Source organism: Oryzias latipes, chromosome 1, assembly GCF_053564925.1.
Source record: "Oryzias latipes strain Hd-rR chromosome 1, Olatipes_Hd-rR_3.1".
NCBI lineage: Eukaryota > Metazoa > Chordata > Actinopteri > Beloniformes > Adrianichthyidae > Oryzias > Oryzias latipes.
In genome coordinates, this window is record NC_136237.1 from 12,415,431 (window position 1) to 12,703,788 (window position 288,358).

Here is a 288,358-nt window from a genome sequence, read left to right on the forward strand (position 1 = left end):
AACACTCAGGTGTTGTCTGTTTGGGGGGGGGCGAAACTACAGCCCAAAACACTCCCAATAGGACATTAAAGATGCCATGTTTTTAAAGTTTCATCTTCCAATCCAGTGCAGCCACTAGTCCTTCATCCACCAATCTATCGCACCTAAAACGAAACATAAAAAACCTACACACAATAACTTTCACACAATACACAAGAAACAAATAAAAAATAAACACATACGACACGGGTCGTACCAATCTGCTCCTGAGACACAAAACAAAAACAACACAAAATACCAAAAACCTTAAAACTATACTATTAGGCTACACTATAATGCCCCTCAGAGCCACGGCAGTGGCAATGCCCAAAAATGGTGCACAAGAACCCTGTGGCGCCAGAATAATGGCATAAAACACAACACCCACACAGTAGCTTCTAAACAGCGGCTGACAGAAGAATTGTACCTCTTAACACAGCTCAATGTTACATATATTTTTCTATACTTATAACAATGAATGGATCAAATAAAATAAAGCTATTTTAATCAAAGTATTGCCACTCTGAGCCATGAATAACCACTGACGTTGGCATGGTTTGGCTTTATACTTCACAACATTTGACAAATTGCACTATCTATAGCCCACAAGCGTCAGTGGCTCAGTGTATGTGTACGCTTATGGGTTTGTGTGTGTCCTGTCTCCAGCATGACCCCAGGCATGTTGTTGCTTACCTCGTTAGGCCATAAAAGACTCACCAGACCACCATCACACAGGCACACATAACGGCCTATTGTGCCTCATTGGAGCATTACCGCAATGATTAGTGTCCAAGTCTCCCATGCCGTTGACAAAGAAAGACCTAAAATGTCAGTGAGAAACCATTCATATTGACAAGCTACATGTCAAGTGTGTATGCCTTTGTGTGGCTCATGCAGAGTTCTTGAAGTTGAGAGGATCATTTCTCTTCATTAGTGTTCAGATTTAACATGTAGCCTGCAGACACGAGGGAGCATACAAGTGCCTGCTGTTTAAAACATTCTGTCTGAGAGATTATGACTCCATCATAGTTTATTCTAGCAGTCTTGTAGACCAACAGAGAGACAAATGTCCAAGATAATGGTTTAAAAGCTTTTGGCAAAAATTATACAGATTTTATTTTTTATATGTATGTATATAACTGCCATGTGCTACAGTCGGCTGGCCAAAAGCTCCCTGCTTCGCTCCATTCTGATGCATCCACTTTTAGACAAATAGATCCATGAATGTCTTCGCTTTCCTTGTCTGAGCTGGTATCTTAGTCAAAACTGTACAGCGCGATAGCTCCGGTAATGTTTTATTGAGGTTGTGAGGGGCAGTAAGCTGGTGGGAGAGTGTGTAAACAAAGGGATGATGTGAAAGAAAAGCAGACTCACTCTGCGCCAACAGTCCCACCCACAACCCAGAGGCAAATTTCTGATGAACTAATGCCGCGCTGCAGAGACTATGTCCAAGAAAACAACACACTATTTTTTTTAAATTTTGCCTAAAAAAAAGCCTAGTCATAATAAAAGGACGAATAGGAACACTTTTACAATAGATCAAAAGATGATTTGAGTGGGTCTTAAAGCATATGCTCAGTCTTTGTCACTTTTTAATGTTCATCTTTATCTACAAGCTTCTATATATATTAACTTATAACTATTACACAGTCATAAGGTCACACTTTCCATTTACAAATGGTAAATGGTATATGCTCATCAAGCCCTTTTCTACCTTCCTTGAAGGCCCAAAGTGGTTTACTGTCACAGTTCCAGTCTCCCATTCACGCAGCTCCATTGGCGAACACTGGTGCCAAACTATAACCACCAGAGACAATGTGGGCTTCAGTGGCTTGCCCTAGAAGATTACAATACATGGATGGGCAAGGTGGGAATTGAACCTGCAATCTTCCAATCAGAGATCGACCACCCCTCAGCCGCCCCATTTCCAAAGTAAAACAATGTGTTGATTATTTTTGTTCAAAGAAATGTTTTGTGTTGAAAAACGGTCCACATAACCCTTGTGCTATCCTAGGCGCTTTAACATTGGGAGTGGGTCATCTAGACCCATTAGACAGTGTGCTGAACCTTTTTTCTTCAATGATTTGTGATCTTCATTGGTGTCCGTGGATTACATGAAATCCTTTTCACTTTTATCCACCTTTGTCGTGGTAGGGAGAACAGGTCAATGTTCATCTTGACCCCATAGGATAGCACAAAGGTTAAACAATATCCAACATACGGTGCATATTTGTAGCTCTGCACTGTATGTAAAGAGTTCTATCAGCCACTTAGAAACAAAATATCCCATAGAGTCCCTGGTTTAAGTTGTGTTCTTGTATCAAAAACACTCTTGAAAATAAGTCACTAGCTGCACTTGATGCCAGAATGGCAGGCAAACTCTGTACAATGAATTAGGAAACATGCTTCCTCAGCCAACAGAGTACATGAAAAGGGTCCCATTTGGTTGTCTCAAAATCTATATATTGAGCCACATCATCCTCAGGCTGCACCATTCAATCACTTGAATTCACCCACTGTTTCATAACACAGCCTCCTTTCGGGTTGTAGACATGGTTTCAAGTCCTATACTGCAGCAGCATTGTTCCATAGTCCATCTATGACCTATGCATCACCCATCAGCCTGTTCATGATCTGGAGATGCAAATGGCACCAGTGACCTCACTCCTGCGTGAAAAGTGACTACAACATTTATTTATACAACACTAAAAAACAAACAAAATAACAGATCTTCTTTCTCTTCCGGCTTTTCCCATCAGGGTTCGCCACAGCAAAACAACCTCTCCGTCAAGGATGCCCTTCCTGACAAAACCCTCTCAATTTATCCGGGCTTTTGACCGGCACAGAAGCAGAGAAGGGAATAGGGAGCAGCCTGGATTCGAACCCTGGTTTCACAGAGGGAAGGGACCGCAAACCAGCACGAGCTAAACTGACTCATGAACAAAACAACAGATCTACTTACCGTATTTTCGGCACCAAAGGGCACATATGATCATGAGGTGCTCTATCGACTAACGGTCTATTTAAAAAAAACAAATGTCATACATAAGACACATTAAACTATAAGACACATTAATCAAGACAAAAAAGTCAAAGATAAGTATGTCAGTCAGTCAGACTGTATTAATTCACAGTAATTTCAGAACTTTTGTTTGTAACACGCTACACATTACCCATTAGCGTATTCACAATTCCTGTAACTCCCACCTTGTTTGCAACACGTAAAAAAACAGACAGATACTATTACACAAAGTACCTGACTACCCCAACTTTCAACCTTGTTGGTAACGGTTAAAGAAACAGTTTAGCCACATTCGTACATTTACAATAACACCCAATTGCAGACATTGCAGCAACAGACTGACATTTTTACAGAGTGTCGAGTATATGTCCAAACCACTTCAAAATCTCTTATAACAATCAGAGTTAATCCATATCTAAACCACTCTGGAATATAAGACGTACTGTCATTTTTTGGGGAAAAAAATTAAGGCTTTTAAAGGCAATTAACAGTGCAGAAAATAAAGAACAAAAAACAAACAAAAATGTACTGATCCTACAAAACATTAGACAGCATAAAAGCACACATTGCCCTCTGCTTGTCTTTTAGTTTCAAAGTTTTTTACAGCATAAAAATTATTACAAGTAGAATAGAAAATAACATCAAACAGACACAACCAGCACCAGTGTCAGTGTTGTTTTTGTGCAATCCACTCGTTTACTCTTCATAATGCTTCGAGTTTTTGCTGAGAAAATTTTAGAGCTGCTGTCCACATGTGAAGGCTGCTCTGGTTATCCTGGGTGTAGCTACTAAACTTGCTTTTATGAGAATCAGATGACCAAGGCCTCTGATCCTGAGAGGAGGAGACAGTGGGCCAATAGAAGGCCACTCTGCTTTTATGTCCTGTCTGGATAATAAATGAACACACACACTCACGCTCATGAACACACAAAATAAAAAAACACACACACAGGTATTAAAGCATCAAAGAAGCATATAGTGTCAATTTTCTACCAAACAGGATATTGTAAGCATTTTGTGCGACACACTACAAACAGCTTCTTCCCACATTACTCACACAGATATTTCTGATATTTATCGAAAAGTGTGTAGTTTCTGGACTTAACAACCTCTTTTACTATGGCGCATTAGGTTGTAATCACAGTAAAATGCAGGAAATTGCTGTTTTTTGAAGTTCTGTAAAATACCTTGATACCACGTGAGTGTTGGATTTTTGTAACTGTATAGTGTTTCAGTCGTCATATAAAGTTCAGCGACGCCTACATGTCGCCAATTACTGCGGTAAAGTTGTGGTTGTATTTTATCAAAGAGAATAACAAAATAAAACCCTGGGGGTCAGAATGAATGCCTTTGAATTCCTTCAAACTAATATTTGCTTAAAAATTAACTTTAAAACTATGTTTTATTGAATCTGTATGCCTTACGGTGCAAAATAAATTTTAAACAGTTCATTATTTTCTTACCGTCATGACTTTCCTGCCCTTCTTAAATTCAAAATTGAAAAAAAAAATTCTCCAAACTGGACTAAAAACAATAATAAGGACCCAGACCAACTGCAGTTAATTACATAATAACAAGGTACAGTGGTAAAGAATGCTAGTGTTAGATAGCAGAGACAAAAAGTAATGGGATTGCAGTTGTGATGGTGTTGCAGAAAAAGAAATGATTGGCAGAAATAAGAGAGAAAGAAAAGGACCTCAATGACCTACAGGGAAAAAGCAAAAAAGTGAAACTAATTAGATGAACCACATCATCATGAAACTCATTCCTGAGTAATTCCCATTGAAACACAGGTAAACTTTCCTATCCCAACAAAACGTTACAATGTTTCTATGCATGTGGAAAAAGTTGACCTGAAGCAGGTGTGGCGAACACGCGGCTCTCGAGCCGCATGCGGCTCTCGCCCAGTAAGCATGCGGCTCTTTAAGTTTCATTGTGGCGACCGGGGGGTTAGCCCCGCCTTCAGCCCCTAAGACTCATGGGAAGTGGGGAATTGTGGGTGTAAATTTCCTCACCATGAGTCAGGGGGCTGTGAGCAGAATTCCGATCCATGCTGTTTGGCTATTTATTTGCGTGTTTAAATAAATAATCATTGATGCTGGACAGGATATAATAATATCTGCCTATAAGATTGCTTCTCTCTCTCTGAGACTGTATGTAGTTGTGTGGTGTCAAACGACTGTGTCTCTTCTCATAGTGTTTTCCCTGTAAATCCTCACTCAAATCCAGACGACTGTATTAAAAATCATTTGCCTCTGCTCTCGACACATAAATGACCGCCAATCGTTTGCGCGAGTTACGCCCAATGCCGGAAAAAATATTATATATTTGATGTGAGTTCTGATTATTACCCTCATGGTCAAAATGGCGAAATTCAGAATATAAAGATGAACACAGGACATTCTGGAAGAATGGGAAGATTCATACTTTTTTTACTGAACGGAATGGCAAGTCACTATGTTTATTATAATGAGCTTTTGGAAGCAGTAAATTGTTCATGGCAGAAAAGAACAAAACGTATCCTAGGGAAAATGAAAAACCCTTTCTGATCTGACACACTTTGTTTCCTGACACACCTGACTCAGCATGCTTGTGTGACTAGTGTGGCGACCGGGGGGTTAGCCTCGCCTTCATCCCCTAAGACTCATGGGAAGTGGGGAAATCTTGGGTGTAAAACCATGAGTGAGGAGGCTATGAGCAGAAGTGATGACCAGGGTAGTAGCTGTGTTAACTCAGGCTAAGCTGCATTTGATGTATGTATTGAGGGTGGACACTTTCCTTGAAATAAACACAAGTACAACTGTTGCTGTTGTGTTGTAGGGAGAGGAGTGTGTTATGGAAAATAATACGGCTTTATTTGCATGTTTGTGTGTACGTCTTGGCTGGTCAGTGTGTGGTGTGGCTCTTTGACTCTCACGGTGAAAAAATTCGGCTCTTGGTGTCAAACTTGTTCGACACCCCTGACCTGGAGGTTATTGTATGTAAAGCCAATGCATAAAAAAAAAGTAAATGTCACTTTGATAAATTATATTGACACTAGAGGGCTGCATTGGGATTGGGTCCCGCCGGGTCCCATGAGACCCAACCCAAATCTCGCGGGCAGCTTAAAACAAACACCGCAGGATTAGGGAGGTTGCCTTGCGACATGATGGAGAAGATGTCAATAGATGATGTAGAAAAGAACCTCAAACGAGGTATTTACAGCAGCAGTCCAACCCCTGGGCTGCGGACCAGTAGCAATAACTTACATGACTTCCGTTTCATTTATTTCGGAATCTGAAAGATGTTTTATTTTGAACAATTGCCCGTTTCTCTGTTACATTCGTCTATGGCCAATTCGCTCTTCACGGTCACGTGATAGGATACCGCTAAAAATAAAACCCAGGAACTAGCAAAATGAATAAAAAACAAACATCTGGAAAGTTTCTTTCCCAAGTGGAAAAGGCCCAGCCAGGAGAAAAAAGAGGGGCCTTCCAATTCAAAAAAGAAGACTACATTTAATAGACAGTATCAGGAGTCCTACTTAAAATACGGATTTTTCCCAACGGGAGATTCCCACGCACCATTCAGCATTGTGATGAGTCGGATTTCCATGCACTTATTTTGAAGGCATGTTTAAATGTTATCATTATCATAGCGATTCGCGACCAGAGTGTTGCGGGAAGAGAGGACGTTGCTCATGTCATAATTCGTGTTTATTGTTAGGTTTAGAAAATACCACAGTTTTCATGCAGGTCATATCATATTATTTTGTTGTATTGTTGTGTCGGTCACATGCACGTTTGGTCTGCTGTCAGACTCGGAGTTCCACAGGCTGAGGAACTCAGCTCAAATATGGGTTGAGCATGGGTGTTTCTTTTTGCCTACGGGTTCTTTCATCTGGCCGTTATGTTGTTTCACCCTTAGTTATTTCTCCCTGTTGTGTTTACTTCTTTTTAGCACCATGAGTGTGGGAAGGGGAGAGGATGATGTTACCTGTGCGATGTACAATGTTTAGCATGTCAAAATTAAAGTACAGAGTACGTCTTATCACATGTCTCTGCCTCTATTGAGGTGTTGCTGCAGCATGTGTCCGCCACATATAATATACTTGTTTTTTTTCCCTGCGGGACGAGAGAAGACATAAAATCAATGCATCTCTATTATTGTGCGTGAATAAAGAGTTTTGCGGGTGCGGGCGGGAGTGGAGATACATGTTGCGGGAGTGGGCGGGAGTGTAACGCATACGTTGCGGGAGCGGGCAGTAATGGTCAGAAATTTGGTGGGCGCGGGCGGTAGTGGGATGAAGAAAACAGTCCTGTGTCTTTCTTTTAGCCACAGTAAGAAAACAATTGAAAGTTATTGTGTCAGAGAGTTTGGATGATTTGAATTAAAAAGACAATTTTTGTATAAATGTCTTGATGAATAAAAATGAAAATTGGAAAGAAATTTTTTGGTTTCTAATTTTAATATTACTGTCAGAGGTGTAGAAAAAATCAATGCAGTGAAATATTGCGATATTTCACTTTGCGATACTTGTATTAATTTAAAATGCTGCCAAAATAGTATTGAATTAATTCTTTATAAACAAACATGTAGTTTAGCGTCTTAGCTTAGTTTTCCACTTAAACTCCTGACCTCTAGGTGGCAGCGCAGCACACCAAGCCTCTTTTAGCAGTAGTTTAGCAGTAGCTCCACCCTGACCGGTCCGTTCCATTTTCCTATAGACCTAAAACCAACAGGGCTTAGTGGTCTGGCTTAGTGGGTCCATTTAATAATGGAAACGCTCAAAATAACAGACTTGGACCTGTCAGGATTCAGCCCCGCCTGCAGCGGCTAGCCGATGCTGATCACCTGTGTGCTCTCCTTTTTAAGACACTGCCACACCACTCTCAGTACCAGATAATGGTCTTTTTTCCCTGTCATCTGGAGTACCTGTTGCACCCTTTTCCTGCCTCGTCTCAAACGACTTGGACCCTAGGACCTGTTTTTTGCCCTTCGGTTCCTCTGCTTTGCACCTGTCTGCCCTCCATAACTACAACCCAACCTTTTGTCCTTGTTTACTGATTTCTGCCTGCCCCCTCTGGATCTCTTCACCTTGCTGGTGAGACTGTTCCTGCAACTGGATTTGAGAAGGAAACTACTCTGCCCACATGCAACCTACCAATGAATGACAACAACATTTAACTTGCACAATGAAAGAACCAGAAAAGTATCTGAACCAGGATTTCCTTGCTATAATCAGAGCTCAGTAATGTCTGCAGAGCTTCCTATGCAAACCCTTGTTTGGTTTTATAGATACATCCAGATCAGCCTAAAATCTTTTCAGCTTCACCTCCATTCATTTCTGTTTGCCACATTAAGACCATTTCACCCTCCAGTTCCCAACTAAGAGCTTGTTTCTGCGCCAGAAAACGTTGAGAATGATTATTGGTTACATGCCAACCCATAAATCTGCCATACAGCTCGTGCATGTGTCCACATGTGCACATGTGGACACATGTGCACATGTGCTGGTGTGTGTTTGTATGTGTGAGAGCTTGAGTGTCTGCTTGTAAGTCTCCTCCCTTCAACTGAGTCATGAAGATCAAAACACAACACTGTTCACTGCTTTCATCTGAGTGAACATTTTGATGTACACTCAGATGTTCGTGGAACACAGTTCCAGAGTATGTATTTTTAAAATATACACTGTGTATATAAGTACCATAAAAGTTGCGTGTATACATATTCACACATTAGTCTGTAATTTCAGTGCTTAAATGTGTGCAAGTGAGCACATGATGGGTAAAGTTTATGCTGAGGGGTGAGTAGGATACCATGTGGAAACTTAAATAGGCATTGAGGTACACATGTGTTGAAAAGGAACTTTAGTTGTAAGAAGTCTGACTGGGAGGAGGAAGTGTGACAAGTCTGCTTACTGATTAAAGTTGTCCTTTCTACACACTCTAAGTGAAGGGCATATTTTGTCCAAAAGAAAGCAGTTTTATCTGTTGCCGAAACATCAGAAAACCTTTCAAAACCCAAAAGAGGAATTCAAACAATTGAGTTCTGAGCTTCATAGTTCACTGTCTTTGGTAGGTTTTCAGTTTAACTGTTACTTATGTACCTTTCCTCTGTGTAGTCAACAACAGTTTCTTGAAGGATGCAATGACCTGGAAATGGAAGGATAGAAATAAATAAACTATATTAGAGCTCTAGAGTAAACGTGAGGAGGAACTACTTAGTTTTTAAAATAGTAAGAGGTCATCAAATTAAAAAGAAGAGTTCACATTGACAAAAACAACAAATGTCTGAATAGGACATTGTTGATGTCATATCTGTTATACTTTGATCCGTGGCTCTCCTATGACATGACTGTAGCATAAAATAGTATAGATGTTTAGTAAATGTTTCACCATGTCCACCATAAAAAACAAAAGCTGTTCATAACAACTGATGTAATGAAGGTTTTTTAGATTGTGTTCATGGATGATTTGTTTTTTAGCATGCACTTGAAGATATAATGGATTAATGCTATTTATAGCTATTCTCTCAACAAAGAGAAAACAAATAGATAACCAAAAGAAGTTGTTGTTTTTTATCAATGCTTCAGATTGACAGACACCAGTTATGCTTTCTTGCCACTTTTCTCAGAGCCTTTGAGCAACATTGCTACGAAGTCTGTACTCACACCTTGGTTGACCCATTGAAGTTAAGTTTTGGGTTTGTCCAGACCCGCGGAAAGAAGAGCAGCTAACTGTCTTGGTGTGAGGAAGACTAGTTTTTTTGTTTTATGGAATGCAATAGTAACACATCCCTACTTGTGAACTTGTATTTTAATGAACAATTAAGTGGCTGAGGTGGCTGTGTGTAGGACTGGCGCATGGGAAAGCAGGGTTTGTTTCCCAGGGGGCGCAATGAGCTTCATCCACTGTGGGTCCTGCTGCTGCCTAACTACGTGGCCATTAGGTCTGCCATTACGTCCCCCTTTGCCGGTCCCCAGCACGGATAAAATCCAGGGTTGGATCAGGAAGGGAATCAGGCGTAAAAATCTCTGCCAAACCACCTGCGCCAATCAGTGCAAGTTGATTCGCTGTGGCAAACCCCGGAAGAGAAATGCAGAAAGGTGAACAACTGTGATTGAAAATGTAAAAAAACTTTTTTAAAAATTCTTTTACATTTTTAGAATTCAAAAAACATGTTTGTAAACATTGTTTCTGTAGAGCCTTAAAATTTCTCAAGGGTACAATTAGCCTATTGCCGTTTGAGAACCGCTGTTCTACAGGGTTTCTGCATCTTTAATGGTTCCAGGATGGAACTAATGGTGGCACTGATTGAAAAATAAAATGATGACAAACAAGAGACAAATATCAGTAAACACCTGTAAAATAGAAGGGTTTGTTAAAATGAAGGCACCACCTTTAAAAGTTGTAGTGTAACAATGTTTTGTTGATGTTCAGGCTTGTCTGGAAAAGAATGAAGTATAATAGATTTATTACTGTTGTCGTATTTTTAGTATTTCAGATTGCAGAAAAAAACAAGTCATTTCTTCAGAATGCTTTGCAAGGAAGAAAACAAAACAAAACAAAGTAGCAAGCGAAGTGAAAGTGCTCCAGCCTGAAGCTACGACAGATGATTGTCAGTGAGTATTTAATGTGTAGAAGTGTGTAATGGCTCCTGCGTGTTGTGTGCATGTGCCCCAGGCTGCTGCAGGTGATGTCTGCATTGATGAGCCTACAGCTGATGTAATCTCAGCTTCAGCTGTCAGAAGGCAGACGGCTCCCTCTGGTCTGATCTTCATCTGCTCTGTTACTGTTCATCCCCATTTTCGTCTTGCTCTCAGCCTCATGTGGAAACTTCCTGTTGCTTAAAAAAGTTGATTTGCATTTTTCTATCACTACTTAGGTTTTGTAAATTAAAAACAAAACACTTCCACCACATTGTTTGGATGGAAAATGTCTCCGGTTGGACTGTTTTCAAACTTCCACTGGGAATAATAATTCATAAAATGTGATTTTTTTCTTATTGACTGGGTTTCTGCTTTTCTGCCACCAGCTGGTGAGATATTCAAGAAGAGTGTGGATTTTTTTATTATCAAGACATTCATTTTGTTTGAACTGAAGCAAATAAACCTTAAAAAAGCACAAATACCCCAAAATGCATCTTGTTGTTTATTTAAATATTTATCAATGTTATTTGATATTTTTTAACAAAAAAAAAAAAAAGAATCTAAGACACTAATCATGGTGAGCAGGGCATTAAAAAGACATTTGTCTTTAGCCAGATTAAAAAAAAAAGACTAGCCTAAAGAGAAGTTCCCCATCCTCTAACACTTTATCCAATCACAACACAGAAATCGAATGCAGCTACAAGAACATTCTCTCTCAAACTGCAACTATTAACATTTCTAATAAATAATGGTAAAAACATTCATTGGGTTCAATAGTATTCCATTGATGTTTTTAAAAAACAGTACTTCAAAATAAATGAAATCCCACTACTTTATTCTATAAACAGAAAAACTACTTTCTTTTAGTGATATATGATTTTCCCAATTCTACTGTCATCTTTGTTAATAAAAAATATTCTATTCGATTGGCTTAGTTTGTAATTAAAAAAGGATTATCATTTTGAAAGGTTGGCTTAAAAACATTTTTGTGCTACTTTCTTTCTGCTTATGACTGATATGATTCTTACATCTTTCTTTCTGGTCAAACTGTTTCATGCTCAACACAAAGTTAGAAAAAATAGAACATTTAAGTAGAATATATAAGGTGTAAGGAAGCTTTATCCAATGTTTATGTTTTTATTTGGATGAATTTGCTGTCATGATCCTGCATCTCTCATTGCCTGCAGAACCTTAAGGTAATCTATGATGCTTTATACGTCTGCTGCCATCTAGAGTAACCTGTCCAGGACTCTTTGTGTGTGTGGGTGTGTGTGTGTGGGTGTGTGTGTGTTTCCTTACAGTAGGTTTTTATTAAACCCTGCTGCACCATTCCTCAGCAGTGTATATTTTTATGGTTGACTTCGTTTTAAGCACTGACAGCATTCTACCTTGCTCAGGATTTGGAGGGTGAGGTCGAGGGCCACTTCCTCATCAGCTGAATCATTTGTAGCCCAGCCTTCTTCTGGTAGTTTTCACAAGTTAAAATGTAGTTTTTAGAAATCATAGCAAACTGCAGAGCTTTTTCACTCATTGTACAATCCAATTGGCTCTCCAATACGGAAAATGCCATGGTGACCTCTGTGAGTTCACTGCTTTTAGGACAGGCACACTTATGGAGCCCAGCTGAGTGGAAGGGAAGATCACCATCTTTTGGGAGATTTCATCATGCCTTGAGGAGGGTGTTTGATTCTGTTAGGCCATAAAGGGAGTCTTTGGGTCTGTTATCATCACTGAAACAAGGTATCAGATCAGTGAATGATTTTCTAGAGTTCTAAACCCTGACATTTAACTCTAAATGGATCGAACCAGTTCTATATGACATCCTTTATTCTGGGCTTTCTAGGAGCATTGGGGATGAGTGAACTCCCCAAGCAATCAGGCGCTCTGATTGACCTTGCTGTCCGTACTGACAGACGCCTTTGCAAGCATCGTTTGGAGAGGAGTTCAATACCTCAAGAATACAAATAACATGATCTTTCTTTTAGCTAGAGCAGAGGTCTCAGACACCAGGCCTCGAGGGCTGACATCCTGCTAGTTTTTAAGAAACCCTGCCTCATCTGCTCCTGATTACCTGGATCAGGTGTTTAGCCAATAAGGAACTTTAACGGAAAGTTAGTTGGAAAACATGAACCCCTTGAGGCCTTGAGTTTGATACCTGTGACCAAGAGTCACGGAGGAGAGATTGATGAACCATGAAGCTGGACAGAACTCAGTTATCAGCAGCTCAGAGAAAGGGGCTTAAGAAACACTTGTGATGTTATTGTTCTGATGCAGGTCACTTTGTCAAGCAATGTCATTTAAAAGAACAGGCTCAACTCATAAAGCGAAACCTCCACCAAACCTTTCCTTCATCACAATTACCTGTCTTCCTTTCATTAGTGTCAGCCATTTTTAATTTTTGTCTGTAACTTGCTACTATTTTTATTATTGTCTAATGGATATGCAAACTTCATAACTTCGCTAAAATGTGATGAAAAGATCCAGATTGATTCTTTAGAATTTTTGTCCAGAGTTGTGGATAACCATGTTCTGCACTCCAGCACATCGGAGACTGTGCCTTTGAGCTTAATTTTCTAAAACTGTCATGGCTTCATGATACAATCATGTCTCCAATCAGCCTCACTGTCTTCCCCTGAACTGAGCTGCATTTCATTCTAACCTCCACTCTGCTTTCCTGACAGTCTGTCCACCCTATGCTTCAAGTGTCCAGGGTCAACTCTACTGTGTCCTCTGAGCTGCCCCCCCCAGACCCCCCAGTCACCCACTGTATGGATCAGGGAAACCGTGTGGGCCCCCATGGTGCTGTGGGTGTGGTGTCCAACCACCTGGTTGGCTGGGAAGGTCAACTGCTTGATCCCAAAGACTACAGCAGTTTCTACAGCAAGTTAAAAATACCAAACCAGGAATCCCGGTTTTAAACCAAACCAAACTCCTGCATATTATGTTTTGGAACCTCTCTTTTGTCCGGGATCCTTTTCTTTTACATTGCAAATCGTAGCATTTCCATTTTTACAAGCAAAACTTCATTTTTTACCTTTTAAACTAAATGGCGTTCATGCTCACATAGGGGCTTTCTACCTTGCTTTAAGGCCCAGTCCCATTCACCCACACACACATTCAAATGTGTGTGTGTCTTTGCAACCAACCCCAACCAGCAGGAGCAATGTGGGTTTCAGCAACTTCACCAAAGATACTTCGATCCATGGGTGGGAAAGGCGGGAATTGAACCTGCAATCCACTAATATAAGGTTGGCCGCTCTACCTCTGCAAATTTGCAAAAGATTTTGGTTACAATCAGTTTTTTTCTCTCCAAAATAAAGACTTATGCTTAGACAAGCATCAATTGTTAACCTCTACATATGTGTTTATTTATCTTAATTGTTTCATTTTAAACCTTTTACTTTACAATGTAGCAGCTAATAACTTGAAATTGAACTGTTCAGGGTGTACCTCGCCTTCGCACAACAGTAGCTGGGTTGGCACCAGCAACCCTGTGACCCCAAAAGGGATTCAGTTGGTTCTGAGGATGGATGTATGGATGGATGGATGGATGGATGGATGGATGGATGGATGACATGACATTTAAACAGATTACACAAAATAAATGTTGTCATATTTAGTAAACCTTTACATTTGTTACTGACTTTACCTGAAAGATTATGATCTTTCTGACACAATTAACACATTAACAATTAAGAAATCATAACCTAATTATCATGAAAAACATGTTTGAGCTGCGAAACTGGGTGGCATTCAGGAGGGCAGATATATCTACTGAAAAGGTTGGTGAGTCATCAGTCATCAGGCGAGTGGGTCTGAATAGTTCCTTTGATTTTCCACATCATGGGTCAAATGTGAATCTATTTATACCACAGACATTATCCAGAAATAGCCCACACAACACAACCCCTGCAAGGTGTGTGTGTGTTTTTGTGTGGGGTTGTTGGACAGGAAGGACCACTTTTTGACCTAGGCACAAGCCAGGGTCAAAGGTCCCAAAGTCTCTGTCTGCCTTTCTTAATAGTCTGACCTTAAATGACCTAAGTGACCCTCTAAACACACACTCACATGTGTAAACACAAACCTCCACCACTTTGGGGTCCTCACAGTCCACCTCTTTTCTTGTACTTCTTAGGTGGATTTTGCATTGTATGTCTTGTGAAATAGCACCTTTGTGTGTTTTCTGATAGGTCTTCATCAAAAATTAATTATGGTGATAATGTTTCATGTCTTCAACATGAGCTTTTTCAAGTCATGATTAATAAGTTGAATTCTACTGTAAAAGCCAGAATTTTTCTGGTTTTCTTCCACTTACTATTTAACAGGCTCCCATTTTATCTGAATATAATATGCTTAAATTTAATATGACAAAGACAGGAAAATGATTATTGGTGTCTTCTGTCAGTACTAAGCCACACTTCTTTTTCTTTTCTTTTTTAACTATTAAATTAACAGAAAAGTCATCAATCCAACTTTTTTTTTGCTTGTTATTCTTGGGTTAGGAAACAAACTCAAACTGAACATGAACATACAAACCCCATAGAATCTGTGTAACCAGATGACCTCGAATTTATATCAAAATCACCATAAACCAACAAACTTGTTTATGAATTATATGCGATATTAGTGATCAATATTGTGATGACGATGTAACTTGCGATACATGAACAAATAGCAAAAAATTGCACAGCTTGACATCACAATAACGATAAATTTGCTATTTATGGTGCTGTTAAGAGTTGTAAAACCACGAGGGCACACCAAACATAAAAGAAATAGAACAAAATGAACTATAGCATCTGGTCTTACTGTATTTTCCACACTATGGGGTGGAAAAAAACTAATTGTGATAAAAACATGGAATATCATTAAACGTGTGTAAATGAGAGGGTGACAATTTCTAGATGGGTTGGCACTTTTTGCTGTGACCGCGAAACAGTACATTATTATTATTGGAAAAAACATATCTCTGTAATAAAATCCTAAAGAAATAATAAATGATGAATTTTCTTAAATTTTTATAGTTAAATATTGTACATATTTCTTGGAGCATTTATTGTTGCACAAACATTTGTGTCTCGCAAAATCTGCAAACTGCTATATGTATAAATTAAGCTTTTATTTATTATTTTAAAAACAAATAAAGAAATTTTAAAAGAAGGGTTGGATTTAATTTTTGACCAAATCATATGATTAATTTAGCCTTTTTGATATAGTGAACAAGTTAAGAAGTTATTGTGCTTTATATGTTTAAAGTTTATTCTTAATAAAACAACATTCCACTAGTCTTAAAATAAGAAAAGGCAGAGAAATGTGGAAATGCTGTTTCATTCAGAACCCTGGTTTTGATGTGAAGAGGATTTAGCCACAGACAGATTACTGCTGAGAGGCCACATGCTAAACACGACTGTGTGTGGGTGTGTGTATGTGTGCCACATATGGTTTCTCATGACAACCATTTAAAGGTGTCAGACTGGAGCCACAGCAAATTATCAAAGGCACTCAAGCACAGCGAGTGACTCACACAGCCCCCGTCTTTCTTTGACTCCGTCTCTGTAGTCTAAACAATTATCTTATCTGGACAATTATTAGATAATGGATGACAATGGGTCACATGCTCCATCCTGATGAGATATTTAACAAAACTTTAGTAAAATGAACACGGCAGACTCAAATAGTATTGTGTAAATAAAACATTTTAGCAGCCATGTCTTAAGATCTGAATTTCATATCACAGTCTAAATGTTTGAGAAAATAAAAGCAGCAAAATTGGCCAAAGTATTTTAGAAAAACAGCACACTATTGTTTATCCTGTGTTACTGTTCCAAATGTTTTAACTTCAGTCAACAGTTGTCCATATAAAGACCCTGCTCTGATTCCTTACTTTGACTTTGCTAACTGGAGGTGTTGTGCACGCACATACACACACACACACACACACACAGACACATGCCCTCAGTGCCACGTCTGGCGCCACTGATTACGCTGTTAAGCCAAATCAGTTTCCTGTGTTTGGCTTGATGGATGCCATCATCTTCATTGATCTAACTAGAAACCCAGGAACCCGTGCACGCTCCTAAAATAGCTGAATGCATCTGCACTTTTAGAACTTTTACCATTCTGAGTAAAACTGGAGTAAAGACATTTTATATGATGTTTTCTGAAAGACCTTCAACAAGTTTTTAATGTTTTTAGACTTTGCTCGTGTCACTGAGACCAAAATATGTAAAGCTACACCATGCATCACCACCACGCACCGCTTCAGCGCTAAACTGTTGTCGTGTTTCTCAAAAAAGACAATTCTTTCACATCAGTGCAAGGCAAAAAAAAATTAACTTTCAACTTTATTTTGAAAAGATTTGTTTCTTTTTCCAAGTAAGAATTATTTTACTTGAAGTGAGATGTGTTGAACAACCTATAAGGCTGGGTCACAGTGGTCCTGGAAGCCTAACATTATGGCCATTTTCCTGCACTTGCTGTGTCCATTTGGTTGCTAATTTCCTGGACAGTTGTCTGCCAGTCAGAACCTGGAATCACCTGGACAGGATTTAGTCAGTGATGGTGATTGTGGTCCAGATAGCTGGAAATCAGAGCTCAGGAACCAGGGTTTGGCAGTTCTACCACAGAGTCTGACAGATTTTCACACACTTCCAAGATGGACAATAATGAAAAGTGCATCAATGTCTACAGATGTGCTCGCACATCCATGCTGTGGTAGTTCAGTTCACTTTCAAACACAGAGGTCAGACGATAGTAGATTTAAAATATTATGTCTGTAAATAAAAAATGGGGTGATGATCTGTGTGGGGGGAAGAGGTGGCTTTGGATCTACCTTTGAGCAAGGTGGGCCCACGTCTCAGTATGGTGTCCTCCTCAGTCAAGCACACCTTTGCAATATACTGCAGTGGTCTTTAACCCTTTTAAAATGTGCTCATGGCTGACTTTGTCGATGTGCTGTGAAAGAGGCAGAGTGGGAAAAAGAAGCAGCTGGACTTTGTCAGGTCTGATGAGAGACATTCCTGTTAGTGTGGAATAAGCTTCCAACTGCTCTCCTGATAACACCGGCACCTCTCTCTGTGCACACACGCATGCACGCACGACTACACACAAATGCAAACGCATGCACGCACAAGTATACATGCACACACATACGTACAAATGCTGGAGCAGCTTTTCATGGAAATGTCTGTATTTAGGACAGCCTGACCAAAACGTTAACCTCCAACTAACAACTATAGCAAGTTTAACTCAACCAGGGTCCCAGACATTAATATATCTTCTGATCCCTACACGGTTGGCAGCAGTACCAGAGAATGCCTTGAAGAGGAAACAAAGACACACAAACAGTCATATCGCTGCTGTCCTTTAACAGTCATGAGAACCAGACTGTGGGTCTTATTGCATGTCAATGCTAGCACACACAAATGTACCAATCCTGTGTGTTTCTGTGACCTCATGGTGGAAAGAGTTTGCCCAGATAACGACTCTTATCCACTCGCTGTGCGAACACACAAACATGCTTGTACATTTACACAAACATCCAGACATACATGGCCCAGATAGTTTAAGTTTACATAGGCAGGAGAGTAAAAGGTTAAAGGGAAAATCTTAGACTTCCTCTAAAAGACACAGGAACACAGCTAGAGAACCTGTTAGACAGCACATTTTTTTCAGAAGCCAAACTAATTTAATAAAGTTTGAACTTGTACTTGGATCTCACAACTTCAAAGCAAAATGTTTTTTTTTGTATACAATTTTTCTTTATTGATTCACCAACTGTCATTTTTGTTTCCTTTGATCATGTCAGAAAAAACACAGAAAAGGGGCAATGAGCAACATTTTTGATAACAATTTTCAGATTCAATGCATTTGTTAAAATGTCCAGACAAAAAAGATCAAATTAAATTGCAGTTTTTTGCTACTTCTGCGACTTAAAGACCCTGTTTTCCTTGTGATGAAAGATGTCTATATAAAAATGAAGCTAAAAAAATGCATTTCTGAGTATTTCTTTATTCAAATCATTGTGAATCAGTAGAAAATAAAAGTATTTGATTTTGTATTTTGATGTATCCACTTGTGTCATGGTGTATTGAGTTGAATTTTGTTGGCAAAGACAGCAGTTAAATGTTTTCTGTTAGTCTTCACAAGGTTTTCACAAACTATTGCAGGTATTTTGGCCCATTCCTCCATGCAGATCTCCTCCAGAGCAGTGACGTTTTGGGGCTGTCGCTGGACTTTCAACTCACTCCAAAGATTTTCTATGTGGTTGAGATCTGGACACTGGCTAAATCACTCCAGGACCTTGAAATGCTTCTTATGAAGCCACTCCTTCATTACGCGGGCATGCTGAAAGACCCAGTCATGTTTCATCTTCAATGCCCTGATGGAAGGAGGTTTTCACTCAAAATCTGACCATACATGGCCCCATTCATTTTTGTACGTGTGAGTGAGAATAAAGGTCTTCGAGTGGTTCAGAATGAAGAAATATCGATTAATGTTATTATATATGCATAATATTCATGAACTCTGAAGAGTCCGAATAAAACTATAGGATAATTTCTCTGTTTTTTAAAAGTTCGTTTTTTAAAACTCATATAATTTGTAAATAAAGTTCACAGTAGAACTACAAGGTTGCAGCACAATAGCTTTTAGCTTGTAACAATTATTTGGTCTTCATTAAAACACATAATTTTCTATTTATCCAATAACACACAGATATTTTAAGGGATGAGAAGATTTCATGAGCCTAAACTTGTCAATGCCTTTAGTATTCTAGTTTCTTCAAGTGAGTAGCATTGCATAAAACAAGATAAAGCAGTTATCTTGAAAATGAAGTTCTGAATAAACAATGGACAAACGAAAGATGTAGAAAGATGTGAGCAGAGAGAAGCCCTGCTGACCAGATGCTACAGTGACAATGTCCAGACTAGGTTCTGGACCCTGGTTAATTCATTTACCGTGCACCACAGTCCTTTGTGAGTGTCGATTTTTTTCATTATGTATGTGTGTGTTTGTTGTGTCATGGTTAGCCCTTGGCACTGTGGCTGCATCTCTGGCCCAAGAGACAAAAGGTTAACTGAATTTGGTTAGGATGTAATTGATGCATCCTCTCTTTTTATGTGTTTATGTACAAGTGTATGTGCAGAGGCTCATAATGCAAACCCTCATGTCAGGCTGCGCAGATGTTAGGGCCGGACTTTTGTTCCTGTCGTTGATTCCCAGAATGAGGTAAGGCAGCGGCTGCAGGGAAAACAAATGAAAGCTTAAGCAATAAAGGACTAACATCTTAGATAAACAGCTCATTTTGAAGACACAAGGTAAAGAAATAAAATAACAAAATGTTTTAGTGCTATTACTAGTATTAACCAAAACTACAAAATCGGCTTGTAAATGGATCAAAACAGCCAAGTCACAGTTTAAACTGTGACTTTAGTGCTTTAGTGGTCATGAAAAAGTCCATCTAGTTTTAAGCAAACAAGACAGGAAACGCTCAACTCATCTTCGTACATATTTCTTTATTTAACTGCTCTATTTATCTGGAATACCTCCTTCATAGCTTTGCCCTGCCTTTTTTTTTTAGCAAGTCATATTTAGTTTTGAATCTTAAGACAAGACACTTAACTTTTTAACACCAGAGATGACGCCAATAACACGTAAATAACACGCTCTTTGGCTACGTTCACACTGCAGGCTGAAACGACCCAATTCCGATTTTTTTGCCCTTAAGTGGCCCAATTCCGATCTTTTCATGACAGTCTGAATGACACAGATCCGATCTTTTCAATTGCGACCCAGGCCCCGTGGATTTGCCGGCCTGATTCCGAATTGTAGCCGTTCTTTTCAATTGCGACCGCCGTCTGACCGGCCAGGCGACTTGATTCCGAACCGTACGTCATCGACACGCAACAAACGTCATCATTTTGCGTTAAAGTAGGCAGGAACGAGAACGTAAACATCAACCATGGTGGACGATGCTGCTGAGATCAGTCAGTGGAAGGGAAGCGAGATCCCCGATTGGATTAATATTTGGGCTGATCGCTCTTTTCAGGCCAAACTCCAGGGCTCTGATCGCAACTGGGCGGTTTTTGAAAACATTTCCAGATAAATGGCAGAGCGTGGCGTTGAACCTTTACCGCGATAACTTTTTTTTCTTTCTCCCCTTTGACCGTGCTCAAGCGCGGGGGACCCGGGCGATCCTCCTCCTCCTCCCTGTTCTGATCCTTAGATTCTCCAGAACGGGTTAATAAAGAGTCCATAGCATTTATTCTGGGGGAAACCTTCTTTTATTACCGTCCTCCGTAACACACAACAAGAATGCGCGCACACACTGCCCCCCCCCCCCCCCCCCCCTATTCTCTATCGCGGCACGCGCTTGCACACACGCGGGCGAGCGGCCCCAACACATACACATTTCCATTCCACAACAGTGGGTACAGACGATCCCGACTCCATTGCCTTCTTAAAATGAGAAGATTGTAATTGTGCTGCCCCTTCGTGAAAATAAATTTAATATTACAAAAAGAGCTCCGCTTTTGACAACACTGTTGTTGACATCTGCTCCGCAAACAAGTGACGTCGTTCACCGTTGAGTATTCTTCTGGCTTCTGCGCATGCGGGTCTCGTTTGGGTCGTGTCACGGTCACACTGGAGATCACAAAAGTTCGGATTTACTTGGAAATGTGAACGGTCTAGCAAATAATTCGGATTTTTTCAAAAAATCCGAATTGAGCATTAAGCCCTGCAGTGTGAACGTAGCCTTTGACATATCGTTACTCTTCGACCGTTTACGTGATGCACATGAATTCTGACATGGAGAAGAGTAGCTTTTCATAACAACTTTACACCAATATGAACCGACATATCAGCGCCAAACTGCTTTTTTTCACTTTAGGATCCGCTAAAATTGTGTTAATTGCAAATCTGGTTAAAGACAGTAGTGAAAAGAATGTAAACAACAGAGCCAACGTTCCGGTATTAAAGGGTCAAATAAGAGGTACTAACACAGGAATGTGGGTAAAAAATGGAAAAATGTCACGGTTCACAGGGTATTAATACAAAGTATTTAAGAAGGATGGAAAGCAGAGGAAGCTTGTAAATAATCGTATGTAAAGCCTGTGTTTACATCACTGCTTTAACATTTTGTAAGTGGTTTTTTTTGCGCAGATATGGTGACAGCTTTTAATCTCATTGTACATGTGAACGGTGACTATCTTTTGTGAGTGTGAGGGGTTACCTCGGGTGTATTGGTCATTTTAAAGGTCACATTTGTGCTCTTTGACCAGACACACATTGGTAAAAAAACTGACAGCCAGCTTTTCCATTTGAATGTTAGAGTTATGCTAAGTCCCTTTGTCATGGCTAGCTTGACGAGACAGACCCAGACGCTGGAACCCGGAAGGAAAACACAGGTGAGTTAAGGGGTGAGTAATAAAGTTTATTTGTTCTTGGTCCAGAGGTTGTTGGGGAAGCGGGGAGACCAGATGGTATTTCGTGGCGTGACTGGAAGTTCGGCAGAGGCTCGTGGTGAATCTGGTGGCAGGCTGAGGCTTGAGACGTGGCTGGTAGATAGCAGAGACTTGGATCCGGGAGAGCTGATGACTCAGGCGACCACTCGTGGTAATGAAGTCCTGGGAATAATACAGAGAGCGAGACTTAGGCATAGGCATGCATACAAGAGCGAGAAAACTAATGGTCAAACTATGCACCATCAGGGGCAACGAACTGGCGATGAATACTGGAGCTGGATCTCCTTTTGAAGGCAGGCAGCGAGGTGATGAGGTGAGTGGTCGCAGCTGTTTCGCATCAGGAGCCAAGCAGAGAGGGGAGGGGGAGGAGAGCTGACAGAGGCACCATGACATCCGTCCCATATTCAAGCTGCTAAGACTTTTTTTTATTGTAAATCCCATCAAGTGCTGTTGTTCCTTTAAGGTAATTTCAATGTTTTTGTTAGCTGTATGAATAGGTGCAGAGGGTATATTGAATTATCCTCCACGTCTTTGTTGTAATTGTAATAAACTGAGTGAAGAAGTACAACATCAAATTTTTACATCTGTCCATCCATCTTCCAAACTCACTCAAATCCCTTTTGGGATGCTGGAGCTGCGAGGAACTCTGGTGAAGGACCCAATATGCAGGAGACCAGACTTTGTGGCAGAGACTTATAAACATGACAAAACCCATGGAGAAACAAAATGTGACAAACCAGATGACCTGACCATGAAGAACTGAAAACCAGAGACCTAAATACAATGAAAACAACGAACTGAAATGAAGAAAGCTCTGGTTGATTGGCAACTTTAACCTGGTGTGGCTGACAGCAGACATCTCAAAACAAAACCGGACTAAAAGTACCAGTGAAAAGCAAAACTCAGCTACACAGGTCTCACAGGAGCCTATCCCAGCTGCTGTCGGATGAAGGTAGGGAACACTCTGGATGGTTTGCTAGTCTGTCACAGGACCACACAGGGACATGGAACCACACATTCACACCTATATGTTTTTGGATTGTGAACATGTATGCATGAGAACATGGACACTCCACACAGAGAGCTGGGATTTGAACCTGGGCCTTTTTGCTGTGAAGTCAGAGCAGAACAGAGTTTAGATTAGGAATTCATTGAAAACAAAAGTGTAGATCAAAATATGAACTTTGTATGCATTTTTATTATGAATTAACCTTCATGTTACACTCTGGCAGGGATGCCCTTCCTCATTGGCTCTGGACATAGCCATGGGGTGATGGGAGTCTGGTCTTTTATTTATTTATTTTCCCTAATTTTATTTTGTGGTCTTCCTCCCACAGGACCCTCAATAGAAGAAATTATTTAAAAAAAAATGTTAGCTGGCCTTACTATTTTAAGGTTACGCTATTCAAAATTGAGAATAAGCAACAACACGTGTTTAACATAAAAATCTAACCTTTACCTTTTTTCTCATTTGTTCTGCTTTAAAACCATCCCGGATACATGAGAGTGTTCACAGACAGGAGCTTCAATGAGCACTGTATCAGCTCACAGTGGAGTGTGAGGCGGCTGAAGTGAGAATCAGCTCCACCAATTCATAGTCGGTAACCAGCTACTAAAGTCTGGCAAGGAAACATCAGTGGTAGAACCCTTAAATATAGGGCTGAACAAGTATGTGGCATGACTACTGATACTAGATGGGAAATGGCTGGTGTAGGAAGTCCAGACGTGGACTTGACAACTAAAGTGGTGAAGGGGACTTGTAGGAAGGTAATTGGTGTGTCATCTGGAACGAGGAAAGAAGATACAAAGACTTGGTGGTGCAATGAAAAAGTTAAAGAGTGTGTTAAGAGGAAATGGTTGAATAAGAAGAAGTGGAGCACTGACGGGATGGCAGACAGGAGTACAGGTGGCAAAGACCAACACAAAGGCCGTATGAGGGACTGCATGACAGCTTGGACACAAAGGAGGTAGATTGGTAAAAAGGCAAAGAGACAGAACTAGAGAGATGTGCAGCAGGTCATTGTAGACAGCAGTGAAAAAGCGTCATGTAAAATGTAATTTGAAGAGCTGATGAATGACGACAGTGTTAGAAAGCACAGAGGAGAAGAGGTGGATGTGGTGAAGCAAGAAGTAGCAAAGATCAGTGAGGATGGAGTGGAAGACATTGAAGAGAATAAAGAGTAAAGAGGAAGTCAATCCTGACAAGTAGTGAAGCAGAAATGGGATAGCGATGAACTGACTCTTTTGCAGTGAGACAAAAAAAATATGCACCCAATATATTTACCAACTTGTGTTTCATATTATTAAACTAAACTATTATTCACATTCTGTGTGGTGTCTGTGGCTCAGGACTCCTGACAGTGTGGAGAAAAAACCTGAGGATTTTGCAGGAGTTCAGAAGTCTGGTGGCAGTGGGATTTACCCTTGTGCTATCCTAGGCACTTTACCATTGGGAGTTGGGTCATCTAGACCCACTAGACAGTGCGCTGAACCTTTTTTCTTCAATGATTTGTGATCTTCACTGGTGTCCATGGATTATATGAAATCTTTCCACCTTTATCCACCTTTGTCATGGTAGGGAGAACATGTCAATGTAAGGGTGAGGTCATCTAAGATAGCACAAGGTTTAAAGCTATCATGCAGCCTCACTCCTGCCTGAAGGTAGGAGGGAGGAGAGTGTTTGTTTTTCCAGGTCCACGATAGTTGGCAGTGTGACCCTAAAGAGTTTTTGAGATGTTGATTTATGTTTTAAACACGCCCTCATCGCAATTTTTGTTTTGTAAACTTCATTGTCTTTGGGGCTGCATAAAAACTGCTGATTAAATTGGATGTAAAGTCTCCATGACAAACTGGAATTATGATTTCAAAATAAGATACTCCTACAAAAAATGGATTGAAATACTCTAATACACATTAACAAAAGAAATTGGTACCTTAAGGTGTTGGTACCTTAATGCAAATAAAAGAAAAATCTACAGTGAAACAAACAAAAATTTAAAAATATATAAAATCAGTAGAATTAAAAAGTCAAACTGGTTCAAGTTGTGCTTTTTTCTTCACTGGAACAAAAGTGTTTTGTCACTAAATTTTCAGAGTCAGCGTGCCTTTCCTTCCACTGCTCCACAATACAGCTGCATGTGTTCTGGCTGGAGCTCCAAAGAGAGGCCATTTTATCCTAAACATGGCTTTTTTCACCACCCTTTTCTGCATTTCAGAGATTATTTAGCTTGATTTTAAGTCTTTAAATGATCTTGCCCCGCGTTAACTTTGTGTTTCACTTTCCAAACACACTTTCTGTACAAACACAGCTATGAGTCTCCGATCGGCTGATCTGTTTCTCCTGAAAGAATGGAGGAAAATGAAAAGGCTCTCTCTGTTAATGCTGCACTTTAAAGCACATAGGATAAGTATCTTCAATGTCCATTTAAAAAATTGTCTTAAAGGCATTTTTACGATCAAACCAGCATGAGACTGTGGTCTGCTTTGTATTAATCTTAGATATGCTCATTGGACAGTGTTTAGAATGAGAAACATGATTAGAGTGCCACGTAATATTGTAGGAAAAAAAGTCTGTTTGACTATTGACGGATATGTACTATTTATATTTTTTGTACAAATCGGTAATCAAGAAATACATCAAAAAAATTAAAAATTATTAACAAATTAAAATGTTTTGTAAAGTGACGATTTATATGCAGAAACATGAAAATGTATACATCTCATCATCATAAAGCAGTAGGCCTAAATGCACAATAAAATGTAAGTAAAGTTGAGTTTTACATAAAAAATAAATATGGTGATAAAAAATATCCAATAGATTTTCATAAATGTCTTCATTCAGCACATAGGTCTATATTAGAGGTCTGCAACCTGAGGCTCTGGAGCCACATGTGGTTCTTTTATCTCTCTATTGTGGCCTTTGACTGTATATATATAACTGGACTAATCGTGTGTGACGTCATTCATGGAAAATGCCTTGCTTCCGGCTCCAACTTGTGGTGGTTGTGCAGTCCAGTTCAGTTCAGTTCAGTTCAGTTCAGTTCAGTTCAGTTCTTACTTAACTGTCAGTGATTGTGGCTCTCTGGGGTTTTGAGAAAAATGCAAATCCTTTTAATGAATAATAGATTATTTGGGTTTTGTCATTTGTGTTTAAAATTTTAAGGAGGTAATCTTATATCAGTAAAATATCTTTGTTTTTGTACCACTGCTGACGTTAAAATCAAGGTCTTGTGTGCTTTCCCACACCTCATAAACTCAAACATGTCAGATAACTGAGCAAATATTTAATAGTAAAGGGAGAAAAAGGATAAAGATGCATCCAAGTCATAGTGATAGAAAACGTTTGCATGTCTAGTTCAAACCTGTTGCAGCAGGAGGATCTCATTTGACACAGTGTATTTTATTTTGAAAGAAAAATTCAATTATTGCAAATATTTAAAAGATACATTTTATAAAGGAATGGTTAAATTGATCACAAAAAATTAATAAAATGTGTTTTCCAAACAACAAAGAGAGCCTTTGCGCCTCTCTCTGAGCTTTTTTTTTTTGGGGGGGTCAGTAAGACACTTAACCAAATGGCTCTATAAGTGTTATGCACAAATAAAAAATTGCACAACATGTTACATTTTAAATGACAGAAAACAATAAAACTTGTTTACATATTGAATGACTTAGACATGATGAATGAACAGTACATCTGGACTGAATTCATCTTTTTGAAATTCTCTCTTCCAGATTCTCATCTCATTTTTGTTCAACTTCCATCACACATCCTCATCATTTCATTGTAGGTGTTTCAGCAGTGATAATAAGAGGCAGGTGAAGGCGGCGGCGGTGCTTGCCCCCTGCTGGTCAGAAGCAGCACTGCAGTCGGGCTTTGTCTCCGTGTGAAAAAATGTTCAACTTATGGGAATTCTTTTCGAGTCATGAAGAATTACATCTCACTGAAAGATCACTTGAAATAACTTTCATATGGGAGTTATGGTGATATAAAAAAAAGTAAGTATTTCGGATTTTCATGAGATATTCTGTGTAAAATCTGCAGGGGAAGAAACTCCTAGAATAAGGCTTTCAAGTCTTTGGTGTTTGCTTGTGTGCGTCCATGTGCGCGTCCACACGCATCCATGCGCATGATCAGGAATCCATTACTTAAGAGGAAGCTCTGTGCCTGCCTGTTTTCTGTCAGACTGTCTTACAGCATTTTTCTGCAGTTCTCTCAAGGCCATGAGGATATCCCTTACAGCGGCCAAGGGAGCCGCGCGTGGAAACGCAGAGAGCGTAAACGCTGCGCGCGCATCAAGCCCAGATAGTTTGACGCCATATGAGTTCACATTACCCCATGCCCTCGCATCTTAACATGACCTATTTAGGAACATACACATATAATTCTGCCATGCATCTTCTAAACCCGCTGATGCAGAATTACTCATTTTTTATGGAAGAACAAACTGGCACTGAAAACAGTCACTTTTTCTTACCAACGTCAGAAACGGATGCGTAAAAAATAAAAAATTCATCTGAGGATTTACTTGATTTCATTTCCACTGTGTGGGATTAATATAGTTTCTATTCTAGTCTATTCTATTCTAATATGTGAGTTCAAACGAGTTAAGTCTTAACAAAAGATCAGGAGTTGGTTTCGTTTCATTTAGTGTGCGCATGTTTCATTGTTTTTTTTTTAATGAGGGGTTTAGTTTAGTTGTCATGTCTGGAAGTGGAATAACCATTCATTTTATTTTGCTTCACAAATATTGCAAAAGAAATAGACAAAAAAATTAACCAATAAAAACGATCGTGAAAACAACAGAAAATATTTCTTCTTCCTATTTTTAATGTCCAGTATTTAAAACATTGCTTCCCTTAAAACCAAAATATGTATATTTAGCGGATTGACTCAAATTTGTCTGAATTATTTTGTGGTTTCTTATATAATGTATCGTCAAATATAGTTTACTGTCAGTGTGATGCTAAAAAATTTTTTTTTATAAAAATTTTAGTTAAAACCCGAGACGCTCTTCAAAACTATAGATTTTACACAGCAGATTGAGTCTTTGCTGTCGTTATGGTGTCAGAAAGAAAACAGAGGCTTAAGAGAAAATCTGAAGAAAGGAATGGACTTGTGCTTAATCATTTAATCCAAAACGAGTTTTCTGGACCCTGCAGGCCAACAATATCGTCTAAAATAATCTTTACTCGGAATATTTCCTTAATCTGGTGAGAAAATGTTTTTAAATTCTGAGTGTTTTTGCTCTGCCGCCACCCAAAGGCAGTAGATTTGAGCTTTTTAGTAAAGAGTAACTTTCTCCCAAAATGTACCAAGGTGCAGACAGAGTAATCAGATTGTCTCTGCGCATCTTAGTCTGTGAGTCATGGGAGGCACCAACTTTTTATTTTGTCGTTTAGCCTGATCAAGGTTATTACAGATGAAAAATGACAAATAAAAGAATTACCATTGTTTCCGAGGCGTGATCTTCAGATGCTCCTCTGTTGGAAAACAGCTTTAACATTTTTCAGCAGGATAATGATGTTTGAGAAAATTCGTACTTCGAGCATCATCAATGTCAGTCTCCAGACAGAGACATTGGCCCTGCTGACCATAAGTTTTTTGTTCCAACAAAAGAGCGCAACAAGCGGACAGGGCGCGCAGGAACGCGTCGGGACTTTGACTTTAGTGGCAAAAAATGGCTCCATCATGACGCACATAAAGTGGCTTTGGGAACGCGCCACACTGGCGCTCAGGAGCACCGGTGTGTCTGTCTGTGTGTGGGGTAAAGATTATGGCGCGTCAGTCAGTGTGTGCAGAAAATATTTATTTCCGCGAAATAAATGATTTCTCCTGGCCTATTCCTTGTTGTGAACTTGAGCGATAACCATCTTACTGACACTGACAAACTAACAAAAATTAAAACCTTCATTTACAGCTTAAAATATTTTTATTTTAAGGGAATAATATGTTCCTCCAGGAAAAACAGCGACTCAATTATTGTAACGCAAATAACTTGGCATTTTAAAGTTTTTTGTAAGAATTTATCTTTTCTTCTTTCATTTTTGTCAAAGATCTAAAAATGCCATTTGATATTATTTGAAGTTTGACCTTGCAGCGGCAGAGACGTCTCCGTTTGGACGTGATGGTTGAGCCAAACGCAGCGCGCTCCTCCGACCCTGGGAGGACAGGAACAGCTTCCCTTTCTCCAGCGCAGCCCTGTGCTTCTGCATTTATGCCACAGTTCAAAGCTCACAAGACTAAATCAAACGAGTGAAGAGTGTTGTTCATAAAACCTCCCCCTTAAAAACGGAGGTTCTATTCTTAAATGATCAGTTTACAGCAGCCTTTGACACCAAAGAACAAACCATTTTGTAAAACTTTGACTCTAAAACCTTAAATCAAACATAATGGTAAATGCAAAAAAAAATCTGTCTCAATATTTTTACATAATGTTCTTGTCAAATGCTTTAAATATAATTTTTAATGTTTTCACTTCAGATTTATGATTCTTTTATTTTAATGCTTTCCTTTATCTTTTCCCATTTCAAATCATCTCTCGCTTTATAAATATGTTATCATTAAAAACTGTATTTTTGGGGATCTTTTAATTAACAGAAAAAAGGAGCATAGTTGTAATCTTCGCCATTTGTAACTAAATAGTCTGAAAAACGTTCAAGAAAAGTGACCAGCTTAGTGTGCAGGTTCCAAAAATCAGATCTGCATCTGGAGATCTGATCTTCCGTCAGATGTGGGCATCAGACAGATGACCTGCAGCTCTGCAGCAGCTTCACCCCTTCAGAGACACTGCATGGTTGGCTAATTAGACTTTTTTTGTTGTTTAAAATCCACAAGTGACAGAGAGCTTATGTAACTGCGTTGATTTTCTCATAATGCTGTGATGATGTTAATGGAGCCTGTGATTAAAGTGGGTTAAGTGGTTGACCCGGTGGGTGAACAACCATCAGGAAAGGCTGATGGTTGTGCAGATGATGAATAGCAGTCCATAGCTGAAGCCTGATCCAAATGAAGGACCCCAGACACTACCATAAAATAAAGAGTGGCTAACATGCACACTGTTCCGCATGCATGCAGATCTCCATGAAGGAGGAAACTTACAATCCATTACAAATGAGCCGTGTTGATGCAGGTTTTATTCGCCTGGTTTTATTTTCGACATTTGCATTAGGAAATGAGCTGGGAGCCAGCTGCTGCTGGGTGAGTTTAGCTTCTAGTTTGAACCGTAAAGACCTGGATGCTCATCTAAAAGCTATTTGAAAATCCTCTTCAGTCCCTTTTTTGTTCTATTGTAAAAACGTTGGCACTACCCAGACATACAGTTTTGAGACAGATGGCAGCTGTCTGCCTGAGGAAAACACAGACATGCATGGATCTAGTCATCTTTCAGTGGATGCATCAGAATGGAGCAGAGCAGAGAAAAACTCAGAAATGCAATTTTGAATTTAATTTTATTTATATATGTCCTCCATCATCAGAAAAATGCTACAAGAATATATGTTGAAAACTTGAAAAACATAATTTTCATTGGAGTGGGTCTTTAACAGCCAGTTACTGGAGTCCTCTTTGCTGAGATCAGGGAATGAATCAGCCAAAGATCACATCCAGTTTAAACAGATACATATAGCAAACGTTTGGCTGACCGACCAACTTTTATAAAACCTTTATCTAAAGGACAGTCAATATCAGTTTAATTGAGTTAGTTTTTTCATGCTTAGATGAGCTCTAATCTATATGTCCTGTTAACCAACTATTTTTCTGCTTTTAGACTCATTCTGAAGGCTACAAATAAGAAGAGGAATAGCCAGAGCAGGTCATCAGCTCAACACACAAGCTACCACACACAAATAGACACTAATACTATCAAAGTGAAATCTTTTTTCTCTCTCCTTTTACCATGTTTGACCGTAGGAGGACGCATGCCCACAAAAAGCCATACACGCATTAAGAAGTCACGCAGTTTGCTTGTTTCAACACAGGTTCAGTTGGGGACAATTTCAAAGCATTGATCTGCATTTACAGAAACACCTGTAACCCTAGTGCTATCCTAGGTACTTTAACATTGGGAGTTGGGTCATCTAGACCCACTAGACAGGGCGCTGAACCTTTTTTCTTCAATGATTTGTGATCTTCACTGGTGTCCATGGATTACATGAAATCTTTCCACCTTTATCCACCTTTGTCATGGTAGGGAGAACACGTCAATGTAAGGGTGGGGTCATCTAAGATAGTACAAGGGTTAAATCCAAAACTCTGTTGATGCAGAATCTAAAGTTAAAATTCCACATGTAATCACACATCTGAGTGTGGTAAATCAGAGTATTTTACTCAGCCCCTCAGAGCGCAGTGAACTGCTGTCACAAGTAGGATACCTGTGGGATCTTAGACCCAACAAAGGTGTTGCTGAATGTCAAGCAGGGAAGCAATGGGACCTTATATTGGTGTGTTTGTTTGTGCCAGTCTTCTCTTTGGCATAGAATAAAAATGTTTTTTTTCAAAAATTAATGAACATTTTTAAATAAAACTTCAGTTTTAGTTACTTTTTCCAATTGTTAATATGTAAATCCTTTTGATAAAAAATTAAGTCTTAGTTTCATTGACAGACACATCTCTTAAGGTTCTCTCTCTGATTATTTAGCATTTTTGACTAATTGTGTCTTGTTTTCATAGCACAAATACAAATACACAAACATTTCCTGGAATTTAATCTAAGTGTATCATGGTTTAGATTATCTTCCTGAACTTTTTTTCTTGTTTTTTTTTGATAAGGGACCCTATAAACTGCATTGTCAAACTCACCAAAGAGACAAGAGATGCATGATTTCCCAATAAAAGGAAATATTGTGTTTTAGTCTAACAGAAAGTCATCAAAGTTTTTGGTGGACACCGTTGACTCCATGAGAACTGGACTGAGTGACCCCTCAGGGGTGTGGCCTTCCAACAAGCTCAATCCTCACTGCCGAGACTGGTTGCCATAGAAATGATGACTTTGACCACTCACTGTTTACTCATAACGTCTGGTTCTGTGACGGAGTTGACTTCATTTAGTTGGAGCCCAAAGTAAGCCATTGGGTGACGTGACACTAACTCAGTACAGTTCCCTTATACAGTCAAAGATGGATGGACAGAAATGAGTGGACGCTATTTAGTTTACTGCAGCACACTGGTATAGGACTGGCTTATTCTTAGACGTGTAAACTCTAAGATATAAGATAGATGAAAGAAAGTAAAATAAGTAAGCCGGAATACACCTGATAAAGAACAAAGAACATTTACAATAAAAACTGAAATGATTACTACTGTAGTGTAATAGTCTTCAATGTAATAGGTTTAAAGAGCTGAATGCAAAGAGTCCGTCTATAGAAAGACCTGCTTCCGTTGACTAGGGTGAGCTGTTGGTGGGAATGATGGCGTACGGAAGCAGACACACCAGAGAAACAGTGACCAGATGCTGGTAGTGTAGGAAGGGCCATTGGTGGGAATTTGGAGAAGCAGCTGGTGGTCGGACTGGGCAGTGGTTCGGATTTGAGAAAGGCAACTTGTTGTGGAAACAAGCAAAGCTTCCTCTAAAGTCCTCAGCCTCTTCTTCCTCAAGAAAAGGCATGTGAGCAGGATTGAACATTCCTTCCTGTGCCCAACAGCTCCCCACCTGCACGGAAATTGGTGCCTGCAAAAAACTGCTTTCCCCTCCAGCCAGGCTTGGTAAGACTCTTTGCTCAGGTTGACTGCATACCTTACCACCACTGGGTTTGGCGATTACCACTGTGACAGGCACAAGAGGCCTCGCAACCACAGCTCTGATCAGCAGAAGAGACAATGGAGGTGGAGGACATGGTCCACTTGGACTCAATGTCTCAACCTCCCTCGGTACCTGTTTGAAGCTCCACCGGATGTGGGAGTTAAAGACTTCCTTGATGGAGGGCTCAGCCAGACGTTCCCAGCAGCCCCTCACAATATGTTTAGGTCTGCCTAGTCTTTCCGGCCTACCTCCCCTCCAGCGAATCCAACTCAAGACCAGGCAGTGATCAGTGGACAGCTCTGCCCCTCTTTTTACCGGAGTGTCCAAGACACACGGCCAAAGGTTGCCTGAAATGACAACAAAGGCGATCATGGATCTCCAGCTGAGGGTGTTCTGATGCCACGTGTATCGACGGACACCCTTGTTTTCAAACAAAGTTTTCGTTACGGACAAACTTTGGCAAGCACAGAAGTCCAAGAACAAAAGACCACTCAGGTTCAGATCAGGGAGGCCATTCCTACCAATCCTGCCCCTCTAGGTGCCGCTGTCATTGCCCACATGGGCATTGACAGGTCCCCCAGGAACTGCAGAGCAACTTGAAATCATAAAGAACATTTAGTCTCTTTAACCATTCTAGGAAATAACACTCACCTGAACACAGCTTCCAGCGCAGGTGTTTGCATGCAGTTTTTGTCGGGATCAGCATAAAAATGTCTGTGCAAGTTGGTGCAGTCAGCATTTTGTACACAAAAATGAAACATTTTTAGTAACAGTTGTTTATGTCATTGATAGTATCAAGCTTCAAACTATTTTTTCTCTCTATTTTGAAGATTTCTCTCCTCACTGTTCCCTGTGCTCCATAACTCCTTCCTTCTTTATGCCCCTACCCACATTTCTCAATTTCTATTTCTGCCTGGTTTTGACCCCCCCCCCCCCAAAAAAAAAAAATCATTAAAAACACTAATAAGGAAATAACTTCCAAAGTTATGTTTCAAATGCAAAAGTGGTTGGAGTATATGACTGAACCCTACTTGTAAAAAATAAAATGTGTCCATACATGAAGTTCTTAGCCTAATGGCCCGTACACACTGGGACGAATATTCGCCAGGCGTTATTCGCCAGCGTTTTTCGCCACGTTTTTTGTGTTCACACCCAGGCGATTTTCGCTGACGATGAGTGGAGTGAACATGCAATTTCATTCCCTGACATTAGATGGCGCTTAATGTAAAACCGAAATACTCCTGTACACAAGGTGGCGCTGCGCAACTTTACGCTTCTTAAAGTCGCTTTTCACTCAGAAGAAGAGAGCAAGTATTTACACGCTTGTCAGAATCAAACAAAGAAAACATGAATATTTCAAGCACCAGTAGCTCCAACTGGTGCTTGGTTCGGGGATGTTTTAGAATGTCCGTCATTATTGCTTCGCGGCTGTGTAGACGCTACTTGGCGTCTATCTTCTTCGCTGGTATGTGTGCTCAGCAAGGCAGTTTTGTTTGAGCGCCCCCAAGTTGTGTTTTACTGTAACTTCAGAAGCTCCAGACACGTGAGCAAAAGCGCCGTTCTCATTGGTCGAGTAGATTTCGACGCGGCGCGTCGAAAAAAAAAAACGAACCCGAGGCGTTTTTTTTTTTGACGCTTTAACGCCTGGCGTTTTTTCGCGTCGGTGTGCACACTCTCATTGGGGCCCTTTGTTTAGTCACGAGGCGTTAAACGTCGGCGAAAATCGCCGGCGAAATTCGTCCCGGTGTGAACAGGCCTTTAATCTGTTTTTTCAGCTGCTGGATAGACCCCCCCAAAAAACAGTAGAAGAGAATGATGGTAAAAGTGTTTTGTAAAAATCAAAACAATGTATTTTTTAAATGCTACGTTTCTGGACTTTGCTCAAACATTCAAGGCCCCTTATGTGTGATTCTAGGTCTTAGTCTTTCTAATTCAGAGCATGTTGACGACTCACCTCATTCAATTTTCTCCTGGCTTCCTGTCTGCTCTGAAGATTTAAGCAAACAGCTCTCTGTTGTCTTGAAGCAGCTCTCACAGCAGTAAATCCACCAGCAGATAGAAACATGGAGACCGACAGAAAAGCTGATATAACAGTGGTTGTGTCCTCTTTTTCTTCTGAGCTACTAAATCCTCTTTGAAAGCATCTCTGCTTGCGCAGTGAGGCTCTGCCAGCTGCTGCAGGGTGTTGGACAACATCTGACAAGCACTGGAACAGAAACAGAACAGTCTTCAGTTAGCAGCAGGAAAGTGGGCTATGAAGAGAAGGAAGAAAAAAATGATGGTCTTTGCCTCGTACATGAATTCATCTTTTTAGCTCTGAACGAACTCCAAAATAGCTTTTTTTGTCAGGTGAGAAATGGAGTCCCTATACTTTCATTCATTTTCATTCATTCCGTCATTTTTTTAATGTAAAAACACATCTAAAATGTCATATACAGTATGGCTTTTCATGATTTGATAGAAGAAATTATATTGAAAGAGAAAAAAACATGCATACTACGTTCGTTAATTTAATGTTACTTACCTAATAGCTTTACAGTTATCTCTACACTACAAACTATTTGATCCTTGCAAAGATTTAAATCCTTGTTTTTAGAGATTCAAGCTATTTTGACCGGTTTTAAGTTGTTTTAATCTCGTTTGCTCTACACCTTTCCAAACTTTTCTCAAAATCAGCACAGTAGATCTGTTTTATCTCATTAAGGGTTAGGATCTAGAAATAGTACAATTTTTGCAAAAATAAGTCAAATTCCTTTTTCTCCATAATCTTGATGGTAGAAAAACTTGGCCGAAAGGGCCAAAAAACAACTTCAATTGCACTATAATTTTGGGTTCAATTTTAAGGATGTTTTTTAAAGTTCTATTGTCATTATTTTGGATGGAAATTTTTAGAACTGTGTTCTAAGAATAAGTGCTAGTTTTACATTTTATAAGTTTTTTTTAAATGAGTCAAATAAGATTCTCATGTTGTCACATTTTGTTCTAAAATGAATCATTTCCACTTATTACACTATTTTTTGTCATTATAATTGAAATAAACTAGTATTTAGGTAAATAAAACTGATTACAATTTGCTAACAGAGTGCATAAAAAATGTATTATTGAGCTATTTTAACATTTAATTTGAAATCATTTTATTTCCCCATTTTTAATGCCCGTGCGGAACTCCTTTTTAGATTTTGATATCTTACAAGATTTCTTGTTTTGTAAAAATGACTTGGTGCATGGGTAGAAATGTTACTTTCTTGTATGTGTGGGTTTTTTTTTTAGATTAGTGTTCTTTTCTTATTTTTAGGCTTCCTCTTTTTGCAACAACAAAAAAATACAACTAAAGGATTCCTGTTAGTTTATTCAAATTTTTTAATCATTCAAAAATAATAAAAACAAGCTTTTGTACCTAACATCTACATAAACTGCAACTGAACTATGAGGAATTCTGTATTTTGATTCTCTACTAACAATCCAAGCTGAAATTCTCAGAGATTTGCTGCCATGCCATCACATTATTTCCTGACCTGACATGAGATGTCAGTGTTTTTGCATTTCCCTGAGCATCATTACTTGGAAAATAGATCTTATTTAATTAATTTCAAACTCAAAATATTCTTAAATCAATGGATAAACTGTTTTCATTTTAAAAGCAGCAGCAAAATCAGAGTCCCTACATGTTCGGTAATTAGCATCATGATAGAACTGGCCAGAATGATGCAGAGCAGAAGCAATACTGCTTTAATTGAGTTTGCATACCTGCTGATTATCAGTTCACAAAGAGCTCATGGTCAAACCTGCTGGAGTTAACCTCACTGTTTAAAATCTGTGGAAGACGTAAAGAAATTTGCCGTTCATATCATTTTTTGATTTCATCTATGCTGCTTTCATTTACTTGCTATAATTTCCTTCTTTTTACCTCAATTTTCCATTAAAATTTTACCGAATTTAACACTACTTGGGGGAAGAAAAGAAAGTCAGAAACGTAAGAGATTGCAGAAACTTGATGATTTTATCAAAATGTATAAATGATCAGAAGATAGAAAAAAAATGTCTATGAAAATAAAATGTCAATGGTGGATTCCTTTGAATCACGACTAAATATTTTGAAATAAGGCCGCTGCTGATCACTATTGGGGGGTTGGGGGGGTGTTAACCTATAATGTCACTTAACTTTAGGGTTGTGCGGCGAAGAAAATGGCAACTAAGAAAAAGACTCCATGGAGAAGAGTTGTTCTTTATCTGTGGAAGTTGGCAGGTTCAAAAATGTTAAAATGCTATGGATGTACATGTTTAGAAGCTGTGAGGTAAGTCAGGGTTAAGGTCACATGAAGAGTGACAACAAAAAACAAAGTAAGCATGCAGAAAGTACAATAAACAATTGGACATTTAGAAATTATGCAGCTGTGTCTTGGCATGAATGAAGTAATTAATAGACTGTATTATAATTTCACAAGTTAAACACTGAGATTTAAATCAAATTTATAATGCATTTGGATCATTGATGACTTAAATTGTTTAATATGATTTTTTTTTGTCATTTTCCTCATAGATTTTATATATCAGGGAGTGACAGAGAAATACAAAAAAATATTTATATTTTTTGAAAAATAATAGAAGATCAGTTATTTTTGCTGCTATATTTTCAAACATAAAATAAATAAAATAAAACTAGAACTGAAAAGGATAAAAAAAATTTAATTGGTTGTTAGAAACGTTTAAACCATCAAACCAACCAGGACAAATACAGTTTTAAAGAGTAAAGGTTGATGTGCTGTGAAATTCAGTCTTTATTTGTCTTTTTTTTTCAATGATATGTGACACTTTTTACAGCAGTCTAAATATTTGATTGTGTGACGTTTAAAAATATTTTTTGGAACATGTAGAATTAGTTAATAATACACAAAAAATGTTGCTGTTCATGATGGATTCGCTGGTTTTTGCTCCTTAAAACAACAATCCTTAACTGAGCTCTTGTGCCAAATAGCCTTTTCCTCGTGCTGATCAACCACTGTGACACTGTGTAAGTCGAGCCATGCCCTTTGTAAACGCTCTTAGACCCTGCATGCAAATGCATGCAACATGTGTACTTTTGTTGTTGTAATTGCTCATGCAAACTAAATAGCATTCTCTCTATTTTATATCGATCTAACTTTTAGTGTCATTGTTGTTTTTAACATTAAGCATTTCTTAAAAAAAGGCAACTTTTGAAGATCAGGAATCTTAAGGAAATTTTAGGTTTCTTTGAATCTGATATAAATCTAACCCAGGAGTCTGAAACTCCAGACAGAACCATTTGGTCCAGTTTCTTAACGACCAAAACCCAGCAAGAACCAGAAAATACCCTTTATTTGTCTTTTTTGTGGCTATCAAGATATTCATTTATAAATGTAGCTAATAAATATTTACAATTATCAGTTAATGGCAGTGTTATATTTCAATGATATTACTTTTAACAGTAGCACATACAAGTACATTCTGTGTCAGTTAAGATCATTCTAGTGCTACAGTTAACTTGCATTGATACTTCACATTTTAAACTTTGACAACAACTAAACATGAAATAAGAAAACAAGCTTTAAACCTAATATAATAATAAAAAAATTGATACTAAAGTAAAGCTTTTACCATCATTTAGCTCGACTAAATGACGTGTGCGTGTTGGAGGAAAGGTAAAGCTCTCAGTTCCTCTTGATTGAATGTAATGTCAGCAGTGGTAGAGAAAAAAGAAAAAGACAGTTACGTCTAACTATCGTAAGTACCTCATTTAAAAAGCTTTAATAAAGGCAAATGTTAACCAACAAACCCGTTATTTATTCAGATTGTTTGCATTTTTCTCCAAAGCCAAAGAGCCCCAATGGAGAGATAAAAGAACCACATGTGGCTCAGACCCTCGCAGCACGGGAGGTTGCAGACCCCTGATCTGATCTGACCTAAAAAAAACTATACTTCAAAAGTACTGAGAGGATTTTAGGTTACTTTTAACTAGTTTGGTTTTACTTTATTATTTTTTTAACTACATTTATTATTAATTTTGCAAAGAAACAAAATGCAGTTTTTCAGAAGTAGCTTCTTTATGCCAGAATCTGTTTTAGAAGGCTGAAAACTCAAACAGTAAAACAGTATTGAAGTCCCTCTGACTGTAAGGCAAATGTTTACGAGGATAATTAGACAAATCTATCATAGCTTTATTTAGCTTTTGCCTAAATACCCTCAGGAAATCCATGTGAGTGAAGGATCTTCACAGAATTGGAGTGAATCTGTCAGTTTTTAATCTTTTGACATGACTGTCATAAGCAGCGTGTTGCTGCTGTAAGAATTCAGAGTTTATGCCAGGATTTTTTATTGGGCATGACTTGCATCAACAATATGCAAAGTATTATATCACTGCTGTACTTAATAGAGCATTTTAATAGAAGCATAAATGTTGCTGTTCAAAAGATGGACATGTTCCAGTCATTCCCAGATCTCAGCAGGATGTGGATTAATATTTCCTTTATCATCCTCTCTCCTAATCCTCTGTTTTTCATTAGGGCTTTTATTGATTCCCCATCAGCTGCGCACGCAGCCGCTGTGTGTGCAGCTGTGTTTCTCGTTTTGAAGCTGCATTGTTTAAAGCAGCAGCTGGATTCTTACGGACCCTTTGCACGAAATCCAACGCAAAGTTCATCACAAAAAAGGAGAGACTTTAGCAGAATTTGATGTATTTGTTCTGTAGCAATACAGGATTTAAGAATAAATAAAAATTATGTTGAAAAAGCTTGCAATGATTAAAATAAGGTTTCTTATTTTTTCCTGTGTTGTGATTGGTGCATATTGAACAGGTACATGTCTCAAGGCTCGGACAGTAGAAGCTAATAAATGCGTTTAAGATCCTGGTATCTCTTGGCAGTTTAAAAAAAAAGTTGTTTCTTTACTGTTTCAGTAAAACAAAGCATTGCAGACATATAAAAAAGAGAATGAAGAAGTGAAAATGTCCTTACTGATTGAATCCATCATATTTATAGTTTTTGAGAATGTATTTAGTGTAATTTAGGTTCAATTTAGTCCAATGTTTTCCAGAGATGAATTTGTTGAGAGATTAACTGAAATGAAAAGGAAGGAATTCAAAAAAGTCACTCAAATTACAAGAAAGGCTAGAGCAATACATCAAAGTAGTAGGACAATCCTTCAATAGTTTTTGTTGGCTTGTTTAGAAAACAGATTCTTCATCATCTAATATTTAGAGCTCAGAAACTCCAAAGAAAACATGAAACAGATGATGTGCAACTACTTAACCCTTTAACGCTGGAGCTTTAGCTCCAGTGTTGACATTCTTTCAACCACCGTAAGTCTTCCACCGTTTACGAAGTTAAGGTAATTTCTGCGGATTCTGCAGCAGCGAAAAGCAACTTTGTCCTGACATGCAACACTTTACAGCAGTGACATGCTCATGCAACTGTAAATGTAAATCAGCGGATACTGATGCAGAGATAAATGCTTTAGGCGCTTTTCAAAATGTGTTGGTGTGACCCTTGTGCTATCCTAGGCACTTTAACATTGGGAGTGGGGTCATCTAGACCCCACTAGACAGTGCTCTGAACCTTTTTTCTTCAATGATTTGTGATCTTCACTGGTGATTACATGAAATCCTCTTCACCTTGATCCAACTTTGTCATGTTAGGGAGAACACTTCAATGTAAGGATCGGGTCATCTGGACCCCATAGGATAGCACAAGGGTTAAGGTCAAATGTGTACGTGTACACCGGGCATGTGATGCGCGTCCAAGGACTTGCTAAATGCAGTTTCTTGAACGTCTTTTTAGTATGTGGTGTACACCCTGGAACCTGATGCTATCACATAACAGTTAGAAGAGGCTGTTGAAGTGGTGCCAATCTCAAGAATCTTGCTCCAGGCTTTTCATTTCACAAATCTGGTCTGATATAAAAAAGACTTGGTGTCATAGAACTCCAGCCAAGCAAAAACTGCGGTAAATAATTTCTCCTCCACGATCTTTACAAATGGTTGGCACTTCTGCGAGATAAAAATAATGGTACCCATGCGTCACTACCAAATCCAAGTCCTTTGGTCAAAGTTCAACTGCTTGAACTTTTTGGTGCATTCCACAGGTCTGAAGACCAAGTCCTCAAAGTGAAGTCTCTTTTTTATTAACCTTACAGATTTCTCGAAGGGCGGCAATCAAAGCAAATGGAGTATAAAATGTACAACACGTTTCTTCTTATCAGTTATGGCAGACGGTCTGGAGAAGCCTTTCTATAGACACAATGTTGTAACACCTGTGCTGTGCCGACGTGTCTTGCTTTATACTCTTTATATAACATTGGATTTTGTACAGCTAACTCCAAATGTTGTTTAATTTTCCCAGTTCAAAGTCAAGGCTCTCCACCAGTTTGTTGAGTATCTTTGAATAAGAAGCCATGATGGAACCGTCCAAACAGATGTAGATCTGCGTTGCGTACAAAACTGAACCCTGAACCACAGATATTGCCATCCATACCTGCAATACTGGTAGGAGCTGCACATGTAAAGCTAAGAGAGAGGAAGAGTAATGTTTGTATGTGCTGCGCTGTCAGCAGCAGAGACTGCTCCGGCTGATGGAGAGCAGAAGTTCCTGGGCTCCCGGGGCCATCCATCATCTCCATCAAGCTTAAGTGAGGCGCTCTGGAATGGAAGCCACCGGACTATGACAAGCCGGCTGACCCAGTCTGAGCTGGACCAAATGAAAACCAGCCCCACCATCATCGCCGTCATCCTTGTGAAACTAATTGTGGGTCAGGATGTCAAGCAGTAGTGGGGCAAAGTCTAGAACGTGAGATGGTAATATTGACTGTACTTAACAACATGTAGCTCAGTATTAAAACCTCTAAGAATAGAAATCAAATCCGAAACATTTACACTCTGAGTGAATCTGAAGTGTTAAAAACCAAACCTTCTCTTATCTGCTTTTCTTTTGCCCTATTTCCTTGACCCTCATGAATAGAAGGGGAGACAGGAGAGTTTTGAAACTAAGCAGAATCAGGTGAGCTGGGCTTTGGCAGAATTCAATTAAAGCTTTCCTATAGTTATGTAAAGAACAGTGAACAACCGACATGGTAAGATGAAATATAAAAAACATGAAAATTGACAGTATCTCATACAAAACATGAAAAGAAGTAATCCTGAACAACACGAAATACATGTCGCTGCATCAAAAATGGTTTAAAAAGTGAATTCTAAAGAACAATCAGTTCAGTAAAATTCTACTGTGCAGAATCAACTTCATGAAACATATTTACAAGTTGGTCAGTATTTCCTTAATGCTTCTATAATCATAAACTGTGAATGATGTCCTTTCTATGTTTTTGTGAATGGTGGTGTTGAATTATCATATCAGCTAGCGCCCCCTGGTGGTGTTTGCCATCAACATCTCCTGCACTCAGTTGCAATTTTTAATCCCATGTCAAATGGTTGCCTTTGTTAGCACTAAATCCATCATTTACTTTGCTTCTTAGTTAAAAAATAGTACTTACTGATTCTTGAGAGTCGGGACAAAACATGTCCCCACATAGAATAGTCTTATTATGTATAAAATCATTCATTTAAGATTGATTGACTTACTCACTATGTTACATCTAAAGGAATTGTGAATACAGTGATCCCTCGCTATAACACGGTTTACTTTTCACGGTTTCGCTACTTCACGGATTTGCATCGTGCATTGTGTTCTGCATTCTGATTGGCTAAAAAGTCACTCCACTTCTCTACCTGTGCGTCAATAACATTGCAGTTTAATATGTACACGTACGTAAATCAGCGTGCCAAATTTACAACAGATACGTGCAAATCATCTTGCAATTTCGAGTTTCTCTATAACCCATGAAAAAAAGGAGCGACAACAACAACTGTCAATCACTGTGTTCTTCTCCCGAACAAACACAGCTGCACCGCGGGCTTCAAAGGGAGACTGCAGAGCGGAGTCAGGATGCAGCGGCTCAAGAGCAGTGAAATACACCCGAGTCACTATTTGTCTGACCGTACTTTGTATTTTTTTAAAAATCATTTTAAATATCTTCCTGTTTAATCCAAATACTCGGGTCGCGGTGGGCGGGGCTAATCTCCGCGATTTGAAGCCTTCTGTTCACATTGATGATTAAAATTCTTATTTGACAGTACAATACAGAAGATATTTGTTGAAAAACCTTTTCTAAAGTACTTTTATTTGTGAAACAATTCCTTAGCCTGTAAAACGGTTTGTTCTTTCTTTTCAATGTATAATAGAGAATTTAATTGTATAATAATTGTTAAAAAAAAAGGTTTCTACTTCACGGATTTTGCCTATCACGGGTTCTTTTTGGAACGTAACCCCCGCGAAAAACAAGGGTTTACTGTACTGGCATTATGTTTTAGCATAGATAATCACTTTTCTTTAGATATATTTGCTCAAATGCAGTGGCGGTTTTTGATATGGGCGATGTGGGCGGTCGCCCAGGGCGGCACGTCATTGGGGGCGGCATTTGCCGTGCCTGATGCATTACACATAATGTGCTACATACTTAATTCAAAGAGGAAGCTTGGAGCTTTTAATTTGAAATTGCTTCAGCAGCCGACACTTAATGCTTTTATTTTGACACATCAGACTATTAAGAATGTCTTCCTACTATTTCCTCTTCACATTTATGGTGCAAAAAAAAAAAAAAAAAAGAATACCTCAGAGTGAAACAACGTAAAACAGGCACATGAAAAGGAATTAGGCAGAACAAACATCCGTGCTCAAACCAATTTCGAAAAAAGCAGGCAATGGAGATTATTTCCCACAATTCTTTGCTCCGACACAGCAGACCCGATGCGCACGTGACCACCGCCCTCTGCTACAAGACGCTTGCGGCCACACCTCTTTGCGGTAGTGTTTGGAACATAAGTCAAAAAACTCGAGAGGGGGGCGCAACTCGCCGGTGGCTGGCTGAATCACACTAACAGGTGATTGGGAGTCTTTTTCTATCTGACAATCAACTCTGGGCCGCAGCTGCGCCTCCCGTCATAGAGACGGAGCTGCGTGTGTCAGAGGGAAGGGGAGGGGGAGGGGGGATGAGCGCAGACCATTTTTTATGGATTGAGTTTTTTTGGAGGATTTCTACTGTTGGTGTTGCACAAATTTAGGGAAATGCCAAATATTTTTGGAGTAATCCCACTGATGATTTCTAAGATTTAGTTTTTAATGTTTTATAAGACCTAAACATATTAATCACAATAAGTTTCATTTTTTAGATCTAACCCCTCTGTTATGTTTCACAAAGACACACACAGGACGTCACACATTAAGAAATTATTGCTAAAAATGAAGCAGGAGTCCAGCTCTAAAAAAAAATGCTCTAAAAAATGATGAAAGAGCAAAAAAATGGAATTATTTGATATGTAATTTCTTATTAATATTTCCAGGCTTTCTTTGTTTTTTGTCCTGCAGCATGTTCATATTTGTATAATTTTGACAGAATATATTTAAATGGAGAACAAAATATTAAAAGTTATTTAAGGTTTAACTTGAGTTATTCTGGATTAATGTTCCTGTTTTTATTCATATTTATGTTCAAAAAGTTCAGTGTAAAAGGTTTAAAAGTTTAGCTTTAGTGTGTAGTTCAGTAAATGTTTATCTTCTCCGGCTCAAAACCTTAAGCGTGTTTTTAACTTAGGCCTCTGTGTGACTGAGTTTGACCCCCCTGTAATACGAGTCTAGAAAATTCATGCATTTTTTGAGTTAAATGGCTAAATAGAAGATAGGGAACACAACAGGATGTTGTCAAATTTTGTATGTGTGCGCGGGGGGGGGGGGGGGGGGGGGGGGGGGCTGGTGGGGTTACTCGCCCAGGGAGTAAGTTAGTGTAGAACCGCCACTGCTCAAATGTATGACTAGTGGTTAGGCACCCTACATTATTTCTCTTGTCCTCGGCAGATTGATCTGGTTGGGTTGTAGGAATAGGAATTAATTGAATTGATCAATTATTACAACCCTATAAAAAAGACTCTCAAGAAAAAAATGAAAGAAAAGCTGAGGATTGTAAGAAAAAATTGAACACATTGAGAAAAAAAAGAGTTTGCACAAAAAAGGCTGAAAATAAAACAACACCAGACTCTCCAGGCATAGAAAAAAAGAATACAATAAAACAACGAAATCCAAATTCACCAGCATTGAAAAACATTAAAAGTCTTTATAATTGTAAAAACATTTGCAACAAATTAAAGATGGTTAAAAATATATAAAACAATAAATATCATGAAAATTAAAAAAATTTAAAAATTCATGGAAATCCTATCAAATAGCCCTCTACTTTCATCACCTCTGTCACATTTTCAATAATATTGATTTTATTTGGGAATGATCAGTTAAATCTCTGAGGACATGTTATCAGTTCTCCCATAGCTGTGGTGAATCCAGCAGGACCACACATGGTCTGATAAGTTTGACATCTTTTGTTTTAGATGAAAATTGTCTATTTTCTTGTGGTCACTGCTGGAATTTGTTAGCACCCCTTTTTGAAGGGTTTATCTGCATATTTATGCACATATGACATATTCATACGTCAGCTCCGATGGAATTGACATATGATTGATACACTGAGCTGGTATCTGACTCCAAACAGTATGGCTGGATTGCTCCAATATTGCTCACCATTTTCGTTGCAGCGCTAATGTTAGGTTGGGTTTGTGAGGGGCTGTAAGCTAGCAGGAGAGAGTGTAAACCAAGAGATGGGGGGAAGTGTGAACAGGCTTACTCCCCACCAACAGTGCTGCCCATAACTCAGAGGCCAATTTTCTTATGAACTATGCTCTTTTCAATTTTGGCTAAAAACGAGATGGCCCTAATAAATAAAAAAAAAGACCACTGGGAACGCTTTTAAAGAGACCAGGAGATAATGATCAAACCGTAAACAAGAATCCTGGAAACATTTTAAATTGATTTAAGTATCAGTTTAACAAATATCAATGCATGACCTCCTGACCCAGAATGCACCAATCAGACCTCTCCAGGCATCTATGGTTGGTTCCAAGAGTCCAAATTAAACATGGAGAAGCTGCATCCAGCTTCTATGCCCAACAGATCTGGAACAGACTTCCAGAAAGCCTTAGATCAGCTGAAACACTCGGTTTATTTAAGTCCAGGTTCAAGCTCCACCTGTTCTCAGCTGTACTTGATTAGTTTTCTTCAAAAGTTTAGATCTGCACTGTTACTTTAAAGTTTACTTGAAAATCAGATCTTTTTAACTTTCTTTAAATGTTTATTTTAATAATCAGTCCTGTGTTATTTCATTTGAATGTTTCTTTTACTGTTTTATGTAAAGCACTTTGAGTTGTCGCTGAACATGACAAGCTATTCAAATAAACTTGCCTTGTCTGCTATTCCTATTTATCACCTAATCTTCCCCAAAACAAGACCATTAAAAAATGATGGATCAAAAAACACGTCTTAAAATTGAGGTAGATTGTTTTAAGCATAGCTTTTATTTAAATCTAACATTAACACATTAATCCAGCATTAATCTAACATTAATCCAGCATCTGGAGATGGTATTCTGGTCTATATGTCAGTACATTGGTTTGTTAAGTAAATAATACATAGAAAGAGTCAGGCAGACCCTTTCAAACCCTTTCAAACACACATACACGCACACACATTTTGCAAGGAAGGTGGGACCTGGGTCCATCTGTCCCCTACCCCTTCCCTGGTGGGGGGTGCGGGCCCCTTGGCGATGGCGGCCGTGTCCCTTGGGTGCTGGCTCCCTGGGCCCGGCGGTGCTCTCTCCGCACGGTGGGGGGGTTCATATTACACCTGAGCCGGGGGTGTTCGTGTCCCTGGGGGGTGGGTCCTGGTCCTTGCCCCTGAGCGCTGGGCCCCGCCAAACTTCCAACATGGCCGAGCCTGGTCGGGCCATATTTATAACACCCCTTGTGGGCCCTCTTTTTTCCCCGGGGTTCCCCCTCCTGGGCGGCGGCGGCGGGCCCCTGCCTTGCTCCTCCCTGGACCAACCGTGGGCCGGGCGGATGGCTGCCTGGAGTGCGGAGCAGATCTCCCTTGGGGGGTCCTGGCTCGTACCTGGGGTGGGGGCGGGGGGATGCCCGAACTCCTGGGTGGTGGTGGGGTGCTCGTCTGGGGCTGTGGGCGTCCTTCTCCGGTGGGGCCCTGCGTTGGGCGCTCCCGGCGCGGCGGGGGAGCTGCTGTCCTGGTTGGGCTGGGGCGGCGCTCTCTTTCCCTCCGTGCCTCCCTGCTCTCTGGCTCTGGGGGCCTTGCGGCGGTCCTGCTGGCCCTGGCCTGGGTGGCGGGCTTGGTCGCCCAGGCGGCGGTTGTTCCCTGCCGGTTCCCGTGTGGCGTTGGGGGGATTTCGGCTACCGCTGCTGCTGCGGTGGGGGTCTTGGGGTGGGGATGGCTGGGCACTCTCCCTCCTTCTTGTCACGTTCCACCATTCATTTTAGAAGAACATAAACACTCACCTGAGAACAGGGGGGTATTCCAGGAAGCATGTTTAAACTAGCCTGACTTTAAGCCTGAACTCTGGCTTAAATCCGCCTGAACTTGCTTACTCTGGGTATGTCGGTTCCAAAAGACCGGATATGAGTTGGCGTAATTACGCTCGACTTGGTAACCCTGGGTTAACGCACGTGCACAGGAGGTACATAAAGACATTCTCAATGGATCGCAGATTTCTGGAGTCACCATGGAAACGTCTGGTGAAAATAAAACGCTTTCCGTCAGTGAGACGAAGTCTGAGATTTTAATGACGGCGTATGAAGATTACACGTCTATCAAAAAAGTAACACGGCTGCATCATCAAAAGAAAGAGTTTCTGCGTGTAGAAAATGAGCAGACAAAGTAAACGCACGAGTTTCTGATCTTGTTTCCATTTTCCTTGTGACGCATATATATATAACTTATCCAATTTTGCCAACTTAAATGAATTACTTCTATTGGTAACAAAACATTGAGTTACATTTATTCAACGTAATTTCTTACGTCTATAAAACTCAATAATTGTTTATACAACTCAAATTTACATATTTATCTAACTAAATGTCATATTACTCCAATTCAATTAATCTTTTTTCCATCTTAATTAATTATATTTCTTGAACTCTCAAATGTCTAAGTTTGAGCTGGCAGATATTCTCATTGTTATAACAATAAAAAAGACGGGGGGAAAAATGCACGGCGTGCAAAAACTCATTGCGGAATTTACCGTCATTGTCATTACAGCATTGGCAGGTAGGTGTGCTATATAAACTCATCATCTTCTCCTTCATTCTCATTCATGGTGCAGAGACGTAAGCTCAGTAGGGCAAAATGACTCGGCAAAACACAGTAAAACAGCTAAACAACTAAATTCATTAGGTCAAAAACCCACACTTAAACCCAAATCCGTTCAGACAGGCAAAGGGAATGATATCCCAGAATCCTTTGCGGTGCTGATCTGACAGCTGCACCAAAGTTACACCTACTTAATTGAATTAATTTCAATGAAAGTAAAATAACTGTCTGATAACTACGTGTAATTTTAAACCGACTTACAAAAAAAAGGATTTATTTTAACTGAAACAAATAATTAAGTTAGATCAAAGTAAAAAAAATATTTTTCCAACATCCAAATGTGGTCTTGTCACCCTCTCACTGTGAAAAAAGTATTATCTGAGCTTCTTCATCCACTAAATCATCTTCAAATGAACACTCCATGCTGCCTCACCTCTCTGAAAACAAACTAAGCTTCAACTAAACCTGCTCCAGACCAGGTTATGTTCAGAGCATGAGTTGCCATGGCAACTTGACCTACCCTGAAACATACCTCCATTTCTGGAACAGAAAACTGAGGTTATCAACTTCCTTAGCCTCAAACTTACCGTGAGAGCTAGCATAACCTGCTTTCTGGAATACCCCCCAGGTGTTAGCTCACCTTTGCACTACCAGTTTGCATGATTGAACGACTGAAATATTTCACACTAGTTGGTTTTAAGGCATAAGTATACGTGTGAACACTATCTGTTTTGTGTACATGTCAGTATGGACATGACAGGTGGACATTTTTGCAGCTAGCAGGTGTGTTTATAACATTTGTGTGTGTGTGGATAGGCCCCGCCCTTTTTGTACTACATTTGAACCTTACCATAATGATTAACAACCAGTAAACTTGTTGCTTTATGCTGCTTCATGGTCTTACCCCACTTCCCCTCCTATTATCACCCTCCTACCCCCCCCCCCTCTCTCTAACGTCCCTCTCTCTTCTTCCCCTCTTTCCTTTTCCGTCCGGTCCAACACTAAAGATTTTCAAACATGATTGAAATTAATAAAGTTTGGCCTCAATTACAAAAGGGGTTTATTCAGACATACCTTTGGTTTGTCCGAAGATTAATAACCCCTCTTGTTAAAGTAAAATATGTCCAACACAAGAGGCCCTCAGCTCTTATCTGTCTGCCTAGCTGTTGGACAGGACAAGTTAAAAAAAAAAAAAAAAAAAAAAAAAGAGTCAGGCATGAACAGCACTGTTTATGTCCAACCTTTGCTCCCTTTTCACTTGCATCACATTTAATAAACAAAATCTTCTTCAACCAATCAGAAACACAGAAGCAAGGCAAGATGATGGCAAATCCATTATGTCTCTGTTTAAATTCAACTCCACATAGTTATCAACTAATTTTTAGAAGATGAGTAAATATGAAAACATTGAGGTAAAGTAAACTTGTAAAAGTTGAATATTTATAAAAAACTAATCTTTTAAGAGAGAACTATCTTAGTTTGGACAGCTTTCTGACAGAGAGAAGATAACAAGTGAAAGTCTAGAGCTTAGAACACGCCAAAAAGTAGAACAGGCAAAAAATGATGTAAACAGTTTTTCTGGTCTGATGATTAAATCACAGATAGCAGCTCTTCCAGACACTCCTATCAGCAGCCCAGCCACTAAGAGAACTCCGACTGTCTCGCCACTGTCTATTCTAAAAGCTGAAAATGACATATCTTATGAGACACATCGCAACACATTAAGAAACTGTTAACTTTTAAAGAAACTGTGAAGAACATGAGAAGGTTCAAACGAAGACGAACTATAAAAGCCCGTCGCAGATGCAGGAAATGTATTAATCTTTTATCCTTTTTATTAAAACGGATGCATTTAAATATCCACTCCAATGAAAATTGTGTTTTTTATGTTTTTAACATCTTGTAACATTTTTGTAACAAAGGAGGTTTTATATATATATATATATATATATATATATATATATATATATATATATATATATATATATATATATAAAGAAAATCATGATTAAAATTGCATTTCTGAGTATTCATTCAATTCGTTGTGAATCAGCAGGGGATGAAAATATTCAGTTTGAAAAGCTTGTAGCAGTGACGCAGGTCAGCATGATCACAAATATAGGACCACTGAAAGAACCTCAGATGATCAAAGTGGGGCTGTGAGTTTATTTTATCAGTGACTTTATTGTCGATTCTTCACGTGCTCGACATACAATGAATCGAAATTCCGTTTCTTAATCTCTCATGAATAAGAAATATTCATGGTGTGTGAGGTCATGGTCTTTATGTGTAAACGGCGAGGTGGAGGGTAAAAAATAGGTTGGGTTTTTTATTTAAAGTTGTGTGCCTGTTTTTTTAATTGTTAAGCCTTTTGAGATACACAAACCTTGAGGAGCCCCTTTTATAAAAAAACAAAAAAAAACAAAGTATGATTTGATCCAAACTCAGATGGTGCGTCCAATTTTACGGAGAGCCAGAACCAGGTGGAAGGGCGGGCCTGGCCCATCCATGTATCCGGCCCCAGGAAAGGGGCTATCGTGTCATTTCAGTTTCTCACTAGTATTGTGGTACCCTAAAATTGCAAAAAATTGATATTAGACTTTAGCCCAAAAAAGTGAGGAAAAATGCACTTGCAGCGATGAAACAATTGAAACTAACCGGCAAAGCAAATGCAGCCAAGCACTGCGGTGATAAGGAATGTTAGCTCTGCCTTTCCCCACTTTGCTCTTACAAAGGTTGTGTCCAAATTCCTTCACTACCCACTACATAGTGCACTATATAGTGCGTTTACCATTTTGTAGTGCTGTCCAAATCTATCATTCCAGTGCCCTAGACATTTCTCAGAAAACTTTATGACAAACCAGTATGAATAGAATAGAATAGAATAGAATAGAATAGAATAGAATAGAATAGAATAGAATAGGTCTTTAATAATCCCTAAGAAAATTTTAAAATTGCCATCTGCTGACACTCCTAAAACCCACACACATTAAAAACGATAAAAATAGTAAAAATAGCAACTGTTCAAACTTTTTGGTCAGTTGAGACTTCTGTAGTTTGCAGACTTTTCATGCATGTACTGTAACTCCGATGAATACGTTTTATAGCATGCATACGGCGCAAATATAACATTCAAATTACGTAATTAATGCACGAATGAATTTCATATAAACAGCGCAATAATCACGCATGGTTCATGTTCTACGTTGATTTACATGTTCTTTCCGCGGTTTATTCGTACTTCTTCTGTGGTTTTAACGTGGTTCATTCATAATACACCTGTACATTTTTTTCGTAAAGACCAAAACCTCTCACGTTTTCCACGTATATTCAAGTATGACCGGTTTTTATCCGTGCAATATGCGCAAAACGCAGTGGCTGTGTGACATGAAAAAGGTGGTAAGAGCAGCAGTAAGAAAAAGAAGGAAAAACAATAGGTTCAAAAGTGCAGAAAGAAAAAAAGAATAAAACAGAAAGTGAAGAATGAGAAAAGGGACAGAAAATGAAGTAGAAAGGGAAACGGAAGAGAAGAAAATGCTAATTTTTGAAAATATTTTTTTCTTTTTGTTTGACGCCTTTCCATAGTGTACTGTTTTGATCCATCATGTAGTAAAACCTGACAAATGAATGAAAAAACAAAGAAAGTGGGTAACAAATTAATACATTGAATTCCATGTATGTTGGGTTCACAGAAAATCTGACCCCCCCCCCCCCCCCCCCCCCCCTAACCTTTCCCCAGTTCCATCCGGATGAAGCTCATTTGCTGGACTATTTAAACATGTAGTTGTAGGGTTAGATAAACTAATTCTTCTCCAAGGTTGTGTCCAAATTCCCAGCCTGACCCCTAACTAATTAAAAACAATATAGCGCGACACTATGTAGTGCCGAGAATTTTAAAAGCAATTCGGACACCTTGCTCACTACTTTTTCTTTTCCTTTAACGGCGGATAGGACGTCATCAATTTCACAAAGTTAAAGTCTAATTAAAATGAGTGTTTTGCGACAATTTTTTATGAGTCCACTGTCTTCTGAAGATAAAAACGATGTTTTATCCAAAAAATAAATTTAAATAATTTTGCTCAGATGCAATGCATTGTGGTTTATAATCGCTCAGTGAGCAGCGATGCACACTGGTTTTTCGCAGAGACTTCTGGGAAATTTCCAGGGCACTCAATTTTGGAATTGTAGATTGGGACAGCACTACAAAATGGCAAACGCACTATATAGGGGTTAGGGTGGGAATTCGGACATACCCTAAGAGTTCTGGTGTATCGCCTCTGTGTCCTGGGAGAGGATCCCCCATTCATGTGGACACCCCAGAGGTTTTTTCTTTCTTTCCGGAATCAGTTTATTTTAGGAGTTTTTCCTTACCGGGGATGAGGGTCTATGGTAGGGATGCCCAGTTTAGCTTAGTCTGTTTAGTTTAGTTTAGCCAATACCTATTGCATTGTATGACTTCATGTTTAGTATACAATTACAGGTATGAAGCCCATTGAGACGACTATTGTTGTAATATTGGGCTATATAAATAAAATTGAATTGAATTGAATTTAGCTGAGTTCAACTTAACCAAAAGTCTCTTTCCACATTCCAATTACCCAGATGTAATAGAACACATTGTTTTGTTGCAAAAACAATACAGAAACAGTTATACATTTTGCTTTATTAAACTGGCTTCATAAAACAAAAAGCCATTAATCCTGTCTGCTGCTATAGTTACAGTCAGTGTACACACTGATCTTAAAACTTCACAGCAGTTACACAGAGCAGTTTTAATATTTTTAACCACTGGCAGATATAGCAGGTACCACAGCACATCTCTTTTCATCATTCAACTGGATGTCAAATCTTTGTCCCGCATTTGCACAGATGTCACATTTCCCCATTGCAACGGTTTAAAGGGCCTATTATGCAAAACCAATTTTTTAGGCTTTTACGTTTAATTTTCGTTCCTCACGAAAAGAAACCCCAAAGTGGTATTTTATATTCACGCATTTCTGAGTATTCCTCCAACAACCCGCACTCTGAGCACCAGCTCCTCCCAACTCACGAAAACGAGCGGGTTCTCACGAGCTGATTTTGACAAATGAGAACAGCCCCTTCCAGAAAAGGTCTGTCCTGCTACCCCAGGCTAACACACACACACACACACACACTTTCTCCACGGAGCTAGCTGTGTTTGGCTAAATGCTTGCCTTTTAAATGCAGAAATGCACATTCATCATTGCAAAAGTTTGGATGTTGTTTGTTTTCCTGGGTGAAATGCAGAAATCCACTAGGAGAAAGCCGGAGCCGCAGAGATCGAGCCGTCTGACTTCCGGGTTAAAAAAAAGGCTGAGGAAAACAACTACCGGTAATATTTGATAAAAAATAATAATACATGGATATTGTTTACAATAAAAGGCTTAAGAATAGCATGGTATAGACCCTTTAAAGACCATTCATTCCCCAATACGGCAGCAGCAGGACAGTGGTTCCCACATGAACTAGTTAGGAAAGACTAGTTCCTCCAGCGTTCAGACTAAAATCCGTTACCAACCACTCAGATGTGTTTGAATCATCCCTAATTTTTCCCAATACAAGAACAACTTTCCAACAAAGCATATGGTCAGAGTGTTCTGATTAGTCCATCCGACTGCTGTAGGTAGATGATATGGAATTATCCACTCGTGATTACAAAGTAGACAAAAAAGGCAGAACACAACTTTTCTGCTAAATCTTTGCAGGACTAAACCATTTTAAATGACAACAGATGAAATAATTTTGTGGATTTTAAATGTTTTAAGTCATTGGGATTGTGATCTTTCTTTCATTGTCAAATTACTTTGTTAAAGCCAATTTGAATTCAAATTTCCTAATAAGCTAAAAAAAAAAAAAACCTCTGTCTGTAAAGATTATTAGTACAATGTTGTTGGGATCTGCATCTTCTAAATGTAGTGTTGTCTTCCAAATGAAAGTTCAAGAGTCTTCAACGCTTCAAAACTCTATTTAAAACAAATGATGGACATATTATAAATAGCCTCTCCTTTTTATGCCATAATGTCAAAAATAAAATCAGCCTTTTTCCAAAGGCTGCACCTCGTCATTGTAAGCAATTAAATAGAACTTCAAGCTGGAGTTTTATATGTCAATCATTTCTCCAAAGAGCACAAAACTTCAGAGTCCATGCCAGGTGCATAGAACATAGTGTTGGTAATAATAAATTATATTAATGATAGAATATAACATTATGGCAGGAATAACTTCAAAAACAAAGCCATAGAATTCCATGATAGGAAGTAGTCCGGGTACATGAAGTGGGAATAGAAGAAATATGATAAGCTAATCTAGAACATGAAATTCTGAAGATCCTAACAACTCCTTTGTTAACAGTTACTGAATTTAACTTCTTTTAAATTCCATTTCTGCTTAATTTGTTGTTTAACAAAAGTAACACAGCAACTGTTCAAACTAGATATGTATGTTTTGCTGGGCTGTCACTCAAACAACAATATATATGAAATGAACACTTTAAACATGCAGGTTTAGGACTTTTATGTGGTTTGGTACACAACTTCTAAACATGTCTGCTGAGTGAGAGCTTCATGTAATGATCACGTTTTCGAATCAGAATAGCAAAGTTATAGCTTCTGAAGATTTGACTATTTTTTTGTTGCTAATTTGATTTGTTTGGAAAAAAGATTTTCATGCAGACGGTATGAACCTGCTGCAACTTGGGTGTGGTGTAGCATTATTCACGCAGTTGACCTACTTTGTACCTGTTGTACAAACTTAATTTTTAGAGCATTTTCTAAAATTGCAAAAATGTTTGTTTCTGCCCACTGATATCCGAAAAAAGATTTCTTGTGGAAAGAAATTCTTTTAACATGTTTTTGAAAGTTAAGCATTTCTGCAGACTTGAAAGGACATCTCCAAGTTGCAATTGAAATCAATCTTTGAAGACCCACTCCAATGAAAACCATGTTTTTGGTGTTTTTAACATGTTCTTGTTGCATTTTCTGCAGATGGATGGAAGACATATACAAAGAGTATATCTTCATTTAATGTGAATCAGGAACTAACGAAAAAAAGCAGCTGGAGAGCTTAGATGTGACGTAGAAAGTATGCTGGGGCGGGCCACAAGCTCCCTTCTTTGATCTCTCAGCAATGGGGAGGGGAAGTGGGGTGGGGTTGCTCTGCACCAACAGTCCCGCCCACAACTCAGAGGGGAATTTCTAATGAGCTACTGCCGCTCTGCAGAAACTATGTCCTAGAAAAACAACACAGACAGTTCATCTCACAGAAAATGGCAGAATCATAATGAAAAGAGTCCAACAGATCAAAAGATGATTGGAGTGGGCCTTTAAAACTTCATGCTTCTCAAATTCAAGTTTATAAACAAATTTTGACGTTTGAAGTTGAAGTGGAGGAAAATTTTGGTTAAAAAAGTCAAAAAGAACCATGCAGGCCTGATGTTTCAATGAAAATTTCAGGGTCAAACTTCCACACTGGTGACCAAAATCAGTTCACTTCTTAAAATTTGCTTCAAATGTCATCACAGTCAGCTGTGTAATAAAACAAAGTTGGAATCATTTTGATGCAATTTCTTCTTTCAAAGAAATGAAATTCAAGAAACTGCTGTGGCTTCTTCAGTGCTCCTTCTCATCTTCATTCTTCCTCTTACCGTTCTCGTGAATCAGTGCATTATCAGAGCTTGTCCTCCTAAAACCTCCTGTTTTAAAGTTACTTTGTCAAAAGGAACTTTATAATTAATTAAAAGCTTAAATCACTATTACTATTTAGTAGCACACTTTCTTTCACAGTGGAGTGGCAACTTTTATGAGTTATTACAACCCGAGGTAAACTTTACAGGTTGTAGTACATGAAATATGCTAAAAATGTATTTTCATCATCTTCTCAGCTTTCCACACAGCTGTGTTGCTGAGTTACCACTGCCTATCCTTCAGTGCTTTACAGGGAAAATTGGAAAGTGGAGCTACGCAGCCACGTGGCCAATCAGGTAAATGTTATCATAAAGATGGCCTACAAAGTCCTCTGAGACGTTATGTGCAGCTCTGCGAGTGTTCCTGATGAACTCCCTCTTTGACATCTTGTTCTTCACGTGCGGGCTGGTGAGGTCAATGGACAGTAAGATCAGACTGTAGCACAGCACGTAAACGGCATCTGCGGAGAAAGAAGCAAATCCAGGCTAAACAAAGAGCTCCAGGAGGGGGTACATGTTCTGTTTGATCTAAACTCAAGCATCCGGTCGAGCAAAGATTTTCACTCACATTTTGCTGGGCCAGACTTTCGAATGTCAAACGTTTTGCCAAATAAAACATATTTGTCAGTTTTTGCTATTACCAGTGTGATGACAAAAGTATATGATACTCACAAAAGAAAAAAGTCATTTGTTTGCTTTTGGAACATCAAGTTATGCTGTCAGCAAATCTTTGATTGTGGCCAACAAATAAAAAAAGACTCCAATTGCAATCAAATTTAAATCTAAGGGTGTTTTCAGACTGGAAAAATCTGCTGTTTGGAACCACAGCTTGTCAACAAATTCACATGATTAAAGATCTCTTCTGTCATTGGTCAGGAATAACGAGGGGCGGGGCAAAGCAAATAGGGGTAGAAATTCAAAAGTCCTACGCATTACAGCCATTGTCAGGATAGTTCACTTTTTCAAATGTAATATTTCGCTGAACAGTTTTGAACGCCTGTATCAACGTCAGGTACAACACTTTTTACCTCCAGCTTTGGTACAGCAGAGGCATGCTGTAGGCCGGTTACTGAGGAGACGACGGTTATGAAGCTACGCTCATAAGTGTCTATGACACATAGATGAGAAGCAATGTTTGTCACATTAAAAGTTGTTTTAATGAGCCTCCATTCATCCAAGCACATTTTAATGAGTTGCTGCGTCTCATTATTGTGGTGTTATGGCATTGTTTTGAGAGAATTCTGATAAGGAACTAATAGGTAGCTTTCAGGATGACGTCACAGCAGCGCCAGTTGGGCGCATGCTGCGTAATGAGACACAGAAAAGCGAAGAAGCAGTGTTAAATAAGCGTTCCAACAAGGAGTTGGACCCTTTTTCTCTTTGTGAAATCTACAATCGTTGCTTTACATTTGCCTGTTGCTTCTTTCCAAATATGTTACATAACGTGATGCCCGGCTACGGTGGCCTTTATGGCCTTTTTTTATTTAACCCCTTATTTCCCTTCTTCCCTTTAAATCCATTTGTGTATTCATTTAAATTAATATTGATCAAGTATTAGTTTATCTGCTATACATACAATTTCTTTTAACCCCCCCCTTCTTTCTCTCCCTCTCGGGCTTCCCTAGTGAGATGTTAGTGTAAAGAGGAATGATGGCCTGTCGGATGACCCTCCTCCAACCCCTCTCCAAGCCAGGCGCACCAGATCGAGTGGGCAGCAGCAGGGGCACTATGGAGCTCACCAGACCCCATCTCCAGCCACCCACATCCACATGGTTTGGGAGGAGCCAAGCTAGACACGCACCCCAGGGCGCAGATCCAGGGTCCCCCACCCAGAGCATCCAGGATCCAATGGGAGCCCTGATGTTTTGTGCTAGCCACCTCCCAGCCCAGTACAGGATTGTTCATATTTCATCCGGGCTACTAACAGCACGAACCTTTGTTCTATGGATCCTAAAGAACAGGGCACAAACGTACAAAAGTACTTACCAGGATTAAGGCCAAGGTCACGTACAAGAGCAGGGTTGCAGGTGCAGAACCTGTGACTGAACTTTGTAATCAAGGTCTCTAGATACTCTCCTCGCTCCTCAGGGGCGTGAATGTGTCGGAAGAATTCTCGCAGAGCATTCGGAAGGAACTGGTTACTGAAGTTATGTAGGGTCACCAATTCATCCAAAACATCCCGCCTACGAATGAAAGAATGAAACTGACCAGGCGCTGTCACACAAACTACAGCTTCTTTTTCCTAAAACTTAAAATCAGTTATTATAGGGTGAGATATAAAGTGAGAAAATGACCTCAAGAAACCACTGGATAAGGCAAATAGAAAGAAAATGTAACATCTCAGTTGATGTCTGTTGCAGGCTTGAGGTGAAACCCATCCTTATCAGCAAATCCAGACACTATATACTCTTAGTTTTTCTACATGGAAGTAATCCTTTAACCACAGTGTTATATAAGCATTTTCTGTCACACACTAAAAACATATTTAATGCCATTGCATTAGAGACAACAGAGACCTTGTTTTAATGTTATTGTAGCAAAAGTATGTTTTTTCCTTTAGGTTACGTTTGTGTTTAAATCACACTATGTTTTACTATTTAGGTTGTTAAGGCATCATGATCGCTGTAAGGGATGCATTAACAATACCAACGGGAGTTCGTTCAGTGCTATGCAGCGGTTGGGAGATATGATGTTCTCTATGAAGGACACATTTGCATTGCTGGTAGTCAGGAGGTTAAGAGAAATTTAAACACATTCTATAGATCTGCAAGGAAGTCACAAATGCATTTATTTATTTTCGTTAAACTCAATAGATAAACAACACTCATAGCTCACGTACAAAAATAAAGGAACCGATAAATAAACAAAAATGGGATTCCTTTTTTCAGGTAAGAAAGGAATATGTCTGAGTTTGTGTGTTTGTGCATATGCATGCGTGCATGCGTGTGTGTTTTAGCTGACCTCTCATCCAGATAAATCCTCAGCATCTTCCAGTTGAGACGCCGGGTGTAAAAAATGAACTTTGCCAGCTCTTTTGGATGATCCACTAGAATACCTTTAGACATGAAATAACTGATACCCTACACACAACCACACACACACAAGAAAAGGGAGTAGATGACATTAGAGTCCAGAAATGAAAGTAGACAGTTACACTTTGATGTTGGTAAACTGCAGAAAAAAGTTGTGTGTGCACGCTCCATGTGGGGAGGACACTTGAGAACTTCTAAGAGAATCTGAAGGTTCCTTGAGATGACAACACTGGTAAGTTTGAGCTCGTCTTACCTCTTGTGGGTTTGCGTTGAATGTCAGGCTGCCTTCATCTAGTTGCAGGTAGAGTCTGCGATAAGAAAAACCTGCACGCAGTCTTTTGTTGTAGATAGAGCAGTGTCCCCATGTGGACTTGCAGAGCCTGGTGGGTTGGTCACAAAATTGTAAATAGTTAGCAATAATTAGCACAATTAGCAGAGGAATGATCCACAAAAGCAGAATGTAGACTTAAAAATCTTAGCTTGACCTAGTCTGATGATCATTTTTTAGATACACGTTTGCCACATCAACCAAGTAGATCAGAAGATAAATAGTTGAAATAAGTGGATTTGAAAGATGTAAAACTGTAAAGACAGGAAACATAGAAGACTACTGAAGACCGACTCCAATGAAAATCACGTTTTGTGTTTTTAACATGTTCTTGTGGCCTTTTTTGATGAAGGATATTTATAAAGTAGGGTTGTAACAATTCATTTAACACTGATTCAATTCATATCATAATTTGTGGTTAACAATAATATTCATAGTTGATATTGGTCCTTTTTTGAATGATCTGATTTGATCCAATTCACTGTCCTAAAATGGATCCAGAACATCTTTATCCAAAACTTCAACCAGTGTGACTCAGAGAGAAATACCTGGAACTGAACAACAGGTGAAGTTTTCCAGATTCCGTCAATTTCTTGCAGTATAATCAAGTGTAAATTAGATGTATACAAACAAACAAGTAAACAAGAATTAATGGTAAATCCTTGTTCTATAAAGTTCAGCCCACTGTTGTTTTTCCACATCAAAATAATTCAAACAGAACATCATTAGAACATTCACAATGTAAGGTCGCATGACTTCAAAATTCAAAGTATTTCCACACATTGGACTGGAATGATGGACTCATCATTTCTTGCTGCCATCATGTGTGAGTTTTCCGCTGTGATGCACTTGGTTGTTTTTACATTATAGGTAAATAAACCTACCGTCCTAAATCCAAATTGTATTTTCCAATATTAATTAAAGTCGATTTATTTCGTTATGGTATAGGTCAATTTGATTTGATTAACAACTTACCTCAGACGGATCGATCTGGTTTATTGATTAATTGTTTTACTCCTTATATAAAGACAGTTAATCTCAAAACTCTATCTCTGAGTATATCTTTATCCAAATTTGAAAAAGCTTGTAGTTGTGAAGTGAAAAATATACTACAAGCTCCCTCCTCCGCTCCATTCGGATCCAAACGCTAACAGACAAACAGATCCGTGTACGTCTTCGTTTTCCTCGTCTGAGCTGGGTCTGGATCAAAACTGTACGGCTGCTTAGCTCAGATATTGCTCGCCTTTTTTGTTGCACCGGTAATGTTAGGTGGAGGATGTGAGGATTGTAAACTAGAGGGAGAGAGTGTAAGAACAGATGGATGACAGGAATTTAGAGAGGGCTTACTCCGCGTCAATGGCCCCACCCCCAACTCAGAGGCAAATTTCAGATGAGCTACTGCTGCTCTGCAGAAACTATGTCCTTGGAGACAACACAGGCTTTTTGATTTCTGCTACAAACGACATAAATCACAATTAAAAGACCACGGGGAACGTTTTGACAAAAGATGATCGGAGTGGCCTTTTTATCTTTTTTCAATGTCTTTCTGTCATTTTTGGGTGTTGTTGAATGTTACTTAAAGCCTGACAATCATTTCAGTTGCTATGGTAGTGTCAGTTATGGAGGCTGTGAAGCTCATCTGTCTGAGTTTTTAAATCCAAACATTGGCTTTTTTGATTAAATAAAAATGTCTTGTTAATGTGGGAGGGGATGATAAAATGTTGTTTGCAAAATGAGAAAAAGTCTGCAGACAATATTTATACTATGATAATTGAGGGATGATTGCCTTCTTCAAGTTAACTTAATTTATTCAGCTTTTGTGCAACTACATCTGGCCTAAACTAGTTTTAAATCGCATCATGGGATCAAAAGGTTATAATCCTGGGCCTAAATAAAATACTTTTGTGCAACAAACTCATAGATATTTGGAAAATCACAGCTAAATTGCTTGTATGGAATTTCATGTAATGAGGAACAGTGAATGGAGGGGGTAAAGGGAACTCGGTACGCACCCCTGCCACAGATACTCGTCGTTCCCCAGGTCCTGCCAGACACAGCCAGCCAGACACAGATCAGTAGCATTCAGGTAGGAGAGAATGGTGATGCCAAGCTCAGGTGGAAGCATCTCCAGGTCTATAAAACCAGACTGCTCTTTACCTACAAACACCAGCAAGAGAAAATAAATAAATAAAGCAGAACATAAGTCTTTATTTTGATCTGAACTCAGTCATGCCCACTGAATATTTCAGAATTTTACCTTTCAATACAAAGTTTCTATTTTTATAATTCGTCTTCTTAGCTCTAACCTCAGCATCCATTCTCGAAACATGTCCAAACCTTCTCAATCTGCTTCCCACGTTTATCTACAAAACATGATCTCCATCTAGGATCTAAGAGAATTTAACTGGGAAGTTGTGCCTCTTAGTATACAAGACCAGCAAGAGAAGGGAAAGTATATTTTAAACTGATCTTTCATCATTTGCCTCCAAACAGATGGTGGTCATGCGAGGTGCATTCCTCAACAAAATGCTTGATGAGATGAAATAGCTGTGAACTGATCTTCTTCATTTTCATTGGTATTTTTTCTTTTAATTATGTGGTTCTGCTAGATCAGGGGGGGCAAACTTTTCGACTCGTGGGCCCCAAAGGGTTCTCAAACGCTTTCATTTTAATTGAAAATGACTATCTATATTTTAAAACAGAACATTTTTGAGTTTTTGTTTCAAAATTGTGGCTTTTGTTTTCATTTGAGAGCCATTTGCACCATTTGATGTACCTCATGTAAAACACAAACTTAGAGAAATGCTGCATCCATGTGGTGTTTGAATGAACGGAAGAATGAAAAACAACAAATCTTACATCACGATCCAACACCACATGGATGCTCAAGATCTTTTTGTACCTAAAGGTCAATTCATATGTAGTGCACCACCTATGGGGAGACTTCAGAATTACAGGGAAAATAAAACATTGAAAAGGATTATCAATACAATTTATTCCAGTTTGGCGGATCAGATTGAGTAGTTTAACATAGAACCATTTTAGCATATGGACCCTGGTCGTAGTTTGCCCACCGCTGCTTTAGAGCACGGGGCCCAAAACTTTTTCTTGTGAGGGCCAAATTACCTTTTTCTTCTCTGATATGTCTTATCTTAAACTTCTTTTGTCTTTCTTTTATTGTGAGGCCCTTTGGTACCCTGAAGGAGTTGTACAGTGCTACATGAATAAAGTTTCATTCATTTATAATCCTTTTAATAAAATAAACAACATTATTTATGAAATAAAAAATAACCAAATAACTCTGTGATTTTCAAAGAAAAAACTCAGAAAAAACCCCCACAAATGGGCAATATTTCAAAATGAAACCAAAAACTAGTCTGTCTTCTTCCGTCAAGTCCCTTTGAGAATTTGGAGAGCTGCAGCTCCTCACACAGTTTGTGCTAAACTTCACGAATAAATCTGAGCAGCTGCTCTGTGTCCTGCACGTCTGTAAAGTCAGATTTTTTTTGTCTTCTGCTGCAGCTGGGTACATTTATGCATTATTTCATCAGTACAGTGTTCTCTAGTTTTTTGCCAGAGTTATGTTCTAAAAACAACCCATAAAGATGAAATCTTTCCTCTCTTGTTGAAACTCTCAAAGGCCAAACCTTCATGGAAAAATAATCCAGGGTCTTAGAAAGAAAACAAAGATCTGATCGCGACTAGAGCTGTATGCATCTGTACAGGAGACATGGCACAGAGGAGATTGATTGACAAGGTCTCCAGCCAATCACAGAACAGGATGCAAAAAAAAGAAAAGCAGCAGCATAATCGCACTAAAGGAATCAGTGAGACCGCTAAGGTTAACTGCGACACAGAAAGGGAAAACTGTCTTCTGTTCTATTTGACAAGGATTGTTAAAGAGTTTCAGATCGGGGCACAGACTGTAGAAGGGTGGATTCAAATGTCACGGTCTACGCGGGTCTCAATCACGTGGCCAGAATGAAAGAAGAAAAAAAAATCATGCGTCTCTGATATGGTTTAGCGGGCTACATCCAAAATTCCACATCTCCATGCTGTGCACTCTGCTGTGTGGCTGTTTGGTCAGTGGTTCATCCTGCAGCAACAGAATGACACTTTAAATCCAAGTTATGGCAAAACTATGACAGCAGGGAGAAAAACCATGACAGGAATTTTTAAGACAAGGAGTGGTCGACACACTCACTGGAATTACTTCTAAAGCTGGGATAAAATTGGAGGAAAAATAATGAGAAAGGGATTTAAAAGTCTATGGGGAAAAATTAGGAAATGCTTTTTGAAGATTCATTCATCTTCTTAACCGCTTTTTCCCTTTTGGGGTCACAGGGCTGCTGGAGCCTATCCCTGCCACTCGTGGGCGAAGGCAGGGGACACCCTGGACAAGTCGACAGTCTGCAACACTCGCATTCACACCTAGGTACAATTTAAAGTAACCAATTAACCTATGAAGCATTTTTATGGACGGTGGGAGGAAGCCGGAGACCCCGGAGAAAACCCTAACATGCATGGGGAAGAACATGCTAACTTCACACAGAAAGGTCCCCCATTGATGTTCTGCTTCAGGTCCCCCAGCCGGGGCTTGAACTAGGGGCATTCTTGCTGTGAGCGCCAACCACTGCACCACTGTACAGCCCTCTTTTGAAGGCTAGTTTTTTATTTTATTTTGTTTTACAATCATCTTAAAGCCTTAGTCACATGTACAGGGGGCTGAAGGTTTTTGGGCTGTCCATATGTTATTATGCAAAAGCTTTGTGCTTTTATGGGCTAAACTTTAAAATATATTGTCGTTTCTGAATCAAATCTTTTATTTCTATAAGTGGATGTCACATTTGACCAGTAACGCATGGATTCAATGTAAAGAACATGGCAAAAAGGAAAGAACAGTAAGTCAGTGAAGTACAGATAGTGTGTTGTTTCTACCTCCTCTCCGAGTTCTTAGCAGATGGTAAATATCGGGGCTGTAGCAGTGCTGGGCAGTTCTTCTTTGTGCACCTCCATCCCTGCCTGGAAAACAACAAGACTTGCTCAATGCTTCTTGTTATCAATAAGAGTAAAAGGGAATCTCTGATCCTACAGACGAACTGAGGATTATTACATTTCTGTATCATGAAATTCAAAGTGTTTCCACACACTGTAGTGTAATAATGCATTGGTCATTTTTATGTTATAGTAGAAAAAACCTAGCATGTCTCAATCCATATGGCATTTTCCAATTTTGATTCGATTATCAATTTATCTCATTTTGAAACATTTTTATCATGGTATTGGTCAATTTGATTTGATTATGCCTCAGACAGATCCTTCTGGTTCAATCCTGGAATTACAAATCGATTCATCGAAAAATCGATTAATTCTTTCACCTCTAGATTTTCCATTTTCAACCTACATTAAAACATGTTTTCGTCCAGATTCCATGTCATTTCTCACTCTTATGAAAACATGCCGCACATCTGGTCCCGGTCTGGCCCTTCTGTCAATATTTAAAATCCTTTGTGGCCCCAAAAGTAAAAAAACTTTGATTTAGACCCTGATTTAGAACATATTTTTTTGAAGGCCACAAGCTCACATTTAACAACACAATCAAGTTTAAAACATTTTCTTTCTCTAAAGTTTGCAGATACCATGCTCTTGTTTTCCACCTCCTCTTTCAGCAAGTTGGTCGGCCAGCTCTTCCTGAAGCTGCTGCTGTTGTCTGGGAGAAAGCCTCCAAAGTGCCTGACCCATCTGTGGGAGGAAATCACAAGATCGCATCCCGACTCCATAAAAACAACACATAGGAAGCAGTAGAGATGCCACAATTCTTGCTCCAAACTGAACCATATGTTTGTTACATTGTGGGGAAAGTGGATGGTTGCATCCCTTCTACACACTGGTGTGTTCACATTGAAAGTGTAAAACACGTGTTGTGCTAAATTTAGAATGATTTATTATTTATTGTTTTATTAAACCATGCAAGGCTTAGTATAAACTAACTGAAATGTTTTTCCTCATTTTTACTTGCTTATCAGCAATTTTAAAAATAATTTTTCTGAAATTTGTTGTTGTTGTTTTGTAAAAAACATATTGACCCGGAACAAAACCGTGACCCCAAAATAAAGGCTTCAACCGAATCGTGAAAAAGGGAATTGTTGCACTCTTAGTGATGAGAGTACAATTCATTTTTCCATATTCATTCCTAGTATTCAAAACCATCCTTTATAGTCTATACTGGCAAGATGGTGTGTGTTTGTTGGGTTTTTTTGCTGCTGGGAATTGAACGCTTTATCATATTCCTACAAAACTTTTGTAAATTCGTAAAAGCACATGACTAAAACAATAAATTAAGCTTGACCTGAGAGAAATGAACTAAATTAGTTAATACTTTGGCCCAATTTAGTATTACTTGCTTTATTTGACATAAACTGAGATTATTACAGTAATAAACACAAACAGGCAGATACCTCTAAAGGCAAAACAAATCAGTGTTGCAAAGACTAAAACATGCAACATAATTTTTAAAAAAACAATACGATAAGATTGGTTAAAAGATTTAAATTATTTGTCACTTCTAAGATTATATAAGGTTTTCCTGAAAAACAAAAAAAAAAGAAATTTGAAAAAAGCTTTTGATCAGAAGACGAGAAAAAATAAGCAAGATTACTAAAATGATTTTTGGGGAAAAACATAAAAATTACACAAACATTAGTAAAAGAAAACATAACAATAAAAATAAGAAATTTTATTGCATACTAACTTAGTTTGATAGAAGTCCCTTGTTTTTGTAAATCCCCCCCCCATTAAAACTGATAGGTGGGGTAGGGGTTTACAAGAAGATCATTGTAAGACCATTAGACATATTTGCCAATATTCAAATGCGTGTTTTTTAAGTAATTTTCGCAGTTGGAAATTTTTTTTTAAACTGTAATCTCAAATTATCCTATTTGCTGAAGACAAATAGGTGGACTGAGAAATTTCACATCCTGAGGGCAATTTTGATCATTTTACAAACTGGTGATAATTTTCTGCAATTTATTTATTCAGGGGTTCTGGGGATATATATATATATATATATATATATTTTTGCATCTTATTATTGCTACATTATATCGACTCTGTTTTCTGTATTTAGACAGATTCGGCTTGTCAATTTCATTATATAATCACATTATACAGTCCAGAAAAACGAGAATTACAGTTTCTGCTCGTCATTTTTCTTTTCTGTCCGTCGTTCTTCCAGATTACCCCATCAGCTGTGCTGCGTAAACAAATCCACGACACTGCTGTAAACAATACGGTGGAACTTTCACAAAGCAAGCTAGGTTGGCCTGCTTGCCCCGCCTTTTCTTTAATCCTATTGGTTAAAAATCCCATGGGAGCTCCTAAACTATATTTGATTGGTTTACGTGGCTGTCATTCTTCACCATTTACAAATCACCAAGTTAGCTTACCTAGCTAGTTCAAATTAGAGCAAAAAGAGAGCAAAACTATTCGATTCTATAGTTCAGACGCATTTTTTAAATTCCCCTATGTCCGTTTAAATGTTTATAAAATATTGGAAAAAAATTAAACAGGTTCACAGTGGAGTTCTCTACCTGATTTAACGAAATCCTCTGACAGTCTGTTGTGCACCGAGGCAGCCGAAAATATAGAACTCTACCATGGAGAAAATGAATCTGAGGCCATGTCCTACCCAGGTCCTACACAGACAGAAGTTCTGGCTGAATCACTGGAATCCTTCCGCAATGTTGTCTGCTCTGACACAACTGTCATCCGCTCACAGCCACGGCTTTCACCTCCTTCTCTTCCTCCTCCTCCTCCTGTCACCTATGCTCCTCCCCCTCCGTTCCCGTCGCTTCCTAACAAACTGGGATTGGGGGTGGGGGGTGAGGTGGAACATGTTTAAGAATAACCTGAGTTTCAATCATCCATTCATTCTTATTTACTGTACCACAATGACATGTCATCAAACTAAATATCGTTGTTTCTAAAAAAATAAAATAAAAAATCAAACAAACAAGAAAGCAAACAAACACCTCCAGACCTTTACTAACTGCCCCCTGTTCAAAGAGAACACCAATTGATCTGGGATCAATCATTACCTCAAGTACTTAAAGAATTGCCTATTATTTAAAAAATCAGAAAACTCAGTTTCCACCTTATTTATTTATCCTTACCTCACTTAAATTCAGGAAAAATAAAAATGCAAGGATACTTCCCACCTTTGTTGTTGACAGTAAGTTATCAGAGCCCTCAGTGATATCAATGCATTATCTTTATTTTGCAACTTTTACAGCTAACTAATTTGAGCATTTGCAACACAGAGTTAAAGAAAAATTATAAAGATGAACCAATCCCCCATCTACTGCTAGCTGTGGCTGTTTAGCCTTCTTACCTTGCGCCCCTTCCCAACAGGTGAAACATTGTTTTCTGTCATCAGACACATTATTCCAATGGTAAAATTTGAAGAACTTGTTTATGAAGTTTTCTTTAAAGTTTCCTTTTCTGTTTTCAAATGCTAAAGTTGAGTTAAGACAAGGTGTAACTGCGTAGCAAACGTTTTCTTTTGCAGTTAAACATTCCAATTCCATTCTTTTCCCTTCAGCAAGATTTTGCAATCCCTTCTTAAGTTAATTTCATTAAGAATACTTGAGTGTAAATATAGCAAGTATACTGTCAACCATGTACATAGTGTAGGAAGTACACTAACTGAATATTTCTTCAGATTAAATTGAAACATTTTACGTTTACAATACATAGATAGTATATAGAAAGCAAACTTAGTTTCTACTTTTAGCATAAACTAAGTATTTTTGTCCCACACTTTAACAGACTACCTTTTGCTAAGGGTTGTGATACTTAAAGAAAAAAATATTTAAATTGAATGCTCTGTCACAATAAAAACAGTGATGAGAAAAAATAAACTTGTTTTTAAAGTCTAACATTGCAAGTGCTCATGGGGCAGAACTGTAAGATCTTGTGCTGGCAGACCTGTGACACAATCATGTTCTCACACTCAAAACAATTGTGTGTAGTAATTTAAGCCTTCAAGTTGTTGTAACTACAGATTAAAGTGCACATTTTAGGGACAAATTCTATTTAAATCACAGAGCACTTCAGTACTAAATGTTTAAACATGTACACTAAAGTCTGTGCTGGACCTTTCTAAATCTACCCAACCCTAAAATGCTCAAACGGCACAGCCAGAGCTAGGACTAAGTCACAAGTTGTTGTTGACAACCACTGGCTGTTGCAGTGTTAACATCCTAATTCTCAAAGGGAAATAGAACAACGTCTTGAAAAAAGTTAACGATCTGATCACAGTAAACTTCCAAAACATACAATACCCTAAGCTACAAACAAGCAGCAAATGGCCCCCCTTCGGTCACAGGTATAGACCGTACAGTAAGTCAATGGTCACAGTCAGCACCGGGGTGTTTGGGGTTTGTTCTTTCAAATAAAGTTTTTTTAAAACGTGTGGGTTTACGTGTTCTTTTAAATAAAGTTTTCTTTAGCGTATGGGTTGGAGCAGTAAGTTTACGTCATCATTTCGACACGGCGGTAAAAACAAATCAAAGGGCGGCGACAGAAGCGAACTAATGTTGTTTTTCTGCTCTTTTTTGTGCGTTTGAAGCGCTGCTTTCCTTTTGCTTACAGGTAGAACAAACCGCATTTTATCTTTTGAACGATACGTCACAGTTTTATCCGGATCGACGAAGTTATCATCATCAAATTCGAGCTCAGATTGTGTGTTGGTACTTGCTTGCTAGTTTAGCTAATTTTACAATTTTTGTTGCATTCCGTCTGCATTGTTTATATGCATAATGTTGTAATAATTTAGTTTATATTCTTTTTGAAGTACCCCCTCCTATCCTTCCTTTGTTTAGCAGTTCACCATGATTTCCACTGGAGATGTGCAGAGTGGTCTTCGTAAACTGGAAAGCCTTTTACGAGTGATCAAATACCCAGAGGATGTCGATTATAACAAGTAAGGCTTCAAGTGCCACAATTATGTCATGTAAATGTGTCCTCTATAGGTCATTTCTAATCCTGAATGCCTCCCAACCACTGCATGCTGCTGAATTAAAGACCCACTCCACTGAAAATGCTGTTTTTAACATGTTATTGTGGCATTTTTCGGATGATGGAGGAAAAATATATAGAAAATCATACTCAAAATTGCATTTCTTAGTATGTTTTTATTTAAGTGGTATGAGCAGACAAAAAAAAGCCCTTTGAAAAAGATTGTATTAGTGACAGAAAATATCCTGTGTTCCCTCCATTCTGATTAATCCACTACTAGATCCACATACATCTTTGTTTTCCTTTAGCTGGCATCTGGCTCAAAACTGTGCGGCTGGATAGCTCTGAAATGCTTGCCATCATTATGGCACTACTAATGTTAGGTTGAGGGTGTGAGGGGGTGTAAGCCAGCAGAAGAACGAGTAATCAGATGGGCGACGGGTAGTGGGGTGGACTTTCTTTGCCCCAAATGTCCTGTCTACAACTCAGTGGAGAATTTCTAATGAGCTACTGCTGCTCTGCAGAAGCTACGTCTGTCCTAGAAAATGGGACTTGTTTTTTTATTTGGGCTTATAGCGGCATAATCATAATTAAAGGACCTCTGATCTGAGAAACACTTAAAACAGACCAAAAGATAATTGAAGTGGGACTTAAGTTCATTTTTGTATCTACAGAGAACATTTGGGGCTTTCTAATGATACCAAAAGTGCAAAGGTGTGGGGCTCTGGCTATTATAGTTTTTGTGGATTAAAAACATTTTTGATTGAAAAATATATTTTTTCTGGTATTCAGAAAGATACAATTCTAATAAATACAGGTTGATCTAGAAAACAGAAAATACATTTTATTATAATGGCAGCAAACTTGAATAAAAACAAAAAAAGTTGTAATTTTTTCCAGGCTTTCCAAAGGAGATCCTTCAGCTTTTTTGCCAATCGCGAGCTTCACCCTCACCACCTTCTCTCCACCTTTTGCTGAGCTGCTCATGACAGCTGGATTTGAACTGATTGGGAAAACAGACCTCCGTTTCACAGATACTCTTTACAAGGTACGTTCAGGAATATACCAACGACTCTTCATCAAACGGACCGGCCTCTACCTCTGTGATGGGGCTCTTCCTGCCTCTTTATCTCGACTGTTTTGTGTTTTAGTTGCTCCGGGATGTTTTCCACTACAAGCCCGTACTCTCCAAACAGCAGTTCTTCCAGTTGGGTTTTTCTCAAAGGAAAATTTCTTTCATTTGTGACATCATTAACTTGGTGCTGCAAAAACACGGCCAATTAAAAAAGGTGTGTGGGCTCTTGTATTCATTTGATGTTGAGTTGTACGTTTCTGTCATAATAATTATAAACATATCCGTCTTTGATGACATTTAAAAATCTGTTTTTACAGCAGATCATTTTTTTGGTTCAGGTAATAGTTCATCTCTTTGCAACTCTTCGAACACTACTGCAATTATATTTACTGTCAAGCAGTATATTTGTAGATTTGGTGGCTTTACAGTTATTCCGGAATGTTTATAATGTTTCTTATTTGTCTTGGGGAAAACAAATAGTGATGTCTGATCAAGTTCTAGAAATGAGTTGTTTGGCTGTTTGATTTGTTTTCTTTTTTACATGCCACCTTTACGACTCACTCTGATCATCTTTTGATCTATTTTCTAAGTGTCCCCAGCAGTCTTTTAATGATGATTTTGCCATTTTTAGCCCCCCCAAAAAAGAAGAAACCTGTCATTTTTCTAGGACATAATTTCTGCAGAGCGGCAGAAGTTCACTAGAAATTCAAATGAATTTCTAAGTTGAGTTTTAGAAATAGAGCAGAGCAGGGAACTTGTGGCCCACTGATTGTAGTTTCTTTGTAACAACTACAAGCTTTTGCCAACAGCATTTTTTTGTCTGTTCCTGAAGAAATACTCAGAAAATGCTAATTTAAGCTTTTTTTCTTCATACACGTCCTCCATCATCAGAAAATGCTGCACTAACATGTTAAAAACACAACTGTCATGCAAGTTTAAAGGACTTTTAATCTCCTTGTGTGTCTTTTGCAGCCCAAAGTCAGACGCCCTGTCTCACACAGTGATGTTGGAGTGGAAGGTCATACAGTAAACCCTGATCCTCCCAGTGTAAGGCAAAGTCAACTGACACGAACAATTAATAAGTGCTGTTCTTAAAGGTTATATGCAACTTAGCATTTGCAGTAGTATTTTTTCACTTTGGCAAAAAAGTCTTAAAATACTTGATTGTATGTTAAAGCAACTCTTCCCTACCTTTTGAAAATTCCAAATGATGATGTCAAAATTAAAACAAAAGATCAACATTTTTTTTTTTTTTTTAGATCTTCAGGGAGCCGTTTATTGTAAATCTGGCTAAAACTCCGTCCTCTATCACTGCAATCGCCTCCAGTGCAGAAGAGTTTCCGTCCTGTCCTCCTCATGCTGACGTGGATTCCTTCATTTCTTCTACAAATGAGATCACAAATGTACCAATAGCAGAGGAGCCCAGTGATGGCACTGTTTGTGTAAGTATTTCCTAAAAATAAAGGGGATCTCATCCATAACAAACATTGTTTTCCAGATTCAGTGTCAGTTTGAGTTGGTCTAGGTCATCTTTTCTGTATCTATATGGTTCAGAGGCCCCACAGGATTAGCAAGATGTTAAAAAGGCTCTCAGAGAAAAATGTCTTCTGACCAATGGAGGAATAGCTGTTTGTTTCTCTATAGGGAAATTAGCCTCTTGGAGCCAGCGGGTACTTCCTGTTTGGACCGTGAGGGGGGAGGGGACCCTCAGTCCAGTTCTCATTCACAGTCAATGGTCTGAACTGCTTGAGGTAGCGTGACCTTCAGTCACAGCTGTGCTTGAAACCCATTGTTGGTTTAACCTTTAATTCAACAGGTGATGCTAAAACAGCTTCTAGTAGAAGTTTTGGAGATGAATGCAGAGAAGCCAGATTGAGATAGTTTGGACACATGACAGGAATGTACCGTGACAATGTTTATAAAACGATTCGGAGGTTGGAGCTACCAGAAAAGAGGCCTAGATGAAGACCAACCAGAGGAGGTTCATGGATGAAGAGGAGGAGAACAACAGAGGGGTTTGTGTGAAGGAAAAGGTTAGATGAGATGTGGGGACCCCAGAGCAGTTGAAAGGCAAAAAAGTAGAATACTCCGTGGAAGTTTTAGCTGTCACCATTCACACTTTTATTGTTGTCGATAAGCTGTTTTTCTAGTACTGGAGAGAGCAGATGTTTTTATTCCCTGAACTTCAGCTAGAACTGACAGATGTCAAATCTACAAGAAGTCAATTTCATGTGTTGCAGCAAAGTAGCTAAATGTATTTATGCATCTTTTAACAAAAGCCTGCTGGGTTAGATTTTAGATTAAAACATGATTTTTGAACCAAATTAAAGCTAATAGCAAGACTCTGAAGTGTTCCAAAGCTGATGGGTGCTGAAACGCCTGTGAATGAACAAATGGGCTAAGCTATGCTGGAGATGATGTCATGGACCAACTTCAGTATCTTGAGTAAAGAAGAGGTCGCTGTTTTAAGTTCGGTTCAAAGCTACATTTTAGATTTAGATTAAGATTTTTTTTTCAATAGCGCTGGTTGGGGGCGTGTCCTCCTCGTTTCCACTGATCAGACACAGCTTTCCAATGTTGTCGTACTTCTGTCCACAGACTGATTATGCGGTGACCTTTATCCCATCTTATGAAAGCTCCAGGGTTTCCCACCCGGTTCTTATGTTGACGGCTGTGGAAGCATCATAGGAAGGAAGACGCTTTTATTCCTGTCTTCGTTTCCAAACAGGATTTCCTGGCTTGGTTTATCTACTGGATAAAACATGAACTCCCCATCTTTGTTTACACATTAAGCTGACAGGGCCGAAGCCATTTCCATTTACCAGCATTACTGACAGCAATGCTGTTTGGCTTTACACCATGAAAGCATGCAGACCAAAGGGCTGAATTCCACATACCTGGCATGTTCCTTTTGGCTGGACACACCTGATCCAGGTATTTAGAGGTAGGATATCTGGAGGACATGCTGTCACACCGGCGCTTTTTACCTGGAGTCCCCCACTTTGGATGTAGGCCTAAGACCCATCTCTTTAACTTGACTTTTTGCTGTCTTTCTTTCGTTCGTTTGTTCATTTATTTATTTGGCAATGTTGATCACCATGAGATGAAGGGTTGTAGGGGTGTGGAGATATTGTGTAATGGAGAGGGGATCTATTTTTTTGAATAAACTAACTTTTTTCTTATTGTTTATTCTAGTGTACAGCACTTTTTGTTATCAGATATGAAAAGTGCTATTTAAAAAAAAAAACAGATTTGATTTAAATATCAGTGGACTAAGCATCAAACTCTAGATTGTACATGTCTTTATCAATTACTAGTATTTATAGTATTCATGTCATTCAGTTATCGGGGATGGAGAGCAGACTCTCAGCGTTGGAGGTTCAAGTGAATCAGATTTTATCTCGGTTCAACAAGCTGGACATTCTGGAGAAACGTCTGGAGGAACTTGAAAACTGGAAAAGCACCGACAAGGTAAACTAGTATTGACTAAATTGAAAAGAAAATGACGAACTGTACATTTAACCTCATGTTTAGTTTGGGCCATCTTGCACATGGCTGAATTACAGGGGGACAAAGAAGTTATCACAATACCTCGAGAGAGCTGGGAAAACCTGATGGGCAGAGTTCTTCTACTGGAAACCAAACTAGACTTGAAAAATCCAGAAGTAAGAAACTTTGTTGCTTTCCCCGTTGATGCTTTGCATCCATGTCATTGCTTTTCGTGCAGTTTATCTGGGTGTCTGTCATGTGTTCACTTATTTGTAGTGCTGCCATTGGCAGGAAGTCTGTTTTCTCTTCTTAAAGTCCCACTCTGATCATCTTGTGTAAAAAGTGTTCCCAGTGGTCTTTTAAATCTGATGATGCAATTTTTAGCCAAAGTCACAAACCTGTGTGGTTTTCTAGGACGTAGTTTCTGCAGAGCGGCAGGTAATCATCAGAAATTTGACTGAGTTGTGGGCGGGACCATTGGCAAGAAGCAAGCCCGCCTCCATGTTCCATCCCCCATCTGTTTACGTGCTCCCCCACTAGCTTACAGCCCCTCACAACCCCAGTCTAACATTACTGGTTCAGCAAAAATGGCGAGACGTAAAGTGTCGAACCAGATTCCAGCTCAGACGAGGAAAACAAAGATGTTTATGGATCTATTTGTCTGCAAGTGCATGAATCGGAGTGGAACGGAGCAGCGACCCCCCCCCCAAAAAAAAAAATAAAGCTGGGTTTTTTTTCTTACATGAGTGAGTCTTTTACACAAGGCAAAGCGCGGCTGCATATGACAGTTGATCAAATACTGCAGCCTCCATGTTTGTATTCTGCCAAATGTCTTTCTATGCTGATATTTTGGTGCATCTTCACAAAAACTATTCTTCTTAATAGAAACGATATATGATCTTATTTATTTAGCAAGTAACTGATTTAAAAAATAATCATGTTACATTTTTGACCCAAATGTTGACTTTAGTTTTTTAGATCTATGTTGTACAAATCCAGACAAAGCTCCAAGCCTTCTTTTTGACTTCTTCATGGTGCAGAAATAAACAATTAGCTCTGATTGCATATTTGCTTTATATTTTGTGTTTGTTTTTCCAGTTTTGGGAGGAAGACCTGAAGGGCATGCTGGGTAGGATAACAAACATGTATGTCACGTTATTGTTCAGTTATAGACGGCACTCCTGAATTGATTTCACTTTGCAGTTGCTCTTTACTCACTGCTCTTTCATACGGATGGTGATGTCTCAGAAGTGGATGCATTTTCTGTACAGAAACCTGATGTTTTTGTGTGACGTTTGCAGGATGAAGAGCACCTCTGGTCTGTTGAGACAGAATGAATCTTCTGACACAGCACTTTTTTAATATATCTATTATTGGCTGTTATACCAGATTTTTGTTTGTCTTTCTTGTATTCTTATAATAAACAAACTTAAAATTTGTATAACGTTGTTGTAAAATTATTGCATTAAAATTAATATTAAATTCTTCAAGATACTTTAAGTTGATTTCATTATCAAACTTGGCCTAAACCCAGAAAAAAACTTCAAATTCTCAAACCTACTACATACTTCTTCAGATTGTCACCAGGCTTGTCTCTGTCATTCTCAGGGATTGTGTTCCTATAAAGAGCAGCCAAAAAAAGTCAAAAGGTTTTGTGTATTTAATGGACCAAAACAATATGAGTATCTATGCTGTTTTCTGATTACAGCAGACATTGTAATCTTCCCTCCGTGAAGGCCTGGCACATCATTGGTGGCTCTCTCTCTCTCTGTAATGCAATTACTTCCACACTGTCTGCCTTTTCCCATCTTGAATTATTTCAATAATGGATGTGAAAAATGTTTGACATGTCCAACAGGTTTGTGTGCAATGACGCACAATAAAGTGAAGATTACTACCGGTAGTTGTATTAACAACAGTTAATGTTGACAGACATGATATAAGCCCGTCAAAGTGATTGTTTTGCAGAGATTTCTACTTGTTCACTTGCAACATGTCCAAAAGCATTCGCCATTAGAAGAAATAAACATGAAACGGCCACTAGGTTGCGCCCAAATGTCTAAAGACTGTGGAGGTTACATTAACTGTTGGGCAAAGTTTGATTCTGTTGGGAATTCTGTTGAAATACACCAAAGCAACGGAGAAGGACTGTAAATTAGAAGAATGTGTACCAACACGTTGGGGTTATTAATTGTAATTACATATATGATCATTAAAGGCCAAACTTTAAAAAACTGAAGCTTTGTCAGCCTTTTTTGTGCGGCAGAGTGTAGTGATTTTGTGAAACTAGTTTATTGGAAATGATTGACTGCAATCAACCAAAACAAGGAAAACTAAACGAACAGAAATATACATCTATACACAGATGTAACAAATTTGGGTTAGTTAGTTGTGACATTGACTGGAAAATACATATGCATACATACACTTATAAATAATTGTATCTCGTATTTATAAATGGACGCATTAACTCTTATGCACACAGAATGTGACACATGAGACTATTAAATAATATTTTTGTCAAAAGGAGTTTAGTTACTTGCTTGAAAGGTAGAGTGAGGAAATGAATTTTTATAATCCCACCCCTTTGTTGCTTATTTTGGTTAAGCCCCGAGCTGGACACTCAATAAAAGTTTCTGAAATATATTTTACATCCATCATTAATACACTTTGGCATGAATCCCACCCCCTAAATCACCAAATTGGCATAAACTTGATCATGTAAAAGTGTTTGGTGCTCCCCCATTCTAGTGCAGCAATGGTATATTCCAGTCAACAGCAAGTCCAGAGACTCACAAGTTAGGAGCAGAGGCAGCATTGCCAGACTGGGCAGTTTCCAGCTCAATAGGACATTTTTTACTCTGAATTTGTAAGCAAAAACGGCTTTAGGTGGATGGACATAATATGGGCGGGTTTGGGATCAGTTTGGGGGGTTTTAGTTCCTGGTTGAAATACGTTAAAAGCAGGGAAGGGCAGTCTGGGGAGAGGCGGTGACAGGCAGTGCCTTACCTGTCATCTTCCTCACCTGCTGTCACGAGATGGAAAGTCTACTTACTGATAATAAAATAGATATGTGTTCACACTAACATGTTCCATCAAATTCAATTTATTAGTTCCAGTCTAATCATTTTTATCCTAAAAAGCAGTATTCTGCATATTTCCTGTTTCATTTTAATGCAAGCTCTGCTACACGAGATTACGCAATCTTGAGTAAGTCGGGTTGATTGTTCCTTTAGTTTGGTCAGCGTATGTTAAAAATGTAAAGCTTATTATTATTTTTTTTTCACATTATAGAAATTTTTATTCCATGTCCTCCCTTTCTATATGACAGGTCATGTATTTCACTACAGATCTGATGTGAAGCTGCACTGAAAAGACAGAATGAGGCAGAAAAACAACAGTTGTACATTGATAAAAACTATAGATTGTTTGTTTCATGAATGCATATATGTGTTTTTGGGAGGATTTTTACTGTTTATGTTGCGCAAAAGCAAATTTCCTTTTAATACACAATTAGAAAAAGAACAAATACTTTTTGGAGTCTTCTAAGGTGATGTTTGATTTAGTTCTTAATGTTTTATTTCATACCTGGAAATTTTGTATTCACAAGAACAGGTTTTTAAAAATCAAACACCTCGTTATGATGTTTCACAAGAACATTTGCTTTAATTTGATCTCATCTAAATTCATGAAAGTACAAGAAAATATAAGAACAATTTTCACTTTTGTATGTGATGGGCTAATAAGTTATTCATTAATTATTCATTTTCTGGGGTGTTTTTTTGCTGGGTTTTGGTGGTCTTTAGATGACTTTTAGTCTGGAAAACCATGACTCTACCTGGCAACACTGACAGAGATTAAATGAAGCAGAGAGATCCAAGGGGCTATGAAAAGAGGAAAAGGCAAAGAGAAAGTAAGACATTTGTTGCCAAAGTTCCAAAAGTGCTGGAAGACAGATGAAATAGGATAAACAAGAACAGAATTAAAACTCAGTTTCTTTTGTGCCCTCTTTACCTGACAAATGAAAGATGTTGTTGTTTCCCTTTCGGCTTTTCCCATAAGGGATTGCCACAGTGAATGAGTGGCATGGTAAACTTGGCAATGTTTTACGCCGGATGCTCTTCCTGACGCAACCCTCTAAAAGCAACTGGGCTTGGGACCGGCACAGAAGTAGAGAAGGGAACAGGGAGCAGCCTGGATTCAAACCCTGGTTTCACGGACGGAAGGCGCTGCAAACCAGCATGAGCTAAACCAGCTCCCACCTGACAAATGAAAGATAATACAGAAATTTATCATTTGTTCTTTGTAGGAATTAACAAATTAGTGGATTAGATAAATGTAATGTGAATTAACAAATTAGTGGATTAGATGAATGTAATGTTTTTCCAAGTAAAAACTATGTATATAACATAAAATACATTTTTTAATGCTAAAATGTGATTCCAGTTTTTAAATTGTTAACAACACATTTAGATTCTTGACATTGACTTTGGCAAAAATTGGATCAATAGGGCAGTTATTTGACATATTAAGTAAGGATTTAAAAAAATTATTATTTATACAACCGCTGCAGAGGACCCCATTTTATTGTTCACCTTGGGTCCCTAAACTGCTAAGTCCACCACTGGTCATTCATTAAGGTTTCATACATATAAAATCCAGATAGCAATTTCTCTCTTCTGAATGGTTCTGTAAGTGTTTAGGTCCGGTTATTGAGTTCACACCCCTGCATCAAACAGTAGCCTTCTTCTATTTTGGCTGTAATATCATTGTTTAAAGTTTGTTTAAAGTCAGTCCTTCTGTGTTTATCAAACCTAGTGAATGGTTTGAGGCATGTATGGGTGCATATGAAGTAAAGTAGGATGCAAAGGACTCAACCCTGTGAGGTGCCAGTTTGAAAGATGATGAAACATCTTCCATCATGTGACGTCTCCTATCTGGACATTTTGGAGTCTGTTGCATTGGAAGTCCTGGATCCACCAGCAGAGGAAGTTGCTAAAGCTGAGATTGCTCAGTTTCAGTATGACTTTGTTAGAAATGAATGTGTTCAAAGCAGAGCTGAAGTATGCAAATGAAATTCTGAGATGCTTGTTCTAAGCCTCCAGGTGAGTGACAGTTGTGTGGAGGGTTGTGATGATTGCGTCTTCTGTTGAACTATTACCTCTGCATGCAAATTAGTTTTGGTCTATGTCAGCCGGAATGGCAGCTTTAATGACTGATAAGATGCGCCTCTCAAAACATTTAGTGATAATGGGTCTTAAGAAAACCAGATGATAGTCATTGTGGCAATTCTGAGTGTTCTTGGAGACTGGGGTTGTGGTAGCTAAATAATTCATTTGTATCCTGGTGAAGAGAAAACGGATTTTCGTTAAAAACAGAATTTATTGAACACTTTGTAGGGTTTCCTATTTTCTGTAGGTTAGTCATATCTACATTTGTTTGGTTTTTTTAGATTTCTATCTTTAGGTCTTGTCGTGCATTTTGTTTTTTCACATCATGACATTTTGACATTTAATTCTTTAAAAAACTGCATTATAATGTAAGAAATACTTTACTATTGCAGCAGTGCGCCAAGAAGATCTTTTTTTAATGAAACAGAAGCAACTTTTTCCTGAAAATGGTCATCCCGAGGCCTGTGAAAATAGTGGCTGTGCATGCTGAAGTCTGAGTTCTTATTGGTACAAACAGACTTACTATTTTTCCATTTCAGTCATTTCATTGGGATACACGGTTAAAAGGCTTTTGAAGGTTAGGATCACAAAAATACTTCTCAGAATTTAACAAAAAAAAGCAGGAATTAATTTCTCGATGGTACTTCTCACTGTAACAAATTGGAACCCCTTAAATGTGGATCATATCCTATAAAAAAAATCTGAGCTGCAGTTGTAAACTGTAAGTCTACATATAAAAGGTTGCCAGGTCATATCCCAATGTAAGCCTTTTGTATGGCTGATACTGCAGAACAAATCAATTTGTGCTGAATAAACCTAAATTACAGTTTGGTCACTTGTTCTTTCAACAAAACTGGAAGCCAGTATAATTGGCTGCATCCTTTGACCAGACACAGGCATTGTAAGGCCAGGATTTACCACATGATCCACAAGTGTTGCTCTGATTTCATCAGCAATCTGTCTATGCGGTTGGCCTCTTCCTCTTCTTCTCTGGTCTTGTCCCCTTCCTCCACCCATCCTCATCCCTTTTCCATGACACTGACCTTCCATATGTTGTACTTTGGTACATCATGCACTTCATGCAAACCCTGTCACTTGGTTTACATCATACATGTTTGTAAAGTGGGGGTTCATGTGACTCGACTGTGAGTTCCTGTGAGGGAGAGGCGTATTGTTGGTTTTAACTCATAGTTCACACACCTCTTTTCATCAGTTTTTAAGATGAATGTAGAAAATGTTTGACCACATGTTCGACACGTTAGTGTGCAATGACACAAGCAATAAAATGAAGAATATTAATTGTATGAACAGTGACTATTCAGCCTGTACAGGTACAGTTAATTCTAAGCTAAATGATAAAAACAACCAACAACTGGCCCGGATGTCTCCTGGACGCCACCCTGGGGAGGCATTCCGGACATGCCCCACAGAGTGCAAGTGGGAAGACCCAGGACAAGCTGGAGAGATTACATCTCTTGGGTGGCCTGCACCTCGGGGTCTTCCTAGAGGAGCTGGAGGACGTGTCTGGGGAGACGGAAGTCTGAACATCTTTGCTTAGACTGCTGCCCCCCGCGACTCGGTCCCCGATGAGCGGAAGAAGTTGGATGGATGGATGGATAGATGGCATAAACAAACTAATTGTGATCAAAAGTCAGTCAAAAGTGATCGTTTTGCAGAGATTTGTACTCCATTGTTTTGTGTCCAAAAGCATTTGCTGTTGAATGAAATGAAACTGCTGCTGCATTGTGCTCAACTTACTAAATGTTATGGAAGTTACACTAACTGTTGTGCAAAGTTTGTGAAAAACTCTAACAGGTGTCCTGCATGAAATGTGGCTTTTAGAAATAAAAAACAGACTATACAATTTAAAGTTTTTTTCTTTTTTGGCTTTTAGAAACAAAAAGTCTGGAAAATTCCATGCAGGCTGTCTATTAGATCTACTATTAAGACAGACAAACAGACACACATACAAACAGACACACATACAGACAGACACACATACAGACGGATCATAGAGTATTTTTGTGAAGAATATTGGGAACAATATTGCTGTTAATATTTGACTGTGTAACTTTACAAACGGCACCCCATATTACACAAAGGGTAGAATGACTTTACACTTGCATTGATGATAACTTCTGTACAGGACATACATGATAGGCAAGATGGTGTAATTTCAGCTAAAACGGTGTTAAAAGCTCTTTAACTTACATGAAAGAGCTTCATCTGCTTCCAATCGACAGCCTGCTGTTTGCAGCAGTTCAGCTCGAAACCCTTTTAAAAGGGTCTGAAACTGTCAACTCTCTGTGGAAGTGGGTCTCATGATCTCGCCAGGAGACAGTAACAGGTCCTTCTTCCCCACACTGGCTGTCGGCTTCACGGGCCCCGAGGGGCCCCTCGCCCATTCCTCCTCCCCAGCGGAGAGGAGGAGCACAGACTAGTCTACAAGCAAGTCAAGGCAGGGCGGACAAGCAGCCGCAGAGGTGGGACTTTTCTACTTGAGTGCACCTTGCCTGCGGCGGTCGGCTCTGTCTGCAACCGTTCACACGGGCCTGGAACGCGGGAGTGTTGTCCACCAGACAGCGGCTGCGGGATCAGAGTCAGACGGAGCGAGACCCGCAAAAACCAAAACCCCGGTCTCCAAGCAGGTAACAATGTCGTGGGATATTTACGACTTGCTTTGTGGAGGTAAAAAAAAAACAAAACAAAACCCAGGGCTTTTAGTTCGGATTATAGGACATTTTAAACCACAAACCTACCTGCGCCTGCGCCTGCTCGCGCAGGTAGGACGGACGTGAGTCGTTCGCTGTTGAGTAAAGTGGGAAAAGATAAAGTGAACTTTTGTGCGTAATAAAACAATCATTAAAACATAGACACAAGAATGTGAACGTTTGGAGACGAGTTTCTGCTCTGCCTGCTGTTTGTTCTGAATCCCTCTCTGCTGCCCCCCCCGCGCGCACGCGCGCTCTCCTGGGGGTGAGACGCAGGTGAGGAGCACGCGGAAGTGACAAAGTGCGAAAGACCAGGTTTTTTTTTTTTTTTTAAATCGGGTTCCGTTTGAAACGCCCACAGACCGTAGACTGTGAACCTGCGCGCAACGTGCAGGTGTTCTTCACGCGCATGTGCCGGATTTTAGGAACAGACGACGCGTTTTCCGAGTAGGTATTTTATACTTATATATGTTTCATGTGTGTAGCCTACTATTGACCACCTCCTAGTATTTGTGTTGAACTGTCGTTGGTGTGGATCTGTGAGTGTTTGTGGGGGTGAAGAAGGGCCAGCAGCAGGAACCTGTTCCGTGAGTGAGTGAGTGAGTGGCTGGGTGTGGTAAGCAGGTAACAAACAGAAGTCGTTTGTGTTGCGCTACTTCACCCTCCGCTCCTTTTCACTCTGAGTTTGGTTTGATGGAGCAAACAGACCCTTCTAGGAGGATATTCTGTACTCTGCTGCACAGCTTTTCACGCAGATATTCTGAGAAAATCTTGGTTTTAATTTGCTGCAACGGAATATAGAAAGACAGCCTCCTACAGGCGATGGTTCAGAAACGTTGTTTATTTAAAATGAAAGCTTGAATGGTTGGAAAACCGGGTTTGTTGTCGTTCTTATTGCCGTCCGGCCGCCAGTGTTTGCAGAGCGACTTTCTGCCAGTTGTTGTTCCGACCAGAGCTGTGATTTGAGTCTGTAATGAGAGCATTTCAGACACACTAAGGGTGTGTCCTTCTGTCAGACACACGGGGGGCCATTTTTCCACTTCCATAGTCGTTTCATTTTTTTGTGTCGCTTAACTTTATTTCTAGTAGTCCCACATTTCTTTTCCTTATTTTTTTCTTTTGGTTTTGCAGGGAGAATGTATGACATCATACTTGAATCCAATCAAAAGTTTTCAAACTTTGCCTGAAGCATATAGAATTCTTTTTACTTTTTTTTTTTACTTTCTCCTCAGTTCGAACTTTTGTTTTTGAGTCACAGTTTTGTTTTGGCTCAACATTCATTTTAAAATATGCTAATAAGCAAGTAACAGACAAGAAAGATCTTTCAGTTGGTTCATACTAAGCCTGGTTTAATGTAATCCAACAAAAAATAATAAATCTTTCTTAATGTTAGCACAATGCATTTACACTTTCAATGTAAATATGCTGATATGCTGCAACACTTCACTTCCTTCCTGATTCTGTTCAATGGCGTAACATATAATTCAGTTCTGTCGCTCTCAAGCAACAAATCATTCTATCTATAATTATACTTAATGTGTACTACAGCAAATACCTCTATTCATGATTGAGAGTAATTACACTGTCAAGAAGATGACATCCTTGTCTTTCTTCTGTTTGTTCAATCAGTGTATGACTTAATTCTTGTTTGAGATATCGGTTTTGTTATTACATTGTCTTATTCCTTTATTTTGAATGCTTGAAATAAACCAATAAATAAAATCAAATTTTATTTTTAGTATTTTCTAAATTTATTATGACCATCAAGTGTAGCACAAGAAATAGAAACCGAAATTAAATTTGGAATTGAAAAATATTTAAAAATGTCCACAAAAAGCAGGTGACTGGAAGTAATCAGATACATCCAAGTTTATGATTATGGACCACTAGAGAAAACTACTTAGCATTCTATTGTCTGAAAATAGATATATTCGAGCATGTATACAGTATACATGATGATGTGATTATTAATTACTGTTACTTACCGTTATTTCGAAACCCTGACCAACAAGAGAACTCACCTATCTTATTTAGTCATCAGTGTAGTACCTGTCACAGCTGTGGCATTAGCTGGCATCAGTTATGGGAACTCTTTCGGCACATCCCATCATTGGTCGCCATGGCGAGTCAGCGTTCACTGATTCATACTGATGGTTTGGCAAAGGGTTTTTGTGCCGCATGCCCTTCTTGAGACAACCCTCTATTTTTAAGGCACAGAGAGACCCGGATAGGCAGCAGCTTGAAGGGTCTTGCCTTAGGACCCTCATACTGGATTTATTCCTACACCCATTAACTGAGCCATCCTAATGTGGGAACTATTATTTCCACAAAATGAGCAACATGTTGCCCTTCTCTTTTTGTGCTCCATAAATACGAAACAGGGGTTGCTTTGAATACGCAATGCATCTCTGGGGTCTTGTGTCTAATGCTTTTTATTTACACACCCATACATGTAAAATAAAAATAAAAGTATTAAATAAAGATGGATACATGAAGGGAACTTTTTCTTTCATTTTGGAAAAATCGACATGAATGCAAGTTTTCAATCTTGGATAGCAGTTGTATTGTATTGGGTGCAGGAGTTTGTAATAATAATAATAATAATACATTTTATTTAGAATGCGCTTTACATTTTAGATAAAATCTCAAAGCGCTACAATGAAGGCAGTAATAACAATGGTTTAAAATAAGATAAATGTAAGACAAAAACAACAATAAGTAATAATAACAAGTAATAAAAAGCATTATTAAAAAGGAAAGTTTTTAAGCCTTTTTTAAATGTGCCAAGTTTGGAATATTTAGTGTGCATATCATTTGAAAGATATCATATCTCAAGAAATTTGATAACAAGCCTGTTTCCATGATAGATAAATATAAAATAATAGCTGATTCCATGAGATTTCGATTTTTCAAGTGGCATGTATAACAGTTGCCTGAAATTGAGACGTCAGATTTCTGCACTGCTTTTTGGGGTAGAAAAAGGACATACCTTTATCCACTTTCAGCTTTCTACATATTTTAAAGTTGTACATCTTTGCATTTCTTTATAGTAGATAAGCCAAAAGTTTTATTGTAAAACATTTGTCACATTTTGATAGTAAATATGGTTGTTTGAGGTACGTTTTGTGTGATTAAACTAAAGTGGTGACTGTTGATATTGTTTTGGCACATATTTGTAGTTTATAGGAAATGAGTTTAGTGTTAAAATGGGAAAAACAAGAATTAAGAGCATGCATTTAAGTTGAGTAGTAGTGTTCGCCAAGCAGCAAAAGGTTAGTTCTTCTCTTTTTCCATCTGGTTAATATTTGACTATCACTATTTGGCATTTTCGAGCAGTGCTCTCAGAGCAGCAGATCAGGTATGTTTTTCAAGACATATAATGTTTAATTAAACGAAAAAATAAATACCTGGATAGAAAAAAAACATGTTTTCCAGCTAACATAAAAAAATTCCTGACAAATAGAATCCCACCGTGTTTTTCACACCATATTTTGGGCGTTTGATTTGGCCTCTTGGATCTTTTTCGCTTCTTCTTTCTGTTTAAACCATTTTCATAGCAAGCTCTTGAGTGAAATGAAATGCCATAACTTTCGTTAACCACTCCAGCCCGGACCAAATGACCTTGTTGATCAGTTTCAATCAGCTGCCACCAAACCATATAGCTTAGGAGTGTTCAAATCTCTATTGACTGTTTACAACAACTGGACCTATAGTGAGTGTGACGTCACACATAGAAAATGGCTTACTTCCAGATCAAACCAAGTTAAGTCAAATCAATTGCCATGTTTTTGCGATATGGATGCCGCTATGGTGGAACCAGATGTCGTCAGTAGTTAGATCTGGTCTTACTCAATATTTCTATGGCAACCACTCTCGCCAGTCAGTAGTTTTTGGAAGTGAACACCTCTACCAGGTTCAGAAGAGTCTGTCAATCAAACTTTTTAAATGTTGGATGTGGGGGCCAGGAGGCACCACATACTTTTAATGAGGCATCTGATTGGTCAACTTGAATAACTTGCGCCACAGCAAAAATACCATGAAAAAAAAGTTAGAATTAGAATATGTCAAAAATGAAGAAGTAGAGCAAGAGCGGTTGTTCTGACAAATAGAATGCCTGAGTATTTGCCGTTTATGTCTCAATAGAAGTCTATGAGATTTTGGAGCCAGTGGGTACTAACCATTTGGAACACGGGGGTGGAGGGGTCATTTAGTCCAGTTTTCATTTATAGTTAGCGGTTCCACCCTAATACCACCAATAAAAAGCTGCAATTAAAACGTTTAAAAAAAGGAGAGCAGCGGTCGTTGAGGCCTAGAGTTGGACATCTTTGATATAGATGTTTGCTCAATAAAAGATATATGTCAGTATTAAGTCAAAGTCAACTTTATTGTCAAACATGCTGCATACAGATGACATACAGCACAGATGACAAATTGTAGCCTCTGTCAGTTACTTTCTGGAAGGCAGAGGCCATAGGTTGAAGTGCTGTATGATGAAGAAATACTTAGTGGTGTTTACATGTTTATGATTTTGTTTTAGTTCCCTGAAATAAATTAAACCTAATATGTTGGCAAGAAAACTACAAAGCTGCAATTATAATATCTTTGTTACTAAAATGCAGAATAACTTTCTACATCTATCATATCATGACGAGAAACAATCCATTATGTGTAAAGTGAACTAAACCTAAATGAATGAACTCATTGGGTGAAGCAAAGCCAGAAGTCCAATCTTTGTCTTAATTTAATTTTCTACATAATTGCAAACTAATTTATGACTAGGCTCTCCACAGGAACAGTAAGTCAAATTGTAAACATGAATGTAAAAAAGATATCTGATATCTTTTAGAACAAATTTGAAAAAATACAGGATACAGGACAACTTTGCATACCTAAGTGATGTAAAATGAAAGCATATCAAAACAGTAATTAATTTGAAATGGTTTTTCCTTTTTTTCACATTAGTGTAATTCATTGTATCGCCCTTAAATCAAAAACCCGACTGCGAGTGATTATGAAGAGCATCTGGGTTGACAGTTTCAGTCATGATAGCATATTTCCCACAATGACATGATGGACTGACTACAGAAAGCAATCCAATGCAATGTTTTTGTAAGTAAAGTGAAACTGGAAAATTTTATACTGATTATTGCAGGAAGATTGGCTCATAAGAGGTGGCACAGTGGTTGGCTGCTTATGGGAGAAAGGGTGGATTGGTTGATCAGTTCAGGCTGAGTATTCATGTCCAAAAGTCTTAGGTTGTAACTGGAGTTGTTTTCCATCGCTGGTCCTCACGGAAGACTCTCATGCTCTTCCATGTTATCATGCTTAAGCGTCAGCTCATCGTCGAGCTCTGCAGAAGCCTGATAATGGCAGTCATCAAAGTGTGTGTTTGAGCAGGGCGGGATCGAACAAATGCTGGACAGGGTTTCCCAAGGAACAAGGTTGGTCATAGAAAAAAATGCCCATATATATTTGTGTGATGTTTTAAGGACCTGAAAAATATTTTAGAAAGAGGGCAAAACTATTTTACACCTGTAAATCTTTTTATTACACAAGAGAAATCTAGTTTGCAAAAGCATCAAATGGTTTGCTAAATAATTTTTTTAACAGAGCACCCATTATGTTTGCAGATACAAAACCTATTTTCATGTAAGCACATAATTGTGTTATTACAAAATATTTTTTAACCCTTGTGCTATCTTATTGGGTCCAGATGACCCCACCCTTACATTGAGGTGTTATCCCTACCATGAAAAAGGTGGATAAAGGTGAAGAGGATTTCATGTAATCAATGGAAACCAGTTAAGATCACAAATCATTGAAGAAAAAAAGGTTCAGTGGACTGTCTTAAAGTGCCTTGGATAGCTCAAAGGTTAAAGAACTAATTTCACAAAATGAGTGAAATACTGTTAATGGAACAAAGGTGGAAGGTGCATTATTGAAAATTTTCTTACTTAAAAATTTAAATAAAGCCGTTTTTGTCTGAGAAAATGCAAGAATTAATTTAGAAGAAAACCAACTTTTTAAGTCCAGGTCTAATATTTATTTTAAACCCAACTCTTTGTTGTTTGGTAAGTGCCTTGGCATTCTAAATCCAGGACTGATCCTATTTCCAGATACATTCAAGCTTTGCTACCAACAGGCCTACATGGGAGCGATGGATGATATCAGATTTCCACAGAAAGCTTTGAGACAGAACCGCACCCTTCCACAAAAATGTTAGTTGTAGAACAAGTAGCAGTAAAGATCATGTCATCGGCATCTTTCTTTGCTAAGGCGCCAACGTTTTTCTTTATGTGGACACTAAAATTTTTCATCATAATGAAGATAAGGTTGTCTTTTTTGGAGTGCTTCAATTTTGTTGTAACACTTTCTTGACCTCTCTTACAGTCATGACACAAACATTTCTTTGGCATGCTGGCACTTTTGATAACCCTGGTTTTCCAATGAAATACAGGGAGTACTGTAATGCAGTCTTATTTGATTGGGACATTGTAACTATGACTACTATGTGAACAAAACACTGTGACAGCAGCAAAAAGAGGGAGTAAAGTGTTGGTGTCTTAGGACACCTTCTTACAGCTGAGACAGGACACAACACGCTGAGGAATTGTTGAGTATGTGGGTTTTGCGTGCAGCTTCTTTGACTCAAGCCAAATACTGGCCTTATTCGCTAGTCGCTACACATTTTTACACTACATACAGAGGACTTTGGTAATTTAGTCTTTTTTATTTGGATGAAGAGTACGTCTGACCCTTGTGAGTTGGGATGCAGTACAAAAACCGATAACGTTTTGTACCGGTACCGCGTCATCAATTTTTACTAGACCAATAAGTTTCAAGTCTCAACGGTATTGTTCACTGTGCCCACATAGGGGTGTGGCAACAGCCCGGTGTTTGACCATCCAAGCGAGACATCTAGCGCCTCTATAGTTTCAACAAGCGTGTATGCTATCGGTACACACAGGGGTTACATGACTCAAGTGTTGTTCATCAAAGATAAGTGCAGGAAATTTCAATAAAAATGAGGGGAAAATGAATACGGCTACCAGCAATATATAATATCATATAATATTAACAAGCTGAAATTTCATATTGTACCTCAATAATAATAAATTATCCGACATACAATGTAAAATTAATTCAAATATAACATTGTGCATTTTTACTTTCAATGTAATGGTTCCTTGAAGTGAGGAGGCTATTTGATATACTTTGTATTTTGGTTCTTAATTGCACCGTTTTTTAAAAAGTTGTGATCTCTAGTGTATGTTATTATTACAAAGACACGTCAGTATTTATTGATAATTTTCTTTTAGTGTTTCAAAGGATGTTAAATTAATATATTGTGCTTTAAAGTGCTCTAAAATAAAAGGTCTTCATGTACATAGTTTGTTATTTGTCTTCTCCCTCCTTGTTTTCACACAGAAAAGTATCAATAAGAATACCGGATCGATAAGCAGTATCGATAGGAGGAGTAGTATCAATAAAATATCAACAATACCTATCCGTGCGTCAGGAAACTTTTTTTTCTTTTCTTTTTTATTCAAACTTTATTTGTCAGCTTTTTCAGCCACAGAATTCAGTTACAGTATCGTTGGACTCATATTTATAGATGTGGACCAAAACATATGTAATTATACATAAACAAAAAAAAGTAAAATTTAACTAAGAAGTAACACAGAAAAGAGAAATAAGTGCCCTCCCTCCCAACCCACCCTAGGCTCTTTAAACAGATGAAGGAAGACTAAGTGTATCTTTTCCAAAGGTAGGAAGGAAAGTAAATCTTTTAACATTGGGAGACCGAAGGAGCTTTGTCGGATTTCCAATGGAATAAAATTAGTCTATGTGCGAGTAGAGTGGCAACTGCAATGGCATTTTCCTGGGATTTGTTTGCTTTATGTTGAGGTGTCATAATTCCAAAAATACCAATCAGAAAGTCAGGTGTCAAATCTTTTTACATAGATATGGAACTGAAAGATATTTCCCCAGTAACTATGAAGGTTGAGGCAGGATCAAATCATGTTGCCCTCAGTAGCTGGTACATGTCTGCATCTTGGGCAGGCAGGATCGGTCGGCACATGGAAAAAGCTTTGCTAGCATCTCTCTTGTATAATGGAGACGGTGGAGTATTTTGAATTGAATTAGACCATGGCAAATGCAGGCGATGAACTGTGTATACGAGTCAGACAGGATCCCCACTGTTCTTCCAACAGATTGACTCCTATATCTTTCTCCCATCTGGTTTTAGTTTTTACCCATTTAAACGTCAGGAAACTTTAAAGTAGAAACAAAATGTTGCTCTTCATATGAGCTACGCTTAGAGCATACTTATTTACCTACTGACATACTTACTGGTACTACAAGCATAGGCTTGTAAAGACATTTTATCTAGCTGCTTCTGTCCTTTTTTTAACACAGTTTCTTCTGATAGTGAATGTCTAAGTTAACCCTTTAACACTGAAAGTTTAGCTCCAGTATTTGCATTCTTTCGACTACCGTAACTCTTCAATCGTTTATGCAATAACGTAATTCCAGCAACACTGCAACACTTTCTATTAGTGATATTTTTACATAAACCATGTAAATCATCTGATTCTGTCTTAGAGAATAGATGCTTTGTGCTGATATCCAACACTTATTGTTAGTAATGTATTGCATATGTGTTCAAAGCCAATAGGAAGAGCCACTTTTCTCTGCATCAGAATGAGCTGATTCACATTGATCGTGTGAACGGTTGAGGAGTTATGGTATGTCAAAGAGTGTGTGTTATTGCGGGCGAGATCGCATTAAGGGTTAAGAAATCAACTCCTCTGTAGTTGAAGTCAGTGGAGTAGTAATCATTGTACGTGTGTAACAGAGGTAATGGTCATCTATAGGCTGTTCCTAATTACCATTCCAAATCCTTTTTAGTTAAGAGCAGGTAAGCAACAATTGAGTTGTTCATTCTTTGAAGGCTCTTGATTTTGGTTCAGTGATCAGTCCAACCGATCATTGAATGTCTGCCCAACTCCTGTCACATCAATGATAAAATAAAAATGGAAAAAGAAGAGGAAAAACAGAAAAAAATGCATTTTCTGTCTCTGTACTGTTAAAGTATGTGTGGAAATTGTCTACAATATAGCCCTTCTCTAATAAGCTGATTGGAAAACAAGTTAGGACTTTTGTCAGGCAGCTAAACTATGGCTCTCAGGGAAAATTCTGCCCTCTCAGTTTAGGTTCACGTGATCTCCTTGAGTTACGAAACCCAGGATTCTCATTTATATGAGAATAAAGTAACCAGCTAAACTGGTAAAACCAACAGTAACATGAGTACTGACACACATGTAGGTAACTGGGTTATTCAGACACATCTAAACACTTTAAAGACACCGCTGAGGAGCTTTTGGCTCTCTGTGTTAAATGTTACAGACTTAACAGCAGATTTCAGTGCAATAAAAATGTTGTGCATTACTAACATAAACTTCTCAAAAATAAAAGATATTGCTTCATAAATTCTAAATGTGTGGCATCTCTGTTAGAACAAATTTTAATATGACTAAAACACAAACCTTCTTGCTCATTTGTCTGCCATCATTTCTTGGTTTCTCGCTGTTTTGTTGCAAAGTGCTAGAAAGCTTCACAAACTGCAGCGTAAAACAAGCTGGGAGGGTCCTTCTTTATGGATTCAAATCTTTATTTTTATACCCTCTAAAAATGTACTATTTAGTGTTTTTGTAATGTAAATTACATTTTTGATGGATTCTTTTGCTGAGTATATTTTATTGCAGTTTACTTTTGACATCCCAAGTGCTTTTGATCACTACATTTGATCTCTTTTAACACTTCACCGCTGTGATCCGCTTAATATGTACAACATTTTAACCCATTTAAAGGCCTGTGAATGAACGGATGTGATTCCGTCTGTCCAAGTGACGTGCGGTGAGGTTGATGGCTGGTGATTTACAAGTGCTAGAACTGAATATTTCACCATTCATCCAACAGCAGGTAACAGCATATAAAATACACAGAAGAACATATTTGTCCTACAGAGAATATTTCTTTTATAGACAGATAGAACACTCTTCTTGTGTATAAATTATTCATATAAACTGTAAACAAATTAAAGTATACACATGTGTTCAGCAAACATTTGACCTTCAGTAACCATTTCTTATATTTTTACAATTTCACATTCTGGTGCTTTAATCAGTGTTATCAAATGTTGTCTGTGAAAATGATCATAAAAATAAAATAACGTCACCGGTCTATCCCTTACTCAGTCCTGGTGTTGGTGGACTGTGTCTTTGCTGTCTGGTCATGGTCTCGTCCTGTTCTGTCCTCTGCTCTCAGTGAATGAATGGGGGGTTGTGTGGCCTCCCTGCTGGCCTCTGAGCGGGAGGCAGTTTGCGATGCTGTGCCAAGCTCTGGAGGAGGAGCGGAGGTCATGTACTCGCATCTTGCCCCGCCCCCTCGCCAGACTGTACTGTTGCTATCACTGTTAATGTGCAAACAGCGTGCCCTTGTTTATTGCAGGAGTCACATTCTAAGAGTAACTTGAGGTGAAATCCACAAAGTAGGATTACAGATGTTTTTAAGACCCGCTTCAATAACAATGGTTTTTTGGGTGGTTTTAACATGTTCTTGTAGCATTTACTCATGATGCAGGACATGTATAAAAGAATTTAAGCTTAAAACTGCATTTATGAGTACTTCTTCATTGAAATCGTCATGAATTGGGAGCAGATAAAAAATGCCGATTGAAACTGAAAGTTTCCCTGATGCGTCCACTTGCAGACAAATAGATCCGTGAACGTCTTTGTTTTCCTTATCCGAGCTGCCATCCGGCTCAAAACTGTACGACTGGAAAGCTCCAACATTGCTAGCCTTTTTTTTTTTTGGCACTGGTAATTTTAGGTTGGGGTTGTGAGGGGCTGTAAGCTATCAGGAGAAAGTGTAAACAAAGAGATGATGGGATATCAGTGGTCCCGCCAACAACTCAGAGGCGAGTTTTTGATAAACTTCTGCCACTCTGCAGAAACTATGTCCTAGAACACGACACAGGTTTTTAGGTTTTGCTTAAAGATGGCATGTTCTGAATTAAAAGATCACTGGAAACCCTTTTACAGTAACCAAAACCTAAGTGGAGTTGGACTTTAAGGCTGTAAAACCTCTCACTACTCACGTCATACACTTTTCTCAGATTGACATGAACATTTTCATGTTTTTTTCTGTTGCTTAAATTATTATAGAAAAATAAGTCCAGTATTATGGAATAAAAACAAAGATCTGCTCATGATTAAACATATTCAATATAGGATACACGCCATGGAGGAGATTGGTTCCGCAGCCAATCAGGATGCTTAAAAAGCATAGCACAAAAAAATAAAAAGAATGCAAAATTGCACTGAAAAAATCTGCAAAACAGTTAAATTGCTAAAGGTGAACTGCAATATAACAAGGGAATACTTAATTTGAAATTCATCTCGATTGCAATTAGTGTGAAATGAGATGATTAGGATTTTTCCTTCTTAGAACTCCTTTTCTATTACCTTATACATTATCAGTCCTCCTGAAAAACAATGAGATAAAGCACATTGCACAAATGGCTTTGTTTTGTTTAATGTTTGTTGTTTGAATGAGTTTAGGATGTTGAATTTATGTCTAATGCTAAGTTCACACCAGGCGTGTGACACACGTTCCTGAACATGCATTTAACCCATAGTGTTTTTACAACGCAAAACTTTTTATTGTTAATTGCAAAACAAACAACCAAAAGGTTTTACACTAAGACAGTCAGACTGAATGAACAGGGATAAAGTAGCAGTTCAATGGCAGTGAAGGAACAAATGGAGCAACAAAAAAGAATAATTTCAGGATCATTTGAGGAAAACAGATTTGGTTTTAGTAAAAGCAACAACCATTTATTTTGCGCTACGTTCTTCAATTTTCAATGTCAAAGCTTGCTGACCCGTAATCAATTTAATAAAAGAAGAAGATGTAAAGCAAAGACCAAAGCGTTGGCACGTAAAATAATGTTTGCACTAACTCTTGAGAGTTTTTGGTTGTGATTTTCACAACCTTTCCTGCCCACACGATTAGTTTCTTCTAGATTTTAACTGCTTCATTGGTATTTTAACAGTCGTTTCGATTTTTACTTTCTTTTTTAGACGTCAACCCTTTCATAAGAAAATCCTCTTTTGGCCTGAAGGGAAGTGCTAAGTGTCAGTGGTTGCAAACCAGATCTTCTGCTCTCTCTTTGTTTCTTGATTGTGTTGGACTTGCCCTTTCAGAAGGAGATGAAAGTGATTTTGACAGCCTATTACTGTATAACATGGTGTGTGCATGTCTTGTGAAAGCTGGGTAAAAATATGGCCGGCTTTTTCTTCTTGCCCCAGCATGCCTTTGCCACTCTGTCAAGACAGTGCAACATGGGTCCCAGTTTGCCCCATGTGTCCTTGCACGTTCATTCTTGCCTGTCAGGTGGGCAAGTGGGAACGTGAATCTGTTTAGCTGACATTTTTTGAATGCTTACAGTTGTCCTCCTTTTCCTTTGTTTTCTCATTTGAGATAACGACATGTAGGGACTTAAAAAATGTGCAGAGGCCTGAATAAGTTGTGTCTTCTTTTACATTTGCAACACCTGTGGTAGTGTTGATGAAGCTGCAGTATTGCCATCAGAGATCTTTGAGCTCCTCCCCTTTGGCAGTGCCTCTGTTGGGCAGTCAGGATCATGTCAACACAACAGAATTTTTGTTTGGTTTTGGTTTCACTTGTGACAATAGTCACACCAATGTCACACAAATGTGTTACTACAATCAGTAACACATATGTGTGAACTCATAAAAATGCTGGCTTGTCATATATGAAGTTCTGTCTGCATTATTATACAGTACATGTACGGCTTTTGTTGCAGATTTTTTGGGGTTTGCTCATACACTAGTGAAGCTCATTTCCTCAAAACATTAGGAAAATGCCTTTTGTTTTTTACCCGTTAACACCGAATATATGTATATATATATATTTAGCCAGCGACATATTATTGGAACACGCTCTTTGACAACTAAATTTTGATAACTCTTTCACTGTTTACATAATCAACGTGAAGCAGATGATTCTGTCGCAGAGAAAAGCAGTTTTGCACCAATATGCCACACATTACTAACATAAAGTGTTGCATTTTGGTGTAAAGCCGCTTTCCTTTGCGACAGAATCAGATCAGCTGGAATCACATTAAATGCTTAAACAGTTAGAGTTGTCCAAAGAATGTTAAGACTGAAGCTAAAGCTCTGGCGTTAAAGGTTCACATCTGTGGTGCAAAGTAAATGTGTCACAAATGTTTGTCTTGTTGGGAGTGGCTTATCTGATGTCACCTTGCTTTTTTTCTTTTCTTGTGCCAGTACCAAAGGCACTTCCCAGAGCGGCAATGAAATGTGTTTATACTTTTGATGTGCGTCAATTCTACCTACTTGACCTTTGTTTTTCTCTAATAACAACCATGTTTCTTGAGAGGCTGATAGTAAACAAATCATGCATCACTGGGACACAAAACCTTTGAATGTATAAGAGAGCTGTGGGTATGACGCTACCCATAGAAAATGGCTTACTTCCAGCTTCAACAAAATAAAGTCAATTCAGTCGCCTGTTTTTGCGGCTGTTCTGGCACAGCATCACGATATGTATCGTATCGTGAGTCGCGTATCGGGATACATACCGTATAGCTAGAGTCATGCCAATTACACACCCCTACTGTTCACCACAAAGCTGGTAGCTCAGCACTAATAAAAAACAAACAATAAAAACGTATTTGGAAAGTTTCTTTTGGGAGAAAAGAGCCAGTGACAAAACAGAAGAAGAACCTTCGACTTCAAAGAAAATTATAGCTGCTATTTACAGAGCAAACCAGGAGTCTTCCTCCAAATAAGGATTTATGGAGAGAGTTGTTCCCACGGACCAGAAGTTGCTCACTCTTCCTAATATGCTGTGACTGACTTTTGAATGTTTCGAAAGTAGATAAGAAAGTAGCAGACACGGTGGAATCACATTTATAATATTTAGAAAATACCAGTTTTACGACGGTTGTGTCATTTTATTTTGCTTTATTTATCCGTCACACCTTAAAAGTCGGACGCGGCTGACGTTAGCGTCCGGTTGTTAGCATCCACTTTGAAGTTAAAGGGAAAATCTTCCTCACAAAGTTTAAATTCGAACATTTGACGGACAATGAACATTTAATCAAATAAAGTTGCTAATTTGTGGAAAAACTTCTTCAAATCAACAACTTTGTTTCCTTGAATCTTCATCCTTTCAACCCAGCTCTGGGCACCACATGCCTTTGGGGCATGTGATTGGCCAGTTTACTACTTAAAAACTTTTAGTACAGAAAAAAAACATTAAAAAAAATTAGGATTAGCAGGAACATGCTAAAAAAAGTAGCAGAGCAAGAATGGTTAATCAAATAAAATGACTGAGTAAAAGCTGTTTATTGTTCGATAGAGGTCTATGGGATTTTGGCTTCTTGGAACCTGCCTTCACTTTGTATTTGGAACATCCAGTTCTCATATACAGTCAATGCACATCATGATGAAAATGTAATGTGGACTTTCTTGACAAAACATGGAACAATTGTCTGATGGTTAAATAGATGTGATGAACCACTTCTTTTCTAAAATGTGTGTGCAGATCAGGATGGAGGCTGGCCCGCAGGTGCAGGACACATTCATAGGATCAGACAAGCCACAGGTGGTGCCACTGGATATATCTATGGAGGCTGATGCCAATGGAACCTCAGAAATTTCTGTAAGGATATCATCTGAAAAAAGCATGATGTAAAAATTTCAAATATAAAACTTTTATTAAAGGAAAACTTGTACATCATTTATTAGAGTTTTTGTCTTTAAAATCCCACTCTGGTAATTTTTTGATCTATTGTAAAAGTGTTCCCGGTGGTCTTTTCATTATGATTATGCAGTTTTTAACCCAAATAAAAAGAAAACTGTTGTTTTGTAGGATGTAGTTTCTGCAGAGCAGCACCCACAACTGAGCTCTCTGTTTAAAAGATCTCCTGCTAGCTTGCAGCTCATTACAATTCCTACCTACATTTACCGGTGCAACAAAAATGGCGAGCAATATTGGACATACCCAGCCAGGTTTGAGACAGATGTCAGCTCAGACGAGGAAAACAAAGACGTTCATGGATCTAGTCGTCTAAAAGTAGATCCATCAGAAAGGAGCAAAACACGGAGTTTGTGGCCTTCCGATTGTTGCTTCTACGTCACAAGTAGTCTTTTTAAAACAGCATTTTTTCATATATATATATACACATACAGTACAGACCAAAAGTTTGGACACACCTTCCCATTCAAAGAGTTTTCTTTAATTCCGTCATGAAAATTGTATATTCACACTGAAGGAATCAAAAACACATGTAGAATTATGTACATAACAAAAAAGTGTGAAACAACTGAAAATATGTCATAGTGTAGGTTCTTCATAGTAACCACCTTTTGCTTTGATTACTATTATTGGTATTCTCTTGATGAGCTGGTCACCTGAAATGTTTTCACTTCACAGGTGTGTCCTGTCAGGTTTAATAACTGTGATTTCTTCCCCGATAAACTTTCAAAGTTTTCCCAATTTTTCAGACTGACTGACCTTCATTTCTTAAAGTAATGATGGCCACTCATTTTTCTGTACTTAGCTGCTTTTTTCTTGCCATAATACAAATTCTAACAGTCTATTCAGTATGACTATCAGCTGTAAGTATGTGCTAGTAAATGTATCTGTTCAAAAATGTCCTCAAGCTCTGCAGACCAATAATGCTAAACCCCACTATTCCTCCCTTTATTAGGTGAACAAAACGGTGAGGAGCACCCCCACCCGCCCTGTCATCCCCTCAGTGTCGGATGTCTTGTCTGTGGATGGGGAAGGCTCGGTGGCAAGCATGGGGGGCCACGCTACACCCAATGATTATAGATACCAGCAGGGTCCTGGTGGAAGGGTTCCCAGGGAATACCCTACATCCACTGTGCCCCGAAACTATCAATATGGACCCCCAGGGAGCTACAATGATTTTCAGTCGCCATCTCATTCTGAGGCATACGCAAGCCTTAACAGGGGAGCTCGGTTGGATGATCGCTATAGGTAAACAGTTTTTTGAGATTTTTTTCAGCACTCTGAATTTTAAATAGGTACGACAGTTTAAGGGCCAGTTTACAAACAATTTTTTTTAACAACAACTTTTAAGTCGTAAATATATGAGAAAAAAGTCATAGATCAACGAGGAAAAAACAACAAAGTTGTCTGTTTATCGGAGGCTAGCTTGAAGATGAAAGATGTGGAGCATTTTGTGAAGCTTCATTTCCGGATAGCTTTCAAAAACAAAGAAATTCTGAACCTTTTGACGACTCTAAATCAGACAATTGTCAGTGTAGCCGGCATTCTGGGGTTCGGTGTCGGTAAAGCGGAGTTTCATTTGTAAAATAAGGAGCTTAGAGACATGTTTGGGTGTAGAGGACCGCAACTTTATATCCTTTTCATTCACACACCCAAAAGTCCATTTGTCACCTTACGTCATGAACCTGTCATGCGCAGAACACCAATGCGGAAGTAAAAAGAGTTACATATGCCCCCTTCTCCAGATGAAACAACAAAGCTTAAATTAGTCTGTTATATTAGCATAAAAACGTTGAAAATACCAGAAAAGTGCACCTCTTCAGACGGAAGTGTCTCACAGACTTGAAGAAGATCTTGTCTTTGGTGAAGGAAGAAAGGATTGAAGTGGACAGCTGCAGGGATACCGATGTCTATGTCAACGGTTTGCAGAGATCTTGCAAGCCACCGATTAATGAATAAAACATTAATAAATCGTAAATCAAGCATATGAGCTTCCAAATAATCAATAAACATTCAGCTCACTTGTTGATTTTTGATTTTATTGATTTATTTCAAGCATTGTAGTCAAAGCAATAAAGAATTTGCACATATTTATCAAACTCATTACAGAAATGATGAAATGCATGGATTAAAAAGACAGAAAATAAAACAAAAATGTCACTTAAATCAAATTTGCTTAATTAAATACAGTGATCATTAACTGAGGTATAAGTAGAGTTTGATTTATTGCTTGAAAAGGAGTGGGAAGAAGCAAGCTTATATAATCCCACCCCTACTGAGTTCATTCATTTGATAGTTTTACAGTGTTTTCAATCCGGTTCTGATCAGATAGATTCTCTTGAAATGACAAAATCCAGTGCCTAGTAATGATTGATGATCTTCAGAAACCATTCATTCATGATTTCAGTAAACAGTAACGGTGCAGATATGTAATAATAATTGATTATCATTAGAACACATGATAACATTAAACCAGAAATTATTGCTACACATTGCAGATCAATTAAACAAAATCAATTGCTTATTGATTGTAATTGTTCAACTAAGTTTAGTCTGTCTGCTCTGCTGCTGCACGGCGTTCACTTGCTGCTCTGTATGCTTGACTTTAATCTTGTAAATTTTCACGTTTTTCTCTCACGTTAATCTACAATTTTTTTTCTCATAAATTAACGACTTCAAATCTTGTAATTTAACTTTTTTTTGTTTTTTTTGTTTATGATGGCCCTAAAACTCGGTTGTAGATAGGAGACAGTTTCAACTCATTTCTCTTCTGCAGCTTCTCCTTCATCATATCTGTGTTATCTCTTGTCAGACCGGTTCATCCAGATGGGTACAGGACTCTGGATCCTAGCTTCAAGGCCCACAGCAGAAACCAGTTGGACCCCTATGCTGCTCAACCACAGGTATCAGAAGAGCCTCCACATTCTTTGTTCAGGCCTTTTTTTTAAGAAATTTCACCGTCAACTCAACAATGAGGTGCTGTTGTTTTCAAATCAATTTTTCCTTCTAGGTTGGACGCATAGGAAGTGCCATGGAGATGTCCACCATTCCCAGGTTTGTCCCAGATCCGTACGGCCTGGAGGATGATCAGCGCAGTGTGGGTTTTGAAGATCCTGACTATGGCATGGGGTACCCCAGGCAAAACCACTATGGTTACCCACGTGGGACTCCTCACAGAACTGCGTAAGTCTGTACTGACATATTTGTTATGCTAACTGCAATGCAAACATAACTGAAACATTTAGAGCCAAAATTCTTTTTTTTTTATAATTATGAATATTCTTGTCCTACATCAGGAGTTACGAGGGCACGCTGGACCGTATGAGTGGTGTGGGAGACATGCTCTGGGGTGGAGGAGCACCTCTGGCTCGGGGTGAGAGAGGAAGCATGGCTTCAATCGACAGCATCCAAAAGAGAGGTCCAGGCCCTGGGGGCTGGCGACAGCCAGAACTGTCAGAAGTCATTGCTATGCTAAACTATAGACTGGATGCAGTGCAACTCAACGCAGCTGCATACCTGCAGCACCTCACCTACCAGAACGACAAAGTAAGAGACCATTTGCCAGCGTATGTGAGCAGTGTGAACTTTTCAAAGTGGCCTTTGTGCTGCTAGGGGTTTTCCTGTCTGATTAAAATATTTGTGTCAAAGGGAAAAGAAGCAAGCATATGTTAAATGTAAAACAAGTGTTTTAATTTTTAAAGATTACCGTATTTTTACGACCATCGGGCGCACTGGGTTATAGGGCGTGGTCTCAGTTAGGGGGGATTTTGGGGTATCTGACACAGAAGAAAAGGCGCACACTTAAAGGTTTTAAGGCGCGGGCACGTTAACACGTACCGCTAAAACATGCATGCTAATGTATGTTTTAAAAAGGCAGCGAAAGCAAAACTGAGTTGGTTGTGAGTTATTTTTCGTTTTTTCCATCAAAGTCCTCATGTTCTGTATCTGAAATGAACAGCTGGACTAAATGTCCATCAAACACGCCAGGTTCCCTTTCGTCATTGTCAGAGTCCGTGTCATTGCCGTTCTGCTCCAAATGAATGATGCCGGCTTTCCGGCACTTTGAAAACAGTGCAAGCAGACACATTAGCCAAAGTGTCTGCAATCCATTCACAAAGTGTGGCGTAAGTCGCCCGGCGCTGCCTCCCACAACAATAAAAGCTGTCCCTCGTTGTGCCTATCCTACCGTGCTGCTCCCGTTCATTTCCACATTGGGACTCACCGGGATGTCGAAAGTCAGCGACGCCTCGTCCATGTTGGTGATGTGGCTGGGCTGGAGGTGTTTGTCGGCGATCTTTTTCCTGCAGTATGAGCGGAAGATGAACAGCTTTTCATTGTAATCCTCTGGAAGTCGCTGCGGCACCGTAATCCTCGCCCAGATGAAAAGATGACGGCGTTTTAATAAAGTGAAAGCAAAAGCTTCCTGTAAGCATTACTGCCTTCGGTCGAATGGTGACTGCAGAGAACTGAGCAGCTTCATCTTGACATGTCAGAGTTCGTTTTCCAGCTTCTTCCACTTGTGAACCATGGATTCATGAATCCTCTCACAGCTGCTCTCATGTTCCTCCGTGTAGCTGATAGCTTGCAGTTTAAACTGTGCTTCACCCATGTTGAAAACAATGTTGTTCACGCCCGTCCCACAACAACACATTAGGCGCACTGCCTCATAGGGCGCCCCCACCATGTTTTGTGGCTGTAATTTATCATGATGTAAATTATATTGTTTTAAATGTTTATATTATTGTTGTGTGGAAGTACCCCTTTTACTATTTTCTTTAATCTTCTTGTCATGTTCATATACCTGTAGGAGAATTTTCTGCAACATATTTTTATTTGCAGGATTTATCATCCTCCCAGCTCTGGTCTACTTAAAAGACCTTTTGCAGCCGTACACTCCCAGCAGGTCCCTGAGGTCATGTGACCAGGGTCTGCTGGTTGTTAAGAGAACCCAGTTAAAAACTAAAGGTGACAGAGCCTTTGCAGCAGTGCTTCCATCCCTCATGGAACTCCATTCCTCTCAGCCTCAGATCTGCAAACTCAGTGTTTTCTTTTAAAAAGCAGCAAAAAAACAATGTTTTTAAAATTGCCGTTTCTTAATTCTGTTTTATATTCTGTGTTTTACTTTGTGATTTTTATCTTGAAAGGTGCCATACAAATAAAGTTTATTATTATTATTATTATGAAAATATTGCTTCCATCAGGGTCTGTCACTTTTCTCCTGGAATCTGGTGAAAACAATAAGTCTGCTTTGTACAATATTATAATTAATCCATCTATCTTTTCATTTGTAGGTGAAGTCTGAACTGCGCAATCTTAAAGGTATTCCTCCCATTGTGGCTTTGGTTGACCATCCCAACAAAGAGGTCAGTTAATCCATTTTCTTTTTTTTTAAATTAAATTTGTTATTGTGAAACTTTAATATCATTGGAATAGAATTTCAAGAAGCCTTTGTTTCTTTTTGTCAGTTTCAAGGCAGCCATTTTTGTTCATTTAGGCAAGCAGACATGATAAAGTAACTACGGTAAATGAAAGGTCAAAACTAGCATGCGATTTAAAAGAATTTAACTCAATCCTATTTTTAGTGCTAATTCACTGCAGAGGTAACCAAGCCAGATTGATCGTGCATGTTAGAATTCAATTCAAGTGAAACCCTTTTTTTCACTGTATTTTCATTAAAGCCTTTTGCTACGTTCACACTGAATGTAATTGGCGTGTCAGGGGCGTTCAGTTTCAACGTTAGGTCATTGTACAGACACGATCGGCGGTCCTGCGGCGTGTTTTGAGCGTTGGGCAGAGCTTGGCAGTCTGGCAGCACTGCGTTGTGTTTTGGGCTTCACTGCTCTATGATTTTTGGACTTGAAATATCTGAACTTTAGCGAAGAAGAAGTGTCATGTCAACCAATCAATTAGCCTTGGCCTGTTACGTGTTGATAAAGACAGCGGGTGGGGGTGCGGAGCGGAGGAGTGAGACTTTGGCCCACCCATGTCAGTTGCAGCATCACAAACCTGAGCTTTTTCAAACGGCACATTTTTGTCTGCTCCTAATCCATCTCAATTTGAATAAAGAAATACTCAGAAATGCAGCTTTTATTTTAACTTATTCTTTATGTTCTCCGTCATTTTAAAAATGCTAGAAAAACATGTTTAAAACACCAAAAAGATAAGTTTCATTGAAGTGGGTCTTTAAGTCTGTAAAAACCCTCACGTCACACTTTTTTTCAGACAAAAATGAACAATTTCACACTTTATTCTCTTGTTCAACCTCTCTAAGTTCAAACCTTCATAAGTCCAGAATTATGGAATGAAAACTAAGATCTGCTCCTGATCAAAGAGCACCTTTTCTAAAGGAGACATGGCAAGGAGGAGACTGATTGGCAAGGTCAGCAGCCAATCAGGTTGTAATGAAAAACAATTTTGCGAAACAGCGAGACTGTTTTGCAGGTGAACCGCGGTATTGTAATTGAACATGGTAATTTACTGATGTCTTTTTGTAATATTCATTTTAGTATGCATGTCTCTCAGCCATTTTACCTTAAACTTTATATTTGGCAGTTTAAGTAAATCACATAGCATGTGATTGAGCTATATTTTCCTTTCTTACATTAAAATAGGTCTTTTGGCATGAACAGAAACTTAGCAAAAGTAGGGATCTTTAGTGTCCACCAGATTCCCCTAAACGTGTAACCAAATTTGAGTCAGTCTGGCAGCAGCTTGTTTTCCGCATTGCTTCTTCCAGAAGAGGCTAGTTTTCATCCATCCTGATGGTTAGTATTCTCAGCTATTATCTTCCTCTGTGTATCAGGATATTTTCCAGCCTGAGTCAGCTGATGCCAGTTCTCCATGCAGGGGCACAAACTTTGGTTGGTAGCGATTCAGGAACCGTTGGAAATAGCTGTGAAATATTCCTTAGCAGCCAGCAAGGAAGCTGACGGGTGGCCGTGCTCTTCATCTCCGCTCCCTTCCTCCCCCACAGCACCTCCTACAGAGCTGAGTTTTTGTGATGAACTGAAAGAGTCACGTGACTGGAAACAAAAATCTGCGTGCAACCGCAAATATTGAAACGAGAATAACACTGTATTTACCTAAACTCTTATTGTCCTTGCAGGTTTACTTTGCAGCTTGTGGAGCACTCAGAAATATTTCATTTGGCAAAGATCCTGAAATCAAAAGCACAATTGTAAACTGTGATGGAGCATTTTGCCTGGTGAAGCTGCTAAGGAAGACTAATGATCGGAGCCTCATAGAGATCATAACAGGTCAAACACACACACACGCACACACAACCAAAAAAAAGCTGCTGCTCTTCATCCTGAATTTATGTTTTGTAATTTTCTTTCATGTTTGCTAAAGTTGAAATATACATTTCACTGACTGGTGCAGGAGCTGCTTGTCAATATTTTTTTGCACACAATAGTCTGCAATAGTTTGACTCTAAATTGCTTTCTTAATACAGTCTAGAATGTGTTTTGTGTAGATGCTGAAGGATGACACATTACTTTGTATTGGCTAGCATGAATTTTAAAATGTCAGTGAAATTATGAGGCTACATGGAGCTTTATTCAGACCCCTGCTTGTCAGGGGCCTCCAGTAATGTTTAATGTTAACTTAATGTACACACGGTAACGGATTTCTGTAAACTGTAAAATGTCAGTAGTAAAATACTGTACAAAGGTTTTACGATATTTCACTGTAAACACTAACGAATTGTGGGAATTTACTGTAAAAAGCAATGGATTGTGGGAATTATCCTTGTCACTACTGTAATTTCCCAGTTACAGTGAATCACATGAATCCGAACCCCAGTGCACCCTACGTTCCCCAGCTTCTGGTTAGGGTTAAGCTTAGGGTTCAGAACAGGGCTAGGCTTAAAAAAAGGGGGGTAGAGGGGAGTGTTGTCAGTGGTCTGTGGGTACGGTTGTGGATAAATTGTGGTGCAGGTGGGATCTGGAGGTCCCTTAAAAATATTTGTGTGGTTGCAATGGGATCAGATCATCCCTTGGAGTGTGGTGCAAAGGTCAGGTCGGGTCTTAGATTGGCTGAGATGCAGGCAGGATCTGGAGCAGTCTACTAGAAACTAATTGTTATTGTTATTAAGTTTAATTCAAACATGTTAATACTAAGTTAAATATTCTTGGATTACTAGCTAGTCTGGCAATAAGCCTGTCCAAAGAGGAATGTTTTCAGTCTAACTTTGAATGTAGAAACTGTGTCGGCCTCTCTTACTTGAGCTGAGAGCTTATTCTATAAGACAGGGGCTTGGTGGCTACAGACTCTACCTCCTACTGTGCCTTTACAAAATGTATGATCATTCTCTTATTTGTATTAAGACAATAATAAAAAGATCCTCTAATTTCCTTCTTATTTAATTTTTCCCCCTCCTCTGACTATTGAGGGACAGAAAGTCATCAAACTGGGTCACAGAGAGACAGAAGTACAGCTGAAAGCAGCTGTCAGTAGACACAGCTCCTTCAGTAGATGGTGAACCTCACTGTATTGTTTGAGTTTCTGAATGATTTCATGAACCGAGACACGAAGGCGTGTTTACTGATGCTTTTGTAGAGCTCTTTTACATAAGTAAACCTGATTTCCCAACATCATCCGTGTATTCCATTCATTGTAATTGAGATCTGCAGACAATGCTTCCATGAAGCCACAAGGCTAAAAACCTTTAACGGTAAGCATCTGGAGCGCCAAGTTTATGAGCACATTATTGGACAAGCGTCGAGCAGTGAATTTGACAAATGTCAAAAGAGAGTCGGTGGACGCAAATTTGATTTATGATACCTTTTTATTCCACATGCATGAATGCATACCCTGGAGGTTATCATTTACCTCAAAAACAATTTTTTCATTGGCATGAAATCCTCATTAAAATTTAATGTGTTGTGTTTTTTCCCCCCAGGAACTCTTTGGAACCTATCATCTAATGAAGCCCTGTTCAAGACCCTTATAGAAAGAGCGCTGACTGCGCTCACAGATGAGATCCTAGTGCTTCATTCAGGTGTAAAGCAGAGCACCGCTGGAGCAGAAGAAGGCAAGGAAAAAGGCACATCCCCATATCCGGAGTGGGAGAAGGTCCTCATTAACACAACAGGATTTCTGAGGTACGGACAAGTTGAGAGTTACAGCTGATGATCCTGAAAGGGAGTTCAGTAAAGCATCAGGATGAATGAAAGAGGAATAATGAGGCCAAACATACTCCGTAAGTCAGAGAGGAATGACATTGAATATAGAAAATTGGATGTTTTCTTCCATGAAAATGATGAAGTTTGACATTATACGTGACCTGTGAAATTAAATGTGAATATCTCAGAAACTGTAACAGCACAAATGATAATTTTAATGGCACAAACTGGCACAAAGCTAGCACTAACGGCTCAGCCCATTATGTTAGCGGAAAACGAAAACAGACTCAGATGCTGGAACCCGGAAAGATCAGGGACACTAGTTTGGGTTACAGTCACAGTTTATTGTCCTGGAGGAAACTGGTATTCAGAAGGTTGGGTTCTGTGGCTGGAGGAGGAATCCGTGATGACTGTGGAAGTCGGGAGAGAACGGGTCCAAGTGAGTGCAGGCTGCAGCCCGAGACGGTGAGTGGTGCAGTCCTCGTTTTGTTGCGATGCACAGTCCAAGTAAGGAGCGAACCGGTGCTGCATGGGGAGAAGCCGTGGCGTGGCTGGAGGTCGAGTTCTCGGACGAAACTAGACAGTGTGTTGGTGTGTGGACCCAGGTCAGCACAAATGGTGGTAGTTCCTGCAGATAAGGAGGTTGGCGTGAATATAAGAGAGTAGGACGAAGATGTAGGCATAACTACATGAAATACTAGAATTACCAGAGACCAAGTACTGCACTTTAGAGGGCAAATGAACTGGTGATGAATGCTGGAGCAGGCACATCTTAGATAGAGGTCAGAGCAGGAGTATGGAGTGATATTTCTGCCACCATGTTGCACACAAAACTTTCTAAGTTGAACACAAAACTTTCTAAGTTTTTTGCTCCAATTTTTTTTTTTTTGCTCCAATTTTTTTTTTTTGCTTTCAAAAACGTTTTTGGCGTTTGCGAAACACATTTTTGTATGTGCGTTGTGTCAAATCTCGCTTTTGTCTTCTCTTTGATTTTGCTGACTACTTTGAGCGCGACTTAGCGTGATATGACTGCCACTGGCATCGCCAAAAAGAAATTCGCATACGTTGTGTGTCATCTCACTTTTTTCCTATCTTTGCCAAGTTAAGTTTCGGCTTGATGTGACAAGCTGCCATCAAACAGCTGCTGATTGGTCCAGATTCTAACCAATCAAGTGTCTCTGTCTCTTATTGACGGTACTCCGAGGCAGACATTGACTTTGGACTTTGTGTCGGTTCTGTTCGTACGGGGTTCTGCCGTTTTCAAGCACTCTGGCCCGTTTGTCTCAGAGTAAAACCCAGAAGGAGCAGCAAAGCAGCTAAAATAAAACAGAGTTTAGTATTTATTCATGTCTGTGCAGAGACCAACGTGTTTAAAACGTCTGCAGCCAAAAAAAAACGTCCGAGCTCCGACTCCATCCAGCCGGAAGAAGTTAAACTTTTTAAGATTTGTATCTGAACTATTGTTTTATTTTAATAAATAATTGTTGAAATATTAAGAGAAAATAGCATTTTTGATGACTAATATTTTTAAATTTTTTGACAAACGCTCACAAGTTTTAAAACATGAGACACTGGTGAAAATTTACATAAAAGTTAAAAATGCTTCTGATAAATGCATTGAGTCTCCTGTGGTGAGCCATCATTCTTTTGCTCATTCCTGCTGTTCATCTGATCCCAAACACGTGTGCAGCATAAAATAATATGTGCTTTGAATCTTTTATTGTTTTGTTTTAACAAACAGACCTTAAAGAAAATAACACTTTTCACTAATATTTTGCTCTGCAGGATTCACAGATCAAACAGACCTGTTGATGTAATGTCAGCAGATAAACTACAGTTTCAGGAGATCCTCAGCCATAAATTCACAAATCGGACTTCATAAAAATGAACGAATGCAAAAAAAAAAAAGAAAGTATGAATTATTATGAATTATTTAAAAAATGAAAACGTCTTCATCCAAAAATGATCGTAAAAAGAGCTGGTTCAGCCTCTGAGCCTCGGCAGCAGACACCATGTTAGATTCATATGGGGATTTGATTGGTTAGAATCTGGACCAATCAGCAGCTGTTTGATGGCAGCTTGGTCACGTCAAACCAAAACTTAACTTAGCAAAGATAGGAAAAAAGTGAGATGACACACAATGTATGCGAATTTCTTTTTGGCAATGCCAGTGGCAGTCATGTCACGCTAAGTCGCGCTCAAAGTAGTCAGCAAAATCAAAGAGAAGACAAAAGCGAGATTTGACACAACGCACATAAAAAAATGCGTTTTGCAAACGCAAAAAACGTTTTTGAAAGCAAAAAAAAAAATTTGAGCAAAAAAACCATTTTTGAGCAAAAAACTTAGAAAGTTTTGTGTTCAAATTAGAAAGTTTTGTGTGCAAAATGGTGGCAGAAATATCACTCCATACAGGAGGGCTGATAAGCTGACTCCAAGTAGGGATGGTGAAACCCATGGATTCGATTCTACATGGAGAGGAAGAGTGTTAGGAGAAGGTGGTGGATGACTGAATCCAAGTGCGGACACAAACTGGTAGAAGTGAAGTGATTTATTATGTCTTGGCTGAGGAGGATGAGGGATGATGGCAGAGGGACTTGCAGGTGGTCAAACAGGCAGATAGGATGGACTTTCTGGAAGGGATTGTGCAAAAGTTGGAGTTTAGTAGCTCTTTGATGCAACTAAATGTTAGAAACGCACAAGGCGAACAGTAATCTGGCGCTGGCTGGAGGTCCTCCTCAGGAATAAATAGTGTCCTTGATGGCTAGCAGGGATGGAGGTGCTAATTGTGGGAATAAGCAGCAGGTTTTGTGCCCCTTGAGGAGGCATTGGCCCACAGAACCACAACAAATAGAAGAGGGGGGGGGGGCAGCAGTAGATCCGCTGAGGACACAGCGTTTTTGCCTGGACCTTTTCAGAGACCATATTCACCTGGGCTCTTCGTCACAACTGCCCTTATGTGTGGACACGGGGTAACTGCAGATGAAAAATAGTCAAAGCTGTACGGAAATAGGAAATATCATGTTTGTACACCACTGTGAGAGTTTGTTCACCAAAAATGTTTGTGGATATTTTTTTTACTATGGGCATGCTCTAAGTGACAGGTTGTAGTGAACACGTCCAAACAGTTGATTTTTGCTTTTAACAAATTACATCAATGTAAATCTTTTTATTGCAGTAAATGCGGTTAGTTGCAGTTTAGAGTAAATCTTGTGTATACATAAAAATGTAGACAGGACTTTATGGAAAAATAATTTTAACTGATTATGGTACTTAAGAACTTGATAAATGTAAGAAATGCAGAAAATAAAACTGATCTGAACCAGGTATAAACTTAATTAACCCGAAATAGACACGCAGTCCCAACCAGGTTTTGACATTTGCCACTGGATCCCACTTAATGGGATATCACACCTCCTTTCTCCTTTTTTCTTTTACGAATTTGAGGTTGTACATCTCTATCCTCATTTGCAATTTTGTCCTTGAACTATCTTTCCCTGCACTGTTTTCCTATTAATTTCTTTGCTGAATGTTTCACTTCTACCATTGCATTAGGCTTTACCTTGTACTAAAAATCACAAAAGTTTTTGATACTGTATTTTATCTTTTCATAGTAGGACTATTGTGAGAGTTCCTGGCACCTGAAAAATATGCAGTAATAGTTCCCTATAATTTATTTACTTTCCATAAACCATCCTGTGGAAGTTTGACATTAACAGTTGTGAGGTCAATCATTGACATTTCTAACACGCAGCTCTAGCTCACAACAGCCTTTGCTCCAATTCATCATAAAGGTCTTCTGTCAGGTGGAAGTTAGGATTATGTGCTTGTCTTTCCACATCATAATTGCTCAACCATATGAATATGGAGCAGTAAATGACCATCCCCAAAGGGTTCTGACAAAATTGTGAGTTCAGAATGATCCTGAATCTCTTGTTGACTTCACTAAAACTGAGGGGGGAGCTGAGCTCCTGAGAAGCAAGCCCAGACCATAACCCTGCTTGCTTGGAGCTTGGTTACTTTACATTTAGCACAATGTTCTGGCAACAACCAAAGCCAGACTAGATGAAGAATCATGATTCATCTTTTCCAGTGAACTTTGTAGCTCCAATCCACTTTGATGGAGCTGCTTTGAAATGGAAACCCATTCCACAAAGCCGTCCGTGTTTTGTTCTTTCGTTAATCTGAAAGACACCGGAGGTTTGGAGGTCTAATAGTTGACACTATAGAAGGTGGTGACCTCTGAGTGCCATGCACAACCCCGGCTGTCAGTTTCACACAGCTTACCATTTTGTGCCTTTTCACACACATTTTCACACCAACTTGTCATGTACAGTACAGACCAAAGGTTTGGACACACCTTCCCATTCATTTGAATGAGAAGGTGTGTCCAGGTGGTCTGTACTGTATATGGACGCATGCCTAGGGACCCCCTCCGTGTCAAATATTGACGCTTCTAGTTAGCCCATCTCATCGTTTTACAACGCGCTGCCTGTTCCAATTTAATCACCTTGGTAAAGTTTCACAGATTCGGACTTCTGCGTCAATAATAATAATAATAAAAATAATATTTAAATAAAGAAAAGTTTTTTTCCCCCCCTTATATTGTCCGAAAGCAGCACGGTTAAACAGAAGTGAAAGTAAATGTATTTTTTATGTTTGAAAATGTAAATAGGGCTGCATGGTGGCGTAATGGTTAGCGCTCTCACCTCACAGCAAAAAGGCCCCCGGCTCAAGACCCGGCTGGGAGACCTGAAACAGAACATCAATAGGGACCTTTCTGTGTGGAATTTGCATGTTCTCCCCATGCATGTCAGGGTTTTCTCCAGGGACTCCAGCTTCCTCCCACCATCCAAAAACTTCATAGGTTAATTGGTCACTCTAAAGTGTCCCTAGGTGTGCATGGGTGTGTGATTTGTGGCCCTGCAACAGACTGATGACCTGTCCAGGATGTCCCCTGCCCTCACCCACAAGTGGCCTGGATAGGCTGAAAAAAGGTTTAGAACATGAATTAATAAATGACAATCTAAATCAATCACCAGCAATTTAAGACCTCTTATTTTCAGCACATCAAAAAATGGCGAGATGGGCTCCCCGAAAGAGTCGATATGTGATGCAGAAGGGTCCCTATTGAAGCGTCAGAATATGACGAGTTGGGATGTGAACATGTTGATCAATCAGTCCAGTTGCACAGTTAACATCTTGACCAAGTACCATAACATAAAATCACTGAGATCAACCCATTCTTTTGCAAATGTTTGTAAAAGCAGTGTGCATGCCTGGAGGCTTGATTTCATATAGCTTTGGCAATGGAAGGAATTAGAACACCTACATTTATATTGCTTTGTGTACCATTAGTATCTAAGCTTTGCAGAGAATCAACAGGAAAGACAAAGTACACCAATACTAACTCTTTATAGCAGTCATCTACTGATTGGAAGCCTTTAAACTTTTGGCCAGTGTCACTGAGCTGTCCAAGTTGCCGCCTATGTGTGAATATGACGTACTTTATTAGTCAGTTTATAAAAAAATTTCTTAAGACTTTCATTCATGCAGGATGATTCAATAACAGAAAATGTTTTGAAAGGTGTTTTGAAGTTGAACATCTCTTTTTCAAGAGGCTTTGTCAATTCTGTTTACAATTTTGCAGATAATTTATATTAAGTATCTCTGAAATGAAAAAATGTGAATAGTAATTCCATCAGCACATTCGCTAGAAAATACAAAAGAACCACATACGTTTTTGTAGATCAAAATACTTAAAACCCCTACAGGGATGTCAATTTTGGAGCAGGATTTCACCGTAACAACATGCCAGCATGTCCTAGATTCTAACATCATTTTAAAAAACTCCCATTCCATATAAAATTCAAAATTCAAAGTGAAAGGGTAACGCAACAGGACGGTTGGGGGCTGACTCAGCTCAGATTTGAAAAATGCAAATAAAAAAGGGGGCGTGGCTAGGGGAGGCGCCCTGAGCAGGGGAGGCTTTTATACTGCAGAGTATGACGTAAAACCTCTGAAATTACATGGAACTTACATCAGTTTTATCTGGAGGGGGCAGCAAACAGACAGCTTTAGCAGTGGTTTAAATGGACAACAAGGAGTGGCGGTACCCTCTTTCATGGAAGTTGAAACAAAAATGTAGAGAATTTTGAATGTTGATATTGATCAATAAAAATAAGTCCTTTTTTCTATGCGTAATAATATGAAATAATTAAGAAGGAGCTCAGGTCAAGTCTATAAATAAATGTAGTCATACACTGACTGTAGATCAAATTATTTTAAATGGTGTACAATTATAATATTCATTTTCATTTGAGTTATTAAAAAGCAAACAAGGAACAATGGATCAAAAAGTGTAACATTTTCTTGAAATGGAAAAACTAAATGATGATGTATTTAAAAAACTGATGAAAAGACTGTCAAAAGAATGTTAAAATAAATATCCTGATTAGGTCATCAGGAATAAAATGACAACCCGGTGTGGTCTGTCACCTGAATGCGATCTTGCCAAATATTCTGTAACTCACCATCTTTTGAGAAAGTGTGGAGACGTCATAAAGGATTTATCTGATACCGCGTTTCCAGCATAAGTCAGCCGTCTGGATTTTAACCAGAAATACTTTACACAGTTCTGTGCATAGCATAGAGCCCTTTTGATTTTTTTCTTTTTATTTATTATATTATTTTTTTGGGGGGGTGGAGGTGTGTGTGTGTGTGTGTATTGGGGGGGGGGGGGGGGGTTAATATTGTGTATTGGAATCTTTCATTTATCTGAAAAGATGAGTATTTCGATAATTTTCAGGTTTCCATGTGCCACATTCCGTTCTTGGGCTTTTTCCATGACTATTTTTTTCTTTTCCTTTCTTATAAAGAAATGTCAGCGCTGCAGAGATTGATGAGAGGAAGAAAATCAGGGAATGCAAAGGATTGATTGATTCTGTCGTGCACATCATCAAGTCACAGTCTGACCCTGAAAACAAAGTACGTAGAAGTTTATCTATCTTTATTTTAAATGCATTTACGTTAGACTGGTTTCCAATGGCTTTCTTTTGTTTAAAAATGCAAACTTTACTGTGACAATTTCCATATTAGTATTTCCTTCATTTTTTTACTCAACACATTTTTTTATCCGTGTCTGCAGTTGACAGAGAACTGTGTTTGTGTACTGCGGAACCTGTCCTATCACTTGCACATTGAAATCCCAAACCATGATCACTACAAGGAGACGGCGTCCTCCATGAGGGGTCAACGCTTCGGCTCCCGCAGGAGTAGAAGTCTGTGTCAATAAAGTGTTTCTTTAGTCCATTTTACATCTACTTACTTTCAAAGTATTGTCAACAATGTGTTTTTTTTTATCCCTCTTTTTTTAAATTCATCTGTTTACAGCGTGTTCCAAATCATATGCTAATTTTCTATGAATTTTCTAAAAACTCAAGGAAAATAACAGCATTATTTTCAAGTCAATAACCATTAGAGTATATATTAAATATTAGATAACAAAGGTTGAACTTACCTGGCAAACTATTTATCACAGTTGTTGAAGATTGATGTCAGCAAACCAAGAGCCCTGAGATACAATATCCTCCATGAGTTTTATCGAAAAAGAAAAAATGTCATCTTTTTGACACTTAAATACAATTTGCATAATAATTTGGAACACACTGCATTCTGTGTTGTGATGCGGGGATATAACAAGGCGAATATGTGTCAGTGTTATGAACTGGATATCTCAGCTATGGCTGCTTCATTTGTCTAATTTTTCCTTCTCATTCTATTTCCTTCCGTCATCTCCATTGTTCCCGGTTTTCCAAAGGTAAGCATTTTTTTGCCCAATAATGTTTGCTGCTCGCTCTTGCCTTAGCCCTTGTGCTATCATGTGGGGTCCAGATGACCCCACCCTTACATTGACGTGTTATACCTACCATGACAAAGGTGGATAAAGGTGAAGAGGATTTCATGTAATCCATAGACTCCATTAAAAATCACACACCATTGAAGAAAAAAGGTTCATCCCACTGTCTTGTGGGGTCCACATGACCTCACTCTCTCTGAGAGTGGGGTCATCTGGACCCCACAAGATAGCATAAGGGTTAGGGAAAACAGCAGTAGACTGTGGATGTTGTGATAAGAGACTGGACTGTCTGTATTTGAAGGTTTGCATTTGTTTTCTAGGAATCAGAGAGAATGAAAGACAGGCCATGACAAACACATCTGCTAAAGGTGAGCTCAGACTTAATGATGGCCTATTGTGTTGTCCTCACTACCTTTCTGTTTTTTTTTGTACTTGCTGCTTTTTGTCCTTGATTACTCGTTCCTTTGACACATCATACAGGCTGGGAGCTGCTGTGTCAGCCAGAACTGATCAAAGAATACGGGCGCCTTTTGGATTCTAAAAATCCTCATGTGTTGGAAGCATCAGCTGGAGCCATTCAGAACCTGTGTGCTGGAGACTGGACTGTAAGTGATGCTGGTTCTGAGGCGTTCCCTTTACAACACCAGCCGACATATTTAAGATAAAGAGGGAGAATAAAAAAACATTTACAGTTTTCTATGATGATGATAAAGGTGAAATCAATGTTAAATATGACGTGGGACTGCTGTAGCTGTGGATCAGACTAAAGGGTGATGATGGAAGGACATATCTATCTCCCTTTGCTTCAATTTCACCAAAGATTTTCCTTAAAAATCTCTGTATATAATTTTTGTTCAGCAAATTGGCAGATAAGTAGAGACTCAATACTTAGAGCATGGGGTAACCATCATTTTATACTTTTACGTGACTTCTGTGGGGCAGTAGGAGAGCTGTTGACCACTCATTGGAAGGTTGCAGGTTTGGTTCCCGTTTTGCTGGCCCAATTTTCAAAGTGTCTGAGCTCCACATTCAGTCAATGATAGATGGCATATGCTGATATAGTACTTTTCTACCTTGCTTTAAGGCCCAAAGCACTTTACAATCACAGTCCCATTCACACATTCACACACTGATGGCGACTTTGCTGCCAAACAATGGCGCCAACCTATAACCAGGAGCAATGTGGGGTTCAGTGTCTTGCCCAAGGGCACTTCGACACATGCGGGCAAGGAGGGAAATGAACCTGTGATGGTCAATGATATGGGACATGTTTCAAATTTAGCAAATAAGGATATTTGATTGAATTAGAATTATTAAAAACATTGAACATGCATGTCTGTTTAGTGTGGACGAGAAGTCCGTGCCAAGGTGATGGAGCAGAAATCTTATGAGAAAATGGTGAAGCACCTGGATCATGAGAATGAGCTAGTGATCCAAGCCATGTCTGGAGCCCTGTGTAACCTGGCCTTAGACCCACTCCACACAACTGAACTGGGTGAGTCCCAAAGAGCTGTATTGTTGGATGTGATGGAAAGATTCAATGATTTTTTGTTGCCTTAGGACATGAGTTGGTGACCAGTTCAGACTGCGTATGTTCGGAAAATTTCAGTTTTTCCATCCGTTATCAGGTTTGATGGCCGTTCCTAAGCTGATGTCTAAGCTGCCCGATGGGGAGGGTCCTTTGATGTATTCCGAACAGACCAGGATGGCAGTGCTCAGCGCCCTCTATGTGATATTAGGCCAGAGTCTTGAAGCTGCCAAAACCCTGCTCCCAAAAGATTCCAAGAAAACACAAGAAGATCCCAAGAAAACACAGGAACTCTATAAACTGGTGCAACTAAAAAATCCTGAGTAATGATTCATTTCTGTTTTATATTTTAACTTTTTCTCAGGTTTCTAGCCCTTTCCATGTTCAATTAACATACTCTTGATGTGTTCCTTCTGTTCATGTCTTTTTAGGTCAAAAAACAGCAACCGATATTCAGAGCGTGAGGTTCGGGCAGCCAGCTTGGTGCTGCAGAAACTGTGGGATCACAAAGGACTGCGTCGTACTTTATTGAAGAACAAGTATAAAAAGACTGACTTTGAGTTGACAAAAAAACCCCCAAGCAACAAAAAATCCAAAGGAAGTTCTGAAAAAGAGCCCCCTAAAGAAAAGGTCCCTGAAGAAACGACTCACCTATTAAACGGTAGAGATGAGATTCGTTCATTATTTAGATAGTTTTGCTCTTTCATTGCAAAACCTTGGGAATAAAATACTCCCCTCTGTTGTTACTCTAGTTAAGGGCATGCCTGTGCCAGACGTGGTTTTCTAAATTCTGAAAAGTTTAATCTAGAAAAAAGCATTTTGAAGTGCATAAAGGGTAATGCTAGTGCTTTTTTAGACAGTATCACTTCAGTCTTTGTAAGTGAATATGTTTCAATCATTTAAAATTAAGTGTTATGCCTGAATTTATCCTTTACTCGTATGTTTCCATATAAACTTCTATTTTTACTCTTTGTTTTCATCTTTTTATTTTTTCAGATAGCAAAGATGAGCCAGGTGACAGGAATTTTGAAAAAGGCAAGTTGAATTTAAAACAACAACAAAAGGACACACACTTAACACTATTATTTAATTATGGGATAGAGAAAGCTAGTTTTTTCAGTTCAGTTATTTTTATACAATTTTATAATATTTTTTAAAGATGTGAGACCTTTGCATGACAGACTAGTCACTAGTGCATACTTGTTTGAATGGTTTTCCATGTGTCTCATTTAGGCTCCACATCTAACCGAGATGGCCAGTTGGACACTGCTGCCACAGGTGCACAGGTAGGCTGACCCCATGAGAAAACTGCACAAACACAGTCCTGCACGGCTGCATTGCATCCTGTAGTCACAACTCCCCTTACGGGTAGATACGGGATTTCTGTGGGCAAAAAATGGGCAAAGCTGTACGGGTCACCCAAGTTGCCCGCAGGAAATATCAAAATGGTAGACGGTGAGTCCGTAGGGGACGCGCATGCTGTGGTTGACAGATCGTAGGGAACACATAAGGGTAAATAAGGCTGAAGTACACTATATTACCAAAAGTATTGGCTCACCTGCCTTGACTCACAGATGAGCTGAAGTGCCATCCCATTCCTAACCCACAGAGTTGGGAATATGATGTTGCTCCACCTTTTGCAGCAATTACAGCTTCAACTCTTCTGGGGAGTCTGTCCACAATGTTGAGGAGTGTGTTCATAAGAATTTTAGACCAATCTTCCAATAGAGCATTGGTGAGATCACACACTGGTGTTGGTTGAGAAGGCCTGGCTCTCAGTCTCTCTCTAATTGTTTAATTGTCCAAAATTTTTTGGTGTCCTGAAGCATTCAGTGTTCCTTTCACTGGAACTAAGGGGTCAAGACCAAGTCCTTAAAAACAACCCCAGACTATAATTCCTCCTCCACCAAATTTCACATCACCGAGCTACCCAGCTCCTTGTAATGTTTCAATGTGGAAAGGAAAAAATGTAAATCATAAAAATCTTGTTAATAATGATTAAAAAAAAGTGTGTGACGTTTTCTGTCAGAAGTTCTATGACAGCAAAACACACATTATAATACCATGTACAATGACAATACTTCACCACTGAGGTATCCCTAATGTGACAGCTCCATTTCGCCTATCATAAATTCATAGAAGCATTTTTTTTATAGATAACGTTCATAGTGTATTGTCTTATTAGGAGAGACAGAGTTGAAACAATCCCAAGCCACTGTACGTTTTTTTTTACCAGGAGCCATGGTAAAGTGCAATGAACTGACACCGATTCCAATACAGTCGGGAAGCGTTCGGGATTCATTTGAGAATATGTCACAGATGTCACTGTTTAAACACAGGTGACATCTGAACCCTGGTTCGACCAAACAATGTATTTGGCGCTTCATACGTCATTAACCACGTGATCTGCGCTAGTGGACAAACGCCTCGAAGCATTGTGCCGAACCACTCTGCTTCACGAAGGTGAAACAAGCGCCGGAGCGTCCGTGTCAAACAGGCCATTCCTAGAAATTAGATAACCAGAGCTTATTTTGTGTGGGCATCCTATAAGCACTTACGGTATTACCCCATGCATGCAGCATTTCCACGCGGTCAGTAAGAGTTTAATATGCAACCCTTACCAACTACATAGTGCAGCGTAAAAGCACTGTACCACAACATCACCCGTATGTCATAAGTATGTGTAACTTACATTATCCTTACAAATACTTACAATACACTTACCACACAGATGACAATGGTCATTCTTTTAATAATGTTCCTTGAAGTGGTCACAAAAGCCTTAAGGGACACACCTGCACCTGTCTTAAGATGCTGCCCCTTCTGTCCTCAACTCTGTACAGGTCCAGAAACCTGTCCTGTACTGGTGAACTAAGGCATTAGGACAAACTCCAATTACATTTGTGTTTTTGTTTTTTTTAACATGTTCTTGTGGCATTTTTCTCATGATGGAGGACATGTGTGAAGACCATTGAGATAAAACTGTGTTTCTGAGTATTTCTTTATTCAAAGAGTAGTGAACCAGGGTTACAGAAAAAAAACTTTTTTGAAATACCCATAAATTAAGGGTTACCTGTTTCCCCCCCCAACTCTGTGTTTATAAAAGTTTCCAATGCAACTACTTTACAAGTTCATTTTTCTTACATGTTTTCTTTTTTCAGGGGAACGAATAACTGATTGCATCTTGACAACAGAAAGCCTCTATCAACAGGCCTTGCTGAAATGATGATGGCAATCACCATGACAACTATGTGACAAAGTCCCAACCTCAACACCAACCTGTCTGCCCATCTTGACTCTGGTGCAGTTGTTTGTTTTTTTTTGCCTCTATGTTAGACTCTGTCCTAGGAGCTGATTAATGAAACCAGGGCATGTGGTTGTTAACTCCGATATTGTGGCCACACCACTAAACCTCCTCACCACTCAATGCTAGACCTACAGCCACCAGGGAAACACACTAAAGGTCTTTCAGAGACTTTGACTTCATCTGAGAACCTTCGTGCTTTGCAGAGGTTGGAAACTCTAAATGGTATCTCAAAAAAAGCGTTTTGGACCAGACCCTAACAAATTTTGATGAAGTTTTCACTCATGGTAATAACACTGAAGAAATCAAGGGAACCTGCAAGTTTGTTATTTTATCTTTCACTGATGGTTAACCCTTCAGAAAAATAATCCTTTTAAAGTAATTATTTCTTTAAAGAATTGTTTTACGAAAGCTTCAGTATTGATACTGGTTGATCTGCTCTGTACTATTATTTTCATGTGGCAAACATCTGCCAAAGGCCGCTCCTCCAGCTATGTGCTCTGGTCCTCGTATTTTTGTTTTTTTCCTGGCTTGGATCTCCTGTTCTTCATGAAAATGCAGAGTGATTGTGTTAAAAGGGAGTAAATTATAACTAGAATTAGAACTCCTATCCAAAAAAAATTAACTGCAACTTCAGACTTTAGGGGACCTTTAAAAAAAATCTATTCTATTCCATGAATTCTGTTCAAAAGCTTAGTCTCCATATTTGTCTTTTTTTATGCTCTATGCTACAAAAGTGTCTTTCATTTGCTTTCATTAATTTAGTCTGACAGAATAGAACCTTTGAAATGACCAAGTAATGTCTGTTTGTTTTTTTTTATTTCTTTTTGCTGAGTGTACTGTACATACTGAATGGAAATGTAAGGGATACTCTGGGAGCTTTGTTGAGTATTTTTCCACAATGTTTTATTGTCCACGAGAAACTAGGCCTCCCTGTCCCAAACTGCCTTTATAAGTGAACTGACCTGGAGCAAAGGTTATTGTTAAAGAATCTAAGGGGGCACAGAAGTGAAAGTGATAGGCAAAGATGAGAAAAAAGCACATTTAAAGTATGTACTAAAGAAATGTATTTTTTATATATAATGATTTGGGTTATTTTCTTTTGGGTGCTTTGGGTAAATAGATATGCAATTTGTTTTTTTTCTTTGTCTTTAATCGTAAAACTTTGGCTTTGTTTGATTAAAGTCAACTTCTCAAAGCTTTGAATGCTGTCATTGAGATTAAATCAAAAACATTATGGACTGCAGTTCCTTTTCTGAGCTGTTGCTCGTAGAAGTCACAGTCTCATTTATTAATGATTTATGTATTTTTTATATTGTTTTCAATAAAAACCAAATGAATTCCCTGCCTTTGTGACGTGTTTTCTCTGCAGTTGAATCGACTTAAAAAAAATTGACTTACAGATCTACGTGCAGTGCGCTGGAGCTGCCGCTAGGAGTCGCTGCAGCGACCTTGAAGCGGAACGTTTACCAAACTTCGCCATATTCACTTTTTCCGTCTGTAAGACATGAAGTTGAATTTTAGGGTTTGAATAAGAAAACTTTAGTTTTAAAGCTGACAAAGAATTGGTGAGTAACTTAAGTATTTAAATGGTTAAGTTAATGTGTTGCTTTTAACCAGCTAGCAATTGCCCCGGTTTTCCTCCTAACTGACTCAGTGACTGATGATGTGCTTCCTTCCTTTGACAACAAAACAGTGAAAGTCAAAAAATCGAACTTTAAGGTTGGGTAAATTAAATCGATACTAGTTTGAAATTGTTGTATTTTCAACATGGCGTCAGCAGCAGCGGCCAAAAACTGTCCTCTGTATATGTTTGGGCGAGCTTTCGGACAGGTGAGCCACAGAAACTCAGTTTTTTTTTCGGGCGCGCGCTCACAGACTGCTGGTGGCGGTAACGGAGCTAGCCTAATTTCAGCTTCACAACCTTCACTGTCGCGCTTTGTAATCTTAAATCTGATCAATAGCGAGTCCATCTCTGTGGCGCAGCTAGTTTGGCCGAAAGAAAGTGTCTATCTGCACGTAATTTTCTACAAACGTGCAACCAACAACTACTAAATACTGCTTAAATACACGAGGACAATGCAGCAGTGTGCATCTTGGCCACATGTATATTACCAACATGAATTTCCATCACTTTTTTTATGCTGGTCACAGACACGTTAATAATACGTAAAAATAACATCAGCATTTTTTTAAAAATGAAGTTGTATTTTATGAAAATAATGCACATTTACAAAAAAGTAAAGAAGATTTGGCGGGGGTAATATAAATGTCTGCTGTAAACGTTAACAAAAAATGTTCGAAAGTTTTTGTCGAGTCACTTAAGACAAAATGTAAAATTTTAGTTAAAAAAATAATAAAAGCACATTTTCTTTCTGGGAGGAAAACACTTTTGGAAGTATAAAATTACAACTTTACAGGCATGAATTGTTGCCTTTAGTTGTAACTTTATTCTCGTTGAACTTGAAGTGGAACTATATTTTCAAAATTTTAGGCCTACGACTTCATTTTTGTCCATTTTTTAACATTTTTTCTCATATTTGTAGGCTCCGACTTTACTCTTGTTACATTTTGAGTTTTTTTCCTCGCTATTTTAGGCTTTGACCTAATCATTGTAAAAATGTTTGACTTTTTCCCCCGATAATTTTGCGACTTTATTCTCATATACTTGTTTTTTCCATTTATCCGGCCCCTATACCCCGTCGTAAAACTGAGTTAAAAAATTAACAAGAAAGAAAAGTTTTATCTTAAGCCGGCTGATGTTATTTGCATATAAACATGCGACCAGCACAAAAGTGATTGGAATTCATGTTGATGATAAATGCAGCCAAGATGCACACTGCTGCATTGTCCACGTGTAAAATTAGGGGCCTCTAAGGCTGGATTTAGTTGTTGGCCGCACGTTTTTTAAAGTTAAAGTCATTTTCTCTGTCACGCATCTAGGTGTGTGAAATGTGTTCATCACATTTGATCCATCCACTATAGCGGGGGTCGGCAACCCGCGGCTCAGGAGCCGCATGCGGCTCTTTAGCGCTGCCTTAGTGGCTCCCTGGAGCATTTTCAAAAATGTTTGAAAATGTAAAAAGATGGGGTAGAGAAATATATATACATTTTTAATATGGTTTCTGTAGGAGAAAAAACAAGACTCAAACATTCTTAACGTTTTCCAATGCTGTAAGACTGTGTAGAAAAATATTGTAACGCCCGGGAATTACGTCACTTGCAGCGGGCAGATCAGGAGCCAAGTTGTCAAAAAAGTTGAGCTGTCAATCAACTGGCTGCGCTGGAGAACTCTTTGTATCCCGTACACCGCACGACACCGAACAGTTTCAGAGAGAAGCCCATTTACTTTGAACACACACCACATTGAACCTTGCACAGGGGTGATCAACCTCTCTCCCTTACACACTCACGGTGCAACATAAAGAACCAACATAACAGGAAGAATAAACTAAGGTGGAACAACAAAACTGCCAAATGAAAAGAAACGTGGGCAAACAGAAACGCTCATGCAGAGCCCTAATAAGATCAGGAGACAGCGTCCCACAATCCCCTGCTGCTAACAGACCTAAAATGCACAACCGCCACCACAATATTACATTTCAACATTTCTGTCAACGAAAATTTGCGTCATAGCCTGCGACATACGTTTCTACCAGCAGGGCTTTTTTTATTTTTATTTTTTTTAACTTTTAGTGGACCGCTAGGCAGGTGGCTGATGTAAATCGAACCACCGTCAGTTCCGTGCATTGCTTGATGAAGTTGAAAGGAAATATTTTGTTCTCCTGCTACACAACAAAGTCCGATGGCTGTCCAGGGGGGTATTCCAGAAAGCAGGTTATGCTAGCTCCCACGATAAATTTGAGGCTAAGGAAGTTGATAACCTCAGCTTTCGGTTCCAGAAATGGAGGTATGTTTCAGGGTAGGTCAAGTTACCATGGCAACTCATGCTCTGAACATAACCTGGTGCGGAGCAGGTTTAGTTGAAGGTTAGTTTGTTTACAGAGAGGTGAAACAGCATGGCGTGTCCATTTGAAGAGGATTTAGTGGATGAAGAAGCTCAGATAATACTTTTTCCAACATGAGAGGATGATGATGATGGATGTTGTAAAGATAAACATTTTTACTTTGATCCAACTCAATTATTTGCTTTAGTTAAGATAAATCTTTTTTTTTAGGTCACCTTAAAAATAACACGTAGTTTTCAGACAATTATTTTCCTTTCATTCAAATTAATTCAATTAAGTAGGTGTAACTTTGGTGCTGCCGTTAGATCGGCACTGCAAGGGATTCTGGGATATCATTCCCTTTGCCTGTCTGGACAGATTTGGGATTAAGTGTGGGTTTTTGACAATGTGTTTAGTTGTATAGCTATTTTACTGTGTTTTGCCGGGTTATTTTGTCCTACTATGCTTACGTCTCTGCACCATGAGTGAGAGTGAAGGAGAGGATGATGAGTTTATCTAGCACCCCTTCCACCATGCATTGTAATGAGAATGTTGGAATATTCTTTAATGAATTTTTGCACTCCGTTCATTTTTTCCCGTCCTTTTTATTGTTACAAAAATGAGCAAATCTGCCGGCTCAAACTTAGACATATGAGAGTTCAAGAAATATAAGTAATTAAGATGGAAAAAAGATTAATGGAGTAATGTGACATTTAGTTAGATTAATACGTAAATTTGAGTTGTATAAACAATTATTGAGTTTTATAGACATAAGAAGTTAGGTTGAAAACATTTAACTAAATTATTTGTTAATAATAGAAGAAATTTATTTAAGTTTATATATATATATATACGTCACAAGGAAAATGGAAACAAGATCAGAAACTTTGTCTGTTATTTTTCTCGAAGCAGAAACTCTTTTTTTTGATGATGCAGCCGTGTTACTTTTTTGATGGACTTATAATCTTTATCCGCCGTCATTAAAATCTCAGACTCCGTCTCACTTCCGTCTCAAGTGTCCCGCTTTCTTTTTTTTTTCTCCACGCGTTTCCAGGTGACTCGGCGATCCATTGAGAATGTCTTTATGTACTTGCTGTGCACGAGCATTAACCCAGGGTTACCAAGTCGAGCGTAATTACGCCAACTCATATCCGGTCTTTTGGGCCGACATACCCAGAGTAAGCAAGTTCAGGTGGATTTTAGCCAGAGTTCAGGCTTAAAGTCAGGCTAGTTTAAACATGCTTCCTGAAATACCCCCCAGGGGTGACGTTTTGCCTCACTTTGCCGTCTGTTTAGAACACGTGAAAACATTCCTGAAAAGCAAAGACCTTTGTTGAACTACCCGCAACTGGAAGATCCTGAGTGGCTCGAAAAGCTGCACTTTGGTGGAAATGACTGTGACAAACCACCTAAACGAGCTGAATGAAAGTCTCCAAATGCATGAAGCTGTTCTGTCATTCAACAGCAGGCCGACCGTCATGGGGCATGCACGTTCTATTTTTTATTTTTTTTTTCGAATCCTCAAAATAAAAATAACATCAAAAATCGGATTTCTTTATTACATTTCTTTAATTTTATCAAAGCAATGAAATATAATTCATTGATATTATAATGGAGTTAAACTTGCACAACAGAGCAGTCACATGACGCGTCATTCTCCGCAGAATGCCTTGCAGGGCAAATAAACATTTAATCGTTAATAATGCTCATTATGTATTTGTAACAACTTAGTCATTTTGAAAGTTGTTTACTTTTTTGAAGTTTGATAAAAGGGTTATTTTGTTCTAGGAAGGGTTATTTATCTTAAGTCAGTGTGCCATCCCTTTTTAAATGAGTGTTTCCCCACCTTTTTTCTCAAGGTCAGTGTGTATACGTGTGAACTTTGTCATAGTCTTTTTACACGGCAACAAATGCATGTGGCCATGTTTTATTTTGTATTCAATATTTACCCAACATTCAGTCCTGTATAAAAAGAGACTTGAGTTGTGTTCTCCTTACAGGCTCACTGGCTCTAAAACTGTTCAGCCTCAAGTTTTTTGGTGACTTCTCATGGCTGTCATCATTTCAAATGTACACTTTAGTGCTTCTTTCAAACTGTCTTCCCTCACTTCCTGCTTAGACATGCAGAGGTACTATTGGCCCAACTATGACATGCAGCTCCTCGAAGAGCTGCAGAAGCAGCAGAACAGTGCCCAGTTCTGTGACACTCTTCTGCAAACTGAGGGTGAGAACCCAAAAAGGATTTTGTTTAAATTTTTATTATTATTATTTTAACTTATAACCAATTCATTTTCTTTGAACTGTCCTCACTAAGGTATCTCGGTCCCAACTCACAGTTGCATCCTAGCAGCTCTTAGCCCCTATTTTTCCCAGAGATTGTCTTCTTCTCCATCTCCTCCATCCGGACAGAAACGCCTGTTAAAGCTCCATACAGTTACAGCTCACATCTTACTGAAGCTTGTTGGTCTTATGTATTCAGGGGAGCTGGAAGTTAAGGAAAATGAGGAGAAGAGCGAGTTGTTGGCGGCAGCCAGCCTGTTTGGATTCTCAAATCTTGTAGAAGGTTGTAAAGATGGAGTTAACTGGCAGAGCACTCCAAGCTACAAAGAGACATACAGAAGCCTGAAAATGCAGGATGTACAAGTTCAAGTGGAAATGGCTGTAAATAAACGTAATGCTCCAGAGAAAAAGAGCTGTGCCTCTGTTGGTACCCAAACAGTTGTGCTCCTCGACAAGAAAACGGCTCAGGTCCCATTTGTTGTGAGTTTTTCTTCACTGTCGCAGTGTGAAAATGCGCCGGTGGATAATCTAATGATCCTCAATCCGCCTCCAATCAACACAAGTGATGGAGAATCTGAAGTAGGGCAGTCCACAAACCACAAACAGTTCTCTGCTTTGTCGTGTGAAACAGACACATTTTCAGTTTCACTCGCTGGTGGTTCTGGCCTCCAGAGCTCACAGGAACAAGGCTGTTCCCAACAGTTACCCGAGTATGAGGACAACATCCAGGTGGAAAGAAGAGAAGAAGGGGCAAACTGCAAGGTGATGGAGTATGGAGCAGTTTCACCACACCAAGAACAAGGTCAAGGCAAAGGTCAAATGTTAGAGGGAAAAAACAAAGAGAGGACGCATTCAATTTGCAGGGCTGGGATCAAGAATTTGGCCAAGATGAAGCAGATGATGGGCACCACAGAGATTTCTATCAAGGTGAGAAATCTGGGGTCAAATCTGAGTATTTTTCCCATGAAATTCTGAACGCAACCTGCAAGCTGAAACTTCCCCAAAATGATCAGGGGGAGGAAAAAAGTAATCTAGTTTTCATTCATAGAGGAATTCCTTTTGACAAATGTTGTTGAAGTTGTACCCTCGCGAGAGATATATATATATATAATTTATTTATTTTATTTTATTTCTTTACTTCCGCAGGTGAAGCTAAGAAGGACCGCCACAGGAGAAGTTTGGGAGGTGGCGAGCATTCAAGACAAAGATGAGACATTGTCACTTGTTTCTTCAGTGAGACAGGTAGATAAAAAAATGATTATAATTTATTTATTTATTTTTATTTTATTTATTTTTAAATCGTCAATGCTTGTTTTTATATTTTGTTGTGTTTTAATGTAAAGCACTTTGTTATATTTTTATATGAAAAGTGCTTTATAAATAAAGTTTGATTTGATTTGATAATTTAGTGTAGGCTTAAATTAAAAAAATAAAACATAGTCAAGGATTTACGAAACTGAATTCCCGAACCATATTCCAAGACAAAAACAAGGTTAGTGAAAAAAGGAATTTGAAAAAAGGCTCATTTAACCCGTTAACACCGGAGATGTCACAGGCGACACCCAAATAATACACAAACGCTTTTCGACTCTTCGTTTATCTGATCAACATGAATCAGTTGATTCTGATGCGGAGAAAAACAGCTTTTCATATCGACTTTTTGCTGTCATGGGACACCTTACGTTAGCCGCTGTTCACCGCGACAGAATCAGTTGATTTTGGTTTATTGCGTGCTACAGTGTCCCTACTGGGAAATTCAGCGCAAGGCTGGTCGGCTCCTGCTAGAATAATGTTAATTACTCTGTTGAAGAGTAACAGTAGTCAAAAGATACTATTGCAATCACCTATAACAGTTTCACTAGCTCCGTTTCTTTTACACGTATGGGCAAAACTTAATCAAAATTCTAGAAATGTTGAAAAAAACACAATTACACTGTTTCCATTGAATCAAGATTATGTGAAAAAACACAAACCAACTCATGCGATAAGTCATTCAAAAACACGGTGACGGATGTGAAGAAAAGGAAACGTCTGCGTCTTTTTCAGGTCATGGAGCGGTAAGCTCCCTACATGTGGGAGCGGCTATGGATGAAGCGATTTTGAGAAATCGTGGTTGGTGATTTCTCAGAGGAGCTGTGGCTTTAATAATTCCACATGACACGCTCAACGTTTGATGAGCTGTGTGAGGCTGTGGGACCTCTAGTGGCTCCTGCCGGGCAGTGCCCAAGGCAGCCAGTTCAATCATCAATCAATCTTCAAACTTTTCATATAGAAAGTAATGCAAAGTGCTGTCCACAAAAAAATAGATAACATAAAAGAAGAACGATAATTTAAAAAAAAGCAATAATAATAATAATAACCCCCCCTCCCCGAGCTGCACACAACCTTAAACCCCCTCTCACACCTCCCAATCGATGCAGATAAACATAGGGAAACAGGGTGGGCACAGAAATAGTTTTGCTGATGGAAAAGCACAAATACATGTGTTAAAAAAAGTGTCCAGTGCTTCCTCAGGTAAAATCAAACCATCATTTTCCATAAAAATACTTTTTAGTTCATTGATGATGGTAGATCGGACAGAATTGAACTCGCCCCTGAAGTGGTCAACGGGGTCCTCACACAATGAGACGGTGGCTGGCATTGTATTTTTGTTAAAGTCAGAGTTAAACAAAAATTGGATTTTTTTTTTATTATATTCAAAAATTATATTTGATAATATTTGTATGAGTTCCTGGTCTGTTTTACTGTTTCATTATTTAGCTTTAGTCTGTTTTGGTTTTGTTGATAGTTTATTACAAGCTTGTGTTTTTCCAATGTCTGTCAGCGGATCTACATTGTCTCTTCAATTGTTTAATATCCTCAGTTCTCCAAGGGGGTGTGGGTTTGATACTTATATTGTTAGATTTTAGTGGAGCACTTGAATCGAGACTGGATTTTCCTGTTTAGTCTGACTGCCTGTCAATCTGGAGGTTAAAATCACCAGTTATTAAAATCACCAGTTATAAAAATCGCAATCAAGCAGGTATCAATTGAGGCCAAGAACTCAGAAAACTCCTCAATAAAAACAGATCAAAGTTTTGGTGGTCTATATACTGTGATGCATAAAATTGGAGGGCAGTTAAAACAAAAACATGGTGTTCAAAGCTGGGGTACTGATCTAAGGAAATTTGCTTTACTGCAAAGAAGTTGGGCACTATAGATGCAGTAGCACCACCCTTTTTGCCCTCCCTAAATCTAAAATTCGGTGGTGTGTGTGTGTGGAGGGGCTCTGTGAGAACAGTAAATGCATCCGTGCTTAGCAATGTTTCCATTAAAAGAGACCATCGCTGTTCTAATCTGAAATAAAATCATTCATGATAAAGGTTTTGTTGGACAAAGACTGAATGTTAAAAAGTGCCATGTTAAAATAGGTAGGTGGATTGTTGGTTGTAGAAACAGCTTCCCAAAGCTTTGGTGTATCCTTTAGTTAGTGAAGTAACTCAACTTTGTAAAAAGATGTATTGTTTCAGAACGGGTTAAAATTGACAATTAAAAAAAAAAAAACTTGTTCAGACTGGAACCAGTTCCTCAGACTCTGCAGCCTGCTGAAGCGGCCTTGGCAGCGGGCGAGGGAGGGGCCCAGAAATAAAAACAGTCAATGGACATGACTTTTAAAAAAGAAAAAGTCCAAATGCCTTTTTGGTCGTTTTAGACTGTGTATAAATTGTATCATCATCATCATTAATCCCAAGTTTAATAGTCAGTCACTCAGACAAATGCTAGACAGAGGAACAGCAGCACATACAAAAAAAAAATTCAACCAACTTCTGGGTAAAGCTACTGGAATTATTACTGACCTCATAGAAGACATATAATGTTTGAAAAGCTGAACTGGAAATGAAGGAAGCTCTCCTGTCCAAGTTTATGGGTGTCTTCTTCTCCAAGTCTAAGCGGCTAACCTCTCTTAGCGCCGCGCTCCAGGACACAGCTCCATGGGACCCTTCCATCAGCCCACGGCCTTCTTGATTTTCAACTCCAAAACAAAGATCGGTAGAAGAAAAAGTGGATGTCCGGATGCCCAGAAGAAGTTTTGATGAGGCCCAAAAGCCTCCTGTCCTGGGTCTAACTACTTTGTAAGTCTGGCTGCTGATTCTCGCACTCCTTCCACAGCGATCATGGCGGCACACTCCTCTGGACCTGGGCCATTGTCGATTTCCCCGCTCTTTGGAGAGACGCCATGGAAATCCCTGTAGAACACAAAAGGACAGCTGCAGGCAGCAACCTGGCTCGTGGTCCGAGGCTCACCGCTAAAGCCTCTTTAAGATCAGACTAGTGTCGCCGGCTGGCGCTCCCTTCATCCTCCCGGTCAGCAACATCTTCCTCCTGCCATCGAAGTCTGAAAGAAGCTGTCCGTTTCCACTCCAGTGGTGCTCGTGCCTCGCCACCATCAGAGATGCCCACAGGCTGCAAGACAATGCTGCTGCCCCACCTGTCAGCACAGCACCCACACCTGCGTCTCCTCCTCCCGTTTGCCCAGACAATGGCAATAATCAAGGACTCCATAATAAGGAAGGTCTGCTTTTTTTAACATGGCCACTCACTGTTTTTCCGGAGCCACCCTTCTGGATATCCTGGAGAAACTTCTAGACCTGCTTTGCTCTTTTTCTTCTTTACTACCAAGAACTGCATTGCCATCTGGTTGTTGGTCACGCAACCTTTTTAATTCGAAAACTGTTTCCATTCCAGTTTTGCGAAATATGTCAATTTCGATACGCCTCAAAAACCACCTCCAAATGCAAAAACTTTTTTTGATAAATGTGAGTTTTTATTTTATTTACCATATTTTCACAAATATAAGGCGCACTTGGAAGTCGTAAATTTTCTCCAAAATGTACGGTGCGCCCTATGGTGCGATATACCTTATGTGTTGTTCCGTGACTTCAGTAAAGAGGATGTAGGAGAGGATAGCATGAGAACGGTAAAACGATAAGGAAAGAAGTGTGGACATGAAAGAAGACCCCCCCCCCCCCCCCCCCCAAATAGTACAAAGTGCAGGTATGCTCATTATGCAGAACAACATCATTTTGGAAACCCTGAAAATGCAAAGAGACACAATTATGAAGCACAGTTTAAAATGCAAGCTATATCAGCTACGCGGAGGAAAATGTGAATCAAGCAGCATCGAGAGAATTCAAGATTAGATGACGGATGGCGAACACAGTTTTACTGAGACTGGAAGGCAGAGTTACACCACAGTTTGTGAATGGATTGTAGATGCTTGGGCTAATGCGTCTGCTTTCACTGTTCTTCAAGCTTTTGCAAAAGCCGGCATCATCATTCATTAGGGGCCACATGGCAACCAGACGGACACTGACAATGACGAAAGGGAACCTGGGGTGTTTGATAGAAATTTAGCCCAGCTGTTTATCTCAGATACAGAAGATGAGGATTTTGATGGATTCTTGGATGCTGATTGATAGTGAAAAAATAAATACAAACCAACTCAGTTTTGCCCCCGCTGCCTTTTTCAAACACACACTAGCATGCATGTTCTACTGGTATATATTAACGTGCCCTCGCCTTGAAACCTGGTGCACCTTTTCTATGTCGTAACCCTTGTGCTATCCTAGGCATTTTAACATTGGGAGTTGGGTCATCTAGACCCACTAGACAGTGCGCTGAACCTTTTTTCTTCAATGATTTGTGAACCTCACTGGTGTCCATGGATTACATGAAATCTTTCCACCTTTATCCACCTTTGTCATGGTAGGTAGAACACGTCAATGTAAGGGTGGGGTCATCTAAGATAGTACAAGGGTTAAATACAGAAAAAGCACCCATAACTGATGCTGTGCCCTATAATCCAGGGCGCCCTATGTTTGTGAAAATACGGTATCTTGTTTCCATTAGGCAAATGTACAGTGATCCCTTGCTATATCACGGTTTACTTTTCACGGTTTCGCTACTTCACGGATTTGGATTGTGCATTGTGTTCTGCATTCTGATTGGCTAAAAAGTCACTCAGCGAGTAGCTCAAGAATGGGACCCTTTGATGAGCCGTTCATTACAGTTCTCCAACATAATCGATGGTGGCATGTCGGTGTATAAGGATCTTTAGCAAAGAAGAAAAAAGAGCGACAACAACTGCCTATCACTATGTTCCTCTCCCGAACAAACACACCTGCAGCTGCACCGCGGGCTTCAGAAGGAAAAAACGCTGCACAGGATGCAGCGGCTCAGTATGAAGAGCAGTGAAAAAGAAGACCGGTGTCACTATCTGTCCCACTGTACTTTTTTATTTTTTTCATAATCATTTTAAATTTTCCTCCGTTTAATCCACTCGGGTCGCGGTGGGCGGGGCTAATCTCCGCAATTTAAAGCCTTCTGTTCTTATCGATGATTGAAATTATTATTTGACAGCACACTACAGAAGTTATTTGTTGAAAAAACGTTTCTAAAGTACTTTTATTTGTTAAAAAAACAATTGATTTAGCCTGTTAAATGGTTTGTTCTTTCTTTTCAATGTATAATAGTGAATTTCATTGTATAATAATTGTAAAAAAATAAAGGTTTCTACTTCACGGGTTTCGCTTATCACGGGTTCTATTTGAAACGTAACCCCCGCGATAATCAAGGGATCACTGTATTATCGCAAACCCAATTTGCGGAATTTCATAGTCAATGTCTATGAATCTTCCCAACGCTAAAAAATACCTATTGAAAACTTTCCACAAACCATTATTACAGTTCTTTCTAATGTTATGCATTTGACTGCAGCATGCACATTGATTTTTTATTCACACCAGCCTCTGTTGTTTTACTTTTTTTTTTTTTTTAATGGACCTGAGATAGTTTCTTTCATTTGTCTTGGCCTCGAGCATGAGTGAACCCAATCTCATGTGGACCAAACCCGCAAACAGTCTTGTCTAAACAGGTAGTCTAGCTCTGCTTTCATACCGACTTGGTATGGTTTGGTTCACTTACTGTGTAAATACAAACTGGCCCAGATCCAGCCAATTTCCAAAAGTCCTAATTTTTTGTGAAATTAGCTGTAAAAAAGCTCATTAAGAGGAGAAACATGCTTAAAGCCTTGAACCATGGACAAAGCTGGAGGAACGAGTGTGTGTGTGTATATATATATATATATATATATATATATATATATATATATACACACACGAGTATATCCAGCCTTTTTCATTTTTTGAAGGCTGCATACACAATATGGCTGCTAGAGAAAATACTCAAATGTGTTTCAAGTTTTAGCAAAAAGATGGAGCAGGGTTTACAATTGTCTTCTTCTAAATGATGCAGCCAGTAGAAAAAAAATGTTCCAAACCTACAAAAAATACACGAAGCAAGTGAAAGTTCTGGTAAAAACAAAACACTAGTAATAATTGAAAGTGTCATCTTCTGTCGGGTTTTACAACATTGCAGAAATGTTATCAAAAGTCACTTCTAATCTGTGAACCTTTTTATGAACACATTCCTTTCTTCAAAGTACTGACTTTTCATCAAAGCCCTAATGTTTATTTCTGGTCAGGGCCATTTATTTATAACTTAAATACATTTCTTACAGATCGGTGTGTTGTAGTTGTGAGTCTTAGTCATTTCAAAGAGTTACAGTGACATGGAACAACAAGTAAGTGTGTTTGTGTTGACTGAGGTCAGTGTGAGCAAATGCTAGAAATGACCAGCGCACCTGAATGCAGCAATAATAAGCTCTCAATGGAAGCACATAAGTGTGGAAATTCCACGCAGCCCTCGAATGCACCTTGTGCTGCTTCGCATGTGACTGTACTGCACAATAAGTCAGAATTATATTTTTTGTACCGACTCTGTGAAGGATGTTTGTGGGGAAGATGACACTTAAGTCCCCCTCAGTGATGAACGATGCCCCACATACCTAAGTGGCTAGTGAAATAGTTTTTGCCAGACTGATCTTTTACCTGCATTTGGTGGGTGTTCATTTAGAGCCCTGAATATATCAAGTTTGAGATGATTAGTAATGAATAAATTAGAAAATAAAAAGTGAATGAAGATATAGAAAATGCACATACTTTCAGTGCTCACTTTATAAGGCACAGCTGTCCAGCTGCTCAGTAAATCCATTTTCTATTCAGCCAATCACATGGTGGCAACGTGATGCATTTAGGATGTAGATATGATCAAGACAATCTGCTGCAGGGATTTTCATGCACAATAATCTAATCTTTAACAATTAAATTCAGGATAACTTATTTTTGTGGTATTTGTGAGGAACACTGAAAAAACACTGAAACCAATGAAAGCATCTATTTAAAAATGACTTTGAAAGGTTTTCAGGCTGCTCAAAAAGAGGGAAATTAAAACTGCTTTACTTTAAATGTAAATAAACTGCTTTGTATAAATACTGGTTACATTATTTACATCTAAAGAAAGAAAAGGCAATGTTCCTTTAAGAAAAATAAAAAAGTTTTAGCAACTTTACTAATTTGGATATTTCCAAATGTTTCCCAACCTTTGAAAAGTAAAACAATTTTAAGAATTGTTTTACTTTTGCATGACTTAGTAATTCATTTTCTGTCATGCAAACATTAGCAAACAAAAAAAGGAGCATAAACATCAGAGATGTCTCTCTTGGTTTGGAGTTAGCCTGTCCTTTTTGCTTTAACTGCTGCTCATTTCTCTGTAGGGATGCTCCACACAGAAAACCCAAGCTAACAACTGCAACAATACTTCCTCTTCTACAAACCTGGTCCAGAAACCAGAGGCTGGGAACCCTCAACCTCCCATTGCTTCTTCCCCTGTTACCAGTCCCGAGTCCTATCTTCTCTCTGTTGGCGGTGTCGATATGAGCCACAGCAGCGAGTTGGATTCAGAGCGGGAGTTGGACCCCCCCCAACCCCAGACGTCTGTGGAGGAAACGGATGAGCAGATAGAGATGCTGCTGGAGGATATCATGAAGGGCCTGAATATTCTGCCCAACCTGGATGGTGACTGTAAGACGCTGCAGGCAGGCCATGACTGGGAACCTGCTTTTAACCAAACTGCAGGGAACGATCTGAGACGGAGCCCCATTTATGCAGCCAGCAGCACAGCAGAGCCAGTTTTCTACCAGGATGTAGAGCCAGCGAGAGGCCGTCCATCAGCACACACAGGTTTGATCTAAACTCCATTAACTAAATCGCTGGTTTCTCTGACTTCAATATTTACTCGTTATTGAAGTCAACTTCAATTTTTTTTTTTACTTTGACAAATATTAAAGTTATTACATAAGATCTTTTTCAAGGAGGGTTGCAGATGGAACAGATATCAAATTTACACTCATAGATGAATACAATTATGTATAATTTAAAATTGTAAGATTTTACAATTTACCTACATTTTATTCCTTATACAACTAACCAGGATTAATAAAAGTTTATTCCTGCATTATTTGTGTTACAGTGGGACAAAAAAAGTATTTAGTCAGTTACCAATTGTACAAGTTCTCCTACTTAAAAAGATGAGAGAGGCCTGTAATCTTCATCATAGGTATACCTCAACTATGAGAGACAAAATGAAAAGAAAAAGTCCAGAAAATCACATTGTCTTATTTTTAAAGGTAGGTACTGGCTGTCTGCGGGCAAAAAATAGGCACACATGTACAACACGAATTCAGATGGTGGGTACAGAAAGTATTCAGACCCCTTTACATTTTTCACTTTTTGTATAGTTGGACTCATTTGCCAAATTCAGGAAAGTTCATTTTATTTCTCAATAACGTTCAACGAGTTTTGACAGAAATAAGTGTAAAAATGTCTTCAAATTTATAGTTAAAGAAAAACTGAAAAGTCCTATGGTCCTAAGTATTCAGAATGTTTTTTGCTCAGTTTTGGTTAGAAGCTCCCTTTTAAACTAGTACAGCCATGCGTCTTCTTGAGAATGATGCAACAAGTTTCTCATACCTGGGTCTGGGAATCCTCTGCCACTCTTCCTTGCAGATTCTCTCCGGCTCCATCAGGTTGGATGGTAAATGTTTGTGCATCATTTTCCAGTTTCTCCAGAGATGCTCAACTGGGTTTATTCAGGCCTTTGGCTGAACGGTCACAGAGTAGTTCTAAAGTCATTCCTGGGTTATTTTAGTGGTGTGCTTTAGGACATTGCCTTGTTGGAAGGTAAAACTTTGACCCAGTCTGAGGTCCTGTCCTCGCTGTCAGAAGTTTTCTACTGTACTTGGTTACATTAATCTTCCCTTCAAATGCAATCAGTCGTCCTGTGTCTGCTGCTAAAAGGCACCCCCAAAGCATGATGCTGCCACCACCATGTTTCACTGTTGGGGTTGTATTGGGCAGGTGTACTAAATGAAACTTTAGTCCATGATCAAAAGTAGGCGGTGACTGGTTCACTTATAAGCGGCGAATTTCGGCCGGATGCCGGCTACCTTTGAGGTAACTCTTCCGTGTCTGTTATTTTAACTGAAATTATAATTGTCTTTCCTCTCGTCATGCAGATCTCTACTGTCATGCACAGAGCCCATCGGGGTTCTCGAACCCTTTAGCTGGACACCCAAGTGTGGCAACACAACAAGACTCTCAGATCAACTTCCCTGTGAGATCAGAGGGATTGGGACAGACTGATCCACTTGGATGTCCAGGAATGCTTGTTTCCAAATATCAGTGTCCTGAAACCTCCACACCTGCATCAGCCTTACCTTTAGCATGTACTTCTGGACAAAAACTGCATCACCAGCAGCAGTGCTCCGAAAAAGACCAGACCGTTTTTGGCCTTTTACCTCTGCAAGAAGCTGATGGCCACTCTGGTCATCCTTTTTTATTACCCTGGATGGATGACATGAGGCTTCCTCAATGCCTTTCTCCATTGGAGTTGTTCACTTCTAAAGAAAAAGATCAAAACCTCCCAAGTGACCCAAGAAACCGTGAAAAACAAGCTCAGAGTCAACTTCGTCAGCCTCCCTGGCTTGCTGAAACTCCTCAGTCTCTGCAGTTTCCTTTCAGCGCCATCAAAGAAAACAGCAAAGTTTCTCTACTGTGTAAAAACACAAATTGTAGCTCAGCGTGTTGTCAGTGGTATTTGGAGGCAAACCAAAAAATCATAGGTGCCAGGAAACAATCAAGTTCTGTCAAGAGTTCGGACCCTGAGAAGGTGGACGGCTTAAAACGCAAATGTGACACTAAAGGGCACGATGTCATCCGTAAAAAAAGGAGGAGGAGGAGGCAAATAGAGCTCCTACAGGATTTTAGCAAAGTTTTTTTGGCACCTAAAAATGTTACTAATGGAAAAAATACTGGAACATGTATTGAAAAGGAACCAACCAGAGGACCTAACATTAAGAGTGCCGAGGAGACCTGGATCAGGGCCAGGGGCTTTGTTAAGAGATATCTACAGAGGACCTGTAACACTGTCCCAGAAATGAGCCACAAAAGTGCTGGGGACTACAGAGATATGAACAAACTTGGAACCGCACTACCAAAGAGGAAATGTGGAAGACTGCGTAAAATAACGGTTGAGCAAAAGCCTTCAACCCAAATCTCTGCCAACAGTAAAGACGAGAGCCACGAGGAAGCCAGAGAGTATCTAGATACCAGGGCTTTAGCCCCTGAAGGCCACGCTCAACGACAGAGATGCCGCAAAAAAAAGAACAAGAGTGAGGAAGATGTGGAAGAAGATCCTCCAAAAAAGAAAACTCCTCGGTGCTCTAACATAACAAACCCAAGAAACCCAGGAACATCCAAGCCACCATGGATGGCCTCTCTCACTGAGGTTCAAAAGCCAATTCAACGGCGACACCCAAAACGAAAGAATGTCAAAGACAGTCAGGAAGAAACTCAACTTTCAAAGAACTCAAAGGGAGGAAAGGAAGGGGGAACTGGGTTCACCTCTATCATGAAGACAATCATTGACTCTACACAGACTTCAAACGCTGAACACCAAGAAGCCATCAGTGTTGATGAAAACAACAATCAGCCATTTAACACAAGTCCAGCTCACAGCAATAAAACAGATCAAGACGACAACACAACATCTTCAATTGAGATGTTACACTTGTCCGGTGAGAAAGGCCACCCTGTCAGTTCTAAGGATTCCTTGGAGGAAGAGTTGGGGGAGGTGTCACCCAACAGAGAGCAGAAGAATTCTGATGAAGGTACGGTAAATGTACGGAATGACAAAACAAATTTCTGAGTATTTCTTTATTCAAATTGTTGTGAATCAGAAACAGATCGATTTTTTTTGTGAAAAAGCTTGTAGTTGCGTAAAATTGACAATGGGCTGGCCACAAGCTCCCTGCTAACCTCCAATCAGATGCATTGCTTGCAGACAAATAGATCCATGTACGTCTTTGTTTTCCTCGTCTGAGCTGGCATCTGCATCAGAACTGTACGGCTGGACAGCCGTTATACTGCTCACCATTGTTGTTGCACCGGTTGAGAGCTATCTGGAGGGAATCTTAACAAAGGCATGATGGGAGATTAAGACTCCCTTTAGATCAAAACACGATCGAAGTGGGACTTCAAAGTGGAACTGTATAGAAAGAAAGCGGGGTAGACATAAGGAGTGGATATTAAATAAAACCTGCAAAAATGGTGTTCATCCACCTGCTGTTGAAGCAGAACGAGAGCTTCTGATACAACTGAGTGTGGGAACCTGATGGTTCAAGTCCCACTCGGAACATCCTTTGATCTATTGAAAAATCATTATGCAGTTTAAAGGCCCGTACACATCGGGACGAATTTCGCGCGTGATTTTCGCCGACGTTTTAATGCCTCGTGACTAAACAAAGGGCACCAATGAGAGTGTGCACACCGACATGAAAAAAAACGCCACGCGTCAAAGCGTCAAAAAAAAAAAAACGCCTCGGGTTCGTTTTTTTTTTTTTTTGACGCGTCGCGTCGAAATCTATTCGACCAATGAGAATGGCGCTTTTGCACACGTGTCTGGAGTTTCTGAAGTTACAGTAAAACACAACTTGGGGGCGCTCAAACACAAAACTGCCTTGCTGAGCACACATACCAGCGAAGAAGATAGACGCCAAGTAGCGTCTACACAGCCGCGAAGAAATAATGACGGACATTCTAAAATATCCCCGAACCAAGCACCAGTTGGAGCTACTGGTGCTTGAAATATTCATGTTTTCTTTGTATGATTCTGACAAGCGCGTAAATACTTGCTCTCTTCTTCTGAGTGAAAAGCGACTTTAAGAAGCGTAAAGTTGCGCAGCGCCACCTTGTGTACAGGAGTATTTCTGTTTTACATTAAGCGTCATCTAATGTCTGGGAATGAAATTGCATGTTCACTCGGCTCATCATCAGCGAAAATCGCCAGGGTGTGAACACAAAAAAACGTGTTGAAAAACGCTGGCGAATAACGCCTGGCGAATATTTGTCCCGGTGTGTACGGGCCTTAAGCCAAAATCAAAAAGCCTGTGTTGTGTTTTAGGAGTGCCAGTAGTGTTCATTAGAAAATCATTGGTGCTGCAATTCTCTCTTTTTTTTAGCAGTTATCAGTGAGTTAATCAATATGCCGAAGTATTTATGTCGGTGATGGAAAAAGTTTGGGATAAGATGATACAACTCATTCTGGTCAAATGTTGGGATTTTCTTAGCGTGGGGTGAAAACCCCAAAATGCTTGTCCTCTCAGTGATGAGCTTGGCTGGTCTGCTGAACCTGAGAGGTGGATGCTGGGATGTTGTCATTATTTTATTAATGTGTCTCTAAATATTTTTCCTATCTGGTAGTTCTGTGTTTTTTTAAATTAACATCTTTACAGGAGGGGTCTGTTGTGGTGGAGATTTCAAAGGAGACCAGCCGGTCTCCACTGATGGACGTGCGTCTTACTGCTCGTCTCTCCAGTCCAACGTGTCCGTGGACCACAACTCTCAGCCTCAAACCCCCCAGAGAACTGTGCTGCTGGTTGATCAAAGAGAGGAGGACGACGAGGAGGAGGAAGATATCGATGTTGTGCTATATTCTCCAGACAACGGGGCTCCTCGTGGAGCTGTACTCAATAGCATGGTCGTAACCGTAGATGAAGAAGAGGAAGATGTGAATGAGATTGATGTGACTGGAGATGAGGCCTAGGAGCATTCTCAGATCTGTGTGCCATGTGTCGTTGATTTCTTTTTAGGTTGGGTTTTCTGCAAGCTCTTTCGAAGCAAAACATGTCACCTCGTTCTGTTCCAAACACACCGTTCAAACTGACGTGTCAGTTTCTGTAGTTTACTAAAGGAAGCCTGTTCTGACTGTTGTTTTTCTTTTTTTATCTATAGGTTTGACATTTCACTAAAATTTTCAGTTGTTTTCGGTTGAGCTGCTGGAAGTAAATGTGCATTGTGGAGTCCGCTCTTTGTTTTGATGCTGAATTTAAAAAAAACATGGCATATTTTATGTACAGTTTATTAAAAAAAGAAAAAGTCAGTTTTCATGGTTGTGCTTTTTTTTCTAGCACAGAAGTTGTGGAGGTTGGTCCTGGTTTGAATTCTGGCTGGTTTCTTTCTGAGTGGAGATTGTGTGTCCTCTTGGTTCATGCGTGGGTCTTCTCTGGTCTTCTCTGACTTCCTCTCACAGTCCAAAAGCTTCAGGATTGCTTTCTTGGATTGTCCTTTGAGTGCGAGTGTATGTTTGTCTGTGTGGTTGTGTTCTTCAGTGGACTGGTGTGCTGTCCCGGGTGTTCCCTGCCTTTGCCCTTTGTTAATGCTGCAGTCACATGCACCCGTGCGGGGGCTCACCCGATGGGGTGCTGCAAGTGTTAGGGTTGTCGGTGCCCATGGGGGGGCAGAGAGAGGAGCAGCCACATCTTACAGGGAGCTCAGGTTTGTCTTGCAATTCACTTGAGGCTCCTACAGGCACCTAAAGGGATGTTATGATTATGAAAATGGAAGGTACCATTGTTGTGTGTGGGGAAATGGTAAGTTATTTGTAAGAATAATGCAAGTAAAGTGCAGTTATGGTCTCATGCTGTGCCTTAATGTCGCTCTCTAGTCTGAGGTGCACGCACCGGCTCCTTACTGACTGCACAGAAGTGCTGCACACACGGGAGATGTACGAAAAGCATCAGTTCTTCGTAGGACGTCAACACAAACTAAGCTGTATCATTTCCTCATTTCTAACAGGCTTCATGCCTGGAGCACATTTATCACCTGAACAGCACTAGCAGGCCCCATGCACACGGTTCAGGGGCTTGAAAAAATGACATCCTCTCCACCTGTACTTTTGTTTGAACATTTGCTAATAGCATCAGGAAATGTATCAAGTAGAATTTGGAATTTAGCTTATTTTCATAATCAGCAAAACTAAACAGGATGTTGTCCATGTAAAAATGAAAAGGGAATTAATTTGAATCCTAAAAGTTGACTTTGCTCCTAAGTCCAGTTCTCATGTCCGGTCAAAGCTCTGTAGTACAGATATGATCCACAGGGGGGCGCGCTGATTTAGACTCGACCTTTTTAAAGTAAACTTTATTTATACCGGAAGTCAGACGCGACATCACACGTGTGTTAGGATTTGAAGGTGACAGTAGCATCGCGGCTTGCTGTTATCCAGCTGGAGAGGGTCACCGGCGCTGGGCTCGGTTGTGAAACGACACGGAGGGCGAGAATGGATCCTGTGAAAGCGCAGCAGCTGGCGGCGGAGCTGGAGGTGGAGATGATGGCGGACATGTACAACCGGTAGGTCTTCATCTCTGTGTACCGTCATATGACATGCATGCGGACACACACTCTGCAGCACCATCATCCATTCCCGACCACCATCCATGGCCGTGTTAAAGAGGGTCTTCAGCGCCAGAGACAAACAGCCTGATCCATTTAGGCCTTTGCTTGACATCATGAGACGGACACAACAATGAATGGGATTTTTTCAGCACAGCTTCGCCATAATCTACAGCCATACGGAACCCTGAATATCTTTTTTTAAGTCACCTCATTCTGATCGTCTGTGGCCAGGAGTTAGTATTCTGTATTCTCACATTCGCATTTTGTGCATACATATTGACATGTTGTAGCCTCACATTATAGGAATTAAAGTTTTTATTATATAAGCTGTGCACACAACACAAAAAAGCAGTGTGCACATAATATTTGTTTTTGCACACAAAATGCTACTAAAATGTTGGCCACAATCGAATCTATACAGATTTATAAATGTATTTCTTGTTTATGTCATGCCCAGGGCTTCTAATGGCTGCTTTTTTCCATTAATGTCACCCTAAGGGACCTGCGTGACTTCCTCTGACCTGAAAACATGCCGGTAATTTAGTGCTGACCAAAGCAAAGGCAGCGCTGTTGTTCTGTGTCTACTGATGTTTGCAGCTGGACCTCCTGGGAGCAGAGGAGGCTCCTCATTCATTCCCAGCAGATGCATTTCACTTTCTTTAACCCACTTATTTATATTTTAACTTTATTAACTAATAATGCACATACAAAATACCAAACACAAAACTCCACCACACAGTGTGCAAAATACCATTTTCACATTCACCAGGAAAATGAACAAAAAAATTGAAAAACGATAATAATGATGATGTAAAACAGGTTAAGCAAAAATAATAAAGGCAAAGGAATCTGTTTTTTTCAGAAGAGACCATGTTTCAACTGTAATGACAGCTTTTTTGTTATACTGTTTACACACAGTGCCATTTCTTTCTGGAAAACATAAAATACCGTTTTTTTTTGTTGTCATATTTACACTTGTGTATAAAGTATTTAGCCATAATTATAAGTAAATTAACTACATATATTTTCTCTGCATCAAGTTTCCCTATGTGTAAAATGTCCAAAAATAATATGGTATCATAAAATAATCTATAATCTTCACATAGATTTTAAAATCTATCAAATCTTTCCAAAATACTTGAGTGAAGGAGCAAACCCAAAAAAGATGAGACACAGTTTCTGGTGAGGAATGACAAAATGAACAATTTATTTTCAGATTTCTTTTTTTTAAACTTGGTAATGAAGTGTTTCACTGGATAAGATTTATGAAGAATTTCGAAAGATATTTCTCTGATTTTCTCTGATTTTCTTGGTGATGACATACTTTTGGGGCAGGGACCAAACCTTTTCCCCCTGAATTCTACAGCCAAACCTATTCCAGTGTGAGATAACATACGGTTTTGTTGTAATCTCATTTTGAAACAGAGAACGGATACTTTGATTATTCCTGCCAGCTGAAAAACAAATCTTTCCACACCACAATTCTGTTCATTTGGGAGGAGAACATGGAGTATTTGAAGGAGAACTGCTCCACAGAAGTCTAACAGCACCTGGGATGGCTCCAGTAACCAATGCAAGCTCTGCAGGGGAGACATGCAGACTATAGGTGGACAGAAACTCAACAGATGACATCAGGTTACATGGTGGATTTACAAGAAAAATGTTCTTTTCAAACCAATTTTCAAGAAAAATCCTCTTGTTTTTGTATAGAATATCTGCATTATTCCAAATATAGTAGCGATGAGGAGAAACATTATGTTTGTAGATCAAAGTCCATGCCAATAAAACCTGCTTATGAAAATTAGACAGCTTCAAAGGAATTTTCCCTATTTTGAAATAACATAATAGAAGAAATGACAGACCTCCAAACTTATCAAATATATATTTCGGTATGAAATTCCAAAATGAAGTTTTTTAACTATTTAATTTTGAGGACATTATTTAGAGTGGAAAAGTCAAGAAATTCAAGTTCTCCGTCTTTTGATGAATTAATTACTACTGACTTTCGAACATAGTGGATTCTGTTTCTCCAAAGACAATTAAAAAGTATCTGATCAATCCTTTTTGCATTTTTACTGTCCAGAGATGGTGAGGAAGCAATGTAAACTAGTCTGGAAATCCCTTCTGCTTTTGCTAAGAGAGCACAACCTTTTGGTGAAAGATCTCTTTGTAGCCAGCAGTTAAACTGATTTTGTGCTTTTGCAATCATAGAATATAGTTATTCAGTTCTCTTTGTTTTTGATCTTTAGTTATCTGCAATCCCAAATATGTGACATTTTCTTTGACTACTATACTATTTATGGATGTTAGAGCACATTGAGAGGAAATAACTCACATTTCTTTAGGTTTAGATAAAGTCCAGATGCTTTTGAAAATGTATCTATAACTTGAAGAACCCTGGCAACCTGTGAGGAGTTTTTCAAGAATAATGTGGTGTCATCTGCCAGCTGACTTATAAGAATGTTTTTACCAGCAAGAGAAATCCCATTAATATTATTCGATTGAATATGTCTGCAGAAAACTTGTGCAACCAGAAGAAACAGGTACACAGAGACAGGACGTCCCTGTCTAATTCCTCTCTGGAGACAGAATCTGCGAGTGGTGCCAGAACTCAACTTAACAGAACTATTTCCGTTTGCGTAGAGGCTTTTAACAGCACTAGACAAATATCCCCAAAAATCCCCAAAACCAATCTTTTCCAGACAGTAGAATAGAAAAGGATGCTCAACGGTATCAAATGCCTTACAAAAATCAAGGAGCAGAGTGAAGCTTTCATCATCACTGATGAGTCTGAATAATCTATGAGATTGTTGGAGATGCATCTGTCTTTCATGAAACCTGACTGATTCTCATCTACTACTGCATCAACAACACTTTTCATTCTCATTGTGGCAACAATTTTATAACCATTATTAAGTAGACTAATAGGTCTCCAGTTATCTATTAGCAAAGTATCTTTGTTGGGTTTGGGGATCAGGGAAATAACCCCCTGAGTCATGCTGGCTGGAAGAGTCATATTTGTGATCCTTTCTGTGTAAACATTCAATAAAAATGGGGTTAAGATTTTTGAGAAAAGCTTATAAAATTCTGCTGTTATTCCGTCGTTCCCAGGGGACTTGTTGTTTTTCAGATTGTTATTAGCATCTGAAGCTTCCTGTAAAGAAATGACAGAATCACAAGCCAATTTATCCTCTTCACTGACTTTATTTATGTTATTCAAGGAATCACAAAATGAAATCATTGCTTCCTGACTAAATGTTGTCTTTTAAAGTAATAATCATGACAAAAACTAGAAATAAGCTTTTTATTTGTAATGTTTGCATCTATATTTAACTGTAACACTGAACACTTTGAAAAATAAAAAACATGCTCCTCATGTAGGTTTTCTGGTGGTAAACTTGAGAGTTCAGTAATTTCAGAGATAATTTCTTCTTCTAATTTACGTTTAGATTTTGCCTGAATGCTAAAAAATTTAGAAACTTCACATTGTAAGAGCTCCCAGTCCGAAGTGGGTGGAAGCCTTTTCCAGCTGTTTTTTTTTCCAGTAAAGTTTAATGAGTCTCTTAATCACTGATTGAACACGTTCATGTTTTAATAACATGCCGTTCAGTTTCCAGTAACAGATATTTCAAGATCCATTTTCATCTGGAAAAAAATGTATTCCAATTGTTTAGGCTTTTGGTCAATTAGTGGTGTTGTTAAAATGTCTGCAGAAACCTTCTCTTTGTCTACATCCTCTGAAAGAAGCCAAAAGTGTAAACGTGATTGCCTTGATCTGCTTTTATTTCTCCATGTATACTCCCATTTATCAGGAAATGTGGTCCTCCATATGCCACATAAATCCAACTTTTCTACTAACATCTTCAGCTTTGATGTAGACTTTAGAGTCTGACCTGGAGGCCATCTATCAGCATTTTGGTCCATTACCTCATTAAAGTCACCTCCAAGTAGCACATGTGCGCTTGGAAATTTGGCTAACCAGAACATTATTTTATCTTCTAGAGCAGTGTTTTTCAGCCTTTTTTGAGCCACGGCACACTTTATCCTTGACAAAAATCCCGCGGCACACCAGCATCCAAAAATGTATAAAAAGGAGAAACTCATAGTCTGTATTGATCTACAGTCCCCATTTTTGTGATAATTGTGGCAGAAAAAGCAGGAAGTTGCAGCGTTTTTTTTCTAAAAGATGTAATAAAAGTTAAGTTAAAATATTTAAAAATTGTTAGATGTGTGTTCGTTGTTGTTTCAAGACGTTTAACAAGGACGACTCATTGTGCGCTGAGACGCTGTCACTTTAACCCAATGCATCATGGGAGGTGTAGTGCAAACAGCCAGCGGACGCAGACAGACTCGCTTCTCTGAGCTTCATTGTTTTGTTCACTTGTTCCACTGTCTGACACCAGATTATGCAGAAAGCTGCACCGCTAAAGACGAGCTTTAGCTGTTATTTTTGTTAGAACTGAGCGACTTTATGAGCTAACTCTGAATAAGGAAGTGAAGACTTTAACCACTTCTGATTGGTCAGACTGATGACGTGTGATTAAGCCTCCAAGAATGATTGGTGGAGACAGTTGAAGGGGCGGGACTTTTTAGAATACAGTTACACCTGTGGCTAAATCGCGGTACCGTCATTCTTATCAAAATGTCTTTAATATATTCAAACAAAAAGAAAAAAGTATTTTATGATCTTTCATATTCCTTACAATTCAGTGTTTTATCAGGGCCTGTTTTGATGAACACAGAGCTGATATCCTGGAGATGGGAAATGTTTTTAGATCAGTGAATGGGAAATTTCCCACGGCACACCTGACCATCTCCCACGGCACACTAGTTAAAAAACACTGTTCTAGAGTGTCCAGAAGCTGATTGTTATCAGAGTTGGAATTATAGCCATAAATATTGATCATCATGCAGTGATTATTGCTCATCTTTACAATTAGACAAATAAAATGACCATTTGTATCAGAATCAGTGTGCAAGACTTCCCCCTTAACCCTTGTGCTATCCTAGGCACTTTAACATTGGGAGTTGGGTCATCTAGACCCACTAGACAGTGCGCTGAACCTTTTTTCTTCAATGATTTGTTATCTTCACTGGTGTCCATGGATTACATGAAATCTTTCCACCTTTATCCACCTTTGTCATGGTAGGGAGAACACGTCAATGCAAGGGTGGGGTCATCTAAGATGGCACAAGGGATAAAATGATTCCTCACGCAACATACTCCTGCAGAGAATTCTGTGCCGCGTGAAAACCAAGTCATCCCCCCATTGAGCTTTCCAAAAATTTGCATCCTTAGCAAGTAAATGAGATTCCTGAAAAAAAAACATTTTTTTGCTGTTTAACAAACAAAAATGAGGCTTTGCGCTGTACTTTATTCCTTAACCCATCAATGACATAAAAAAGTAGAAAAATAAGTAAAAAAAAACTAGAACCTTTTTAACTTGTAAGAAAACTTAAGTCCAAAATAATATATAGGTCAACAGCAAACGCAGTCGCACCTTCTTAAATCAAACTAGTGTGGAAAAAAAATAACACTGAGAACATTGAAGCATTAACTCAACATCCTCTTTGCATATTAAAATGTCAAGAAAATGACATTCATATGTCCTTTGTGTTAACACTTCAAACTGGACTTTTTTTGTCTCTCCCTCTCCTTTCCTCTTTAAAATGAAGTTACGTTATTGATCACCGTTGATGATTTCTCCTTCTCCATGGATGAAGGCCCTGGCACAAGCATAGTAGGCCACTTCGAGCCTTTTGAATCTCTGGCCACATCCACAGTCTCCTCTCTCTGACGCCTTTGGAAAAATCCTCCTTGAACTGCAGACCGTGATACTTCGTGTGAGGTGAATCCTTCGCCGCCTTCCAGACTGCATCCCTGCCCAGCCGAGAGATGAACTGCAGAATAATAGTTCTGGGCCGTGTGTTGCTTGAAGGCTGCCTCTTATTGCCAAGTCGATGCACAGTGTCTATAACATCCACCAGCTTTTCCTTCATGGAAGGGAGGACCATATGACTGATCTTTACCACCACAAGGCGGGTGTTTTCATGCTCTGTCTCAGGAACTCCCACAAGCTTCAGATTCCATCTTCTTGTGTCAGATTCAAGCTCATCCACTCTTTGTAGAAGTTTAACAGGCATCTCCAAGGAGTCTACCCGTTGTTCCAGAACAGCCATCTTGGTGCTAACAGCTTTAACATCGCTAGCCACAATTTCCACCTTGTTGTTCAGGCCAGCTATTTTGGCCTCAATGTCCTCAATAGCATCCGACCTCGTATTAATGAGTTTGGTTATGCTAGCAAGCTGGGCGTAAATGTCGTCTTTTGGCAGTGATGTAGCCTGGTTTGGAGCCTTTTTCTTAGTTACTGGTGGCTTACTTGGAGTTGGCGGCAGCGGCGGAAACTCTTCCTCTGGGACATCGGTCACCATTCCTTCTGTGTTCTTCGAATAGTCTTGACCACCACTAGCAAGCGCGCCCGAGCTTGCACCAGCATCGTCGGAGCTTGCCACAGACGAATATTCACGCTTGTTCACCATGGCGATTAGCAAAGTTCGAAAAAATATACAAAATGAAACTTTGATAAGCAAAGTTTGTCGCTATATAACTTTTCACAACTGTTTTTTACTAAAGTATGTGCGGAGCGAAGCAAAAACAGACTGACTAGGCCGCCATCTTGGAACCCCCCCCCCCCTTGTTTAACCCACTTAATGCGACTTCTGGGTTTATTTCTTACTAACCGCAACACAGTCTTATTTTACTCTTTAGACAAATAAAACACTGATTTGTATTCATGTTATTGTTACTGTTATAAATATAAATGAACTATTGGTTCTGGGGGAAAAAATAAAGAAAAACCTTAAATAGTTTATAATAGGGCTCCACGATATGAGGAAAACCCACGATATGCGATCTTAGTGATCAATATTGCGATGACGAGATAACTTGCGATCAAGGTTATAATAGTTTCGGATTTTTTATTAGTTTTAGTTTTTATTTCGTTTTGAATTTTTCTTTTTAAATTTATTTAGTTTTAATTAGTTTTTAGAGGCAGCTTTACTAGTTTATATTAGTTTTTATTTTTTGAAATTGCTTCGTTTTAGTTTAGTTTTTATTAGTTTTAGTGTTAGTTTTATTTTTTTATTTTTTTTATTTTTTTGTAAATTAGGATATTTATCAGGTGCATGATTCAAAATCACCAGAATAAGTATTGTATAATAAAAACTCAATCAAAGATACATTTTGAAACACTTATTATTCAGAGAACACAAGGACAACCATCCTTAAATTAAAATACAACAGCCGATAACAGCATTATGTGACCTGCTCTCGCTTCTTTTTCGGGGGAGGGCGGGCGACAGGCTAGCTTGTCTAGGTACTGTTGATTTGCGTTTTTGTGTGCGCTTTTTAAATGTAATTTTCGTAGGGTTTTTCCCTTTGAGGAGCGTTCCTCAAATTTTGTCTCCTGCTTCGACTACAAGGCACTTGCTTTTGTTTTCGATGCCGTTATATCCAAAAAAGTCCCAAATAGGACTTTCCCGCTTTCTCCCAACTTTTAATGCAGCCATCACGCTCATGTAAATGTCTATGACCACGCTAGCCGGCAGTGTCTGACAGACATCATGTGACGTCACAGACAACGTGATGCCGTAGGGGTCAAATACACAGTAAAACTAGCAGCGTGAAGTAAATAGATTTTATTTCAGCCCAAAAGACTTATGTATTAACAAAGACGAAACGAAGTATTTTTTGGGGTTAATATTATTTAGTTTCCGTTCGTTTTATTCACACAACAAACCGTTTTAGTTAGTTTTCGTTTTTTTAAAAACTCTCGTTTTTATTTTTATTTCAGTTAACGAAAATGTTTTTTCAGTTCTAGTTTTTAGTTTTTTCGTTTGTTTTCGTTGACTATAATAACCTTGCTTGCGATACATTAACAAATAACAAAACAACCAAAAAAATCATTTCCATTTCACTGCAACAGTTTAATGGCTTTATTTTGTGGCTTGGCAATCAAACTAGACACAAGTCAGCTGTCCTTTAACTATGAAGTTAAACTATACTCCAAATGACCCTCATCTACATAACAACTAACACAAAAGGGCTCCATCCAATTAGTCAAATGCATACAAAGATTTATTTGATTTGTTAAGTACTTCAAGCTGCCAAAAGATTGTTTTGGCACATTTAAGGTAACCATTTATTGAACTTTTGCAGTATACATATTGCACAGCCATTTCTTGATATGTTTTTGTTTAGTTGACACATTAGTCATTAAGTAACAAAATGGAATACTTGGTGATTATCATGAGACATTTTTTCATCAGTTCAGCAAATTATTAATATGAATTACACTTCATCAAAATGCTTTATCACATTAACCAAGTGCTCAACACATTTCTGATCCAGTAAAGAAAGTCAATAGTTCATTGATAATCATCAGCAAACACTTTTACATCATTTCAGTTATTTCTTGACCCAAACACATGCATTTCATGTTTGTGTTTCATATACAGTAACTGTTTTTTCACAGTTGTCTGCCTTGTTACTAGCTGGGTGCAGTCAATTCAACCAGCTTTTCTTAGGTTGTGTTAGTTGTATAAGCCACACGGGCCTCAGGTTTTTTGTTTGCTCTCTAACAAATCAATATAATAAACTGTCTTCATTAATCCATCGTCAAAAAAAGCTCAAAAGTAACCGTAAGTAGCGTGATACGGTGAAGGATAAACTTTAAAAAACTACCAGCAAATCTGTAATTCTGTTATGGGTGGTTGTTCCACCCAAACAGCTCAGAGGTGAGGTTCTAATGAATTATAGATTGTATGATTTAGGCTAAAAACGGCATCATCATAATTCAAAGACCACTGGGAACACTTGATATTATCAAACATGATCAGAGGGGACTTGAATAACATGAGAGGTGTCTGAGTTGTTTGTGTTTCATGAAAAATGTTGTTCGCTGAGGAATCTTTCTTTTTTTTCCAGAATGACCAATGCTTGCCACCGGAAGTGTGTCCCGCCACACTACAAGGAAGCGGAGCTCACAAAGGGCGAGGCGGTCTGTCTGGACCGCTGCGTGGCCAAATACCTGGACCTTCACGAAAGGCTGGGACGGAAGTTGACGGAGCTCTCCGTCCAGGACGAGGAGACGATGAGGAAAGCGGCAGTGGGTAGCGGGTAGAGCCGCGTGGGAGGAAACGGAGCGGCGCTGTCGGAGCTACCAGGAGATTCTTTCAGTTAGAGAAATGTGTCTTGATGATGGGTAACGAACAAAAAAAAAGTGTTGAAGGTTTACTGGGATGTTCTCCTGTTCTGTTCAAAAGAAGAGGATGACTTCTGTGAATGTTTGCCTCCGTCCAGCGCAGCCTCAGAGGGAGTCAGCTGCTGAACACTGCCTGGAACATAGATGGTCCTCAGAAGTTCCTTTCATTTTGCAGCTTCAGTGCAGCAGCTACTGATGCCATTCAGTGTGTTCATGTTAGATTAAACCAATCGGAGTGAATTTCTTCTGGGATCCTCCATCACCCTTTGAATTCAACCGTTGGGCTTTTATTTTGAAGGGAAACACCGGCTTTGCTTGTGGGACATTAGAGGATCATTGACGTCTGTCAGTTCTTTAGATGTCACCACATACAACATGCATGTGTGGAGATCTTGCTGTTTTTGTAAGTGTAAACAGGACTGATGGCTCTCTACCATCTACCTACCTATTTAACATTTTTAAGCAACTTTATGTTCTGTTCTTTACAGCAAAAAATATGTTGGTCATCCACACCCCTCCGGTGACAACTCCAGAGATTCAGCCTTTTATACTTTGTTTTCTTGCCCATGTTAGTTGTTAACGTCTGTAATGGTAATGTTTCAAAAAACAAAACAAAAAAAAACTCATTTTAGACACCTTGTCTTCACATTATGTTCTAAATACTTATGGAGCGCTTTTCTACCGACAAGGCCCAAAGCGCTTTACAGTCACACACACATTCACACACGTGGCGGCTCCGCTGCTGATCACTGGCGCCAACCTCCCACCAGAGGCAAGGTGGGGGTTCAGTGTCTAGCCCAAGGACACTTCGACTCATGGGTTGACCGACCTACCGCTGCACCGCGGCCGCCCAATGTTCTAAACCAGAGGTGTCAGAATCCAGGCCTCGAGGGCCAGTGTCAAACATGATTCCAAGCAACCTGCCGTTGAAGCTCCTCATTGGTTAAACACACCCAATCAGCAGTTGAAAACAGAAAAAAACAAAAATCTCTGGCAGAATGCAGACCGAGCGCGAGGTTTAAGACTCGAGCCGGACCAAATTAAGCTGACCAGTCTGAATACACCTGAAGTAAAGGAATCTTAATTTGAAATTCAGTTTTTAGGTAAAGTTGAATTTAAAATCAACTTTTTTAAGTATCCTTAAAGTAATAATAAATAGGTATTTAATAACCAGATTCCATAATCAGGGCTATCGTGATAAAGCTATCAATATGAATAGTAACTTGTTTTGTCACCATCATTTAAAATTGAAGATGCAAACTTAAACAGGTTTCCTTTGTCTTCCTCTGGTTATGAAACCATCATGAGAGCAGTGCCGTCCACTTCTGTTTGTGTGGCGTCATCAGACAAGTTTAGTTTAACTATGAATTCTCCAATAAAATACTTTTCTGGGATGGAGCAGAGTGTAAATCTGTCTGAACTGTGTTCACTGGTCCTAAAGCAGGTCTGCAACCTGAGGCTCTGGAGCCACAGGCGCTTCTTTCATCCTTCCACTACGGCTCTTTGGCTTTGAAATAAAACACTAAAGACTTGAATAAATAATTACGGTACTTTGTAATTCGTTTCAATTAATTAGGTTTTTTTATGTAAGTTCTTATTTTTAACATGTCAGATCACTGAGCAAACCAAGTAAAAGGTTTAATTCATTGTCAGAATGGCTTATTGTTTCATTAGAACAAACTTAAAGCATCTTCTTCTATTCAACGGTGTCTAGTTGCTGTTCAGAGGCAAATTTCTCAAAGTATAGGATTACATTTACATGTAGAGAGAGAGAGAGAGAGAGAGAGAGAGAGAGAGAGAGAGAGAGAGAGAGAGAGAGAGAGAGAGAGAGAGAGAGAGAGAGAGAGAGAGAGAGAGAGAGAGAGAGAGAGAGAGAGAGAGAGAGAGAGAGAGAGAGAGAGAGAGAGAGAGAGAGAGAGAGAGAGAGAGAGAGAGAGAGAGAGAGAGAGAGAGAGAGAGAGAGATACACACACACGCACAGACACACACACACTGAGGCAAAAAAGTACTAAGCCACCAATTGTAAAAAAGATGTAATTTTTAATAATTGGTATACTTCAACTATTAGGGACAAAATGAGAAAAGAATTCATAAAAATCACGTTTTAAATTATTTATTAATTATGGTGGAGAATAAGTATTTGGACAAAAACAAACAAGCAAGATCTCTGGCTCTCACAGACCTGTAGTTCTAGAAATCATTGTCAAGTGGGCGTCGTCTACCTCACCAAGATGGCGTTGCGCTCCGCCACCGGCGGCCAGGCTTCTAAAGCGGGCTTGTCTCCTCTAGCGATATAACTCATTGGTTACGCCACCCACAGAGAATGCCTGATCTCCTGGTCCAGCGAATTGAAGCCAATTCAGTAGCCATTTTTCTGCAATACAGACGTTGCCATGTTGGAGCCAGACAACGACGGTAAGCAGTGGTTGGTCTGAATCTGAGACAACATTTCTATGGCAACTACTGTCGCCAACCAGGACTGAGCATGTTCGAAATACACACCCCTTCCACTGAAAGTGGTCTTGGGAGATTTTGTCAATCAAGCGTTCGAGGTGGGGGGCAGCGGGCACCATATGCTTTTACTAAGACATCTGATTGGCCAGTTTATCACTTAAATAACTTGTGATAAAGAAAAATAAATCATTAAAAAAGGAGGATCAGCAAGAAGATGTTGTAAAGGGGTAGCAAAGGAAGAATGGTTAATCTGACAAATAGAATGGCTGGGTAAAATAGCTCTTTATTTCTCTATAGAAGTCAATGGGATTTTGGCTTCATGAAGCCAGCAGGTACTTCCGGTTTGGAACGTGAGGGGGGCGGGGCTACTCAGCCCGGTTCCTGCGTAGTCAATGGTCTGTACCTTTAAGAGATATAGCCAACAAGAATGGGAAGTAGAAGACAACAAACTTTCGTTTCCTCGTGAAAGTTATATTTATACCTGTTAATGTTCAGAAGAAAGAAGAACCAACGACCAGAGGGACCGACGTGCTCTTCTTCAGCATGGTAAGTGAGTGACTGTGGACGGTTTTGCCATAATTAGTTACTCGGGTGTCCAGGTGAGGCTGACAGGAGTGGACACCTTCATTTCATTACTCTATCCGTTCTTTCTACAGGACATCTATAGAATTCCAAATTGGTAAACGACTTAAAAATGTGGGAAGTCTGTTAAACCTGTGTTGTTGACGAGTTTGAAACCAAAACCCACCGGTTGCTGCTGCTGCTGCTGCAGTCTGTCTGTCTGTCTGCGCGGTAAAACCAAGGACAGAACCAAGCGAGCGACTGCTGGAGAAACTTTGTTAGATTTGAGCAAGTAAACGTGTTTGGATCAGAGAAACCTCGTTAAAAAAAATTCGGGCTTGTTAAATTTCCAAACAGAACCTGCCTGGAGGCTCCCAACTACTCCAGCAAAGAACACCTAACATGGACGAAGATGGAATATCCTGCGAATGTTTTTAGTTTTATTATAATCCCAACATAATAACATTCTTCTTTGCTTAAAATTAATATATAAGTTGTAAAATATGTTTGTTGTTTGAAAGCTTTTGAGAGCTGTTGCAGATCTGATGTGGGAAAATGTTTCTGTCCTGCACTTCTGCCTTTTGTCCACTAGATGGAGGCAACAGAGCAGGAAGACCACATTGCAGATGCCGGCCAGTTTGTAGCGCCTCCTAACGGTGGAGTGAATGAACTGCTGGATATGGGAGAAGACAACATGCAGGGTCAGGTGAGAAAACCAAAACAGCTGCTGTTTTCATCTGCTGAAAAAATCTTGTATTTATTGTGGTTTTTTTTTGCCACATGCACTGCACGTCTTACACTCTGCTCTTTAGCTGTAGAGGTTTTAAAAACATTGTAAGAAAGATTTTTTTCTTTTTCTTTAATGTTTTCAGATGGAGGAGTTTCTAGGTCCCCAGGCGCAGTACAATGAGGAGGAGGAGGAAAGGAAATACTACAGAAGAAAGAGGCTGGGGGTCATCAAGAATGTGGTTGCAGCCAGTTTGGGAGCCATGATGGTTTACAGCGTTTACATGGGTGACTTTCAGATTCAGATCCTTTCATTATCACTCTCACATGTACACCGACATTTATAAGTGTTCTTTTATCACTGCGTCATTCATTTAAAAACAAAAAGAATGTACTGCAAGGTACGATTTAAAATAAATAAAAGAGTATAAAGTCAGAAATTTACATCAGTAAAGTTGTAAAATCATAATATGGAAAAAAATCCCCACTTTAGAGTAGTTATAATTTCACAAATTCTAATTAAAAGAATTTATGGGACAAAGTTATAAATGTATTGAACGAAAGGCTGTTTATTTAGAAAGATAGCGACTACAATAAAAAGAAGAACCAATATGGTGTTTCAGTATGAGCGGCGTATAGGCCGGCTGCAGGGAGATGGCTGTTTACATCAACCAACAATTCAGAGGGAGGGGTCTTGTGGTTTCCCGAGAGACTCTTAGACTGGTGATAAAGATTCTTGACCCATCTCCGGCCAGCGCATCGTTTATGCCGGTGTAGGTACCGTAACCCTTCGGCCTGCAATAACTGTTCTGGGTCCTTTCGACTGAGGATAACGTCACACTACGGTAGCCCCACTTGGACAAACTAGGTAGTGTGGAAATCTGCTCGGGCTCTACATATTTTCATTTCATGTTTCCTTTAGTAACCAAAAGTTATTTTTCTCTCATAGGTTGTGTCTGACATTATTCTTTGTAATGTTTATAGAGAGATTTTGCCACAATCCACTTGGTAAAAAGATCTGTGGCTGTTAAAATGAACCTGCTGCTTCACACAAGCGAACCGTGTCTCTGAGCGGAGCAGCTGGAGTCTCGTAGCTTCGTGTTTGCAGGCAAGGAGGGTGCTTTTTTATAGTGTGCGGTCCGGAGAAGGGTTCGGGCCGCAGTCCGTTCGGCTGCAAATGCACTTAATAATAATCATAATAATAAAAGCACATTTAGAAGATAATCTCGCCCCATTTCAGAGCTCTGTTTGCTTACAACAGACCGCATAATATTTTCTTCTATGGTACTATCGTAATTTGTCCAGACCAATCCCTATCTGACACGTCATGGGACCAACGGACAGCCAATCACATCATGTGACGTTAGCACTAGTCGAAGGACCCTGAACGGTTCTTGCAGGCCAAATGGTTATGGTACCTACACCATCGGCAGTAGAGTTGGAGAGGTCCAAATGCATTATGGGACAGGGATTCCTATGATAAATGACACCTTCATGGCATCATTATAAATGGCTGCTTTGAGGGATTTAGTCGAGACATAATGTGGACGGAGGCTTACTTTATTTTCAAAAGAGCATGGCTTTTTCCTTGTAAAATTTCACTTTTTTAATTTTTATTTTAACGTTTTCTAGTGATATTTAAAAATATTTCTTGCGACAGGAATCCTTAAACATGTGCAAAGATGCTCAAAAACATCTAGAATGTACAGTTAGTAATTCTATCAGAATGCTATATACATGCTATCCAGTGAAGCTGGACATCTCAGTTGGCTGGGTGTATGACTGTCACGCAGGAAGTCTAGGTTTTAGGGCTGCATGATATGAGGGAAACTCGTGATATGCCATATTAGTGATCAATATTGCGATGACGATATAACTTGCAATACATAGTTTAGTTTAGTTTATTTTTTCACATGTGTCAAAAGCAACAAATCCCCTCACAATACAGAATGTATTGGTTAGACCCCTCACACTGCTGCCCATCTGGGTCTCCCTGTGCCATGAAAACACAGGGTTGTGTCAGGAAGGACATCCAGCGTAAAGAAAGTCTCTGCCAAACCGGAAAGCTGTTTGGCTGTGGCAAACCCTCATGTGATCATCAGGAGACAACCCCAAAGGATTCTCTAATGTTGGTGTGTTTGCTCCAGGCCTACTGCAGATGCAGCTCATCCTTCATTATGACATGACCTACAGAGAAGTGAAATACAGTAACCTGGGCCTGGAAGACATCGACAGGAAGATGCTGATGGGGATCAATGTTACTCCCATCATTGGCCTCCTGTACACCCCTGTCCTCATCAGGTGCAGACCCACAAAAATGGGAAGATTTCTTTGTCTTTGTGTGATTCTCCTGAGATGCTTTTACTCTGACTGTCTTAGGTTTTTCGGTACTAAATGGATAATGTTCCTGGCCTCTGGGATCTATGCTCTCTTTGTCTCAACCAACTACTGGGAGCGTTATTACACGCTGGTACCTTCAGCTGTGGCCATCGGTGTGGCCATTGTCCCGCTTTGGGCATCCTTGGGCAATTACATTACCAGGTGAGAGGCACAACATAGAAAGCCAAGTTACATCTGCAAATGGAAACAAATGTAGAGATTATTTGATGGATAATAAAAACTATAATGTAGGAACATTTTTGCTTAACCATCATCAATATATGGAACTATCGGAAAATGTGTCCTCCTCATGCAAGCGTAAACTGTACCACACATTTTTTCCTGGCTGACTTTAGTCAGAGATTTAAATAAATAAAAAAGCAATTTAATGTCCATCTTCTCATATTGGTCAAAAGTTACAGGCAAAACAGGCTTTTAGTTTATTTGTTTTAAACATTTTTATCACACAACTGAACCGTCTCCCAGTTTGTAACTGTTGTTAAAAAGTCTTAAATGAAATATTTTAAATATGACACATAACGTTAAAGAGATGATCATAAAAATACAAAAACTTAATGAAACCCATACACAATCCTCATATATGTTGACAAATGTGTGTGTGTGTATATAGATAGATAGATGGATAGATGCGTGTGTAAATGTATAGATGTTTATGACCATTCATGTGTCAACGTTAAGTTCTTGGAGATGGAAAGCTGAGATCAACTTGAAGTACAGCTTTTTGAAAACTACAAAGTACACAGATGGTGTCTTTGTCCCATGATCTGTGGCGCAGGATGGCGCAGCAGTACTACGAGTACGCCAACTACAAAGAGGAGCACGTGCAGGAGCAGAAGAAGCTTCCAAAGGGGGCGTGCCACAGCTACATCATCATCTTTCAGTCTGTCTTCTACCTCATCTTCAATGTGAGCCCCAAAATCTTTGCCCTTGATCTTTTCACTTCTTGTCTGACTAAATGTGATGGAAATTAATTAAGAGATTATTTTTCAACAAAAACCTTGTTTCTTTTCTTTCTACGTCAGCTGAGTTTAGTCTTCGCTGAGCTTCCGATGCGCCTCGTCCTCAACAGCCACCTGCATGAGAACAAGTACATCCTCGCTAACGTGAAAGTTTGCGGTAAAAATGCCTGACTGCCTCCTGCTCCCTTTGCTTTTCCACACTCTCTGCAGCAAAATCTCTTCAATAAACTAACCGGTGGGCTAAAATGAACAGTGAAAAGTAGCTGGATTTGGAGCATCAGGGGTGCACATCACTTCACTCACCCCACTGCACTACAGAAGAAAGGAAACTGAGGGGATGTAGGAACATCAACATCAAGTTGATCCGAATAACATGAGAAGTTCCTGTGTGTCAGTGTCTGGCACTGAACTCTGGAAGAGGTTTAGCACCGGACTCAAACATGTTCAAATATTTATTCATTCATAAAAATGAACTAAGGAACTATTTTTTAACAAGCTGAGAGGACTCGAAGATTATTTGTGTAATTATCTTATTTATTTTTTATACTTGAAATTAACCAATCAAATCAAAATCAGTTGTTGAATTCCCTACAGCAGTGGTCCTCAACCTGTGTTGCCAGATTGGGCAGTTTTTGTTCTGAATTTGCGCCCAAAATGGACATCATTTGGGTGGGTTTGGGGTCGGTTTTTATTCCTCATCAAAATACTTTTCAACCTGGGGCGTGCAGTCAGGGGAGGCAGGTGAGGCAGTACCACACATGACATTGTCCTCGCCATCATAAGCAACAAATAATATGACAAATATGTGTTCACTATTCTGTTGTATAAATGCAGTACAGACCAAAAGTTTGGACACACCTTCCCATTCAAATGTGTGTCTAAACGTTTGATCTGTACTGTATATCTGTATCATTTTAGTCCTTCCCTGTGACAAACTAACAACCTGTTCAGGGTGTCCCCTGCCTTCGCCCACAAGTGGCAGGGATAGGCTCCGGCAGCCCCGTGACCCTGAAAGGGAATAAACGGAAAAAGATGAATGAATTTTAGTCTGTATTAGCCTAATAATCTGTGGATTTTGCGTATTTCTTGTTCAGTCACAGCGCAGGCTGTGAGGTGATGCGGCACACGGCAGATCAAAATGGGAAGTTATAAATAACTGATGATTAATTACAGCTAATGAATCCCTTATCCCTTAACCCCCTGTGGGACCTGGCGGTTTTTCAGATGACTTTTGGGTTGGAAAACCGTGACTGAATCTGGCAACACTGTTGTCAACCTTTGCAAAGCCGCAGACAGGCCTGTACAAGGCTGGGGTTGGTTTTTGGGAGGAATGAACATTAGAATACACTTAAAAGCTCCAAAAGTAGACTTTCTTTTTTTTTAGGGTAAAATGTGTCTTCATCCTCTGATATTTGCTAGCCTTATTGTTTCAATTCAGAGGTCGGAGCAGCCGCTTTAAGAAGGCAGTGGATGGATTTTCAACTTGTGACGAAGCCACTTGACGTGCGTCAAGAATGAGTCTGCAGAGAATTCAGTATTCATTCTCTTTTTTTTTTTTTTTTTTCATTCATTCATATTTTAAACCAGTTTTTCTCCCTTTTGGGGTCACGGGAAATTCAGAAGTTCAGTAGAGAATTCAGTAATTTTTCAAAATAAAATTTGTTATTATCGTCGTTGGATTATTTAAAAAAAAAACACAGAGGAAAAATGCATGTTTTTTTGTTTTGTTGTTGTTTTAGAACTCATTCTGTTTACAAAACATGTTTCAGTTTCAAAGTGATTCTTTTGAAAACAAACAAACTCTGACACAGAAGCTTTTGTTGTGATGAACTCCTTCCTTAGACCTTCTTCTTCCTGCTTCGGCGTTCAGGTGCAGAGATCAGGGGAATGATCCCGGGCTTCAACACCACCGTGCTGACCAACCTTCCCCACTCCATGCTGCTCATCAAGGTGGAGAGTGTCCTCATGGGCTTCGCCCTTCTTGCCATGATCATTGTAAGATTCAACATACGGTATTCATCCATGACTGTTGCCCCCCCCAACATCAATAGATGTGGGAGGCAATTCTCTGAAAAATTCAACAACAGTTACATTTTCCATTTACATTATCACTGTCAACATCGGAGCCTCTGATTGTTCACTTATATATTTATATTCTTTGAAAGTGTCCCAAAGTAATCTATTACTTGCAGCACCCTGCTGTGCCCTGGGCACTCTGGGTGCTGACATGAGAATTACATGGGGGTGTAACAAATTATTTTAACTTTAATTCATATCATAATTTGTGGTTGACGGTCCGATTCATAGTCGATCTAAGTTCATTTTTGCATGATTTGATTTGATCCACTGACTTAAAATTGATCAAAGACATCTTTATCCAACCAGTGTGACTCGGAGAGAAATACCTGGTACTGAACAGGGCAGGTTCAAAGTTTTCCACATTCCTTGAATTTCTTGCAAGATAATCAAGTGTTTATGTAGTATGTGTAAAAACAAACAAGTCAACAAGAATGAATGGTAAATCCATTCACATTTTAGCTTCATCAAGTTCAGCTCACTGTTGTTTTTCAAATCAGAAATAATACAAGAAGAACATGATTAGAACATTTTACTACATTATTCTGTAAGTGTTACGACACATTGGACTGGAATGATGGCTTGATCATTTTTTTGTCGTTTTTACCTTCTAGTAAAATTAAACTACCTTTCCTCAAACCAAATGGTATTTTCCTAGATTAATACAATTGATTTTTCTCATTTTGAAATGGTTTTCTAATGGTACAGGTTGATTTGATTAACAACTTGCCTCAGACAGATCGGTCTGGTAGAATCGCAGGACTATAAATGGATTCATCAGTAAAGTTGATCGATCGTTAAACCCTTAGAGGAACAGGATTTTGAAGGTGGAACTTGACGATGGAGAAATCATTGGCTAAAAACCAAAAGGTTGGTGACTTTATTGTGATGCAAAATAAGTACAAAGAAGGAAATGTAAGTTTAGCTGCAGCTAGAATGGAAGACACAGACATCCCTAGAAAAAAAAGCTGTGCTCTATTGTTGAATTGTTTATGGTGGATATTCTTTTTAAATGTGAGTGAGAAGGCACCCAACAAATATGAAGTCCTGCTCATCAAGATGTACTCTAATCTACTCTAATTTCTCACAATTTAATAGAGAGATTAGTTTTTCTTTGGTCACATGTTAGCTGAGTCTGTGGGGCTTGTGGGGGTCACCGACTGAAAGACTCTCTCTTAGCCTGACACTATGTGGCCTGTTTGGACTAAAGCAGCTTTAAATGAGGCAATTATGGCAGGAGAAGGTAGTCTAGAACCACATTTCTAAAAATACAACACAATGAGACTTTTTCTCAATTTACAGTCTTTGTTTTAGCACTAGTTTCTGCAAGATTTCTTTTTTTCCCCCTTATATATCTATATATATAATTTTAAAGTGATACAATAATAGACATAAAAAACAGAAGTATAATAAAGAATAAATTATTCTTAGTTAAAAAAGACCTTTTGATGAAGATGAACTTCTTATCGAGTTTAAGCCCCTTTCTTCACTTCAGTCCAAACATTTATGCAAATAGTATTTTAACAGAATTCCAAGAAATGACTGAAGACAATCAGTTATTGCCAAAAGAAAAAAAAAAAGCATCCAGTCACTTGTATCTATTTATTATATCACTTTATTTTTGTTTTGAAGTGTTTTTATGGATGGACTATTTTTAAAGGGCCTATACTATGCTTTTCTTAAGCCTTTCAGAGTAAACTATATCCCTATTTATGATAATATATTACCTTTGGCACACTAAAGAATGATTAAAAAAAATGTTATTTTCTCAGCTAATTCTCCTACCCAGAAGTAAGATAACTCGATCTCTGAGGCACCGCCTTTCGCTCCTTTTGGGGACCGCCCATTTCATGACGCCATCCTGGGGCCGGCCTCAGCAGTGTGTCTGCATTTTGCCACAAAAACGAACAACATTTGAGCTTTTACAAAGATGGATGTGCATATTGTGCATAAAAAATAAATGCGCTTTAGCCAACCACCCTTTAGCTCAGTGGAGAAATGGGGTGTGTGTGTTAGCCTGGGGGACTCTTTCTGGAAGGGGCTGTTCTCACTTTCATAAATATGAATGTGAGAACTCGCTTGTTTTTGTGAGTTGGGAGGGGCTGGCGCTCAGAGGGCAGGAGGAATTCTCAGAAATGCGTGAACAGATCAAAATACCACTTTGGAGTAGTTTTCCGTGAGGAATAAACATTATAATACACTTAAAAGCTCAAAAAAGTCGATTTTTCACGGCGTAGGTACTTTAAAGTCGTACCTGCCATTAGCCCATATCTGAACCCCTCCTTTGCAGATGCATTGAAGTTTTCTATTTGTTCTCATGATTTCAATTTGATAAACTTTAAGTTAGTTGGCTCTATATGATGATCTGTTGATTTAATCTTATGTTTTTTTTTTTTTTTTTTAGAAGAAGAAAACAAGAGTTAACTGTTAACTGTTGTTTTCCATGTGTTTCCCCACACCTCAACACAATAGATCATATATGGAAGGATGAAGGAACAATAAAAACTGTACAGTCATTTAGCAGCTACTTGAACAATTATCAGTCTTGAAGGTTGTTATTTTTTGTGTAACCCAATTTTATTCAGCAACTGTCAAACTTGTTTAAAAAAAAAAAAAAATCAGAATCCACGAAGTTACTTTCTATGTGGTTCCGCCAACAGTTCCTTGTGCTTTGTGGCCCCGCCTATCGCCCAACGGAGGAGATTGACCTTCGAAGCATTGGCTGGGGTAACATCTTTCAGCTGCCCTTTAAACACCTGAGAGACTACCGCCTGCGGCTGCTCTGCCCCTTTTTTATCTACAGTGGATTAGAAGTGCTGTTCGCCATCACAGGATTCTCCCTGGTACTGCACCCATACACGTACCGTTGGCAGTCATTTGGTTTATCAGTAGTCTGAGTTCAAAATGTGTGAGAATTCACTGGCATTTCCATCTCTTGTCCTCTACAGTCATATGGCGTCTGCATTCTGGGCCTGAAGAAGCTGTGGCTCCTCATCGTTGTCTACGGCCTCTCCAGCTCCGTGTTCTCCTCCCTCTCTCTTTTCCTGCTGCGCCTCCCTCGTTGGCTGTGTCTGCTTGGAGGTGCTGCAGTGCATGCAGTGCTAATTATTGCCCTTCTGGCGTTTTCTTCCAAACCTGACCAACCAGAGTATTTGGGGCCCCTGCTGGTGATTTCTGTGCTGTGGGGACTCGGCACTGCTCTGAACAAGACGGGAGTAAGCAGTGAGTATCATCTGACGTCCAGACGTAGACATCAGTGTTGGGGGAACACGTTTTAGAACTAGAATACATTGAAAAATATGCAAAACTATTTCAAGTACCGTATTTTCCGGACTATAAGTCGCTCGGGAGTATAAGTAGCACCAGCCCAAAAATCCATTATAAAGTAGAAAAGAACACAGATAAGTCGCACTGGACTATAAGTCGCATTTTGACGGGAAATTTATTTGACAAAATCTGAGACCAAGAACTAATAAGTTCCACAAACTCATATGACACAATCATAGCAGACTGTTTATCTCATAATTTCACAGTAATTCTTTCTCATACTTATTTATTTATTCCTTTCATGAAGCATCATTGTCCAACTAATACTCTGTTTTCATCCAGTATTTGTAGAATGTAGTCATTTTTATTGCATTTCTGAATCTATGAAATCATTGGAAAATAGAATATTATGTTGTTAGCCTTCAAGATCTTATTGTAAAAAAAGTTTGCTGATTCTCTGAGTCACTTAACATACTCTTAACACTTAACATAACGTCATGTAAATCATCTAATCAGTGATCTCCTATAATACCTTTTCCTGTTTCTTCTTTGCTTCAACATTCAACATTTCATTTTAATTTCTGGAAATTACTTTTTTTTCTGAAACTTTTTTTTAAAAATTGTTTTGCTTTTTTAATTTTTATTTGTGATCTTTATAATGTTTTGCCCATAAGTGGCCGGGATAGGCCCCGGCAGCCCCGTGACCCCGAAAGGGAAAAACGGTATAGAAAATGAATGAATGAATAGAGTGTTTTGCGTTGAGGGATTCGTTTGTGATTTAAGCTTCATTGCCACCGTAGTTAATCCTTTAACACCAATAATGTCACAGTGATACCTAAAAAACACTGTTTTTTTGACATACTGTAAATCTTCAACTGTTCACATGATCCCCGTGAATCAGCTGATTCTGACGCAGAGAAAACTGCTTTTCTTTCTGACTTTGCAGCGATATGCAACACATTACAAACGCAGAGCGACGATGCAAAGCTGCTTTTCGGCTAAATATTGATTACGTAAACACTGCACAGTGCTGCATATCAGCGCAAGGCAGATTTTCTCCTCTTCAGAATCCGCTGGAAAATGTTAACTTTGTTAACAGTCGAAAAGTTACGGTAGACGAAAGAATGTAAACAGTGGAGCTGAAACTCCGATATTTAAAAATTTTAACAGACATTTTTCATTCCCTCCAACTGCCGCCAACACTGGGCAGATGTGCACATGATGCGTGCGCACGGACCTGAACTGAACGACTTGGATGTACATCGTCATAAACAAAAACAATCATTCTTATTCGAGGTGTGGTTCACCTGTACACACATACAGGAATGACACTTTCAGAGCCGGTCCTTTTTATTTTTTTTTATTTTTCTTGCAGGGTGTTCAGGTACGACCATGGATTCATTTTTTTTCAAGCCTAAAAAAATCCCATGTGCGACTAAATGGGTGACACTCTAGAACCCTGTTTTCAGTCAAATGCCTTTGCTGAGACCATCCTATGTATTCACCCAGACTAAGGTTGGACGGACACACAAAAGCATTGAATTAGGCCCCCATGTTGTTCTGTGGTTGGGATTGTTCCTTCCATGTGTAGAATTTCTATTAGTTATGTTGCACCAAACTACAACAGAAACATCAACGCTTTGGTGGAAGAAAACGAGCAGCATAAATTCAAACCTCAGAAATGTATCATTTCATCTGTTTATTCATCTCCAGACCACATTTTTAGAATTAGCCTAGCTAAAAATACTGTGTTGAAAAACAGTTGGGATGTGTCCAAATTCCCTCACTATTCACTATTTGGTGCACCTTGTAGTTTATTCGCCATTATGTTGGAATGTTCGAATCTACAATTGTAAAATCTAGTGCCCTGGAAACGTGAAAATCTGCCATAAAAAAACAGTGCGCATTGATGCTCACAAGATTGGTGAATGTAGACCACAATGCATTGCATTTGAACAATTTGGCATTTAAAATTGTTTAATTTAAATGCAAATCATCCAAGTTTTCCTCATCAGAACACAGCAGATTCCAAAATAGTCTTCAGTAAATGTACATATTTATTAGGTCTTTACTTTGGGCAATGGGTGACGACAAATTTGCTTTTAAAAAAAGAAAAAAGTAGTTAGCATGGTGTCTGAATCGGGTAAAAGTTCGCGGCATTGGATAGTCCTGCACTATATAGTCTTATAGGGGTCACGGAGTCATTGGGGAATTCAGACATAGCCTTGTTATTTTTCTGTAATCCCTCCACATAACCTGGATGAGGTGACGGTGGAGACATAAGACTCTCAGGACAGGAAAAGAACAGACATCCATCTCAATCTACCAAATCAAAGGGGACAGAAATGGCTGAGATGAGAAACACAAGGACAAACAAGCTGGTTCAACCATAAAAATCATCCATCCATGAATTTTCTTAACCCCCTATGTACCATACAGGGTTATGGGGTTGCTGGAGCCTGTCCTGTGTGTCTGTCTGTCGCAGGGCACACGCCATAAACACAGGCACAGGGAAAACATTTCTTTCTTTTGCTAGGTTTAAGATGCTATTGTAGTCTGTTTAACATGCTTTAGCTTCACAGTGAAACTAATGGACAGGTTCCCAGCAGTGGAAAAGGTGTCAGAAAACATTCCTTAATCTGGTTAGCCTCTTTAACAAAATCATTTATGGGTAATTTTTTCAATGGAATGAAATTGCAATTGTAAATGTTTGTATTTGCAAACATGCTAATCGTGGACCTCATTACTCAGTTTATGATCTGCAATTGGTTTAAAAAGGACAAGTCCACATCTGCAACATCAAATTAGATGTTACTGCTCCACATGAGGAAGACTAACCACAACCAAAAGCTCTTCTACATAAAAAAAAACAGAGTGAGTGGTAAATGTGATCATTTATTGTGTTGTTTGTGTTGTTTTTTTTTTTAAAAAGTGGTCCACACACAGGATGAGAAAAAGAAGTGACTGATGGTCAACGTTGACAGAGCTTTGGTCTCAATATGTTTGCATATTGGGATGCATGAAGAGAGATGGAGCTCTGAAGACGTCTACTTGGTTAATGACCTCTGGTCAATTCTACAGGATCAACTTCATAAGCTTTTAGAAGTTAAAGCTGACCACCAAAGATTTAGAGTTGCCCTTTGTTCATGCTCTTCTCTTTTTAAGGGATTCTTACTTTACAACTATTTTTGCACACTGGGGTAAATTTTCTTGTATCCTGTTTCTGCATGATGTCATTTCCGTGTGCTGCAGTTCTTCTTGGTATGTTGTATGCTGAGGAAAAGGAGCGGCTGGACTTCATCTACACCATCTATCACTGGTGGCAAGCCATTGCCATCTTCATCGTCTACCTCTGGTCTGGCCTGCCTATGAGGGTAAATGACAGTTTTAGGGGAAATGTAAAAAGACTGAATTTAAACCATTTTTACAATCTTTTTTTCTTCCCATTTACCTCGTTCTGTCTCTACAGGCCAAACTCTCTATCCTGCTGGCCACATTACTGCTGTCCTGCTATTGCTACTGTGTGATGGAGCGTCGGATGGCCAAGAAAGTTCAGCACAGACTGCCTCGCATTCCTCGCCCACGACACAAGGTAAGCAGCCACAACTTTGCAGACAGTTTGATGCATCTATTTACCATTAATCTGTTTTCATCGAATTAAATACTTTTCCGTCATCACAAGTAATGATTTCTTTCTGATTACTCTTTGCCCGATCGTATATTTGGAAGAAATGTGGTTGCTGTTTGCTAAAGGCCAAGATATTTGAAAAGAACACCCACGGTATTTGATGTGTGTTCCTCATGAAGGAACATGCTTAAGGTTTGCTTTATTTCATAACAAAGCATGTCCAGTAGTTTGTCTGGCACTATTCCCAACAAGTTTAAAGAAAAACCCTTCAGAGTTTGGTCAGATTGGTAAGACACAATTGTTTTTCTTGTTGTTTTTTTTTCCAACTTTGAATTTTTTTTAATCATTTATAATGGGCGTTGTGCCATGAAGTGTAGAAGATAATGGATCTCCTCTCTCAGGACAGGTGGACCTCTCTTTAGTATCTAGAGTGTCCTTCATACTCCTGATAGGTTTGAAGCATCTTCATGTTGTTCAACTACGTCAACAGACATCAGTCAGATTGGACATTTAGGACATTCTATAACATTATTGCAACACATGTCAATTTAACATTTTCCAGTTTAAAATCAGGCAATTGTCTTAGGCCTTGTGCTATCTTGTGGGGTCCAGATGACCCCCCCCCCTTACATTGACGTGTTCTCCCTACCATGACAAAGGGGGATAAAGGTGGAAAGATTTCATGTAATCCATAGACACCAGTGAAGATCACAAATCATTGAAGAAAAAAGGTTCAGTGCACTGTCTAGTGGGTCTAAATGACCCAACTCCCAACGTCAACGTGCCTGGAGGCACGTTAACAGTTTCTCCAATTATTGTAGTATTTTCTGATTAGAAATGCCTTCTTTAAACTCTGAATCATTCAGTTTCACACTCTTCTGTATAAAAAAATTCCAATCAGAACAAAAGACTGTGTTTAAAGGATCAGATGCAAAAAAGAGAATTCAGCTGTGAATCCCAACATAGAACCAAAGTCTCATTAGGTGCAGCTGTCAGGAACTGGAGCCAACATGCAGGAAACTGGGCATGGTGGCAGAAACATAAACAGCAACAGTATAATATAGTTCAATCTTATTAATTTCAGCATTCTGGGGATGACAGTTGTTGGATATCTGTGTATAGAATATTACCATCTGGAGTAAACCGGATTAATTTTGATTATGCCAGCAGCACATTGTGCCAACATAAATAGCCTCCTGTGTTCTTTTGCTTTGATGTCTTCCAAGTCGATGTTACAGTAAACAATCTCACGTTGACAGTAATTTGTTTACATAAATGACTATTGTGTCACTTTCACCTACAGTAGCTGACTATTTATCTATTAGTGTTTTACTTTAAAATGTTCTTATTTTCCGTATTGTTTAAAGGACGAAAAAAAAGTGTTTTTGCTGCCCTTTTCCGACTTTGAGCCCCTGCCCCTCTAAATCCTGTGCACGTCCCTGCAGCTGGCGGTCGGTGCCACTTGATACGGACGGCTGCCGTCTGAACACATTTTCCAATCAGAGCTTCTGCCGGCCGGCGATCTTACTGCCGCTGCCCTGTGGTCATCTGATTTTGTAATGACATCAACCCCGCCTGATGGTCTACATTAATCATCACGCCAACGCCAAGTCTTTTCCCCCCAAAAAATCGGGTGGCGGCAGCTAATCTCAAAGATTCTGCTGATGAATCCCCATCGCGCGGTGACAGTTGAATGTGTCACCATAGCATACGCGGGGCAGATGATGTTGGTGGTGAAATTTGATCCCAGTAGCAGTCCCAAAACGGATGTTGGATGCTATTGGCCTTTTGCCTCAGTCAGAGCTGCCCTTACCGGTGGATTTGGCCTGCCTGCGGGTAAAAAATGGGCAAACCTGTAAGGGGCACGCAGGTGGCCTATATGAAGTTTTAAGATTTTAGGCTACTCAGTGAGTCTGTCAAGCGAAAATGCACTTCTTTATTCTATAGACAAACTGTGGGCGGCACAAATATACACTCATATTTAAGGGTAAAAAATGGGGAAGTAAGTCAGACGCAACCATGTTGTATGGATGTTTTTTCTTTTCTTCAAACCCCTGTGCACCGCAAAAGGGGCCCTTGGTGCTGTTCACATAAGTGTGCACTCCTTGCTTGCAGCCTGGCTGTCAGAAATTAGAAATTTAGACAATCAGATTGTGTGGACATTTTACAGACATCTTAAGGGCACACCGACTGTGCATGCAGCGTTTGCGCGCGGTCACTCAGGGGCCACTTCTCGCACCATACTAGCGACTGGAGTGTGGCTTAAGGGCACCATACAACAGTATGGGGTAAGCAATCTGTCCACAAGAAACGTATTCATAATAAATTAATACTAAATGCACAACTTTGCAGAAACATATGGAGTCATGGTTTCAACTATTATAGGAACATTTTAGCTGCTTGTTTACATTCATATGTACATGAGAACACCAGTTACGGTTTTGGGATCCATTTGACTTTTTGACAGAAGTTATATTAGGGATATTACCAAGTTGTTGGATCATCTGCAGATTTTTCTGCTCTCTTCAGAATCGATCCTACACTTCTTGATTTATTCAGGAGACGTATTTAAACTTGTCCTCCATTCACTGCAGCCCCTCTGTCTTCCTAACAGTCCTCTTCACCACCTCCCCTCCTGCTCAATCATTGAGGTAACAAAGTCGTGCATTTTCTCCCGTCCCTTAGAATGACAGAAGTGAAGCATCACTGCTGTCACACTGTAAAGGCGTAAGAACTGCTACCTCGTAGGAATTTCAGTTTGGTACATAAAGATTAAACATGAAGGGCTGTCTATTCCATCAAATGCATGAACAAATGTGGAGTCAGTTTCACTCTATTACTCAGACTGAGTAAATGAAACCAGGTGTGGGCAGATGTACCCTCCTGGGTATGTATGGTAGGAAGGACTTCAGAGAAAGTTGATTCGATCTGAGGCTGGGGCGTTTTCTTTCATGAATGTCTCTATTTTCTTACAGTGGTTGATCCTTGGGCTGCCTGGTAAGGCAGCAGACATCTTCACCAACTTTACTTCAAACTAAAGTCTGCTTTCTCCAGAGTTTTCATTTGCAATCAACTTGTTTTGGAATGACTAACTTACAGAGGAAGATGTCTACTGCTAAAGATATTGTTATGCTTAGTGAACTACAGATTAGGAGAATTTCTGAGATAAAAAAAAGCACATCTTCTGTGTCCAGGCATTTGACCCGTTAGACTTTTCACTCAAAACCGCACCTTTTATTCTTTAAACCGGGAGTTTTGTGATCTTTGCACAAGTGAAAAGCCCCTCCTCTTTTAATTCCCTGTAGCCCGATCACAGGATTTTCACCCGGCGATCCTTAGAGAGAGTAAGAACCGTAAATAGTCAGTTTATGCACCTGGGATGCAATCCTGATGACATTGCAGTGACAGATGGGCATAACGTAGCGAGGTTGGAGGTGTTTAATCAAACAGGTCAAACTCTGTCAACAGGGGCTGGTCAATGAGTTCAGTGAAGGATACTGCTACACAGCTTCTGCTCTGTGTTCCCTTGAAAGCCCTTACTGCTGTGATGACGTGGGACTGGGCTCTCTGCATGCTGGATAGAAATGAAGTTCCATCCACAGAGACATTTACTGTTGATTGGAGATTTATTCTGCAGTCCAAAAAAATCAGTTTAAAGGTTTTGGGGCAGACATTGGATTTGCGATGCCCTTTGTTGTGTGAATGCTTCAAAGCCTTCACTCTTTCCATTTTCCATAACCATAAAAATTCCTTATTTCAGCCAAACATGTGCTTGTTCAGGAGCAGCCTGCTGCTGTGTTTCTTTGGATAGGTTTTATGGTTTTTAAAAATACATTTTCAGCCCCATGGGAATGAATATGAAACCATTCAACTCTTTCAAAACCTTTGCCAGTTGGAAACTATTCAACCGTTCAGCAGGGACTGGGCTTTCAGATGGACTCAGCTTTTAAAACCCTAAATGAAAATTTCAGAGCATTTCTGGATTTATAATGGAAGTCAACGTGCAGGAGCTAGTGATGACATCATCACTTGGACTCAGAAGAGGGGATTTTTGAAGACTCTTTATTTATTTTTTTCAATAAACTACCATAACTCCAACACAGTTGGGCACATTTGAGTTGTATTTTCAGCAAAGCACAGGAATATGCTTCTAGTTTCAAAAAATCCCACTCTCAATTCTGAGAAAACCACTCAACTCTATATCTGGCCATTTCAAATCAGGTGATCGTTACACTTCCCACATTCTGTTTTTTACTTGCAATGCTGACAACATACTTGAATTTAGAGACTTGAAACCAGCATACAGATGGGATCCTTTTTTTTTATATATAAAGGTTCAATGACTGATAAGTGAAGTAGGTTTGAAGGTATAAACAGCTGTGTCAAGCAAGTGAAGATTGCCACTGGGATTCTCTGCTCAGAGGAAGAGTTTAGCCTTCACTCTTCTGATCCATTTAAGATAAAGACTTAACGCTTGAGTCAAATAGGATTTATATTGCTGGATTCCTCTTTGTTTGAACTGAAATTATCATGATCAGACTTATGGTTGGAGCATCCAAATATTTGGAGCAAACTGGATGAAGATTAATATGCAGTTTCTGTTTTTTGTTTAGCAAGCAGCAGCTGATCGCATAGAATATTTACAAATAGATCTGTATCTTCTGCCTCATAGATACCATGAAGTCACTTTGGCAGCTTCCCCACTCATTCTGAAGTGACGTACACACCGCACACACACACGTTCAAGAACACACTAAACGCGCAGTAGTTCTCTTTCACATCTCTATTCCAAGATATGAAAGACTTGGTGTCATAAAATTCCAGCTGGGCATAAACCGCAATTATTAATTTCTCCTCGGTTTACGCTCATGGTAATTAAGAGATGCCATCCATATGTCACTACCAAATCCGAGTCCCTGATTGGTCAAAGTTCGCTTTAACTTTCAGTGTGGGTTCAATGGCCGCACATTTTGTATATAGAGCCCAAAAACGGTCGCAGACATGTGAACGCAGAAGCGAAACCTGAAACACACTTTCACATAGACCTTTTGGAAGTGGCTGCTTGAATGTGCGTGCCGAGGGCGGTGGGAACATAGATGTAGACTGCATAGAGTATACACACAGATCTTTCTGCTGATCCTTTTTTAGTTATTCTTTTAGACTTGATAACATTTGGTCAATTAAATGTTGCTCCCTTTCACAAACCACTTCTCTTCTAAATATTTGTCTTTAAAATGAGCTATTATAAACATCTTAATTTTTATTTAGTTAGTGTGTCATTTCACCTGAGATTTTAACAACCATTAAAGTCCCTTTAAGTTCTTTGTATGCTTTTGCAAACTTTTTGTAAACGTATTTAGCGTTTTTTGATACAGGAAATCGTCTTTCACATCAGGCAAATGGCTTCAGCAGTTGAACATTTTTCATTAAAAACAGACCTTTATTATTAGGTCTGTTTTGCTTTTGTTCCTAGTTTATTTGGATTGACTTCTGTTATTTAAGCTTCTTCTGGACGTCAGTATTTAGATCATTTTTCCTATCAACTGCAAATTGTGAATCCTCTTTGAATTTGAAGTAGCCTTTTTAACATGACTAAAACGTCTCGCATATTTTTTCTCTTTTTTTTCTTTTGTTGTCAGGTAAAAGGCTACCGTTACCTGGAAGAGGACAACTCAGATGAATCTGATTCAGAGAAAAGTGTGGAAGAGGAGAATGATGAAAACATTGAAGAGATGCCATCAGCAGATGGGGAGGAAGAGGAACAGGATGCTGGGACAGAGGGAGCTGACTCACCCAGAGTCTGGAGGAGAGGGGCCAGGGGTCAACAGCACAGATGGGAAGATGGCCACCTCCAGGGGGCCGAGGAAGAGGAGAAGCAAGTAGTAGAATAAAACATGGATGTGATGGGAAGACAAGTCTATGAGAACTGCAGGATGCCGATGATTTGAATGTTTTCTTTTCTTTTTTTTCTTTTGCACTGAATAGAGAACATTTGGCTTTATTTTTACCCAAAAAATACAAATTTTGTATTTATAAGAATAATCGCTTTAGCAACAACATACAAAAGGACATTTATGATATTCCTCTGAACAGTTACAGAGGAATTTTAAATATTCCCGCTAAACTCTGTCAGGATTTATCAAAACCACAAGGAAAACTGGAGAATATGAAGCCATTGTAATGAAGCTAAAATAGGGGAAATATGATCATTTCTTCACACTGTAGTTAAAAGACCTGCAACTGCATTTTGTACCAGCTGGAGTTGAGCAATGGCCCCACAAACAGGGAAGTGCAATACTCCAGCCTGGTGGAAACAAAGGTGTAGATCACTGAATTAAAATTCTACAAAAAAAAGGACTTGGTCTCCCTCATGCCAGCTGCCTTAAGTAAAAAAAAATTGACATGACAACCATTGATATGAGAACTGATGCAAGTGAGTGTGACGTCACCCATAGAAATGCCGTACTTCCAGCTCCAACAAAATGACGGCAATTCAGTTACTATGGTTTCACGATACGGCATGTTGGAGCCAGACAACGTCAATAAAACCTTGGTCCAAGTCATCATTTCTATGGCACGCATTCTGCCCAATCAGGAGTACGTTTGTTGGAAGTCCACACCCCTTCCACTTAAAAGTGGGCTTGGGAGTATTTGGCAAGAATGGGGGAGCCTATTTCTTTTTTTGTGTCCCTAAACTTTCAGTTCAGTGTCCACCTTCACCTCTAAATTAGTTACATGAAGTTCCGCGTTTTTATTTAAAGAACCTAGATTGGCAGGGAGGGACCCAAAGAACCATCACTTCTGTTTTACTGTCATTGAGGTGTGAAAATGTTCACTTTGAAAGATTCTTTATATAGTGCGTTAACTGGTGACACTGATGATGTAGAGCCTCCAGGGAATCGTAAAGGGGATCTACCTTTGTTCTCACTTCAGGTTTCACAGCGAATCCACTTCCCCAACATAAGACATTACATAACAGATTTGCTTTTCACATTAAGGGCTCCAAACGCTTTGAAAACTGCAGTAAGGTGTTTAGTTTAAAGAAAAAAAGTGGTCTGGTATTTCCTTTTATTTTTTAGGTCGATATAAAAGTGTCTTTGAAATGCTGTTGGAATAAAAAAAAAGACACAGAACTCTTTTGGAGACCAGTGATGTGGTCTGGTTTTCCCCGCTCTTAACAGAGCCACCTGTTGATTCTTAAAGGCAATGAATAGTGGAAGGAAAAATACTGGAGAAATGGACAAAAGCTGTTTTCCTGGTTCCTGCAGATTATTGGTTGTTGCATTTCAAGCAAAGAGCTTGAACTTCAACTGAGCAAATATCCAAAACTGTGTCAGAAGGATTAACAATTTTTTTTCTTTTGCATTTGTTAAATTTCAGTTCTTAACGCGTGCACCTTTTTCTGATAATCCAAAGCAGAAATGATGCCCAAGATGTGGTCTTGCATGTATGTTTACAAATCTTGAATCTCTAGTTCCATAGAGTTACGCCCCTGAAATATCTCAACTTACAGGGGCCATATGTTACATGGTGCAAAAACATTCTTTTAAAAAAAACTTATGTTCATGCCAACTTTTTCTAAAAGCTATGACATAAATTCAAAATTCATTGTCATCAGGCTAACCTAGCTGCACAACATGCTCTGTTCATTCCAATAGTTTGATGAATCTTTGTGTTTAATGAACTATAAAATTGTGTCTAGCTCTCATCAAAATTTGCCCTTTAGGGGGTTCGATGGTGGGCCTTGAGGCACGGAAAGGGTTGTTCTTATCGGGGCAAAATGTTGAGAGTAATGTGGTTGTATGAAAATGAGAAGAGTCACATGACTTACTGACTCACTGATTTGGCCATTACCCCCAATATGAGCACTTCAACCTAACAAAAGCTTGTTGCAGACACAACCTCTTTAGTAAACACGCACATGGTCTGTTGTGGTTTGTTTAGAATAAAGCTGTCCAGTCCACAGGTCTGACGCAAAGTATTTTTATATATGTGAGAACCATGTTTACCTGAGGCTTTATTTGGAAAGAAAGCTGTTGTTCCCATAGATGAGGCACTAGAAGAGCATCAGTACTTCTTTGTAGTCATTCATAAAATTGCACAGCACAGAGCTGAGAGGGGAAGCATGCAGAGACTAAAAATAGTTGAAGTTGTGTGCTTGAATCCAGATTTTGAATCCAGATGAAGGTGACCTGATCAGTGCTCTTGGTGGTTATATGTTGGCGCCAGGGTTCGACAGCAGAGCCACATCAGTGTGTGAATGTGGGTATGCATGGGGGAATGGGACTGTGACTGTAAAGCGCTTTACGCCTTAATGGAAGGTATAAAAGCGCTACATCAGGGGTGATGAGCTTCATCCAGTGTGGGCCCTTGGGTGAGATCCTTCACGCTGCTGCCTAACTGTGTAACCACAAGCTGGCCATGAGGGTGGGTCTTCCTCTGCTGGTTCTCAGCCCGGATAAAATGCAGGGTTGTGTCAGGAAGGGCACCCGGTATAAAATCTCTGCCAAACCACCTGTGCGAACCAATGAAAGCAAATTTGCGTTGGCGACGCCTGAAGGGAAACACCGAAAGGGAAGAATTGATTTTTGGTCAGTCACAGGAAAAGAAATTCAGGATTGTTAGCATCCAGACACTTATTAAGTCATTTATCCCCCATCTCCACAGAGAATTGTGGATTTTTTAGCCCCTGCAGGTCAAAATGGTCAAAAAAGGGTGAAGTTAAGGAGTCCCTGAAAGCAAAGGGATGGATGCCACTAGATTTGATGGAAGCTATGGAGAGTACCCACATTGAAGGGGGTGTGAATCCTGAAAATAAAGCTAATAGCTGTGAGGAATGATGATGATGATTGATTGTTTGGGCAATGTCACAGATTGTGTAGTGTCCAAACCTCAACCTCCTCCTGGTCCTAATTACAGAGGGGACACTGACTGACATGCCTTTTGGTTTATGAACTCAGGATGTCAACTAGGACCACTGTTAAATATTTAAAACTCATTTAGGTTGCTGTAAGCTGTAAGAGCATCAGTGATCATCTTTAACCCCATTGTATTTGTTGTTATTGGCGCGGTGGGAGGTAATGGGAGGCTCTACAAGGTGTCGCTGTCCTCAAAAGGCTGAATGATTGCTGGGTTGATCCATTTTTTCAAATAAATAAAAATTTCCTAGTAAAACTGTTTTTTTTTTTGTTGTTTTGCTTACAAGATTGTGTTTTATTTTCATGATTAGTGTTTGTATGTTGTATAATTGTGGCTAATGAGCTTTTATAAAAACTGGTTGCTTTAGATTTCTCGACTGGTCATGTGGGTTTGATGACATACCAGGAATGAAAAGTTTAAACAAACCACAGCTGCAGAATATAAGGATTTGGATACATTTTAAAGAATGTTTTCATGCTATAAATGTCAGTATTTCTGTTTTCAGTGCTCTTGTGCTGCTTCCTGAAGCAATTGACCTTCACTGTTGTAACTATTGTCTTGCCAGCTCCTGATGATGTTGCTGTGACTTACTCTGGATGTTTGCTGTGTTCCAGTAAAATATGTTGGAGATTTGTTTTCAGTTTGTTATCCTCAGGCTAATATATTTCATTCTGGTCTTGGACAAACCTGGACTGTAAACGTATGCAAGGCGATTCATAGAATCATACAGCAGCGACATACTTTTCAATTACTTTAGTGCTGTTTCTCTCTCTATTGGTGCCCTGCAGAAGATTTATATTTTATTTTGGACCAAACTGTAAAAATCGAAAGAATTTTTCTTCGATGTATTTACAAAATGATGAAAAAATAAAGCCAACAACTAATCAACTATCAGTCTTAATACCATGTTCTGGGTGTATACTCGATTCTGATTGGCTGCTGGGTGTGCATTAAAAGTGATATACCACAGTGATAACCGCACGGTGAAAAAAGAAGTTCCGGTCAACTAGCTTAAATGTTTTGTATCACTGCCCCGGCTTCTTTAAGACAACCTTTTCCTTCGTCATTTTGGACAAAATCAAGCGGTAAGATGAGAACTTTCTCTCTGAACTGATGATTTATTCAACCCATCGGAAAGATCAGCATATCGCTTTATATCGCCGAGTCTTGACTGCAGCGGGGGTCCGGTGCGACGCAAACTATTTTCAGGAGGTTTCTGAGAGCTCTACCTCTTTAGGATCTGTGATTGGATTTGGAGTACAGGGGAGCCATCACTGACTTTGTGATCTGGTATACTTTCTTCTGAACTCCCGTAAAGAAAAATAAGTTGGTACTCAACTATAGACAACACCCTCCACAACACACACTGATGAGCATCTAGGGCTCAGTCACTCAGACACACTTAAACACCTTAGTGTTCACCTGAACAAAAAATGGACTGGACTGACCAGACAGATGCCCCGTACTCAACGGGCCAAGGTTGTCTCCACCTGCTGAGGAGGTTGATGTCCTTAGGTGTAATCAGGCAACTTTTGCCAACTTTCTACAACACTGTGGTGGCCTCAGCACTCCTCTATGGTGTTGGGTGCTGGATGGGGGAGAACATGGAGAGAGACAGGAAGACAAAACAAATTGGTTGGCTCTGTCCTGAGCTGCACAGCAGGCACCTTCAGGTGGTAGAAGACAGAAGGATGTTGGTGAAACTGTCATTCATCATGGATAATGCCTCCCACCAGAACTGGACTAGTACACACTATATGTAAGAATGCTACCAGCGTTCAGTCATCCTGACAGCCTTCAGAGTGTGCAATGCTGTTAAAATTTCATAGTACAGAGGTCTTCACCTGAAGTTCTGAAGCCACATGTGGCCCTTTCACCTCTCCATAGTGGCTTTCTGGGTGAGGGAAAGTATGTAATAGTCATTTTTAAGGGGAAAGGTTACTTAATTAGCATTAATTTAATTTAGATGAGTTAGGTGTAGAAATTTATGGCTGAGATAAACCTAAAAGTAAGATGAACTCTGTAAGGGTTTTTACATCCCTGCAAGGTCTTGTTGATTCCATGCTTCCTCCAGAAAGCACAGATTTCAATTACTAAGCAAAAACTTTGAGAGCTCAGTTTTTTTTACGGGTTTAAAGCATTTTTCTTTTTCTTTTCTTATGCTAAACAACAATGGTTAGTAGCTGTCCAGAGGGAAGTTACTAAAATGAACATGCCTATTCTTTACATGCCGTCATTACTTGATCATATATCAATGAATTTCTGTTAATGTTCAGGTTAACAGCAGTAAGTAGAAAAAAGGATGACAGCTTACCAAAGATCTAAGATGTAACAACACAATATGCCATTTTTGACTTTTGATGTGTAAAAAGTTTCAAATTAGAGTAAATTAGCTGCACTGCGATGATCCTATGTGCCACATATTTTGAAAGGTTATTTTGAAAGGAAGTCATATGAGCTTCTGTGAACAGTAAACAACTGTTTCACATTTGGGGAAAATGCTAGTTACTCTTTATATTTCTGTTTTTATACATGCCAAAGAAGAAATGTAATTCATATTTATTAAAACAGTAAATAGGCAATGAATACAAAGTAGTACCCCAAAGGAGTAAAACAAGACTTTGCGGCTCTTACTGCGGCTCTTACTAGGTCTGGACGAGTACGGCTGAAGGTTGCAGACCCCTGGTTTAGTGCATAGTCTCTTTACATTATGGAATCTATACTGATGCAAAATTTATCTTACATTTAAAACCAGTGCAATTTGTCAAAGACAGATATCTTTTTTTTTTTACATTTAACACTAAATATTTCAGCTAGAACTTAGTGCAATATTTTGTTTTTATTCAGAGACACTATTGTTGGTGATGGAAACAGACTTGCCAGGTTGCATAGGACTGCAGGGATTTAGTGTCCATGTCTTCAAATAAATTTACCCCTGTTGCGAGTCAGGATCCTATATGCAAGCCAGAATCCACCTGTCTGTCAACCCATCCATTCATCCAGTGTGTGCACATCTGCAGTCTGTAAAAGTTGTTAATGTCACGATTTTCAGAGCGTGGCGAACCCAGAATTAGGACAGGTAAGTGGCAGGTAAGAAATGATTTGTTTCTTCCAGGATGGTTTAGGCTTTGATTAGAAGAGGTCCGGACTGGACAATGGCTTGTGGCGTGGCTGGAGGTGTTAGCGCAGTTAGCGTAGGCCAAGAGGTCTTCAGGTTTTCCAACAAGCTTGGTAGAGGGTCCAACTGACGTCACTCGTGAAGTGGTTTTCCTGAGGCAGGAGAATATGGTTAGAGCCAGAACGAGAGCAAGACAATATTCAACCATAGCATGACAAGACCAGGCTTAGTCACCATAAGGGGCAACGAACTGGCGTTGAAAACCAGAGCTGGGTCTCCTTTTGAGCAGCAGAGGGTGATGAGCTGAGTGACGACAGCTGGCGGTGATCAGGAGCAGAGCAGAGCTGGAGGGGGAGGAGTCTGACAGAGGCACCATGACAGTTAACCCTTTAACGCCGGAATTTGTTTCCCAATTATAAGCAATATTTTTTCAATCATGATTTTTTATTCAAGTAGATGTTAAGTTAGAATGAGATGGTAAATTTGACAAAATAGATATAATTTTAAGTTTGTCACAATTCAACAATAGCAGGCATCTATGGAAAGAAAAAAACCTGTTCCCATCTCCAGTATGAAAAGACTTTTATTCATGCAACTCAGTATTTTTACTTGAATGACTGACAGAACTAATAAACTATGAACTAAAACAAACACATTATAAACCCAAAGCTCTGTAGAATTGTCCTTTCAATGCAGAAAGTCTGCATTGCTTCAGTCTAATTGTGAAATGTACCAGCTCTGGTCGGAGTCCCTCAGCGTCTGTGTGGACTTCCTGTGCAGGAATGACTTTGATTGCACCTCATTGTTTCTTCCTTTCAGCTGCTGTTCAGCAGAAAGGAGGAGCTGCTGGTTTCCCTCCTGCAGCTGCAGCTCTGGTGCTTAGATGTTTTTGATGCGTCTCATCAGAGTCTTCGTCACTGCTGCTTCCATCACTGCCTCTGATTTCATCACCTAGTTTAGAAAGAAGAAATCAATCTAGAAATAAGCAGCATTTTGATCTGTGTGTTGACAGTTAGATTCATAAAGACCCCAAACAAGCTGCATCTCTGCACAACATGGTTGTGTGATCACCTGGTACAGATTGTTCACCAGGTCTGTCTTCACCATCCACAGATGGAGCGTTGCACCACCGTCCATATGGTGCTTTCTATAGAATGAAGCCATGTTCATTTTTAGAACAGACCTCAAGAACAATGACGAACAGAAATCACGTTTACCCCACCACAACACTGACTGTAAATAATCTGTGCAATAGCAGTTTTGAAACAAAATATGCGAGTTTTGAACGCTGTTTAGATACGGTGCCGCAGTTACAACGTAACATTTTTTTTTAGCCTGTAGTAACAAATCCAAACTGTCAAATATCTTTAAAAATACTATTCATAAGGACTCTACTGCTTAGTAGTGGTGAGAAAAGTAATCAAAAAGCATGTACATATTTTTTTTTTTTTTTTTTTTTTTTTATTTATATTTTTGACAGGGAATATCAACTTTTACATCATTGTTACATTGTTTCCAAGTTAAACACCATTTTACATCAAATATATTTTCTGTCAGTAAATCAGAATGCGTGTTTTTGATCATTTTGTACTCTTCCCCTCTTTTTTATATGAACAGAAAAAAACAAAACAAAAACAGAGCAGCTGTCAATCACACTCTTATCCAAAAAGGATGAATCAATCAAATAAACCCACATTATCTGTTATCTTGTAATAGAGAAGTATTTATTTATTTATTTTTTGTTAGAATTAAAGAAGGTCAGGTCTAAGAGGTCCAATATATTTGACCCATTTTGCCCACCATCTCAAACCTTTATCTGTTTGCGTCTTTATTGCAAAAGTCAGTCTTTCCATAACATAAATATCATGTATTGTTTTATACCAATCATCTACTGTTGGAGCATCAGGTTGTAACCACTTTCTTGTCAAAGCCTTCTTCCCTCCCACCAGCAATATTCTCATTAAATATTGGTCTGCTGCAGACTGCATGTGTTGTGTTACTGTTCCCAGGTATAGAGCTAAGGCATTAAAGGGAAAGGTTTCTTGAAATGTCATCTCCAAACATTTATGGATTTCTTGCCAAAAAGATATGAGTACAGGACAATCCCAGAATATATGGTAGTGGTTGGCTTCAGATGAGCCACATAACCTCCAACAGCTTGTACCAACACCTTGATGCCTCTTTTGTGAGGGGGTGATGAAGAATCTGATGATGCTTTTCCATCCAAATTCCCTCCAACTATGTGAATGAGTGGTTCTCCATTGGGATTTACAGATATTTTCCCATTCTTCCTCAGTGATGTGCAATCTTCCTTCTCGTTCCCATTTACTCTTAACATAATGAGTGTTTGTGTATCGGGAGTCCTGTAGACCCTTGTACAGTTTGGATATTATTTTTCGTCCGCCCCCAGAAGTATAGGCTGTTATAAACACTTTCAGTATGTCATTGTCTAATTTTCCTGATCCCTCAGCCAGGATCCCATTCAGTCTATGTCGTATCTGTAAGTACCTAAAAAAATCCCTGTTCTCCAAACTGTATTCTTTCTTACACATTTCAAAACTTTTTACTGCCCCCTTTTTTATTAGGTTGCAGTATGCTGTGACTCCTGTTGTTCTCCATATTTTAAATCTTGAGTCTGTCCTGTTAGGTATAAAATCTGTGTCGTATGCTCCCCATCGCAGCACCTTTTTTGCTCCCTCCAAACTACAGTTTTTAGCTATTTTCCGCCATATTTTTAGTGATATTTTTAGCCATGGGTTTTCGTCAGAGTTATTTGTCAGTTTACTATCTGCTATCTTGGTTTGGATGGGAGGTTCTGTGTGTTCTCCCTCTTCTATTTCCTTCCACCTTGTTCTAAATTGTGGATCGCAGAGACCTACAAGTGGTCTTATTTGAGCCGCATAATAATAATTCTTGAGGGTTGGTAGTGCCATACCCCCTTTGTCCTTAGACAGTTGCATTACTTTGTATCGTATTCTGGGTCTCTTACCCTTCCAAATGTAACGTGAAATCATCTTGTCCCATTCAATGAATTGCTGATCTTTTATTTCAATTGGTAGCATCTGAAAAAGATACATTAGGCGAGGCAGGATAACCATTTTAATTGTGTCTATCCTTGAAGATAAGTTAAGGAATGGTAGATGAGTCCATCTGGAAATGTCAGATTTTATTTTTAAGTTTAAAGGGGCATAATTAGCATCAAATAATTTAGTAATATCTTGGGTGAGGTTAATTCCTAGGTACTTCATTGTATTTGTAGTACATATCAGGTCATATTTATTCAAAAGTTGTTTTGGTGGATTAAAATTGAGAGTTAAGATCTGGGTTTTTTGGACATTTAATCTGTAGCCTGATAATTGTCCAAATTCTTTTAGGGATGACATTAATATTGGTAAAGACTTCAGGGGTTGTGTTTAATAGATTAATACATCATCTGCAAATAATGATAATTTGTGTTCTTGTCCTCCTATTTTCACTCCTGTTATCTCTTTGGCTTGTCGAATTAATTGACTGAGGGGTTCAATAAATAAAGCAAATAGAAGTGGTGAGCATGGGCAGCCCTGTCTGCAGGAACGCTCCAGTGTGAAGGGTTTCGTAAGACTACCATTAATTTTAATTCTTGCTGTGGGGTTATTATATACAGCTTGTAGAGCCTGAATAAGAATTTTATGTAAGCCATATTTTTCTAGTACTTTAAACAGGAAGGTCCATCTAACTGTATCGAATGCCTTCTCTGCATCCAACCCCATAAGCATTGCTTGTGTCTTATTTTGTTGTATATTCCATATAATATGTAGTGTCCTTCTCAAACTATCATGGGTCTGTCTTTGATGAATAAATCCTGTCTGGTCAAGGTGAATAAGTGAAGGTAAGATCTTCTCAATTCTTCTGGCCAATATTGACATAAATATTTTATAGTCTACGTTTAACACTGATATTGGCCTGTATTGTTTGCAATCTAATTTATCTTTTCCTTCTTTTGGTATCACTGAAATTATAGCGTCCCTCCATGAGGAGGGGATTGTTCCCTTTTGTAGTACCCAGTTACATATTTTGCAAAGTTTAGGAGTTAGTTGAGCCCTAAAACATTTGTACCACTCGGCTGGAAAGCCATCTTGACCTGGAGTCTTCTGTGGTTTAAGCCTGGATATTGCAGCCTTCACCTCGTTTTCCGTTATTTCTGCCACCAAGGTTTTATTTTGTTCCTGTGTGACCTTAGGTAAATCTAAGGATTCAAGAAAAGTTCCTATTTCATTTATGTTATCTAGTTTTGGCTGTGCGTATAAATTTTTGTAATATTCTTCAAAACAATTTTGGATATCTTCTGGTTTATATTGTATTTCCTCTGTTCCGGAGTGTCTTATTTTAGTGATTGTGTTATCTTTTTGTTGTTTTCTCAATTTGTATGCTAATAGTTTCATTGCTTTACTTCCTGCTTCGTAATATCCCTGTTTTAGAAAAACCAATTTCTTTTTAACTTCTTCTGAGTATATCTCATCTATCTCATTTTGTAGTTTCTTTATCTTTGTTCCGTTATCATGTTTCGCTCCAATTTTATGTTGTTTTTGCAAATCTTTAAGTTGACATGTTAATTGATTAAGCTTGTCTTGTTTACGCTTCTTTAACGATGAGGAGAGCGAAATTATTTTTCCTCTTAGTACCGCTTTATACGCATCCCACACTGTAGTTGGGGAAACTTCCCCATTATCATTATCTTCAAAATACATTTCTATTTCTTTACCCAATTCTTCTTTTATTTTTGCATTATTTAGTACACTTAGGTTTAATTTCCATGTTGTAGATTTGGGCTTGTCATTGATATTTATTAGCATTTCTACTGGTGCGTGGTCAGATATATCTATTGTTCCTATGTCGCATGACTGGATTCGGTGTCGATCTTTTCCAAACATAAAGAAATAGTCTATTCTGGAGTAAGTTGATTGTGGTGCTGAGTAATAAGTGTAGTCCCGGCTAGTTGAGTTCAGTTCCCTCCAAACATCTATTATATCAATTTCTTTGATGACTGAGTTTATTTTGTTAACTAAAGGTTTTTTGTGGCATAAACTAGAACCAGATGAGTCCATCTTTGTTAATCTTATGTTCATATCTCCTCCACTTATAAGTATCCCGCGAGATTCTGTGGATAATATTGAACACTTTTTTATAAAATTGCCAATCACTTCCTGGGGGAGCATATATACTAAATAATGTTACCAAAGACCCTTCAATCCTTCCTATGATCATTACATATCGACCCTCTTTATCTTTGGTCTCTGAAATGTGTTCATATTGAACCTGATTTGATATTAGAATAGCTGATCCTCTTCTGTGTCCTGACTTATAGGATGTGTAAAAAATGTGTTTAAAGCCCCCTCTCCTCAGTTTTTCATGTTCAGCCTCTGTTAGGTGGGTTTCCTGTAGGAAAACCACTTGTCCCCGTTCCCTTTTAAGCTTTGAAAATATTTTACTTCTCTTAATAGGATTCAGCATACCATTTACATTATAGGAAATTATTCTTATAGTTTTATCCACCATCATTTTTGTGATGTGTCTGGATTTTAGTGGATGAGGGAAAGACAGCTTTCAGGCTGCTCTGAACTGCAGCCAACAAATGATAAACAAGATAACTAGTTAGAAAAATGCTCTTATTCAAGTAACACAAATTTTCCTCAGAACTTCCAAAGGTGGGGTTCCTCTGAGAACCCTGTTGTTGTTGTAATGCAGCCATCCCGAGGGAAAATCTCTCTTTTAAGAAAGGGCCCTCTGACAAAGTCTTTGATGGTGAGTGTACAGCTCAAAGTTCAGCCCTCCGACTAATCGTTACCTTCATTTCGGCTTTTTATAATAATGAAAATAAACAAAATAAAAATCATTACTCAGAAGTAAACCAAAGAGTTTCTGTCTCACTTTTAGTAAATAGAATTCAAGAAAGGATGCATTTACCCAGAGAGAGAAATTAAATAAAAATAAAAACAAGAATCAGCATGTATTTACCCATCATGGTCAAATCTGCAGCATATGTGTACTCATCTGGGCTGCTGTTGTCACTGTTTTTTAGTTTTTATTCATGTCTTCCTGCTGCGGGCCCCGTCTGAACTTTTCAAGCTTGTCCTTGTATGATGATCCTCCTTGTCGCCGTCTCTGTCCTCGTCCCCCGCTGACAGTCCAGGTCAGCCTCCTGATCTGCTCCAACAGCGTCTCCGCTGGTTTCAGCACGGTCACCGGTAATCCTTTTTCTGCCATCTCTCTCGTCGCTTCTTCAGCAGAGTTGTATACACGAGTTCCGTCCTGGTAGAAAACTCGAAGTTTGGCGGGGAAGGGGGTCTGAAATCGGATCCCTTTTTCTTTCAGAACCTTCTTTGCTTCTGCATATTCTTTTCTTTTGTTAAGCACGCTCGGTGCATAGTCGTTATCAAAATTTACTTGTCCGCCCTTCCAGATGAATCCTTTCTTCTGCCACGCCGTTCGTAGAATCTCCTCTTTTATTCTGTAACTTTGGAACGTTACTACAATGGATCTCGGCGGCCCCCCTTCTCGTGGTGCTGGACCCAGGGCTCGGTGTGCTCGTTCGATCTGGAGGTTTCTGTCTTCCGCTAATGACAGATTTTGTTTAAGCAGCTCTTCGACAAAGTGTATCATTGATGGGGATTTATTTTCGGAGCCCTCCGCCACAGAGTAGATCCTGATGTTGTTTCGTCTGGCCCTTCCTTCCTGGTCAGATTGTTGAGTTTCTAGCTGTGACTGAAGTTTCACCAGCTCCTCCATGACTTCTTCCATTGATTGCAGCCTCTCCTCAGCGTTCAGAATCCGCTCTTCCGCCTCGTCCAGCCTTATCTTTGCCTTGCTAATCTCTTCCTTAATTTCTCTCAATTGTTGTTTGTTGTCCTGGCGGAAACTTTTTATTTCTGTCAGTATTGTTGTTAGGTTGATTTCTTCATCTGGCTCGTCTTCGTTAGCATTAGCCGGCGATGCGCTGCTAACACCAGCACGTGGGCACTCTGGGCTGTTGCTTCCAGGAAAATCGGCAGTTTGCATGGTTTTCTTTGGCTTAAGTTTAGCCTGCTTGTCTCGGGTCCACATCTTGCCCTTTTCCATCTCTTGGAATCACTTTGGATATCGTTTGTCGAGTTTGAAGGGCAATTTAATTCCAAATGTCGGAGGAGAGAAGACTCTAAGCTGCCATCTTTGCGGCTGCGCACTGGAAGCCCGCATGTACATATTTTTTATCTTTGCCCAACTTACCTTAGATTGGACAATTTTTGCAAGATTGTCAGAAAAAAAGACCCAGTGTGAGATATAACTCTTTACCCCAGAATGGGATGATGCTCTGCCTCTAATTCTGCAAGAAACTGAGGCCATAAGGGTATATATTGAACATAAATGACCAGGACTGGAGGAATACTGACTTCTGGGTGCATTTTAAGGAAAATCAGTTTGTTGCAACCTTCGGTGTTAGGGGTTAGGGTGGGTGAACTGAAGGACACTTAGGCCTTTAGCTCTTTTTAAATTAAAAAGGATCATCATTAAATGATTAAAAAGCAGGTTAGCCTTCGTTATATGTCACTGTGGCAACACCTTACATTGAAGATCTCACATTTGGCTTGTTAACTTGAATATACAAAGTTATTTTCCTAAATTGGATAACAAACATTCCATATTATTCATTGTAAACAAATTCAAACAAAAAAAACAACAAAAATAATACCATCGTAATTAAAGACTCACTCCAGTGAAAATGACGTTTTTGGTGTTCTAACATGTTCTTGTTGCATTTATGTCATGATGGAGGACATATATAAAGAAAAGTAAGCTTAAAATTGTAAGGATTCAATTGATTTTCTTGATTTAAATCCAGGTGAATTGGCGGCAGATGAAATAAGATCACATTTGTCATGTAGAAACTACGTTCGGGCACAAGCTTCCTGCTCCGGTCCATTCAGATAAACCGCCTTGCAAACAATTTTTTTTAATCTGAGTTGGCATCTGGATCAGAACTGTACGACTGGGTGGCTCTGACATCGCACGCTTTTTTTGTTGCACCTTAATGTGAGGTTGGGGTGTGAGGGGCAGTAAACTAGCGGGAGAGCACGTAAAGAGAGAGATCTTCAATGGTAACCCTTTCTGGGGGTTGGAGTCTGTGAGGCGGGGTTTCATATATAAAATAAGGGAACTTTGAGACACACGTCTGGGTGTCTTTATTCTGCATTTATCACTTCCATAATCAAAGGTCTATTTGTCACCTGACGTCATTGTAACTGTCATATGGAATGAGGAACACCAAAGGGGAATGAAAACACTCTGTTAAACCACATTAATATTGTTTTCCCATGACCTCTCTTTGACTTCACAACAGGATTGAGTCATTTCCAATAAACTTAATTCGAGGCCCAAAATGTGCATGTTATCCTTTAACTCACCAATTCAAGCTGGCTCGCATGCGTGTGTTTATGAACAAAGTCATTTAACAAACTGTAACCTGAGCGTTCTACATTTCAATTTGCGGAAAAGATCAGATGAACCCCAGAGCCGTCTTAGTTAACTCGTCAGTTTCCTGCTGGTAAGAATCCTGGCTCTCCGGAGCTTCTGCTCCGTGTGTGCTGACAGCAAAGCATGGCGCGCCCTCTGTTTCTGTCTTTACAACCCTTCGCACCCTGCCGACTCAGCACATCATATAGAGCACGGCCACTGAGGTGCGGGGGTGAATGCGAGGCTGTTTGTGGTCCATCCATGCAGGTCAGCAGAGCCATCCTATAGAGCAACAATGGAAGGCTATAGGCATAGAATGAGGAGGATTTGGAGTGGCTGTGCAAAAGGTTTGCTCCAAAGAACTAAGGCAGATCTATGCAGTTATCCATTTATTTCCCATTTAATAAGATGTAGGTATTTAACTAGGTGGATGTTTACAATTTTCTCTGGAAAGCACAGAGCAACCCACAAAAACACAAACTGTGGCAATTCAGGTACGAGCAAGTCATGTCAAGAGTGTTTTTTCTAACTGCCTTATAAGAACTTTTCTTCTTTTGACATGCAGACACATTTTCCCCTCTGATGGAAAGATACATTAGAACTACAGTGAGTTCCACATTATTATGCAAATTGTATTTAGGTGTCAAAAAGATCAAATTCTTTGTTTGTCAGTTAAACTCATAGATGATATAGTGTCTTTGGGCTCTTTGGATCACTGACATCAATCTTAAACACCTGTGACAAATAGTTTGCCAGGTGAGTTCAACCAAAGGACAAACTACTAAAGAAGAACGTTCCACATTATTAAGCAGGTCAACAGTTTCAAGGAAAGAAGAAAAAGGATCTCTGCTGCTAAAAAAACATGAAATAGATAAATGCCTTGAACAAGGTATGAAAACCTTGGATGTTTCACAAAAACGTAAGCGTGAACATCGTACTATTAAGAGATTTGAAGCTGATTCAGACCACACACGGGTTGTTGCAGATGGAGGCAGAATGAGGAAGGTTTCTGCCTGATTAATACATCAGATTAAGAGAGCAGCTGCTAAAATACCATCATAAAGTAGCAAGCACATATTAGAAGCAGTTGGTGTATCTGGAGTCGCACAAACATCAAGGTGTAGGATACTCCAGAGGCTTGCAGCTAGACATGAACCTTCTATTTGGCCACCCCAACCCCTATGCTATCTTGTGTCCAACGTTAACGTGCCTCCAAGGGACTGCACTGAACCTTTTTCTTCAATGAGTTTTGATCTTCATTGGTGTGCAGTGAAGATCCTCTCCAACCTTTATCCACCTTTGTCATGGTAGGGATAACACATCAATGTAAGGGTGGGGTCATCTGGACCCCACAAGATAGCACAAGGGCTAAACAACACTCACAAGCAGAAACGGATGCAGAAAGCTCTCACAAACAGTCCATAAAGACAGTCTTGTTCACTAATGAGTGAACAATGGATGCACGAATTGTGAATATGTGACAAAATGATGGGACATATTAAGATGTTTTTGTTTGGAATAGCTGGAGTAAATAACGACCTAATGCAGCAAATTCAACAAATGACCATTTTCCGTTCTTTAGAAACTAGAAATTGCATAATAATAATGTGGAACAGTGCATCTTAAGATTTTTATTTTTGAATAAAATAATGTTATCTTTAGGAGGTTTTCAATAACTATTAACATATACTTTAATGGTTTGTGACTTAAAGATTATGCTGTCATTCGCATTGAGTATTTAGAAAAACCATAGAAATATATCATTGGCATATTAATTTGTAACGTAGTGTATGCACAGACCAGATTTGAGCTCATGGAACTGGACTAGAGCAAAAAATTAATGAATTAATTATAAACCTACTTTGAACATTGCAATTTGTGAAAGCAAAAGAAGCACTGTATAGACGAAGCGACTAGGAGAACTTAATTAAAGAATAAAATATGAAAAGGTAATGGAAACCCTTGCAGATATTGTTGTGAAAATGCTGTCGTTTTAGAAGTAGAGGAAAAAAAACATTAAATTGACCTTTTTCAAGACAGGGGAGTATAATAAATAGTATTCTGCATCAGGTTTTGACACAGGCAGGAGGTCAGCTGCAGAGTGTGGCGCTGAAGTTCTGAAAACATCTGACACGGTTTTAGATTCTCTGATGCTGCTGAAAAAGTGACCAAAAATGAATTATCCATTTGCAGTTTTGCTTGCTGAGATTTGAAAAAAATTGTTACAAGCTAAACTTTGCATGGCAGTCTATTGCAGATTTACAAATGCACACTTCTCTTTACTTTATAAAATCTGACATATTTGAAGAGGCTCCAAGATACCAGTGAAGAAAGCAAAATTTCAAGATTTCTGTTGCCTTTCCAATGGTATGTTTATTTGTCTGTATTTCGGCAGGTGTCCACACTGTCCATTTTAACCCTTGTGATATCTAGTGGAGTCCAGATAACCCCACCCTTACATTGATGTGTTCTCCCTAACATGACAAAGGCGGATAAAGGTGGAGAGGATTTCATGTAATCCATGGAGACCAGTGAGGATCACAAAAACTGTCTTGTGGGGTCCAGATGACCCTGTGGCCCTGTTTCTTCATGCCCTGCTCTGCTCTGAATCTCTGACGCCACACTTCCCATCACCCTTCCTGCACAGCTGTCTGCTCATTTGCAGACAGCTGGACTTTCTGTCAGCATCTTAGGCCCACCCACGCAGGAGGAAAAGATGGAGGGAGGGAATTTAATAGCTTTGTCCTGCTGCTATCAGGAGGAAGATTCTGGTTATTGAACTCATTCAGGGGGTGCTGTAATGCTATTGCTTCAGACAGTTTATTGCTTCTGCTGTTTATTTTTGTCCCAGTGCCTCTTTATTACACCACTAAATCCACAGAGGAGTATAGTTCTTACAGGCTTCTGAATCTGGACTTCCATTATTATGATGCCTTGACAGCAGTACGTGACTGTTAATTCTGAAGCTGCTTGAATTTCAGTTCGCTCCAACTTTGTGTACTTTTTGTGAGGTTAGAGTGATTGAGTTGTGGAAGTCCAAACATGGAGTCCTTTTCCTCCTTCCCTCTGCTTGTGGCCTGCCTGCCTCGCTCTCTTTGATGATGGTGGGCTTTCTGTTCTGTGGGCTCAGCAACTTTGTTTCTGTGCGTGTAATCCCCTCTCTCTGGGCACCAGCATATAAAAGCAACAAAGGGCCGGGTCCCTTTTCAGCACCGTCACCTTCCAGAGTCCACTCCTGTACGCACACATTGCCGCAGGTAAGACGGTGGACAAATATCCTCCAAAACTGAGACGACAGATGGCAGAAACATGTCAAGGAACTGACCTGAATGTTGAGTCAAATGTTGATCTAATGCCTAAACTGGGATTTCCTCCAGTTCATTTTGGTGCTCCTGTATGTGATCTTAATTTCATGAGATTAGGTAATTTGTTGTGATTGAATAGTCATACTAGATATACTAGTTAAGTTAACTAGCTCTGAAACAAATGTATATGTATACATACATAACAACAACAATTTAGGCAAGGCAACATTATTTATTGTACAGCGATTTTTACACAGTGATAATTCTATGTAGTTAAAAAAATATCTTTATGGTTACGAGTATGATGATTTATTTCTATGCGTTTTGTGCCTAATTCTATATTTTTACATTTTCGTATCTTTTTACAAATATAAATAACAATCGTACAAATATGTATCATCTTATCTTTCTGAAACACTGAATAGGAAGGATTGAAAAAAACATATTTTTTTATACTAAACAATATAAAACCAATTTACAAGGAAACTTTAAATATACGTTGCATACCAACAAAATGAGTTTTTTTATGTTTGTTTAGCCTTTTTGTAAGAACTAAGGTTGCCTTTTTATCCACACAATATTTTTCCTTTTTCTACATTTTTCTAGATTAGTGAGACAAGTACTTTCTCATGCGCATGTGTTGCAGTGTCAGTACTAATGTTTGTGGACAATTTCTTCGTTTTCGTTGTGTTTTACTTGGTGGTATCCTAAAATGTGTTTTAAATTATGTTTTTAACATAATTAGATGACCTCACCCTTACATTGACGTGTTCTTCCTACCATGACAAAGGTGGATAAAGGTGGAAAGATTTCATGTAATCCATGGACACCAGTGAAGATCACAAATCATTGAAGAAAAAAGGTTCAGCGCACTGTCTAGTGGGTCTAGATGACCCAACTCCCAATGTTAAAATGCCTAGGATAGCACAAGGGTTAATTAGGGCAGCATCTTACAGAGTTACATTTGCCTAATGAATATTGCAGCATTTGAGGCGTCACATCCAACTATTTCACTAACTTAACAAGTGAACTTTACGCGCCTTTCCTGTTCATTTTAAACAAAACCTTTAAGAGGTTGAATATGAAATGGAATGTAGCAACGTTTGGCCAAGCACAGTCCTTAACGCCAGACTGCTGGAGAAACTCTGAAGAGGACGCTCCTGTCCTGCATCATGTGTGAAACATTTTGTCTTGACTTAACACAAGTTTCTGCTCATATTTTGTGCAGTGTGTTTCTTCATAACCTTTCCACCTTTTTCTTTTGGGATATTTTGGTTCTAAATGAACATTTGTGCACACTCTTTGCAGCCTTTTTCATTGAACTGGCATAGAGTAAAGTGAGAGTGAGAGCAGTTTTTCTTTCTGGCTCTCAGTCATGTCTGCTGGAGGAGAGAAGTCCAAGTCTGCTTCCCAGACTGATGGGAAAGCTGCTCAGAGCAAGAAATCGGAGATGGGCATGACGTCCTACAAGGTATGCTGCATCCACAACGCCACCGCACGGTTTGTTTGTGCGTTTGTTTGTTTTATACAACAACAAAAACCCCTTCAGACATGTTTTGCAGTCGTGAGGGTGCAGTAGTGAGTCCAACAGTTTACCTACTGAGCTGACGTCTGCTGCCACAATCTGCTGCTTTTTAAAGCTCTGAAAGAATATGGTCACAGCAAAGACTGACAGAAAAATGTGTGAAGTTTCTGGGAGAATAGCTGTCATTACACCACATGTGTTATCTTTGCTGCTTCCTGTTCAGACGCTTCAACGCGGTAACACACTTACACTGCGTTTTCTCTGTAGAAACCTCACCGACTCGTCCTCTCTTTGTCTCATTTCTCCCCCACCTCCCTCTCAGATGTGTGTGTACGATCAGGAGAACTTCCAGGGCCGCTGCATGGAGATCAATGCCGAGTGTGTCAATGTGTGTGACATGGGCATGGACAGGGTGCGCTCCCTGCGCGTCCACTGTGGGCCGTAAGTAGCAGAAATACGTAATGGAACTCATATGCCCACGTTTGTAAGAGCTGCCGCAGGAAATCACACTCCCTGATGCAGAGAGCAGGTGATTACAGAGATGTGCCTTTCCATTAGGTGACATCAGGCTCTCTGCATTTCGTTAGTTAATGCTTGTTTCCCAAGTGATGTCACAGATTCTAGAGCAAAGGTGTTTGTTTCAATACTTACAGGAAAGCTACATAGTGAGTCATTCTGCTACTAGATGAACATGTTATTATGTGGTATAAAAAAGCAATTTCTTTGAAGTTCACATCACAAAAGGAACTTCATTGACAAAAAAAAAAAAGAAACATTAAGAGCGTTCAAACAAATACAATTGTGTTAAAATGAGTTTAAAATTTGACTCTTTTTGATTTGGGTCTGGAAAATCACACTCTTTTGCTATAATTAAAAATTCTTACCCTACTGCAAACAAAAAAGCACACATTAAAGTTGGTCTACAATTCACAGTCAGGTGAAAATTTCAAGGGAAGCTTGATTTTCAAATTAAAATTGTCCAACTGAAACCTTTTCCTCTTTTTCCTTTGAATTTATTTTCTCCTCAGCTTTGTGGGCTTTGAACAGATGAACTTCTGTGGAGAAATGTTCATTTTGGAGAGAGGAGAGTATCCTCGCTGGGACTCCTGGAGTAACTGTCAGAAGAATGACTACTTGCTGTCCTTTAGACCTGTGCGAATGGTAAAACCCCTTCATTCTATACGGTGTTCACTCACTTCCACCTGTAATGTGTTCTCTTTTTATGGTTTGTCATCTGCTTTTTTCTTTTCTATATCCACTTTGCTGCAGGACCCTGAGAAGCACAAGATCTGTCTGTATGAAGTTGGAGAGTACAAAGGTCGCAAGATGGAGATCATGGACGATGATGTTCCCAGCCTTTTCTCTTATGGTTTCACAGACAGAGTGGGCAGCATCTTGGTCAGCTGTGGAACGTGAGTGCTGTCACACTGTTCTGTGTGTGTAAAGGCAGCTGACAAGAGATTGTACACAAAGGCCACAGTCAGAGTTTAACTATTAACAGTTAGTGCCTGATTTACAAAGATCACAAACAAGGAAGCGCACTTTATGTAAAAATTAGATCACAGAGAATATTGGAGGGTTGAAAATAACCAAAATTTGGGCTGCTAGAACCAACAAGCCAAATCCCCAACCTTAGAGGAGTTCTGAGATCTTTAATGCTTGAGGTGTGCACAGTTTGTTGTGATACACACTCTAGGGTTGGATCATTGACTGTATAAGAGAACTGGACTGAGTAAGTGTGACATCACCCACAGAAAATTCCTTACTTCCGGCTCCAGCGAAATGAAGCCAACCTGGTCACCATTTTTCTGCAATATAGATGCCGCTACCTGGAGACATACGACGACAGCGAGCATTGGTTGGTCTCAGTCAAGGTTCCTATGGCAACTACTGTTCCCAATCAGGAGTAAGCTTGTTGGAAGGCCACACCCCTTCCACCGAAAGCTCAGGAGAATCTGTCAATCAAACATCTTCAATGCTTGAGGTGGGGGCCGGTGGGCACCACATGCTTTTATTGAGGCATCTGATTGGTCAGTTAATAACTTGAATAACTAGTGATAAAGAAAAAATATAGATAACATTAGCAAGAAGATGTTAAAAAGGTATCAGAGCAAGAATGGTTATTCTGACAAATAAAATGACTGAGTAACAACTGTTTATTTCTCTATAGAAGTGTATGGGATTTTGGCTTCTTGGAGCCAATGGGTACTTCCTATTTGGGACACAAGAGGGTAGGAGTCCCTTAGTCCAGTTTTCTTTCACAGTCACTGGGTTGGGTGTTTGGGTCAACTCCTGGCCACTCTCAGGAAGTGGTCAGCCTGTACTGACACTGATAATGGCCAAAGAGGGGTGACAGGTCTCAATGTTAGCTGCTGCAGGGCTTAGAGAGGAAAAAGAGTACAGGAGAGATTAAGGAGGGGTAAGACTGTGAAAATAGAAAGACATAATTAAAGTTGCCTCTGATTATCATGAGCAGTTCCACATCAGCTCTTTACTTATTCAGACCACAAAGATTTAAATGCTAAACATGTGATAACCTATGCCTTAATAATCTTTCAAAAGATGTTTTCTCTTAGTTTCCTTAGTAGTGGTGTGACTCCTCTATGCTACAATGACTGTTGGCCTTTTTGCATAAAGTTGTGCTAGTTGGTTCCTACCTCCCTTAACGTCCTGAGACTTGGCATCCACATAAAACCCACATCACATTGTGGGTTTTATTATCACTGTAGTTAATTCTGATTACCTGTGACTACGAAATCAAAAAAGGCATTTCAAACAAGAGCTCGGGTCTTAAGAGGTTAACGATTGGCAAAATGTAGATGCAAAAAAGCGGCTACAATTCTGCTTCACATTTAATGAATCACATTGTGTGAGCTATTTTGATCCATTTGCATCAACAGGGCACATACGATTATAAGGTGCCCCCGTAAGGAATGGCCTATAGTGAAACTTGTCACATATAAGGTGCACCAAACTCTAAGATGTGTTAAGTGAGACAAAAGAGTCAGAGATAAGTCTGTCATTGAGACTTTATTTACTGTGTTCACACTAACTCTAGAACTTGTGAAAATGTGAAATTACTATTGTTGCCAGATATTGGAATTTCTTGAACAAAAAGAAACATCCACTTCTTCTCAGCAACAACAACCTGCAATGAAAATATACACTGTGGCTTTACCCTATTTGCCATCCACGTTATTGCTACAATCCTAAAATACCTAACAACAAGTTGGCTGCTTGTGTCTGTGATGTCACAATTCCTCCATTCGTCAACACGTCAACGCCGTAGTCACAGCTGCCTTTACAGGTGGATAGGGCCTGTCTGCAGGCGTCACATGGACAAACCTGTACGGGCCATGCTGGTGGCCCACGCAAAATTTTTGTTAGATCGTAGAACTCGGTGAGCCTGTAGGGTAAAATGTTAATGCACATTTTTACTACAGGCATGTTGCAGGTGAAAGGTCGTAGTGAACAGTTATTCAACTAAGGTTTGGTAAGGGTGAAAAAGGTGAAACGCAAGCACATCCGATTTTACATTTTTTCAACCCCCCCAAATCCTGAGCACAGCACAAGGAGTCTGTAAGTGCTGTTCACCTGATAAGTTTGCGTTCCGTTTGCACTCTTTGCGTGCCTTCTGACTGTTAGAAATAAGGAAACTAGACAATCAGAGTTTAGTTTTTGTCCTACAGGCACTTCCGTATCACCTGCACACCCTGTGCCTTCAGCGTTTGTGCGGGGTCAGTAAGGAGTCAGAATCCGCACCTTACTAAGTACTAAAGTGTGACATAAGGGCACCGTACGACAGCATCATCTGTAAGTTATAAGTGCGTGTATCTTACATTATCCTTAAAAATACTTCACGATACACTTAGCACACACCCAACAATGGTACGTCCCATTTTCATGACGTCCTTGAGGTGGTCGTATGAGCATCGAGGGAACTGCAAGACACACCTGTGCTCCTCTTAAAATGCAGCTGCTCTTCTCAATAAGCACGGAAAACCTCAAAACCTGGTGGACCCGTACAGGTCAACCTCCTAATGGCTGCATGTGGCTAAGGCTTAAGCCTGTTGAATGGGGTGTAGATGTATGATCGTACAGTCAAAAGCTGAACTCTACTGGCAGGGCTTATTAGCAGAAACCCGTTTACCAGCTGAATTGAACATTTTTATGCTGTTTACACATACAGGTAATGTTGTATTAATATATAGTGTCTATATATACCATTGTTCCTCCCTAATGTCAAAGCTATAAATAAGTAAAGTAAAATAAAATACCTGACTAAAACAGCCAGTGGTATCCAAGTAAAAGTTTTTGATAGTAAAATGACTCAAGTAAAAGGTAAAAGTATTATGTCATACTCTTGAGAGTAAGTAAATGCAACTGAAATAAATGTAAATGAAGTACATGTAGCTGAATGTTTTGACAGGCGTGTGCAAGGCACAAATGCAAAACAAAAACCTACAAAGTAATCAAATATATTTGCCTAAGTGTTTAAACAGTACAAAAACAACTTAATGTGAATTGTAAATATTAGAAGTTTAAAGCATTATAATAAAAAAATAAACCTTAGTTTTTGCACAGTTGTGAATGCCCTTGCATCTGAAACTCTGCCTTCATCCTCAAGTTGGCACATCATTTTGTTTGGGTGCTTATTTGAATTGAATTACCATTTTGCAATGGATCATTGGAAATGATTGAACTTTTCTTTCGCAACAGTGGCATTGAAAGAGAGTAAAGCCTTTCAGTTTCTGTCCCTGTGACGTCAATCTCTAACAGCAGCCTAGTTTGATAAGTCTGAGTTGAGTTGAGGAATATAATTTTTTTTATCAACAGCTCAGTCAGCGTGTGATGAGCATCAGTGTTTGGTGTCAAATGAGAGAAAAGATTTTTCATCTCTCTCTGATGAATTCCTGCAGTGAATCCAACTGTAAAAAAACTGTATTCCAGATTAACTTTTGTTTTAAAGATCTATATTGTATTAAAATTGAAAAATGTTTCCATTTGTTGGATATTAGCCTATCCATTCAGTTGTTTCTTTACTCTCCTTCACCATGTTACACTTGTTTGCAGTTCTTCTCATAGTTTTATGCGTTTTTTTTTCATAAAGAGTATTCCCTCTGAATGTTTTGCAACTCTCTAATAAAATATTCCCTCTGTTTTTTTCCAGCTGGGTTGGTTATCAGTTCCCTGGCTACCGAGGCAGTCAGTACGTGCTGGAGAAGGGTGATTACAGGCATTTCAATGAGTTTGGTGCTCGATGCCCTCAGATGCAGTCTATTAGACGCATCCGGGACATGCAGTGGCATCCACATGGCTGCTACAACTAAAGACCGGCGAGAAGGAGGGCCACCGGTGGAAAGTGGTCAAACCACGCACAAAGATAGAGGAGGGAGGTAAAAAAAGTAAAGGTTCCCCTCCAAACGTGTTTTCAGTTTTTCAAGCAGAATATAGGGATGACTATACTATGATGCTAACAAGAGAAATCAGAAATCCTAGATTATATAGACTCTCCATTTTTGTTCTTCCTGTCTCACTGTCTGTTTGTCAGCTATGGGCTTCTCACCTTCCCCTCTTCTCCCCCCTCCTCCTTTTCTCCACCTCACATTCTCTCTTTTGTGTTTCACCTACGTCAACCATCACGCAACCCATTGGAGCCTGACTGAGGGTGAACAGGTTTAGATTCGAGCTGCTTTGTGTAAAAAAATGAGACGGAAGAAAGCAACAAAGAGACAACTTGTGGCAAATTATCTGTACACAGGATCTATTGCCAAATCCTCCAACTCCAATAAAGCATCTCATATTCTGCTTCACCTGAAATGTTTTTTTTACACATGTGACTGCAAGAAACATTAGGATACTTTTAAAGCAATAACAAAGCTTTTGTTGCCATCAGCTTGTTAAAAACTTGCTAAACGTTTCTCAACAACTGAAATGAGCACACTAACACTAAAGTCTGATGTTAGAAATGTAATCCTCTGTTTTATTCTTCCTATGGGTACCCTTAACTCTAAAAAAACAAAAATAAACAAATGAAAATGAAGAAAAAATAGTTTCATTACACAAAATGGTCCATTAATAAAAATAACCCAAATTGGGTCGTTTTTAACCAAATTCCAAGGTCAAAACAGGACAATTTCTTTTGGCCATGTGGTCTCATTTGACCACATGGCTTTCTCGCATGACACCTCTGGATTATCCAAATGGTCATAGGCAAACTTTAGACAGGCCTGAACATGTGCTGGTCTATTCGGGATAACCTTGATTTGAAACCATGGTGTTATAGTGTATTACCAACAGTAACCCTGGAAACAGTGGCAGTGTTCCCAGCTCTTTTCAGGTCATTGAGCAGCTCTTCTGATGTAGTTCTGGGCTGTGTCCTCACCTTAAAAGGATCACTGAGACTCCACGAGGTGAGATGTTGCATGGAGCCCCAGTCTGAGGAAGATTGACTGTCATGTTTAGCTCTTCCCGTTTTCTAATAACTGCTTCAACAGTGGATCTTTTTTAACCAAGCTGCTTGGCAATCGCCCCATAGCCCTTTCCTGTCTTTGGACAGCTCTTTGGTCTTGGCCATGTTAGAAATTGGAGTCTTACTGATCTTATGGGGTGGACAGGTGTTTTTATGCAGCTAACAACCTCAAATTTAGGATAATAAGTGGACTGGAGGTGGACTATTTAAAGACCAACTAGCAGGTTTTTTAATTCTAGCTGATAGACAATAATTATTTGCAGCAGCACAAATAAATTGTTTTAAAAAATCATGCAATGTGATTTCCAGATGTTTTTTTTTAGATTTTGTATCTCACTGTGGAGATGGACTTAAGATGAAAAGGACAGACCCCTCCATGAGTGCGAGAACTAGCAGAATCATAGGGTATTCAAATACTTATGCCTTCCTGTATATATTTTACCATGGACAACCCAGAATTGGGTTGAAGCGATAACCTAAGTGTTGTAACCCTTGTGCTATCTTAGATGACCCCACCCTTACATTGATGTGTTCTCCCTACCATGACAAAGGTGGATAAAGGTAGGAAGATATTCTTGTAATCCATGGACACCAGTGAAGATCACAAATCATTGAAGAAAAAAGGTTCAGCACACTGTCTAGTGGGTCTAGATGATGCAACTCCCAATGTCAAAGTGCCTAGGATAGCACAAGGGTTAAGAGAGCAAGAATAAAAATCCCATTACTAGATTGCACTACAAACAGAAATAAAGCAGTGGTCATCTTAGACTGTGCAGTAAAGTCTCCTTTCTTGACTGCTTGTTAACAAAGACTACAGCAATAATTGAGCCAAAGTGCAGGTTCTTGGGGGAAATGTTACCACCGTGGTGGTAACATTTCCCCCAGTTGACCTTTGATCAGAGGGTCGCATGTTTGGCTCCCGCCATGCGTCAAAGTGTCCTACGGTAAGACACTGAGCTCCACATTGCTCCCGGTGGTTGTAGGTTGGTACCAGAGTGAAGCAACAGAGCTGCCATCAGTGTGTGAATGTGAATGTGTGTGGGACTGTGACTGTAAAGCGCTTTGGGCCTGAAAGCAAAGAAGAAAGGTGCTATACAAGTGTACGCCATTTACCAAATTCCATTCATTCATTAATTTACCAGCATCTACTTATTTCTTGTATTGATTTGGTTGCATTGTAATGGTAGGCAAACTTAGGCAGAATATGGAAATTAGTAAGACTAAAAAAACCCTCATGATGTATTAGTATATTTTACCCAAAGTCAAATTTTTGGGTTGAACCTGCAACCTCTTGGTTGGGATTACCCATTCAAACCCACTGCAGTTATAAAAAAGAACATAAATATTGAAATTAGCTAGTTTTTAAAGTTGAATTTTTTACTCCTACCGTCACACTCTCTCTTTTCAGACACATACTTCTATACCAGGGGTCGAGAACCTTTTTTGCCGAGAGAGCCATAAACGACACATATTTTTAAATGTAATTTCGAAAGAGCCATACATTAATGTAGTGTCCCTTTACCACAGTGAGGCACGGAGACTTAACCTCTTTTAAGGTTCTTTATTCTGGTTACTGTAGACCGCAACAAACGGCGTACAACTAATTCAGCAACTCCTCAATCTCTCCCGCCGAGACAAGAGCACTTCTCCCAACTTTATATTCCCTGCTCCTGCTCCAGCCCTCCCATTTCCCTTATTCGGCCCATAGCTGAACCCCATTGGTCCAAATTACCTAACAACAGGCTGAGCGACAGAACTGAGGGCCAATCAGATCTCTGCTTGATGCGTTTTATGAACTCCAGAACTTTTAACGCGACCCAGCCACCCAGTCCAAGTCAGTCCGCAACAATATGTTTAAAACTAAATATACAAGTGAATGTGTGCATTTGATGTAATTTCAACATTTTTAAAGTACAATAAGTCTGTGGATTCTTTTTAATAACATTGTTATGTTGTTGCTGATAAATGATGAGTATTTCTCGTGGTGGTTCTGCTGATGGTCTAGTCTGGTTGATACGTGGTGAGTTTCTGCTTCACACAGGCGTTGAGACTCTAAACGTGATCTTAGGTTGGTCTGAATGTTCTTTAGATGTGAGAAAGACTGATCACATGCAGACGCGGAGCCAAACACACACTCACACGCCGCAGTGAGTGACGGGCAGCGGGTTTTACGTTTTTACAATCCCTGCACGATTCACCTGCTGCCTGTCCCCACAACCCCTCACCCCCACCCTCTGCTTTCTTCCTCACACATCCCGTCCCCGCAACTGCGCGCTCTTTCTCAGAGACGGGAGCGCGCAGTTTTAGGCACGGCAATTCACAGGTTTCCGGGTGGTACAAACTCTGTGAAATAATAGATAATAGTAAAGTGACAGTGCTGGCGCAGATTTTGTTCTCCAAGCACCGCTACTACTGTGCGCCTCTGGCATCGCATCGCGCCCGAGAAGGACTGGTCTAATGAAAAAAAAAAAAAAGTATAATTAAAGATTTGTCTGCGAGCCACATGTGACCATCAAAAGAGCCATATATGGCTCGCGAGCCATAGGTTCCCGACCCCTGTTCTATAGGATTGATACCCCCCGAAAAGATAAAATCAATCACAGCACCATCTAGTGGGAGGGAAAAAAATGAATACTCAGATTCACATAAATATCCTGCATTCAAGTGAACTTCATACATGAAATGGATGCAAACTAAGATGTCACTCATTTGTTTATCAAGGTTTAAGAAATGCACTCACAACGACGCCCGCAGCATTATTGTAACATTTATTGGTAAAGCTAATTGAATCAAAGCAATTATTTTGGCAAAAATCAATTTATGTTTTTATTTTTTAATTAAAGATTTGCTTTTTCTAAAACTTCTTTGCAGATTTTTTTCATGCTGACGAGTCCCTTGGGTTTAATCTTCTGTTAGTCAGTTTACAGAGAAAGATTACACTTGATTTTAAAGTTTGAGAGTTGATCAGACATTACTTTGAAGTCCTCCCACATGTCTTCATTCAGGATTTTTCTCTAGAGGTTTAAATTGCCCTAGCTTTTCATATCTGCCCAATGAAAAAAAGAAAAAAAAATCCTTTTTTTCTACTCTGCTTCTATAGCATATTCATCTTTGAAGCTCGCATGCAATTTTGTTTTTTGTTTTTCCACTGGGAAAATACAGATGCCTGCTGTGGTTTGCTAACTCAAATCCAAAATGAGTTCAACCACATCCCACCAATCATATTTTCTTATTTCTGTTTATTAATCTTTGTATTAATGAGAAGACAAAACCATCAAGGACCTACTTCCACAATGACCAGTCCTTTAGTAGCTTTTATCCAAAAAAGGAGACAAAGAGATTCCTGAAAGATCAACTAACTACAATATTAAGACACAATGCAAGCAAAGTGGGAGGAGCCACGTTAGCAGACAGATATACAAAAACAGACAGAAATAGACCCTGTGACATTTTCCCCCTTGTTTCATCATTTATGAAATATTTAAACACACTCTAAAACGCCCAGCCCATTTTAGGGGTTTAAAGACATTTTGTCTCTGTACCCTGGGGGTCATTTTAGAAATCATCACTGCATCACTGACAGGCCTTTTAAACGGCCTGAGTGCTCTCACCATGCAAAAATAATGAGGCAACTTTCAGTAAACTGCATTAGTGTATCATCCGCTGTCCTTCCAGAAATAATGAGAAAAATCCCTGAATATGACGTATGTTGCTCTTTGCTTGGTGTCTTGTTTTCCTCCGTTTTAAATGTAGGCAGTAAGCACAATGTAATTAAGAACATGTTTCTTTTAAAGACACAGTCAACTATTATGACCTATTTCTTGTTTAATTTTTTGTGTGTTCTCTACAAATATCTACATATATTTTAATGTAAACAAATGACTGTTTGAGGTGATGCTGCTTCTTTTACTACCAGTTGTGTGATGATTAATTTACCCTTCTACATCTGGTCTAAACAATTGTAAATGTGGGTCAGTGTTTAAGTCGGGGCAATACTGCTTTTATGTTATGTTCTACCAGATGTAGAAAGAAAGGGCATAACAATCAGCAGTAGTTGATCTCAACATTTGCCAAACGTTACACAGTATACATTTCTTTCTATGTTCCAGGTTATTTATAAGCTACACACAATACATTTACATACATTCACAATGTAGAATGGTAATGACGAACCAACCAGACATTGTAGTGGTGGACAAAGAACAGAGGAAAGCCGTTGTGGTGGATGTGGCAGTGCCAAGCGATGGAAACATCAGGAAGAAGGACCATGAGAAACTGGAGAAATACCAGGGACTCAGAGAAGAACTGGAGAAAGCATGGAAAGTGAAGGGGACAGTGTTGCCTGTGGTAATTGGAGCACTCGGGGCAGTAACCCCCAAGCTGGAGGAGTGGCTACAACAGATACCTGGAAAGACCTCAGACCTCCCAGTCCAGAAAAGCGCAGTGCTAGGAACAGCTAAGATACTGCGCAGGACCCTCAAGCTCCCTCTGGTAGAGGACCCGAGCTTGTGTGGGAAACCAACAGCGGAGGGTGAGAGTGGCGTTTTTTTAACATATATATATATATATGTATAGTTTTATCTTGCTGCTGTTATGTTATGTTAGAGTTATGGTGTCAAGGTAATTTCCCCTTTCTGGGATCAATAAAGTTCTATTCTATTCTATTCTATTCTATTCTATTCTATTCTATTCTATTCTATTCTATTCTATTCTATTCTATTCTAAATTTAAAACAAAGCAAGGTTTTGCACAATGCAGTATTCCATCTTTTGATCTGCAAGTGTGGTAAACCCAGTTCATTCAAGACTTGTGCTCCCTGCAGAAGCCTACTATGTCAGAAATAAATCTCAGCACATTTTCTTCCCCAGAAACTTCCCGGGGGAAAGGCACTCTTCACTTGTCAAGCCACACTCAGTTTAGTTTTAGCCTATAAATACATTCACATAAGACACCTACAAGGTGCTAAGAGACTTCCTCACTGTGCAGTTAAATATAGATTGGAGGAGTATTGACGTCAGATCAAGGCACACACAGACACACTCACACAAAACGCACACACACGGATACACAAGTTTACACACAGAGGGTTTATGTCAGTAGAGCAGTGTGCACACACTTGCTCCATACACACATGCAGCAGCTTTTATTTCAAGCCCTGATACGTCACTCTGTGAATTGGGACAGTCTCTGTAGTGAATGATGACTACATTATGCCCAATTATTCCTTTAGTCAAAACAATGCATACTGAGTGATCACAAGAAATAATCAGTAACATTGTATCATGAAATGGTTAAATATTATTTATTAAAGAATTATAATGAATTTGAAACTGCAACATCAAATAAAGTAAAGGACAATCCCAAACATTACTAAAGAGATTCACTGAAGAAAAAATTGACTGATATTTGGGGCTCCATATTTTAGGATCTGGCAGAGCCTTTGATCAGAGAAAAGACTTTATGCATTCAGAGCATGTTGGCTTCTTTTTGCCAACTCCAGCACAAACTGGGTCAAGGAAAAAAGAGATCTTACTTTTAAACCCCCAGTTTTGAAACTTGGTGGAAACTCCAGAGAACAATTCTGGGGCAGCTGCCCTGGTAAGCTGCAGACGGAAAGATATCCAGCAAGTCTGTTGTTTTGACAGTCAGGGATGTTTTGGGGCTGTTGCTGGACAACTCAAGATCTCAACTCCCTCCAAAGATTTTCTATGGAGTTGAGATCTGGAGACTGGCTCAGTCACTCCAGGAACTTGAAATGCGTCTTCATTGACCAGATGTCGTATTTGGGATCATTGCCACACTGAAAGATGCAGCCACATTTCATCTGATGGAAGGAAGTTTTCCCCCGAAATCACATGATATACAGCCTCGTTCATTCTTTCCTTTACTCTGATCAGTCGTCCACCCTTTGCAGAACAGCATCCCCAAACCATGATGTTTCTACCCCCATCTTCCACAATTGGGGTAAACCTATGAGGAAAATTGCAGCACTTTTGTCTCTGCTTTTTATAAGGGAGAACTGGCACATTTGGAGGTTAACTAACAACTTTTTTAGCCCACTTTATATGTGGACTCAAATAGAAGTCTGCAATGGACTGGAGACATGTGTAGGTTATAGCCCAACAGTAACTGGGATAAGCTCCAGCAGCACCAGGACCCCAAAAGGGATTGAGTGGGTTTGGAAAATAAATGGATAGATTATATTCTCATTCAACAAGGTGGATTCCATCAAGATAGCAAACAAAAGGTCAACTGGACTTGATTTAATTCAGAAAACACTTTATATTCTCTCTGAGAAGCTTTCTTATTTCTCAATTAAATTTTGAATTCAGAAAACCTCAAGGAGAAAAGGTCTAATCAAATCAAACTTTATATATGAATCACTTTTCAAACCTTTGTAGGAAGGTACTTTACAGAATAAAAACAACTTTCAAACTTAAAAAACAAAACTAAAACAAAGGCCTTCCCATTACAAAAATTCAAACAAACAATTCTCTGAAAAATAGAAAGAGGAACCTGACTTAATGCTGATGTGAGTACATGATATCATGGCACTCTGTCCACACTCATGATCACAGTGAATCAAAGTAAGCAGCCGGACCCCAGAGATTCCACTGCAACCACCCTGTTCACCGTGAAGGCTCAGTCACTGGTGTGAAGGATACCCTTGAGGAAAACACTGAGATTAAAACTAAATTATAAAAAGACTAAGATGCACAAAATAAAAAACAAAGATAGAAGAAACCATAAAGCAACGTGAACATGTGGTAGATGTTCATAAACTGACAAAAACCATTGCCCTGGATAAAACATAAAGTATCTAATAGAATGGGAACTTCCTCCCAAATCAAACCAGGTCCAGTTGACTACATTTTACCTACAACTTTGAAACACTTCAAGTAACAGTAAAGTCTGGGCAAAACAAGAGCCAGTGCTGCTGGACCAGACAAAATCCATCCTCTCACACTTTCTGAATACAGAGTGTGTGGAATTCAATAACTATTTATTTTTTAAAGTACGTTATGTTTCTTTTATTTTATGACTTACCCTTGCTAATTTTCCTTTCTCTTTTCCTGTTTTCCTCTCAAGCTTGGTGACTTGAATGTCTTCAACCATCCTTTCTATTTTCTGAACATGCTGCATCCCTTTCAATGTAAAGGGATTGCAGGAACCTAACCTGGATACCGTTGAGCAAGGGGTTTGTAAAACCTAGACAGCTTGCCGGTTTGTTGTATGAAACATGTTTTTGGACTGTGGGAGCGTGCGGAAAAACCCACACATGCATGCAACAACATGCAACTCCACATGGAAAATATTTGAACCAGGACCTTCTCACTGAGGCCAAGGTATTAGCCACTACCAGACACGCGGTGAGGTTAATGGCTGGTGAGGCACTGATGTCATCAGTCAGATTTACAAACATATGAACCATAATGAGTAACTTATTCACAATTTGATTGACAGCAGTTAACGTGAATTTTTTCTATACCATTTTATCCCTTTTGGGGTCACGGGGCTGCCAGAGCCTATCCCGGCCACTTGTGGGCGAAGGCAGGGGGGACACCCTGAACAAGTCGCCAGTTTGTTGCAGGGTAGAATGTCCTCACTCACACACCCATTCACACCTATGGTCAATTTGGAGTTGCCAATTAACCTATGAAGCATGTTTTTGGATGGTGGGAGGAAGCCGGAGACCCCGGAGAGAACCCACGCATGCACGGGGAGAACATGCAAACTCCACACAGAAAGGTCCCCCATTGATGTTGTTTTTCACATCCCCCAGCCGGGACTTGAACCGGGGGCCTTCTTGCTGTGAGGCAAGAGCGCTAACCACTGCGCCACCGTGGTTTACTTGTTTACTTGTAACTTGTTATTTACTTGTAAATAAAGTCCATACGCCGCTCCTTCTGAAGAAAACAACTTGCCGCTTGCCATCACTTATTCTATTATTTTTTAGCTTCATAATCTCAGGGCTCGTGCCCCCTAACATGAGGCACGAGAACTGCTGGCCTCACCCAGCGGCTTTTTTGCCGGCGTTTAGCGCTCAGCACAAGAAACACGTCCCTCACATACAGTTATTTATAAAAGCAAACACTGTACATCATATACATCTGCTAAATTAGGTAAACTCAGCTCATATAGTACAAGTGATTGAACCGACAGACAGAGAGACAGCAGTACCGTCTGACTGCATAGGTATTGCGCAATCCAAGGTGAGGCTCAGCGGGCTGATGCCTCATTGCACGTCACTTCTTAGTATCTGAACGGAAATGCGGAAATTCAGCGATTTTGAAAAGAAAAAACACCCAAAAATGGTACATATAAATGGAAAATGACGGCAAAGCACAAATTACTGATTAAATATAATAATTGAATTTATTTTTTCTCTTTTCTTCCCATAATGACAGGTGAGGCTGTGCCTCACCTGCCTCTCCTGACTGCACGTCACTGGCCACTACACCACTGTGCAGCCTGACCTGAAGGCCTGCTGGTGTTTACTATTAGCTCCTTGTTTTTCTTGGGTTTGTCTAAATTGAACCCCTGTCAGATTTATTTTTAATTATGTGCGATTCAAAGTACTTTTCTAAGGCAGGTGTCCACTAGAGCCCAAACTAGATATTTAGGGTTGTGGAAACTTATTTTTGTACTTTTAGCATCCTTCCTGTCCCAGATATGGAAGAAATTTTGCAAATCAGCATACCAGAAATTCTTCTCGTTTCAGTCAAGAATGTTATCTACACTGTAAGTACAGTGTTTAATCAGCTAACTGTTTAGAGCAGGGGTATCCAACTTTTTTTCATAGAGGGACAGATTTAGTGATTTGAAAATGAAAATTCATTCATTGAACCTTTATGTTTTTGTTCACCTTTCAGAATACCCCTTCAGGGGTCGCCACAGCGAATCAGTTTTTACTCCTGTTTCACTGTTCCTGTGACAGGACAGGTGGGCCCTTCCTGTCACAACCCTGTATTGTAACCCTTGTGCTATCTTAGATGACCCCACCCTTACATTGACGTGTTCTCCCTACCATGACAAAGGTGGATAAAGGTGGAAAGATTTCATATAATCCATGGACACCAGTGAGGTTCACAAATCATTGAAGAAAAAAGGTTGAGCGCACTGTCTAGTGGGTCTAGATGACCCAACTCCCAATGTTAAAGTGCCTAGGATAGCACAAATTAAGGCACAAGGAGACCCAGACACAATAACATTAAATGTAAATGAACTATTTCATGAAATAATTTTTGCAATGGGACACTTCATTTCTTCACATAGAGCAGAAATTATGTTATTGGCCGAAATTGTAGCCTGGGGGTCAGTCGAAATTTGAACAAATGTGTTTTTGTGGTTATTTTACTTTCTAAGATCCTTTCATCCATTTTCCTAATCCACTTTATCCCTTTCGGGTCACAGGGTCGTCGGAGTCTGTCCCGGGCTCTGCTAGGCGATGGCTCTGCTAAACATGGAAATGATGGATGATTCAAATTTAAAAAAACAAAAACAAACAAACATGAGCTTTCATCTGTTAACAAAGAAATAGCTCAGCAAAAACTCAGAAGATGGTTAGATATAAAAACACTGGACTATAAAAAGCAGCCAACACCTAGAAGAAAAACAAACTCATACCAATACAACATTACAGGAAACTCCAATGACTTTTGAACTAGATGACTCTATTTTTTTATTTGTGTTACTGTGAGGTCACTTAACATCCTTTCATGGATTACAGCACTGCTGCATTGGTCAGTGTGGGCAAATATATTTGTCACATACTTATTTGTGAAGCTCCTCCTCATTTCAATGAATTAATCTTTTTATTTTGATCTAAGTTTTTAAAAATGTTGTCTGCCTCATTTAACTGTAATTTGAAAGCTTTTGTTGCTTCAGGAAGAAAATACAGTGGTTACGTTCGAGGAAACCTTGAACATTTACATTGTGTGTGTGTGGGTCTTGAAAATTTTAGCCTCATTGTCATTTAATAGGAACATTACTGTTAGACGTGTGCTGGAAAGGAGTAAAGACACTTAGTTTGTTACGTAGAGGTGTCCAGATCAGTTTTAAAGCTTTGAGCTATTCATACATGAATATATTTCTACATGAATTTGTTTCTGTCTGTGCACACATGCAAAGACACAAAAAGCAAGAATATTTCAGCTTGGCAGTTGGTGTGCGTCATTTGGTGCTGATGCTCATTCAGTGCCTCTATGAAAAGTCTCTGTCTGACTGCTGAGTGACGTAAGATTGATCTGCAACTCCTCTCCTTATTCTCCGACAAACGAGTGGGTGTGTTGAGCTTTCAGGGAGATAGATGGGGAAAACAGGCAGAAGGAAGAAGTTAATATGATGCAGTACTGATTATGTCTTAAGATTCTGGACATCAGTTTTTGTTGCAGGGAGCCCATTCATTTATGTTTGACAAATAGTTTACATAGTTATTTGAAAACCTTGGGAAGTCATTATTTCTGCCTTTTTTTACTTTACCTTGTTGCATCTGTCGTTCAGTGAGTTGCTTTCATTCTTCCTCATTCTCTTAATGAGACCCCCCCTCCCGTGTCAGTCTGTGTTTCTTTGATATCAGTCACTGTCTCCCTCTCAATCTCTGATCAGCCCAGACCTTCTTCCTCCTTAGTTTACTGTGTCCATATTACGCACCCATCTGCGTCACGCATGAGGCATGCCTGAGGGTTAAAAATAAGAGATGAAAGGGGAGCAGACGGATGTGAGGAGAGAGATGAGGGGCGACTGCTGACTACCAGAGAGAACATGGAGTAGAAAGGATGGAGGACGTACGGTTTAGAGGCTGCAACCTGCACTAGATGTCCAACATATCCCTTCATAAATAGTCCTTGTGTACAGGTTTCTCTAGGTCCAGTAGTGGTAAATGTGGGAGGAAAGGAGCTTTGTAAAATTCAATGTAGTACAGGCAAATGAAGAAGATGGTAATGGATCCTTTCACAGAAAAAAATGTGAGACAAAGATTTCAGTCTTGTTTATTATAGGTTCTAAATAAATCCCACTGAACGGAAATAGGACATAATTTTAGATAGCATTAGATTTTGTTGAGTGCCAGAATTATTTAAGTATTTTGCATTGAAAATGCAAAACATTTTTTCTCTTTAATAGAGACGCGCAACAAAATTTATTTTCCTAATTTGCCACTGACTAACAACAAATATGTTATTTCCATTCTGTTATCATGCATATCCTCATTTAACCTATGGTCACAAATACAACTGCCACCGTGTGATGGGGAGGCATCAGCAGAATCTTCAAGATTAGATATGTCGTGTTCAGTTCGTAGTCCACAGAACAGAACCTAAACATGTTACAAACACTGTCGTTTTATTGTTTTTTTAAATAGGCCATCATCATGGTGGAAGCACAGGCAGAGTCTCAGGACTTGTTTAGCTCAAACTTTATTTTCCAATTTCTTCTGTTGGCATTTCACAGTCATGCCCCAAGCTCTAACCACTAACCAACAACAACCCTCCAAATAGTTACAACTCCCACCTTTATAGGATTTCTCCTTTGGGAGCTACCATCCACCCAGGTTCCCACAGATAATCATTTACACAAAATATTAAAATATTTACATTCAATGTTCCCCCAAACCCTATAAAAATAGACAATCTCCCCATATAAAAATATAACTCACTAACTGTTCCTAAAGCATTTCAATAATTCACTCAAATAATGAAATTACTATTCTAAATGTCCCCTGTTCACTTTACAATGATTTTGGTTCCCTCCCCGGAACCAATATAAGGTTCTTTCACCCTTAGTGATCTCTCTTGCTGGCGGACCATTCCTGCCACAGAAAACAGAGGTGAGTCACCACAATCAGACAAGGCATACACAGACATGCAGCAGCTGTAAAACCTTAACATTTAAATCTATGTTCTTTCACAGGTGCTCCTGACCTAGACAAACTTTACTGATGCTGCATTAAACTAATAAAAACCTGTCAGTTAACCATCTCTGCCTGTTTCTTTAATGTGACAACTGCTCGTTGTGACAGGATAAGCTGTCAGATGTTTTGAATGATCGCTGGCGTGGTGATGAATGTAGATGGCGGCAGTCAGGTGGCCATCATTCATCAGTCATTACAAAATTGGCAGCCACAGAGCGGTGGCAGCTGGATTGCTGGCCAGCAGGAGCTCTGATTGGACGATGTGTAAATCTGCCACTGGCCGCCGACCACCCGGTAGCCTGGTGGTATATAAAAAGTCAACAACTTCTTCTTTGCTCTTGTTGTGTGTGTTGCTCTTCATCTGAGTAGTGGACCAAGCACAGTGTTCTGTCTTTGTCTTCTTCTCAGCATCAACAGCAATTCATCAATACGAACGTCTCAGAGTTGCCGTGGTGCCATCAAGGCTATGATGAGTTTGGTGCAGCATCAATGATGACTCCCCAATTGGCCGGGATCACCAGATTACTGTCTGGTCGTAGCCGGGCCCCCTGCCCATCTCAACAGCCTTCGCTGCTGTCATAGGATTTCTAACAATCAGACTGTGGCAGTGGAATGAAAGGACGGGGGCAAGGGCGTGCTGATAATCAGACGATTTTAGGGACCTTGGAGACCCTCCAATTTTAGCCAAATTTTAATCCTTTTGGATACAAATAAATAATTGGTTAATGCTTAGGCTTCTCACTCTAAAGAGCCACTCCAACGAAAAATTTGGTGTTTTTAACATGTTCTTGTAGCATTTTTCTTATGATGGAGGACATGCATAAAATGATTTCAACTCAAAACAGCATTTCTGAACATTTCTTTATTCAAACTGTGATGAATCAGGAGCAGATTTAAAATATGCCATTTGAAAAAGCTCTCAGTTGTGACTCAGCAACTGAAATGCCGAGCCAAAGTCTCCCTTTTCCGCTCCATTCTGATGCATCCACTTGCAGACAAATAGATCTTTGTACGTCTTCAGTTTTCCTCGTCTGAGCTGGTATCCTGCTCAAAACTGTACGGCTGGATAGCTCCAACATTGCTTGCCAGTTTTGTTGCCCCGCCAATGTTAGCTTGGGATTGTGAAAGGCTGTAAGCTTGTGTGAGTGAGTGTTAACTAAAGGATGATGAGATTTTAGTGGAGTCTAACCTCTGTGCAAGCTACAACTCAGAGGTTAGATTCTAAGGAACTCCTGCTGGTCTGCACAAACTATCTATTAGAAAATGACACAGCTTTTTTATTTGGGCTAAAAACAGCCTAATCATAGTTACAAGACCATTGGAAACGCTTACAATAGATCAAAATATGACTGGAGTGGGACTTTAACAATTTAGAAAAATTCTACACTGCGTTTTAATGTGGCCACTATGAAAGAGTACAAAGATAGTTTAATATTTTAGAGCAGTTTGAATATTGTGTAGGGGGTCGACACAACAAACAGCAGGTAAAAGCAATTTCTAAATCTCTCCAGTGTTTCTTTGCAGTTTGGAAAAATTGAGTGTGTGTGTGTGTTTGTAAAGAATATATTCCTTGCTACATGCCAGCAAGCTGGCTATGAAAATCTTTATTTGAAACAGGAAGCCCTGGTTGTTCACACATTAGTTGTTCTTTTTCCAAGACAATACCGTCGTATTTTATAAAATACCGTCGTTTAATTCATAAATGCAACATAAATACAAAATGACTTGCTAAACAAAATGGAAGTGCACTGTTATGCTGGGAAAGATTAATTGATAATGGAAAACATTCAAGATTGCTTCTTCCTATCCTAATGGATTAAACAAATTTATGTCAGGATCAGACTGTGAAACAAACCTCCAAGAGCGACATCTTTGAAATTGCAGGCCTCTTAGCAGGAACAGTTTAAAGATAATTTGCAAAATGTTAAGTCTAAGGCAGAATAAGTACTCTTGTTACAAAGGTAAAGCCTGTTTTATTTAAAAGGGTAGCTGTGGTTCAAATCACTAAATTTGAGAAAACGAATATTGCTAGAACATAGTCCTTTGGGAAAATGGGACCAAATATTAGTACAGTGCTTTTTGAGAGTCGGGACAAAACACCTTCTGAAAAACCATCCATCCATTCATCTTCAGCTGAATCCCTTTGGGGGTCACAGAGAGAGACCCTAAAAGCGAGTGTGACTGGAGCAACAATCTCTTTTGTAAATGGAAATAATGCAATGATAAAAAAAAAGATTATAAGTGCAAACTAAATGAAATATTACGAACAATTTCACATTATTTCAATTAGTTCATTTAAATGTGGCCTTTAATTAACCACAAGACACACTTAAAAGGATTAATTTTCTAAAAATGACAGTACATTTTACAATCAAGAGCAATGTGGATTAACTCTGGTTGTGTTTACTGATGTTAAGCGATTTTGAGAAATACACGGGGCTCTCTTAAAATGTTTGGTTAGGTGTTTTTGTGAACATGCTAACATGGCTAATGTGTAGTGGTGTCAAACTGTGTTTTTTTTTAACGTGTCACAAACAAGGTTGGGTGTTAGCATAGTTACACAAACGTGTTTTAGCAGTATCCGTCTGTTTTTTTTTAAGTGCTGGAAGATGAGGTTGGGAGTTATAAGTATTAAGAACACGCTAGCGTGGCTAACGCTTCTAACAGGGATAACATGCAGCGTGTCACAAACAAGTTCTAGCATTACTGTAAATTCAGTTCATAAGGTCTGACTGACACACTTACTGTATCTAAGACTCGTCCAAACTTTTACGCTCGCATTAGTGAGTAGTCTTCTAACTCTGCATGTAAACCTCTGAAACATGGAAGGCTAGAATTTCTGGAAATAGCACACAAAAAGTACAAAATTTTAACTGGATTAAGATTGCTGTAACATAATGGCTTTAATTATGACAACACCATGGTGTCCAGGCTGAAATCTGGACAGTAAACCTACAAAATTTGAAAGAAAATTATGCCACTATCCTATGCTAAATTACATATAAGAAAATTCTTGCCGAAAAAAACAAAATTATATATATATGAAACTTTACTTATCCCACAATGGGGAAATTCTCTCTCTCTCTCTCTATATATATATATAGTGTAGTTTTAAGCTAATTTCACATCTTTTTTAGTGAAATGTTGCTATAAGCTGTGGTACATGAAAAAATACAGGACAAACTTTACAGCTTTCCTGCTGATTTGATGTAATCCTTATTGACTTTATTTCCGTTATATCTTAAGTTCCCTATTTTCATGTAAAACTTCTCTGAAAATCCCACAAGTGAAGTTCTTTATTTCAGGATGAAAACATTTCTTTAAATGTTTTAGTCACAGATGAATCAGTTTGTTTAGGTTTGTACGTCATCAGGCCACATGATCTATTAGGAGTGATGATTACATGTTGTTTCCGTCACTGTAACCCTTTACAATGTTGTTGCTTTGCTGTGAATAGTTCTTTACAATTGGAATGTTAAAAAACTTTTAGTTGATTGAAGGGGAGTGAACATAATGTCTTAAAAAAACACATTTAAAAAAGAAAAGTGAAAAATCGGTTATGGGAGACTGCGTATTGAAAACGTGTAAAAATTCAAGTCAGATTGTTACAGACAATGCTTGAAGAATATTAATAAAAAGAACTCCAAACTAATTTAGTTGGTGGGTGAAATTACTGTACAGGGCAGCAGCTGCAAGGATACTGGTAAACTGTCCGGTGTCTGAAATGTTTTTCCTAAGCAGGGGAACACGTCAGGGCTGTCCACTCTCCCCTTTATTGTTTGTGTTTGCAATTTAAAATAAAAATAAAAAACAGTGGGTTCCTCCTGTGGATTTTCCATTTAGGCGATCAAGCTGGCTTTACCTATTTGGGTATCAGAGTTACTGCAAATACTGCTGAGTTGTACAAGTTAATCTTTGGTCCAGTCCTGGCTTCAGTGAAAAGGGACCTTACCAGGTGGTTTGACCTCCCATTTTCATGGCTAGGTAGAATAAGTTTGATAAAAATTAATATCCTTCCTAGGGTACTGTCTCCTATGCAAATGTTACCTCTCAAAATTAAAAGGAAAACATTCTCAGAACTGGAGAAATGTTTGTCTAAGTACACTACTTTTTTGGTTATCTCCAAGTGAGACACTGTAAAATTATCTCTCACCTTTCCAGCTGATCAACATATATTGAATTCCCTTGAAAACTTCCTTCTTAAATTTAATGATGATGCCACAACCAAAAGGAAATGTATTTCACTTTTTTACGGACAACTAACCCTGCTAAACCTCCTTTCAACTGGAGGGACCAGGATCTTATGGAGCCGGGATTTGGGAATGGAGCTCAGTAGTAAAACATTGTCTAAAGCTTTTGTATCTGCCAAGACAGTGTTCACCTGCAACAGACTCAGAGAAAATCAATATAGAATTCAGCACTTCAATACACTCCACAGCTTCTGCATAGACTTAATTCTCAATGTTCCCCTCTTTGTATAAAATGTAAATCTGGTTAAGTAACCTACTATCACTGCATCTGGCAATGTCCTTTGGTCACCAGATTCTGGAAAAATATTGTAACAGAACTCGGCTGTATTTTTCACAAAACGATTCCCTCTTAGCCCAGTGTTATTTCTTCTTGGCGTGTCTGTGGAGAGACTGCCTCTATCTGGTCAGGAGATGGTTTTATTACGTAAGCTTTTACACCTGGCAAGACGATGCATACTGCTGCAGTGGATTCAGGGACAACCTCCTTCTGTCACACAGTGGTACAGAGAGGCATTCAAAGTTCTTCTTATGGAGCGCCTCAGTGCCCTCTTAAAGGGCAATTCTGATGCTTTTTATGAGCCATGGAAGCTTATGCTTGATCACCTTCCTTACCATCTTGTCAACATTCTTTATAAAGGTGGTCCAAACATTGTCCTCTGGTTGAAATAATGATAATCTGGTTCCCCATGACATTATCTATGTAATGTACTGGATGTATGTAACTAGCTGATGTGTTTGCCTCTGTGCGGTGACTTTGCTGTGCTGAAAATTTAGTTTTTGTTTTTTCTTCTGTTGCTGCTTGTTTTTCTCAAAAACAATAAAAAATGTTAAAACTAAAAAGAACTCAAAACTGACTACAGTGAGAGAGAAAAAACTAGCTGCCAGCTTTTAGCCTTCAAAATGTTCTTTAGTTTGATAAGTGTGTTTGACCATTAAGACTGATGAAAACAGAGAAGAGTTCAGCAAATGGAAGTCTCCACATCAGAAGGCGGAAAAAATCAAACACTGATTCATCACAGAAAGTGAGCCTGTCTGGGTTGTGTCTCTCATCTGAGCATGCTCCTGATCAAGCACAGGGTTCAGGAGCTACTCTCCCTGTGGAGAAAACCCAGTTTAAAGCTCACAGAGAGGGGAGTGTGAGCATGGAGGAGTAATGGGAAATTGGTTTTCCTCAGCTGGAATCTCTCAAATAAATATTAAGATGATGCAGTCAGAGCTTCATCTTTGACACAGGAACTTCATTCATTAACGGACGGACGTAGCTTGACCTGTGCAGGTGCTGCAGGTTTTTGGGTTGTCCAAGAGTAGGGGCTACATCCTAAACTCAACCCAAAGGTTGTGACTGAGGCAAAAGGCAGAGATAGAAAGAAGTATACAAACTCTTACAATACTAACAACATAAAAATTGGTTAAAAAAAAATCAGATACAAAAGCAGCTCTTCCAGCGTTGACACATATCTGACTGAAAGCGTATGGCACTAAATAAATTATCACTAACAGACGAGATGAGAATGTTTTCTGACACATTTAGCCTACAGATAAACTTAAACATGAGGGTATAATGAAAAGCATGAAAAGTGTTAATTCTGTAGGAAAGGACTTTTGGAATATAGTATATATTTGAAAACATCTTACTCAGGGACTATTTCCTTTGTCCTTTAGTGCTACATTTTAGATTACAGCAAACATAAACAGTTGTGTGGAACCTGCTCCCATTGGATGGGCGTGAAACAGATTTCAAATGGTTATTTTGGGATTAAACTTGAATTTTTAAGATGTCACTTTGTTTTCACCTTTTGTCAACAAATAATATAAAACTCTAAAAGCACAGTCAAAGAAAAGCGTGTAAAAAGTACTTGTGAAATAGAACATTCACATTAAAAAATCGTGGGTAGTTTAGAAAAGTGTTTCTATGGGGGTGTCATTTTCACTCCCCACTGCACTGTAAACACTAACGAGTTTCACAGAACTTAAAAATTATTTTGCAACAGTAATAATAATAGTAACAATAATAATATTTAAGTTATGTCATCAAAATGTTTACGTTTGGCTGCAGTGCAGAGGAGAGGACCCACTGTGGAAGGTGGAACTCCTGTTGTGTCTACTTTGTAAACTGGTCTTTTTAAATGGAGCAATGAAGCAGTTGCAGCTGTCTCTTTGCTCAGAGTTCAAAACTTCTGGAGAGAGGATTAGTAACTCCCTAAAATGCTTCATTGTTGATTACTAAGAGTGGGCTACCATTTACTGTAGGAGAGATGCTAGTGGTCCAGCAGTAAAAGGAGCCATTGCCACAGAAAGCAATCCTACTTGGTAATGACCATGTGTCGCGAAGAATAAAAGATATGTCATTTCATACTGGCGAACAACTCTGTGCAGCACAGCTCTGTGTCAATCCATTCAGTATTGAAGTGGATGAAATGGAATCAGAGACAATAATGCCTTCATGATTACTTATATTCGCTGTCTATCTTACGGTGAAGTGGTTGAGTGTTACGGTTCGTAACCAGAAAGGATCCAGGAGCAGGAAGGACTCGAATCCAAGGAGTTTGGAGCCAAAAGATTTAATAACCAAAAACACTCAACAAATTTGGAACAAAATAAAGAGATAACTGACAGGACTAAACAGGACACTGCAAAAACAGAAACACAAAGACAGAACCTTAAATAACCATACACAATAATGGAAAATAGCGAGCAGCTGAGAAGCCTGGTGAGTGCACAGAAGGATGAGGGGAGAATGCAGCTGGCAGCAGCAATCATGACACTGAGGAGCTTATCCCTTGTGCTATCCTAGGCACTTTAACATTGGGAGTTGGGTCATCTAGACCCACTAGACAGTGCGCTCAACCTTTTTTCTTCAATGATTTGTGAACCTCACTGGTGTCCATGGATTACATGAAATCTTTCCACCTTTATCCACCTTTGTCATGGTAGGGAAAACACGTCAATGTAAGGGTGGGGTCATCTAAGATAGCACAAAGGTTGCGTTCGAAAAGTAGCCTAGTTCATAACCGATACACTTGGACAGAAAAATTTCAGTGAGCTGGAAAACTATTTATAAAAGAATTTTAGTCATTTTAACATCATTCTTGCTTGTGCCAAACAAATTGCCCCTCTATGGTTGGCACGTAGAGTGGGTTCACTGCATTACGAAAATAGCACTGCATCTTTCACTGTCCTAATTTGTTGGCAGTTAAGTCTTCGCTGAGAAAAGAATAATACATTTGAGCGTATGCTGTTGGACACCAAAGTGCAAAGGCTTTCTGAACGCAACTGCACCTCTCGTCTTTAAAAACATTGTGGAGTTTCTAGAAATTAAAGGCACAGCGCTCAGAAATAACTTGCTGTCAGTAGACTGTTACCTCTTTTCCCTTGCTGACATTATTGAGAAAATAAATGAGGTGACTCCAGCATATGCTCCAGGGACACGGGGTGACAAGCCAAGCTATGTAGAAACACCGGTAACGCTTTATAATAAGAGTCCTTAATATACTATTTATTAGACATTAACAAGCACTAGTAATGTTTTAGTAAATTGCTTATAAGTACCACAATTAGCATTTGTAAATGTCTTACAACTGATTTACAAGTTTAAATAAGCTGTTTACAAATACATTAACATATTCCTCAATAAACTACTCATAAGAGATTAACAAGCATGAGAAATGTAGTATTAAGCTGCTTATGAAGACATTTATTAGCATGTGTTAATCCTATTAACAAGCCAATTAGAAATTGCTTGTATGGGATTAATAAATATATTAAAGGTTTTCTTATTAACAGTTTATTGAATGTTTTGCAGCCCCCCAATCTAAAGCGTGACCAAATATGGGGTGATCTTTACAAGCCATTTAAAAAATTATTTACAGAATTTACCCAGCTAAAAGCTTATTTAAAATAGATTTAGATTAAACATTGATACACTCTGTAGTTTTTGCAGCAATTCCCCTGAAACAGTCATCCATCTCTTCTGGTATTGTCCTAAAGTTAAAGTGTTCCTGAATCCTAGTGAATCCTAGTAAAATGGCACAATGTACAATAATTTTTTTTTGCTTAATCAATTATTTAAGATGGTTAAAGTGATTGATCTCTAATTATATCACTTCACTTGCCCCAAAAAAATCATGATTTGTTATGTCTGTTTTCAGATATAGTGTTATTTTTTAACATAATCATGATTTTCTAATGAAAATAATCTGAATATATTTGAGACAATTGATCTGTATGTGGCATGCCGATATACAAAATAGAGTTCTGTCTATTTTACATAATTATCAAGTAATTCATCATTGTCATGTTATTTATTGATACTTAAGCATTCGTAATGACCTGAAACTGTGTTGGTAAGGCATTGATTTCTGATAAAATGTAATGAACTGGATAATGATAAATCATGAAATAAAATGGTTATGGTAGAACACCGAAAGGGGTTCCTTCCACTCCCTTTCAATCTTTTACTTAATGTCCAATTAACCTAAGTTTGATATGTCTTGTATGAATGGATAACTGCTGATTGTATTGTTTTGTGCATTATTCTTGCTTTGATTGCTTGAAATAAACCATTTCAAATCAAATCAAATCTTTCATCCTCCACTGATTACATGTATTATTGGAACCTGTTTGAACTCCGTTTGTGCATAAACAGTCAACCTCTCCACAATGCCCATGACCAATGAGCTGTCTTAGGACACCAGAAACAAGCTTGTGGACCTGAGCAAGACTGGGATGAACCAATCTACAATAACCATGCAGCTTTCTGAGGATAGGTTAACTATTGGAGCAATTATTAGAAAATGGAAGAAATACAAGATAACTGACAATCTTCCTCCAACTGAAGCTCCATACAAGATCTCAGGTGGAGTACAAATAATATAAAAGAATGGTGGGGAAACATACTAGGACGACACGGGTAACTGGTCAATAATCTGAAGAGAGCTGGCAGACAGTAAAAACGGATACTATAGTAACATAAAAGGGAAGAGTGCAGAGTTGCATCTCAAGAACACCATTCCCGCTGTAAAAGCACGAGGGTGGAAACATCATGCTTTGTCGCTGTCTATCTGGAAAGAATAAACACACTGCCCAGTTATTAAAAGGATGCCTATATAAAAAGCATTTAAAGGTTCTGGAACGGCCTAGCCAGTTTCCAGACCTCAGGCCAGAATCCATGGAGCAAGATTGCATCCGTGTTTCCTAGCAACAGCCCTAAAACACAACAGCTCTTAAAAAAATCTGTACTGAAAAATGGGCCAAAATATCAGCAATTGAGTGAGTAAATCTGGTAAAGATCTACAGGAAATTTTCGACTTTTGCCATTACCATTATATTGCATTATAAAATATTAAGGAGAAATTTTGCTACTGAACAAATACTTACTTTTTTAATATTTATTTATTTATAATATAATTTATTTCACAAATACATGTTGTGAAAATCCTTTAATGTGTTTTCATGTGTTCTTTTTTTAACCTTCTGTCTCACTTAAGTAAAGTGCATCTTGATTGAAAATGACCTCACCTGTCTTATCTGTTAATATTTTTGCCCCATTGTATATTGGAGTAATAGTGGCACGTTTATTTTTCACTTTTAACTTGAAGCTTCATTAAATGCATCTGCAGTTTAGATATGAACAGCAAGTGAATGAGAGAATGATGGAGAAGTTGGAAGAGGAATTAGAAGAGTATTGTTATTGATCCCGTGCACACAAAGAGGAAAAGAAAGAAAGTGACCAAAGGAAGTCCAGTCAACATTGTGTAAATTACTTTGCACAGGACAAGCAGTGTAGTGAAAATGACTGTTGCTTACTAGAGTGGTTTAAGATACCATTTTTGACTTCTGGTCATGAAAACTCTCAGTTTATTGGATATCAAATACACTCATTTAGCACAATAAATAGTATCCTAGTAGCAATTAAAGTATAGGCAACCAATATTTTTTTGTAAAATGAAGCAACACAGTCTATGCAGTCTAACATAATGACAATGTTGTCATTTAATACCTAAAACAATGTTTTCCGTGTAAAGTTACATTTGAACAACAAAAAGTGATTTGAAATTAGGATTGTATAAATTATAGGGTTCATTTAATAAAAAAGACTGCATTGTCTAAAAGCAAAATAGTAAAAAAAATATTTGGTTTATGATGAAAAACAAACTTGCTTCACAATCATCAACAGAGTTTTTTTCATTATTTTTCGAGTTAGTTACTCATGTGGACTATAGATTTATCAGTGAATTATAACACTAGACTCAAGCATATCAGCTATACAATATACATTACCTTAATAAGCTTCATCTGAAAACACAACAGTTGACAAAGATGAATACATAAAAGCTTAAAATACTACGTAAAATTAGGATCATGTAATTTTCTAATTGATAGACTAAATATGCCACAGTGACTAAGGGAAATTAGTTCAGAACAATATCAGCTCAACCATGAAATGATGTCATCCGACAGAGGTCAGTGGGTGTTGAGGCACATAATGTAAGGAAATCGCAAACAGTCGCTTTAAATGTCACACTGAACATCATCACACTAAACCTTAATGATTTTCAAGGATTGTCATTTTGGTCTATTTGCATGGAAAGATAGAAAAACATTTTTTTTTTAAGTGAACTATATTCATTTTGAGCTTTTAAGTAAATTATAGTGTTCATTCCTCACCATAAACAACCCCAAAGCGGAATTTTCATCCATTTACGCATTTTTGAGTGTTCCTGCTTCTAGAACCAACCCCCCCAACCCAGGATGTGATGTAGACCGGTGAGAACAGCCCCTTCCAGGAAGAGTCTGTACTGCCAGCATCGTCCCCAGGCTAACACACACGCCCCAACTTTCTCTGTGGAGCTAATAGTGATCGGCTAAAATGCTTTCATTTTAAATGCACAATACCATACTGTATAGTGTCCAATTGTGTCCTGTCTCCAATAAATGCTGGGTCTAACAAGTGTTACTTTAGAAGCCATGTACACTTGTGCAGATGACAGGTGTCTGCGTAGCTCACTTTTGTGAGTCAGTGTAGCCAAGAAATGCTCATTCTGTTTAGTGTTTAAACTTGCTGCGGTGGCCTACGCCAAAGAACATTCTGGTGAGGAATCTACACAACATTTTGGGGTGGATTCTAAATGCTTCCGAGAATGGCGCAAGGAGATGGATGACATTGAGAAGACACTGCAGAAAAAGGAGCAAACGATTTGCTGGTGGAGGTGCAAAGAAAGCGATGAACGAATGAAAAGAAATGAGGCCAAAACACAATAGGCTGTCGCGGTTGAGGTCATGAAATGGGCGGCACGCACAAGGTGCCTCAGAGATCGAGTCGTCTAAAGTCTAGGTAACAAAATAAGCTGCAAGCATAATTCATATTTCATAAAAATTGTTATTTAGTGTATCAAAGATAATATAGGATCATATATATGGATATAGTTTACTCTGAATGACATAAGAAAAGCATAAAATAGGCCCTATAATCCTTCAATGCTACAGACACACGGGGCATGTGACATGCATTGAGGCACACGCTAAACATGGGTTACTGAATGTGCGTTTGGCCCAAGATGTTCTTCCTCTTTTCTACTGTTTACTTGCATATGTCCAGTTTAAAGAGGAATGATGCAAAATGTCAAAGTTGACCAAATCTTGGGAATCTTTCTTCAGGCTTTTTCTTTCACAGGTTGACTCTGATACACAAAAGATTTGGTGTGATATAATTCCGGCCAGGTGACAAACCGCAATATTATTTTTCTCCAGCATGATCGATTTTCAAACAGTTGGCACTTCCTTGTATTAAAAGGGACGCCATTCATATGTCACTACCCAATACCAGTCCCTGATTGGTCAAAACTTAACCTATTTTAACTTTCAACGCGTGTTCAATGGCCGCACGTTTTGTGCGCAGAGCCAGAAAACAATCTTAAAAATGTGTGTAGCTACGCGTGAACACGAGAGTTTTGAACCCAGAAGCCCCAAACATGCATTTACGCATGTTTACATAGACTTTTCATTGAAAGTGATTGCTTGAACACGCGTTGCTTAGTGTGAATGTAGCTTAACACTGGAGATGTCGCAGGTGAAACCTAAATAACGCACACTTTGATATTCTATATATTTAGGTGTTGCATATCAGCGCAGCGCTGCTTTTCTCCTATTTAGGATCCACAGGAAATTAAATTAATTGCGTAAACGGTGGAAGAGTTCTAGTCCAAAGTAGTCCAAAGAATGTAAACACTGGAGCTAATGCTCCACTGTAAAAGGATTAATTAATTACAACATCAACTTCAGCTAAAATCTTTACATTAAGTCTACAGTAAATATGAAAACAATAAAAAACTCCTGAATGAGGAGCAAGAAAATAAATGGAAACAAAAGCATGAAATAAAAATGCCCCTACAGAAAAGCTCTTTCATAGATTAAGAAATGTTGCTTTATTAGTGGAGAAACGAATGAGAGGAAGCTACAAAGCATTGTGTTACATACCACAGGACAGTGCGTGGAAAGACAAGACAGTCACAGATATGGTTAAGAGGAAGTGATGACGCCAGCCGAGTGAACATCAGAAACAAAAAAGAAAAATGGGAGGGTGTAAAGGAAAACAAAGAGAGGCATGATTCAGAAGGTGAGAAAAACTGTGAAGAAAAGCAGCGATGGCTTTGTCTGTGACAATTGGACAAACACTGAAACGTGCTGGTGTCTTTAAGCCGCACATGAGACAGATGTCTGGATCATCCAGCGAGCCATTTGTGGCTTTTCTTTAAAACAATTTGACATGTTGAGTCACCTGCAAGTAGAAAATGTCCTGGGTCTTTTGTTTTACTATTTCTGTGCTTTTTGAGCAGTCATTTTTTGCGGTATATATTGAGCTTTTCACATTGTTGTGCTCACATCCTTTTGTATTTATCACAGCCTGTCATTACAGAGGCCCAGTAATATTAAAACAAGTGACTGTACAATCTATGCAAGTCTTTTGAATACTGTATTGTCCGCATTATAATACACCGGTAAACCTTCAATGAATGGTCTATTTTTGAACTTTTAAGATGCACCAAATTATAAGGCGGATTAAGTGAGACAAAAGAGTCAAATGTAAGTAGTTAAGTCAGTCAGATTTTATTACCTGTGCTCCCTGTAATTCCAGAACTTGTTTATAAGCAAGCTAGACGTTAGCCACATTAGAAGCTTTCCCCACAGTTGCGTATTCACAATACCTGTAATGCTGCGTGAACATCTGGCTCGGAAAGGCACAACCACTTCCATAAAAAAGTCTACGTAAATAAATGTAGATGTGGGTTTCGGGCTTTCGCCTTCAAAACTCTTACATTCACATGTTTTAAGTCTATTTTTGGGCTCTTTGTACAAAACGTCTGGCCATTAAATGCACGTTAAAAGTTACTGTAAAGCAGTTGAACTTTGACAAATCAGGGACTCGGATTTGGTAGTGATGTATGTAGCATCCTTTTGATTGATTTTTAATAATTGTGGTTAATGCCCAGCTGTAATTATAATCACACCAAGTCTTTCATACATCAAAATAGAGCTGTGAAAGAAAAAATACTTGGAGAAAGATTTGGGAGATTTGCACCGCTTCGACATTTCACACCAAGCCTCTTTCAACTGTAGGTACATGTGGTAGTATCGGGTAGCAAAAGTCCAGTGTGAACACCACATGCTAAAAGCGTGTTCAAGAATGCCCATTTGGCACATTCGTGAACTCACATCACATGCTTGGTGTGTATGTAGCTTAACTCCCAGCTTTGTTGGCAACACATAAAAAAACAAAGCTAAAACAAACGTCACTGTGTCACACTAACTCACAACCTTGTACAAAAGCAAAAAAACACACACGTTAACTTATTCACTATACCACCCATCCAAACATTTGACAGACCGCCGTGTCCCTCTCAAAATCGCTTCAACGTCAGGAAACACTGCCAGAATTACTCCACATATAACGCGATCCGAATTATAAAAGACACAGTCATTTAGAAAAAAATAAAGGCTTTTAAATGCACCTTAGAGTGCGCAAAATAAATTAGGTAAGTCTAATCGTGTATAGGACACCTTCTCCTGTAAATCCTATTTTAATTAAAACATGAAGCAATGTATCTTATCCATCAGAGGCTTGCATTTTACCTTATAGCAGCAGAAAAACATTGAGTATGTCACACATCCCATTGAACAGTTTAATCTTCATGTCAAGCAGATCTGAAGAGTCACATCTCCAGCAGAAAAACCAACGATATACTCATTGAAAGTGGTTTATTTTAGGCAGTTTAACGCCAAGAAAATGCAAGATAACATCATGCTTCATCAGTAGGTGTCAGGATGCAGTCATTGCTTGCTAATGAATCACAGCCCAAAACAGAAGAAATTAAGAGAGGGAGGATCCAAACGGACAGACAGACATGCAGATGGATAGATAGACAGGGCTGACAGATGTGTCAGTGTAGGCAGCGGCCAGGGAAGCCACATTTTGTTTTCTGTGTGGGGATTACACAAACATGACGTAGTGATCATCACGCAAACCTAGAAGAGCATGCCTACACAGAACTGCATACCGGGTGTGTGGGTGACTGGCACAAGGCTGACTGGCAGACGGGACACGGTGGCATTTAGACAAAGTTCCCCACAGCAAGCATACATGCAAACACACACTTGCGCAGCAGGTGCTGTAGAGTGTGAGGAGGAAAACCATTGAAGAACTTGTGATTAAGCGACCTTTGTGAATCCACAGGTCCAAAGAGATGAGAAGCAGCAAAGTGGGAAAAAACAATAACACTTAGAAAGTGTGATAGAGCCCTGAAATTACTCATTTGTTTATGTTTCGCATGCACTGTTTGTACTGAAATGAAAGGAAGCAACTCTAGGATTGTGGATGTGTGTGCATATCAAGCATGAATCCACCAATCACATCTTTTGGAACTCCTCTTTGCTTTTTTCTGAATTGACTTCGCTCTCAGTCTTGATTCATTTTAAAAGAAACAAAACCAAAATCTGAGATTGTTCTATCCATAATTGTGGAAGATTTTTCAAATAATTTCAAAGATTCTCATTGCTAGATGTCAAAATGCTTTTATTGAATTATGCAGTAGAAGTTTAGGTCACTTGCATATTTCTGCCAAGAGCTTTTTAATAGTTTTCAAAGCCAGACAAAACATTATTATTCCTAATGTTATTAAAATGTTACATTTGTTTCCAGAATAATTGTCAGAGTGTTTTAAAATTGTTAAAGACTACACAAAATCAGAGTAACTATTGTCTGAACATTGTATGTTTAGTATTTACCGTAGGGCATTAAGGTATCTGACAGTTAAAGATTCCACAAGTTGTCTTCACACGATAAGAAAGGTTTTATTGTTCACCATAAGTATGCTTCAACTGGAAGAGACATAATTAAAAAAGAAAGAATCCAGGAACTTAGTAAATTGAAAGAATTTTAGTTTTATCATGGTAAATAAAAGTTAATTTCAATACTTTGTAACCTTGGTTGAGGTCAACATTTCCTCTGTAGCTGCTGTTTTGGCCCATTCTTCCCTGCAGATCTTCTTTTAGCTGTGATGTTTTAGAGCTGTCGCTAGGCAATGTGGACACAAACGTCCTCCACAGATCCTCTGTTGGATGATTTTTTGAAAACTGGCTTCCAGAACTTTTCAATTCTTTTTCCAAAGTCACCCCTTGGTTGTCTGGGTGAAATGTTTGGGTTTCATTTGACCACTTTTCAGTCTCCCAGACCTCCTCTGGCTCATCCAGATGGTCACTGACAACCTTTAATAGGCATGAACATGAGCTGGCTTTAGCATGGAGAACCTTGTACCCTGCAGGATTGTCCTCTGTGACAGTGAAGTGTGTTTTACTATTAGTAACATTAGTATCCTTTGTTAGGGCTGTCCCAGCTCTTTTCGGGTCATTGACCAGGTAGTTCTAGTCTGTTTCCTCACCGTTCTTAAGATCAAGTGAGATGTTTAATAGAGCCCCAGGTGGAGGTAGACCTTTGGCAGACTAAAGAATGATTTTTTAATGAAAAATAAATTATTTTCACAGTTCATTTTGTTGCCCGGTAGTGAGACAACTATATCTCTGAGGTACCGGCTTTTGCCGCCCATTTCATGACGTCAACCTAGAGCTGACCTCGGCAGCTTCTTGACCACAAAACCAAACATCCAAACTTCTGCAAAGGTGGATGTGCATATTGTTTATATATTGTCAATCACAGCTAGCTCCGTGGAGAAAGTGCAAGCTTTTCCTGAAAAGGGCTGTTCCTCACTTTTCTGCGTCACAATGTGAGAACCCGCTTGTTTTTCTGGGTGGAGAAAGGTTGGTGCTTAGAGGGCAGGTTTTAAGAGAAATGCTCAGAAATCCTTGATTGGATCAAAATACCACTTTGGGGTTGCTTTCTGTGAGGAATGAACATGATAATACACTTAAAAACTCAAAAAGTGGATTTTGCATGATATATTTAACACTTGTGCTATCCTAGGCACTTTAACATTGAGAGTTGGGTCATCTAGACCTACTAGACAGTGCTCTGAACCTTTTTTCTTCAATGATATCTGAACTTCACTGGTGTCCATGGATTACATGAAATCTTTCCACCTTTGTCATAGGGAGAACACGTCAATGTAAGGGTGAGGTTAATCTAAGATAGCACAAGGATTAAGAAGGTTTTGTTGTGTCACCTTTACATTATCCTTAATATGCTTGGAAAAGCGACTAGAATGTTTTAATATTTTATATCGAGAATCTTGAGCTATAACTGAAATACAAACATCATAATTGTGTTAACTTCCTCAAAAATGCTCCTCAATCACAGTTGTTTTGAGTGGCCACTTCCTGACTCTGGTTTCTTTCTGTGGCTGAATCATACTTTGAGGGCATCCTTGTTTCTGGAAACACAACCATCTAGGAGATATTCTACTTTACTGTTTGGCTGCAGTTCGCCGGAAACGAACCATAACTGTCTCAAAGAGTGCCGTCCAGGAAATGAGCCTCTCCTACCCGTGCATGGCTCCTACACAGCCCAGTCATCATTGTTGGCTTCTCCCGCCTCCCTCTGCTGCTTCTCCATTCACTCTTTCGCACTCCATCCCTCTTCTACGTGCGTCTGCACAGACTCCTCCTCTCTCACAGTCCAAGCGCACGTCTCCAACCAGCTTTTACGCGCGTCGAAGCTCCAAACAGAATCCCCTGAGGTCAACCCCTCCCCTCTCCGGTTCTTACCGCCCTCACTCATTCATGACCCACACTGGTGACGTAGGAGAATCCACAGCACCCGCTGCCGTAGGCAACAACAGCATCCTTGGGTATAAATGGGACATTGGTGGCCATCAGCCGGCACACTCTCAGTCGCTCCGACTCGGAAACCAGGGCATCAGCGGAGATAGCAGGCATTAATTCGCCTCTTTCAGGCTAACTCGCTTTGGGCTTTGGTTCAGGATGGACAACTCTTTTCTTTCTCGGAGCCGACGGAGCTCCATCGTGCGCAACTGCAAAAGTAAGTTTCTTTCGGCTTCCTTTGGCTTTCAATGCATTATGAATGCAGACAGTGGGGTTGCTTTTTATTTTGCTATTTCTATTTGGGATAGTTTCTGATTGTTTTCACCGGAAAATAATCTTCGATTAGACTTTAAAACGTGGAACAATCAATGAAAAGGTACAGCTACTGAACGCAAACTTTGATTTATTTGCTTTTCAAAGCAACGCTCATTTCTACGCAACGCTATAAGACATGCTGATTGTAAGAAGTCGAAGTCAAAATAATTACATTTAAATTTAGAGTGATCACTGTTTTAGTGAACTCAACTGTTGAAAGTTCTGCCCGTGCGTAAAGACTGTCTGTGTTTTTATGGCAGGAATAAACCTGTGATTTTAATCTAAATGTCGTAGTTTATAACGACGCGAAAATCATTTATTAAAAAAAATATTTATATAAATATCACAATATTTAACAGGGACTTTTTTAGCCTAGGCTATTCTGGTGCCAAGTGCTGCTTGGGACGCGACTCCCTCCCTGCTCAGCTGAGCAGCGTTACGCGGACAGCTCCAGCTCACCCCAGTCTCCTCTTTCCTCCCAGGTGGCCTCTCGTTGTGGCTGGTGGTGTGGCTGGTCCTCGGCAAGCCGAATCCGGCATCGGCGTGTCCGCACCGCTGCGTGTGCTACCCGACACCCATGACCGTGAGCTGCCAGGCGCAGAACTTCACCACCGTCCCCGTTGGAGTGCCGTACGAGTCGCAGCGCGTGTTCCTGCAGAACAACCGGATCACGGAGCTCAGAGTTGGCTCTTTTGGCTTTGGAACTCAGGTAAGCGAAGTGAATGGAGCACTGCAGTGCGTTCGAATCGAAAACATGCAGATTGTCTTTACGTATTATTGATTATATAAATTCCCTTCTGGTGTTTTCAGGTTCTGTGGCTTTTCTCCAACAACATCACATGGATTGAGGCAGGTGCTTTCAGTGAGCTGAGGGACTTGGAGGAGTTGGACTTGGGGGACAACCCTAACCTTCACAGGCTGGAGGGGGGAGCTTTCCGCGGACTCGAGAAGCTCCAGAGCCTCCATATGCACCGCTGTCGGCTCACTGCCCTGCCCCATGACATCTTCCACAAGCTCTACAGCCTGCAGTTCCTCTACCTGCAGGTAGGGGCGCTGGATGAACCTTAAGATGTATTTGGATGACTGACACACTGTCAGTTACTTGCACACATGCAGCCACCCACTCATGTTCTTTTCCACAGAATCACATGTCCATTTACAAAATTGTGTCTATGCTGCCTTTTTTAAATCTTTTTCCTATTTGCTTCTTTGTTGTAGGAGAATAATCTCCATTTCCTGCAGGATGACATCTTTTCTGACCTCATCAACCTGAGCCAGCTGTTTCTGCATGGCAACCGCATTCGCACCCTCTCAGAGAACGTGTTTCGTGGCTTGGTTAACCTTGATCGTCTCCTGCTCCATGACAACCGCATCAGGCAGGTGAACCGTCGCGCCTTCCGTGACCTCGGCCGCTTGACCATGCTCTTCCTGTTCAACAACTCTCTGGCTGAGCTCCCCAGCCAGACACTGAGGGACACCCAAGGCATTGAATTCCTCCGTCTTAACGCTAACCCCTGGTCATGCGGCTGTGAGGCCCGTGCCCTGTGGGAGTGGTTCCGGGAGGCTCGTGTCTCTTCCTCAGAGGTCATTTGCGCCTCCCCTTCAACTCGTCGCGGACAGGATCTTCGCTTCCTTCGTGAGATGGACTTTGCCCTCTGCCCCTTGCCTGACCCAGGCTCCATTGCTGGCTCCACAACCACCACCTTCAGCACAAAAACCCGCTGGTGGTTCCACAAAAACAAGCCCCAGTCCTCCACTAAAGGTCTTTTTGAAAAATCCTCTGAAACTGTCAAGGCTGGTTTGTATGGGAAAGGCCCGTCCACAACCACTTCAGTAGTCAAGTATGAGCTTGGGGAGGAAGAGCTGGCACTGCCCAAACTCGATCCAGAAGAGTACTGGGCAAACTATGGCAACGAGGACTCAGGTGTCACATTGAGGTGCTTTGAGCTCGAATGTCCACCTGAGTTTGACTTGCCACCTTCTTCCTTTTCACCCAGAAGCTCCTGGCCCTCTTCTCTTGTACTACTAGCCCTCTCTGTCTTTACCCTTTGCCTCAACACCCACCTACTATTTGGCTGAATCAGACGCTTATGTCTTCACAACTTTCCTTACAGTCTGTTTTAAAGGCTGGAGGATCCTTGTTAGACTGTCTGTACCCCCTTTGCCCACACTACTGTACCCAAATCCTCAAGGAACAGTATGGGAGATGGGGGGTTGGCTAGATCCCAAATCTACCACCTATAGGGCTTAACACTGTCAGGGCTGCTAACTTCAGCTCACATCCCATATATCTACAATCCTCGACAGGTATGGGTTTCTGTGTCCTACCTGTATGTTCTTACAAGTCCCTGCCATCAGGGGTTTGAGGGCTCAGTGCATCACATTTGTGAAGGAAATTTGAGAGGAGCTGTAAACGATGTGTCATTTCTGTCACGTCACCTTAGTTGATACTGTTAGTGGACTGAAAGCATCCATTCACCTGGTTGCCGCAAACACTTCAATTACTGTTAGAGTCAGTGCGCAGTAATTACTATACTGTAACCACTTAAAGTGTTGTGTAAATAGATATGTATTCTGTGAATGTCAAGAGTGTCTGTCGGTCCATTATAGTCACTTTCATTGAGATCCAGTAAAACTGTGAAGGCTTGTGCTTTTCAAATGAGTGCCATGCACATGCCAGGGATGAAAATGGAGAAGCGGTCCAAGAAGAGCTGGTCTGAAAGAGGAAAGGAAGAACTAACGGTTGGCAGGAAATCTTTTTTTTTCAAAGAAATGTTCAACAAACAAGTGAGAATGATAGAAATAGAAAAGGGATGTCCATGCAGCAATAAGGAAAGGTAACATAGATGGAGAGGTTTGGCGGTACAGGCAGCAACCTGCTGGAGAGAAGTAATAAATCCAGTTATCGGTAGATGTTCAGCTCACAGCCTTCATCACTACCTGTAAATCTTGTGTTGTTTTGAAACAACCACATGGAGAGAATGCTTCCTGTCAGGAAGCCAGATATTTTGCTTTTGAATGTCTTTCTGTGACATATTGATACAATGTGTAATTATTGTTGACTTGAATGCACATGGAAATCTTGATAAAATAATATGACACTGAATATCTCCTACACGAAGCTTCTTTCTTGGAATGAATGAGTTTGAATCATCATGGAACGAAAAACTGATTAAAAAAAAAGTTCAAACAAAGAAAAAAAACTGTGATTAAACAGTGTGTGAACTAAAATGGCTGACCACATGGTCACACAAAGTTGCTAAGACTTCTGATGGGCATCCATATCTGTGTACACACAGATTATGAATTGCTTCACAGGCTGGCGACACTGCAAAAGGCAAATACGTCAGTAAGATGATCACTTCTCTGACTCAAATATGGGTGATGCCAAATGGACAGACGGGTTGAAAATTGGCTGCTTTGTGAATACACCAAGAGAGCAATGACGGAGCCTGGATTCAGAGAGAGAGGGCAACAGATAAATTTAGACTCAGATTGATGCACTAATTATCTAAAAGAGGTAATTTCTTCTAACATAGCAGTGGCCAAAAAGATCAAGCTTACAGATAATTGGTAATGCTGAGGCCGCAAAACCAAAAAAACAGAAGGAGGAGCTTTACAAATGTAGCCATCATTTTCCTACTTTCTACTACATCATTTTTAAATCCAATTTTCAAGCTGGATATTGTATCTTCGCTTTAAGCAATGCTATTACGCATTGATTTTCTGTAGATCTTTCCCTGTCTCAAGGTTAGCATGAGGATTCTTGAAAACAGGTATGTGGGAAAGCAGAGTAGGAGTGAAGGAGTGGGCGGTAGTTGCACTCATCTACAAACACACACAGGCACACTTGCAGATGCAGTCAGAGAGCTTGATGCAGTAGTCCTTTCTTGGCTCAAATCATTTTTGTACTTGTCACCATGTTTGAAAAAGACTGTAGGAAATATTCAGTGCCATCTGGTTGTTGAGTCTCCTATTGAGTCTCCTGGAGGAGGTCAAACTGAGCCTGGGTGCTCTTTAGTGGCCATGAAAGTGAGGTCACTTTCAGACGACCAAAGTGCCAGTTATACCAATTTCCACCAGTTTCCCTGTTTGAAAGTCACCATGTTTAATGTTTTGTATCTGACACACAATTAGTTATTATTTATCATAAATAATGTGGTTTGTTATTTCTTTTTACTGTAAGAAAAGGCATATTCTTGAAAGAATAAATTCATACTTGCTTTAACAAAGTTTTTGTGTGTGGGAATTATGTTCTCGCCTCCCAGCAGTTTTCAGGAAAAAATGTGTTAAAGGCTAAAAATGTACTTTATCTCTTAAGTATTAGATTTGATTGGATTAGGTATACTTTATTCTTCCCACAACGGGAAATTCAGTTGGTTGACAGCAGTTGAACATGCACAGTCCTACAGGAAAAGAGAGAATCTGCAGTGGATACTAGTGTTTCAAAAGCAGAGAGGTTGATGAGTTTAATGAAATCATATAAAAACATAGATGACGATTAACAGGAAACCCTATTATATTTGAGTAGAACCCTCTTTTAATGAAAAATACAGAAGAATACAAACAGTAGCCTCCGATATTTTTGTTAGACTAGTTCAGTAAATCACTTTTAAAATATGTTTCTTTTTTTTATTTTCCTGAAGCTCCATTTTTCCTTGAGACTGAAGTCTCCTGCCACTGTCGTTATAAAGCTACATACACACTGGCCTAGGTTACTGGCGTTAGAGCAATGGCATTATGAAAAGTCTGTGCAGACACCTGTAAACCCAGGTTTCAGGCTTCTGTGTTCAAAACCTTCACATCCATGCGTCGCTATGCAACTTGTCAAGTCCGTTTTCAGGCTTTACATACAAACCGGGCTATCGCTGAACGCACACTGAAAGTCCAACCAGTTTGAATGTCAAAAAGCTGAACTTTGACCACCCAGGGACTCAGATTTGGTGGTAAAATATCAGTCCCGTCTTTTTTACAACACTTTATTTACAACATGTCAACTGATTGAAAATTGTTCTTGAAGGAGAACTTAATAATTGCAGTTTGTGCCGGAATTCCATGACACCAAGTCCTTCAAATTTGTAAATGGACCTGTTAACGTAGCGTCACAGATCATAAAAGTCTGCAGCTACATGTTAGCACATTTACAAAAACTGACATTTTGACAGAGCGCCTGTGTAGCTCTTCAAATTACTTCAATATACTAAATACAACCAAAATGAATCAGTTTACAAAGAGCTCCAGATTACAATGTGGGTCCTGAATGGAGCTGCGATGCAAGAGCTGGCCGGATGAAGGAAGATTTTCAAGATAATTGTTGAAAGAGAAATGTTTCACTTCAGATCATCTTTTTATGCACGTCAGGTGATCCGTCTCATGTGCAGAAAACATTTGTTGTTTTAAATCTCTGATCTGTCTTTGAGGATGACTGCTAAGGTCCTGTATAAGCAGGCACTCATCCACTGATCTACTGGTAACTGACAGTAAAGCCCAAATAATCCAAAGCTAAATAAAAGGAGATGATGCTCATTTTGATGTTTCATAATAATGTGTACGCAACCTACTTTAATATATTTTTTCTGGATTGTCTTCCAGTGTTTTCACACAGTCATATTAGGCAATACAAAGAAAGACAAGGTATATATTTGATGTAAATATTCTTTAAAAAGAAATAACAATCTCATCATTAAATCTTTATTAGGCATTTCCGCAGACTTTTAAGAAGAATATAATGTGCCTTTCTCTTTTTCACCACCCTGCTGTAGATTCTCTTTATTACTTTTTTTTTGCTTCTCTTTATTATTCTGTCTATAGGCTATAGTCAATAGGCGCAACCAGAATTTAGACTCATATTATTGTCATAACCCTTCTTTTTTCTCTTTCCTGTAACCCTTGTCTGTCCTAGGCACTTTAACGTTGGGAGTTGGGTCATGTAGAACCTTTTTTCTTCAATGATTTGTGATCTTCACTCGTGTCCATGGATTACATGAAATCTTTCCACCTTTATCCACCTTTGTCATGGTAGGGAGAACACGTCAATGTAAGGGTGGGGTCATCTAAGATAGCACAAGGGGTAATTAACCTGACAAATCACTCCACCAGTTAAGAACGACCGTGCACCACCACTCACAGAATCGAGAAAGAGCTATCAGTCTCTCAATCCTTCGTGTGAGGTTTCCTGTGTTGAGTCAAATTAAGCCGCAGGTTCCACTCCTGGTGGTGCCCAGCTGTCAATTCCCTTAGGTTTCAGCTTTTCAACATATTCGCCCCCAACGCAAAGACTTTGGTTTTCTGGATGCTGCCCGGTGGGTCATGGGAATAACACAGCCAGATTGCAAGTTGGTATCAGTTATGGTTAAAAATACAGCGGAACAAAATTGTCTTTGAATCTTTGACTTTTGTTCCTGGTTTATAAAAACATTCTTGGCAATGTGTTTAGTCCTTGAGATAAAGGTTCTGTTTATAAGCCAGATACTACTGGAAATTATACTCATATTTTTCTCATAACCCTTCAAAATGTGTTGTCATGGACATGGAAGTAAGGTGCTAAATAAAAACAGTTGCTGATAAACTTCATTCTAAGAAACAAAGGTTTTGACATAATGTTATCTCTGCAGCAAAAGTTGTAGAAACTTTAAAGGTCAAAGGCTGATTTACACTGAGCCGCAAGTGATTTGTCTTTATTGCATTGTGTTAATAAAAGAAGAATGTTTATTAATTAATCAGAATGTTTACATTTCCTCTGTCATGTCTGCATCTGACTTCTGTCCGTCCACAGTGCAACGCAACGAGATGCAATGCAAGCTGTACGCAGGAGTTCTATTTTAGTCTGTTGACGCGTTGCTTTTGCGGTAAAAAGCAGGAGAAATGGGTCTGGGTTTCAAAATTAAACGTTATAAAACTTTATTTTGCATTTATGGTGATGTGCCCATGTGATAATGTATGTTAACACTGCAGATAACACCATTGTCAATTCTCGGCATGGATGATGTTGAGCGATTAATTTTGAAAGTACAAAAACCTATCATCTTTTATGACACAAAACATTTATTTCACAAGGACTCAGTGAGGAAGGAGAGGGCATGGGGTATGACTGCTTACGTTTTGGATGAATTAAAAACCACTCCTCCGGCAGTCAGGGGGGAGAGAGAACAGATTGGAGAAGCAACCGAGATGTTGTAAACTGACGGTCGTGACACGGATTCCCCACACAACGCAAGGAGGACCCTGCAAACGGACCAGTGTAAATCCATCATTAAACCCCTTTTTGGAACATATGTGATCCAATAAACAGTATCTGAAATGAAACTGTTTCGGGGGAAAAAGTCAGATTTAACTCCACCTATAGCATAATGAATGTGTTATGGTTTATTATTTGAATTCAATGAAACTGACAAGAGCTTCAGGTTGAGTCTTTCTAATAGCTTTCTAACACAAACAATGATACAGCTCCTTACAGCAGTTTTTTTTGTTTCCTTATTGACTCAATCTCAATAAAGTACAAAGAGCCTTGTTTCAAGCAAAAGATTCTTATTTGAAAAAATAAATAAAGACAGTTTTTCAATCTTAGTTTGAGAAAACGTCTTTGAGGCAAGAATTTATATCTTAAAATAAGAACTCTTGGTAAGACCATTTTTCGAACCCCATTTAAAAAAAATCTTCCACTGGTGTAAGAATGCTCGACTTATTTTTCCAAGGGGTCTGTGCTTTGCTTTCTTTAAATCTTGTGCTATCTTAGATGACCCCACCCTTACTTTGACCTGTTCTCCCTACCAAGACAAAGGTGGATAAAGGTGGAAAGATTTCATGAAATCCATGGACACCAGTGAAGATCACAAATCATTGAAAAAAAAGGTTCAGGGCACTGTCTAGTGGGTCTAGATGACCCAACTCCCAACGTTAAAGTGCCTAGGATAGCACAAGGGTTATATCTTCTAAGAGGGTCATTTTACTGTAACGTTAAGCAGCCATTTTCCTTTGCAAAACTGCGTCACTCTGAACAATCATAGCCTGCCTTTATAAGGTATGGACAATACACAGCTCATGCACTTTCCATTGGTTTCCCAGCTTTTGCCTGTCAGAAAAATTCCATGACGCATCTTCTTCAAGGAGAACATGTAAACAGCGTGGGTTTGACTGGACATCATCCATGTCACACAAGCATCAGAGCAGGCACAGTCCCAGCCCCTGTGAGTGAGATGGGTAGGCGGGACATGTGTGTCTGCCGAAGCTTCAATATGTGAATGAATGAATATTAATAGCTACAAATTTATCCTGACAAGAAGAGGGAGAAACGCAGAAACAGGGAGGAAGCTCTGCGCTTGTTTAAGTGCGTCACTACTTTGTCACACTTATTTCCACCTGCTGAGCTTCCATTTTTTTTTCATTTCTCTCTGCCGCACAAAAATTCACACTTTCTCAGCTCCTCTTACACATACGCAATTTGCATGCCCTTCACCTTGTTCTGACTTACAGTTGATTTCACACCACTTTCTGACTCTTTGGAAAATGTAACACGTTTTTTTACTTGCAGCTACTTTGCTTTTCGAGAACTTCGTCCTCCTCTGAAAGTCTGTTGTCATGTTCTTTGTTGCATACTCGCACTTTTAGACTTAGTAATTTCTCTTGTATTTGCATCCAAATCTCCCATTCTTATATTTGTTTACATGCTATATACGGAGCTGGGTTTAAATTCTACAGTTCTCTTTTTCATTATTTACCTAACGTTGCAAGATATTAAAAAAAATGTAATGTGGTGCTTTTCTGTGATATTTTCTGTTCTTTTCACATTCTTACAATGCTTTCATATCTAAAAATTTTGAGAAATAGCTGGCTGCTGCCCTTCATGAGACTCTGTAGAGCATTCTGCTGCCGTTTGTATGACTGAAATGAAAGAGTGAAAGGTGAAGCATGAAAAAACAGACATCAGACGCTTGCAAGTTCCAGGGTTACCACCCTTTTTATGTACAAGGTTGTGAGTGTGCAGTGAAAGGGCACGGATGGAAAAGGAGCTCACTGCTGACAGAATGGCGTGAGGTAAGTATTAGTGAGAAGAAGGAGACAGAATGATATCAGAAGAGGAGGTGTGATGTTTGAGTCACACACTTGGATGTGCTTTCAGCCAAGAACATTTGGAAGGCTTAAGTGTGCACGCACACGAGTGCAAATGCACCCTCACTGGCAGCCTTCTGCTGCTACACCTTGAGAGAGGCCGACTGGGAGACAGACGTTTCTCTGTGCATCACACAAGTCAGATCCACGCACGTGTGCCCACACAACAAAACACACAGACACATACATACAGCTCTCTTGCCTTATTTAGCAACACTCAACATCAAGAATTTCTGATTTCCTGTAAAATTATCTGTCACCAGCAGTTATTTCTCCAAGAAATTAATAAATGTATTTATTTCAGCTCTGTAAAATGTGTTTATGTGCGCAAGCAAAAATGTCCGTGCATAGTGTGTTCAGCAGCACAATAAACGGGAGTTATGACATCATTGGCTAGTTTAAAGTGAGAAGACGTGGCAAAAAAGGCGGGTCAAAATGTAAGTAGAAAGCAACAGCAGCAAATGAGGTGCAAGGGAAGGTGAGATGAATAAACTACATATGACAGCTGAAAACAAAGCCATATGGTTTTGTTTGTTTCATAGCGCACGCAGTATCAATAAAATGCCAAATAAGTTATGCATCACCTATGCCAACTGATAAAAAAGGGACTTCCTAAAGACCCTCTTCAATGAAAATTTTGTTTTTTTTGTGTTTTTAACATGTTCTTGAGGCATTTCTCTCATTATGGAGGACATATGTAATGAAATTTAAACTTAAAATTGCATTTCTGAGTATTTCTTTTTTCAAACAGTTGTGAATTGGGCCGACGAAAATATGCCATTTGAAAAAGCCTGTAGCAGTGACATGGGTGCCACAGTCAGCGGGCCACAGGGTCCCTGCTTCACTCCATTCTGATGAATCCACTTGTAGATGACAAGATCCATGTACGTCTATGTGTTCCTCGTCTGAGCTGGCATCTGGCTCAAAACTTTACAGCTGGACAGCTTCAACACTGCTCGTCATTTTTGTTTGATCTCTAATGTTGGGTTGGGGTTGTGAGAGGCTGTAAGCTAGTGGGAGCGCGTGTAAACAAAGGGACGATAGGAAATAAGGCCAGGCTTACTCTGCGGCAACAGTCCCACCCACAACTCCGAGGTGAGGTGTTTGATGAACTACTGCAGCTATGCAGAAGTTATATCCAGAAAATGTTTTTTGATTTTGCCTAAAACTGGGATTAGGAAAATTAAAAGACCACTGGGAACGCTTTCACGTTAGATCAAAAGTTGATTGGAGTGGGACTTGAAATGGTTGTGAGACCTCATTTAAGGCCATTTGGTAATAAGCCCTGAGAACAAGCTGTTCAATTGCTAACATCTTAGAAATGAGAACACAATAATAGTTGCACAGGTAAATGAACTTTTATGCATTTTATCCATTTGAAATGATGAGTTGTGACAAAAGTAATGTTTGCTTCAAAATCTTTCTCCAGAAAGGTTTTAGTTTTCTGAAACAATAAAGGTGGGTTCATAAAATTTACTTTAATTAAAGTTGAAAGAAGTCTAAAAGATACGAGGGCAGCTCAAGGGGTTGACCCCTCTTACTTGGTTACAGCATTTTATGCAAAACAGTTTCAGTTCACAAAATGTTGAAGTTATATGGAGAGAAATTAGATTCAGTCGGATTTGTGCGTGCGTAATTCTTGATTTGTGTGTAAATTAGGATTTGTGTATGCATATTCTTGCTTTGTGCGTGCGTAAATTAGGATTTGTGCATAAAATTGGATTTGTGCGTGATTTGTTACTCACATAATACGTTTTGTGTATAAGTTAAAAAAATATAAAATGAAAAAAATAAAAAATGCAATTTACGTATGCACAAATTACGATTACAACAGCTTGAAACTACTTACACACACACATCTTTAAAAAACACAACAGTAGTTTCAAGCTGTTGTAATCTTAATTTGTGCATACGTAAATTGCATTTTGTATTTTTTTCATTTTATATTTTTTTAACTTATACACAAAACGTATTATGTGAGTAACAAATCACGCACAAATCCAATTTTATGCACAAATCCTAATTTACGCACGCACAAAGCAAGAATATGCATACACAAATCCTAATTTACACACAAATCAAGAATTACGCACGCACAAATCCGAATGAATCTAATTTCTCTCCATAAAGTTAGAGCAACTTTGCAGTTTGTGTGATCAAAAGTGACATGTTGCCAGCTTATGGTCTAAAACTCTTGACATGCATTTAGCCTTTTTTACTGCAAACAGCTATGAATTAAGTACATGACTCTGATGCACAAAGTATGAAACCAGGATAAGTTTTCTCATTGAGAATCATTTTTACGGTGAGGGTGGCACACAGTGGTGTCAAAAAATCTTAACCTGTGTCAAAGAAATATGAAACACATTATCATATATATCATTATTTATGACACTAAAATGTCGTCATCATTAAAAAAGAAAGTTGGCTACAAGAAAATGCATTTATAATATATATAGATTTTTCCTTAACGATAAGATTTTTCATTGAGTTCCTTCTTTCCCGTCTTAAATTAAAAAAATAAAGGTTTTTGCAGACCCACAGAGAACTGAGACAACTTTTGTTTCTCAGATATTTTTACAGGTTTATTTTCTAACTGCAAAAAAACAAAAATACAAAGGCTGTGGTGGGAGTCAATAAAGTTACATTGTAAAGACATAATTTCTACACCGTCATCAACGTTGAGTGTTGGTCGGCTGATGGTGCAGAACGTTTTGCCAGGCGACGTGTATTTTTGCACGTTTGGCTAATGTCTGGTGTGAACCTCCACATGACATTTTCAGCGCAAATTGTGTTTCAGGTGTGGTTGTTATAGGTGTGTGACGTGTTTTTTGATGACGTCTGGGTAATTTTGAGATTTAACGTCCACAGGACGTCTTTATGACGTCTTTATTCACATGTGGTTGTTGTGGACGTGTATTTCACATCCGTCTTTAACGTCGGGTGTCTGTCTCCTAAGGGAGCAGATGGATGGACGGTGATTTTTTTTTTAAGGTCCAGCTAACGTCCAGAATAGATATACACTGGAGGTTTTGATAAGGGTTCAAATTGTGTTTGATAAAGACATTTATTTTAAATTTCAAACTTTGACTTATTTTAAACAATATTTCCCACTGCTTTAAACGTGTCATTCCAGAAGCTGCCTTCATTTTCATTTTCCTATAGTTTCATTTGTAGAGGTAACATTAAAATAAACAATAATACATTTTCATTTTCAGTCATTATAAAATACATAACAAGAATCAAAACACTGAAAAAACAAAGAAAAGAAGACAGAATTACAGCTCAGTTCTGAATTTCTTCACATTTAATCCAGCTCCGTGTTCTCCATCTCAACTCCGTTTGTGCTTCAGGTGCTCAGAGGCTCTGCAGCATGCATCGTAACAAAGTCTTCTGTTGTCATCCTATCAAACTTCATCACTCCTTCAACTGAAATAGAAAAAGACAGGGCACTAGAAATGTGTGCCAACACAATCTGCAGCCATTCATAAAGTCCCCATATTTGTAAGTAAAAATAGGTTCCTTTTCCATCCATTTGTCAACCTGTGTAGTTTATGCAGCTTCATCTCAGTCGCTTGTTCTTTGCGCCAAGCTTAGCAAATTTAGCTTAGCTAGGTGAACGTGATGCTGTAGTATCGCGAGACCCAGCGAGACGGGTGTGGTGAGTCGACTTGGCGGCGCGTAAGCATTTGAACAAACATTTTCGATCTTGTTTCATTTTTCCGCCATATTAAAATATTTCCTGCAAACTAACATAACCTGTTAAGAGTATTAAGCTTCTGTCAGCCTGGAGGACCTGGAGAATTACATTGACGAGTGTTTTAATACCTGCAACATGGTGAAGCCCAGAACCGCCACCACCACCCCCTCCGCCAAGCGAGAATGGCCTGAGGACTCTCCCGGGGCTGTGTCCTCTCCAGGCAGCGGAATGAGCGATATCCTGGATTCGATTGATAAAAAGCTCTCCAGCTTTGATTGCCGCCTCAATTTGCTGGAGATCCTCCATAGAGAATTTCAAGGTCTGCGGGAGTCTCTGGAATTCAGCCAGCAGCAGGTGCGGGAGCTCGCAGCGGAGAACCAGGCCCTCAGAGAGACCGTCAAGATCCTGGGCAATGACACCGCCCGTCTCTCTGAGGAGAACCGATCCATAAAGGAAACCCTCCTGGATCTTCAGTCGAGGAGCATGAGGGACAATCTAGTGGTCGCGGGGGTTCCAGAGGAGGCAGGAGAAGACCCCGAGGCCACCGTGAGGTCTTTTTTAGAGGTCCACCTGAAGCTCCCCAAGGAGGAGGCGCAGAAGATCTCTTTCCACAGGGTTCACCACCTCGGAGGAAGAAGGTCCGACCACCAGCGCCCGCGTCCTATTGTGGCTAAATTCGAACATTTCAAACAGAAGGAGTTGGTGAAGGGCCGAGGCCGAGAGCTGAAAGGCACGCATTACAGCGTTAATGACCAGTTCCCGGCAGAAATCCTCCGTAGAAGGAAGATCCTGTTCCCGCTGAGGAGGAAGCATCTTGCTGCTGGTTCGAGAGCGGTTGTGGCCGTTGACAAACTTTACGTGGACGGCCGGCTGTTCCGGGACCCGGAGATCACCCCCTGGCTGTGCTGAAGGCTTTCAGATCCGCGCTGAGAACATCTGCGCTGCCCAGAAGAAACCCGCTAAACTTATTTCAATGAATGGAAAACCGGATCATCAATAATCCACACCTCGATCTCAGGAAAACAGTCTTTTTTTTCTTCTTCACCTCAGTCCCACTCATGTTTCTATTGTTGTTTTTTTGTTGTTTTCGTTTTCCCTTCTATCTCTTTTTTTCTTTCCCCCCCCCCCCCTCTCCCCCCTCATCATATTAAATCACCTGGAAGCAACTCATCCTCGGTAAGTATTTATTTATGCACGGAACGGGCGCGCGCGCACACAAGCGCACACACGGGCGTGCACGTTCACGATCCCGCACACTCACGCCAACATACTGCAAACACCTCACACAGGCTCTCATAGGACGCACGCGACACGCAGCTCACATAGCCAGAAAACGTTCACGTGCACAGCGCTTCTCAATGCGGGCACGCGCACACGGACTGGTACACAAGCACTACTTAGCTTTACACCTTTTCAGTTAGAACAGCTATGAACAGTCTTAACATCGTTAGCTGGAATGTGCGTGGACTTGGCTCTGAGCCAAAGAGACTGAAAGTGTTAAATCACCTGGATGGTCTAAAAGCAGATATAGCTCTACTGCAGGAGACCCATTTATCGAATTCTTTGAAACACCTTATGTGCTGCTTACAATTTCCAGTTATATACTCTGCCAGTTACAACTCCAAACAACGAGGAGTTGCTGTTTTAATTAATAAAAATCTTAATTTTACTCATAAGGATACAGTTACTGACCCAGAAGGCAGATTTGTAATCATTAATATATCCATTCAGAATAAGGACTTTTGTATAGCGAGTGTTTACGGCCCTAATGTTGACGACTTCTTTCACAGATTCTTCACCTCACTCTCAGTTCAGTCTGACTCCACAATCATTATAGGAGGAGACGTCAACCTTGTTTTGGACCCTGAACTTGACAGACTCAGCACAGCAGCAAATCAGCGTACATGGCGGTCTGCAAGTATTCTAAAGCAGTACATGAATGATTTGGGTCTCTGCGACGCGTGGCGCTCATGTCACCCAAACACTAAGAGGTTCACCTTTTTTTCTCCAGTTCACCACTCACACTCCCGTTTAGGCTATTTATTAATCAGTAACTCTCTATTAAAAAATATTCAAAGCTCCAATATCCATCCAATTATTATCAGTGATCATGCACCAGTCTCTGTAAACATTTCTAGGGAAAAATCCACACCCTCTGGTACAACCTGGAGGTTTAATACGTCTCTGTTAAAGGACCAGGAATTTCTTGAATTCTTTAAAAAAGAGTGGGCAACCTTCTTAGACTTCAACAATACTCCAGACATCCCACCGTGCGTTCTTTGGGAAACAGCAAAGGCAGTCATGAGAGGGAAAATCATTTCTTATTCAACGCACAAAAAACGCAAAGAGAAAGCAGATTTATTAGAATTAGAAAATAAAATCAAAACCCTGGAGACTGCTTCTGCTGCTTCGGCACAGGAACACATTCTGGGAGATCTGAAAAATTTAAAGCTGCAGTTAAATGACATCATTAATAAACGAACACAATTTCAAATACAAAGGCTACGACTTGAAAGATTTGAAAACTCTAATAAATCTGGCAAATTTCTGGCTAATCAGCTTAAAATTAATAGAGAAAAATCATCAATCACCTCTATTACGGACCAAGCAAGAAATGTCACTCATGACCCGGTCAAAATTAATAACGCATTTGAAAACTTTTATAAAAACTTGTACACACCGCAGATCAATCCGTCAGAGCAAAGTATTGACTCATTTCTTAATAATGTAAACCTACCCAGGCTAAATGAGGATCAAATCACAAACTTAGATTCTCCGCTCTCGCTGTCTGAACTTCATGAAGCTCTGTTACTTATGCCCAATGGTAAAGCACCAGGGCCTGACGGCTTTCCTGCTGAGTTTTATAAAGAATTCTGGGAACAACTGGCACCAACATTTTATAAAATGGTCACATCTATTAATGAGAGCCAATCAATGCCACCTAACATGAACTCAGCCAACATAATTCTTCTTCTAAAACCAGACAAAGATCCCACTAGTCCTTCAAGCTATCGCCCCATTTCTCTAATCAATGCAGATGTAAAAATTATCTGCAAAGCACTAGCACAGAGAATAGAAAAAAATCACTCCTCACATAATTCACTTCGACCAAACTGGATTCATCAAAGGCAGACACTCGGATGATAATGTCCGTAGACTAGTTAATATAATAGACTTTGCCACCATTGAAAACCAGGAAATGACGGTACTATCGCTGGATGCTGAAAAAGCCTTTGACAGAGTAAATTGGAAGTTCCTTATTGCCGCCCTCCATAAGTTTGGTTTTGGAGAAGCATTCATCAATTGGATCAAAATATTATATCACAACCCCAATGCATCAGTTAGAACTAATAAACAGACTTCAAACAGGTTTTTTCTTGGAAGAGGAACCAGACAGGGCTGCCCACTCTCTCCTTCTCTTTTTGCTATATTCATTGAGCCTTTAGCTGCAGCAATAAGACAGAATGAGAGCATTATAGGAATAAAAACCAAACACAGCCATCATAAAATTAGTCTTTATGCGGATGACATATTACTGTTTTTAAGGAATTTACATTCTGTAAATGAAACAGCAATGATCATAAATGAATTCTCCTCCATATCAGACTATTCCATTAATTGGAATAAGTCTGTTTTATTACCACTCAACAGGAATATGGAACAAAGACTCACAATTCCAGTTAAAACAGGAAATATCAAAATCTGGGTATCTACTTTTCCCCCAAAATATCAGAACTGGTGCAGCTAAACCACACCCCATTACTGAAAAGCATACAGGACGATCTAACACGCTGGACCAACCAGCCTCTGTCACTTATGGGCAAGGTAGCCACGGTTAAAATGAAAATCTTACCCAAGGTTAATTATCTCTTCTCAATGATTCCCACACAACCGCCATTAAAATGGTTCAAAACACTAGTCTCATCCATATCAAGCTTTCTATGGAACAACAAACCTGCAAGAATTAGTCTAAAAACTTTAAAATCTGCAAAAAGCTGTGGAGGATTAGAATTACCTAACTTCCACAAATACTTTCTTGCAAATAGATTGCAATACATCTTAAAATAGTTAAAAAATAATCCAGAAACCAACTCATGGTTAGACTTGGAACAGGCGTTATGTGGGAAGATCAACCTGTCACAGCTACCATTTATTAGCCAAACAGTTAAAAAACAGGATTGTTTCAAAAGCATTAATATAAATGCCACTTTAACAGCCTGGTGGGAATTTCTCAAAATATCAAAATCATCAATTCAACCGTGCAAAATGACACCCATCTGGAACAACCCGGACATCCTTAGTAACAAAAAAATGATTCACTTCCCAGCCTGGCAAGCAGGGGGCATAAAACAACTAGAGCACGTAATTATTGATAGAAGATTCATAACTCCCCAGGAACTTCAAAACAAACATGGAATAAATAACTTCTTGGAATATCAGCAACTTAAATCAAGTATTACTAAAAAGTATAAATTTAAAGACGACGATTTAAAGCTACCAAATGTAGTTACCACTCTGATTAATTTTTCAATGAATAGAACTCTCTCCAAAATATACAAACTTTTATGTAATTTAGATAACAATATTGCCCTTCCAACAAAAAAATGGGATGCAGATTTGAGCATCAGCACAGATGAAAGCTTCTGGTCAGAACTCTGTCTAAACACCTTTAAACGGACAAAAAGTCCAAATCTGCAGCTAATCCATCTCAAAACTCTTCACAGAATTTACTACACTGGACAGAGGATGTTCAAGATGGGTCTCAGTAACTCAGACATTTGCGAGCACTGTGATAATAATCTACCCGACAGCTACATGCACGCACTGTGGTTCTGCACTCCTGTCCAGGCTCTCTGGCAGCAGGTATGTGCCGATTTATCAGTCTGGCTTAAGGTTTCAATCACTGCCTCAACGTCACTTTGTGTGCTTGGTGACATGAGTGCCATCGATATAGAAGAAGGATTAGCATCTATCATTTTCACAACTCTTTGGCTACGTTCACACTGCAGGGCTTAATGCTCAATTCGGATTTTTTGAAAAAATCCGAATTGTTTGCTAGACCGTTCACATTTCCAAGTAAATGCGAACTTTTGTGATCTCCAGTGTGACCGTGACACGACCCAAACGAGACCCGCATGCGCAGAAGCCAGAAGAATACTCAACGGTGAACGACGTCACTTGTTTGCGGAGCAGATGTCAAACACAGTGTTGTCAAAAGCGGAGCTCTTTTTGTAATATTAAATTTATTTTCACGAAGGAGCAGCACAATTACAATCTTCTCATTTTAAGAAGGCAATGGAGTCGGGATCGTCTGTACCCACTGTTGTGGAATGGAAATGTGTATGTGTTGGGCCCGCGCGCCCCGTGTGTGTGTGCAAGCGCGTGCCGCGATAGAGAATAGGGGGGGGGGGGGGGGGGGCAGTGTGGGCGCGCATTCATGTTGTGTGTTACGGAGGACGGTAATAAAAGAAGGTTTCCCCCAAAATAAATGCTATGGACTCTTTATCAACCCGTTCTGGAGAATCTAAGGATCAGAACAGGGAGGAGGATCGCCTCGGGTCCCCTGCGCTTCTGAGCACGGTGACGGTCGGAAGGAGAGAAAGAAAAAAAAGTTATAGCTGTAAAGGTTCAACACCACGCTCTGCCATTTGGCTGGAAGATTTTTCAAAAACCGCCCAGTTGCAATAAGAGCCCTGGAGTTTGGCCTGAAAAGAGCGATCAGCCCAAATATTAATCCAATCGGGGATCTCGCTTCCCTTCCACTGACTGATCTCAGCAGCATCGTCCACCATGGTTGATGTTTACGTTCTCGTTCCCGCCTACTTTAACGCAAAATGATGACGTTTGTTGCGTGTCGATGACGTACGATTCGGAATCAAGTCGCCTGACCGGTCAGACGGCGGACGCAATTGAAAAGAACGGCTACAATTCGGATTCAGGACGGCAAACCCACGGGGCCTGGGTCGCAATTGAAAAGATCGGATCTGTGTCATTCAGACTGTCATGAAAAGATCGGAATTGGGCCACTTAGGGGCAAAAAATTCGGAATTGGGTCGTTTCAGCCTGCAGTGTGAACGTAGCCTTTGTATTGCCAAAAAAACTATTTTAATAAATTGGAAAAACAAGAAAAATATAAACATAAGTCAACACAGAAATCTGCTGTTTGATCATATCAGCTTGGAAAAAATGTCAGCCCAAAGCTCAAGTAACTTTGAAAGAATTCAGTCTCTCTGGTCTCCTGTGGTTGACTCCATGACTTAAGGGGGGGGGGGGGGGGGGCTTGGTCGTCGCTGCTCCTTGCCCTTCTGCCGTGGTTTGGGGTGGGGGTCGGGGCCTCCGGTGCCTGGCGGGGGCGGTGGGGGCTCCGTTGGTCAGGGGGTCGGGTCCGGTGGGGCGGGCTGGGGCGCTGCGTGGTCCTCTGGGCTTGGGTCGTGGGGGGGTGGGGTGGTGGTCTGGCTTGGCTTGGGAGGGTGGTCCCTTTGCCTGCGCTGGGGGGGTTTGGCGGGGGGCCCTGCTCGGGGGGGGGGGGGGGGCAGCGGCGCCGGATGGGCTGCCCATCTGCACCTGGGGCTGGGATCGGCCCTTCCCTGGCTCGGGGACGGGACGGGACAACCCTCTCGGGGCCCCCGGTCGCTCTGGGTGTCATCCGCTTCGGCTGCGGGGTCTGGGGTGGTGTGGGGTTGGGGTCTTGTCGGCCCTGTCCTCTGGGGGGGAGGGGGGGGGGCATTATTGGTACGGGTCGGGGGGGCTAGCGGGTCGGGGTCTCCGCTGAGGCAATCGGTGGTTGCCTCGGCCGGTTGGCCCCTAGGTCCCGTCGAGGCCTGACCAGAGCTCCTCTAGGGCCGGCGTCTGGGGGTGGGGGCCTGGGCTTGCTCCGGGGGGGGCGACGCTTTCTGGCTCCTCTCTCTCTGTGTGGGGTGGGTGGTGCCGGGCTTGGGGTGTCGCCGCCTCCGGGGGTGGGGCCCCTGGGCTGGGTGGCCCTGGCCCCTTTGCTGGGGGGGGGGCTGGGGGACAGCTGTTTGACCACCGGGGCACAGTCGACCAGCTGTTCCCAACTTACCCCCTTCCTCATATAACCTCATATTAGGGTGAGGGGGTGGGGGGTCTAGCCTGCGATGTGCCTTGGGGGGGGGTTACTTGGCAGTGGCCCCCCCTCCTATGGTTGCCGTATGGAGTGGGCCCCCCCTCTTTCGGTTTTATTTGCACCTTAGACATGTAGGGTCCTTGGTAGGGGGGGTGCTTGGACATCACTGCAAGCAAGCAGCAGATGTCCTCCTGGCACCCTATCCGCCAATTTTAACCGCACCTTAGACATTTAGGGCCCCTTGGTGGGGAGGGTGGGGGGACATCACTGTGAGTAATCAGGAGATGTCCCCTTAGTGCCCTACTCGCCAATTTTAACTGCACCCCCCTTAGTACACACACCCCTCCCCCTTCAATATATACATTCCAACATAAACACACACACATGCACACACACACCCTCTCAAACACACATACACGCACACACATTTTGCAAGAAAGGGGGGGACCTGGGTCCATCTGTCCCCTACCCCTTCCCTGGTGGGGGGTGCGGGCCCCTTGGCGATGGCGGCCGTGTCCCTTGGGTGCCGGCTCCCTGGGCCCGGCGGTGCTCTCTCCGCACGGTGGGGGGGTTCATATTACACCTGAGCCGGGGGTGTTCGTGTCCCTAGGGGGTGGGTCCTGGTCCTTGCCCCTGAGCGCTGGGCCCCGCCAAACTTCCAACATGGCCGAGCCTGGTCGGGCCATATTTATAACACCCCTTGTGGGCCACCCTTTTTTCCCCGGGGTTCCCCCCTCCTGGGCGGGGGCGGCGGGCCCCTGCCTTGCTCCTCCCTGGACCAACCGTGGGCCGGGTGGGTGGCTGCCTGGAGTGCGGAGCGGGTCTTCCTTGGGGGGTCCTGGCTCGTACCTGGGGTTGGGGCGGGGGGATGCCCGGAACTACTGGGTGGTGGTGGGGTGCTCGACTGGGGCTGTGGGCGTCCTTCTCCGGTGGGGCCCTGCGTTGGGCTCTTCCGGCGCGGCGGGGAGGCTGCTTTCCTGGCTGGGCTGGGGCGGTGCTCTCTTTCCCTACGCGCCTCTCTGCTCTCTGGCTCTGGGGGCCTCGCGGCGGTCCTGCTGGCCCTGGCCTGGGTGGCAGTCTTGGTCGCCCAAGGGCCGTTGTTCCCTGCCTGTTCCCGTGTGGCGTTGGGGGAATTCCGGCTGCCGCTGCTGGTGCGGTGGGGGTCTGGGTGTGGGGGTGGCTGGGCGCTCCTCCTCCTTCTTTTCACATTCCACCATCCATTTTAGAAGAACATAAACACTCACCTGAGCACAGGTGTTAGCTCACCTTTGCACTTATAGTTTGCATGATTGAATGAATGAAAGATTTCACACTAGTTGGTTTAAAAGCATAAGTATGCGTGTGTGAACACTATCTGTTTTGTGTACATGTTGACATGTGAACATTTCTTGCAGCTAGCAGGTGTGTTGATAATATTTGAGTGTGTGTGTGAACAGGCCCCGCCCTTTTTGTACTACATTTGAACTGTACCGTAACGATAAACAACCAGTAAACCTGTCTGCTCTATGCTGCTTCATGGTCTTACCCCCCCCCCCCCCTCTCACTATCACCCCCCCCCCCCCCCCCCCCCTCTGACATCCCTCCCTCTTCTTCCCTTCTTTCCTTTTCCGTCCGGTCCAACACCAAAGATTTTCAATCATGGTTTAAATGAATAAAGTTTGGCCTCAATTACAAAAGGGGTTTGTTCAGTCACACCTTTGGTTTGTCTGAAGATTAATAACCCCTCTTGTTAAAGTAAAATATGTCCAACACAAGAGGCCCTCAGCTCTCATCTGCCTGCCTAGCTGTTGGACAGGACAAGTTAAAAAAGAAAAAAGAAAAAAAAAAAAAAAATTTAGCTTAGCTTCCTCGCATGCTCTTATGCTATATTAGCACATTCGGTAACATAAAAAGTTTTAGGTAGAAGACTTCAGCTGGACTCTATCAATCTTTCAAAGCAGAAGTGTCATAGCTGGTGTATCGAACTCTCATTTCAGATTGCGTTTGAACAAGGGGACTTTCCAAATGAAGCATCATTTCATCACTCCTGGATTGCTGAGACCCTTTGCAGCAGTTTTGAGAGAAACATCGCTCATGCCGTGTGTGTGGCGTTAACCCTTGTGCTCTCCTATGGGGTCCAGATGACCCCACCCTTACATTACATACAGTGTTACATTACATACAGTGACATACCATGACAAAGGTGGATAAAGGTGAAGAGGATTTCATGAACACCGGTGAAGATCACAAATCTTATTTGTGCTCTGAAAAAAGGTTCAGAGCACTGTCCACTTCCAACATTAAAGTGCCTTTGACAGCAAGGGTAAAGATAGTAGTGATGAGTCGGTCACAGAAATTTTTTCGCTGTCTATAAGCTGCATGCTCTTTTACTTGCAGCAGCCTCACACAAACCGAAAACGAGGAAGAGAGAAAAACAAAGATAGAGAGGTGCAACAGGAATTAACATCAACACACAAAGATGAAGTCAAGAAAATATGACACCAGGAAAAGAGGCAAAATCTGGAACCATTTCCCTTTTGAGAATCTAGAGTCTGCAAGAAAAGAATTTCATTAAATCCAACATGCACCTGAGAACTGAGAGAATCTTAAATCCAGAGCAGATCATTACTGACTGAAGAAACCAGATCTGCTCCTCAAAACTGAGACACTTAGTTATTCTAAATGCCAACTTTTATAGTGATTGATTAAAACCTTTTTTTTCTTGTTTTGCACATTTCAAGTTATATTTTGTGTCTTTTATCTTTAACTTTGTTTAAAAGGGAAAGAATTTATAGGACTTTTCCAACACGTCACTCAAAGTGTTTTGCATAGAATATAATCAAAATTTAAAAACAAAATGACAAGACAAACGACCCCCCCCCCCCACACACACACACATACACATACCCACACCATGATAAAAAGAGTGATAAAATGATGGGACCTGGCTATGTCCTGAAGTGGGGAAACGATATTTTGGGGACATGTCCACATCAGTGACCCGCCACCCAAGTTCATGGAGTACACTACCACAGGACCCCCCCCAGATCCGATCGAAAGAGTCAGACCCGGGAGTTTCCACTGCAGCGACCCCGTTCACTGAGAAGGGTCAGTCACCGATGTGGAGGAACCTTCTGAGGAAAACACTGGAGTTACAACTAAAATAGAAAAGGAAAAAAAATATATATATATTTAAAACAAGAACAAAAACAAATACTTACATGAATAAACCTGAATAGACGTATAAAATGGTAAATGTGACTACAAAATTAAAAATAAATAAATAAATACAAATAATTAAATAAATAAATACATAAACATATAAAACTAGTTAAAAGACAACATAAATAATTAAAATGTCAAATAAATTACTACAATTCAACTAAAAGCCAGATTAAAAAGGTAGGTCTTCAGCCCTCCTTTAAAAACATGAACAGTCTCTGCGGCCCTGAGGCTCTCTGGGAGGCTGTTCCACAGGTGAGGTCCATAAAAACTGAATGAGGCCTCGCCGTGTGTTTTACTTCTAACTTTTGGAATAACCAAAAGGGCCGTATCAGAGGACCTCAGGGTCTGCGAGGACTCATACTTTAAAATCATATCAGATAAATGTGAAGGCCCGAGACCATAAAAACATTTATAAACCAATAAAAGAACTTTAAAATCAATCCTGAAGCGCAAAGCGCACAGGGAGCCCATGCAGCGATTTTAAAATCGGTTTAATGTGTTCCCGGCCCCTGGTCCTCGTCAATACGAGAGCTGCTGAATTTTGCAGCAGTTGAAGGTTTGATATCCTTGTTCTGGGAAGGCCAGAGAGCAGGGCATTACAATAATAGGTCTGCTGGAAATAAAAGCATGCATTAGCACTGCTGTGTTGGCAAGAGAGAGAAAAGGGCGGACTCTGGCAATATTTTTTAGATGATAAAATCCTGTTTTTGTGATCATTTTAATTTGTGGTATAAATTTCATCTCTGAGTCAAAAATAACACCCAGGTGTCTCACACACTGAGAAGTTTTGTAATTCTTTATTTTAGATAAAACAATCTCTCTCTTGTCTTCAGAAACAATCACTAAAACCTCTGTTTTGTCCTGGTTTAACTGTAGGAAGTTCTCTGCCATCCATGACTTAATGTCTAAAATGCATTTTAAGAGTGTGTTGACCGAGTCTTCGTCATCAGGAGACACAGCGATGTAGAGTTGAGTGTCATCAGCGTAGCTATGAAACAAACGCCATGACTCCTGATGACGTCCCCAAGTGGCAGCTTATATAGACTTAAAAGTAGTGGGCCTAAAATTGAACCTTTGGGGACCCCACAGTTGATGTCAAAGACCTTTGAGGAGCAAGTATCCATACTTACGTAAAATCTTCGATCTGTGAGATAGGAATAAAACCACTTTAGTACGGTACCAGAGATGCCCAAACCTCTCAGCCTGTTGAGTAAAATAGTGTGATCTACTTTGTCAAATGCAGCACTAAGATCCAGTAGTACCAGAACTGAGAGTTTCTGACAGCCCAGGTTACATCTAATATAATTTACTATTTTAACAAGGGCCATCTCTGTGCTGTGGTTTGTCCTAAAACCAGATGATATTTTTCAAAGATGTTATTTCTATTTAAAAACTCATTAAATTGGATTAAAACAGTTTTTTCAATCATTTTACTTAAAAATAGTAAGTTGGGTACTGGACAATAATTGTTGTAGTGTTTGGATCTAAATTACTCTTCTTCAGAAGAGGCCCCACCACTGCCGTTTTAAAGGCAGCAGGGAAGACACCTGTCTGAAGAGAGTAATTTACTATATTTAAAAGCTCAAGCTTAAAGAAGTCGTAAAATGCTTTTAACAGTGATGTGGGGATTGGGTCTAAAAGGCAGGTGGTTGGCTTTAACTGGGAGAAAACCTGACCAAGTGCCACAGCATGGTTGTCTCTGATAAATACAATGCTATAGTTTCATTTTTGAGTTAAGAGACTAGATCTAATAGCATTGATTTTACTCCTGAGGTGGTCTGCAAAACTCTCACATATAGCATCCGAAGCTGCTAGCCACATCAGGAGTTATGTTACGTTTACTCACAGTTCTCGCTGGAGCTTCCTGGCGAGTAAAACTGGTGATATTAAAAAATATACAATAGTGATCTGACACAGCCATGTCAACAACAGAGGACACACTGCAGGACAGGCCATGGGTTATGACCAAGTCTAGAGTGCGCTCCCTGCTGTGGGTAGGCTGTGTGACATGCTGTGTAAAATCCATACAGTGGAAAAAGGTTAAGAAACCCCTTTACATGTGCATCACTATCTTTATCCACATGTAGGTCAAAATCACCAGTTATTAAAACTCTACCGTATTTGGGGTGTATGAATGATAAAAATTCAGAAAATTCTTCAATTAAACAGGAGGGAGGATTTGGTGGTCTGTATACCGTAACACATAAGATAGACGGGCTGTTAAAAGAAAATTCATGATGCTCAAATGAGGAGTAGCTATTTAGCATGATTGTTTTGGTTGCAAATGAGCCACAAGCAATCAGTACAGTGCCACCGCCTTTTTTATCTCCCCTGGTAGAAAATAAAAATTAAATAGGGAAGCTTCAGTGAGAAAAACAGCCAGGTCAAAAGGTTAAAAGAAGGCAATCTAAGTTGTTGTCTAAAATGAGCTCATTCACAATGAAATATTTGTTTAAAAGAGAGCAAATGTTTAAAACAGCAAAGTTGTGCGAGTACAGATGGATTGATTCATCTCTTTTGTCCGGTAATGTGTGAATGTGATGGAGATATTTAACTGTGGAGCTGGTGGATCTGAGCTGGGGGTGCTTGTGCCTAACTATACTTCACTAATGCTTGTGTTCCAGTCAGTCAGTGAGCAGTATAGCAGAGGGGAGTGTGAGTTCAATGTTTATGAATAGAATTTGAGATCCTGTTTGGTTTGGGTGGATGCTGTCTGGTTTAAAGAGAAGATGAATTGAAGAAGGTGGTGAAATTGTCAACAAATAGAATATTATTGGAAATACAGTGTCCTTTAAGCCAGATGTGAAGTTGTCACAGATGGCTGAATTTAATGTCTCCAAAGCGGGGAGATGGAAGCGGACGGGAGATGATGCACTGTTTGTCCAGATAAATTGATTGAGTTGATGATAGTGATGAAGTCCTTCTTGACGGTCTCAGATTGCTGAAACTTTAGGTCATTCACTCCTGCTTGGACTATTACTGTGTGTGTGGAGGGGTTGCGAACTTGCGAACATCACCAACTCTGGTGGGCAGGGTTGGTGATGTCGCGGACAAGGGCGCCTGGGTGACAGAAGGTGCGGCTCCCATTAACGCGGACATGCCTTACCATGGAAGTTCCCACGACGGAAGAGCCAGGGTGATCCCCATGGCCGTGAGTTCTGGCCGCAGAAGTGAGTGGGCCCGTCGCAGCAGGGGGACGAGCGGGAGTTGGCGTTACACCAAGTGCAAAAGGCGAAGCAGCCGCTGAAGCAGGCGAGACACCAGGAAGAGAAGAGGCGGTCGTGGAGACGCAGCAGACTTTGAACCTGACGCCCTGGTCGTAACATATACATATACATACATCCTGTGTGGGTATATATATATACATATATAGATAGATAGATAGATAGAGAGAGAGAGAGAGAGAGAGAGAGAGAGAGAGAGAGAGAGAGAGAGAGAGAGAGAGAGAGAGAGAAAGAAAGAAAGAGAGAGAGAAAGAGAGAGAGAGAGAGAGAGATTCGTCCCGTTTTGTCCCTTTCGGGGTCATGGGTGCAAAGGCAGAGGACATCCTGAACATTTCTTCACATAGATACATTTATACACACATTCAGGACAGATAGGATTTTATTGTTCCTTTTCTTTTATCAAATTTTGTATTTTAAAGATATAATTTAGTATTTAAACTGATCTTGCAAAGCAACCAGTATTTGCTTTATACTATTTTCCATATGAAATATAGATTTTGGAAATCACAAAAGTTTTATTGTTGCACACTTAACACACATGACTCTTTCAATACTTGCTTGCTTTTTTTTTTGTTTCAATCTGATGCAGTTTTGCAGTCTGACCAATAGATGTCACTTGTGTCAGTGTGTCAAATGCGTCACGACTCTGAACCTTTTCAATACAATTTGATTCATTTTGGTTCAGTGGTTCAGAAGGCTTTGGTTTCTCCATCACTAGTTTTAGGCACTATATCATTATCTGATGGGAATAAATTACAGACAAAGCAGAATTAAGTAGAACAACAGCCTTATAAAACCTAAATGACATATAATTAAGATAAAAAACCGACCTCCAGCTTTGTAGTAAATGTTTGCATGCTTCCATCCACAAGGAGCAGATAGACCATATTTGTTTAAAGAAACTGAAGGATGGCGCTCTCTGAGCCACTCAGAGTTGCTGTTTTCTGTTTGGGTTCAGACAGGACGTGCTGAGTGGCTTTGACTGGTAGTGAATTTCTGAGCCCTTCCCACAAATTGCGTTTCAACATAAATAAATCGGTACATAATAAATAACGTAAATTAAATAACATCTAAATAAAATATATATCCAACATTTAAATGATGAACTGAAATTGTACATTATATAGGCGTCCACAACGGAGTTTGTCAAACAGAAGCGATATAGACAGGATCTGCATGTCCTTCTGACGTCTAATAAAAATGTCAATCAGACATTCAAATGTTGAACTGAATTTGAGGTTGTTATAAGACGTAAAAATAGAGGACATAGTTTCTACGTTATATATACGTCCAGAACTGGTTTTTGACGGCCCAATGCAATTTAGACTGAATCTGCATGTCCATATGACGTCTCATGTTTAGTGGTGCTGTGCCCTTTCTTGACATAATAACACAAGTAAAAACCGAAAGACAAGAACTTCTGTAACAGTACACCTGTTAATGTCTTTGTCAAAACTACACAAGTGGGCCAAAAATTGTCCTATCTGCATGCAGGTTCCCTGCACAAAATATCAAGACTGTAAACTGCTCTGTGAGCCCATAGGAAGAATAAGTTTATACACATTTTTTCTATAGCTATACAGGTTGCAATGAAAACTTACACTACACATAAGGGTAAGTAAGGGTGAAGTCCTGTATATGAGACGCCAGCGTGTTGTATGGATTTTTGATTTTTTTTAACCACCGCATGTGACACAGTGTGGTGTTTTACTGTTCTGTTTCCTGACTGACTGTGTTTTGCAGGTCAGCTGTCGCTCCTCCTGGATGGCCCCTCCCTTTCCTGTCTGGTCTTCTCTGTGGAGGAGTGCACAGCTGCCTGCACTTTGGAATCATGCTTATTTAAGTTGATGTTACTCAGTCCTCAGTTTCTGTGCGTCCCTGTTAAGTCAGTGGTTTTCCTACTCAGCCGACACTGAGGTCTGTTTTGTCCTTTTGGCCTTTTGTCTTAGCTTAGTTGTTCCCTTTTTTTGCCTTTTGCAGTTTTCCCTCTCTTGAGGATTTTTTTTTTGTGTTTTTGTGATCCCACCTTGTGGCGCTGCAAGTGCATTCCTGCAGTCCCTCCAGCCGTGACAGCCTGACTGTTAGAAATCAAGAAATTATACAAGCAGAGCACAGTTGTGAGGGCATCTTTCAGGCACATACGGGCACTTGCGTATCACCCCACGCACACATCATGGAGCCAGTACATGCACCTTACTAATGACTGGAGTGTGGCATAAGGGCACCATAAAACATCATAAGATCACGCAACTTCCACTAGCCTTACTATACTTCACTATTGAGTTACCACGCACATGTCAATGGTCCGTTACATTTTCCAGACGTCCCTTAAGGTGACGCACAAGCCTCAAGGGAAAAAACAATACGTGTTCCCGCTCCCCTTAGGACAGGGGTCGGGAACCTATGGCTCGCGAGCCATATATGGCTCTTTTGATGGTCACATGTGGCTCGCAGACAAATCTTTAATTATAGTTTTTTTTTTTCATTAGACCAGTCCTTCTCGGGCGCGATGCGATGCCAGAGGCGCGCAGTAGTAGCAGTGCTTTGAGAGAGAAATCTGCGCCAGCGCTATCAGTTACTATTATCTATTATTTCACAGAGTTTGTACCAGCTGGAAACCTGTGAATTGACGTGCATAAAACTACTCGCTCCCGTCTCTGAGAAAGAGAGCGCAGATGCGGGGACGGGATGTGTGAGGGAGAAAGCAGGGGGTGGGGCTGAGGTGTTGTGGGGACAGGCAGCAGGTGAATCGCGCAGGGATTGTAAAAACGTAAAACCCGCTTCCCGTCACTCACTGCAGCGTGTGAATGTGTGTTTGGCTCCCCGTCTGCATGTGAGCGTCTGCCTCACATCTAAAGAACAGTCAGACCTACGATGACGTTTAAAGTCTCAACGCCTGAACGAAGCAGAAACTCACCACGTATCAACCAGACTAGACCATCAACAAAACTACCACGAGAAATACTCATCATTTATTAGCAACAGAATAACAATATTAAAAAGAATCCACAGACTTATTGTACTTTAAAAATGTTGAAATTAAATCAAATGCACACATTCATTTGTATATTTAGTTTTAAACAAATTGTCGCGGACTGAGTTGGATGGCTGTTGGGCCGCGTTAAAAGTTCTGGAGTTCATTGAACGCGTCAAGCAGAGCTCTGATTGGCCCTCAGTTCTGTCGCTCAGCCTGTTGTTAGGTAGTTTGGACCAATGGGGTTCAGCTATGGGCCGAATAAGGGAAATGGGAGGGCTGCAGCGGGAGCAGGGGAATATAAAGTTGGGAGAAGCGCTCTCGTGTCGGCGGGAGAGATTCAGGAGTTGCTGAATTAATTGAACGGCGTTTGTTGCCCTCTGCAGTAATCGGAATAAAGAACTTTAAAAGAGGTTAAGTCTCCGTGCCTCAGTGTGGGGAAGGGACACTACATTATTGTATGGCTCTTTCGAAATTACATTTCAAAATATGTGGCATTTATGGCTCTCTTGGCCAAAAAGGTTCCCGACCCCTGCCTTAGGATATGACAGCTTGTCTATGACTCTCCACAGGCCCAAACAACCCCATGAGCCACAGCCCTTTAAGGGGTCAACCCCCCACAAGGGTGCATGTGACTAATGTTTTAGATCACGGCCATAGGGAGCGGTGGGGCGGTCGACCCATGATCGTAATATTGCAGGTTCAAATCCTGCCTTGCACACCCATGTGTCGAAGTGTCCTTGGGCAAGACACTGAACCCCACCTTGCCTCTGGTGGGAAGTTGGCGCCAGTGTTCGGCCGGGGAGCCGCCATCAGTGTGTGCATGGGTGAATGGGACTGTGACTGTGATGCGCTTTGGGCCTTTGAAAGAAGGTAGAAAGCGCTATATAAGTATACGCCATTTACCATTTACCATCACATCAGCAGCTATGTCTCTCACAGCTTCTTAAACTGCTGTTTTGTAATAGCCTCTGGCACCACTGACGGAAAAAACTAATCTTTAAGATGAGTAGATTTAACAGGATTAGATTGAAAAGAGAAAACATGCAACTAAAGTAATTATAAGTTAAGTTGCTAACTTAACTTATTATTCACTATTTTGTAAAAAAAAAAAAAGACTTTCATAAATGAGGTGGTCAGAACCCATCTTGTCATAATCTAATTTACCATAGACTGCAACTATCCATGACAATCTCAAACAACAAATTAAGAATTTATTTTACGTAAGAGTAATAAATATTGAATCTGAAAGATCTTAAGTTTCTTCATTAGGCTACTGTAAAAGCGAAGTACCTTATTGTCACGGTTGAAGATGAAAGAAAACAGCATCTGAAAAGCCTCAAGTGGCTTGATAAAAATGAAGAAGTCTTGTTGTGAATGCATAACGAGAATGGAAAAAAAAAACTCTTTAAGCAACATTTACCTGCAGTTGGAAAGCAATGATAGAATCTTGGCATGTGTAGCAAAATGTACACAATACAAAAAATGCAAACATACGTAGGAGAATGTATTAATAGGAGACATAAGTGCAAAAAGTATTTAGGGTTCAGTACTTTTATTGTCAGTTTTATATCCACAGTTAGAAGTCTCAAAAGTTAAAGAAAATGCAGATCCATGTATGGAACAGATGTATATGTGGGACTGTTTGGAGCAGGGCCAGCAGAAAAACAGTTGAGGTGTGTGGGATGTAGCGCAAGTGTTGCAGGAAAGCAGATCTTACTGTTTCTTTGTTGTTATGTCATTACATATTAAAAATGTTTTTTTTTCTACCTTTGTTTAACCAGGATAAAAAACTCATTGAGATGAAAAATCTCTTTTGCAAGAGCGTCCTGGCCAAGAGGCAGCAGCACAACAATAACACACATTAATGTCTTAAATGAAGCATTTACAGTTTGGCCACTTTGTCTCACCTTCATTTAAAAGTAATTTGAAAGAGTCTAGAGAGACCAATGTTTTCAGTCTAAACTCTTTTTGGAGTTCATTCCGAGACTGCACTGCAGCAAATCTAAAAGCTTCTCTTCCCATCTCTGTAGGCACTCTGGGCACAGAGAGCAGGAGCATATCCTGAGAGCGCTAATTTGCTGTGGAACTGTGGTCAGCGCTCTCATCTCAAAACAAGAAGGCCTCGGCTCAAATCCCAGCTGGAAGTTTGTATGTTCTCCCTGTGCATGTGTGGGTTTTCTCCTGGCACTCCAGCTTCCTCCCATGCTCCAAAAACATGCTTTATAGGTTTGTACATTACTCTAAATTGTCCCTATGTGTGATTGTGTGACCCTGTATCAGACTGGCAACCTATCCAGGATGTACTCCGCCTTTGCCCAACAATAGCCAATTTAGGTCTGGGGCATCCCTGTTACCCCAAAGGGGATACAGCACATTAAGAAAATAAATGGATAGTGCAAAACTGTGTGCACATACAGGCAGCTGTACAAGCCATTTAACCCTTTAACACTGGAGGTGTCGCAGGTGACACATCACACACTCTCTGACTTCCTGTTATTTTTCACCTGTTTTTCGCAACATAATTCCATGAAATGAAAATCAACTCTTCTCCACTTCAGAATCAGCTGATTCACATTGATTGTGAAAGCACAAATGTAAAATGTTGCAAATCAGCACAAAGCTGTTTTTCTGTGCTTCAGAATCCTCTGCAAACAATGTAAACCAAGAAATAAAGAAATTAGACAATCAGAGTGTAGTTTGTGTGGTCATCTTATGTATCATGTGCACACCCGTGAGTGCAGCATTTGTTGTTTGGGCCAGTACTTGCATTTTACTAATGAGTATAGTGTGGTGTAAAGGAACCATGTGACAGCATCACCTAAATGTCATAAGTGTGTGCAATTTACATTATTCTTTCAAATACTTTACGAAACTCTTAGCACACACAACTATTATACGTTCTATTATGACAATCATAGCTTCCTTTAAAATGCAGCTGCTCCTATCTATGACCCTCCATGGGCTCAGAAAAAACAACAACCCGTTGCACCCGTATAAGTCCATGTAACTAAGGCTATAGCTGCATAGAAGACACAATTATACCAGGAGACTGATGCCCTGTACAGGCGCTTGGTGAGTGCATGAAGGGCATTAATGTTTGGATGTGTCACAACTTACTTTGGTTAAACAAGAACAAAAGTGAAGCTATTTTCTTTGGGGCTAAAGAAAAGCAGTTGAAAGTAACAACAGATCTTCAATCAATGCATCTAAAACCACCAACCAGGCCACAAACTTGGGTATAGTGATGGACACAGACCTAAATTCTGAGGTTCAAAAGGCCACACTGATCATTGAGGTGAATTCATAAATGTCCTGATTGTTCCTGTGTGTCACCACAAACTGACAAGCAGAAGAAGTTGCCACTGTGATAAACACATGAAAGCAGTCTCAAAATCACCCAACTATCATCTTAAAAATGTTTCAAGGAATAAATATCTGATGTCTTAGCAGGACCTGAAATGTTTTTGAATTTGTAGTTAATTTGACTTTAAAAGGACAACCCCCCAAGAAAATAAATGTTTAGGAAACTGCAGCTTGTTCAGAACCCGACTGCTGGGGTTCTCACAAAGACCAGAGTTGTCACGTTCTGAGGTTTTTAAACTGCCTGCCTGTCTACTAAATCAGTGTTTTTCAACCTTTCTTGATCCACGGCACCTTTTAACCTTGACAAAATCCCGCGGCACACCAGCGTCCAAAATAATACATAGATGAATAAAAAAAAAGAAAAAGCTCATAGTCTGTATTGATCTACAGCCCCTCTGCAATCTCACATGCATTTTTGTGATAATTGTTGCAGAAAAAGCTGGAAGCTGCAGCTGTTTTTTTCTAAAAGATGTATTAAAAATTACGTCAAAAGATTCAAAACCTGTTTGATGTGTGTTCGTTGTTTTAAGACGTTAAGAGGAGAGACTCATTTTGCGCTAAAACAGTCACTTTAATGCATCATGGGAGATGTACTGCCGATAATCCGCCGACCGCAGAAAGACCAGCATCTTTGAGCTTCATTGTTTTTGTCATGGTTTGCGTTTTTTGTGTCTTATTTTTCATTTTAGTTCTTGTTCTGTCTTGTTAGGTTCTGTTTCCTGTTTTATTTTGAAAAGTTTCCTGTCTTGTCTTGTTTCTTGAGTTTTACTTCCTTTGGTCCCCATCTGCCCTGATCGTATTCACCTGTGTCTTGTCTACCCTGTCTGTATTTAAGTCTTGTCTCTGCCTTCCTCCTGTGCTGGTCCATTAGCTCTGTCTTGGTGTTCCTGTCATCCTGTCTAGTTCCTTGTTCCTCGCCACGCTCTTGTTCCATGTTCCTCGCCACGCCAATGTAAGTTTTTGTTTTGTATTTCCTGCTCTGCAGCGCCTTTTGTTTAATTAAACCCTCCAGTCCCTGAACTCCGTGCCTCCGCCTCTGCATCTGGGTCCTACCGGCTCTCGAGCCAACCCCTCACCGTGAGAGAATGGACCAGCCGTTTTTTTCTGGACCCAGCGGAGCAGGACATGATGCTGCTTGAGGCCTACTGCCAGGAAGCAGAAAGGACTCGGACTTATTGGGTTTTTGATCAGGCCCAGTTTGCATCATCTCCCTGGAGTGGGAGCCGCCCGGACTATTCTGGGAGCCGAGGGGGGGTCGTCGTCGTCGTCCCTGCCATCCCCTACAGCCACGCCCAGTGGTGGTCCCGGACGCACCACAGCCACGCCCAGTGGTGGTCCCGGAAGCACCCCGACCCGTCCCGGCTCCCAGGAGGGTGCAGCCTGCGCCCCGACCCGTCCCGGCTCCCGGGGGAAGATGTCGCCTGCGCCCCGACCCGTCCCGGCTCCCGGGGGAGGGTGTCGCCTGAACCCCGACCGGTCCCCGCTTCCAAGGGCATGCCTGACGCTCCAGTCGGCTCCACGCCCGGCCCGCCGGAGCCCGACTGCTGGCCCGGCCCGCCGGAGCCCGACTGCTGGCCCGGCCCGCCGGAGCCCGACTGCTGGCCCGGCCCGCCGGAGCCCGACTCCATGCCGGCCTCCATGCCAGACGACTCCATGCCAGACGACTCCATGCCAGACGACTCCATGCCAGACGACTCCAAGCCTGGCTCCTCGGCCCCCCTCCGAACCTGCCTCGCCGGACCGCTCGGCCCCCCGGCCGTCCTCCGGACTCCTCGAACTCGTTTGCCCGTCGAGGTTTGTCCTCCGGGGCCCCCCCCTCAGTTGACTTTTGGAACCTCGGAGCGGTTCCTTGAGGGGGGGTACTGTCATGGTTTGAGTTTGTCTTATTTTTCATTTTGGTTCTTGTTCTGTCTTGTTTGGTTCTGTTTCCTGTTTTATTTTGTTCACTTGTTCCACAGTCTGATACCAGATTCTGTGGAAAGCTACACGCTGGACGAGCTTTAACTGGTATTTTTCTTAGAACAGAGAGACTTTTTTGCGGTAAATCGAAACAAGGAAGTGAATACTTTAACCACTTCTGATTGGTCAGACTGATGACATGTGATTAAGCCTTCAAGAATGATTGGTGGAGACAGTTAAAGGGGCAGGACTTTTCCTTACACAGTTATAGCTGCAGCTAAATCGCGGTACCGTCATTCTTATCAAAGTGTCTTTAATAGAATCACATAAACACAAAGAAAAAATAATTTTGATATTTCATATTTTTTACTTCTCAGTGTTTTATCAGGGGCCTGTTTGGATGAACAAAGATCTGATTTCCTGGAGATGGTAAATGTTTTTTGATCAGTTAATGAGGGCAATTTCTCACAGCACACTTGACCATCTCCGACGGCACACTAGTATGCCGCGGCACACTGGTTGAAAAACACTGTACTAAATGATGGACTTTAAAGTTCAGTTTTTGGTTTATACATTTTTGAATGGTTTAGCGCCATATATGATTGACTTCTTGACCCAGTATGTTATAGAACTCTGTCTGTCTCTCTCTCGATCTGTTCTATGGTTATTTTCGTCTATTTGTGTTTTCAATGCTTCTTTGGTAAAATAGTAGGGAATATATGAATTTCCTTTTTAAATACACGGTGGTGAGGCACTAGCAGCCCATGTGTCCCCTGCGCCTAGACTGAGCTACAACTGATGCATTTCTTGCCAACTGTTTACTTTGGTGCCAGTTTGTGAACCATTTGCTCTTTTTGGTCCTCTAAAAATGCACATTAAAAATACACTAGGTGGGGCATGTAGTATGATTGCCTCAAGGCAGAGAGTGCTGGTGAAAAGTCAATAAAGAAAAGAAAAACTTCTACAAACAGGTCGTCCTTGTGTTTCTCCAGAAGGAGTGGCGTATACGTTAAAAATGTTGAAATGAAATTTTAAACAACACACTTAACCTGTTGCCAATCAAATGGAGAATAAGCTAGTCTGTAGGGTTTGTAAATCTGACTGATGGCGTCAGTGCCTCACCAGCCGTGAACCAAACCACACAACACTCTCTCCCTGAAAATCCCAGGTATTTGAGATTTTGGAAAATACATTTTCTGTCTTATTTTGTCTTATTTTAGTTAAGGCACAATCTTGCTTCAATTACCATATTCTTTTTGCACCATTAGGTGCACTTCAAAGCCTTTTTTAAACAATGACAACATGCCCTAAAATTCAGAGCACCTGATTAGAGTCATCAATTGTGTTTACTGATGTCACAGCGATTTCGAGAGGTGCACGGTGCTCTGTCAAAATGTTTGGTTTGGTGTTGTTGTTAATACAGTAACCCTTATGCTATCCGAGGCGCTTTAACATTGGGAGTTGGGTCATCTAGACCCCACCAGACAGAGCGCTGAACCTTTTTCCTTCAATGATCTTTAATGGCGTCCATGGATTACATGAAATCCTCTTCACCTTTATCCACCTTTGTCATGGTAGGGAGAACACATCAATGTAAGGTTGGGGTCATAGGATAGCACAAGGGGTATACTAATGTGGTGAACATGTAGCGTAACATTTGTACTATGTTTTGTTTTTTTACGAGTTACTAAGCAGGTTAGGCATTAGCGTAGTCACATTAACACTTGTTTTAGTGGTATCAGTCTGTTTTTTTTAATGTGTTTTATAAAAAATGTGGATATGCTTACGCGGCTAATGCTTCTAAAAAAAATAGACAAGTCATTGATGGTACGTCTTATAATCTGGTGCGCCTATGGTGCAGAGAACTGGTGCATTATATGCATTTTATAGTTTCTCATGAAATAAATCATTAAGAACATTTTTGAGGTACTTTTAGTTTTCAAAAGGAAGTTTGAATTAATTTGTTCACAGGTTGTTTCTTGACTTGCTTCGCGTGTATTTACTGTTTTCAAAACACTTTTCTCTGACTATAATTGGTTATTCCCAATCCCAGCATTACCCCCTCCTTTCTCTCATAAGTCATCCTTCTGTTCTGTTTGCTGCACATGACTCTCAATGCCAATAATGTGCTGCCTCCCCAGACATTTCATTCACACAATCTTTCTTCTATGTTTTATAGTCTCTCAAGCAGAATCATAAATTACGTAAATAAGTAAAATCTGCATCAATATTTCACTAATTGTGTGACGTGTGAAGTCATTTGGTTGCACCAGAGGGTGCTTGGGCTTCACATCAAAGAGAGTCTATTAGAGATCCATACATATACATATGCAATTATTTTGCTTAAAAAATTCTGGAAAATAGTAATATGATTTTCTCTTTTCACTTTGCCAACCTAGACTATGGAGTTCTGATAAAACTAATGTTAACGTAACACTGAATGTGAGACTTTTATAAGACTGTAAACAAATTGAGGTTTTAGAGCAGTAGATCTCAGAAATGTGTCAAAAATGGTCAGAACCTTTTTTTAGCTTTGCGAGGCCCAAGGCAAGATAATGTTTAGGGGCCTTCAATTTGTAAAAGTGTAATGAAGAGATTCCTAACCCTTTAGCTGGTCCACTATGATTGTTATATTAAACCTTATACACTATAATACAAGAACAGGAAAACTCTTTCAGTCAATAAATAGAGGAGATTTAGCCATTGTGTGGTCAACATCCAATTGGAAGATTACAGGTTCAGTTCCCACCCTCACCCCATGTGTCGAAGCATCCTTGGGCAAGACACTGAACCTCACATTGCTCCTGGTGGTTAAAGGTTGGCACCAGTGTTAGGCAGTGGAGCTGCCATCAGTGTGGGAATGAGTGTGCATGGGTGAATGGGACTGTGACTGTAAAGCTCTATGGGCTTTCTATTAAAGTGCTACATAAATGCATGCCATTTATTTATCAAAATGTTTACTTTAAAAAAGAAAATCAAATAAACCAAAAGGTTTTATTAAAAAAAAAAACCACCCATCTATCCATCTTCCTCCGCTTATCCGGGACTGGGTCGCGGGGGCAGCAGTCTAAGCAGAGATGCTCAGACTTCCCTCGCCCTGGCCACTTCCTCCAGCTCCGCCGGGGGAAACCCGAGGCGTTCCCAGGCCAGCCGAGAGACGTGTCCAACGTGTCCTGGGTCTTCCCCGGGGCCTCCGCCCAGTGGGACATGCCCGGAACACCTCTCCAGGGAGGCGTCCTGGAGGCATCCGGACTAGATGCCCGAGCCACCTCAACTGGCTCCTTTGGATGTGGATGACAAGCGGTTCTACTCTGCGCTCTCCGCGGGTGACCGAGCTTCTCACCCTATCTCTAAGGGAGCGCCCAGCCATCCTACGGAGGAAGCTCATTTCAGCCGCTTGTATTCGGGACCACGTTCTTTCGATCCATGACTCATGACCATAGGTGAGTATTGGAATGAAGATCGACCGGTAAATTGAGAGCTTTGCTTTTTGGCTCAGATCTCTCTTCACCACAATGGACCGATACAGCGACCGCATAACTACTGACGCCGCTTCGATACGCCTGTCAATCTCACACTCCGGTCTTCCCTCCCTCGTGAACAAGACCTCCAGATATTTAAACTCCTCTACCGGGGGCAGGGACACTCCACCCACTGAGAGATGGCAAGCTACCTTTCTCCGGTCAAGAACCATGGCCTCGGATTTAGCGGCGCTGACCTTCATCCCAGCCGCTTCACACTCGCCCACAAACCACCCCAATGCACGCTGGAGATCCTGGCTCGATGAAGCCAACAGGACAACATCATCATAATAAAATATAATTAAAAAATGTACACTTAAAAAAATACTTCATTACCTTAGTCCCATACTTATCAGCATAACTCCTAATAAAATGACACATTATTTACAGCGGCAGCCAAAGTGTCACATGTCTGCTTCCCGGATTTTATATTGGTTCAGAAGGCCTGGCTCTCCGTCTCAGCTCTAATTCCTCCCCAAGGTGTTCCACCTGGTTAAGGTCAGGACTCTGTGCAGGTTTAGTCAAGTTCATCCACTCCAGATTCTGTCATTCATATCTTTATGGACCTTGTTTTGTTGCACAATAATGTTGGAAGAGGAAGGGGCCCACCCCAAACTTTTCCCACAAGGTTGGGAGCATGGAATTGTCCAAAATGTTTTGGTATCCTGAAGCATTCAGAGTTCCTTTCACTGGAACTAAGGGGACAGGCCCAAGTCTTGAAAACCAACCCCAGACTGAAATTCCTTCTCCACCAAATTTCACACTTGGCACCATCCAGATCCAAATGTACCGTTCTTCTGGCAACCTGCAAACCCAGACTCGTCCATCTGATTGCCAGATGGGAAAGCGTCATTCATCACGCCAGAGAAGGCGTCTCCACTGCTCTAGAGTCCATCGGCGGCGTGCCTCACACCACTGCATCCGACCCTTTGCGTTGTACTTGGTGATGTGTACCTTGGATGCAGCTGCTCTACCATGGAAACCCATTCCATTGAAGCTCTCTGCATACTGTACTGGGGCTGATCTGAAGGTCATATGACGTTTGGAATTCTCTAGCACTTGACTGCAGAAAGTCTGCAAACTCTTTGCACTATGCGCATCCACTGACCCCTCTCCAACCGTTTATGTGGTCTAACACTTCATGGCTAAGTTACTGTTGTTCCCAAACTCTTCCAATTTGTTTTGCTAGAGCTGACAGTTGACTGTGGAATATTTTGGAGCGAGGATATATCACCACTGGATCTGTTGCACAGGTGTCATCCTATGACAGTACCACGCTAGAATTCTCTGAGCTCCTGAGAGAGGCCCATTTTTTTGAAATGTTTGTGAAAACAGACTGCATGCCTGAGTGCTTGATTTTATACACCTGTGGCCAGACCAAGTGATTAGGACACCTGATTCTGATCATTTGGATGGGTGAGCGAATACTTTTGGAAATATAGTGTATTATAGAATCTCTCCTGCAGAGACATGTTATTAGATCATTGAGCAGAAAAGATCATGAGTGCATGTTTCTTTTTTAGTGTTACAGTGATGTTGCAGTAATGCAGAAAAATTGATTTTAATACTACAAATTGTGATTGCAGTGCCTCTTTAAAGCTTTTACCCAATAACAAAATAGTAATTTTTTCACGTTAGTTTACACACTGTATTAGTTAAATAATAAATGGTTAAGATAAACAATCCACTGCCACAATAGTCTAAAATAGTCAGGTCTATACCTTATAAATTATTCTTATAATGTTGTTCATCTTTCAGCATATCCTTTAGGGAGATTTTTACACCGATGCCCTTCCTGACACAACCCTGGATTTTATCCGAGCTGGGAACTTGCCCAGGGGGCCCAGACTTAGACCCCTTGTAGCGACATTAGGCAGTAGCGCAAAGGGTCTTACCAAAGGACCCACACTGGATGAATCTCATCCTGCTCTCCGGTAAACTAACCCTGGTTTTCCATGTGCCAGTTCTTCATGCAGCCAACTCAGCCGATCATGGAAATATTGCCTACAACAATATTTCCATGATATTTCTCAGAGTTTTAAAACAGTTGCAAACTTGTAGTCAGGGGTAGATAAAACTCCCACTAACCTAGGTAAATGAATCATAAATAAAGTTAAAATACCATTAAGTGTTAAAAATGACAGAAATAACTTTCCATCAGGCTGCACGGTAACGCAGTGGGTAGCGCTCTTGCCTCACAACAAGGTCCTGGCTGGGGGACCTGAAATAGAATCATCAGCATGGGGGCCTTTGTGTGGAGTTTGCATGTTTTCCCCGTGCATGCGTGGGTTGATTAGTCACTCTAATTTGTCTCAGGTGTGAATGTAAGCGTACATGGGTGTGTGATTTGTGGCCCTGTGACAGACTGGCGCCCTGTCCAGGATGAAACCCGCCTTTGCCCACGAGTGGCTGGGATAGGCTGCGGCAGCCCTGGGACCAAGAAAAGGATTAAATGGGTTTAGAAAATGAATGAATGAATGAATGAAGGTGAATGAACTTTCCTTCAGTCAGCGCTCCGTCATTGCCACTGATTACAACATGCCATGTTAGAATCTAAATAAATGGGACTGGATACTTTTGGGATTTTATCCAGTACAGGTCTCCAATGATAGCTAGCCAACAAACTAGCTATGGCAACAAAACTGGGAAAATAAAACAACATTTCACCTCACCGTCTACAGCTACATTATCAAAATATACCTTACATTTGTCCTTTGCCAATTCCTATCATTTGCTTTCTTCTTCTTTTGGGATAACTCCTTTGTGCCAGTGTGTCATGACGTTGCTGTTTTTTTGTTTTTTTTAACTTTCACTAATGGGACAGAGTGGTAGCTGTCAATAATTCACACATGTGGGAGTCGCAGGCCTGCCACATCCCTAACAGTGTGATCCAAAGATCTAAAAATGCCAAAAACATCACCCACAGATTATTATTGCTGTTTATTTCCTGTTAATCCAGGGCTTGCCAACATATTAGTTTTTTTTGTATTATTATTCATACAACTGAAGGATAAATTAGATGGATAAAAGCCTGCTTAAACCTGTCTTATTTGCTTATTTTTTATCAGATGTTTTGTTAAAAGAAGTCTTTCCATGGTTTATTCTGCTTAAAGTCAAATAACCTTTCAAACATTGATGAATTACTGAATTTGTATTTTATCATTCTATGTCTGTAAGAATGATTTATAAAAATCTACAGTTTGATTGTCTCCATGCTCAGAAACAGTACAAGAAGCAGCAGAACTTGACCAGAGGCACGGTGGAGGAACAAGAGATAAAAGACAGCAACAGGCCTTGACAGTGAAGCCCACTCAGAACAAAGTGGGCAGCTGGGGATTTAAGGACTGCCTTTTTTTAAAACAATGCAAGCCCAGTTTTTTTGGTCTCATCAAAACCTGCTTAAATTCTCACCTATCCTTTTTCTAATATTTTTCTAACAACAGCAAAGATCACAATCATCTGAAATGCAAAGAGACTGTGTTGAAAACCTGTCTTTTCTCTTTTTTGAGCATTTAATCAGCTGTATGATTTTTAAAAAAAATTCATTTTTATTTAAACATCAGTGAAAACACAAGGCATCCTTGGATTGATAAATAATTACAGAGGTCATTGTTAAGGGAGAACTTCTTGGCAGTACAAGGTTTGCAAGGTTCCCTTTTCATAACAAACGCATCTTGTTGGGTACCCATTTTTGATTCTCTGAGATAACAAAGATTCCTGCAATTCACAGGTTTTCCTGTTGAGAGAAATAGACAAATGATCAAAAGTAACACAACTTTTAGGAAAAAGATGATGAAACTTTACAGGAAATCTGCTGCAGCCCATCACTAAAGCTTGTCACGTTGAGGCAGTTAGAAATGTTCCCACTCCCCTAACCACACAGGTGTTTTAGTTAAAGAAATATGTTATTCCCATCACTGTTTTACATAAGTTTTATGCATAAACACATGTACCAAGTAAGTCCAAGAACAAAATATCAGAGGTTGAAATGAAAACTTCGACAGCCTTCAAACTATGTTTCATATTTTAAAGATTGATGCCACCAGTGAAAGGGGTTACAGTCCATTGCATCACCTCCTCTTTTACTGGCTCTGTAAGAAGTAAATAAACCAGGCACGCTTAGTGCTGCACTTAGGAGCTACATATAACATAGCATCTTAACCCAGTGTCACATTAACAACCATAGCACTTGATAATTGATACTCACTCTCCCAGAAATCAATTTTTAGCTTGCAAAATGAACATTTTGAGAGAAGTTTCACATTTTTTTGTCAATCACAATAGACTTTTTTCACACTTGCGCATTTTTCGACCGGAAATACGTCAATGAAGTGTAAAACAACCTCCAGATATGAAAAATGGTAGAGTCTTCCAACCAAAAACAGCCTTACTTTTCATTTTATTATTTTCCTGTGGATCCAAACCTGAAACCCAAATGGATACAGGCGATCCGAATAGAGGAAGCCCATAGTTTTAATGTAAATACTGTCATGACGCTCTTAGCGTAAGGACCCAGACGCTGGAGCACGGAAGAAGACAGGTAAGTGGTTTTAGTGAAAAAGGTATTTATTGTTTCTCCAGGGATGGTTGTGTAAATAGTTGGAGGGTGTCCAGGCTTGAAGTCAGCTGGTGGCGTGGCTGGAGGGCTTAGTGCGGTTAGTGTGTGCAGTGGGATCTTCTGGCTTCACCGAGCAGCAGAATGGCAGGAAGCTGACGTCACTCTTGAGATGATGATGATGATGATGATCCTGAAGCAGAGAGCAAGGATTAATGCAAGGCTGAGAGCAAAACAAGAACATGAGAGCATAAACTGAAGACCAGGCTTTAGTCACCATTAGGGGTAACAAACTGGCGTTGAACTGAAGGATGAGGTCTCCTTTTAAATAACATGGCAGATGAGACTAGTGGAGTCAGCAGGTGGTGATTAGGAGGAGCACGGCTGGCAGAGCTGGAGGGGGAAGAGTCTGACAGGCACCATGACAAATACAGGTAGCACCGTCTGCTGCCGGCACTTCGCTCCGGATTGTGGTGCGGCTGCGTCGTTCTTCGCCTGAAGAGTGGTGTTGTCCCGAGCCTATTCCCTTGGAACAACTTTACTGCTCCTTTGAGAAGGGAGTCAGTATATGACAGAACCTCAAACGTCAGGCTATGCAGCTATGCTGTGAAGATAGCGACATGGTGGCTAAGCTAAGGCAGTGAAGATGGTTCACGACTACGTGACACACCCACCTGCAAGGTTTTTTATAATGTGTTTGGTTAAAGTTAGTCAACTATGTGTACCGTTATTGGATAAAGGCATTTCAACCTGAACAAATGAATGTTTATAATAAAAGCTGTTCATGCTCTCCCCTATTTTAATTACATGTATTTAATTACTTTAGAGTATTTTGTCATTTGTATTTTCCTTAACAAAAATAAATGAAATGTTATTTGTAATTAAATACTTAAAATACTTTTCGAAACATGATTACTGTGTTGTGTTGAAAGGTAGCAAAAATATGTTAAGACTGGTTTTTAATTTCTTTATCTTCACAGGTGCTCTGGATGAGGCTTTGGATTACATCCATGACTTAGAAGCCAAGTTCAATTGCTGGAGTCAGGAGACGATGTCATGGCGGACAAAGAGTTCCTCGTTCAAGACCTCCTTATTGACATTGGATCTAAGATCATGATTCCACCTCAAAACTCTTCAGATTTGTTGGTGAAAGTTTAGCATGGTTCCGCTATTTTTGGTCTCCAGGGAATCCGTCATGCTGACCACGTGGAACAGACAGAGCCGTCGACGCATCCGAAAGCAACTAAAATGTCCAGTCATTGGTCAATTAGGCTGGGAAGACAAAGACAGAGACGGAAAAATATAGAAAATAAAGCTAAAATTCACAGATTTCAGACAATTTTTTCATCCGGAAAGTGATTTGTCCATAGAGATCAGGTCTTTATTTCCCGGAAGGTACGATTGGTTTGCTCAAAAACCCGGATTTCCGGGAATTCCCGGAATACTTTCATCAGTGATATTTCCACTCAAACTCCTCTTTTTTTATAATGTATGTTTTTATTTAGGTTGGCAAAAAATTATCCTTTTGCAAGTTGGATCAAGGACTGTCTAAATAAATGTTATGTTGTTCTTAGAGTCTGTGTTTTGGTTATTTCTTGCAATAAAAGTATTATTACCAAACGCATGTTACATTAGATCATTATAAAAATGATAATAATTCTAATTCTCCTGGAGAATTATTGTTTATTTTCAGGCTGATTATTGTTTATTTTCAGGCTGAGATTGAATATGCTTGGTCCGGTAAGCGTTCTGCGCAACATAACCTTGAAAATGTTACTTTAAGACGGAATAGTTACAAAACCGACTCTCCACTGGATATCGAGATAAAACAAAGCAAGTTTATGAGCCAACTGAAGATTGCCTAACACGCCTAATAACTATACAAGCATGGCTACTAAACCCAATGCTAATGCTAGAGCTAAAATGCTGTTTCCACATGACTACTGCACGCCTGAGGACATGGAAACAAATGCAAAGGGGACAAAAAACAGCGTGGCATCACCTTTGAAGCCAGCTGCGCCACAAAAAAAGCTAAGACCAGATGCAACCTGCTCTCTCAGACCAGGAGAAGCCTCAAACGCCGCAATCTAGGCTGCAATTGAAAGCCTCAAAGGCATGATGACGGACTTTAAGTCTGAGCTGCAGCAAAACACTCTGACTATATCCACCATAGCCAAAGCTGTGGAATTCAACTCTGCTGAAATCAAAGAATGTAAAGACAGAAATAAAAAGTTGGAAGAAGAAGTGAAACGTCTGAAAGAGAAAACTGTGGAGTTGGAGCAGAGAGCATCAGAGATGGAAAAGAAAACATTGGAATCGGAAAGATACAAGAGAAGATGGAACTTGAGACTGAATGGTGTTAAAGAAGAGAAAGGGGAAGACACTCGAGGAATTGTGGCAGATCTCATCACAAAGATCGCACCACCCTGGACAGAGACAGTGGACCACATTCTGGACACGGTACACCGGCTGGGCCCAACTGATGTCAACCGCCCTCGTCAAATCATCATTCAGTTTACTGGAAGGAGATACAGAGACGAGCTGTGGCGAATGACTAAACACCATCCTGTCTGTCGAGACCTCAACATTCGCTTTGCAGAAGACCTCATCAAAGAAGACAGAGAGGCAAGGAAAGCGGTGTGGCCCAAAGTTGAGCAGGCGAGAAGGAATGGTTGTAAGACGATGTTTCGTGGTCCTTATGCTTTCATTAATGGTCAGAGAGTCACTCCATGACTTTAGTTAGTCTTGCAATTTATTTAGTTAAGATGGTTATTGTAAATTCAAGGTTTTGTTGCTTAAAAGTTTTTGTTCAGTAATACTTTCAGCCTCATTTAGGTCTGTTAAGTTTGCCTTTTTGTTACATGTTGCACCTTAAAACAGGTATTTCTTTACTTTATTTAAATGCAAGAGGTCTAAGAGATCTAACAAAGAAAAAAAAGTTTTGTTGTTTTTTTATTTTGTAAAGGGAAAAATGTTGATTTTGATTTTTTTACAAGAAACGCTCTCTACAAATGCAGATAAATCATTTTGGTGTCAGCAATGGGGGGACAAGGTTTCTTCCGTCATGGCAATTCCAGATCAGTAGGGGTCGCTGTACTTCTCCAAAACTTCCAAGACAAAATTGTGTCCCATATAGCAGATGAACACGGTTACTGGCTGATCATCATAGTAGATATTGATAAATTCCCAATATTCGAGACCATTTATTTATCTGTTGTACCCCCCTGCATTTTATTATAACATAATCCAACTCTGGAATTCTTGTTTCCTTATGTTATACTTTTCCCTAATTTCTCTATGATTATGACTATGGACAGGTTTATATATGCATACTGATGAGAATTTTTGTTTTGTTTTTTTGCTTCCTTTCAAATTGCAGTATTATTTCTTGTATTCGCCATATTTTGTTAATTTTATGTAAATGTTCTTGTGTTGTTTTGTATTGTGTTCAATAAAGCAAAAAAAAAAAAAAGATTCGGGCCGCCGGATGTTCTCGGGGTCGTTCGGGGGTCCTTCGACCAATGATGACGTCACCCTACGGTAACAACAGTTGCACTCAAAAAATTTTCTATTGGGTGTGGTATCATATAATAGACCAGAAAATACAGTTCTTAATATCCTGATGTTGCAAGGAAAGTTTTATATGCACAAAAATAAATTTTTGAAGACCAAACCACTTTTTCTAACATTTCATAAAGAGCTCTGTTTTTACTTTCAATCACTTCATTATATGAAAAAGAAAAATGGCTTGAAATTGCTTAGTTTTGTTCAGAAATACAAACTTCACGAGTACCCCTAACTAACCCAATCTAAATAGTATTAGATTATTTAGATTGGTTCTATGTTCCTTTATTTTATTTTTATTTTACTTATGTTTTTATTTATTTGTGTGTTATGTTCATTGTTTCTTTTTTCCCCCCTCTATTTTTTATTTTCTATGTTAATATGTTATGTTTGGCAATGGTGACTGATCTTCGAGGTAATATTGATTACATTGTTATTGTTCGTTATTTAATGTATGATACCACAATTGTCAATAAAGTTTTGAAAAAAACTTAGCGACGTTAACTCATTGGTCGTGGCAACTTACAGCCAATCAAATAGTGTGACGTCATCATTGGTCGAAGGACCCCGAGAACATCCGGCAGCCCGAGAACATCCGGTACCCACACCCAACACCAGGATCATCACGTGCCTTTAGATTCCTCAGCTCATGCTAATAATATCATTCTTTATGAACTATTGTAGACATTTTAATGATGTCTTTATTTTCCATCTAGAGATAGACAGAGATAGAGTGAACCTAAAAGGTGAAGAAAATGCATTCTGAACTGTGAAAAAGTATTCCCTTTATGTAAAAAAGAACTTGTTTTTTTGTTTTTGGAATTTCTTTTGTTCATAGCTGCATACTTTGTCACAGAGTGTAATTGTAAAATTAAGCTTTTTAAATTGTGTGCGTTTAATGTTAAAATTGTCCTCGTTGGCCACTCATAAGCCTTTTTTTCGGTCTACTTTTCTGAGGAAACAGCCGACTCTTTATAATCTACAACATCGTGCATTCTGCCAGTGAACCACACTAAAAGCTACAAATGTAAAGATCTGCTGGCTTCAGCTGCTCAATAAACCCGTTCTGAACTGCCTGGTTGGAATGAGGTTTCATTGTCTGAGTGAATGTTTCATTTTGACGTGCGCTTGTTTTATGTGGCACAGATCAGCATCACTGCTCCCACTGAGAGCAATGTTCTTCACATTATAGGTGAGTTAGAAATACACAGTATTCATGTGTCAATATGTCACCCCTTGTTCGCGGCCCGGACCTTTGCTCTTTTTTCTGTATTTGGCCCTCACCAAAAAAACTTTGGACACCCCTGCTCTATATGGTAACCAACATCAAGGCAAATCAAATTTGCTTTGTAAAGACAGTAATGTGCATCATGGTTTCAGATATTTACAAAAGCAAGTGTTTCAGAAACTCTGTAGCTTTAGTTGTTTTATGCTTTATCTTCTGGTATGTTTTCAGTCCTGGTTTTATTATTCCAAAATCAAGTGACTATCTGGAATGAATAATAGGGAAAGGACAACCGAATTTCACAACGAAACAAAGAAATCTATATGAACTCAATTTTCTTTGTAGAATTATTTTCTGATCATTTACAGTGAAAACACCCACTGTTAAAATGTTGAGATAGCAACTTTGCTGTTGTACGATTAATTCATTTGTACTTGTGTATTGCTTTTTATCCTCATAAGATTCCTGTCTTTGGGTAGCAGTGCTGAAGGACAAGGTGGTGGTTGTTGTAGCAGCCACTGGCCAGCTGGGAGGAGCTTTGCGGCGCATATGTGCTGATGAGGGCTATCAAAGATGCAGAGTGGGCATTGTACTGGGACAGACAGAAGTTTGCTGCTACGCACTCTTCTGTTATCTTGGGAACCCCAGCATACACTCATGCCGCCCACCAACTCTACCACAGCCTGGGGTTCAGGTGTGTGAAAATTACCATCGATTACGCCACACCCGTTGCTACACAGTCCTTACTGGAGCGCATTTTCTACAGGGTCCGCCATCACTACCACACAATAAATGTACAAAGCAGTAAGCACATTTCCTGAATTTGCTTACAGTGCAAATCAACTACTTCAGATGGTAAATTTCAAAAGGGTATGTAGTCTTTCGAAATAGCAATTTCTCCACTTCCTTAAAAGTTTGCAGAATAAACACTTAATTTTTACATGATTGTAACCAGCACTTCACTGATGACATTAGTCTGACTTTTGCCAAATGAAATGAACTTCCTTAAAAGTTTTATATTATTGACATATTTCCTTCTGACAGCTGCGTTGTTGACTTATAGCTTGGTAAGCTGTAGCCTTGAAGCTATCACAGAAGTATCTCTGAAAAGCATTAAGGCAGGGGTGTCCAATTCCAGGCCTCAAGGGTCCTGCATGTTTTCTAACCAACCTGCCATTGAAGCTCCTTATTGGCTAAACACACCTGATCCAGGTAATCAACAGCAGATGAGGCAGGATTTCTGGAAAACCACCAGGTTGACAGCCCTTGAGGCCTGGATTTGGACACCCCTGCATTAAGGCTTACGTGTAGAGTCAATTTGGTTGCTTTTTTACAAGTTTGGATGTTTGGGGGGACATTTTAGAAAGTTACCTTTTTATGTTTTGGGGATTCAATAATTTGTTTTTTGACAGCAAAAGTTATTGTAGCCTGCTGGTGATCATGAAGGATGAATTGATAATTGTGGATTATTGCCGGCCGGAATTCTATGACACCAAGTCTTTCATATATTGAAATAAGGCTGTGAAAGAAAAAGCCTGGAGCAAGATCCATGAGATTTGCACAGCTTCAACATTTCCCACCAAGCCTCTTCCAGCTGTAGATGGTGGACATGTGCTAGTAAACTGAGCAAAACAAGACAAAAACGCACCTGCTTGTTTGGTGTGTACACAAAGCTGAATGCGCATTTATGAATTCGGGTATAGCATGTTCTTGAACATGCAACACATGCCTGGTGTGTACATTGTATTACACTTTTTGTCCCACAGGTCAGGAATGATGCAGGTGTTTTTTGTATCTGTTGAGTATTGTGCTTGATCTACAAGCTTGACACTATGATGTGTAAAGAAGAACTAAATCACGTGCTGTTTTTTCAACATGTTTACTAGAAGGGAAGAACTAAAGTCCACATTCTAGTCCGACTGAAGAAGCAAACCATCTATCTATCCATCTTCCGAACCCTCTGAGTCCCTTTCAGGGTCTTGGGGCTGCTAGGAACCTATTCCAGCTGCTGTTGGTCAAAGACAGGGTACACCCTGGACAGGTCACCACTCCTTCACTGGACCCAAAGAAGCAAACAGTCATCGCTTTCTTCAATCTTTTGTCTTAACTCAACTGTCTTTAAGCAGTAACATGTTGCTCTATCTGTACAAACGTTGTCTCCTTGTTTTATTTCTGTATTTACTTTAATGAAATGTTTAAACAAGTGTGCAGCAATCCCACATAAATATAAATCTTCACTTCCAAAAACCAAAGAAAGGATAATTAGAAAAAAAGACGCACGCTTACTCAAACAGCAAATTTGATTTGAATTTGATTTGAAATTGGTTTATTTCAAGCAATCAAATAAGAATAATACACAAAAAAAGCAATACAATCATCAGTTATGCATTTATACAATGACAAATCAAACTTAGGATAATTAGACATATTCATAAATATTGCTTGAAAGGGAGTGGAAGGAAGAGAACTTGTTATATTCTGTCGTACATTTCTCCTATTGCCTTTGAATGCGCCTCAGTAGTAGAGATACGCTGATTGTTAGAGATGCATCATGGGTGATATGCAATGCTTGCTGGGATATGTTTTGAAGCGGATAGCCTTCATGTAATGAGACTAAGAGTTCTGTTATTAAAAGACAAACTAATACAGCACGTCCTGAGCATTATTTACTCTCAGTCAATCCGCAAGCACAACATGGTGTCAGAGTAAAACCGACTGTCCAAACAAAGACCGCAAGATGGATTTTGCCGGAGTTACGCCGCCGCAAATGTGTTGGGATGCTAACAACCTTCCTGAAGCATGGCGCAGATTCAAGCTACACGTGGAGCTGATGTTTTCTGGACCGCTCAAGCGAAAGAGCGAGGAGGAAAAGTGCAGCTATATTCTTCTTTGGGTTGGAGAAAAAGCTACCAGAATGCCAAGAGGATGCGGCTATTGTGGAAACAGACACAGCTACGAGGAAAAATGCCCAGCTAAGGGTAAGCAATGCAAAAACTCTGGAAAGTGGAATCACTTCTCAAAGGTTTGTCGTTCTACACAAAAGAAAAGTGTTCATACAGTAAATGAGAGTGGATCAGAAAGCAGCATTGAAAGCAGCAGCCTGTTTATTGATGCAGTTAATCTCACTAAACAGAAAAAAAAATGATACACAAGCTTTTGCAGAACTGAAAGTTGGCCCCAAACAAAGAACTGTTAACTTCAAACTGGACACGGGCTCTTCCGCTAACGTCATACCCACAAATTTGTTTAACATCATAGGAATATCACAACGCCTGAAACCCGTCTCACACCCGCTCTATGGATATGGAGGGGAACGCCTGCTTGTAAGAGGCAAATGCACACTGAAGTGCAAATGCACACTGAAGTGCAAAAACAAAGACAAGGCAGTAAGACTGAAAGTATATGTTGTGGACACTAGAGCACCCCCTGTCTTAGGTTTAAAAGCTTGCCTGGTCTTTGGCCTAATTCAGCTTGTGATGTCTGTGACACAGACACCGGTGACAAACAGTATGGATGAATTTAAGGATGTCTTCACAGGAATAGGATTATTTCCTGGTGAGTGCACAATCCATCTCGATCCAAAGGCTACTCCTGTAGTACACCCCCCATGACGAGTTCCACATGCGCTCCGCAGTCGATTGAAGAAAGAGCTGGAAAATATGGAAGAACAGCATATTATTGTTAAAGTGAAAGAACCTACAGAATGGGTTAATTCTATGGTGGTAGCTGAAAAGCCACGAACAGGTAAACTTAGAATATGCCTTGACCCCAGAGACCTGAATAAGGCAGTAAAACGCCCACACTACCCTCTGCCAACTCTTGATGACATCGCAGCCAAACTTGCAGGAGCTAAATGCTTTTCTGTCATGGATGCCAGGTCAGGCTACTGGGCCATTAAATTGTCAGATGAGTCATCCAAGCTTACAACGTTCAACACCATATTTGGACGCTATAGATTCCTGAGGTTGCCCTTTGGTCTTGTATCAGCACAAGATGAGTTCCAAAAGAAGATTGATGAGACCTATGAGGGATTAGAAGGTGTCACAGCTATTGTCGATGACATATTGATATATAGAAAAACAAAAGCTGAACATGACAGGAACCTTCATGCAATGCTGCAACGGTTTAGAGAGAGAGGGGTCAGGCTGAATCCGGACAAGAGCATCATCTGTGCCACCGAAGTCAGCTATTTTGGACATCGCCTCACAGCTGATGGCATCAAACCTGACCCTGAAAAAATTAGAGCCATCAAGGAGATGGAAGCCCCTAAAAACAAAGGTGAGCTCGAGACCATTCTGGGAATGGTCAACTATTTGTCCAAATTCGCACCCTGTCTTTCTGATATAAATGCCCCCTTGCGCCAACTCCTGAAAGAGTTCAGTGAGTTCGTATGGGATGCACAGCACGAGCAAGCTTTCAGCAAAATGAAAGAACTTATTACACGAGAGCCAGGACCTGTTTTGACATACTTTGATCCGTCAAAACAGCTGAAACTCCAGGTGGATGCATCAAAGTATGGATTAGGTGCAGTTCTATTGCAGGACAGTAAGCCTGTCAGTTATGCCTCAAAATCACTGACTGACAGTGAAGTCAACTATGCACAAATGGAAAAGGAGCTTTATACAATCCTGTTCAGCTTCAAGCGTTTTCACCATTATGTATATGGACAACACGTCATCGTGGAGAGTGACCACAAACCACTTGAATCCATCATGCAAAAACAACTTGCCCTAGCGTCTCCTAGACTTCAGAGGATGATACTCCAGCTCCAACGCTACAGTTTCACTATTCTACATAATCCCGGAAAAGACATTCCCGTTGCAGACACATTGTCTAGAAAATCTTTGCCAAGTCAGGATGACAACATAAGTGAAGGAATGGACCTGCAGGTGCACACTGTGTACAACAACTTACTTGTCAGTGACATCAGGCTCAAAGAAATCCAAGAGGAAACCAGCAAGGACACTCAGCTGACTGTACTTAAAAATATCATACACAATGGATGGCCAGAGGACAGGAAAAAACGCCCTCAAGTTGCTGCTGAATTCTGGAATCACAGAAATAAATTATCTGTGATTAATGGAATTGTGTTCAAAGGAGAGAAGATCATCATTCCAGCTTTACTTCGTGCAGAAATGTTGTCACGTGTCCATGTAGGGCACATGGGCATGGAAAAATGTAAACAGCGAGCACGTGACATACTTTTCTGGCCTGGAATGAGTAAAGACATCGAAAATGTAGTACAGAACTGTACAACATGTCTTGAGCATCGACCTGCAAATGAAAAAGAGCCAATGATTAATCATAAGATTCCAGAGAGACCATGGCAAGTTGTCTCATCAGACCTCTTCAACTGGAATCATGACAACTACATGGTCACCGTTGACTATTATAGCAGATATTTTGAACTGGACAAAATGAACAGCACCACATCCAATGCCATCATCCAGAAGCTGAAAGCAACCTTTGCCAGACATGGCATTCCAGAGACTTTCATATCAGATAACGGACCACAATATGCATCAGGAGAGTTTGCAACATTTGCAAGTGCATGGGGATTCCAACATACCACCACAAGCCCACATTATCCCCAAAGCAACGGACTGGCTGAGAAATATGTGCAAATAGCAAAGACACTCCTGAGCAAAAGTAAAGAAGACAACAAAGATCTCCACTTCAGTATTTTAGAATACAGAAACACACCAGTCGACAACTTCAGACCCCCAGCTCAACTGCTCATTAGTCGTAGATTGAGATCTACTCTTCCAACCACACCAAATCAGTTGCAGACGGAAATCGTAAACTACAACAAAATGCATCAGAACAGACTTTTACGCCAGGAATGACAGAAGACGTATTACGACAGATCTGCCAAGCCACTCACACAACTACAGGAGGGACAACGAGTGAGGTTCCAAGAACTTGGACGTTGGAAACCTGCTGTTGTTGTAAAACCTGCAGACACAGAAAGATCATACCACGTACGTACTGCTGAAGGACAAGAGTATCGACGCAACAGAAAACATCTACTCAATACTTCAGAGGCCCTGGGAACAAACCCAGCTGCAGAAATGCAAGCCAAAACATTCAACAACACAGACAGCATCAGGGGGAGTTTCCTCTGCATCTCCGTACAAAACCCGTTTTGGACGTGAAGTCAAGCCCAGGATTGTGATGGACTTATAAAGTTAAAGTTAAGTCAGTTCATCATCACATACTCTTATGCATATTGAGTGATATTTGAGGTTAAAATTATTGTTCTAATGATGTTATTAATCACTGATTTACGTTGTTCATCTGAAACAAAGTTATTTTGATTAAGTCAGCTCAGTTGAAAGAAAAGTAACACTAATAATTAAAACTTTAGTCAGGTTAACATTGATGACTGTTGAGTCAGATAATTTTTATTTTTATTTTTAAGGAAGGGGATGTAATATTCTGTCGTACATTTCTCCTATTGCATTTGAATGCACCTCAGTAGTAGAGATACGCTGATTGTTAGAGATGCATCATGGGTGATATGCAATGCTTGCTGGGATATGTTTTGAAGCGGATAGCCTTCATGTAATGAGACTGCTAAGAGTTCTGTTATTAAAAGACAAACTAATACAGCACGTCCTGAGCATTATTTACTCTCAGTCAATCCTGAAGCACAACAGAATTTATATAATCCCACCCCTGTTCTACTGTAACCATTTTATTACATGATTTATCAATGTCTGGTTCATAACTTTTATCAGACAGAATTATGAATCCTGAAATACCAATAAAGCACATGACAAATATGAATGACTTAATTATTATGTAAAAAATAACTTTTAGAAATCAACATGGCAAATGCAGATCAGTTATCCAAAATATATGCAGATTATGTTACTTAGAAAAGTCATTTATATGATTAAAAAAATAATACTATATCGGTAAAATAGACATAACACTGTTTCAGACATTTTCATAGAAAAATGTGATCAAGTATCAAAAGTTAAAAATATGTGCAAAATTATGTTAAATTAAGAAAAAAATCACGAATCAATTTATCCATTTTTGGAGCAAGTGAAGTTATATAATTAAAAGTCAATCAATGTAACCATTTTCAACAAGTGACTAATCATTTGTTTTATTATTTTTTGTATTTCTTTTATAAGGTAATGCTGTGAAGTAAAATAAAAAAAATGTCTTGCTTACTTAAACATGTCAGTTGTTTCAATGAACATCTACATCTATCTATATATTTTTTTATTTTTTTTACATAACATGTTTTTAATGTTTTACAATCTCTCTGCAGTTTGCTTTGTGACTCTTTGCAGACTTGGGTTAAATGCTTCTTTTGTCAATTGTTTCTGTGCTTCTCTGGAAGTGCATCTTAAAGAAGCCCACTGTGCTCATTTGCTGGTTTAACAAATGCATACAGACTCCATGTCCAGCTCATTTCATCATTATCGCAGTCAGATTCTCGATCTTCACACATACCAGTACTTTTATATCAGCTAAGTTACTTGATATTTTGGTCTGCTTTGATCTGAAACAGTCAAATCCCTTAGTTCAAACCGCTCATTGTTAATCTTAAAAAGACGTTTTCTTCTGGTACTAAACTTTAAAGAAACTATGTATTTTCTAATAAATTTTAAAGAAACCATTTAAAAAACAACAACTTGCTTTTTTCCAACTATCAGAGAAATTGTCTCCCAGGCAGGAATGAATAATAATAATAAAACTACGGCTGGGGATTGTTACTTAAGTGGCAGTTTGATTAGATTCACAAATCAAGATCAACAACTTGAACTGTGATTTTTCTTCAGTATATGATGTTTGAATGGTTGTTATATGCATGCCTTTTTACTGGATGAATGCCAATTAAAGTAACATGTATTTAATCAGCATCATTTAGAACAGAAGATCAGAATCAACAAAACATAACAGATAAAATAATAAATATAATATATAAAATGTATAATAAATAAAATGGTATTTCTCACTTTAAGCAATGCTGCACTCAAAAGTTTTTCCTGTCAACTTCCTGATTAACTTTAGCAGTGAAAAAAGCATAAACATCACTGTAGCTTTGTACCATTTAACACCAAATTCAGAAAATGTTCTCCACACATTTTCAGTCCTCATTGTTTTTCTGACTTCAGCTCCAGTAGACAGACATCAACAAAAAAAAAACACATAGAAAAACCTAAATAAAATGAATTTGTAACAACTAACACAGTCCTTTAATCTAAATTGGCAAAGTGTTTGCAACAGAAACGTTCATAAAGTGAATTTTTTCATCTTTTGATGAAATTGATCGTAATTTTTTTTGTAACATTAATAAATTCATTATATTTTTAACTCTATGTTTTATTCTGCTTTTATCCTAATCTAACTATTATTTTTAATGTATATAAAACAATTTTTTTTCAGAACTTATTTACTGTTGAACCTTAGTCTTTTTTTTTTAAATAAACGTAAATGTCATGTTCACTGTCAGCTACTCCTCCCTCCCCCCTCCTTCCTGTTTTGGATGCGACCAGCTGCAAGCACTCACCTTATCACCACCGCCTTCTTAAGGATCCCCTGGATCTTCAGCCGGTGCCAGTTCGTTGTTCCTCCTATGGTGCATAGTCTGGTCAACTCATGTTTCTGACTATTGTCTCGTTACTCTTTGGTCATTGTACCTCTCGCTCTGCTTCAGGAAAGAAACCTGTTGGATACTCACCTGGTCGCAGTCCACAGATGTCGCAATCCTCCCTCTGGAAGATCAGCCTCAAGATCCCTCCAGCCAGCCGCCGCTCCTCACCTAGGAAGAAGGCAAGGGCAAGGCAAGTTTATTTGTATAGCACAATTCATACACAAAGTAATTCAAGGTGCTTCACAAAACAGAAAAATGCATTAAAATCACAATACATCATAGAAATAATCAACGTAAAATTTACTTTAAAAGAAAAGAAAAAAAAAATTGAATATTGATTTAAAAATAAAGAAAGGAAAGGAAAGAAAAGTGCAGATAGGACCTTTCAGTCATATACACGGCTAAGCAGCAGCATTCTGGATGTACTGAAGCTGTTTTACAGCTCGTTTGGAGAGGCCGGTGAGCAGGCCGTTACAGTAGTCTAACCTACTGGAGACAAATGCATGAATAAGTATCTCCAGGTCTGGCTTTGACACCATGTTTTTGATTTTGGCAATGTTTTTGAGATGATAAAATGCCGCTGATGTTACTGACTTGATATGGCTGTTAAAGTTCAGGTCAGAGTCCATGATTACCCCTAGATTTCTGACTTGATTTGAGGGTTTAAGAGACAGAGAATGAAGGTAGCTGCTGACACTTTCTCTTTGTTTCTGTGGGCCAAAAATAATAACTTCGGTCTTGTTTGAGTTTAGCTGGAGAAAGTTGTTCTGCATCCACACACTGATCTGTTGGAGGCAGTGGCTGAGTGAATCCACCGGCCCATATTCACCTGTTATCAGTGACACATAGATCTGAGTATCATCTGCATAGTTGTGATAAGATATGTTATTACTGCGTATTAACTGCCCTAGTGGCAGCATGTAGAGGTTGAACAGAAGGGGTCCCAGGATCGATCCCTGGGGCACACCACAAGTCAAGGCCATGTAGTCTGTAGTCTAAGGGCAGGGATGCCAGTTTAGCTTAGTCAGTGTGTTAGTTCATTTTAGTATTTTCCTAATGAATTCAATGTATTTATGATCCTTTTGATTTTATTTTTCACTTTTCTCAATTACCGATACGAAGCCCGTTGAGACGACTGGTGTGAATTTGTGCTATACAAATAAAATTGAATTGAATAGTTAGCCAGCTTTATAACAATCGGAACTATAGAAAAATTTTATGATAGATTAAATAATATTTTGATTGTCTAAAATATTATAATGCACAACTGTTTTTTACTAGCCTTTGTCCGTGGGCCAAAGGCCCCTCGCTCGCTGGCTACGGCGCCCCCTCCGTGGCCCGCGGCAGCGGGCGGCGAGAGCCTCTAGCTGCGGTATTCAGGCGACCGGGCCTGCTTTGAACACTCTAATTTTTTCAAAGTAAACGCTTCGAACCCCGCGGGACACTCAGCTAAGAGCATCGAGGGGGCGCCGAAAGGCAGGGGCTGGGACAGGCGGTAGCTCGCCTTACGGCGGACTGCGAGGCTTCTTTAAGCATTGCAAAAATAACAAAAGCATTATTTTTACACGAAATATAAACAATGACAATGATCAAATATGTTTTTCTGATTCTTTTATTTTTAATGGCCTTCCACTGTGGTGTTGTGCCACCATTTCAAAGTCTTCTGTCCCCCCCCATACAAAATGTTCTAGCTCCGCCACTTCTCAAGACCAACTTAAAAACACCAAAAGTAGCATTTGCATCAGAGCGGATCTTTAAAATCAAATGCTTGTTCATTTTACAACCACATCATTTTTGTTATGCATTATTTGTTTTGGTTGTTCAAAAACACACACAAATCGTTTTATCCGATTAATCGATTAATCGATCGATTAAGTGCTAGATTAATCTATTAAAAAAAGAATCAAGAGCTGCAGCCATTTTTAGAAAGGAAGGATGTTTTTAGAAATATTGTTAGGGAATGTTAGGGAATAAATTAGGGAATAAATTTGTTAAACTTAATCCGGTGGAATCCCGTGGTTTCTTCTTCTCGAATTTTTTGAACACGCAAGGAAAGTAATCTCAAAGCGACAGATTATTTCTACAGTGGACACTGGTGAATGCAGAACCTGGAGATGGATCGACAGGCAAAGTAAGTACTAGCCAGAACATAGACTTAGCCAGAACGACAGAGAAGTCTAAATGCACCGAGGTAGCTAATGGACTGGCGATGAATGCTGGGCTGGATATCCTTAAGAAGGCGGTGAGGTAGACGAGCTGAGTGTTCACAGCTGGTTCCAATCTTCAGGTGAAGGGGAGTGGGAGGAGAACTGACAGGCACCGTGACAACATTGTCTGTTTTAGATGACACACAAGACCACAGCAGAGACAGGAAAACATACAGAGAAAGAGCTTCTTTAAAAAAACAGGGAAGGATGTCAAATCTTCCATCTAACACAAGTTAGATGACAGATGCAGAAAATTATAGAATACTTTGCAAAGGCAAGATCAAAGGTCTACAGATATTTTATTACAACTTCTGTGAATCTTGAAGAGGGTTTTACGGATGGTGGAAAATTCAAGGAGAGATACAACCTACCGGTACTTAAGATGAAAATGGAAATGAACAAAACCTCAAAGCTCAAGAGCAAAAACAGGTATGGCAAAAACCAAAGGTTATACGCAGAGCTCTCCTGTTTCAAAACACTATTATTTCAAAATATAAATATGCAAATGAGGGAGAGAAAATTAGAAACAGATACAAGATACACAAAATAATGTCTAAAGGAAAAAAAAAAGGTTTGACATCAGATCACTTTTGGCTCATGTGTTAAAAATGAGAAAGATTAAAAAGATAAAAAGATTTTGTACATGAGACACACAAAAGGGAGATGCAAAAGGAAGGAGATATTTCACAATCAAAAAACTGCTGACAGAGATTTATTTATTTTGGCAAAGGCGGTTGTTCAAGTTCTTTGCTGGCAGCCTCGAAAGGGAAGTTTAAGATCCCTTTTTACATACATTTGAAGCATGCAGAATAAGCAAATACTTATTCCTAAAATTACTACTTCAAAAATCCATAAACAACATTTTTATTTTATTTTGACTACAATTGAGCCCTTTTTAAAACTAATCCGGGTGTTTGCCTAAGTGAGAAAAGGATTATTTATGCTGACTACTGCAGACATATTAATGGTAATTTTGAATTCTCAGAGCACTAATTAACTTCAGTTACTTAAAAGTATTTCCAGTTTGTTGAGTAGATTGTATAAGTTTTGAATCTTGAGTTTTTGTTAAAGTAGACTCCGCTCAGCACTATCTAATCTAGAGGTAGAGTTTCACACATGCAACCCATTTCCTGGTTTCATTGGCTCGTGATCCAATGAGGAAAGAAGTTAAGTCAGTTTATAATGACAAGGCATCACTTTTTGCTTTATTGAGTGTGAAACACACAAGACAGACAGACTTATTTTGATTAGACCTGCAAGAAGATTGAGCAAAAAAATAATAAAAAAAAATAAGTCAACGGGGCCACGGGTAAAGTTGCACCTTTTGATCTTTTAAAGTCTAGGTCAGCAAGGACATTTTCAGAGACTGCTACCTTTCTGCCATGTCTGTATTCATTGATCTACAATGGCTGATGGATGTATTTTCCTTGATGCACTTGCAGATATGGCAGTTGAGTACCACGTCTCCACAACGACAAATATGGATGTTGATGACAGTCAAATTGCCTACAGGAGACTTTTTGCGGATTCCAGCAATTTTCGCCATTCAGGTAAAAATAAAACAGCAACATTTTTTTCTTCAGTAATTTATTCTTAAGTGCCTACTTTTAAAAGCCTTTATAAAGCAAGCCATAGTTTTTACAATTTATCTTGAGTAAAGATAAAAACAGCAAATTGGGATTCCAAAAAAAAGACACATGTGGCTAAAAGTATGTTAAGATTTTGTACACTTGCATCCTACCACTGCAATTGTTTTAGCAACACATACATTTTTGTTTTAGAATTACTTAAAACCTTTGCAAATTTGCAATATGTGTGGCATTTACTACAATTAAGTTAAATTATTCCATAAATTAAAATAAAAACATTTGTTTGCTACCTTTTAGTTACTGCACTGAGAAACAGCCCTTTCAAGGTGGCTTCAGTGTGCTTCGGACTGCTTTGTGTGCTCCTGTTAGCTTGCGTCATAGGAGTAAAAGTCCACTGTAAGTCTACTTGGAATTTTTTTCTGTTAAGTACTCAAGGTCTTTCATCCTAAGGTAACAGTCACCATATTATCTTGTCTCTTTTGGGTAGACTCAAATGTAGTACAAAACCAAGAGAGCAATGTAAAAGACCTGACTACAGAAAAAGAGAACCTGGAACAAAAGGCAAAGACACTGCAGCAAGAAAAAAAGAACCTGGAAAAGACCTGCAGTCAGTTACGGGAAGAAAACAATTTGTCATTGATGATGAAAAACCAATTGCGTTCCGATCTTAATACACAAGGTGACGAATTACGTGAGCTTAAAAACAAACACAGTCAGTTGGAGACTGCTAACTCTGCTTTAAACAAGGAGTTGGTTCAATTAAAAGCTGATAAGGCTCAACTGCAGAGAGATAAAGAAACCCTAGCTACAGCCCAAACTGTTTTACAAGCACAATACGAATCTGCCATCAAACTAAAGAAGAATCTGCAGGAAAGTGTCAGCTTTGTGAGCAAAGACAGGGACATTTGGCAAAATAAATACAATAATGCAACCAGATCACGGGATCAGCTCCAGCTGAGTTACAACAGCTTAATTCAAAAGGTAGAACATTTACAGGACCAATTCAATTTCTCAACAAGTGAGAAAGATAAAATAACTAGTAGTCACCAAAATCTAACAATTGAGCTGAAAACTCTGCAGACAACATGTGAAATTATCAAAACGGCTCAAAATGAGCTACAGGCTTCTTACAATTCTGTTGTTCAAGAAAAACAACAGCTTCAAACTAGAATTAAAAACATTAGTGAAGAAAGAGACCTCCTGAAAATCAAAGCGCAAAATCTGACAGCCGAGGGAAACCGACTACAAGAGTGTTAACAAGCTGAACTCAACAATTCAAGGTAAGCAGAAACAAAGTGAAAATACAAACCTCGGTCTAGGTACAGCCTGAGATCTTATTAGAATAACAAGCAGTCAGTCTGGAGTGACCAAGAAATATCTTTTGATCTCAGAAAAGA

At 39.7% G+C, this 288,358-nt stretch overlaps 8 protein-coding genes, 2 long non-coding RNA genes and 1 pseudogene across 22 annotated transcripts in view; 8 read left to right on the forward strand and 3 right to left on the reverse strand.

Moving 5' to 3' along the window:
* Nucleotides 1–22,083: 22,083 nt before the first annotated feature.
* LOC110015439 (uncharacterized) lies at nucleotides 22,084–22,512 on the reverse strand. Its single transcript, XR_002290625.2, has 2 exons — nucleotides 22,376–22,512; nucleotides 22,084–22,297 (listed from the first exon to the last, which is right to left on the reverse strand). It is a non-coding gene; the product is annotated as an uncharacterized LOC110015439 (long non-coding RNA).
* A 10,576-nt stretch (nucleotides 22,513–33,088) lies between these two features.
* LOC110015438 (uncharacterized) lies at nucleotides 33,089–34,959 on the reverse strand. The gene is made up of 3 exons (XR_013652828.1): nucleotides 34,829–34,959; nucleotides 33,526–33,588; nucleotides 33,089–33,221 (listed from the first exon to the last, which is right to left on the reverse strand). It is a non-coding gene; the product is annotated as an uncharacterized LOC110015438 (long non-coding RNA).
* A 17,818-nt stretch (nucleotides 34,960–52,777) lies between these two features.
* On the reverse strand, nucleotides 52,778–67,038 carry fbxo8 (F-box protein 8). Of its 3 annotated transcripts, none has more exons than XM_004066126.5 (8): nucleotides 66,786–67,038; nucleotides 64,836–64,938; nucleotides 64,135–64,218; nucleotides 61,209–61,353; nucleotides 59,122–59,248; nucleotides 58,798–58,916; nucleotides 57,823–58,019; nucleotides 52,778–56,297 (listed from the first exon to the last, which is right to left on the reverse strand). In XM_004066126.5, exons 2-8 carry the CDS (start codon nucleotides 64,936–64,938, stop codon nucleotides 56,110–56,112), a joined length of 963 nt encoding a protein of 320 aa, XP_004066174.1. In that variant the 5' UTR covers nucleotides 66,786–67,038; the 3' UTR covers nucleotides 52,778–56,109. The 3 variants fall into 3 exon arrangements, with proteins under 3 accessions (XP_004066174.1, XP_011476954.1, XP_020560655.1); XM_011478652.4 differs by having other exon boundaries at nucleotides 66,884–67,033; XM_020704996.3 differs by lacking the exon at nucleotides 66,786–67,038 and adding an exon at nucleotides 66,387–66,524.
* Nucleotides 67,039–68,687: 1,649 nt separating this feature from the next.
* cep44 (centrosomal protein 44) lies at nucleotides 68,688–75,221 on the forward strand. Of its 8 annotated transcripts, none has more exons than XR_002874026.2 (10): nucleotides 68,688–68,847; nucleotides 69,078–69,178; nucleotides 70,114–70,261; nucleotides 70,365–70,502; nucleotides 71,261–71,335; nucleotides 71,548–71,730; nucleotides 73,631–73,759; nucleotides 73,823–73,953; nucleotides 74,876–74,922; nucleotides 75,079–75,221. XR_002874026.2 is itself a non-coding variant. In XM_023959354.2 (10 exons), exons 2-10 carry the CDS (start codon nucleotides 69,087–69,089, stop codon nucleotides 75,137–75,139), a joined length of 972 nt encoding a protein of 323 aa, XP_023815122.1. In that variant the 5' UTR covers nucleotides 68,688–68,847; nucleotides 69,078–69,086; the 3' UTR covers nucleotides 75,140–75,221. The 8 variants fall into 8 exon arrangements, 5 of the variants coding, with proteins under 5 accessions (XP_023815122.1, XP_023815126.1, XP_078795720.1 ...); XR_002874030.2 differs by having other exon boundaries at nucleotides 74,876–74,906; XM_023959354.2 differs by having other exon boundaries at nucleotides 73,855–73,953.
* Nucleotides 75,222–81,254: 6,033 nt separating this feature from the next.
* ctnnd1 (catenin (cadherin-associated protein), delta 1) lies at nucleotides 81,255–119,690 on the forward strand. Of its 2 annotated transcripts, none has more exons than XM_004066142.5 (19): nucleotides 81,255–81,596; nucleotides 96,321–96,437; nucleotides 97,489–97,781; nucleotides 99,346–99,436; nucleotides 99,544–99,716; nucleotides 99,830–100,079; nucleotides 101,825–101,896; nucleotides 103,639–103,789; nucleotides 105,436–105,637; nucleotides 112,534–112,642; nucleotides 112,803–112,935; nucleotides 113,834–113,881; nucleotides 113,994–114,118; nucleotides 114,858–115,008; nucleotides 115,142–115,364; nucleotides 115,473–115,702; nucleotides 116,038–116,076; nucleotides 116,275–116,327; nucleotides 118,203–119,690. In XM_004066142.5, exons 2-19 carry the CDS (start codon nucleotides 96,327–96,329, stop codon nucleotides 118,212–118,214), a joined length of 2,466 nt encoding a protein of 821 aa, XP_004066190.2. In that variant the 5' UTR covers nucleotides 81,255–81,596; nucleotides 96,321–96,326; the 3' UTR covers nucleotides 118,215–119,690. The 2 variants fall into 2 exon arrangements, with proteins under 2 accessions (XP_004066190.2, XP_078806175.1); XM_078950049.1 differs by lacking the exon at nucleotides 81,255–81,596 and adding an exon at nucleotides 81,806–82,106.
* Nucleotides 119,691–120,162: 472 nt separating this feature from the next.
* LOC101170325 (uncharacterized) lies at nucleotides 120,163–138,948 on the forward strand. The gene is made up of 7 exons (XM_078950044.1): nucleotides 120,163–120,178; nucleotides 124,412–124,516; nucleotides 124,772–125,499; nucleotides 125,719–125,814; nucleotides 133,226–133,691; nucleotides 135,026–136,678; nucleotides 138,302–138,948. Exons 2-7 carry the CDS (start codon nucleotides 124,414–124,416, stop codon nucleotides 138,610–138,612), a joined length of 3,357 nt encoding a protein of 1,118 aa, XP_078806170.1. The 5' UTR covers nucleotides 120,163–120,178; nucleotides 124,412–124,413; the 3' UTR covers nucleotides 138,613–138,948.
* A 1,048-nt stretch (nucleotides 138,949–139,996) lies between these two features.
* timm10 (translocase of inner mitochondrial membrane 10 homolog (yeast)) lies at nucleotides 139,997–150,904 on the forward strand. Its single transcript, XM_004066124.5, has 2 exons — nucleotides 139,997–140,198; nucleotides 149,230–150,904. Exons 1-2 carry the CDS (start codon nucleotides 140,128–140,130, stop codon nucleotides 149,423–149,425), a joined length of 267 nt encoding a protein of 88 aa, XP_004066172.1. The 5' UTR covers nucleotides 139,997–140,127; the 3' UTR covers nucleotides 149,426–150,904.
* Nucleotides 150,905–152,312: 1,408 nt separating this feature from the next.
* On the forward strand, nucleotides 152,313–175,380 carry unc93b1 (unc-93 homolog B1, TLR signaling regulator). 2 transcript variants are annotated; one of them, XM_011478598.4, is made up of 13 exons: nucleotides 152,313–152,506; nucleotides 153,114–153,227; nucleotides 153,394–153,535; nucleotides 155,395–155,548; nucleotides 155,627–155,788; nucleotides 156,423–156,552; nucleotides 156,670–156,763; nucleotides 158,477–158,601; nucleotides 161,343–161,525; nucleotides 161,631–161,904; nucleotides 165,202–165,323; nucleotides 165,419–165,541; nucleotides 171,217–175,380. In XM_011478598.4, exons 1-13 carry the CDS (start codon nucleotides 152,504–152,506, stop codon nucleotides 171,466–171,468), a joined length of 1,878 nt encoding a protein of 625 aa, XP_011476900.2. In that variant the 5' UTR covers nucleotides 152,313–152,503; the 3' UTR covers nucleotides 171,469–175,380. The 2 variants fall into 2 exon arrangements, with proteins under 2 accessions (XP_011476900.2, XP_078806185.1); XM_078950059.1 differs by lacking the exon at nucleotides 152,313–152,506 and adding an exon at nucleotides 152,590–152,639.
* A 13,797-nt stretch (nucleotides 175,381–189,177) lies between these two features.
* Nucleotides 189,178–196,723, forward strand: crybb1l2 (crystallin, beta B1, like 2). The gene is made up of 6 exons (XM_004066122.5): nucleotides 189,178–189,337; nucleotides 190,759–190,856; nucleotides 191,233–191,351; nucleotides 191,939–192,071; nucleotides 192,180–192,322; nucleotides 196,081–196,723. Exons 2-6 carry the CDS (start codon nucleotides 190,761–190,763, stop codon nucleotides 196,238–196,240), a joined length of 651 nt encoding a protein of 216 aa, XP_004066170.1. The 5' UTR covers nucleotides 189,178–189,337; nucleotides 190,759–190,760; the 3' UTR covers nucleotides 196,241–196,723.
* A 30,130-nt stretch (nucleotides 196,724–226,853) lies between these two features.
* On the forward strand, nucleotides 226,854–231,359 carry rtn4rl2a (reticulon 4 receptor-like 2 a). Its single transcript, XM_004066121.5, has 4 exons — nucleotides 226,854–227,029; nucleotides 227,610–227,836; nucleotides 227,938–228,171; nucleotides 228,346–231,359. Exons 1-4 carry the CDS (start codon nucleotides 226,972–226,974, stop codon nucleotides 229,204–229,206), a joined length of 1,380 nt encoding a protein of 459 aa, XP_004066169.1. The 5' UTR covers nucleotides 226,854–226,971; the 3' UTR covers nucleotides 229,207–231,359.
* A 55,107-nt stretch (nucleotides 231,360–286,466) lies between these two features.
* Nucleotides 286,467–288,358, forward strand: part of LOC110014027 (uncharacterized) — a 4,373-nt pseudogene continuing 2,481 nt past the window's right edge. Inside the window, exons 1-5 of the transcript XR_013657313.1 lie at nucleotides 286,467–286,681; nucleotides 286,815–286,922; nucleotides 287,259–287,357; nucleotides 287,449–288,241; nucleotides 288,353–288,358. The exon at nucleotides 288,353–288,358 is cut by the window's right edge and continues 137 nt beyond it. The product of XR_013657313.1 is annotated as an uncharacterized LOC110014027 (transcript). The remainder of the gene's footprint in view (nucleotides 286,682–286,814; nucleotides 286,923–287,258; nucleotides 287,358–287,448; nucleotides 288,242–288,352) is intronic.

Excerpts from the sequence above, each read along its gene's own strand:
- fbxo8 (XM_004066126.5), bottom strand. The coding sequence starts at position 64,938 with ATGGGTCAGGCACTTTGGAGGCTTTCTCCCAGACAACAGCAGCAGCTT. Across the intron at positions 64,219-64,835 it reads AGGTGGAAAACAAGAGCATG|GCAGGGATGGAGGTGCACAA; the intron begins GTATCTGCAAAC and ends GTTGTTTTCCAG. Across the intron at positions 58,917-59,121 it reads TCAACGCAAACCCACAAGAG|GGTATCAGTTATTTCATGTC; the intron begins GTAAGACGAGCT and ends GGTTGTGTGTAG.
- cep44 (XM_023959354.2), top strand. The coding sequence starts at position 69,087 with ATGATTTCCACTGGAGATGTGCAGAGTGGTCTTCGTAAACTGGAAAGC. Across the intron at positions 70,503-71,260 it reads AACACGGCCAATTAAAAAAG|CCCAAAGTCAGACGCCCTGT; the intron begins GTGTGTGGGCTC and ends TGTCTTTTGCAG. Across the intron at positions 71,731-73,630 it reads CCAGTGATGGCACTGTTTGT|TTATCGGGGATGGAGAGCAG; the intron begins GTAAGTATTTCC and ends CATGTCATTCAG.
- ctnnd1 (XM_004066142.5), top strand. The coding sequence starts at position 96,327 with ATGGAGGCTGGCCCGCAGGTGCAGGACACATTCATAGGATCAGACAAG. Across the intron at positions 96,438-97,488 it reads ATGGAACCTCAGAAATTTCT|GTGAACAAAACGGTGAGGAG; the intron begins GTAAGGATATCA and ends TCCCTTTATTAG. Across the intron at positions 99,717-99,829 it reads GGGACTCCTCACAGAACTGC|GAGTTACGAGGGCACGCTGG; the intron begins GTAAGTCTGTAC and ends GTCCTACATCAG.
- LOC101170325 (XM_078950044.1), top strand. The coding sequence starts at position 124,414 with ATGCAGAGGTACTATTGGCCCAACTATGACATGCAGCTCCTCGAAGAG. Across the intron at positions 124,517-124,771 it reads CACTCTTCTGCAAACTGAGG|GGGAGCTGGAAGTTAAGGAA; the intron begins GTGAGAACCCAA and ends TTATGTATTCAG. Across the intron at positions 136,679-138,301 it reads GCAGAAGAATTCTGATGAAG|GAGGGGTCTGTTGTGGTGGA; the intron begins GTACGGTAAATG and ends ACATCTTTACAG.
- timm10 (XM_004066124.5), top strand. The coding sequence starts at position 140,128 with ATGGATCCTGTGAAAGCGCAGCAGCTGGCGGCGGAGCTGGAGGTGGAG. Across the intron at positions 140,199-149,229 it reads ATGGCGGACATGTACAACCG|AATGACCAATGCTTGCCACC; the intron begins GTAGGTCTTCAT and ends TTTTTTTTCCAG.
- unc93b1 (XM_011478598.4), top strand. Across the intron at positions 155,789-156,422 it reads TTGGGCAATTACATTACCAG|GATGGCGCAGCAGTACTACG; the intron begins GTGAGAGGCACA and ends TCTGTGGCGCAG. Across the intron at positions 165,542-171,216 it reads TTCCTCGCCCACGACACAAG|GTAAAAGGCTACCGTTACCT; the intron begins GTAAGCAGCCAC and ends TTTTGTTGTCAG.
- crybb1l2 (XM_004066122.5), top strand. The coding sequence starts at position 190,761 with ATGTCTGCTGGAGGAGAGAAGTCCAAGTCTGCTTCCCAGACTGATGGG. Across the intron at positions 191,352-191,938 it reads CTGCGCGTCCACTGTGGGCC|CTTTGTGGGCTTTGAACAGA; the intron begins GTAAGTAGCAGA and ends TTTTCTCCTCAG. Across the intron at positions 192,072-192,179 it reads CCTTTAGACCTGTGCGAATG|GACCCTGAGAAGCACAAGAT; the intron begins GTAAAACCCCTT and ends ACTTTGCTGCAG.
- rtn4rl2a (XM_004066121.5), top strand. The coding sequence starts at position 226,972 with ATGGACAACTCTTTTCTTTCTCGGAGCCGACGGAGCTCCATCGTGCGC. Across the intron at positions 227,030-227,609 it reads CATCGTGCGCAACTGCAAAA|GTGGCCTCTCGTTGTGGCTG; the intron begins GTAAGTTTCTTT and ends CTTTCCTCCCAG. Across the intron at positions 228,172-228,345 it reads TGCAGTTCCTCTACCTGCAG|GAGAATAATCTCCATTTCCT; the intron begins GTAGGGGCGCTG and ends TCTTTGTTGTAG.